This window comes from Bufo gargarizans, chromosome 11 (genome assembly GCF_014858855.1).
Source record: "Bufo gargarizans isolate SCDJY-AF-19 chromosome 11, ASM1485885v1, whole genome shotgun sequence".
NCBI lineage: Eukaryota > Metazoa > Chordata > Amphibia > Anura > Bufonidae > Bufo > Bufo gargarizans.
The window spans coordinates 4,691,291-4,979,648 of NC_058090.1; the positions used below are offsets into that span (position 1 = coordinate 4,691,291).

Sequence of the window (288,358 nt, forward strand, 5' to 3'; positions counted from 1 at the left end):
AATGGCACTAATTATAAGATACAGCAATGCATGACTTGTAATACGGAGTATGCCCTTGTGTCATTGCTTGCTGCAGTATGTAGGTTGTACTACTAAAGAGATCAAGGTCAGAATTAGGAAACCCTCGTCTGACATCCCACATTACAAAACACTGAACGTTTCAGCATTTATAGTGCAGGGGCTGGAAAGGTTTTCTTTACCTGTTAGAGGAGGCGACCGCAGGAGGGAAGCTTTCTGGATGTTCCAGGTGGTCTGAATAGAAAATAGGATCTAGTTCTTCACTATAAATGAATTTATGTTTTTATGAAACTTGGATCCCTTCCGGATCATTACAGTCCCTTTTTTATTTTCTGTATTCCACCCCTGTTTTCAGCACTGGTTTTGACTTTTTTTTTGAGGAACAGGTGTTGGGAATCATTTGATTACATGTGATCGTACCCTGGTCTAGAAGAAGTGGATTTGTTTTAGTTTTACTATGATGAAAGACCAACATGTCTAGGGTCCGAAACGCGTCGACTACACTGATGTTTGGATGTTATCTGCTATAAATAAAGAATTCTTTTTATGGGAAGCTGAATCTGCTGGTTTTTGGGGATTTGTCTGACCCCGTCCAGGTCTTTCATCCGCGCCTCCCTTAACAGACTGCTGAGCTGAGCTGTATTTGCTTTGTCTTTGAAGAATAGTATATTATATGTATATATTATGTGTGCAGGAGGTATGGTGATTGGGCTGGCTGGAAGGAGGGATATGTTCTGAATTATAATTTATATGTAATTATTATATGGTTATGTTTTAGTTTGTTATGTTTTAAAACAATTTCATAATAAAAGAGTTACAATCTATCACTGCCTGTGGGAGGTGAATGTAGTGTCCTCTCTGCCCTCCAGGACCACATACCTGCAGTGCTGAGAACCTCATATTTATCAGTGATATCCCTCCTCTTATAATGAAGCTGAACTATTATAAGCTAAGGTTACCGGTCCTTTAAATACAGAATTTATTATCACACAAATGGGGAGCTTAGTGCATCAATACCCCCCCCATAAATCGTGGCAGGCAGCACTCATAGGGACACACTCCTTCAGTGCCCACAAAAAGCAACCAGATTGGAACACAAGTTCTTGAAATTCTCCCAAGACTATAAAACCCACAATCCTGTCAGGAGCCGTAAACAAAAAGGAAATCGATTTGTGAAACTGACTGCAGAAAACACAGAGATCGAGGGAGGAATTCCCCCCGGACACCGCCCGGGCATTCAAGGCGAAGAGCGAGCGGCTCCGCGTTACACGCATTAATCTGCTGGAGGACATTGAGATGTTGGCTCCTCGCCAAGATCCTGGGTAGAAGGGTTTTATTGTGGTAGATGAATGTGGTCCCGGGTCCGGTACTGGTCAGTCAGGTGGCCGCTGCGAACAATGCAAAACGCTGGAAATAGGGGAAAAAAGTGGAGAAACAGGTGACGTTATATCAGGTGCAAAGAAGCTCAGAAACAGATTACATGTAGGAAATACAGCAGATCCAATAGAGAGAAAACAAACAAAAAAAGAGAAAGAAACAAAAGGAGAAGATAAAAAAACTAAGAAACAAAAACAATAATAAAGAATTTCCCTTCTCTAAATATATAAACCCCTTCTATTCTCCTCCCAGAGCCCTTGGGCCGGACGTCGGGGTGATGACATGTAGTAGGTTTGGTAGGCTGGGCGCCTCTACAATCCGATTCAGAGGAAGAATACCACCACGTAGGTGCCCGAAACATAACCAAGTCCCCTAACTTATCCTGAGAAAGGCTTCTTTTTATATTTATGCAAATAAGAATTACAGTGCACTGTGGGCGGGGACAATCCATTCAGTGCACCTAGCATCCCCTGGGTCATCGCTACCAGCTCTAAATTCTAAGGGGCTGTCAATCAAACAAGAGGGGGAGGCGCTGGGCGGTGATTGGATTGGACTGGCTGAGCAATGGTGCAACAAAATATTGCACACAACAGCCCCGCCCATGGTGCACCGGAAATTCTATTTACATAACAATAAGCATTTTTGAGGAACAGAGGACGGATTTTTAACTAGAAAGGTATGGTTATGTTATGCGATACATGCCTCCACGCCTGGGGGTTAGAATATACCATCGGATCTTCTGAGTATACCGGAGGCAGATAAGTCTGATGGGACAAGGGGCAAACAAGGCATTTTGCCGCCCCATTGGCAAGTGCCGCCCTAGGCCAATGCCTTGTTTGCCTCGTGATAGATACGCCACTGCATGGCAGTAATCAACAGTGACCGGCAGTACACGGCAGTGACCGGCAGTACGCGGCAGTGACCGGCTTCCTCCAGCCGGCGTTAAGGAAACAATAAAGTCCCGTATCTATAGAATTACACAGGCTTGGTGTTGCACAGTACCGTAACCCCACGGGGGGTATGTGGACCGCGCTTTGTCCTCAGTCTTTCTGGCACAGCATCTCCAGCTCAGACTCTGATCCCACACAGCCCTCCACAGTCAGAGAGGTCATCACCCCCACCTTACACTGCTGCCTGTTTTTTGTAGGCAAGTCAAGACCTGGCCTAGAACATGGGGAGTAGTCACCCACCCAGCACTATGACTACTCCCAGTAAGAGCCGTCCCGGATCAGCTACTCACAGCTATACTAAATAACATACAGGGAGTGCAGAATTATTAGGCAAGTTGTATTTTTGAGGATTAATTTTATTATTGAACAACAACCATGTTCTCAATGAACCCAAAAAACTCATTAATATCAAAGCTGAATATTTTTGGAAGTAGTTTTTAGTTTGTTTTTAGTTTTAGCTATTTTAGGGGGATATCTGTGTGTGCAGGTGACTATTACTGTACATAATTATTAGGCAACTTAACAAAAAACAAATATATACCCATTTCAATTTTTTATTTTTACCAGTGAAACCAATATAACATCTCAACATTCACAAATATACATTTCTGACATTCAAAAACAAAACAAAAACAAATCAGTGACCAATATAGCCACCTTTCTTTGCAAGGACACTCAGAAGCCTGCCATCCATGGATTCTGTCAGTGTTTTGATCTGTTCACCATCAACATTGCGTGCAGCAGCAACCACAGCCTCCCAGACACTGTTCAGAGAGGTGGACTGTTTTCCCTCCTTGTAAATCTCACATTTGATGATGGACCACAGGTTCTCAATGGGGTTCAGATCAGGTGAACAAGGAGGCCATGTCATTAGATTTTCTTCTTTTATACCCTTTCTTGCCAGCCACGCTGTGGAGTACTTGGACGCGTGTGATGGAGCATTGTCCTGCATGAAAATCATGTTTTTCTTACCTTGCAGACTTCTTCCTGTACCACTGCTTGAAGAAGGTGTCTTCCAGAAACTGGCAGTAGGACTGGGAGTTGAGCTTGACTCCATCCTCAACCCGAAAAGGCCCCACAAGCTCATCTTTGATGATACCAGCCCAAACCAGTACTCCACCTCCACCTTGCTGGCGTCTGAGTCGGACTGGAGCTCTCTGCCCCTTACCAATCCAGCCACGGGCCCATCCATCTGGCCCATCAAGACTCACTCTCATTTCATCAGTCCAAAAACCTTAGAAAAATCAGTCTTGAGATATTTCTTGGCCCAGTCTTGACGTTTCAGCTTGTGTGTCTTGTTCAGTGGTGGTCGTCTTTCAGCCTTTCTTACCTTGGCCATGTCTCTGAGTATTGCACACCTTGTGCTTTTGGGCATTCCAGTGATGTTGCAGCTCAGAAATATGGCCAAACTGGTGGCAAGTGGCATCTTGGCAGCTGCACGCTTGACTTTTCTCAGTTCATGGGCAGTTATTTTGCGCCTTGGTTTTTCCACACGCTTCTTGCGACCCTGTTGACTATTTTGAATGAAACGCTTGATTGTTCGATGATCGCGCTTCAGAAGCTTTGCAATTTTAAGAGTGCTGCATCCCTCTGCAAGATATCTCACTATTTGTGACTTTTCTGAGCCTGTCAAGTCCTTCTTTTGACCCATTTTGCCAAAGGAAAGGAAGTTGCCTAATAATTATGCACACCTGATATAGGGTGTTGATGTCATTAGACCACACCCCTTCTCATTACAGAGATGCACATCACCTAATATGCTTAATTGGTAATAGGCTTTCGAGCCTATACAGCTTGGAGTAAGAGGACATGCAGAAAGAGGATGATGTGGTCAAAATACTCATTTGCCTAATAATTCTGCACGTAGTGTAGTGTCAACTAGCTACTGCCGCTGACACCTGAACTACTGGCCCCTTCTTCACCGAGGCCAGGAACCTCGGTGACACGTATCTACCATCAACGATGGTCCCTTGTGCCTTCCTACAACGTGTATTGGGACAGCCCATTTGCCGATAGTGTTGGGCACGAATATTCGAATCGCAAATTTTAATCGCAAATATCGCCACTTCCAACATTTTGAGAAGATTTAGAATATAGTGCTATATATTCGTATTCGCGAATATTCTAGATTTTTTCTCGTCTGAACCCATGATCCCTCCCTGCATCTTGCTCGTCGGCCAATGAGAAGGCTGCAATGTCTTTGTCAGAGCTTAGCAACATCCCTAGCAACCAATAGGAAAGCTGCCTCCCCCTTACTATATAAGAACATCCCCAGCAGCTCAGAGAGAGCAGTGACATTGCTGAGACATTAGTCGGATAGTTTATATATAGTGATAGACGAACATGGGCCGGGACGATTCGCAAACGCGCATTCAAATGTTAGCGAACCGCGCGTTCGCATCGCGCCCATTGACTTTAATGGCAGACAAACCTGAAATACGTCATCTCTTGCATCAATGCCTGGAAATGCTGCATTCTGACAGCCCTCTGTGATGCTGGTAACATGTCCACCATTTGGTGTTTGTACCGGGGGTCTAGGTACGTTGCCACCCAGTACTGGTCCTTGACCTTTATGCTTTTATATGGGGGTCCCTCTTCAAACACATGAAGGCCCCCATTTGCACTAAATTAGAAGCAGTGGAGCGGCCTGGCTCCTGCTGATCGCCCAGGAGAATGTCGTCCTCGGTCTCCTCCCCCCAGCCACGGACAACACCAGGGATCCCCGAAAAGTTTAAAGCCTGCTCTTCTTGCTCCTCCTCCGCCCCGGCACCATCCTCCTCTGACTCCTCTTCAGACTCCTGCTGACTTGTCTCAGATGGAGCAGCCCCCCCCTGGGAATTCCTCCAGCATTGCGACTTCCTCATCTTCCTGCTCCTCGACGACTTGATCAATGACACGACGCAATGCACACTCCAGAAAGAAGGCGTAAGGTACGATGTCACTGATGGCGCCCTGGCTGCGACTGACCAGTTTGGTGATCTCAGCAAATGGCCGCAGAAGTCTGGATGCACCGCGCATGAGCAGCCACTGAAACCAAGCTCCCCCGAACCTGTCCTGCCGCAGAGTTCGTACAGGTAGTCGTTAACGGCACGTTGCTGCTGGAGCAGCCTATCAAGCATATACAAGGTGGAGTTCCAGCGCGTCGGGCAGTCATAAATCAGACGTCTGACGGGCAGGTGGTGTCGCCGCTGGACGTCAGCAAGGCGAGCCATGGCCGTGTAAGATCTTCTAAAATGGCCGGAGATTTTCCTGGCCTGCCGCAAGATGTCCTGGACCCGGGGTATTTGGCAACGAATTGCTGCATGACTAAGTTCAGGACGTGTGCCATGCACAGCACGTGTGCCATGTTGCGCTGTTTCAGCACGCTCAGCAGATTAGCGCCATTGGCGCACAACACTTTACCAACTGTCAAATTGAGCGGGGTTAGCCACTGATCGGCCTGTGACCGCAGAGCTGAAAACAGTGCAGGACCGGTGTGGCTCTTGGCTTCCAGGCACAACAGCCGCAGCACAGCATGGCAACGTCTCACCTGGCACGTCGAGTAGGTTCTGGGGAGCTTGGGGGGTGCAGCGGAAGAGGCGGTAGCAGTGGAAAAGGAGGAGTCAGCCGAGGAGGAGACGGAGGATGGAGTAGGAGAAGAAGAGGCAGGCCTGCATGCAATCCATGGCGGTAACACCAAATCCACACGGGAGCCACGGGTTACATGCTTGAAGGCCGTCAGAAGGTTCACCCAGTGGGCAGTAAAAGTTATGTACCTTCCCTGCCCGTGTTTGGTAGACCGGGAAGGTCAGATGTATCTTAGCACCGACACTGTGTGCCAGAGATATATTCACTTGCCACTGAACGTGGCCATATAGCTCCGGGATGCCCTTCTGGGAGAAATATTTCCTTCCGGGGACCTTCCATTGCGGTATGCCAATGGCCACAAATTTTCTAAAGGCCTCCGAGTCCACCAGCTTATATGGCAGTAGTTGGCGGGCTAGCAGTTCTGACAAGCCAGCGGTCAGCCGTTGGGCAAGAGGGTTAGGCTGGTTTCACATGGGCGTTGCGGATTGGGGCCGGATGCGTTCAGTGAAACTCGCACTATTTTGCAAGCAAGTTCAGTCAGTTTTGTCTGCGATTGCGTGCAGTTGTTCAGCATTTTCCGCGCGGGTGCAATGCGTTTTGATGCGTTTTTCACGCGCGTGATAAAAAACGGAATGTTTACAAACAACATCTCTTAGCAACCATCAGTGAAAAACGCATCGCACCCGCACTTGCTTGCGGATGCAATGCGTTTTTCACGCAGCCCCATTCACTTCTATGGGGCCAGGGCCGCGGGAAAAACGCTGAATATAGAACAGGCTGCGATTTTCACGCAACGCAGAACTGATGCGTGAAAAACAACGCTCATGTACACAGACCCATTGAAATGAATGGGTCCGGATTCAGTGCGGGTGCAATGTGTTCACGTCACGCATTGCACCCGCGCGGAAATAACGCTCGTGTGAAAGGGACCGAAGGCCGAACGCACACGGCCTTGGAACACAGACTTGAGCGTTCCGTGGTATCCCGGCCTGGCATCCTGCTGACAGCAGGAGCGCACGGCGTCATTGGTTGCTATGACGCCGTGAGCTTCATGCCGCCGCTGCACTACAGTAATACACTCGTATAGATCATATAACTGTAGTGCAGCGGGATGCCAGGCCGGGATACCACGCACCGCTCACGTCTGTGTTCCACGGCCGTGTGCATTTGGCCTAAGGTGGTCGTCCCTAGGTGAGTGTTGGCTTACCGTGACTTGAAAGGACTTTTGTGGCCCTATTAGCTAGTGTTTGGTGGCCCTAACAACTCATGGATGTCCAAAAAATAAAAAAATGAAGACCGCACGTCTAAAAGGCGGAACTTTATTCCAGATGCAACGTTTCGGCTTAGTGATAGCCTTTGTCAAGCAAGTCAATGCCGAAATGTTGCATCTGGAATAAAGTTCCGCCTTTTGGACGTGCGGTCTCCATTTTTTTTATTTTTTGGACATCCATGAGTTGTTATTTTTGGGGGGCTTTTTACCACCTCCCCTGGAGACGAGCACCTGCAGCATTATTACTTAGGAGTGCTGTTCACCCGTGTTTTTGCTGGTGGCCCTAACTGTCCTGCTCCACACAGCAACCTCTCCCTACACTGGCAACACACTGAATGTAAAATGGCGGCCAGATCGGGTTCTGTTATAGGGTGGGAGTGCGTCCATGTGCTGAAACGTCTCAATTGGCTGTCCTGTCCCACCTGATGGATGCGTCATGGGTCAAAGAAAAATATATGGCGCGTGCGAACATCGCCATTGTAACGGTATCAACCGTTGGCGACGTCCCTCTCCCCTGGTCAGCGTGGCACTGTAGAGCTGCTCCACAGACTTCCAAGCAGAGTTGCGATTCCCAGTAGCTGTGCGGCTCTTACAAGAGCGAGTAGGGATATAGATGTTCCCTACAACACGAGACGAGGCTGCGAGTTGAGGGTAAGAAGAACATTTATTGGTGCCACCCTTGGCCTTATATACCAGTCTCCATGGAAGGGGCCCTCCCCCGTGGACCTGATTGAGAACTGCGACAGTCCCTCACAATGTCTCCCCCCGACTGGGAGATAATCAGGTCAGACACTGTAGTAACCTAATCATCTCCAGACAGTAAAACCACATTGAGTATAAAGACCCCAAAATCCAACAAACAGAGGGCTTCTGTTACAGCCATAAGTTTACATGTTCGGCAAATTGTGAACAAGCAAAGTTCGCCGCAAAACGACCGCCAGGCGAACCGCAAGGCCATCTCTACTTATATATATAATACAGATAGAGGGAGATAGTCAGTGCAGGTTCTATCCTGATACAGTGTAGCTGATAGGGTCCAGTGCAGGGTGTTAGGCAGTGTGATAGGGATTACTGTGCTGTGATAGGGATTACTGTGCTGTGATAGGGATTACTGTGCTGTGATAGGGATTACTGTGCTGTGATAGGGATTACTGTGCTGTGATAGGGATTAGTGTCCATACATACAGCTACAGACATAGCGCTGTGATGTCACACCAATACTTAGTGCACCAATCAGTAATATCTACTGAGACCTGCTAAAATGTGAAGTTTCACGTATAGCGCCAAAATATGCGCATCATTTATTGCCGATTAGCGCAATCACGAATATATTGGAGCACTCTGTCTGCATATAAAGGTATTGTAACGTTCTGCCGACCATGGTCTCCAGTCTCAGGAAACTTCTAGCAGCTTGATAAATGTAGCAACAGTGACCCACGCCGGTATTGTGCGCGCAATACGCGATTACATTGCCGATTTTCGCAATCAATAATCTTGAATTCGCTAATATATGACGAATATTTGCCCAAATATCCGCAAAATATCGCAAATTCGAATATTGCCCCTGCCGCTCATCAGCATTTGCGGAGCCCTTATGTTTGTGTGTAAGAGACCCCTGGCAGTCACTTCCTTTAACCATTCAGCTACAGCAGTACACTGACTTGTCAGCCGTCGTGTGCGCTGCAGCAGCCACTCCAAATCGCTTCAGGAAGTCCAGGTTGAGCCCCAGCCATAGGGAGATGCTTTCTGTAATGCAGCACGACCTGGGCACCCCCTTCCTGTGCTGCAAGTGAATGCAGCGCCCTGGGCATGCGATCAGTTCCTACCCCTGGTTCCCCTGAATGGGCTCGATCCTCTGCCCCGGGGGAAGGATGGACTCGAGACCCTGCAGCCAAATACATATGTCCTGCAAATGTGCAGCATGCTGGAAAAACGGCGCAACCTCCTATGCCATACACGACCATTAAGTATCCACATCATGATTTACATTCAGAGGCAGAAAATCTGTACTAACCTAGTCCGACACACAGCTGAAGGTTTGTCACAGTGTGTGAGTGCATGCAGTCCTCTGTGAGCACACAGCAGCAGAAGTCTCTCTGTTCTGAAGTCTAAGGGGAAATCCTCACCTGCGTCGGGCATTCCGGCATTCTAATCCGGCAGAGGACCAGAATACCACACTTGCCATATCCGGCGTAACCGCACACCACCGGGGCCCATTCACTATAATGGGATCTGTCGGGTTTCTGGCATTAATGCCGTGTTCTGCCAGAAACAGGAATGCTGCATTCCAGAACAATCTGTCGCATTTCACCATGTTCAAGATCTCTGCTTGCTGTCTGCGAAGAGGAACATTTTTGTTTACATTCAGAGAAACCCATCCCGACCTCTCAGTTCTCCGAGTGATCGACTACCAAGGCTGAGTCCACCCCATGGCACACAAAGAAATCGCAATTAAAGGCATACGTAGCGATTTCCTCCTTGGTTCAATGAAGTCTAAGTCCAGTTTAAGTAATATATGAGGGGATTGCATAAGTATTGACACCTTAATATAATGCTGCTACTCTATGTGTCAGTGAAGATTCTCCTTCATCCAGGTGATGGTATGTCAGTAGTGATAGGAACAACTGGACTTGTATTTTGTCTTGAAGACTGGCTTTCTTAATTAGAATAACATGTACAAGGAATCACTTGCATTAAATACTGGCGACTCATGCTTCAATCTGTGTCACTTACAATGCTGCTCTAACACCTCTCCCAAGGCAGTTTAATCACACCTATTAGTCATGCAAATCCAATCAACAACCGACCTCCATGAGATCCTCGACCTCGTGTTTATTATGATAAGCAGATGCTGACTGCAGCATGAGTCACCAGTATTTAATGCCGGAGAATCCTTGTACAGGTCATTCTGATTGAGAAAACCAGTTGGTCCTGTGGCTCTGATTTATTATTATTTATATCTGAAGACGCCGAAAAAAAATCCCCAGCCCCCACTGGGCTTTGACATTCTTAAAGGGGTATTCCCATCTATTCATAGAGTTGGCAACTATGTTATTTCCGTTTTCTCCCATTTGGAAAGGAATCCCGCGGAGTCCTGGGATCTGAGAAGACGTAAGCTGCAGCGCGGTCCGGGGTGAGCGCATTCACAGCCTGTAGAGCCTCCGCTGCGGGGGGCTCAATGCTTAATCTGTCAGAACGGTTCACGTTTCCATGGAAACAACTATTTTTGAATTGATCAAGTTTCTCAGCTCCCTTTTCCCGGCCAATGACTTTAACGCTCGGCTTCTCCTTGTTTCTTCTTCTCCTTTGGAATGATTTTATTACAGATCACGGTGGGATTAAAATTGTGGTCGCTGAAAAAGTGTGGTCGGGGCGAATATTTCTTCAAGATGTGGCCCCGGGCGGTAGCGTGTAACATGGCCGAGTACTGAGGCACAGCTGCCACGGATCAGCGGTAATGCGATTCATCTGCGCGTGGACCCTCAACCTAAAAAAATAATTGCATAAGTATTCCCACCCCTGATTAAATAACATCTCACATTGACGGGTTCTCTCTTGGATTAGTGGTTGAATTAAAGCCACATAAATCGGCCCAAAAATATTACCGACCCCGACCCGTGCGGTCGGACAGGGACTGTAGTGATGGGTTAACCCCTTCAATAAGGTGTACGGAGTATTCAGAAACTGACCTAAAACCCGGAATTGTGTTTAAAAAGAACAATAAGACCTCTGCTTACTATCAGTGAATTAAATTATTCTCATTGACATCCTATGGACCCAACCTAGCCTAATGCTTCTTAACAGCTGAGGGTTTGTTACAGTGGTATCCAGTCTAGACAATCCTCTGGACAGTTTACCTGCACTGACACATTGTAACAAACCTTCAACATGGTGCAGCGGCAGATCTGTACTGGTTTCAGCCTCTGGATACAAAGATTGTTCCCATTCATGAACAGCAAGCAGAGATCTTGTAAATGACGAACTGTAACACAAAATCTATTGGAAAGTCGCAGAAATTTTAATTTCGCAGAGATGAAGATTCATGTACAGAAGATTGGATTCTATAATAGCTACAGAGACCCAAGGGCATGAAATGCGTCGGCACACAGACGAGACGGCCGCTTGTAATCAAGAATACTGGATTCTATCATGTGGAGGGGCCTGTGCTGAACTCCATGGCATTTTCCTGCAGCTGCCACTAGGAGGTGATCAGTGCAAAAAAATAATAATAATAATTTACAGCTTCCATTAAGTTTAATGGTAGCTGTATAAGTTCCTATGTAGTGAGCTCCCACTAGTGGTGGCTGCAGGTAGACAGTCTTATAATAGATTGCAGGAGACATAGGGCTGTATAGGGGGGAATTATTAGTGTATTTGGCAGGAAAAACACCCTAATTTTGAAGCACGTGCTCCACCTTCTCTGACAGAACTCCGGTAAAGTGGTGGAACACTTTTTTTTCATAAAATATTTCATCTACTCAATAATCTCACGTTGGGGTCATTTTACCATGGGCCCCTGAGCGATGGGACAACTCCGCCTCAACCAATCCTGGAGCAGAATATTGGGGGTCATTATATAAGTTATGACTTGTGGACCCCGTGACGGTCTGGCCCAGAAGATCCGTGTGTTGGGTGAAGTGAACTGGTAGCCTCGCCTGCGTGGTCGTGACTGCTCCGCGGCAATGCCAAGCGTCCGCTAATACTTTTGCCCACGTTTAAGTGGTGTCCGGACTATTGTGCTCATGTTTATCAATGGACCTGATGCCTTCAGGTCGTGCGTCACCGGCCCCGCACAATGTTCGCCACCTTTATACCGAGAACCCTTAATTGTCGCCACTAAAAGCAATTTCCGCTAAGAACTTTTTGCGTACATGGTCAGATGGATCAGAGCGTTCCTGCTTCCCGCCGCTCGTAATTTCTGTTTTTCACTTAATTATGTTTTCCAAATAAATAGGAAAAGTGCAGAAATGATAAAAGGCGGTGAGGACAGAGCGTTCCCCTCCTGCGCCGGGCAAATTGCTGCAATTTTACTTTTGTTAAATCACACTCCGCCTGCGTTACTGGAGTCGTTGGCTGCATCCGCGCGGCTGTGGGGTTTAGATTGAAATATCCGTCTCTTTAAGGTTTTGCTTCCTGATACAACCCGATCGCGGTCGCATGCTGTGGGGGGAATCACTGGGGGGCGGCGGGGGTGATAGGGCTGCTGGATATTAGTCTGTTGTTCAATGGTGAGAAACCTTTCTATGTGACAGGGGGGTGAATACTTTTGCAAAGCACTGCATACTTCTAGGATAGGGCTGAGTCTAACCCCAGGATTCAGTAGCATCTCTACATGGGGAGCCCTCACGGTCCAGCTGAACATATGACCTGGTAGTTCCCACCTCGGACCCCGCAGCACTACATAAAGTACTTGCTCTCGTCCTCCCAGGGACAGTCTCCTAGTAAAGCGCACTTACCTGTCCCTTCCTGTTACTGACAATGGGCCTGACGGACAGCAGCTAAAGTATTGCATCCAGGGAGGTGGTCCTCTTATCGCACGGCCCCCCTAGGTGTGTTACAGGTGAACCCCCATCTGCTTAGCATTGTCTAGATAGACTTATATATTGTAGCAAACTGGCCCGTAGAGTTGTGCAGCTGGACCAGATACAAATGTATCCACTTCTCAGCAGAGATGTACAGGGTTACGGCCTCTGAATGGAAACAGTGTTCTCATTCACAGACAGCAAGCAGAGATCTTGAAAATGGTGATTAACTGAAACACAAAGTCTATTAGAACCTTCTATTATACACCGATTACATTCTAGCGACATAGGACTGGACACTGGAGCGTCTTGCCGCAGGGGACAATGAAGACCTCCAGTGATGAAGGCGGGGGCAGGGCTCCTTCTCCAGGGGTGGGGGGCACCTGGATCGTTTCCTTTGGTTGGAGGGGTGTTGTTATCCATAGCAAGTAATCACAGAAGGGGGGACATGGCGAGTCCTGCAAGGGGGGCAGCCTGTATTCATCAGCGCAGCGCCCCCCATCTATAAGAAAAGACTGACTACATGAGGGGGTATCACAGAGGTTCAGCACACTCCTTTCCTGAAATGCTCTGTGCTACTGTGGACCTTACACACTTTACCAGCTCATGTAGAGTCTTCTCTCTAGGGTAATATGCGCCACCTGCTGGACGGTCCGGGGGCCGACCTAGAAGACAGAAACCTGTAAAATCACAGCTGCGTGGACCCCTGCATGTGCGGAGTCCTTCACCCATGTACCCCAGGTTAGAGCGCCCCCAAGTGCTTGAAGCTCTGTCTAGAACTTGAGTGGCTTTAGTTTTGGCACTGTAGTATCTGATTGAGACCCTCGTTGCCCATCCACGGTCACGACCGCCCCGTAGTTAATCGTTCAGCAGCTTCTCTACATTGCCCCTGGCCAAGTCTCCAATCATTCCCCATGCCCCAGTGGGAGACAGGGGAGGGGGTGGCAGCACAAATGGCGGGTGGCCTGCACAGGGTGCCCTCCGCCACTTCACAGGAGACAGGGGAGGGGTGCAGCACAAATGGCGGGTGGCCTGCACAGGGCGCCCTCCGCCACTTCACGGGAGACAGGGGAGGGGGTGGCAGCACAAATGGCGGGTGGCCTGCACAGGGCGCCCTCCGCCACTTCACAGGAGACAGGGGAGGGGTGCAGCACAAATGGCGGGTGGCCTGCAAAGGGCGCCCTCCGCCACTTCACAGGAGACAGGGGAGGGGTGCAGCACAAATGGCGGGTGGCCTGCACAGGGCGCCCTCCGCCACTTCACGGGAGACAGGGGAGGGGTGCAGCACAAATGGCGGGTGGCCTGCACAGGGCGCCCTCCGCCACTTCACGGGAGACAGGGGAGGGATGCAGCACAAATGGCTGGTGGCCTGCACAGGGCGCCCTCCGCCACTTCACAGGAGACAGGGGAGGGGTGCAGCACAAATGGCGGGTGGCCTGCACGGGGCGCCCTCCGCCACTTCACCGGAGACAGGGGAGGGGTGCAGCACAAATGGCGGGTGGCCTGCACAGGGGGCCCTCCGCCACTTCACAGGAGACAGGGGAGGGGTGCAGCACAAATGGCGGGTGGCCTGCACAGGGTGCCCTCCGCCACTTCACAGGAGACAGGGGAGGGGTGCAGCACAAATGGCGGGTGGCCTGCACAGGGCGCCCTCCGCCACTTCACAGGAGACAGGGGAGGGGTGCAGCACAAATGGCAGGTGGCCTGCACAGGGCGCCCTCCGCCACTTCACAGGAGACAGGGGAGGGGTGCAGCACAAATGGCAGGTGGCCTGCACAGGGCGCCCTCCGCCACTTCACAGGAGACAGGGGAGGGGTGCAGCACAAATGGCGGGTGGCCTGCACAGGGCGCCCTCTGCCACTTCACAGGAGACAGGGGAGGGGTGCAGCACAAATGGCAGGTGGCCTGCACGGGGCGCCCTCCGCCACTTCACAGGAGACAGGGGAGGAGTGCAGCACAAATGGCGAGTGGCCTGCACGGGGCGCCCTCCGCCACTTCACGGGAGACAGGGGAGGGGTGCAGCACAAATGGCGGGTGGCCTGCACGGGGCGCCCTCCGCCACTTCACGGGAGACAGGGGAGGGGTGCAGCACAAATGGCGGGTGGCCTGCACGGGGCGCCCTCCGCCACTTCACGGGCTCCTTTCTAAGTTTAGATGTGGGACCCGCACCTGTCATTCATGGGGGGCATAGAGATGCAAATCCCATCGCTGGAAGCAGAGGCACGGTTCATGGCAGGGACTGACGAGGGATTGGTGGTTTTAACTTGACCAAGATGACAACCTTCATAGAAAGAGCATGAGCGACCAGTCCTCCAGAAAACGGAGGCCCGAAATCCCTGACGTACAGCGGATAACACACAGTCCTTCTTCCCTCCTAGGCTCCACAAAACCAATGTTCCCAACCTGTGGCTCTCCAGCTGTAAAACTACACCCCCCATCATGCCCCGAAAGCCTAGAAATAGCAGGGGAAGATGAGAGATGTGTCTCTCTAACTGTTATAAAACTACACCTCCCATCATGCCCTGACAGCCTGCAAATAGCAGGGGAAGATGGGAGCTAGAGCTTTGCAACAGCTGGAGAGCCCCAGGTTGGATCCCTGCACCCAATGGGGAGCCACGTACGGCTGTGCAGAACGGTGGCTAACCTGGGTTTGACGATCTGTGGGGATCCGGTCAGAGGGGATCCATCGACCCTGCAGGAAACCGAGAGGAGGAGGAGGAGTGGACCAGGAGCTCGTAACCCCCCCATGACGTCAGCTCTGCCTCTAATACCACCCTGAGATTGGAGCCTTCGCCCCGCTGGTGACTGCAGCAATTAGGAGAATCTTAAAAAAGGAAACCTATTCTGAAGGTCACGGAACATTCTGTATTTACGCTCAGCTGGAGGATAAGATGGCGGCTTCATACACAAGTTTCATAGTACAAAAAAAATAATTATCTAAGAAAACATCTATAAATAAAAGCAATAAAGCATGAAAAGCACTTAAAAGGCACCTGTCAGCAGGTTTGTCCCTATGACGCCGGCTGACCTGTTACATGTGTTGGTCCCATGTTCAGATGTGCCCGCATTGCTGAGAAAAATTATGTTTTAATATATGCAAATTAGCTTCTAGGAGCAACGGGGGCGTTGCCGTTACACTTAGAGGCTCTGCTCTTTCCACAAGGGCCACGCCCTCTGCACTGACAGGGCCTGGCAGTGAATACATCACCACACCTGGCCCTGCCAAAGTGGAGAGGGAGCAGCAGTTGCACCGAGAGCAGAGCCTCTAGGTGTAATGGTAACGCCCCCGTTGCTCCTAGAGGCTCACTTGCATATATTAAGACATCATTTTTCTCAGCAATATGACCATGGGACCAACACAGATGCCTTCAGCTGCCGAGCGCACATGCAACAGGTCAGCCGGGGTCATAGGGACAAATCTGCTGACAGATCTGCTTAAAAGGGGTGTCCAGGACTTAACTACCGAGGACCCATCCTAAGGATCAGATCGGTGGGGAGCCGACTTCCAGCACCCTCACCCATCAGCTGTTTTCAGGAGCTGGTGCCAGAACCCCGCATTGGGATAGCCCAGCTCCATCCAATGTGCAGCGCCACGCCAGGTTACTGCAGGACTGCTCCCATTCACAGTGTACGAAGCGGAGTAGCCCCGGAGACTCAGGCGATCGGCGGGGGTCCCAGGACTCCGAAAGATAAGTCATCAATAGCTAAAGGAGCTGTCCAGCCTTGGAGCAGATAACCCCTATGCTACGGACCTTTGCCCCAGAACATAAAGACTCACCTGTCCGGGAAGCATCTGGGTCCCGTGACCGCTGCAGCCAATCACAAGCCTCAGCAGTCACATTGGCTTAACTGAGGTATCGTTCAAGTCAATGTGACTGGCCACTGTGGTCACGTGACCCAGGTCAATTGCATAGGGCTTGTAGGCTCCTAGGCTGGACATCCCCTTTAAAAGGGTTTTCCCATCTCAGACAATAAGGGCATATCGCTAGGATATGCCCCCATTGTCTGATAGGTGCGGGTCCCACTGCTGGGACCCGCACCTACAACGAGAATGGAACAGGGAGAGCTGTGGCTGGAGGACCCCACCACCAAGCGCCGCTCCCATAGAAGTGAATAGGAGCGCACCGCGCGGCCCGTGTTCCCATTCATTTCTGTGAGGCAGACGGAAATAGCAAGCGCTCGGCTATTTTTGGTGGCCCCATAGAAATGAATTGAGGGCCGCTGCGTATGCACACTGCACCCTCCGTTCTTTTCCACGCTCCGTTCTCATTGTAGGGTGGGACCCGCACCTATCAGACAATGTGGGCATATCCTAGCGATATGCCCCCATTGTCAGAGATGGGAAAACCCCTTTAAAGGGAGTCTTTCGCTTAATTTGAGCATTTTAGACCGCTCAGATTAGGTTAGAGACTCTCTGACCCTAATTACAATCGTACCTTTCTTTTCTGTGTCCCTTCTGTCCTATTATTACCTTCTCCTCTGCCTCCAGCCGGCGGACGTCACGAGCGGCAAGAGAAGTCAGGCTGGGAACTGGCCCGCACCTGCGCACTGCTCTGCCCGGTATGGGCAGAGGAACAGATTTTCATATTGCGCATGCGCCGGCCAACTAAACACAGCCGGCCCGCCGGCCTCTGGTGCCGCTCGGAGGAGGTAATAGGACAGAAGGGCGAGCCAGAGGGCTGAGAGAGGTGTGTTTTTCGTGGCACATCGCCCAGTAACGCTGCCCCTGGGCACCTTTAGAAGCTCATTTCCATACGTTTAAAAAGTGTTTTTTTCCATGATCTGGACGAGGGACACAGAAAAGAAAGGTACGATTGTAATGAGGGTCAAAGAGTCAATACCCTGATCGGAGCGGTCTAAAACGCTCAAATTAGGCGAAAGACTCCCTTTAAGTCCCGTAAAATAGCTGTAACAGTGGATTTACCTTTAAAAACAACTTAAAGGACATGGGTGCTGTTTGCACCTTCATAGAAAGACAACTTCACAGCAGGTGGAACGTGGAGCTTAAGCGTACGCCCTGTAGAGCTTCCATCGCGGATTTGAGGGCAGAAAATCCGCAGTGAATTAACGTGCCAGCAAAATACATGAGATTTTTTACCAAATCCCATCCAAGCAGTGCGGGAAAAAATCTGCAGCAGGAACTGACCTGATCTGCAGAGAGCTTAAAGGGGTCGTCTGACCTCAGCAAATGATAATACGAGGCACTTACTAATGTATTCCGATTCTCCATATCGCCTCCTCACATCATATACGGCTCATTTCCAGGGGTTACGACCACCCTGCAATTCCGCATCAGTGGTCGTGTTTGCACAATATAGGAAAGAGCTCCGGCTGGGACCATGAAAGCGCACATAGGCGCGCACGCGCAGCAGCTCCTGTCCCGGCCACCTTGTACCTGCGCTGCAGCGATGGCTATAACCCCCTGGATACGAGCTGTCTATAATGAGACGGAAAAATGAATCAAGCCACCAAAAGGAGGCAATATGGAGAATCACAACACATTAGGAAGTGCTCTATAATAACTTTCTCTACATGATAAAAGCCATTTGCTGAAGTGACAACTCCTTTTAAGGGGTTTTCCGAGACATATATTGATGGCCTTTCCTCAGGATAGGTCATCAATATTAGATTGGCGGGGTCCGACTCCTGTAGAGCTCTGGCCTCTTCCTACACACAGCTCAGACGCACTCAAGTGAATGGGGCTGGGCTGTGATACCAAGCACAGCCACTATACAATGGATGGCGCTGTGCCTGGTGAGCTCACAGCTGCTCTGGAAAACGTTGATGGTGGGGGGTGCCAGGGGTCCTACCCTTCCTGATCTTATATTGATGACCTATCCCAAGCATAGACATACATTTCACGTGTACGGCCAGCTTAAAGGGTTTGTACAGCGTTTGAAAAGAATGGCTGTTTTCTTTCAAAAACAGCGACACACCTGTCCACAGGCTGTGTGTGGTACTGCAATTCGGTCCCATTCACTGTAATGAAGCGGAGCTGCAATAGCCGCCACAACTCAAGGACAGGGGTGCTGCCGTTCCTGGAAGAAAGCAGCCATATTTCTCTGACCCTGGGCAGCCCCTTTAAGGAATTGTGTGACAGATAAAAGGGAACCTGTCACGCTGAACATGGTGTCTGATCTGCAGGTTATAGAGCAGCTGAGCAGGTTGATATATAGTTTTATGGGAAAAGATTTGGTGCATCTTGTATTTCATTCATTTAAAGGGGGTTGTCCCATGTCCCGTGTTCACCTCCACGGCAGCTCCGGAGCTCAGCGCGTCCTGGAACCTCCGTGGACGGATTCGTTCCATATGAATGAAAGCGCAGGCAAGCAGCGTTGTAATGACAGGCGAGATCCCAATGCTGGATAGAACAGCTCCGGGGTTTCTGTTCATGTCCTGGAGCTGTTCTATTGAAACAGGATATGTTGCAGAGTGGTGGCCGGGCTAGCAGCTGCCGTGCATGCGTGGATATGCAAGTCCCTACGATCTTGGCCACCGCAGTTAGCAAAGGACTTCATCTCCGTGCGCAAGCACGACCTCCGCTGCAAGATCGCAGTGCTGGCAGCATCACCCAACAACCAGCCGCACACATGCCAGGAGAATGGGGAGCCAGAGCTTGGAAAGGAGGCACTTCCAGGGACGCAAAGCAATTGGCAAGTGCCTTCTATTGAAGGGGTCCCAAATAGCAAGAGGGGGATACCCCTTTAATTTCCTGCTCATTCTGGTCTCTGAAGTCCAGTGACTGACAGCTCTCCATACACAGTCAGAGGGGGGCTGTCAATCATTCATAGGACCGCCTCCTGGACTCCACAGCCCAAAATGAGCAGGAATTTATATGAATGAAATACAAGCTTTGCTGAATCTTCTCCCATAAGATTATATACCAAGGATAAGCCACCGGCTGTTGTGAAACTACAACTCACAGCGTGCAAACATGCTCGGCTATTCTTCTAACTCCCATAGACGAGAATGAACCAATGAAACATTCTGGGAGTTGTAGTTTCTGAATAGTTGGAGTGGCGGAGGCTGCTGATCCCCGCTATATACCAATCGGCTCAGCTCCTCCTGATCTATAACATGCAGCTCCACATGACCAGTGCTTAAAGGGCTTTTCTGGGATCATACATGGATTGTGTATCCTTCAAAAGGTCCATCAATGTGCAATCTAAGTTCTATCACCGGGACCCCCACCAGTTAGCAGAATGATAATCACTGCTGCAGCCACCGTGTGCCGCTGCTGCAGTTAAAGGTGGTTTCCAGGAATAATCACTGTTTACGGAAGCAGGCTGTAGGCACTAAACAGAGGATTCATACTCCCCTGCCCCCCGCTGTGTCGGTGTCCCGGTCCCCGCACTGCATGGTCATAAGTGGCACATTACTGCTGATACCAGTCATTGGCTGCAGTGGAGAATGTGACTGGATGTAAACACCGCGGGGAACGTGCACGCGGCAGAGGCAGCGCAGAGGACCGGAGCCGCGAGGAGCAGGAAGGATGAATTTTCTATTTATAGGGACAGGCTGCGGGTATTAGATAAAAGGAAATTATTCCCAGAAAACCCCTTTAAGGAGTCAGGGGTTCCAGTGAGCACTGCGGTCCTGTTCATCTGATTGGTGGGGGTCCCGGGGATATTTACCCTGCTGCGCCTTTAAATCTTATGGAAAGTCATGTTATCTCCATATAGGACATACCAGATTTTGTGCCCCCTCCCCCACTGGCACTTTACAGGGTCCTTTAGTCTTTATTTGGGTAATGTCCCAACTTAAGGGGAACTTTCCACTGTTCCACGTCTTCCCTTTACATGCACCATTCACATTTTAGCTCAGTGACCCGTTGATATTACTTAGCATGGCGCACACGGCCCACAACTGATTGGCAATGCCACTTAACGCATACGGAAGGACGTTATCGAACAGATGGTACTGGCGAACTCTCTCTATGTCTTGGTTTATGCAAATTCTTAGACGAGCGAGGGAATTTATGTCCTTGTTTAGTCCAGCAGCTTCCTTCTCCAGGTGGGGCGCGCACCTCACCACCTCCTCCCGGCCATAATGTGGGCCTTTCCTTTTGGCCAGGTGTCTTACTTCCCCTCCAGGCTGACTGCGGTCTTTAGAAACCTCTTCTATGCTGTCTGTAGTGGTCACCACCTCTTCCACTAACTTCTCTTCGGTCACAACCTCCTCGACCACATCCACCTCTCCTGCTGAGCGCTCCAGTTCCACAAGCGAATCTTCTACCCCTGGCGAGGTGGTCACAACCAAGGTCTCCTGCCCCTTCTCGTTAGTGGATGCTAGGATGAACATGGCATTTTGCTCAGTTGACGGCTGGCTTAACATGACCGTGGCTTCGTGGCACTCCCTAGGGAGAGCAGCCGTGGTGATAATAGGAGGGATGACCACGAAGGCGCCAACAGATTCCACTAAATCTTGGATGAGGAAATCCTTCTCAGTTACCATCCAATCTCCAGGTTCCAACAACTCCAAGATGCCAGATGACTTAACGATCTCTCTCTTGGATGCACCCCCAGAATAGAGTGGGCTTATAAATATGACCGCTCCGTGGGGGGCTATGCCAAGCAAGCCTTTGTACACGGCATGATTATAATACACCTGAGAAGGTTTGTTCTCAGTCTCGCTCGTCTGGACCTTAATCTCTGCACAATGTAAAGTCACCCGGGCACGAGGGTAGGACGCCTTGAAACATTCTGGCACATCCTGGCACCCGGTTTCTCGGCTGCGCCAAAGAGGGATTTCACCAAGGACAAGATACAAATAGTGCGCCCATGTGACAATGATGCGGACAACCCTGGTCTGCGAGATGTTAAAGCGGACGGCTAGATCCTGGTCGTGGAATCCCTGGCGAACCTTGCATAGAAATAAGAAGAACTGGTCCATCTGTGGCATGCCCTCTGCTTCAGCAGGGGACCCCTTGTCGACGTGTCTGTCCCCTTCTTGCTGGCACTGCTTCCATTTTACGGAGCTGCCCTCGGTTTCAGTCAGGGTAGAAAAAACTACTTTCAACGTGGAATAGTCCTTAAATCCGGTATAAAAGTGAATAAGGCTCGAGTCCGTGGAAAAGCGCTCCAGAAAGAACAGACTCTTCTCCAGGGAGGCATTGCGATGCTGTAGACGGCCGATCTCCTCACGGGCCGCGTGCAGCATCTCGGTATCGGTCATCGGGGGTAAGTCGTAGCAGTGGTCCAGTATAGACGCCGTCATCTCCACTGCTGGGGAAGGCTTATTGTTCTGGACTTGGGGTTGTGAAGGCAATATGGGCTGAAGCTTGTGCTTACTGCTCCTGGAGACAGAAAACATAAGTCAGTTCCATCGCAGGCTCGAGGAATAATGTAACGCCCTACGGTGCACTGGAAGAGAACTAGAAGACATCAAGGAGTTAAAAAGGCACTAATTGTATGAGGCAGGGGTCGGCAACCTCCGGCACTCCAGCTGTTGTGAAACTACAACTCCCAGCATGCATACTTCCTCTACTCTTCTCAGAACTCACAGGAAATGAATAGAGCATGCTGGGAACTGTAGTTTCACAACAAGCTGGAGTGCCGGAGGTTGCCGACCCCTAGTATGAGGTATACGGCGCTCAGGGGGGGGGGGCGCAGGAGCAGGGTCCTCAAAAAAGGCAGAACTCTGCCCTCAAAATCAATTGGAATTTTGCTTCAGATCCCACGATAAGTGTTTACCACCTACAGTAGCCACAGGACAAGTGATAAATATCGGATCACGAGCGTTCCGACCACCGGGACCTCCTGCCATCCTGAGTGCTCTCTGGGCGCACACTGAGCCACCGTTCCATCCGGTTCTATAGGACTGACGGAGCGCTGTCTGCATCTTCCCACAGGAATGAATGGGGCAATGAACCAACGTGTACCGTCATCCATTCAGAGGGGTCTCGGGATCGCTGGAGGTCTCAGCGGTCTGACCCCCGGCAAGTCAATATTTAGCACCTAACACTTTCCATAGCATACCCCTTCCGCCTTTCAGACATTTTTAGTAAGCCAAAAAGAATCACTATGCTAAGGGGGTGTGTCTTCACAGGAAAGGGGTGTGGCTGATATTTTCATCCATTATCCTGTTGTAGAGCCAACCAATAGGTGGTATAAGGCGACACATTCACAACCCAGTCCAATTGGTCCGGTGGCAGCAAGGGCCAGAACCGGCACTCAGCACCCACTGATTTACACTGCATTGATTGGCTTCACTGAGGACGAGATGTCTTACAGTGACCACGCGTTTCGTTGTGACAGCCTTCTGCCACTCACATACATGCACGCTCGGCGTGGTGTAAATTTATTCCTAATGGGGAGTGGCGAATAGACCGCTGGTGGCGGCTTATCTATGGGGGCAGAGACAACCAGACATGTGGAAATCCAGCGTGCCCGATCCTTCCTCCCCATCTGCCCTCTGGGCGACCCTGTATGCACTAGATAATCAGTCGGCCACACCACGATAGGCAGATTTGGTGACCTTAATCTCATATGGCTACTTTTAGAGGTGCGCCCCACCATGAGCCGAAGAAGGGCAGCACTAGTCACAGTGTAGAAGATTCGGCCTCGCCGCTCATGTCTGTCCAGTCATCTGAATGGCTGTGATTGCAGGAGGGAACTATAATGGCGGGACCAAACGCCCTCCATGATATCGGCTAATGTTTGGGGCTCCAGGAGCCAGATCTTATGTCTTGGGGCCCCTGAGATGCGATGTGAACGATCTTTACCCGGAATTCCTCTTGGGGACAGACATCTGCTCCTGGGTCATCTCCTCTGCCGACCACTGGAAGATGCAGGGCACGCTGTAAGGCTTCAGGTTCCTTTTTCCTGTCAACGTCCTCACGAAATCAGACGGGAGGAAATGTTTGGAACAGACTCGGGTGCAGCTGGAGACCTGAAATAAAGAGAGTCTCTGAATGTGGACGGAAACGCCAGAAAGCTCAGCCGAGGGCACCCACTCGGAGCGTAAGTTACCCGTTGGCACCCGTTACACAAGTTCTCTGATTGGACCATGACGCAAAGCTCTGAGCAGAGGCCAACAGAGCCCCCCGCCGGTATGATGGCCTCCCATGGGTCTGTAACATCTGACACTACAGGCGCCCACACATTCGCATATACTCCATCTTTCTGTACTTTGGTATCTCAAATATGTATCATATAACAGACCTGGGGCCCCGGTCCCTGTAGATCTGGTTCGGCCGGTCCCTATATTATATATTAGACCTGGGTCCCAGTCCCTCTATATCCGGTTCAGCCGAACCTGGTCTCTATATTATATATTGGATCTGGGTCCTGGTCCTTGCAGACCCCGTTCGGCCGGTCCCTGTACCTATTATATATTGGACCTGGGTCCCGGTAGATCTGGCCTGGGTGGTTCCTATATAATATATTGGACCTGGGTCCCGGTAGATCCGGTCCCTATATAATATATTGGGCCTGGGTCCCTGTAGATCCGGTTTGCCTGGTTCCTATATAATATATTGGGCCTGGGTCCCGGTAGATCCGGTTCGCCCGGTTCGTATATAATATATTGGACCTGGGTCCCGGTTCCTATATAATATATTGGACCTGGGTCTCGGTAGATCCGGTTTGCCCGGTTCCTATATAATATATTGGACCTGGGTCCCGGTAGATCCGCTTTTCCCGGTTCCTATATAATATATTGGGCCTGGGTCCCGGTAGATCCGGTTCCTATATAATATATTGGGCCTGGGTCCCGGTAGATCCGGTTCCTATATAATATATTGGGCCTGGGTCCCGGTAGATCCGGTTCCTATATAATATATTGGACCTGGGTCCCGGTAGATCCGGTTCCTATATAATATATTGGACCTGGGTCCCGGTAGATCCGGTTCCTATATAATATATTGGACCTGGGTCCCGGTAGATCCGGTTCCTATATAATATATTGGACCTGGGTCCCGGTAGATCCGGTTTGCCCGGTTCCTATATAATAAATTGGACCTGGGTCCCGGTAGATCCGGTTTGCCCGGTTCCTATATAATATATTGGACCTGGGTCCCGGTAGATCCGGTTCGCCCGGTTCCTATATAATATATTGGACCTGGGTCCCGGTAGATCCGGTTCGCCCGGTTCCTATATAATATATTGGACCTGGGTCCCGGTAGATCCGGTTCGCCCGGTTCCTATATAATATATTGGACCTGGGTCCCGGTAGATCCGGTTCGCCCGGTTCCTATATAATATATTGGACCTGGGTCCCGGTAGATCCGGTTCGCCCGGTTCCTATATAATATATTGGACCTGGGTCCCGGTAGATCCGGTTCGCCCGGTTCCTATATAATATATTGGACCTGGGTCCCGGTAGATCCGGTTCGCCCGGTTCCTATATAATATATTGGACCTGGGTCCCGGTAGATCCGGTTCGCCCGGTTCCTATATAATATATTGGACCTGGGTCCCGGTAGATCCGGTTTGCCCGGTTCCTATATAATATATTGGACCTGGGTCCCGGTAGATCCGGTTCCTATATAATATATTGGACCTGGGTCCCAGTAGATCCGGTTTGCCCGGTTCCTATATAATATATTGGACCTTGGTCCCGGTAGATCCGGTTTGGCCGGTTCCTATATAATATATTGGACCTGGGTCCCAGTAGATCCGGTTTGGCCGGTTCCTATATAATATATTAGACCTGGGTCCCGGTAGATCCGGTTCGCCCGGTTCCTATATAATATATTGGACCTGGCTCCCGGCCCCTATATTATGTACCGGACCCTTCGAATTACCTTGAAGCTGGGCCCCGGTTCTCTGCGGATCCGGTTCAGCCAGTCCCGGTGTCTCTGCGGCTCCACATGGAAGGCTGGGATCCTGTGGAAGGAGATCTTCTTGTCTGCATTGTACCTGGAGTCACTGTTACAGAAGGGCACACAGCAGTGGTAGGCAGCCATGGGGGGACCAGCAGCCTAGAACATGCCTGGCATGAGGAGGCACTGACAGGACGCCCTCAGCTCCCCTCACGCCCCGCGGGCACCGACCACCCCCTCAGCCCGGCCCCGGGCACCTACTCAATGGAACCTCTCAAACTTGCCCGATACGCAGCACCATCCGTGATCAAACAACCCGCGCATGCGTCTACTAGCGGTCATACCCAGGACGCATGCGCAGACAGTCGTCACGCTGCTTCCTGCAGTCTCAGCGTTGGTTGCGTTCAGCGATGCGTACAATGCGCGTGCGCAGGAACGTGCTTGCTACGTCATTACGTCCGGAAGCGGATCAGTTTTATTGAGACTGCGCATGCGGAAACTTCACTACGCACTACAACGTAAGGAGCTTGACAGTAGTCACGGAAGGAACTTTCTGGACTTGAGCTTTTCTCTTATTAGCACAGCGCCTGGGAACGGTAAGTAGCGCCAATGTAATTAGCTTTTAATGTATTTGAATTATGGGGAGAATTATTAAAACTGGTGTGAAAGAAAACTGGCTTAGTTTCTTATTGCAACCTGGGAAAGTGAAAGGTGAAATCTAATTGGTTGCTAGGGGCAACTAAGGCAGTTTTCCTTCAATCTAGTTTTGATAAATCTCCCGCTACTCGTTCCTTAATATTACTTATATGGGAAGAGTAAATCTGTATAACTAGAAGCAGAACTAGAATAAAATAGTTATAAAAACCTGCTTGTTGATGGTTTCCACCCAGATATAAAGAGGCGAGAACCTGGTATTGGTGAGACCTGGGACCCCCAGCGATGGGCGCAGAGCCCCCATTAGCTCAGTTTGGATACAATGGGTCTCATTTATCAAAACTGTCTAATAGGAAAGCTGTCTGAGTTGCCCATAGCAACCAATCAGCGCTCACCTTTGCTCTGAAAAAATGATGGATGGGGGCCCGGGACATAAGGTCGTCGGAGGAGGAGAGGGGGGGGGGAATGTAGTAGTAAATTGAATAAAGGCATTGTTGATGTTTCCTATACATGGACAGCCCCTTTAAGAAGTAGGATTTAATACAAAATCCTCTAATGGTTTATTTTAGTACAACATGCAGATCTTCATTGCGGGCCAAACCCTCCACACGCTGGACGTGTCCGACCAAGACACCGTGACTGATGTTAAGGTAGGTGTCCGTGATGGCGGCTGTGTAGGGTTAGTGAGATGTGAGGACGTTGCCGCCGCCGCAGAGACATCCATGATGGAAGGTCTTCATGTCTTTTGTCTGACATGTGCGGCGCTTTTTTTAATTTATTTTTTAAGGGTTTTCTGAGATTTTACAACTGATGACCTGTCCATTGGATAGGTCATCAGTATCTGATCGGAGGGGGTCCGACGCCGGGACCTCCACCAATCAGCTGTTTGAGAATGCAGCAATTTGCAGAACGCAAAACACTTGTGTTTTTATATAGGAAAGTATGTACCCCCCCCATGTCACTTTTCTTTTTTTTTTGTAGCGCAGTATGCAAAAACCTCCATTCACAAACATATAATATTATTTTTTTTAACCCTTCTTGAAAAAAAGAAATTACCAAAGTTTCTATCCTCTAATGCAGGCATCCTCAAACTGCGACCTTCCAGCTGTTGTAAAACTACAACTCCCACCATGCCCTGCTGTAGGCTGATACCTGTAGGCTGTTCGGGCATGCTGGGAGTTGTAGTTTTGCAACAGCTGGAGGGCCGCAGTTTGAGGATGCCTGCTCTAATGCAAGACCCAGAGCATGCCGTGATTTCAGGAAAGACGCCGTAGACCTAAAAAATGCACCTCAAGGCTGAAAAAAAGCCAATGCAAAGAAAACATCTTTCCTTTTACTTTGCTGGAAAAAAAGCCAAAGCCCCAGTAAAACACAGACCAAAAAAAATAAAAAATAAATGCTTGGCCTGTGTTTTTAGTGCTTTGATGCTGTAAACTTATGGGAAATATGAAAGGTTTGGGGTCATCAAACTGGTTTTAAGTAGAACTGGCTTAGTTGCCCATAGCAACCAATCAGACTTCACCTTTCATTTTGGTTGCTATAGGTAAGTGCCAGTTCTACTTTGCACCAGTTTGATAAATGGCCCAGTTTTAGTTTATCACTTTATGCGCTGTAGGTGTGAGCTAACCCCAATGTGTGTGTGGAGGATGAGCGCTGCTGGGGGCGTATGATGTCTAGTGTGTAGACAGCTTCCATTAGCGAGCAGCAGAAATAGGACAGGGGCCGCCGGCACCTGGTAGACGGACGCCTGACATGTCTGTCTCTGTGCTTCAGAAACGTATCTCTCAGCTGGAAGGCCTCTTGGGTTGTGATCTGGTTCTGTCCTGCGCTGGGATCGCTCTGGAAGATGAAGCCGTTCTGTCGGCCTGTGGGGTGCGGGAGCAGAGTACCCTGAACGTAACGGCCAGACTTCTGGGAGGTAGGAGAACTTCATGTACGTGTCGCCCCCTGTACGCCAGGACCCTGTATAGTTACAGCCTCTTCTTCTTGCAGGTAAAGTCCACGGCTCACTGGCTCGTGCTGGGAAAGTGAGAGGTCAGACCCCCAAAGTAAGTAAGCGCCATTTATAAAGTTTGACCGATCCTGTTTTATACACCAACAGGAGGTTTGCGGGAGACTCTCGGGAACCAATTTCCAAATGTTCTTGTTTGGTTTAGTGATGAGCGGCAGGGGCAATATTCGAATTTGTGATATTTCGCAAATTCATTAGCTCCCGTCATTATTTTCTTGATTGCGGAAATCAGCAATTGAAAAATTAGCATTACGAAAGTCAAGGATATTGCAGCCTTTTCATTGGCCCACAAGCTAGAAGCAGGGAGGGATCATGGGTACTGATTTAAAAAAAAAAAATCTCGAATATTGGAAATTGCGAATATATATCGCTATATTCGCGATAAAAATGTGAATATTCGTGATCAACACTTAGTGTTTACGATGCTGTAAAATGACAGCCTTAGGCAGACGACCGACCGTGCCATGTTTTGCGTTCTAGTTTGCAGAACGTTACAGGCCGCCCATAAATAGAAATGTCAATTCTTGTCCACAAAATGAGCCACTCAAAAATACGGCTCTGGTTTGGACCCAAACAACGTTCACGAGGCTTTATTCTGCCTTACTGTGTGCCTGCCATCAGTTCACGAGTCAGCGCATGCGCAGTACAGACACCGTCTCCACTGGCTGGTACTGTCACGCAAAGCAGGAGCAGCAGGACCGGCAACGCTAAGGAGCAGACTTTTTGATGTGGCGATACCTTCTTTGCGCCAAATAGCTCGTATATTGGTAAAAGCTGCATTTCTCAGTCAGGCTACTTTTCACATCTGCATTTTTACCAAATCCGGATGCTGCCATTCACCGCTGGACCCCATTTACTATAATGTGGGATCTGTTCAGTTCTGCCATGAGTGTTTGGGTCCCAGACAGACGCACAAAAAAAAAAGCGCATGCGCTGGCCAGAGACCCGACCAGTCATCCCATTATTCAGATTCCCTTTCATTTTTGCATAGACAGAGCTACGTGCGAGCTTATTTTTTTTTGTGGGGTGAGCTGTAGTCCTTTTTGATACCATGGAGGAGTACATACGACTTTCTGATCATTTTCCTCGGATTGGCGTTATCGTGCACCTCATCTGCTGCTGGCGAATGTCAGCTGTACAACGCCGCATTCACATCTCCATGTTGGAGAGGTCTGGCTGCCTGCTGCGGCACGTATGCCAGCTGTCAACCAGAAAAAATAAATCTTTGCATGCAACGGTTCTGCCGAAACCCAGCATTTATGCCGGAAATTGGCAGATCACTGCTGGATCTCTTTGCAGTGAATAGATCTGGCGGTTCAGTACAGGATCCGGTAGGGTGCCCTGTGCCGGAAAAGACTAACGCAGCTAACCCTGCTGCATATGACGAGTGCTCCCCGCACCAGCCCACTCCATACACTCATCAGGCACAAACTGGTTTCCAGAATTAAAAAGACACGGCTGCTTTCTTCCCATAGCATCTCATGGGTTGTCTGCTGGTGCGGCTTGATAGATCTGTATGGAGTAAAGTCAATCTGCAGTCTCCAATCGCAGCTAAAGTTCCTTTTATTAATTGATGTTCAGGACAATCCAGACATAGACCACTCACAGAACCTAAAATGCACTCTAACCTTTAGGCCCCTTTCAGACGAGCGAGTGTCACGCTCTGGGCTCGCATAGCATAATACTGATTTATAATGCTATGTAAGGCTACTTTCACACTTGCGTTCAGAGCGGATCCGTCTGGGGTCTGCACAGACGGATCCGCTCATATAATGCAGACGATGGATCCGTTCAGAACTGATCCGTCTGCATTATATTTAAGAAAAAAGTCTAAGTGTGAAAGTAGCTGCAGACGGATCCGTCCAGACTTTACATTAAAAGTCAATGGGGGACGGATCCGTTTGAAATTGAGCCATATTGTATCGACGTCAAACGGATCCATTCCCATTGACTTACACTGCAAGTCTGGACGGATCCGTTTGCCTCCGCACGGCCAGGCCGTTCAGGTGTCCGCCTGCTGAGCGGAGGCTGAACGGTGCCAGACTGATGCATTCTGAGCGGATCCGCATCCACTCAGAATGCATTAGGGCTGGACGGATGCGTTAATGGCCGCTTGTGAGAGCCTTCAAACGGCACTCACAAGCGGAACCCCGAACGCTAATGTAAAAGTAGCCTAACCCTTACAGTTCTGGAATGTATTGGATAACACTGACATCCCTTTGAACACCTATGAGATCAGCTGAGTCGCCGTGTAGAGGCTCGTACCTCAGAACCTCAATGACCTGAGGGCCGCCCTTCAGTAAGAGTGGGATGCCGTGCCTCAGCAGACAATAAGTCGACTTGTGAACAGCAGGAGACGTCGTCAACAGGACAAGTTCCTGAGAGACTGACATTTTTGTGGCGGTGTACCCAGCACTGGGGTCGGCTTTTGTGTCAAATAGTTTGAGTTGAGGAAATTATTGCTGCTTCTACTTAAATGCCTGACTTTCGCAATATGATATCACTGGAGCTTTTTACGTTATCCATTAATTTTACCCAAAAGCCAAATATCCCTAACATTTGGTGAGTACTGTATATAGGGAGTCTACCAGGCACAGCGGTGTACCTTGCGCTTGGGACATCGTAGTGTCAGGTTTAGGCTACTTTCTCACCTGCAGCAGCAGGATCTGGCAGGGGAACAGCCGGCTGGATCCATGCTAACGCTAGCCCACTGTGCCGCCAGAAGTAGTCTCCGGCCTGCCCACATTATAGTGAATGGGGCCGGAGCGGACTTCCAGGGGCACAGTGGGCTAGCTTTAGCACGGATCCAGCCGGCTGTCCCCCCCGATGCAGCAAGTGTGAAAGTAACCTTACTCCCTAGCTCTGACATGGAGTAGTTAACGACAGTCCAGTGGTCTGATGAAGGTTCTAAGACCCTTTGCTTGGATTGTTCTGAACTTCAGTACATAAACGTTAGCGGTGATTGTACTACACGTGGACCTGTTTCTAACACCTCACCTACTGATCGAGTGCAGTCTGCGTCCGTCACTGGATCGCTAGTGATTACATCTGCAGATCTGAAGCCTCAACTGACTTATTTTTCAGGTAGCAAAACAAGAGAAGAAGAAAAAGAAGACCGGCCGAGCCAAGAGACGCATGCAGTACAACCGCAGATTTGTCAACGTGGTTCCTACATTTGGCAAGAAAAAAGGTCCCAATGCCAATTCTTAAATCCTGACTTCTCAGCGGGGACACTGGGGGTGGAATTTCTGATTTCATGTTTAATTTTGAAATAACTTGTCAATTTTCTTTTGTGAAATTAACTGTAATATTGCCATTTTGCTAATAAACTGTTTGTGCTTTTTCAAAGACGAATAATGGGTTTAGATTTAAATTGACTTTCCTGTTCCTTTTTCATCTGCAGAGCCACCAATTCCTGGGCTCGTCTTCTGCCATCTAAGATGGCTGCATCCGCTCTCAGGCGCCCTGATGCATCTTGTAGCCTCAGACAGGCTGTGTGCAGTATTGCAGCTCTGCTTAAAGGGGTTCTCCCAGCGGAGCCATTGACGGCATAAAATTCGGATATGCCATCAATGTCCCAGAAGGGAATACCCCTCTACCAGAAACAGAATAAAGTGGCGGTCCACCGCCCCTGGACTGGTGTGATGCCAAGCAGCCATGTTCCTATAAGCCTAGACAACCCCTTTGAGTAACTCTGACGAAGTGAGGACACACAAGACTAAAAGGGAAACTGTCAGCAGAAGTCTGAAGACGTCTCCTTTATTTACAGAACTGCTGCCAACACCTATGTAAACAAGGCTTTCACATTCAGTTTTGAGGGCAAATTTCTGCAAGCTCTTCATTCAATAGCAACCAGCTCAACCTCAAAGAAGAGCTTCGCGTTGGGTGGGATTCTGGGTAATGCCATTAAGGAAAAGTGGACGTGACTTATGTGGTACCTTACCTGGATTGTTCCTGCCAGTAGTGGTGCAAGCGCAGAGACTCTGCTGCTACCTGAACAGCAGATGCCAACTGTGCCTGCACCACTCATGTCTGAATACATGCGAAAGCATAGCCGCGGCAGCTACTCCGAGCAATGGCTCAGGAGCAAACCTCACAGGGGAGGGGGAGCAGCTGCTCAAGGAGGCTGATTATTTAATTTTTTATCAAATTGATTCATATAAATCAGGCATGCTCAAACTGCAGTCCTCCAGCTGTACAACTCCCACAATGCCCTGCTGTAGGCTGTTTGGGCATGCTGGGAGTTGTAGTTTTGCAACAGCTGGAGGGCCGCAGGTTGAGCATGCCTGATATAAATAGATTTGCTGATCGCTATTCCCAGTGCATTATATCAGGATTCGGCTGCTCCCCAAGCTCTCTGGGTGACCACCATGTTTGCACATGTACCCAACTGTGTGGGTCTCAGAATCCAAGCTGCCATTTGTCCTTGCCAAGCAAGTTCAGAATGAAAGCTTAGGAAATGGGAGGCAGCGCAAGAAAGGCTTGTGCAGAACCTGCTGGGACGTGCGATGGAAGGATACTTGGCATCAGGCTGCCCCTTCTTGCCATAGGCCCATTCTGGTTGGATTTCAAGTTTGGCTTTTTCTCCTTTGCTCATCGTGAGAAGCGCTTCATCCCACTGCAAGAAATGCAGACCAGTTAAGCTTCTCCTTCTAGATTAGGTTTAGACCGAGTCCCCCGAATACAATGATGGCCGTATAGCGTGCACGTATCATACTCACCCCTCTTATAACTTTACCCACGCCGACTTTAAAGCTCAGAGGCTTGGTAGCCTTCTTCTTCTTTGCACCTGATGAAGTAAATAGTAAAGGGAAATCTTATACGTCTATACACATTGTGTTCCCATCTTCAACATTCCTGGCTCAGCAATTTCCACAGATTTCAATGGACAGGGCCAGGTGCGGCCACCTCTCCACTAACTTCTATAGCGGTTTTTAACACACCCGTCAGGCACCTGGAGCCATAGGGTTACAAACGCGTAAGTCAGGTCTCGCTGGATCCTGACATTCAAAAAAAGACTTTCTAGGCTACGTGGAGACGGATCACATCCAGGGAGAAAGTCCAGAATAGAATGCGAATGTCACTGTTTTTCAGGTGCCGTTCAGATTAGGCCCCACAGCTCTCCACTCCCTGACAACCACCACTAAGACAAGTGATTGGCAGAATGGGCCTTTCTTGGCATTTCCAGGGTGTCAGGCCAAAATCTGGAAGCAGAAAGTAGTGGGGGCTGAAGAGTCAGCGGTGGGTGGCGGTAAGTAATGGTTCTCGCTTCTGTTCCTTCAGTGCCCACGGGCCACATCTGGTATTGCAGGTCAGCCATAGTCAGGCGAATACTGCAATACCAAGCATGGCCCTGTTTCGGGAAGAGCAGACTTGGGGTAGGCTCACACAGGTCTTTTTTGTAGGGGGTTTTGAGGAAAGATGAGTAAGCCTCTCCTTTTATATTTCTAATCTACTTCTGGCTTTGGCTGAAAAACCTGCAGGAAAATCTGCTTTAAAACCTCCATAAAATTCCAGGTGACCCTTAGGCTAAGCATTTTTGCTGGATCTGGCGTTTTGTCCCCATTGACAATGAATGGGGACAAAAGGGAAGCTTTTTTTCCGGTATTGAGCCCCTATGACGGATCTCAATGCCCTAAGGCTGGGTTCACACAGGCGAGATTTCCGCGCGGGTGCAATTCATGAGGTGAACGCATTGCACCTGCACTGAATCCGGACCCATTCATTTCTATGGGGCTGTGCACATGAGCGGTGATTTTCACGCATCACTTGTGCGTTATGTAAAAATCGCAGCATGCTCTATGTTGTGCGTTTTTCACGTAACGCAGGCCCCATAGAAGTGAATGGGGTTGCGTGAAAATCGCAAGCAAGTGCGAATGCGGTGCAATTTTCACGCATGGTTGCTAAGATGAAAGTCTATTCACTGTATTTTCCCTTATAACATGGTTATAAGGGAACATAATAGCATTCTTTAATACAGAATGCATAGTGGAAGGTCAATTGAGGGTTAAAAATAAATAAAATATAAATTAACTCTCCTCCTCCTTGATCGCGTAGCGGCCGGTCTCTTCTTACTTCTTTAATCATGAGCTGCCGGCTAAAGGACCTGTGGTGACGTCACATGGTATATCACCGTGGTGATGGACCATGTGATGAGCTCAGTGATGTCACCACAGGTCCTTTGACTGGTCCTGAAGAAAGAACTGAAAAACCGGCAGCTACGCGATCAATTGGAGGAGGCAAATTTATTTATTTATTTTTAACCCTCAATTGACCTACTAAGCATTCTGTATTAGGAACCATGTTATAAGGGAAAATAATTACAATCTACAGAACCCCGAACCCAAACCTGAACTTCAGTGAAGAAGTCCGGGTACCACATTTAGTTTTTTATCACGCACGTGCAAAACACATTGCACCCGCGCGATAAAAACCTCAACGGAACGCAATCAAAACTGACTGCAATTGGGTACCTACTCGCGCGGGTTTGCCGCAATGCACCCGGGACGCATCCGGAGCCAAAATGCATCCTGGAAACGTCCTGGTCGTAGGTGGGAAATCTGCAGAGCTTTACAGATCTCACGTCAACTGGCCTTTTATATCTGCACCTGGTTAACCCTTTGTGGATTCAGCCTTTGCAATACCAAGGGTGAAATGTGTCAAACAAGCGGATTCTGCTGTTCATAAATCAGTGCTCTTACTGGTAGCGATATTGGAATCGAACACGGTGCCGTCCTCCAGCGTCCCGGTGTACCAGCACTGGACAGTGTCCCCTTTCTTCGGGAAGTTGGTTTTATCCCCCTTTTTCAGAATGGACTTGGTGTATTTTGGGGGGCCCTAGTCATGAAAGAAAAGGTAACTATGACCGCATACACCTCTATACACCCACGCAGTAGACGTTCTCTGGAGCTTACCTCATCCACAACTTCTTCTGCCGTCGTTTCGCCGGCTTTTCCATCATCGACCTTGAGATCTTTGACGTTTTTAGTCGCGGAATCCACGCTGTCCTTTCCTTTGAAGCGCTGAAATGACAGAAGGAGGGGTGAATCCTGTCAGGCCGGGAGCTGCGATGCGGACTCGCTGCGGGAGGAACGCTCGTCTGCACGGGGCCTAAAGCCCAGTTATGAATTTATTCATAGGTTTTCAGGAAGACCGAAGGAGGAACGGCAGAGCATGGCGAAAAGGGGCTCCAGAACAGTTATTGCATGAGGAGCACAAGCCTGACCTGTCTGGAGAGCGCTAATATGAAATAAATCTTTATTGTCTCATTTTATAAAACCAGGAATCACAACCTCTGCTGTCAGAGTAGAATAGGCTCGGGTGCAACCCCAATTGCAGGGGAGGGGTATTGCAGATTTTACTCTTATGTTGCCTATCTCAGAATAGATCACTGCATGCAGTACTTTTAGGGTCACACTAGCGGTTTTCTTTTCCGGCACAGAGTTCCATCCTAGGGGCTCAATACCGGAAAAAAAACTGATCAGTTTTATCCCCATGCATTCTGAAGGAAGAGCGATCCGTTCAGGTTGCATCAGGACGTCTTCAGTTCAGTCGTTTTGACTGATCAGACAAAAGATAAAACCGCAGCACGCTACGGTTTTATCACCGGCCAAAAAAAAACTGAAGACTTGGCTGAATGCTGGATGTGGCATTTTTTTCCATAGGAACGTATTAATGCCGGATCCGTCCTTCTGGTCTGCACATGTGAAGACCGGTAAAAATGTGAAAAAAAATCTGTATGACAAGCGGACAGACGGATCCGTTCCTGCAATGCATTTTTAAGACAGATCAGGATCCCGATTCAGTTGTCATACGTTTTGCCGGATCACTCTGCCGCAAGTGTGAAAGTAGCCTTAGTGCGGCTGCCTCTCGCCCTGCCGTACCGCTGCCCTCCCCCTCATTATAGTCAATGGGGACGTAGCGGCAGTCCAGGGGCACGCGTGAACTAGCGGCAGGACGGATGCGACAGGCTGTTCACCCGCCGGACTCCCCCGCCGCTAGTGTGAAACCAGTATAATACGCTGGCTTGATACAAAACCCCAGACAGCCGCAACCGTTGCTGTGCACCCCGGCCGGCATGGGTCCATGTGTTCCAGTAACACTGTTATATGTGCTTAGAGAGGGTTACTAAGTATTACAGGGTGCGGAGAGGTCCCCGTCCTAAACTCAAGTAATCCACTCTGAGGTATAAGAGTAAAATCTGCAATACCCCTCCCCCGCAATTGGGGTTGCACCCGAGCCTATTCTACTCTGACAGCAGAGGTTGCGATTCCTGGTTTTATAAAATGAGACAATAAAGATTTATTATTTTATATTAGCGCTCTTTTCAGGCAAGGTTCGATACGTTATGTAATGTACGTTATTAGGAGCGCCTTTTACCCCCTGGCTAAAGTGGTCGTTCGCCCCAGAGGCCTTTTGGACAGACCCCCCCCCCCCCCCCCAATGTGGCTTCCACCGCAGCCAATGATGTGTCCCCCATGTGTTGCGTCCCCCGTATCAAACTGGATGTTGATGTGGGGAGAACGGAGCGCTGCGGTGGCAAAGCGAAACAGCCAGAACCCAGCGGTGGGGATCAGGGAAGTACGAATCCTTTCACAGGTCCGGCCACGTTATAGGGTCCGCCGGACAGGACCCTGGGGGTGGACACTTCTAGCATGTTGATAGGATATACCAGGAATGGCCAGCCTGTGGCTCCCCAGCTGTTGCAAAACTACAACTCCCAGCATGCCCAGTCTGTCTACATCTATCAGCAGGGCACGGTGGGAGTTGTAGTTTTACAACAGCTGGAGCTGCAGGTTGGCCAGCCCTGGGATATACCATAAGGCCCCTTGTACACGAGCGTGTGCGGATTAGGTCCGGAGGCCTTCAGTGAAAAATGTGCGATTTCACAAGCAAGTCCACTCCGTTTTGTTTGCGCTCGTGTTCAGTTTTTATCGCGCAGGTGCAATGCATTTTGATGCGTCTTGCACACACACGATGAAAAACTGAATGTATACAGCAAGGTCTCTTAGCAACCATCCATGAAAAACGCATCGCATCCGCACTTGCTTTATTTACAGCCGTGCCTCGTTCAGAGGCAAGACCCCCACCTATCCCATCGACATGCTAAGCGTCCAGATGGGCCCCGGAGGCTTTGTCGCGCTCACCTTAGACTCAAAGAGCTTCTCGTAGGCTGCGATCAGCTGATCTTTCTTTGCGGTTTTCGCCACATTTTTTATGTTTCCAAGTAATTTATGTTCTGCAAGAAACTGTGGAATAAACGGCACAAGTTAGAACATCATCCCGCAGAGCTCTGGAACTACAACTCCTAGCGTGGTCGGATGGCCCCGACTACTGGCGTCAGTTATGTCCTATACAGACTGCAGGGCGGGCGGTGACAGCTGTGCTCGGGCGGATCTGACGGCACCGAGGTAACTGAACCCCCCGGGCGGGAGGAGGAGGATGATGGGGGGAATCTATTTATACGGCCTACAAGGGACGCAGAATTTAGAGGGCAGTTCCACCTGACTTTGTCACGGCTCGTGTGACATTGCTGCAGATTACCGTAATCGCGGACAGGGCGGCGATAGGAGAGCAACGCTGGGGGTCCGCTGTAATCCAGCACTATCCATAGTGGAATTTTGTCGGAGCCAGAGACGTACGCAAAGTAGTTGTCAGCCCCTCCTCCCACTCCAAGCTACACTGAGCGCCGGACAACGACTCCCACCAGGCTTTAGGTCTGAGCTCCACGATGGGAGTTACAGTTAGTCACCCCCAATATTCTTTGGGGGTCCTCACCATTAATCTGAGGGAATATTTACTGGATCATTAGCAATAAGTCTGACCACAGCTCTCAAGACATTTATAGACTACAATGCCCGTGAAAACCTCCCGCTGGGAGTTGTAGTTCCGCAGTTTTCCCGAAATGCTCTGTACCGATTCGGAGGCATGCTGCTGCAGGAAGGCGATGAGGTCCTTCTTGGGCAGCTCCTCGCTCTGCAGCTTCTCCCGGCTCCACTCCCTCACCGGCTCCCCCGCCGCTGCCATCACACGTGCTTTTTTTTTTTCTTCTTTAATTCAATCGAACTTTATTAGCCTGGTTGGAGGCCGGAAGACCGCAAGCATCACGTGACCGGGGAGCTGCCTCCGCCATATTGGATGCGGCAAGAGGAGACTGTGGGTGACGTACTTCCGGGGCGCTGATTTCAATCCCCGGACCGTAATGTCGTGTTTATGTCACGTTCACATGGAGCCGGAGGGATGAACGGGAAGCAAAAGACCCTCTTCCAGACATGGGGCCCTGCTGTGGCCCCTGAGCCGAAGAGACTGCCGCAGCCTTCTGCTAAAAATAGTAAAGGAAAGAATTGCAGAAAAAATGCGTCCTCACAGGGGCCCCCACTTAGGGCCAATGCACCAGTTTGGCCCCTGGCTGCCAGGCAGGAGGAGGAGGATGATGATGATGTTCTGCTGGTGGCTGTATATGAGGCTGAGGAATCTCTAAATCAAGGTGGGCCCCATGGGCCGGGCCCCTGCGGAGCGCCCCCCGCCTGCCCCCCTCCTCATGCCACCGACATCCAGAATTTACCGGGCTTTGACCTGTCAGCCGGCGGTGTCTGGATCTACCCCACCAACTACCCGCTGCGGCAGTACCAGTTCTCCATGGCGCAGGCGGCCCTGCTGCACAACACCCTGGTCTGCCTCCCAACCGGCCTGGGCAAGACCTTCATCGCCGCCGTGGTCATGTACAACTTCTACCGCTGGTACCCGTCCGGGAAAATCATCTTCATGGCTCCGACCAAACCGCTGGTGGCGCAGCAGATCGAGGCCTGCTTCCGGGTCATGGGCATCCCCCAGGCGCACATGGCGGAGATGACGGGTAAAGAACCGGGCGTATCCGTACCTGGGAAAGCTGGGTGACATCCCGGCCGTGAGTTATCTTGTGGTTGGCGTATGTATGACTGGATAGTGGTGCTGTTCAGGAGACCGGGAAAGCTGGGTGACCGTGGAAGTTGTCCAGATAATCGTATGGGTTGTCACCTGGCTGTCTTGTGAACCTAAGGGCTCAGGCAAGCGACCTGTGTATTTCTGCCGTCCACAAAACGCTGATCTGCAAAATACGGATGGCGTCTGCGTTGCATCCCTTGACGTCAGTTGATCCGTGGTCTGCATTGTGCACGGTCTATCCTTTTACGGACTGGACATACGGATGCGAAAGTCACAGGGTCTGCAAATAAAAAGGATGCAGCAGGGATGTCTTACGTGTGTTGTGGACCGCAAAATACATACGTCCGTGTGAATGAGCCCTAAACTAAACGTGTAAGAGCTTGACGGGGAGTGACTGGGGAGGTTTTAACCTACTGGGCTCGCCTCGTATAATGTACAGCCCTGACAGCCGCAGCCGGCCACCCGTGTGGAGGAGCCCCTGCACCTGTATAAGAGAGAACATCGGCAGGTGCCCGGAGGTCGGACCCTCACAGTCAAACATTCATGGCCTGTCCTCTGTTACTGAGCTCGGCAAACCCAGAACAACTTATAGATTCTATACTGGTTCTCCCCTCTAGTGCTTTCCTGTGTCAGTCTTCACTGAAGTTTCACATTCTGTTCATCAACTAGGAGGAGCTGGCTGAACATTGCTGTAGGTCTAAAACCTGCCATTAGCATTAGAAGTTTATGTCTATGTTCCCCGACAATAAAGACCCTTTTAGGGGATGTGGATGTCGTAAAGGCGGTGGGACCGGCCGGGACACCTCTCATCTGCAGCATATGGTCTGTAACAAACCTGTATGTGCAGCTGAGGGGTCGGCTTGTAGTACTGCATTTCCCCTGCAGTGGCCGCTCTAATGGAATTACTGAGGGTGTTGGAGCTGGACTCTCTGGTGAGACCGACCTTCTGTAGACCCCGATATCCTGCTCTGGTGATACTAGAAAGATGAGCTGCGGCCTCTTCCTCGCATGGTCTTTGTGCAGCTCAGTCCTGTTCATGTCAATGGGTTTGAGCTGCAATACCAAGCACAACCACTAAGGGCACTTTCACACTTGCGTTTTTCTTTTCCGGCGCTGAGTTCCGTCCTAGGGGCTCAATACCGGAAAAGAACTGATCAGTTTTATCCTAGTGCATTCTGAATGGAGAGTAATCCGATCAGGATGCATCAGGACGTCTTCAGTTCAGTCTCTTTGCCTTTTCAGGACGGAGCATGCTGCGGTTTTATCTCCATCCAAAATTACGGAACACTTTCCCATTGAAATGCATTAATGCCGTATCCAGCATTGCAGTCTGCACATGCTCAGACCGCAAAAAATGTGAAAAAAATTAATGCTGGATCCGTTTTTCCGGATGACACCGGAGAGACGGATCCGACATTTCAATGCATTTGTCATACGGATCAGGATCCTGATCCGTCTGACAAATGGCATCATTTTGCGTCTGGATCCGGCAGGCAGTTCTGGCGACGTAACTGCCTGCCGGAATCCTCTGCCGCAAGTGTGAAAGTACCCTAAACGGGGTACGGCGCGGTGTTCGGTGCCGCTGCCCGGTGCTGGACCCCCACTGGTCTGATACTGGTGACTAGAGAAGAGCGAATCCTTTCCAAAATTCAACCCACATTTTTCAAAAAAAAATCTGATTCTGCTGAACTTGAATTCTGTGTAATTTGATTCGGGAGAATTAAGGCGAGACACAGAGAAAACTTATCCGGGCAATCGGAGCAGTTTCTGAATAAATTTGACCCAAATCAGCAGTTGATTCCTCTGAATCGGATCCAAATCAAATTGTAAGGATTTCAATATATATGCAAATGAGTCTCTAGGAGCAACGGGGGCGTTACCATTACACCTAGAGGCTCTGCAACTGCCGCATCCTCTGCACTTTGAGAGGGACAGATGTGATGATGTTTACACTGCCTGGTCCTGTGTATCAAAGTGCAGAGGATGCTGCAGCTGCAGAGAGAGCAGAGTCTCTAGGTGTAACGGCAACGCCCCCGTTGCTCCTAGAGGCTCATTTGCATATAATAAAACATCCTTTTTCTCAGCAATGCGGGCACATAAGAACATGGGACCAACACAGATGCCTTCAGCTGCCAAGTGCACATGTAACGGGTCAGCCGGCGTCATAGGGACAAAACTGCTGACAGATGCCCTTTAAATGAGGGTTTGTGAGCTCTCAGGAAAAATAATAACGTCCCACAGGTGTGAGTGTTATGGCTGACGAGTGTATGCCGTGGCTGATGCGTTTTGGTCGGTCGCTCCGCAGTATCGCGCCCTGAGCATCCTATATCTCGTGTGTTCTCCGTGTACTTTCAGGAACCACCCAGGCGCAGAGCCGCAGAGAGATATGGCAGAAGCACAGAGTCTTCTTCCTGACCCCGCAGATCATGGTGAATGATCTGACCCGTGGCGCCTGTCCCGCCAGTGACGTCAAGTGCCTGGTCATCGATGAGGCGCACAAGTCCCTGGGCAATCATGCCTACTGTCAGGTAAACTCAGCAAAGCAACCTGCAAGGGTACCCCCCAGTATGTACCAGTCCACCGTATCCGACACAATAAACTCATCTTTATTGCACGTTAAGGGTTAAAATTCATATATTAAATAACAGACGTGACGACCTCTGGTGATAATGGAGCATCCAGTACGTGTAAGAGTGTATGGACCCCTAATGGCAGACCGGGGAAGAGGGGGCACAGCACCCCGATACATGACGGAAGATATACAGACCGGTGAAGAGGGGGCACAGCACCCCGATACATGACAGAAGATATACAGACCGGGGAAGAGGGGGCACAGCACCCCGATACATGACGGAAGATATACAGACCGGGGAAGAGAGAGCACAGCACCCCGATACATGACAGAAGATATACAGACCGGGGAAGAGAGAGCACAGCACCCCGATACATGACGGAAGATACACAGACCGGGGAAGAGGGGGCACAGCACCCCGATACATGACAGAAGATATACAGACCGGGGAAGAGAGAGCACAGCACCCCGATACATGACGGAAGATATACAGACCGGGGAAGAGAGAGCACAGCACCCCGATACATGACAGAAGATATACAGACCGGGGAAGAGAGAGCACAGCACCCCGATACATGACAGAAGATATACAGACCGGGGAAGAGAGAGCACAGCACCCCGATACATGACGGAAGATATACAGACCGGGGAAGAGAGAGCACAGCACCCTGATACATGACGGAAGATATACAGACCGGGGAAGAGGGGGCACAGCACCCCGATACATGACGGAAGATACACAGACCGGGGAAGAGGGGGCACAGCACCCCGATACATGACGGAAGATATACAGACCGGGGAAGAGAGAGCACAGCACCCCGATACATGACGGAAGATATACAGACTGGTGAAGAGAGAGCACAGCACCCCGATACATGACGGAAGATATACAGACCGGGGAAGAGGGGGCACAGCACCCTGATACATGACGGAAGATATACAGACCGGGGAAGAGGGGGCACAGCACCCCGATACATGACGGAAGATATACAGACCGGGGAAGAGGGGGCACAGCACCCCGATACATGACGGAAGATATACAGACCGGGGAAGAGGGGGCACAGCACCCTGATACATGACGGAAGATACACAGACCGGGGAAGAGGGGGCACAGCACCCCGATATATGACGGAAGATATACAGACCGGGGAAGAGAGAGCACAGCACCCCGATACATGACGGAAGATATACAGACTGGGGAAGAGGGAGCACAGCACCCCGATACATGACGGAAAGATATACAGACCGGGGAAGAGAGAGCACAGCACCCCGATACATGACGGAAGATATACAGACCGGGGAAGAGGGAGCACAGCACCCCGATACATGACGGAAGATATACAGACCGGTGAAGAGAGAGCACAGCACCCCGATACAGAACAGTATACAGACCGGTGAAGAGGGGGCACAGCACCCCGATACATAACAGAAGATATACAGACCGGGGAAGAGGCGGCACAGCACCCCGATACATGGCGGAAGATATACAGACCGGGGAAGAGGGGGCACAGCACCCCGATACATGACGGAAGATACACAGACCGGGGAAGAGGGGGCACAGCACCCCGATACATGACGGAAGATATACAGGACCGGGGAAGAGAGAGCACAGCACCCCGATACATGACGGAAGATATACAGACCGGGGAAGCGAGAGCACAGCACCCCGATACATGACGGAAGATATACAGACTGGTGAAGAGAGAGCACAGCACCCCGATACATGACGGAAGATATACAGACCGGGGAAGAGGGGGCACAGCACCCTGATACATGACGGAAGATATACAGACCGGGGAAGAGGGGGCACAGCACCCCGATACATGACGGAAGATATACAGACCGGGGAAGAGGGGGCACAGCACCCCGATACATGACGGAAGATATACAGACCGGGGAAGAGGGGGCACAGCACCCCGATACATGACGGCAGATATACAGACCGGGGAAGAGGGGGCACAGCACCCCGATACAGAACAGAAGATATACAGACCGGGGAAGAGAGAGCACAGCACCCTGATACATGACGGAAGATATACAGACCGGGGAAGAGGGGGCACAGCACCCCGATACATGACAGAAGATATACAGACTGGGGAAGAGGGGGCACAGCACCCCGATACATGATGGAAGATATACAGACCGGGGAAGAGGGAGCACAGCACCCCGATACATGACGGAAGATATACAGACCGGGGAAGAGGGAGCACAGCACCCCGATACAGAACAGAAGATATTCAGACCGGGGAAGAGGGGGCACAGCACCCCGATACATGACAGAAGATATACAGACCTGTGAAGAGGCGGCACAGCACCCCGATACATAACAGAAGATATACAGACCGGGGAAGAGGGGGCACAGCACCCCGATACATGACGGAAGATATACAGACCGGGGAAGAGAGAGCACAGCACCCCGATACATGACGGAAGATATTCAGACCGGGGAAGAGGGGGCACAGCACCCCGATACATAACAGAAGATATACAGACCGGGGAAGAGGGGGCACAGCACCCCGATACATAACAGAAGATATTCAGACCGGGGAAGAGGGGGCACAGCACCCCGATACAGAACAGAAGATATACAGACCGGGGAAGAGGGGGCACAGCACCCCGATACAGAACAGAAGATATACAGACCGGGGAAGAGGGAGCACAGCACCCCGATACATGACGGAAGATATACAGACCGGGGAAGAGGGAGCACAGCACCCCGATACATGACAGAAGATATTCAGACCGGGGAAGAGGGAGCACAGCACCCCGATACATGACGGAAGATATACAGACCGGGGAAGAGGGAGCACAGCACCCCGATACATGACAGAAGATATTCAGACCGGGGAAGAGGGAGCACAGCACCCCGATACATGACAGAAGATATACAGACCGGGGAAGAGAGAGCACAGCACCCCGATACAGAACAGAAGATATTCAGACCGGGGAAGAGGGGGCACAGCACCCCGATACATGACAGAAGATATACAGACCTGTGAAGAGGCGGCACAGCACCCCGATACATAACAGAAGATATACAGACCGGGGAAGAGGGGGCACAGCACCCCGATACATGACGGAAGATATACAGACCGGGGAAGAGAGAGCACAGCACCCCGATACATGACGGAAGATATTCAGACCGGGGAAGAGGGGGCACAGCACCCCGATACATAACAGAAGATATACAGACCGGGGAAGAGGGGGCACAGCACCCCGATACATAACAGAAGATATTCAGACCGGGGAAGAGGGGGCACAGCACCCCGATACAGAACAGAAGATATACAGACCGGGGAAGAGGGGGCACAGCACCCCGATACATAACAGAAGATATACAGACCGGGGAAGAGGGAGCACAGCACCCCGATATAGAACAGTATACAGACCGGTGATAAGCGACACAGCACCCCGATACATAACAGAAGATATACAGACTGGGGAAGAGGGGGCACAGCACCCCGATATAGAACAGTATACAGACCGGTGATAAGCGGCACAGCACCCCGATACATGACAGAAGATATACAGACCGGTGATAAGCGGCACAGCACCCCGATACATGGCGGAAGATATACAGACCGGTGATAAGCGGCACAGCACCCCGATACATGACAGAAGATATACAGACCGGTGATAAGCGGCACAGCACCCCGATACATGACAGAAGATATACAGACCGGTGATAAGCGGCACCCACCGCGTGTCTCTAGGGAATCCTCGAGGTTCATGCACTTTCGCTTTTTACATGTAATGAACGTTCTCTTGCGTGACTGTCATTTATCCTACTGTTCTGCCGCCAACATCTGAGGTCGTCCCATCGGCTCATTATTTTATATATAATTTTTAACCCTTAATGTGACAAAGATGATTTAATTGTATATGGTTTGGTGAAGTGTCTGCGTTTTGATTGGTGCTGGGATGGCCCCGTACCCCACACATTACCAGCCACACCAGCTGATGGGAGGCATCAAACACCAACCCCAAATACAGTAGGACGCCTCGTGTGAAGGAGTTGTCTGCGATGTTTGAACAGGACTCTGTTATAATGATTATAAAGATAATTGCACTTACCTCCCAACTTACCTGACATTGCAGGAACGGAGGGCGTTCAGGACGCGGTAATTCTAGAACTTTTTTTTTTTTTTTTTTTTCTTTATTATTGAACAAAAGTATTTTCCTTTCAAACTCTAAATTGCTTCAGACCCCTGATGAATGATTTATCTTCTTTACCAGGTCGTACGAGAGCTCAGCAATTACACGGCACAGTTTCGGATCTTGGCTCTGAGCGCTACCCCTGGCAGTGATACCAAGGTGAGACGATCTGCGTTACCCAGGCCGCACATGGGTCTGTGTGCCGCTCCCCCGACTGGAGCTAAGCCCCATATCCCAATAAACCCTCTCCTCCTGGATGCAGAGGTCTGGCGGGCCCGCGGGTTCATAACGTGGCCACATGCAGGGGTCCCTGACAGTCACTGCCGGTCAGCAGCTCTTCATTGTATGGGCCCTGCATACAGCCCCCTAGACCATTAGCAGTGGGCCATACCGCTGCTCCTCTATCATATATGATAGTCTTGTAATCTGGAATCCGTATGGCGACTGCTCAGTCCTGTTTCTGTCCCTTTAGTCTGTGCAGCAAGTCGTGTCAAACCTGCTGATCAGCCGGATAGAGCTGCGGTCGGAGGATTCCCCGGACATCCAGCCATATTCCCATGAAAGGCAGCTTGAGAAGTTTGTGGTGCCTCTGGGAGATGAACTGGAGGCCGTGCAGAAGTCCTACATACAGGTGAGCCCCCCGAATAAGTCCTGCGTACAGGGCAGCGCCCCCCCCCCGTATAAGTCCTGCCTACAGGGCAGCCCCCCCCCCCTGTATACAGTCCTGCCTACAGGGGAGCGCCCCCCCCGTATAAGTCCTGCCCACAGGGCAGCCCCCCCCCCTGTATACAGTCCTGCCTACAGGGGACCCCCCCCCCCCGTATAAGTCCTGCCTACAGGGCAGCCCCCCCCCTGTATACAGTCCTGCCTACAGGGGAGCGCCCCCCCCTGTATAAAGTCCTGCCTACTGGGGTGCGCCCCCCCCTGTATAAAGTCCTGCCTACAGGGCAGCGCCCCCCCCTGTATAAAGTCCTGCCTACAGGGCAGCGCCCCCCACCTGTATAAAGTTCTGCCTACAGGGCAGCGCCCCCCCCCTGTATAAAGTCCTGCCTACAGGGGAGCGCCCCCCCCCCCCTGTATAAAGTCCTGCCTACAGGGGAGCGCCCCCCCCCCCCCCTGTATAAAGTCCTGCCTACAGGGGAGCGCCCCCCCCCTGTATAAAGTCCTGCCTACAGGGGAGCGCCCCCCCTGTATAAAGTCCTGCCTACAGGGCAGCGCCCCCCCCCTGTATAAAGTCCTGCCTACAGGGGAGCGCCCCCCCCCCCCCTGTATAAAGTCCTGCCTACAGGGCAGCGCCCCCCACCTGTATAAAGTTCTGCCTACAGGGCAGCGCCCCCCCCCTGTATAAAGTCCTGCCTACAGGGGAGCGCCCCCCCCCCCCTGTATAAAGTCCTGCCTACAGGGGAGCGCCCCCCCCCCCCCCTGTATAAAGTCCTGCCTACAGGGGAGCGCCCCCCCCCTGTATAAAGTCCTGCCTACAGGGGAGCGCCCCCCCTGTATAAAGTCCTGCCTACAGGGCAGCGCCCCCCCCCGTATAAAGTCCTGCCTACAGGGCAGCGCCCCCCCCCCCCCGTATAAAGTCCTGCCTACAGGGCAGCGCCCCCCCCTGTATAAAGTCCTGCCTACAGGGCAGCGCCCCCCCCTGTATAAAGTCCTGCCTACAGGGCAGCGCCCCCCCCCCCCACCTGTATAAAGTTCTGCCTACAGGGCAGCGCCCCCCCCTGTATAAAGTTCTGCCTACAGGGCAGCGCCCCCCCCGTATAAAGTCCTGCCTACAGGGCAGTGCCCCCCCCCCCCGTATAAAGTCCTGCCTACAGGGCAGCGCCCCCCCCCCCCCCCCCCCCCCGTATAAAGTCCTGCCTACAGGGGAGCGCCCCCCCCCCCCTGTATAAAGTCCTGCCTACAGGGGAGCGCCCCCCCCCCTAGTATAAAGTCCTGCCTACAGGGGAGCGCCCCCCCCCTGTATAAAGTCCTGCCTACAGGGGAGCGCCCCCCCCCTGTATAAAGTCCTGCCTACAGGGCAGCCCCCCCCCCCCTGTATACAGTCCTGCCTACAGGGGAGCCCCCCCCCCCCCCTCCGTATAAGTCCTGCCTACAGGGCAGCCCCCCCCCTCTGTATACAGTCCTGCCTACAGGGGAGCGCCCCCCCCCTGTATAAAGTCCTGCCTACTGGGGTGCGCCCCCCCCCCTGTATAAAGTCCTGCCTACAGGGGAGCGCCCCCCCCCTGTATAAAGTCCTGCCTACAGGGCAGCGCCCCCCCCCCCCTGTATAAAGTCCTGCCTACAGTGCAGCGCCCCCCACCTGTACAAAGTCCTGCCTACAGGGCAGCGCCCCCCACCTGTATAAAGTTCTGCCTACAGGGCAGCGCCCCCCCCCCTGTATAAAGTCCTGCCTACAGGGGAGCGCCCCCCCCCCCCCCCCTGTATAAAGTCCTGCCTACAGGGCAGCCCCCCCCCCCTGTATACAGTCCTGCCTACAGGGGAGCGCCCCCCCCCCCCGTATAAGTCCTGCCTACAGGGCAGCCCCCCCCCTGTATACAGTCCTGCCTACAGGGGAGCGCCCCCCCCCTGTATAAAGTCCTGCCTACTGGGGTGCGCCCCCCCCCCCTGTATAAAGTCCTGCCTACAGGGGAGCGCCCCCCCCCTGTATAAAGTCCTGCCTACAGGGCAGCGCCCCCCCCCCTGTATAAAGTCCTGCCTACAGTGCAGCGCCCCCCACCTGTATAAAGTCCTGCCTACAGGGCAGCGCCCCCCCCTGTATAAAGTTCTGCCTACAGGGCAGCGCCCCCCCCTGTATAAAGTCCTGCCTACAGGGGAGCGCCCCCCCTGTATAAAGTCCTGCCTACAGGGCAGCGCCCCCCCCCCCTGTATAAAGTCCTGCCTACAGTGCAGCGCCCCCCACCTGTATAAAGTCCTGCCTACAGGGCAGCGCCCCCACCTGTATAAAGTTCTGCCTACAGGGCAGCGCCCCCCCCTGTATAAAGTCCTGCCTACTGGGGAGCGCCCCCCCTGTATAAAGTCCTGCCTACAGGGGAGCGCCCCCCCCCCTCTATAAAGTCCTGCCTACAGGGGAGCGCCCCCCCCCCTGTATAAAGTCCTGCCTACAGGGGACCACCCCCCCCTGTATAAAGTCCTGCCTACAGGGGACCGCCCCCCCCCTGTATAAAGTCCTGCCTACAGGGGAGCGCCCCCCCCCCCCCCCTGTATAAAGTCCTGCCTACAGGGCAGCGCCCCCCCCTGTATAAAGTCCTGCCTACAGGGCAGCGCCCCCCCCCCACCTGTATAAAGTCCTGCCTACAGGGGAGCGCCCCCCCCCCCCTGTATAAAGTCCTGCCTACAGGGGAGCGCCCCCCCCCCTGTATAAAGTCCTGCCTACAGGGGAGCGCCCCCCCCCTGTATAAAGTCCTGCCTACAGGGGAGCGCCCCCCCCCTGTATAAAGTCCTGCCTACAGGGGAGCGCCCCCCCCCCCCCCTGTATAAAGTCCTGCCTACAGGGCAGCCCCCCCCCCCCCTGTATACAGTCCTGCCTACAGGGGAGCGCCCCCCCCCCCCCCCGTATAAGTCCTGCCTACAGGGCAGCCCCCCCCCCCTGTATACAGTCCTGCCTACAGGGGAGCGCCCCCCCCTGTATAAAGTCCTGCCTACTGGGGTGCGCCCCCCCCCCTGTATAAAGTCCTGCCTACAGGGGAGCGCACCCCCCTGTATAAAGTCCTGCCTACAGGGCAGCGCCCCCCCCCCCTGTATAAAGTCCTGCCTACAGGGGAGCGCCCCCCCCTGTATAAAGTCCTGCCTACAGGGGGGCCCCGGCTCTTGTTCATTGAGTAATATGGTATGGATGGGTCCTTGGTCGGCTCTGGGTTCTCACTGCACCTTTTTCTAGCGCTGCTGTGCAATATGGTTTTAGTACAGAAGACCCCCCCCCCCACACCCAAAATTAACTCTGAATTCCCTAATGGGTGATTCCACTGCAGTATCAGACCCCTTTGTTCTGCAGGTTGGTGGTCCCGGGGGTCGGACATACATCAGTCATACAGTGACGGGCTATGCGGATTCTCGGGTATAATCATGGTTCTTGCTCTTCCACGGACAGACCACTAGGGGGCAGCAGACGTCTGTGAATTATCTCGCTGTGTTTCATTCTCAGATGTCTTCATAGGTTTGTCAGCAGCATTACCAATATGGCCGCCCCATGTTTCACTCAGCTTTTCTAGATCCCTGGATGGCAGAGGTTGCATAACTGCAGATGTGCTGTACAGAGCTCTAGAAAAGCAGTGGCATGGAGAGAGATGAATAAAACCCCTCCTCGTCACCGTGAGCCGGTCTGTGGATGCTTCCTCCCCTGGGATCAGTGGGGCTGATGGGGAGCGTCTCCAGTGCCTCCATATCAGGAGTGTAAATGGCGGCTGGTAGACAGAGTGGAATTCCCTGCAGATCTGCTGCAAAATCGACGATAAGTGCATGGAACGGATTCATTGCCGATTTTGCAGGTGAAATTGCAGAAATCCTGCTGCCTGCGGTCATAACCTAACAGGCCAGGGCTCAATGCATGTGACCCTCATTTTTTATTTTTTGTAATATGTTTGGGTATAAGGGCAGTGGGCACCCTTATGCAGTGCATTATGGAGTTTTTATCATGTGCATACATTAGAAAGTTGCTCCGATCACGCGCACACAATAGGGAGTTGCACCGATCCTGTGCACACGTCAGGCTACTTTCACACTTGCGGCAGGACGGATACGATAGGCTGTTCACCCTGTCTGATCCGTCCTTCCGCTATTTTGCTGTGCCGCCGGACCGCCGCTCTATCCCCATTGACTTAAATGGGAACGGGGCGGAGCTCCGGCGCAGCACAGCAGTGCACGGCGAAAGGCCGCCGGACTAAAAGTCCTGCATGTCCGACTTTTTAGTCCGGCGGCCTCTCACCGCAAACTGCCGTGCTGCGCCAGAGCTCCGCCCCGTCCCCATTATAGTCAATGGGGATGGAGCGGCGAAATAGCGGAAGGACGGATCCGACAGGGTGAACAGCCTGTCGGATCCGTCCTGCCGCAGGTGTGAAAGTACCCTTAGAAAGTTGCTCCGATCCCGTGCACGCGGTGGGGAGCTGCTCCGATCCCGTGCACGCGGTGGGGAGCTGCTCCGATCGCGCGCACGCGGTGGGGAGCTGCTCCGATCGCGCGCACGCGGTGGGGAGCTGCTCCGATCGCGCGCACGCGGTGGGGAGCTGCTCCGATCGCGCGCACGCGGTGGGGAGCTGCTCCGATCGCGCGCACGCGGTGGGGAGCTGCTCCGATCGCGCGCACGCGGTGGGGAGCTGCTCCGATCGCGCGCACGCGGTGGGGAGCTGCTCCGATCGCGCGCACGCGGTGGGGAGCTGCTCCGATCGCGCGCACGCGGTGGGGAGCTGCTCCGATCGCGCGCACGCGGTGGGGAGCTGCTCCGATCGCGCGCACGCGGTGGGGAGCTGCTCCGATCGCGCGCACGCGGTGGGGAGCTGCTCCGATCGCGCGCACGCGGTGGGGAGCTGCAGTGTATGCGGGCTCCTCGTATCGGGGCAGGTACATGGCTGCAGGCGCTGCCTCACGTAGCAGCCGTGCTGAGTTACATGACGGTGATTACCCCGCTGTGCGCTCTCCCTCTGCTGAAAGAAAACGCTGCAAAAACCGCATGTATTGTTTGCGGTACCAGAGACGCAGTGACATGTGGCAGCGCCTACCCAGAGAATGGCTCGACGACCCATGTATTATGTGAGTGAACCCAAAGTATGTGACCTCTGACCTGTTGGTTTGCCCCCTTATGTAATGCATGTCCCGCCATCCATCACCGTGCTGTATGGAAATTAGTCTTAAAGGGACAGTAACCTCAGCGGGTCCAGAATAAAACATCCACGGTTTATTCAGATACACGTCTTACAGCACATTTACTACATACATTGAATTCATTTTCAATGGGACCGTGTGCTGTCCGTATCCCCAATCCGTTCTGCGGCCCCGCAAAAAAATAGAACATGTCCTATTCTTGTCCACAGCCACCGACAAGAAGAGGCATTTCTATCATAGTGCAGCCATGTGAGGTCCGCAAAATGCGTAACGCACATGGCCAGTGTCCGTGTTTTGCGGATCTGCAATTTGCGGACGTGTGAATAGACACTAATAATGCCGGCTGCGATGGGAAGTGACAAGGCGTGAGTGGCGCCATACTGCCGTTCAGCACAGTGACAATCCTTTAATTACGGACAGGCTTGTTGCTAGGCAGTTTGTCCATAGCAACCAGTGTCTTTTCAGGGGTTTGTGGTTAGATTACCATGGTCTTCGTCTGAGAGCAGAATTGCCCCTTGGTGGCACAAAACGGGTTTTTTGAAAATATCCCAGGATGACTTGAGACAATGACGAGGTTTTCCACAGTGTCCATAATGCAGGACTGGACGGATCCTCCAGAGCTTCAGAGTGAATCTTGTAAAACCTTCTCCTTCAGGTCCAATGTTCTGTACGCTCCACTCAACCCAACTGTAAACCTGTATGCATTAAACTCCTGAGCTCCCTCTAGTGGTGGCTGTATATACCTGTATGCAGTAATCTCCTGAGCTCCCCCTAGTGGTGGCTGTATATACCTGTATGCATTAAACTCCTGAGCTCCCTCTAGTGGTGGCTGTATATATCTGTATGCAGTAATCTCCTGAGCTCCCTCTAGTGGTGGCTGTATATATCTGTATGTAGTAATCTCCTGAGCTCCCTCTAGTGGTGGCTGTATATATCTGTATGTAGTAATCTCCTGAGCTCCCTCTAGTGGTGGCTGTATATATCTGTATGTAGTAATCTCCTGAGCTCCCTCTGGGGGTGGCTGTATATATCTGTATGTAGTAATCTCCTGAGCTCCCTCTGGGGGTGGTTGTATATATCTGTATGCAGTAATCTCCTGAGCTCCCTCTAGTGGTGGCTGTATATATCTGTATGTAGTAATCTCCTGAGCTCCCTCTAGTGGTGGCTGTATATATCTGTATGCTAGTAATCTCCTGAGCTCCCTCTAGTGGTGGCTGTATATATCTGTATGTAGTAATCTCCTGAGCTCCCTCTAGTGGTGGCTGTATATATCTGTATGTAGTAATCTCCTGAGCTCCCTCTAGTGGTGGCTGTATATATCTGTATGTAGTAATCTCCTGAGCTCCCTCTAGTGGTGGCTGTATATATCTGTATGTAGTAATCTCCTGAGCTCCCTCTAGTGGTGGCTGTATATATCTGTATGCTAGTAATCTCCTGAGCTCCCTCTAGTGGTGGCTGTATATATCTGTATGTAGTAATCTCCTGAGCTCCCTCTAGTGGTGGCTGTATATATCTGTATGAGTAATCTCCTGAGCTCCCTCTAGTGGTGGCTGTATATATCTGTATGCTAGTAATCTCCTGAGCTCCCTCTAGTGGTGGCTGTATATATCTGTATGTAGTAATCTCCTGAGCTCCCTCTAGTGGTGGCTGTATATATCTGTATGCAGTAATCTCCTGAGCTCCCTCTAGTGGTGGCTGTATATCTGTATGCTGTAATCTCCTGAGCTCCCTCTAGTGGTGGCTGTATATATCTGTATGTAGTAATCTCCTGAGCTCCCTCTAGTGGTGGCTGTATATATCTGTATGTAGTAATCTCCGAGCTCCCTCTAGTGGTGGCTGTATATATCTGTATGCAGTAATCTCCTGAGCTCCCTCTAGTGGTGGCTGTATATATCAGTATGTAGTAATCTCCTGAGCTCCCTCTAGTGGTGGCTGTATATATCTGTATGTAGTAATCTCCTGAGCTCCCTCTAGTGGTGGCTGTATATATCAATCTCCTGAGCTCCCTCTAGTGGTGGCTGTATATATCTGTATGCAGTAATCTCCTGAGCTCCCTCTAGTGGTGGCTGTATATATCTGTATGCAGTAATCTCCTGAGCTTCCTCTAGTGGTGGCTGTATATATCTGTATGCAGTAATCTCCTGAGCTCCCTCTAGTGGTGGCTGTATATATCTGTATGCATTAATCTCCTGAGCTCCCTCTAGTGGTGGCTGTATATATCTGTATGCTGTAATCTCCTGAGCTCCCTCTAGTGGTGGCTGTATATATCTGTATGTAGTAATCTCCTGAGCTCCCTCTAGTGGTGGCTGTATATATCTGTATGCAGTAATCTCCTGAGCTCCCTCTAGTGGTGGCTGTATATATCTGTATGCTAGTAATCTCCTGAGCTCCCCCTAGTGGTGGCTGTATATATCTGTATGCATTAAACTCCTGAGCTCCCCCTAGTGGTGGCTGTATATATCTGTATGCTAGTAATCTCCTGAGCTCCCTCTAGTGGTGGCTGTATATATCTGTATGCTAGTAATCTCCTGAGCTCCCTCTAGTGGTGGCTGTATATATCTGTATGCTAGTAATCTCCTGAGCTCCCTCTAGTGGTGGCTGTATATATCTGTATGTAGTAATCTCCTGAGCTCCCTCTAGTGGTGGCTGTATAGCTCCCTCTAGTGGTGGCTGTATATATCTGTATGTGTTAATCTCCTGAGCTCCCTCTAGTGGTAGGCTGTATATATCTGTATGCTAGTAATCTCCTGAGCTCCCTCTAGTGGTAGCTGTATATATCTGTATGCTAGTAATCTCCTGAGCTCCCTCTAGTGGTGGCTGTATATATCTGTATGTAGTAATCTCCTGAGCTCCCTCTAGTGGTGGCTGTATATATCTGTATGTAGTAATCTCCTGAGCTCCCTCTAGTGGTGGCTGTATATATCTGTATGTAGTAATCTCCTGAGCTCCCTCTAGTGGTGGCTGTATATATCTGTATGCAGTAATCTCCTGAGCTCCCTCTAGTGGTGGCTGTATATATCTGTATGCAGTAATCTCCTGAGCTCCCTGTAGTGGTGGCTGTATATATCTGTATGCAGTAATCTCCTGAGCTCCCTCTAGTGGTGGCTGTATATATCTGTATGTCAGTAATCTCCTGAGCTCCCTCTAGTGGTGGCTGTATATATCTGTATGCAGTAATCTCCTGAGCTCCCTCTAGTGGTGGCTGTATATATCTGTATGTAGTAATCTCCTGAGCTCCCTCTAGTGGTGGCTGTATATATCTGTATGCAGTAATCTCCTGAGCTCCCTCTAGTGGTAGCAGTCAGCTTATATATACTTTTGGTGAAATAAATTTTGGTGTTCATTTTAAAGGGACCCCAGACACTTAATAACTCACTAATATCCTTACAATCAAGTGATCCTTCTGTATTATTAGTGCAGGCGTTGCACCCCTGATATGCACAGTAGTTTGGGGGTTAGCATGAGCCTTCATTATGAGTGGTGTGGATTTTCCTGACATGTTGGATGCTTACTTGCTCCTGCCGCCCCTGAGTAGTGAAGGGTCTGAACCGTGGACACCCAGTGATTTCATAGCATTCCTGGTAAAGAGTTCACATCATGGCGGCTGTCTCGGCTGACTAGAGGGGCTTTGTGAGGACCCTCTGTGATCTGATTGTCATCGCTGGAAGTTCCCAACAACACGGCCCTTGCACGTTATTCATTGTGGCCAATGGTTTGTAATTGTGTAATAACGGAGAATGATGTGCGATTTCGGGCATGCGTTCTGCTGCTCCCTGGTATCCGCCATTTCTGAGGTCTCCTGTTCTCTGAACTGGTTTTATGTTTCTTGTTAAATATCTGCACAAACCCTCTCTGCGCAAAAATGTCACACTCACCTTTTTTAACGGTTGTGCCGCGTATTTTCCCTTCCTCCCACCTCTAAGATCTAGGTGTAGATTTGAGTTTCTGGTGCAATGGATTTCCAGGATCTTAGGCCGGAGCGGCGCCGGACACTGGCGCACCACGTGGCGGTCTTAGTGCATCGCCTCCACAACACTAATCTGTACTTTTGCTGTTCCCCCCCCAGCGACCCATTGAGGGGTTAATCTTGACATCTCGTTACTTAACCCTTCGGAGGCTTCACAAATCCGCTTTTGCTTTGTGTGGAAGTTTTAAAATTTAAAGCTCCTGCTCTTTTTTTTTCACAAGGTTAATCCTTTCCTTACACACAGGGGAACCGGAGGGCAGAGCTGATCCCTGGGGTAGACGCCAGCTTCCGGTTTCTCTGGGTTGGCAGAGATTCTTGGAGAATCTGCGATGTCCTTGTCGCTTTCGCTGTGTTTAGGGGAAGGATATACAGCGCAGATATCAGCGGCTGTCCAGGAGTGTTATGAACGCTGCCACACTTGTCCGCAGGCTGTGTCTGGTACTGCAGCTCAGTCCCATTCATTAGAGTGGGGGTAGGCCGATAAGTATGGAGCCATAGTCCTGACCAGTTCCACCCCAGGAGGTCGGGTCCTTGATCCACCGTCTTCTCTAATGTTATAGAAGTTCTGTTGGGACATTTCTCATTTGTATCTGTGACTGGAAAAGCTGGATGACGGTCAATATGGCTGCTGTAAATTCCCCACTGCACAGCAATTTCTGCATGAATTCCCAGCGGTTTGGTAAAATCTCATCCACTTTGCTGCTACTTTTAATAAGCTTGACATTTTCCATAAAATCTGCAGCCGGTCGTTCCCGTGTGAACACACCCTAAGGGTACAGCCACACATGACGGAGTTTCCGCAGCGGACAACCTCTAACGGGCTAGGTTTTGTAACGGCACCGCTGCTGGGCTCACGGGGTCTTCTGCATTGTAAAGGTTGAAAGCCGGAGTGAAACCTGCGGCGTAAATTGTCAGGCTGCAGCTCGAGCCCCACCGCGTGAGCCGGTCTACGCCGCAGGCTTTCTCCGTAGTGTGTGGAAAGTTCATGTGTGAACATACCCTGAGGGTTGTCGGGAGGAACCTCAGAAAAGATGGCTCCAGCTGTCAGACCTTGCTGGGTGCCTCCTCTGCGGCCTCCATAAGGAACCGGGCCTCCGATATCGCTAAAGCCAAGGTGCATGTCGGCTTAGAAATGGAGCACAAATGGCGGTCCAACCTCGCCGTGACTCCTGTACATAATGGGATGGGAGTCGGCGACAGGGGGAGTTATGACTCTATAGGTCAGTGTGCAATTACCATGACAACCCTTCAAGGGATAAGTATGAGTCCGACCTGCAGGTAAGTCTGCACGTGCGCTTAGGAGGGAAATGTCCCAAGACAGCTCAGAGAAGACGCTTCATGTCCACGGAGGCCACCACTCATCGCTCGCTCCAGTCCACACTCCGTGATTAAGGCCTCTGCAGGAACCAGATTTCGCTGCGCCTGTCGGCGGCCGCTGGGTTTGTGTATCCGGCGACGATAAAGGTGTCTTGTCGGCACAGCTCGGGGGACTCCAGCAGCTCGGCCAACAGGGAGATCTCTCGCATGATGGTCTCCTCGTTGGTTGCTCCAAGGAATGATCTGTAACGAGAGAACATAGCGTTTATAGACGGCTCCGCCCACCGCGTCGTGCGCAGGTTGGCGATAGGAACATTTTCATGGAGCCTGCGAGGACGTTGCCTACGACCGAGGTTCCTGGCAGGAAATCATCTGGACAGAAACCTCGGCCTCACTGCAGATTGCGGTGTGAAATGAGCCAGGTCGCTTATTTGCCGTCCGTGTTGCATCCTTTTTTTAATTTTTTCTGACCCATTGTCACAATGTCTGTTCTTGTCCGCAAAACAGACAAGCAAAGGACATGTTCTATCTTTTTTGCGGGGCCGTGGAACGAACATACAGATGCGGACAGCACACAATGCAACGCGTTTTTTTTAAATGAATGGGTCCACATCCAGTCTGCAAAAAATGCGGATCGGATGTGGAGCAAAAATACAGTTGTGTGAATGGGGCCTTAAAGGGGTTTTCAAGATTTTGCCGGAAACCAGACAAAACATGATCCACCTGCGATAAGTAATAGTTGCTGACAGATCCCGCGCCGCTGCTCTGGCCCCATCTGGTTCTTCTGGCTGCAGCGATGATGTCATCTCAACAACATGTGACTGAAGCAGCCAATCACTGCACCACTTTGGTGCGCCCCCTGAGGCCAGTGATTGGCTGCAGGGTACATGTGACCTCATTGCTGCAGCCAGGAGAACCAGAGCGGCGATGCGGGATCTGTCAGGCAGATGGCAATATGTCTTTCTGAGACCAGACATCCCCTTTAAGGGTGCAAGCACATGGGGTGGATTCTGCTGCGTTTCCGCTGCAGGTTTTCATGCATTGCAATGAGTGAAATCCTGCAGTGGAGATCGATAAGTTGACATTCTACCATTTTACCGCAGGTCAGTCTGCACTTTGGGTTTTTTCGCAGCGCGTTGCCGCCGCTGTACGACGCTGTGCACCGCCGCCGCCTTGTACTCTTAGGCTGGTTTCACACCCAGCGTTTTTGGTGCAGTTGTTTGAGCCGGAGCCAGTAGTGTATCCCTCCTGAAGGGGAAGCCGACGTCCATCGTCTATATGCTCCCGCTCTTTATGAAATAAACTGCCTTCAGCCTTAGGGCTCATTCAGACAGCCGTATGCTGTCTGCAAAAATACTGAATGCTATCCGTTTTTTTGCGGATCCGCAAAAAACTGATAGCATTCAGTATTTTTGCTGACCCATAGACTTCAATAGGGCCATGTCCTGATTTTCACGGACAAGTATAGGACATGTTTCATTTATTTTGCGGAACCTTGGAATAGAAAAGGGCCCCATAGAAGTGAATAGGTCAGCATCTAATCCGCAAAAAAACGGATCCGCATTTTTGCGGATAGCATACGGCCGTCTGAATGAGCCCTTAATGTGAATCCGCCCTAAGAGGACCTTGCAGGAGATGAAACGCGTCTCGGACTAGAAGACGCCAGGTGACCACATCCACCACTTTCTGATTTAGAGGGAAAGGCTCTTTGTAGGTTTGTAGATTTCAGCTTGACACGAGGAGACGGAGCGATCAGCCCACGCTGGAAATGAGAAGAGACAGCTCCTGGCCTGAGCGCGAGACAGTCAGCTGAGGGTCTGCTGCTCCTGCCGCCCGCCGAGCTTCTCCCCATTACATAACAGGCCTTGTACTCGGCCCCTTCCACATCACCGAGCAGCTGGTTAGGAACTGGTTAAGGCGTTGAGCAGATCTCCTGTATATTAGATCAAGGACCGACGGTGACCCGTCCAGAGGGAAGCGCTGAGAAAACCCTTTATATGTTTTCCCTTTATGGCCCTCGTGTTTAGCTTCCATTGGGTAGACTTTATTTGCTTTTCCCTTTTTAGAAGGATTTCTTGAAAATCAGCTGATTGAGGGGGTCCCATCTATGTGCAGTGCCTCTACAGCACCCCCAGAGGGGAGACCGAGCATTACATGGAGCCCTTTGAGGTCTATGGACGATACTGCGCACACGCCGGGTGCTCCAGAGTCTTTGTAGCTGCTCTCTACTCATCGTCATAGATGTTTATGTCTGATAGAGGTGGGCCCCACCTCAGTGACCTGCACCCATCGCCAGAGCGATTGGGGGTCCCCCTCTGGTGTTTTCATAACTCCATAGAAATGAATGGAGAGGAGCCCCGTGGCCAGTTCTCCGGTTATTCCTGTAGGGATGCAGTTATCCTGTGGATGTCCTATAAATGCCTGTGATGGCGCCACCTCTGGGACCCACCCTGTCTGCGTGGACGGGGCCCCATCTCGCTGCTGGGAACGGAGAGGAGGCCCATTATCCGTTTTTTGGAAGTCTTATAGCGCTTAATGCAGAGCTGTGCATGTGCAGCCTCCTCTCCCTTCCCTGCAGCGTGATTCTTAACACGGCAATACCCGTTCAATGGAGGCCTCATGCCTTGAGGACACTCCCTTTAAGGATCCGTTCTAGTTGAGCAGGATTAGTCTGTAAGCCACTTCGCCGTCGGAGCCCCTTGTGCCATTAAAGGGAGTGAAAGAGACGCAATAAAGGAAATAACTGATTGCGGTAGACGCGGAGACGGCGCTTTGTGTTGCTTCTTGTCTATTTGAGCAGTTAGTCGTTTAATAACCTCTGCGGGTTCGGCCGCCTCGCTCTTTGTGTTTCCTCTTGTACAGTGAGGAGCTGTAAATTGGTCTCCCTCGGAGTTCTCCCACCGCGCCGATCCCCCGCTTATTAGCGCTCATTGTCCGATGCAGCGGGGAGCAGCTCGGGCCGCGACGTTCCCTCCATGCCTTTTATGACTCGGAGCGGGGGTGTCCCTGGTTATAAAACCTCAAGTCCCTCATGTCAGGTCGCAGAGACCCCCGTCTTATCGAATCCCAATATGTCTGACATGAAAGCGTTCCTCTCGGAAGATGAAGAATGTGCTAATTACGCCGGCCTTGTTCTCGTAAGGTCAAGCCACGGGCGGCCAGAAGGGCAAAGAAGTGGCCCCCGCCTCCCGAGCGCTGCTTTTCAAAGAGGATTAAGCGCCTTTCTGCCAACCTGACAATTCTACGTAATATGTATATATATATCTATATACACGTGTGTGTTCCCCCCCCCCCCCCCCCCCCAAGGTTTAAATCCTTCTTATGATGAACCTATAGAGGTACAGAAATGGGAGTTGTTTGGAGGTCGGCGGCGCGCGGATTGTGGTTAAAAGTGAAGGGCGAATAAGAGAAGTCGCACCCCGCGTGCCGCACTAGTGTCCCGTGTGGATATTTAGAGTTTTTCATTGGTTTAGATATAAGAAGGGTTAGGAAATGTTCAGCAGATTACCGGTATTCGCAGAAACTCCTGTGAAGGTTCAGTTTCCCGCACCCTAAAGGTTTATCGCCATCTTGAAAAGTGATCACATATCGCTAGCATGTGGGAGGGTCTGACCTATGGGACCCCCACCGATCCTCAGAATACAGACCTTCACCACAGCCGGGCTCCATGCAGCTCCTTGCAGGGAAAGCATCATAGCGGATGCAGTGCCACCCCAGCGCTGTGCCACGTAATTCTCAGGACAGGTGGCTCCTCAGAACTCGGGGCCCCCACAAGTGATAGGCAATCACTTTATAAGATGGGAATATTCCTTTAATACCGCCATACTATGCCTTACTTGGTAACCCCAATACAGCATTTAATTAATACCGCCCATACACTTACTAAATGCCACCGTTCACAGTACAGTTAAAGCTGCCACATGTCTGTTAATGTCGCCAGACGCTGTACTATTAATGCAGCCAGACACTACAATTAACCTGGCCACACGCACAGAATACCATAAGTGTCATCAGACACAGTGACGTTAATCTGGCCACACACACTACCATTAATGCCGCCAGACACTACCATTAATGGCCATACGCCATTCCATTAAAGTCACCACACAGTCACACAGTACCATTAATGCCGCCACGCAGAATACCATTAGTGTCATCGGACACAGTGACGTTAATCTGGCCACACACACTACCATTAATGCCGCCAGACACTACCATTAATGCCGCCAGACACTACAATTAACCTGGCCACACGCCATTCCATTAAAGTCACCGCACAGAATACCATTAGTGTCATCAGACACAGTGACGTTAATGCCGCCACACACACTACCATTAATGCCGCCAGACACTACCATTAACCTGGCCATACGCCATTCCATTAAAGTCACCACACAGTCACACAGTACCATTAATGCCGCCACGCAGAATACCATTAGTGTCATCAGACACAGTGACGTTAATGCCGCCACGCGCCGGACAGGTAATGCCGCCTCCCACTTTCAGTGTTTGCGCTTGTAGGACCGTACTGGCTCCGTGGCTCTTATCTTGTAAGAATCAGATGATTGACCTGAATGATCTAATCGTACCTGGAGAAGACGACGGTCGTCGGCCATTCCTCGATGATGATTTCCTGGTCTGTCGGTTGAGGTGGATCGTCTTGAAGATGGGCTGGGATGTAATAAGCCACCGTCACAGAGCGTGTGATCCCCGTCCTTGCCTCGTCCATGTGCACGGTAGTCAGGATTGGGATGGTCATGCCCAGGTATTGGCCTAGGGAGAAACATTCCGACAACCTGCCTTGTTACAGCTTTCTCGGACTTGGTGCCTAATCGCGCGCCGCGGTGTGATTGGCTGTTCTATGGATTGTATCGGGCTCTTCATTCACATCTAAGGGCTCATGCACACTGTCCGCAAAACACTGATACTGGCCGAGCGCGCGCCAACGTGTTTTTTTTAAACCTGCAGAAATGCCCTATCCTTGTTTGAAAAACACAGGCATACGCTGGGAGGATCTCCTGTCTGTATACGTTAAGTAATAGTGCAGACTGTGTGGCCTCGTTGTGTGAATATATGCCTGACTATACGCCGGAAGCTTTCCCGGAGCATACACCGCGAGTGCAGTGTGAACTCTGCCTAACGCATGAGGTTCGAAAAACAAGGTTACGTTTTCCACGAACAGCGCCACTCTTCTCAGTGGTCGGCATGGGGTATTGCAGCTCATCTCCATTCAAATTAATTGCAATACCAGACACAGTCTGAAGACAAGGGGGGCGCTGTCTGCTCCTAGTTTGTTGTGTTGCTGCTGCTTTGTAGGCATCAGACATTATTGCATTGTTGAGCGTCCTGGTAATAAAGGTCTTACCTAAGGAGTTCTGTTCGCAGATGTATCTCATGAGCTTCATGAAGCCCATGCATATGCTCTGCTCGTATCGCTCCTCCTTCATCTTGATGCAGGCCCACTTGGCTTTTCCGTACTGCCTCTTCTCGTACAGCAGTTCTCCGCACTGTCGGAAAGACAGACCTCTGCAGTAATATGCTGGACATAGATGCACAGTACCGTTAATGCCGCCACACACCACACCATTTAGTTTTGGGAATGGAGGTTTGGGTTTCTTGGCCCTCCTGTCTACCACATGCACGGTTGATGGGTCTGATTGATGGGAATTTATAGGACTGATCGGTCTGAAGACGAGCATAGATGTCCCTCAGCCTGAAAGTATTATAGATTATCCATAGATGGATCATACACCCTGTCAGGGGTCGGAGAGGATAGCCGCTGTGTAAGGCCTCCCCTGAGATGGACGCAGGAGGATCTGGTTGTATTAGCGTATTACTAGAAAGTGGATTGTGTAAGCGGCGCCTGTACTGGAGGACCCTACACAGCCGCACAGTACAGTAATGTCACTGGGAGTAATGTAATGCTTCATTTGTCCTGTGGAGGTGCTGTACAGATTCTGGACACTTGCTGCCCGGTTCCCTTAGGCCTTTTTCACACGGGTGTTGCGGGAAAATGTGCGCGTGCGTTGTGGGAACACGCGCGAGTGCAAAACATTGTCATGCGTTTTGCACTCGCGTGAGAAAAATTGCGCGTGTTTGGTACACAAACCCGAACTACTTCACAGAAGTTCAGGCTTGGGTTCGGTGTTGTGTAGATTGCATTATTTGCCCTTATAACATGGTTATAAGAGAAAATAACAGCATTCTGAATACAGAATTCATAGTACAATAGCGCTGGAGGGGTTAATTTTTTTTTAACTCCCCTTTAGTCCACTTGATCACGCTGCCCGGCTTCTCGTCTGTCTCCTTTGCTGAACAGGACCTGTGGTGACGTCACCATGGTAAAAGATCATGTGATGGATCATGTGATGACCGGAGTGACGTCACCACAGGTCCTGTTCAGCAAAGGAGACAGACGAGATGCCGGCTGCGCGATCAACTGGACTAAGGTGAGTTAAATTATTATTTTATTTTTTAACCCCTCCAGCGCTATTGTACTATGTATTCTGTATTCAGAATGCTATTATTTTCCCTTATAACCATGTTATAAGGGAAAATAATAATGATCGGTCCCCATCCCGATCGTCTCCTAGTAACCGTGCATGAAAATCGCACCGCATCCGCACTTGCTTGCGGACGCTTGCGATTTTCACGCACCCCCATTTATTTCTATAGGGCCTGCGTTACTTGAAAAACGCACAATATAGAACATGCTGCGATTTTCACGCAACGCATAAGTGATGCGTGAAAATCACCGCTCATGTGCACAGCCCCATAGAAATGAATGGGTCCGGATTCAGTGCGGGTGCAATGCGTTCACCTCACGCATCGCATCCGCGCGGAATACTCGCCCGTGTGAAAGGGGCCTTACAGATTACAACTGATCACTAGGGGATCCGGCTCAACTCTGTGTTGGAGAACCCTGTGACGCCTCCCTGTGTAGGTAGGTAGATGTGTAAGTGCGCAGGACCCGTTCCCAGTGCTCTTGTTATGGGCCCCTGGACCCGAGGTGACGCGCACAGCTGGGCTGCTAATAGTTTTTTCTGGAATAGCGCGATGGCCAGCGTTGGATTTTTTTTAAACACTGTCTATTTGCATTCATTATTGCTGAAGACAAAATCTCCCCAGCGGGGGGCGCTGCGGGAGGACGCTGAGGTGTTCTGGTGCAGGTTACAGCCGACTGCTGGGTTCCCCAGTGATCCACGGTTCGGAGAAACCGGTCACTGTGACATTTCGTATGCGTCGCTGAGGTGACAAATGTATTGTCAGCGTCAGAAAAGCGAATCCACGCCAGACACGAGACTGAAGTAGTGCTGTATATATCTGATAGCTGCCCCGTGTCTGAGACCCACGACCCTGTCCCTGTGGTCACCGCCTTCAGGCTGTTTTACGGAAATACAGCATGGCGTTAACAGAACTCTCATAGATGTGAACACGAGCCTCCGCGCCCCCGGCCGCTTCCACATCGCACCTGTGGATATGACGAGGTGAGAATAGCTCCAGTATGTCTGTCTCGTATCTAGGTGCAGTGTCCCTTTAAGTGTAAAGTGCAGTGAGCGCAGGCATGCCGTCATATTTACTCAGTGGGGTTAGCGGGGCCGGCGGAGCAGCCGTGACCTACAAACTGTCACTACTTAGGAAAACAAGGCGAGGGCTCAGCACGGCATTAGAGATCGGCCTAATCTGATTTCCTGCTCAGAGGTTCTTATGCAAAGTACAGCCAAAAAACTCAAATACAAGGTTTTATAGAATTTTCATGAACGATAGTGATAAGTGTGACCATGTGAGGCCCAGGCAGGGGCGGATTATTAAGAGGAAATGCTCGGCCGTCCGCCCCGTCCTTCTCCCACTCCACTGCACCAGGTCCTGCCACCCGACCACTTCTCCTGTGCGCACAGGGTGGTGACTGAGGAGGAACCAGACGTGGACAATGTTGGAGAAGCTACGGCCACATAAGTCCCCAATGCCGGACCTCTTCCTGTCCCAGTGCATGGAGCCTGGCCGGTCAGAGCCGCTGGGGAGCGAGCAGGACCCAACAAGCCAGGCCTCCACGCTGCCTGAAGAGCAAAGTCCAGGGCCCGGTGCAAGGGCCACACAGGGCTCAGTTTGTGGGGCTGATGGCAGTAAATGTCTCCACTGGTTTACCACGGGGGGCGGCTCAGATCTACTCAAATCGTTGTATGGGATCTCACTCCCTTAAAGGGGTTATGCCATGAGTGATGTAAAAATCGGACAATGCATGGTACATAACTATCTCCCTCTAAAAAAGCTAGAACCGGCCCTGCACCTCACATGGATCCAGAGATCTTCCCATCCATTGCTCCAGTTGTTCTGCTAGAAGGCAGGCAGCTTAGGGTGTGTGTCCTTTCTGCTGCAGCTCTTTCCCTATCGCAGCTCAGGGGGATTGTGCTATCCGCTGCAGCTCTCTGCCTATCGCAGCTCAGGGGGATTGTGCTATATGCTGCAGCTCTCTCCCTATCGCAGCTCAGGGCATTGTGCTATCCACTGCAGCTCTCTGCCTATCGCAGCTCAGGGGGATTGTGCTATCTGCTGCAGCTCTTTCCCTATCACAGCTCAGGGGCATTGTGCTATCCGCTGCAGCTCTCTGCCTATCGCAGCTCAGGGGGATTGTGCTATCTGCTGCAGCTCTCTCCCTATCGCAGCTTAGGGGCATTGTGCTATTTGCTGCAGCTCTTTCCCTATCGCAGCTCAGGGCATTGTGCTATTTGCTGCAGCTCTCTCCCTATCGCAGCTCAGGGCATTGTGCTATTCGCTGCAGCTTTCTCCCTATCGCAGCTCAGGGCATTGTGCTATCTGCTGCAGCTCTCTCCCTATCGCAGCTCAGGGGCATTGTGCTATCCGCTGCAGCTCTCTCCCTATCGCAGCTCAGGGGCATTGTGCTATCCGCTGCAGCTTTCTCCCTATCGCAGCTCAGGGCATTGTGCTATCTGCTGCAGCTTTCTCCCTATCACAGCTCAGGGCATTGTGCTATCCGATGCAGCTCTCTCCCTATCGGAGCTCAGGGGGATTGTGCTATCCGCTGCAGCTCTCTCCCTATCACAGCTCAGGGGCATTGTGCTATCCGCTGCAGCTCTCTCCCTATCACAGCTCAGGGGCATTGTGCTATTCGCTGCAGATTTCTCCCTATCGCAGCTCAGGGGCATTGTGCTATTTGCTTCAGCTCTCTCCCTATCACAGCTCAAGGAGTGTGTCCTTTTCTGCTGCAGCTCTTTACCTGTAACTGCTACAGCTTCTAAGATTTAAACTGAGCGCGCCCATAAAACTGGGGGACCTAGCACTGTTGGACTGCGGGTGGGGGCTGTCCTTAGAGGAGAGCATTGGGCGCCCAGTCCCCTCCAGTGGGAGGACCTGTCACCTCCTGGTGCGTGCTAGGATACTTTTTATCATTTAGTTTCCAGTAATGTAAAGAAGTTAATTACCTTCTCTTTGCAGCTCATTAGCAGGAAGGGCACGGACTGCCGCTCCTCTGTCCGTCGGTTCCGTGTCATCTGGTGAATTGGTTCTGCCATGTCTGTAACGGAGGGGAAAGGATTGTTAGTAGGAGTTCTGTGTATCACAGGGTTCTTCAGGATTAGAAAGAAGGCCCCGCGCCGCCACTTCTGTCCATGGTCACATCTGGTACTGCAGCTCATCTTCAATTGAGCGATTGGGACTAAACTGCAGCATCAGATGGACGGCGCGGCGGTGTTTATGGAGACATTGCGGCCCTTTGCGGTAATCCTGGACACGATCACATTGTCTATTCTGAGGAGGACGTTGCGGTTGTCGCGTCGGCTGACGTGTTGAGTTGCTGGATATGCAGTAATATAATCTAGAGGTTTGGCTTCTTCAGAGAAGAACCTTTCTGCTCCCCGGTTGCACTTGTAGTTTTATGGTTTGTTCGTTACGGACTCTGCGGACATTCGATGAACCTCGCTCCCTAATTCTTTTGCCGCTGCCAGGAACGTCCTAAGACGAGAGCTGCTAATCTCACTGAGATATTCAGGTCATGTCGGCATTACATGCCGCCTAATAGCCAGCGCGTTTCATCTGATTCACAGAAATTAACTACTTCCTGACGTTTATTACAAGCCATTAAATCCAACCGGTGTTCCATCACCTGCCGCATACAGGTGCCATGGGTTTGGAGGGCAGAGAGTAGTCGGTCGCCTTAAAGAGCCAGTACTGTATGCGGTCATGAAATCTGTCGCATATCCCGGGCTAGCGCATTCACAGTACATCGGTAAGGACCCTGCAAGTACTGTCTGCAGTCATGAAATCCTGAGCATGTCTCGGCCTAGCGCATGCACAGTACATCGGTAAGGACCCTGCCAGTACTGTCTGCAGTCATGAAATCCTGAGCATGTATTGGCCTAGCGCATGCACAGTACATCGGTAAGGACCCTGCCAGTACTGTCTGCAGTCATGAAATCCTGAGCATGTATTGGCCTAGCGCATGCACAGTACATCGGTAAGGACCCTGCCAGTACTGTCTGCAGTCATGAAATCCTGAGCATATCTCGGCCTAGCGCATGCACAGTACATCGGTAAGGACCCTGCAAGTACTGTCTGCAGTCATGAAATCCTGAGCATGTCTCGGCCTAGCGCATGCACAGTACATCGGTAAGGACCCTGCCAGTACTGTCTGCAGTCATGAAATCCTGAGCATGTATTGGCCTAGCGCATGCACAGTACATCGGTAAGGACCCTGCCAGTACTGTCTGCAGTCATGAAATCCTGAGCATATCTCGGCCTAGCGCATGCACAGTACATCGGTAAGGACCCTGCCAGTACTGTCTGCAGTCATGAAATCCTGAGCATGTCTCGGCCTAGCGCATGCACAGTACATCGGTAAGGACCCTGCCAGTACTGTCTGCAGTCATGAAATCCTGAGCATGCGCTGCAGCAGGAGTCTCCCAGCAGTGGCAAAGACTTCATCAATGTACTGTGCATGCACCAGGGCTTTACGTCACATGTGCAGGATTAGTAGGAATTTCAGGTAAGGGGGTTGCCTGGTATTTACACAGGAGGGCAGGAGCACTTGCTGAGCTAGGGACAGCAGTAAGAAAGGCTGCCAGCAAGCAGAACGGTGTGGGTTTAAATATCCTAACGAGCACCACGTGGCGGCAGTAATGGGTTATTGGGCATACACTACCTGACGGACTCCCTTTAAAGGGGCAGATATTAGGATAAATAGAGGTAAAGCATCTGTTGTTTCAGATAACACGGTATCTGACCATTATATGACTGGTATTCTGCATTTGTTTTCAGTTTACCCCAGTTCACTGCAGGTTCCATCTGTAATTGTCAGATGTCCCTGAGCTACTGGAGGAGATGAGCCGCTGTGATGTCTCCCATACCCTGCACACATCCCCCCCATCTGTCTCTCCCATACACCCCAGCAGTGTAGCTGTGAACCCAGCGCTGGGATGAGACTTCAGACTCCCACTAAAAGCAGTAGTTTGTGCCTCCTCCATGGATTCTGTAATCCCGCTCTTCACTACTTCTCTGAAGGTGGATTTTAGCTGTGAAGTAGGATTGATCAGTTCGGGGAGGAGAAGTGGCTGATAAGTGGAGAACGAAAGAGGCGTTTTTTTCTGTCATATGTGATGTTACACGGTTTCTTATCACCGCTTGTACTATTGATTTATGGGGGGAAATAATGAAACTGTGAAGGTCACATTATCAGAAGACTTCTCTGTTAGGAGGAGGGGGACTGGGGTCCCTGTGGACGCCGATAATTTTACAGGGACTGTGTAACGGCGACTTGCAGGGTAAAGGTGTTGTAGAAGTTTAGAAGAACATGGCTGCTTCCTGCCAGAAAACATGGCAGACGTATCCGGTTGTGTTCAGTACAGCAGTTCAGTGAATCGGGCGTGATATAGAACATGACCCGTGAACAGGGTACACCGACGAAAACCACTGGTCCCTGCTCCTCGGTCACCGGAGGAGTCCAAGATGGATCTTCATGCTCTTGTGGAGACCTCCCATATTACAGAGGAGCTGCACATTTCCGGGGAGGATGGCTTCCTATCCCAAGGACTGATCTGATCTGCTACCTAAATCTTTACGATTAGACAGTCAAGTTCGTGAAAGCTGCTCTGCCACAGACAATATCTGATAGCCTGGGTGGGGTGACCGCTGAAGTCCGCATCACCTCGGCAGAAGCTCGTTGGAAACCTTAGCCGCCCTTCTCAGCCGCCCATAAGACCTTGCTAGACCCCCCCAATAATTCCAGGTGCTCCTTCACGCACTTCCATAACCTTGGATAACTCCATCCAGTTTGTAGAGCCACAGATATCATCATGGCTGCGTGTCTGGTTTCTTAGATCGCCAGAAGCATGCACGCATCCTTGGTCTGCTGTCTGGCACCCACCTGTTGTGAGACTACAACTCCCAGCATGCATACTTTCATAGAAATGAGTAGGGAATTCTGGGAACGGTAGTTTCACCACAGCTGGCGTGCCGAAGGTTGCGGACTTCTGACCCAGACGTTCTTAGAGATCCCGATGGTTATCTGCAGGAAAGGTGTGACGGTTCATGGAACAGTCTGCGGCCTCGAGGAGGTTTCAGATGCTACGTCCCCCACCAGATGCTGATTGTGGCGCTCGTAGTTTGGTTACCCCCTGAGCAAGAGAAGTGCAAGGGTTAACAGGATACCGCAGCGAAGGCCTAAACCTGCGATCCATCATGGCCGAAAAATTGTGCCAATTGTGTTTCTAGTTAGAGAAGGGTTCCCTATGGAGTGATGGAGTGTCCACCTCTCTATTACAGTCCTCCCCGCCTCTCCTTTACAGATGTGGAGGGTGGGGGTGGTAGTATTGTATATGCTCCACCAACCCTACTACTCAGTGTGAGGGGCAGCACCCAGCAGGCCACGCCGTTTGTACCCCTAAGCATTAGAAAGCCCTAAAGACTCTCCGATGTAGAGTAGGTGCGAGGGTCGGGGCTTGTCAGCAGAGTTTCCGTTTAACGCACCCTAATCAAGGGGTCAATAAATAGCGGGAAATCAAATTTCTGGTCATTTTGTTAGAAACCCCTTTGCTCTGGCTTATAAATGGAAGGCGGCTGCCGAGACTAGACAACCCCTTTAAGGAAAAACTGCTGGCAACAGAAAGCCGTCAAATAGAAAAGTCCTGTGATGCAGTGGCCGGCTCTTTCACGCCCCGCCGCCACCGCCGCGCGGCCTGTAATCTACTGCAATATAGTGGAATTAATTAGATTAATTAGTGGGTGATATCACTTCTTATCAGAATCTCCTTTCCTTTGTTCCTTTATTTGCCCTAATTGCGCTCAGGCGTCGTCTCCTCAATGGGAAATTGCATGATTCATGTCCGCTAACCGCATAAACCGCCGCCTCTCTCGCGGGGAGCTCCCGTGGAAATTGCATCCCCGTGGATTTGGAAATGGCTTTAGCGGTGTAAGATTCAGCAGGTTCTGAACATTATAAGGCGATGGTTTATGCAGGAGATCAGGGATTTAGCGGCTGCCGGCAGGTTCACCTATTGTCTGCATTCCAAAAAAGAGAGAAAAGCGCGGATCACACATCTACGTGTCCTGCACTGATCTCGGGGTAATTAGTAGTATACCGCCCCATAATCTGCATACCGTACACGAGGCATTAGGCCCACTCACCACGTCAAGTGGATACCTGCTCTAAATTGGCACAGCACCTTGCGGCGACCATCACTGCGTCAGAGGGCGGCACGACCCAGCAGTCCGACAACATCCCTGCCGTAAGACTAAGCCCCCTTGGCACTGGGCCGGACAGACCCACAGGCGCAGCAACCACGCAGTACTGCAGCATGTGAACAGATGTCAAACGCTCCCCTTTCCATGTGGTCTCAGGAGCTACAGACTGGGACCAGCTAGGGGTTTATTAACCCTTCTGCCGTCTCCTGCTAATTAAAAACCCTGGAAAGACCACATGGAAAGGTGAGCTTTCGACAGACGTGGTCGCCGCAAGGTGCTGCCCAAATTCAGAGTAGGTACCCACTCGTAGAGGCCACCTTGACGTGGTGAGTGGGCTGACTGCCTCAGGTGCAGTATGTAGGATATCGGGCTGTAAAGGGTTTTCCAGGTTTTATCCTCTGGATCTGATCCGAGGGGGTCTGACACCTGGGACCCGCCAATCAGCTGTTTGAAGGCACCGCCTCTCCTGTGAGCGCCGCTGCCTTTTCTCAGCTCACCACTCACAGCGCCGTACATTGTATAGTGGCCGTGCTTGGTATCGCAGCTCAGTCCCATTCACTTCTATGGGGCTGAGCTGCTCTTAGGTCATGTGATCGATGAACATGACATCACTGGTCTAGGAAAAGCAGAGAGAAGGCAGCGGTGATCACAGGAGCGCCACCGATCAGATACTGATGACCAGAGTGGAAACCCCTTTAATTACTCCGATGGTAGATCCGTGCTTGGCATGTGGATCAGCCATCCACGCTTTTTTAAAATCTTTTGTTTGGAATTTTGCGTACGTTTTACATTAAACACGTGCTGCCCGTGTCTGTCATGCACACGCCGCACGGTAATTTGCAGATATCCCATAACCAAAAAGCAGGGGATTGCTCGGTGCTTGATAATTACGGACGCGTCCGGGGTGATTGCTGTGACTGGATCCGCACCATGAAAAGCTCTTTCCTTCATTACCGTGGCGCAGAGGATTGATGGATCTCCCCTGAAAACTTCAGAAGGGGGCACCCCAACACCGGTGCCACCGCCGAGCTGTATAACTGGATAATGCTATCATTTAGCGGTGATATTTAGTGCTGTGTCTGGCGGTAGTTTAGTCCCTGCATGTTGTGTTATTGGCGCTTATAGTTTGTGACCTGTATGACCGTACGATAAGGTAGCCCCAGGCCCAACGCGTGACTGCTCCATGTGTGGACAGTGCCACCGCAAAGCAGCGTGGCGCAGCGTAAATTATTTGTCGGTTCCCTCGCTGGACTTATTTCCCGTGGATTATACAGAGCCGTGCGCAGACTGCAGTCCACTGTAGTGGAGTTCAGTGAGCGTGTCATTAGCTGGAGCCCAAGGGGTTAACAAGTGGATGCCTATAGCATGGCGGTATGTGTGAGTTACATCAGACGGTGTAAATAATTGATGGTCGTCAGGGGCCCACGATGGCGGATCTACACCAGTCAGATGCATGGCGGTATAGCTTGATATAGCAGAGCTGATCAGGGCTGCGCCGTGCGGGATCTCTTGTTTTCACCTTCACACAGGACTGCAGTGCAGTTATATGCCTCCTGACAACCTCGGCTCTGCTACACAGGGTTACCTCGTCAGAAGCTGGGTATTTGTGTTTCTAGTTCTATTCTCAAAAATTGTATGACATTGACGAATAAAGGATGGACTACACTTCCCTGGTGTTTGTCTTGCAACTTCCCGCGGGCGGGAAATGATGGATGCCAGATTATCGGATGTTCTAGAATCTAGATCAGGCATGGCCAACCTGAGGCTCTCCAGCTGTTGTAAAACTACAACTCCCACCATGCCCTGCTGCAGGCTGATAGCTGTAGGCAGTCTAAGCATGCTGGGAGTTGTAGTTTTGCAACAGCTGGAGAGCCTCAGGTTGAGCATGCCTGTTCTAGATGATCAGGTGGACATAGAAGGGGATAGAAAATGGACGTCTGAGGCTCGGGATACTCGGGTAACGCAGCCAAGGATCGGAGAGGAACAGAAATGACGTCATTATTTCTTTTCCTATATAAATGGTTCTGGATTTTGGAAATTCTGCGTTGGATTATCAGAATTTATGGATTAAAAGGAATTTCGCATTTAGGGTCCATTCACACGTCCGTAGAGTGTGTCCGCACCCGTTCCGCAATTATCCGGAACAGGTGCGGGCCCATTCATTCTCTATGGGGCAGGAATGGATGCGGACAGCACACAATTGCGGACGAGAATAGGTAGTTCTATGGGGGTGCCGGCCGGGTGTATTGCGGATACGTACGTGTGAATGGACCCTTAGAGGAATTTTCTTTGCGGCCGCAGCATGCCGGCCTTCAGTGTGATCTATGTGGCTGATGGCAGTGATTTCAGTACAGTGCTGCAGAATATGTTGGCGCTATAGATTTGTCTCTTTCATAATCCAGAACTTCTGGTAATCCGGCACTTGTGTCCAGCTCAGAGAGAACCAGGTATCAGCGTATAGCGGGCGCCGTCCTTCTCAAGGCTCCCTAACTAAGCCAGTAAATCATGACCCTCCATTAATCCAGAATCATTAGATTTTATTCGGAAGCCGTTTTGTCACAACGCCAGATTAAGGGCTTGTCGGGTTTCTGAAAAATGTTGTGCGTGAAACCAGTCTTCCCGTGGGCAGAGTCTCACTTGGGGTGTTTAAAGGGGTGTTTGCAGTTCAGGATGGGACCCTCCTGTCTGGGGACTGTGGCTGCGCCGTGTTCGTAGCTCGCATGTTACGGAAGCAGCATTGCTCGCTGCGCCACGCTGTCTCCGTAATTCCCATTCGGGTGCACAGGAGCTGCGAAAATCTTACTGCAAAACCAGCTTAACTGGTTCCATTGTTCAGCGCACTGGCAGGGGAAGGGACCCCACTCTAGACATAGGATCGGGTCCAGTATCCGCCAGATATTTACGGCATGTCCTGTGGCCGTCACATAAATGCGTGAGATGAGATTTGCGGCCACTTGTGTCCATGCGCTTCACCGGTTTTCCCCTCTTCTGTATGACGGGCACCCCCGCCTCGTAGTTCTTCTCATCAGGACGGGATTGTATTGTTCTTTCATACACTGCAAAGAGATTTTCTGTGATTTCCTGAAATCCTCTTATTGGAGCAGATGGCCCATGGAGCAGCGCCGGTAATTCAGGGCCTGCGCGGCTTACAGATCAACAGGCAAGGTTATTAAATGGTATCGGCCCTCCGCTGAATGACTCAGCACTGGGCAGGCCGGAGGCCTCGCAAAGGCTCCATCCACACGCGGGGTAGAGGAATGTGCAGCAAAAAGTGCAGCAATTTACACGTGGGGTAGAGGAACATGCAGCAAAAAGTGCAGCAATTTACACGTGGGGTAGAGGAACGTGCAGCAAAAAGTGCAGCAATTTACACGTGGGGTAGAGGAACATGCACCAAAAAGTGCAGCAATTTAACCGTGGGGTAGAGGAACATGCACTAAAAAGTTCAGCAATTTACATGTGGGGTAGAGGAACGTGCAGCAAAAAGTGCAGCAATTTACACGTGGGGTAGAGAAATGTGCAGCAATTTTCACGTGGGGTAGAGGAACATGCAGCAAAAAGTGCAGCAATTTACACATGAGGTAGAGGAACATGCAGCAAAAAGTGCAGCAATTTAACCGTGGGGTAGAGGAACATGCACCACGTGTAGCAAAAAGTGCAGCATTTTACACGTGGGGTAGATGAAGGTGCAGCAGTTCACACGTGGGGTTAAGGAGTGTGAAGCAAAAATTTTGCATTTTGTTCTCTTTTTGCTGTGATGAAACTTTTCCTGGAATGTTCTATCAATTTCTATGGTGGCGCCATCTTCAGGCCTGGAATGTGTTTGCTGTTCAGGGGAAGGTGGCAATGCTGCACAGTTTCTGAGCGCCCAGCTCGCTGTGGTGATCGATATCTGGTCCACCTCTTGAAGTCACAGCACATACTGGTTTCCAAAAAACTATTCGCCAGTCTGACCCAAAAAAATGTTGGTGCGGCCTAGATTTTTAGACCTTTTAGTGCAAAACATGCCCAAGGCGCCCTGACCTGTCAGACTACAGGCCGCTCTCGTCATTGCCTTCCACATTCAGTTGGCGGCATACAGACTGCTGTGGGGCCGCGGATGTAGACTGATGTCGCCAGATAGGAGGGGTTTACGTCTCGCAGTGCCTTTCCAATGCATACGGTATAGCTGCCCAGTTGGTGGTGGCATGTAGCCGGGGCCTTTTCTGCCAATCATTGAGGAGAGGATTGGTCATGTGACCTTGCGAGGCCGCTAAAAGGACAATTCTTGGGAGTGGCGGCTCATTGGCTGCTGGCAGTAACTTCTTACCACCTACAGGGGGCACTGCGCTGGTCAGTTAAAGGAGGTTTTCCCCACTTGTTACGTGTTTTTAGGATAGATCACTGGTGGCACTCCGGAGCGCCCGCTGATCTCCAGGACAGGACACGGGTGCCCGCAGTGTATGAGGAGGCAGTCAGGCATGTGCGGTGCTGCCCCATAGGCCTGCATGTCCTGTGGCAGAGAGGCTCCTCCTGGGTAATAAAAGGGGGTAACGGGGTGTGTAGGGGGATGTGCTCCAGCAATGGTGTTCGGAGAGCCCGTATAAACCGCCTGCTATAATACTGCTGGTACCGGGACCAGGCGGCACCAGTCTCCCCATAGCTGTGGTCACCTGTAGACTGTGGTCCAAGTGTTTGAGGCCCTGATCTGGCCCGGGCTGCATTTACACGTGGCCACCCCCTCCTTTGTACACTGATTAATGGTGGATTGCACGGCAATACCCGCACAGGATGACCGTGACCAGGCGGTGCGGTGGGGGGTCTGTGAGGGGCCGTCGGTCACAGTCATGATATAGCAGTGCAATCATGGACACCTACACCAGCCGGTGTTCCTTGAAGGGGTTGTACAGGATTAACAAGAATATGGCTGCCACACCTGTGCATGGGTCATGTCTGATGTGGGGCTGAGCTGTAGTACCCCACACACCCTGTGCACAGGTGTGGCGCTGTTTTGAAAGAAAGAAGCCAGGTTTCTTTAGTCCAGTACAGCCCCTTTAAGAGCAGTTGACTGTCAGTAGTGTCCTGGTCCTTACATCTACTACTCCCATAGACTGGTTCACGTGAGAGATAAGGAGGCCATATCTAAGGCTGGGGCCACAGCATTAATAGAAGTGAATGGAGGGGCCGCGGAGCGCTCCGTCCTCTTCACTGCAGACCAGTATTCATGTCAAGTGGTACCAAGGTGGCTGCACCACAGAGGGGACGCAAGGGGACCCCTTTATTCTGCCGGTCAGCGGAGAACCTGTTAAAGGGACGGTCTCCTGACACGATGGGCTCTTTTGACGCTGCGTTTTGCAGAGAGGTTTTCCTGACCCCATACAGTAAAAACACATGGCCTCCGTCAGGTGAGCGGAAGCCCTCCTAAACATTTCCCTGGTGCATATGGCGAGTAATGGCTGCTGAACGCAGTGTGGGACCCTGCACTAGAAGAGGTCATCAGTGGGGTCTGCCCCACAGAAGGGGAACAGTGGGTCATCTCCACCAGTTATGAGCATTGATGACCAAGGTACTCGACCTCCTACTGCCTCATGTAGAAACCAAGATTAAAGGGGTGACCATGGACAGTGGGGCATATCGCTAGGATATCGCATTCTCTTATAGGTGCAGGACCCGCACCTATATCGAGAACGGAGCCCGGCAAGTGAAGGGGGGCGCACTGCGCATGCGCAGCCGCCCTCCATTCATTTTCTATGGGGCCGGCGAAAATAGCTGAGTGCTGGCTCGGCTATTTCCGTTTGCCCCGCAGAAATGAATGGGAGCGGGCATGGCACATGCGCAGTACGCTCCCATTCATTTCTATGGGAAGCCGGCTTGGTGGTGGCCGGACCGGAGTCCTCCAGCCACCACTTTGCGGGGCTCCATTCTCGATATAGGTGCGGGTCCCATCCTAGCAATATGCCCCCATTGTCCATGATGAGACAACTCCTTTAAAGCAAAGTTGCATGTCCATGCTGAGAGTTGTAGTCCTACAGAAAGTTGCTTTCTGGAAGAGCTGTGGCCCTGCAGGCCTCACTATTCTAGTTTTCTAGTTCTGGTAATGGCCGTCATCTCGTGTAATCTCGCCACATAGTGCATATCATTGCAGAAGGACTGACAGTCTCGGCAGGATGTGGTGCCAGGTGCGGCCTGCTTCTCTAGTCTTATTATGGCCATAGGCTTTTCACAGGAACACGCGGCATTACACCGATTTTATAATGTTGTATGTGTCTGCGTGACCTTATTGCGACAGAACTACACCGACATAAAGCTGTCAGTGTAATTCAATAGATTCCCGGTCTCTCAGAGACACACAGCATTATAAATCAATATAACATAGGATCCTGTCAGAACAGGACTCCGCACTGACACACGCAGTGAGTTTCTCGCAATGAACTCGCTCCTGTGTGCCTGCCCCAAAGATCTCCTGTCCCCGCTCCCTCGGCTCCTGTGCGGAGGGCGAGCTGGAGACAGCGGAGGAGTCCGAGCACAGAGGGAAGAAGCTTTAGGCTGAGTTCACACGGGCGAGATTTCGGCGCGGGTGCAATGCGTGAGGTGACCGTATTGCACCCGCACTGAATCCGGACCCATTCATTTCTATGGGGCTGTGCACATGAGCTGTGATTTTCACGCATCACTTATGCATTGCATGAAAATCGCAGCATGCTCTATATTGTGCGTTTATAACGCAATGCAGGCCCCATAGAAGTGAATGGGGCTGAGTGAAAATCGCAAGCATCTGCAAGCAAGTGCGGATGCGGTGCGATTTTCACGCATGGTTGCTAGGTGACAGTCTATTCACTGTATTATTTTCCCTTATAACATGGTTATAAGGGAAAATAATAGCATTCTGAATACAGAATGCTTAGTAGGTGATCAATTGAGGGTTAAAAAAATTAATAAAATTAACTCACCTTCTCCTCTTGATCTCGTAGTTCCCGGTCTCTTCTGATGAGCTGTCGGCTATAAAGGACCTTTGGTGACGTCAGATCACATGCTCCAATCACATGGTCCATCACTGTGGGGATGGACCATGTGATTAGAGCATGTGACCTGACATCACCACAGGTCCTTTAGCTGGTAGCTCATCATTAAAGAAGTAAAGAAGAGACCGGGAACTACGCGATCAAGAGGAGAAGGTGAGTTAATTTTTATTTTATTTTTTAACCCTCAATTGATCACCTACTAAGCATTCTGTATTCAGAATGCTATTATTTTCCCTTTTAACCATGTTATAAGGGAAAATAATACAATCTACACCACAACTAACCCAAACCTGAACTTCTGTGAAGAAGTTCGGGTCTGAGTACCACAGTCGGTTTTTTTATCACGCGAGTGCAAAACACATTGCACCCGCGCGATAAAAACTGAACATCGGAACGCAATTGCGTACCTAATCGCACGGGTTTGCCGCAATACACCGGGACGCATCCGGACCTAATCCGGACACACCCGTGTGAACCCAGCCTTATCCCCCTCAGCACAGAGGGAAGAAGCTCCGGGATTTCAATCCTTTGTTAATAGACTTCAGTGTGTCCTGGGGATGAAGCCCCGACTCTCTGGCACTGAAGTGACTCCAAATGCTGGGAAACTACAACTCCCAGCATGCCCTGATGGCTGACGACGCTGTCAGTGTGTGGAAACTAAATGCTTGACATAGTCATTGTCTCACAGTTACAATGTAGCCAGACGGATCAGTATCACAAATCTCTCTCTTAGGGCTCATGCCCACGAACTAAAGGGCTCCGTGCCCGTGCTGCGGACCGCATACGGCGGTTCCTCAATACACGGGTCACCAGCCGTGTGCATTCCGCATCACGGATGCGGACCCATTCACTTGAATGGGTCTGCAAATCCGGAGATGTGGTGCGGAAGCACAGATCCGAACCCCACGGAAGCGCTACGGAGTTTGTGGTTGTGCCTCCACACTGCAAAAAAGTAGTGCATGCGCTACTTTTTTGTGGTACGGACCGCCGGATGCAGATCGCGGACCCCATTCAAGTGAAATGGGTCTGCGATCCGCATGTGGCTGCCCCGCGGTCGGTGCCTGTGCATTGCGGACCGCAGCACGGGCACGGAGCCCTTATCCTGAGTTTGCAACAATATATCAGAGCAGATAAAATGTATCAGTCTGGAGTTCAGCTGATTCCCTTGATAGGAGACAAGTGTAGCAAACAGTCAGCTGTGAGAAGGCTTTCAGACTCTGAAACAAGAATGAATGTAACACTCTCTTTCTAGCTCTCTCTATCGCGCTCTCTCGCTCACTCTCTTGCTCTCTATCTAGCATATATGCTTTATCTATTGGAAGTGCTGCTATCTTAGACTTGTATCTCTCTCGCTCTATCGCGCTCTCTCTCGCTCTATCTCGCTCTCTATCTAGTATCTATACAACGCATGTCATATGCTTTATCTATTGTTTGCTATCTTGGACTTGTATCTCTCTCGCGCTCTCTCTATCTCGCTCTCTCTCTCGCGCTCTCTCTATCTCGCTCTCTATCTAGTATCTATACAACGCATGTCATATGCTTTATCTATTGTTTGCTATCTTGGACTTGTATCTCTCTCTCGTGAGCTCTCGGTCTGTGACCGCCGACTGTGTGGCCCCTGACCATTGTGCCCATCATTCTGCTCCTTACCATTTGGCACCTCCACTTGATGTCCTCTCGCTACGGTTTGCCAGTAGTTCAGCAGCCGGTCCTGTTCTCCGTCCTCCATGGGTTCGGCTTCTTCCTCGACGCTTCCGTTACTGTTATACGCAGAGTCGGAGCCCAGCTCGTCCGTCATGTTGTCCAAGTCGTCTAAAGTGATCATCCCGGTGGCCGCGGGCTCCTGCACCCCCCCGCCCATCCTACAGCCTTCACGTTGCATTTTTACTTGTCTAAAGTCTAGAACTCTACTGGGAAGAGAGCGCTGGAACGCAGTCTAGAACCCGTCTAGTCCAAGAGTGTTCTGTATGAATCTTATTAGGGATCCAAAGAACACATGCTAACCCTAGGATGATGGGGGTGGTGGTACTACTTTGGTGACTGGGTAAGAACCAGCTGGACTCCACCGTCCAGAACTCCTCAGAGCTGTAGCTGTAATAAGCCAAAATGCAGCGCTGCGGAGCACAGCTGTGGTCAAGGAAAAGTTGTGTGCACTTTTTGGTGGGAGTTGGTGGCACTGCCCTCACAGGTCTAGGGGTATGGTGCACCCGTCCCTCCTGGCACCGGCCACCACCCGACTGTAGCAAGGCTGAGTGTGCCCACCACCCGACTGTAGCAAGGCTGAGTGTGCCCACCACCGACTGTAGCAGGGCTGAGTGTGCCCACCACCCGACTGTAGCAGAGCTGAGTGTGCCCACCACCCGACTGTAGCAGAGCTGAGTGTGCCCACCACCCGACTGTAGCAGGGCTGAGTGTGCCCACCACCCGACTGTAGCAGGGCTGAGTGTGCCCACCACCCGACTGTAGCAGGGCTGAGTGTGCCCACCACCCGACTGTAGCAGAGCTGAGTGTGCCCACCACCCGACTGTAGCAAGGCTGAGTGTGCCTACCACCCGACTGTAGCAGGGCTGAGTGTGCCCACCACCCGACTGTAGCAGGGCTGAGTGTGCCCACCACCCGACTGTAGCAGGGCTGAGTGTGCCCACCACCCGACTGTAGCAGGGCAGAGTGTGCCCACCACCCGACTGTAGCAGAGCTGAGTGTGCCCACCACCCGACTGTAGCAGAGCTGAGTGTGCCCACCACCCGACTGTAGCAGAGCTGAGTGTGCCCACCACCCGACTGTAGCAGAGCTGAGTGTGCCCACCACCCGACTGTAGCAGAGCTGAGTGTGCCCACCACCCGACTGTAGCAGAGCTGAGTGTGCCCACCACCCGACTGTATCAGAGCTGAGTGTGCCCACCACCCGACTGTAGCAGAGCTGAGTGTCCGCTTCTCTCCGCAGCTGCTTTTAAAAGCTGAGCTTCAGAGGAGGCGTGCAGGAAGCCCTTGAGGGAGGGGAAAGGCAAATCCACGGACACATGGTGGAGGAGGAGAGCGCTGTCAGCTGCACTTTAACTCTGCCTGTGCCAGAGCCCTGCAGTGCACTCCACCTACCAGCGTAGCAGAGCTGAATGTGTCATTGCGGCTGTATTGTGAAGCCACAGATAGTGACATTGTGCGATCACCATAAGTGGATCCAGCAGGAGGGAGAAGGATACGTCCTCCCTTTTATATGTCCCATTCCTTTTGAATGCACTTTTGAGTTCGGACTCAAATCACACGTGCAGTTTTTGATGCAGTTTTTTTTTGATGTGGTAAAAGATAAACACGGCTCTGCTACATTTTGTGTCTGTCTTTGAGGTGGACGACTGTACAGTAGACAGTAGATGACACGGCAGTTTTCTGGTTTGTCACTCGCTTCCCAGCTTCACCCTCGGGAGACGACCTGCCATAGACACAAAGTGAGTGTCGACTGAGCGATGGATGACGGGCTGTCAGGTGTGTCTGGCGCCACTTATCTTGACTGTACTAAAGCGGTTGTCACATTTCTTTTAGAAGGGGCTCAGAGCGGGATAAAAAAAATAAGGGTTGATCCCCCTTACTGGTCTCCGGGGGGTCTCGGCTTCCTCGTCCCGTCACCCAATCACTGACTGAGGGCGGACGGGTCCCACTCTGAGCCCTTTCTAAAGAAACTTGTCCCCTCTGGACGACCCCTTTAAAAGGAATAACATAGAAAAGTTCACACTGACGGGGGACCCTCTGCAGATTACTGATATGAGAGCTCCGCTATAACGTAGGCACTCCGGCAGGGAGACTCCTCATCCTCTCTAGATCACTGGTCTCCAACCTGTGCCTTGCCAAGTGTTGCAAGACTATAACTCCCAGCATGCTAGTAGTTGTCGTAGAGCAACAGCTGGAGAGCTCGGTCGTAAACCAGTGCATACTCATCATGGGTCCGTGAGCAGAACCGTCATTGTGTAAGAGGCCTGAGGTGCACCCGCCAGACCTTCCGCTTTCAGCTGGATCGGTCTACCATCTCATGTGTATGGAAGGGTCGGCCACGTTGGGTTTCATGCTTTGTTCTCATGGGTGATAAACGGCCGCCAGAAGTGTCCGCCGTCTGCTTATCTCAGCCCCCTGGCCAGGACACATGCACATGACCTCACACTCCATGTAAACGGACCCGCGCCTTATCTGACCCACATAAACGCCTCGTTATCGCGGACGCGGTGACTAGAAGGCATTTATTAGAAGATACTCATACCAGGCCCAGATAATTGTCCAGGTGACCGCAGTACCCTCACAGCAGATTTCTGTGCCAATGTGTAACGTAACGCCCACGGCTCACTGCTGCATGGGTGTGACGGGGTCACAGAGGACGTTATGAGTGGTGTCAGGCGGGGGTGCTGAGGGTCCACCAGTAAACTCCATCCTGGGACCCCCGATCACAAGATCGATGGCTGCAGCATTCTCCATAGACTTCAGTGGAAAGGGGAGAAAGTTCATGGAGAATGCGGCCGGCGGCCATTAGCAGACTTGCCCGATAGGTGCGGATCCAGAGGAGGCATCTCCGGTAAAGGGTGGGATCACATGCAGCAACCATAAAACCGCGCCGACATGCAGCTTACCGCAAAACAGCGCAGTCTTCAAATTGATTGCTAATGACTGTGCAGGTAGATACGTGGTTGTTAACAATCAGTTTGTGGTGAGGCCTCATCCTTAAAGGGAACCTGTCACCGAGATTTTGTGTATAGAGCTGAGGACATGGGTTGCTAGATGGCCCTAGCACATCTGCAATACCCAGTCCCCATAGCTCTGTGTGCTTTTATTGTGTATAAAAACCGATTTGATAGATATGCAAATGAACCTGAGAGGAGTCCTGTCTTTGACTCATCTCACACACAGGACTCATCTCAGGTTAATTTGCATATGTATCAAATCGTTTTTTTTACACAATAAAAGCACACAGAGCTATGGGGACTGGGTATTGCGGATGTGCTAGCGGCCATCTAGCAACCCATGGCCTCAGCTCTATACACAAAATCCCTGTGACAAGTTCCCTTTAAAGGGGATGTCTTATTTTAGCAAATAGCATTTATCATGTAGAGAACGTTAATACAAGACACTTACTAATGTATTGTTATTACCCATATTGCTTCCTTTTCCCATCACATTATACACTGCTCGTTTCCATGGTTATGACCACCCTCCAATCCATCAGTGGTGGTCATGCTTGCACATTATAGGAAACTCCCACCAGAGACGCCAGCCCTTTTTCTTATAGTGTGCAAGCACGACCACCACTGATGGATTGCAGGGTGGTCGATACCATGGAAACAAGCAGTCTATAATTTGATGGGAAAATGAATCCAGCTAACAAAGGAAGCAATATGGGTAATAACAATACATTAGTAAGTGTCTTGTATTAACGTTCTCTACATGATGAATGTCATTTGCTGAAGTGAGAGGACCCCTTTAAGAGGAAGCCTGCTGCCCAGCCCTTGTCTCGGAATGGGGCCCCCTGAGTAGTGTCTGCCCAGCCCTTGCCTCGGACTCGGGGTCCGGCTGCCTTGAATGGAGTGGCAGGATGGATGCTCGACCGCCACTCCATCCAAACTCCTCAAAGCTGCGCTCTCGCGTCCCCGGTCCTGCGTCTCTGATGCGGGTTCTTTTATCTCCGTCCAAATTTGTTGTGCCTCCCTGATATCGGCAGTCGCCCCCTCCTCCCGTCACATGCTCTCACTTCAGGATGTGTCCACGCTAATCGTGTCATGTGTAAAGTTATGTAATGAAATGCTACCCAGCGCTCGACCGTAGAGTCTGCCTCAGTTACCAAACAGCCTCTGCTTGCAGTCATTGAATGGCAACGTTCTGATGATATCCGGTGCTGACCAACTAGGTCTTCAAAATGCAGCAGAGATTGTACCTACATGAGGTCGACATAAAGAAGCCAATAGGTTTCTATTCAATGACAACAAGCATAGATCTTAAAATGGGGATGGTTTTTGAACATAGTATATTAGCAAGTAGGTGTCCCCCATCCAGGCCCTTGTGTCTAACCCCCTGTTTGAGGCCCCTACGTTCTACCATTCTGCACCCCCCCCCGTGTCTCTCCCTTGTAGACCCCCTCGTCTCTCTGCCTGCCCCCCCCCCACCCAGGTCCCTGTGTCTCTGTCGATAAATCCAGGCCCCTGCGTCGGTCGATAAATCCAGGCCCCTACGTCTATCCCCTCCCTTTCCAGTCCCCTGCATCTGTCCTTTTCCCCCTCCAGGCCCCTGTGTCTCCCCCCCCCCCCCCCCAGACCTGCATCTCTTCCATTCCACACCCCAGCACCTCTCCTTCTCCCCCCTATTCCAGACCCCAGCACCTCTCCTTTTTCCCCCATTCCAGACCCCAGCACCTCTCCTTTTCCCCCATTCCAGACCCCAGCACCTCTCCTTCTCCCCCCATTCCAGACCCCAGCACCTCTCCTTCTCCCCCCATTCCAGACCCCAGCACCTCTCCTTCTCCCCCCATTCCAGACCCCAGCACCTCTCCTTTTTCCCCCATTCCAGACCCCAGCACCTCTCCTTCTCCCCCCATTCCAGACCCCAGCACCTCTCCTTCTTCCCCCATTCCAGACCCCAGCACCTCTCCTTCTCCCCCATTCCAGACCCCAGCACCTCTCCTTCTCCCCCCATTCCAGACCCCAGCACCTCTCCTTCTCCCCCCATTCCAGACCCCAGCACCTCTCCTTCTCCCCCATTCCAGACCCCAGCACCTCTCCTTCTCCCCCCATTCCAGACCCCAGCACCTCTCCTTCTCCCCCCATTCCAGACCCCAGCATCTCTCCTTCTCCCCCATTCCAGACCCCAGCATCTCTCCTTCTCCCCATTCCACACCCCAGCATCTCTCCTCCACCCCCATTCCACACCCCAGCACCTCTCCTCCTCCCCCATTCCACACCCCAGCACTTCTCCTTCTTCCCCCATTCCAGACCCCAGCACCTCTCCTTCCCCCATTCCAGACCCCAGCACCTCTCCTCCTTCCCCCATTGCAGACCCCAGCACCTCTCCTTGTCCCTTTTGCAGGGTCCTTTTGATGGCTTCTTTTCCCTCATAGAAACATCAGACATGTTGAAATCCAACTGCCTCGTTCTTCTTTCTACCAGCATCTTCCATTGGGGAAGTCGGCACATCCCCATACATATTAGACGTCTGTCCAGTTCCACCAAGATCCAGTGGAGCTTTATGGGATGTGTGATTCTGCCTATTTGGAAACCAGGGCGACCCATTTGTACCGGTTTGTGAATGTCGCCCTGTCCCCGGCTGGCAGGTGTACCCTGGTAAGAAGTAGGTCATGTTTAGTGGCTCACGTAGATTGTGTTACCCGTCGGTGTAGCGGGCGGATGTCTAATCTCACATAATAAAATGAATCCCTCTTGCATCCATCTGTAGCGTCGGCTTCTGCAGCGACCGAGATGTGGATTCAAGGGCCCATTTAAGCAATTACTGTAAATTAATTACCACAAAGTGTTAGGCAGTAATAATGTCAGGGCATCCATGGAAGAGGCAATCTCATCTCAGGGCCACGGCTCCTCATCTCCGGATGTAATGTGGATGCGCACGGTGCTCGCCCCGACTAATCCTCGCAATCTTGCTCACCCGTCTTTGTGTTAAATCTTCTAAAACTGAATGGTTTCTAAAGGTGTCGTCTTCATAGGACCCGGCAGATTGTGAAAAGCTGATGACCTGCTCACAGGGGATGTCTGGCTTTGACTACACCTTTGGGTCCCAGAACCCCTGGTGATCGGGGGTGTGGGACAGTTGTCAGGAGCTCATCAGGGATGGTTGTCAGGAGCTCATCGGGAACTGAATAATCATTTCACTGCTGAAGTTGCTGTCTAATTTACAAACCCCATTCTGGGTTAATAGAGGCGAGAAGGGGGTGGGGGCGGGAGGGAGTGTTTGGAGGGAGCCTGGATGGGAACGGAAGTGTCTGGTGGGGTGGCACAGGGGACTGGAGGGGTCACAGAGGGGCCTGGGCAGCGATGGAGGTGTCTAGAAGAGTGGCAGAGGGGCCTGGACATAGACAGAGCACCACTTGAAAATTGCATGGCGATTTCTAATTAGTGTCTCCCCTGACTCCAGCAAGCATATCGGCTCTGGATGCTCCCGGGACCCGCATGGACTGCGCAGACCCATCTCCTGCGGGGAATCTGCATTTGTCTCCTTGTGTTTGATTGTCTATATTGCGCTGATTCTTGGTTGCTCTTCTTTTATCAGGGAGTTAAAGAAACAAAAATTAAACCCAAATATGTGCCACTTGTTCAAAAAAACTTCCTGAGGAATACAAAAAGAAACTATGCAAGTCTTGAATTAGTGACCTTCTGAAAGAAGAGCAACAGTCTGTCCTGATGGAAGTAAAATCCATGATTCAGGATGAAATTCAATCCTCACTGGCCTCCCCTACACCCCACACCCCCAGCTAAACAACCAAGGTTATCCGTTCCATCCTCCTCTGATGCTGAGGACATGGACGAAGTGGCGTCTGTTTCTAGACCGGATTTTGAGAAGGATCAATTGTCAGAAGAAGAGGTAGTGGAAGACTATAAATATTTTTTTTTTCATCAGAGGAGATGAAGGAACTACTGAAAGCAGTGAGGGAGACCATGGGGATTGAAGACATCCAAAAACTGAGATCGGTACAGCATGAAATGTTTAGGGGATTGTCCAAAAAGATCCAAGGATTTCCCCATCAACAAAAATATTCAAGGAAGTGGTCCTTGACGAATGGGCGGATCCAGAAAGGAGGTTGGGGATCTATAGGGAATTTAGGAAGAGGCTTCTTTTTGATTTAACAGAAGCTAATGTTTTTAATGAAACCCCCAAAATAGACATACAAGTGGCAAAAGTTGTGAAGAAAACGTCCCTGCCATTTCAAGACATATCACAATTACGTGACCCAATGGAACGAACAGCTGATGTCCTTCTAAGAAAATGTTGGGAAGCGTCCATGTTCGGGGTGAAAACAAATATAGCGGCAACGTCTGTTGCTAGGGCCATGTACTTCTGGCTTAATGAGCTAGAAAACCACGTAAGGAATAAAACCCCTAAGAAAGAAATCCTGCATTCTATTCCCCTTCTGATATCTGCCACGGCGTTCCTGGTAGACGCTTCCTAGCTCGGGGGGGGGGGGGGGGGGGGGGGGGCAATAGATATTGTAAAGGGATACAAAATAGTGTTTGCCTATTTCAAATAACTTCTCACAGTCCCACCACTCTGTCAAAGATATGGCAGGGAATCCAGGATTTAAAAAATTGGGTGTAGTAAGAGAGGTTTCCGAGTCAGAAAGAAGACAAGGCTTTTACTCGAGACTTTTCCTTGTCCAAAAACCAGATGGTTCATCATAAACTTGAGATCTAAACAAGTCAATAACATACAGAAAGGTTCAAGATGGAATCAATTTCATCCATTGTTCCTCTAATAAAAAAACAGGCCTACATGACATCTGTCGATCTCAAAGACGCCTACTACCATATACCCATCCACCAAGACTCACAAAAGTATCTTCGATTTGCACTAGAAGGCCCGGGGCACGTATTGCATCACTTTCAATTCTGCGCCCTTCCATTTGGGATTTCCTCAGCACCAAGGGTCTTCACGAAATTAGTGGTGGAAATGTTACCTGCCCTCAGACAAGAAGGTCTCCTAGTCTTCCTATACTTAGACGACTTTCTCCTAGTAGGAAACTCTGAGGCAGAAGCAGTTGCACAGACCATTTTCTGCGAAGAATTTCGTATTGGGGTTGGCTGATAAATACGAAAAAAAACTAATCCCGTCCCTCAACAGGAGATTTCTAGGGGTAATGTTAGACTCGGTCACAAACCTCATCTCTCCCACAAGAGAAAATAAGAGACATCCGAGAAAAAATTGAGAAATTCCAATCTCTAGACCGGTTCTCGATCAGGAACGCCATGAGCATTCTAGGCCTTATGACCTCCTGCATAACAGCAGTAGCATGGTGCCAGGCTCACACCAGAGCTAGGCAAACCTGGATATTGGACAGTTGGAACAAAGAACAGTCGTACTTAGACAAGGAAATAAGAATTCTACACCTGGTAAAATCAGATTTTTAAATTGGTGGAAGAAAGAAACAAATCTATCCAGGGGGGTCATCTGGCTGAAAGAACCAGAAATACTAATCGTAACGGACGCAAGCGCTGTAGGTTGGTGAGCAAAAGTAGCCTCCTCAAACTGGCAAGGAAAGTGGCCAGAAGAAATGAGGAACAAATCATCAAACTACAGAGAGCCAAGAGCGGTCTGGGAAACTCTAAAACTAAAACATCAAAGAGGTACAAGGTCCCAAAATTTGAAATTCCTAGCAAGAGAAATATTTTCCTGGGCAGAAGAAAATGTCCTATCTATTACAGCTGTTCATCTGAAAGGATCAGAAAATTCAGAAGCAGATTTTCTGAGCAGAAAGACTCTGGACCCAGGAGAATGGTCCTTGAATCCAGGGATATTTCAAAGGTTATCAACCAGATGGGGCCAACCGCAAATAGACATATTGGCCTCAAAAAGAAATGCAAAGGTCAAGCGCTTTTGTTCCCTTAATCCCAGGGAAAAGCCATGGGCGGTAGACGCCTTCTCAATAAAATGGTCATGGAATCTAGCATATGTGTTCCATCCTTGGGCGTTAATTCCCCGTGTTCTGCAGAAGATTATAACAGACCCGGTAACAGTAATATTAATAACCCCCTATTGGCCCAAGAGAAGCTGGTTCTCCGTCCTAAAGAAGTTAGCATTGGAAGATCCCTGGCTGATACCCTTTTCAGGAGGACATTCTTTCACAGGGGCCAATTCTACATCAAATCCCAGGCCTCTTCAAACTATCAGCCTGGATCCTGAAAGCGAGATCTTAAAGGGATTCTGTCACCTCCCCTAACCCAAAATCAGATTTTAAAGCAGTCATGCAGCACAGCTTACCTTGAATCGGCTGTGATCTTCTATCTTGTAATCCGTCCAGTAGTTTAGGAGAAAACGACTTTTATGGTTATGCAAATTAGCCCTGAAGGTGCCCAGAGGGGCGTTTTGTTCCCCTTAGTGTGCCCAGTAACGCCCCTCTTACAGTGCCCAAAACGCCTTCCTTCACAATGCCTCACCGCCGAGCCCAGTGACGCCGATGAAGCTCCTGCCCTCAGTCTCCTGCAGATCGCACTGGCACAGCCCTCAGTGGGTACTGCGCCTGTGCGAGAGTTCGTTCGGCCGTGAGGGAGGGGGAGGAGAGGGATGAGAGGCTGTGGGCAGTGAGGCATTCTGAAGGAAGGCGTTTTGGGCACTGTAAGAGGGGCGTTACTGGGCACACTAAGGGGAACAAAACACCCCTCTGGGCACCTTCAGGGCTAATTTGCATAACCATAAAAGTAGTTTTCTCCTAAACTACTGGACGGATTACAAGATAGAAGAGCACAGCCGATTCAAGGTAAGCTGTGCTGCATGACTGCTTCTTAAAGGGATTCTGTCACCTCCCCTAACCCAAAATCGGATTTTAAAACAAACACCTCTTGGATAAAGTTATCCATACAGTGAGGAACAGAAGTATTTGAACACCCTGTGATTTTGCAAGTTCTCCCACTTAGAAATCATGGAGGGTCTGACATTCTCATTGTAGGGGCATTCCCACTCTGAGAGACAGAATAAAAAAATAAATCAGGAAATCACATTATATGATTTTTAAAGAATGTATTTGTCTTGCACGGCTGAACAGAAGTATTTGAACACCTGAGAAAATCAGTGTTAATATTTGGTCCAGAAGCCTTTGGTCAGACGTCTCCTGTAGTTCTTGACCAGGTTTGCACACACGGCAGCAGGGGTTTCGGCCCGCTCCTCCACACAGATCTCCTCTAGATCTGTCTGGTTTCAGGGCTGTCACTGAGCAACACGGAGTTTCAGCTCCCTCCAAAGATGTTCTATTGGATTTAGGTCTGGAGACTGGCTAGGCCACTCCAGAACCTTGATATGCTTCTTACGGAGCCGCTCCTTGGCTATCCTGGCTGTGTGCTTCGGGTCGTTGTCATGTTGGAAGACCCAGCCACGACCCATCTTTAATGCTCTGACTGAGGGAAGGAGGTTGTTGCTCAAGTCAAAATCTCACAATAAATGTCCCCATTCATCCTCTTCTTAATACAGTGCAGTCGTCCTGTCCCCTTCGCAGAAAAGCACCCCCAAAGCATGATGTTACCCCCCCCCCCATGCTTCACAGTAGGGATGGTGTTCTTGGGATGCAACTCATCCTTTTTTTTCCTCCAAACACGACGAGTGAAGTTTAGACCAAAAAGTTCTTCTTTGGTCTCATCTGACCACATGTTTTTCCTCCCATGCCTCCTCTGGATCATCCAGATGGTCATTGGCAAACTTCAGACTGGCCTGGACATGTGATGACTTGAGCAGGGGAACCTTCCATGCAATGCATGATCTGAAACCATGATGGCGTAGTGTTCTACCAACAGTGACCTCTGGCCTGTGGTCCCAGCTCTCTTCATGTCATTGACCAGCTGCTCCCTTGTAGTTCTGGGCTGATTCCTCACCTTTCTTATCATCAGTGATACCCCACGAGGTGAGATCTTGCATGGAGCCCCAGTCCGAGGGAGACTGACAGTCGTCTTTAGCCTCTTCCATTTTCTAACAATTGCTCAAACAGTTGATCTATTTTCACCAGGCTGCTTGGCAATTGCCCCGTAGCCCTTTCCAGCCTTGTGGAGGGCCACAATTATGTCTCTGGTGTCTTTTGACAGCTCTTTGGTCTTGCCAATGGTAGTAGTTGGCGTCTGACTGACTGTGGGGAGGACAGGGGTCTTTACAGAGCTCAGACAGGTGGAGTAGAGGTGGGCTTTATAAAGGCGCAGTAACAGGTCTTTGAGAGCCCGAATTCTTGTTGTTTCTCAGGTGTTGAGATACTTATTTTCAGCCGTGCAAAACAAATTCTTTAAAAATCATACAATGTGATTTCCTGAATTTTTTTTATTTTTTTATTCTGTCTGAATGGGAATGCACCTGCAATGTGAATGTCAGACCCCTCCATGATTTCTAAGTCGGAGAACTTGGAAAATCGAAGGTTGTTCCAATACTTCTGTTCCTCACTGTACCTTAAAAGCCGGCAGAAAGAAGGTTACACGGTCATCAAAACAGGTTCCTCAATGGGACCTAAACTTAGTCCTAATGGGTTACTAAAATCACCATTTGCTCCAATGGCCGATATTTCTATAAAGCACCTTTCTTTGAAGACTAACTTCTTAATAGCCATAACTTATTTGTAGAGAACCTTATCTTTCCATCTTCTCTGACAGGATTGTTTTAAAATTAAATCCGGGCTTCCTTCCTAAGGTAGTTTCAAACTTCCATAGAGACCAGGAACTTATTTACCCATCCTTCTGTAGTGACCCGAAAGATTACACAGAGGAAAAATTTCATCTCCTAGACGTCAGGGAAACTATTATCCAGTACCTGAGGGCCACCGAAGTTTTCATTAAAGACTATAATCTTTTAATCCAGTTTATGGGTAATGGTAAAGGGAAGAAACTCTCCAAAGCATCCATAGTGCTGCTACTCCCTAATGGGTCAAACTTGTCCTACCGGAATAAAGGCCCATTCCATTAGAGCTATGGCCTCTTCTTGGGCAGAGAAAGCTGGGGCGTCTCTTGATCAGATATGCAAGGCCGCTACTTGGTCTAGTATCAATACTTTCATAAAGCACTATCGTCTAAATATTTCTGCTTCTACGGATTTGGCCTTTGGCCACAAAGTGATGCAAGCAGTAACCCCCCCCCCCCCCCTTACAACGTAATCTGTTCGTAACCTCATCCGTAGCCGTCATGGTGGATAAAATGGAAAACCGTAATTGGACTTACCTGTAATTCTGTTTCCTTGAATCCACCATGACTGCTCATGTATTCCCTCCCAAACAAGTACAATTAATAGTATGAATTTAATACTATTAAAAATATATATATATCAAAGGGTTTCTGTCACCAGATTTAACCCTATTAAGCTAGCTGACATGAGCGATGTGCTAATGTCAGCTAAACCTAACCAGCCGACTCCTACTTGTATCTGTGCCCCCGTTACGCCAGAAATCTAACTTGTATAATATGCTAATTAGCCGCCAGGTGCAGGGGGGGCGTTGTTCCTGCTCCTAGAGGCTCCGTTCTCCCACCTTTGTCTCCTCCCTCCACGTCCTGATTGACAGGCCCAGGCAGCGCTCGCATCTGTCTGCCAGCCCTGTGCTCTGGTGAAATCTCCCGCCGCGCGGTGAGGAAGCTGGCAGCCTTTCAGCGTCTTTCCCTCACCGCGCCGATTGCTGAACGGCGGGAGATTTCACCAGAGCACAGGGCTGGCAGACAGAGGTGAGCGCTGCCCGGCCCTGTCAATCAGGACGTGGAGGGAGGAGACAAAGGTGGGAGAACGGAGCCTCCAGGAGCAGGAACAACGCCCCCCCTGCACCTAGTGGCTAATTAGCATATTATACAAGTTAGATTTCTGCAGTAACGGGGGCACAGATACAAGTAGGAGTCGGCTGGTTAGGTTTAGCACATCAATAATGTCAGCTAGCTTAATAGGGTTAATTCTGGTGACAGGTTCCCTTTAAGTATACTTGATAAACACTGAAGGGTGCGAGTGGCTGGGGGCTTTTATACTCTATCTCTGTGTATTCCTGCCCCTACAGAGGTCAAGGGGTCAATCTCATACGTAGCCGTCATGGTGGATTCAAGGAAACGGTATTACCGGTAACTCTAACTGTGTTTTTTTTTGGTCCACTCAATATTATTATTTGGTTGTGTGTTTTTTGTTTGTATTTATTTATTTCTTTAAAATCCAGATTACACTGTATGTGTGGGAGAACATCCGAGAACCTGAAGGAGACCCGAGGAGAACACAAAACCCGGCACGTGGTGGTGCTAACCACTGAGCCACCCTGCTGTTATAGCTATATTCCCAACTAGGGCTGCAGTAAACGATTATTTCAGTAATCGAGTATTCTATTGATTTTCTTTTTTTACGATTAATCAAGTAATCTAATAAGAAAAAATAAATTAATAAACAGTTTTCCTTTATAAAAACTCATCAGACCCAATGCCAAAAGTCCCCAACACCCTTCGTTCCCCCCTGTGCGATCAGCCCAAGTGCATCAGTTCCCCCAGTGCCATCAGCTTCGTTCCCCCAGTGCCATCAGCTGCACTGCCCCAGTGCCATCAGCCCCTCCATGCCATCCATTGTCATGTCCCTCACTCCCCTAGTGCCGTCAGATCAGCCCCTCCATGTCCCCCAGTGCCATCAGATCAGCCCCTCAATGTCCCCCCAGTGCCATCAGATCAGCCCCTCAATGTCCCCCCAGTGCCGTCAGATCAGCCCCTCAATGTCCCCCCAGTGCCATCAGATCAGCCCCTCAATGTCTCCCCAGTGCCATCAGATCAGCCCCTCAATGTCTCCCCAGTGCCATCAGATCAGCCCCTCAATGTCCCCCCAGTGCCATCAGATCAGCCCCGCCATGTCCCCCCAGTGCCATCAGATCGGCCCCGCCATGTCCCCCAGTGCCATCAGATCGGCCCCTCCATGTCCCCCAGTGCCATCAGATCAGCCCCTCCATGTCCCCCAGTGCCATCAGATCAGCCCCTCCATGTCCCCCAGTGCCATCAGATCAGCCCCTCCATGTCATCCATAGCCGGCTGTCCCCTTTCAGTGCCATGTCCCCAGCGCCAGTGAAATACTTACCTTTGCTGTAGGGGCGCCGCTCCACAGCTCCTTCCTCTCCTCCGCGCGCTGCACTGGATCCTGGCGTGCGCTATGACCTGGTGATGTGTCAGGATCCAGTGCAGCGCGGTACTGGCCGGCGGGTGACCACGGAGCGGTAAGTAATAGCAAGCGCTTCACTCCCGCTCTGTGGTCACATGACACAAACTAATCCTTGATGCCAAAAATTTGCATCAATGATTTTTTGGGTGTCTAATTACTCGATTCAATAGAGTATTCGTTTCAACCCAATTCACAACTACACAATTACTGGTCAATTAACCCTTAAGCGATCAGCTGGGATCTCTGTAGCAACGTGGCAGCAAGTGTCCGTGATTCCTGCAGCTCCCCCACAGGGGAGGTGAAGCATTGCACAGGTGGCTGACGTGCCGAGTCCTCCAGCTCTTTGTGGTCGCTCTCTGCTGGGCACACATGTAGGGCTGCGTTATATCTGGACACGTGTTTTTTTCCCTGTGTTTTGTGATTAATGGTCACGCCGCTGTCTTTTACTCCAGGTCCTGGAGACATTCGCCGGGCGTCTGATACAGAGCAACGTGTTGTCCCGGAGGGAGATCCCCAACCTAACGAAATATCAGATCATCCTGTCTCGAGACCAGTTCAGAAAGAACCCGCCGTCCAATATAATGGTGAGCACCAGAGAGGGAGGGGGATCCGCGGTGCCCCCCGTGTGATGTGCAGCACCCGCCGGGTCCCCATTCTGACACCTAACATGCTGATGTTTCACGACCACAGGGCCTCTTGACTCTTTTTAGGGAAGAAGAGTCTTGTCTTGCTGGAGGTTTCTTACTGAGGCTCATTCACATTTTTGGGGTCCAGTGTTCATCTCCTACAGTGAAGACTGTGTTTTGTGGCTCTTAGGGGGCGGGGCATGACCAAGATTCACGATAGGGGCCCTGTGTCATGCTCCACCCCTGCAGGTCATGCACTGGGCATATGGGATTGCCTTTTTGGTGTTGGCGGGGGTCTCCATGTATGATCTTCTTCTTCATTCTCATGTGCAGGGGGCTCAGATAGGAGCGGTGGAGGGAGACTTCGCTCTTTGTATCAGCCTGTATCACGGCTATGAGCTGCTGCTACAGATGGGAACCCGTTCTCTCTTCTTCTACCTGCGCTCCATCATGGATGGCTCTAAAGGTGAGCGGATGTGTTCTGTTACAGCAGGCTCCCCCTAGTGGTGGCCCTGAGAATTGTGTTTATGACGACCGATTTGGAGATTTGTCCGCTATGGTTTTTACAAATTATAACCAGAATGTGAAACAAATTCTCTCGGTCTAATCTGTGTTTTATTTTCTGATTGTAGACTTTTATAAATTCCATTTCCTGTATGTGATTATGGGGGCGGCCATTTTGTCTGAGCTGCTGAAACCTATAGACTGGAGATGACACACGGGACATTAATGAAGAGTGGTGCTCCTATACGCCAGTCTAGATCCCCGTGCGTCCGAATAAGGCGCGCCTAATTTATTAAGAGGCAGATGCATTATAATAAATTAGACACATCTCTGGCCCTCCGTGCGCCAAAAACTCAAATCTACACCAGTCAGGGGCCGGCGTAGACCTGATCTACGTTACTGATACCAGTCTCTGGCATCCGTTATAGTAAATCCAGTGGGCTGCAATGGGCTTCTCCCCTCAGCTAAACACCACCCATTGTTCCATCATTTCAGAGTAGCAGCAAAAAGCAAAAAAAATCCCAATTATTTTGTGCACCTTTAATAAATCACCGTCATTAACTTCTATGGGAGGTGTTGTGAGCTTGCTCTTTTACTTGTATCGCAGTCATTATGCAGGGAGGGGGAGGAGGCGAGCTGTGACCATCGCCTATAGTAAAAGGTGGATCCTGCATTAATTGATATTGTAATCCCTCCTGTGATAATGAGATGACTGCTGAAAAGTGATCTCTACAGAACGGGAAGTGTCAGACTATTGTGAGGCTTAGTCGACAGGGTGAAAACTGCAGGATTTTGAGATTTTATTTATTTATTTTTTTACATATATGTAGATACTGACAAGGAAAAGATCACCAAATATTCTTATAAAATATATTTGCTATAAAAAGCTTGATTTAGACAATAGGTCGTTTTCTGAGGACATCTCCCCCCCTTTAAAGATCCACCACAGAATTAATTAGCAAAAAGTAGTTGATCTAAAAACATGATAAAAATGTGGCCGTTCAGGTCAATCGAAAACCTGGATGAGGAGACGGTCAGGAGCCATGAAAGTGTCAAATTCTATTATAATTATTCATTATTGTTAGAATAGGTAGAGGCCGCCAGTAACGATGGAGGGGGCGGAGCATGACACAGGTTCAGAGACCAGCATGTGGCGCCCCCTATTTGCTGGCCTGTGGATGGCCGTGCACTCGGACATTGGCCTTTCTTCGTGTCTGAGATCACTTTATTCTTTTTCTTCTGTGTCTCAGGTATGAATCGGGCAAGAAATGAGCTCGGCAGAAACGCCAACTTCATGGATCTTTACCAGCGTCTGGAGGCCATGTTTTCTTCTGGCAGTGGTAGGTATGAAACCTGTATGTGCACATCTGATGGAGCGCGCCATTCTCTGATTTGTACCTCCATGCGACCGTCCTCCCTGATACTGGACAATGAAGGACAAGTGCCGCCATACTCTGAGCTTAAATTCAGCAATTTTCATGTAGTAATCTCCTGAGCTCCCTCTAGTGGTGGCTGTATATATCTGTATGTAGTAATCTTCTGAGCTCCCTCTAGTGGAGGATGTATATATCTGTATGCAGTAATCTCCTGAGCTCCCTCTAGTGGTGACTGTATATATCTGCATGTAGTAATCTCCTGAGCTCCCTCTAGTGGTGGCTGTATATATCTGTATGTAGTAATCTCCTGAGCTCCCTCTAGTGGTGGCTGTATATATCTGTATGTAGTAATCTCCTGAGCTCCCTCTAGTGGTGGCTGTATATATCTGTATGCAGTAATCTTCTGAGCTCCCTCTAGTGGTGGCTGTATATATCTGTATGCAGTAATCTCCTGAGCTCCCTCTAGTGGTGGCTGTATATATCTGTATGTAGTAATCTCCTGAGCTCCCTCTAGTGGTGGCTGTATATATCTGTATGTAGTGATCTCCTGAGCACCCTCTAGTGGTGGCTGTATATATCTGTATACAGTAATCTCCTGAGCTCCCTCTAGTGGTGGCTGTATATATCTGTATGCACTAATCTGAGCTCCTCTAGTGGTGGCTGTATATATCTGTATGTAAGTAATCTCCTGAGCTCCCTCTAGTGGTGGCTGTATATATCTGTATGTAGTAGTCTCCTGAGCTCCCTCTAGTGGTGGCTGTATATATCTGTATGCAGTAATCTCCTGAGCTCCCTCTAGTGGTGGCTGTATATATCTGTATGTAGTAATCTCCTGAGCTCCCTCTAGTGGTGGCTGTATATATCTGTATGTAGTAATCTCCTGAGCTCCCTCTAGTGGTGGCTGTATATATCTGTATGCAGTAATCTCCTGAGCTTCCTCTAGTGGTGGCTGTATATATCTGTATGTAGTAATCTCCTGAGCTCCCTCTAGTGGTGGCTGTATATATCTGTATGCAGTAATCTCCTGAGCTCCCTCTAGTGGTGGCTGTATATATCTGTATGTAGTGATCTCCTGAGCTCCCTCTAGTGGTGGCTGTATATATCTGTATGTAGTAATCTCCTGAGCTCCCTCTAGTGGTGGCTGTATATATCTCTATGTAGTAATCTCCTGAGCTCCCTCTAGTGGTGGCTGTATATATCTGTATGCACTAATCTGAGCTCCTCTAGTGGTGGCTGTATATATCTGTATGTAGTAATCTCCTGAGCTCCCTCTAGTGGTGGCTGTATATATCTGTGTGCAGTAATCTCCTGAGCTCCCTCTAGTGGTGGCTGTATATATCTGTATGTAGTAATCTCCTGAGCTCCCTCTAGTGGTAGCTGTATATATCTGTATATAGTAATCTCCCGAGTTCCCTCTAGTGGTGGCTGTATATATCTGTATGTAGTAATCTCCTGAGCTCCCTCTAGTGGTGGCTGTATATATCTGTATGCAGTAATCTCCTGAGCTCCCTCTAGTGGTGGCTGTATATATCTGTATGCAGTAAATTCCTGATCTCCCTCTAGTGGTGGCTGTATATATCTGTATGTAGTAATCTCCTGAGCTCCCTCTAGTGGTGACTGTATATATCAGTATATAGTAATCTCCTGAGCTCCCTCTAGTGGTGACTGTATATATCAGTATATAGTAATCTCCTGAGCTCCCTCTAGTGGTGTTATATATATCTGTATGTAGTAATCCCCTGAGCTCCCTCTAGTGGTGACTGTATATATCTGTATGTAGTAATCTCCTAAGCTCCCTCTAGTGGTGGCTGTATATATCTGTATGTAGTAATCTCCTGAGCTCCCTCTAGTGGTGGCTGTATATATCTGTATGTAGTAATCTCCTGAGCTCCCTCTAGTGGTGGCTGTATATATCTGTATGCAGTAATCTCCTGAGCTCCCTCTAGTGGTGGCTGTATATATCTGTATGCAGTAAATTCCTGAGCTCCCTCTAGTGGTGGCTGTATATATCTGTATGTAGTAATCTCCTGAGCTCCCTCTAGTGGTGACTGTATATATCTGTATGTAGTAATCTCCTGAGCTCCCTCTAGTGGTGGCTGTATATATCTGTATGCAGTAATCTCCTGAGCTCCCTCTAGTGGTGGCTGTATATATCTGTATGTAGTAATCTCCTGAGCTCCCTCTAGTGGTAGCTATATATATCTGTATGCAGTAAATTACTGAGCTCCCTCTAGTGGTGGCTGTATATATCTGTATGTAGTAATCTCCTGAGCTCCCTCTAGTGGTGGCTGTATATATCTGTATGTAGTAATCTCCTGAGCTCCCTCTAGTGGTGGCTGTATATATCTGTATGCAGTAATCTCCTGAGCTCCCTCTAGTGGTGGCTGTATATATCTGTATGCAGTAAATTCCTGAGCTCCCTCTAGTGGTGGCTGTATATATCTGTATGTAGTAATCTCCTGAGCTCCCTCTAGTGGTGGCTGTATATATCTGTATGCAGTAAATTCCTGAGCTCCCTCTAGTGGTGGCTGTATATATCTGTATGTAGTAATCTCCTGAGCTCCCTCTAGTGGTGACTGTATATATCAGTATATAGTAATCTCCTGAGCTCCCTCTAGTGGTGTTATATATATCTGTATGTAGTAATCCCCTGAGCTCCCTCTAGTGGTGACTGTATATATCTGTATGTAGTAATCTCCTGAGCTCCCTCTAGTGGTGGCTGTATATATCTGTATGTAGTAATCTCCTGAGCTCCCTCTAGTGGTGGCTGTATATATCTGTATGTAGTAATCCCCTGAGCTCCCTCTAGTGGTGACTGTATATATCTGTATGTAGTAATCTCCTAAGCTCCCTCTAGTGGTGGCTGTATATATCTGTATGTAGTAATCTCCTGAGCTCCCTCTAGTGGTGGCTGTATATATCTGTATGCACTAATCTCCTGAGCTCCCTCTAGTGGTGGCTGTATATATCTGTATGCAGTAATCTCCTGAGCTCCCTCTGGTGGTGGCTGTATATATCTGTATGCAGTAATCTCCTGAGCTCCCTCTAGTGGTGGCTGTATATATCTGTATGCAGTAATCTCCTGAGCTCCCTCTAGTGGTGGCTGTATATATCTGTATGTAGTAGTCTCCTGAGCTCCCTCTAGTGGTGGCTGTATATATCTGTATGCAGTAATCTCCTGAGCTCCCTCTAGTGGTGGCTGTATATATCTGTATGTAGTAATCTCCTGAGCTCCCTCTAGTGGTGGCTGTATATATCTGTATGTAGTAATCTCCTGAGCTCCCTCTAGTGGTGGCTGTATATATCTGTATGTAGTAATCTCCTGAGCTCCCTCTAGTGGTGGCTGTATATATCTGTATGTAGTAATCTCCTGAGCTCCCTCTAGTGGTGGCTGTATATATCTGTATGCAGTAATCTCCTGAGCTCCCTCTAGTGGTGGCTGTATATATCTGTATGTAGTAATCTCCTGAGCTCCCTCTAGTGGTGGCTGTATATATCTGTATGCAGTAATCTCCTGAGCTCCCTCTAGTGGTGGCTGTATATATCTGTATGTAGTAATCTCCTGAGCTCCCTCTAGTGGTGGCTGTATATATCTGTATGTAGTAATCTCCTGAGCTCCCTCTAGTGGTGGCTGTATATATCTGTATGTAGTAATCTCCTGAGCTCCCTCTAGTGGTGGCTGTATATATCTGTATGTAGTAATCTCCTGAGCTCCCTCTAGTGGTGGCTGTATATATCTGTATGCAGTAATCTCCTGAGCTCCCTCTAGTGGTGGCTGTATATATCTGTGTGTTGCAAGCTGGAAGAAGGTAGAATTTACTCACTGATGACATGTAGTTATATACAGTGCACCCTGATATAAGTGGTGGCAGACGTCATGACGCCCAGGTCTTATGTGGGACTATTTTGCTGGAGATCCTCTAGAATCGCTCTGTAACACCGTCCTCTACTTCTTTAGGATCTGATGTGAAGAAACCTTTTATCTACAGTCATCCAAAGCTGAAGAAGTTGGAGGAAGTTGTGATCCAGCACTTTAAAAATTGGAATAAACAAGGTAAGTGCGTCCTGGATGTAGGGGCCACGTGGCCTCCTGCTCCTCATGTTCGCCCTGTTGATGAGTGTAGGTTGGATCGATAGTTTTCTGACCCTCTTGTAATTAGAATATATGGATAGCCGAAGCCTCGCCCTCGCCCTGTGACGGTTCGATGCCGCTCCCAACAGTCTCTAACAGTCTGTCTGTGGGAATACATTGGCAGGGCACAAGCTCTGGATGGCGGGGGCAGGCCTTTACCCTTGGATTTCAATTTTTGGGGTGCCATTGCTCATTTAAATTAACAGTAATGTCTCGGGTAGTATAGACGCTGCTCCTACGTTTTTCCTCGGGGGCTCAGTGCATGTTCAGACCTGACATCTATCGCCGGTGCTTTATAATCTGCATGTCGTGATCATTTCATGTTTTTTTTTTTTTTTTTTTTTCTGTGGGATTTTTCTTCCTTTTTGGGGCCCCTTTGGATCTGAATCCTGTGGGAGACCCCACATCCAGTAAATGCCCTCATCCCGGGGTGTAACCTCCTGGTTTATAATAATTATCTGGAAGTTATTTTTGAAGCCGCCCCCTTAAAATAAAGCGCAGCACGAAATAACCTCCCCGAAATACCCCCTGCTATCTAGCAGAGCTCAGTGTGCGCACATAGCTTTTGTGAGGCACTGACAAAGACCGCGGTTGATGAAGAGCGGGCGCATTTTGTGCCGCTGACACGGGCAGGACCTGCGTGTTTTGTAATCCACTTAGATGAGAGGGTGAAGTACACAGCAGCGGGGGAGGGGAGCAGGAGGATAATTGGGCATGCAAGTGACAGATGCACGCACGTGGTGTCCCCGCAGGACTCCAGCCCCTCTTCTCTCTGCGCCCTGCACGGATTCCAGCTGCAGTTTTTGTATTTTTTACATGTATTTTTTTCTGATGGGCTTTGCTCCCACAGCACACCGTCTAAAGTGACCCACGCCACGTCACTGTACCTTTAAGGGTTGATACGCAAAATGCTTTTCCTTTACTAATTACAGCGAATTGCCTTGTAAGGGTCTGGGTCGTTATTTATGGTTAGAGGGGTCTGTGGACACAGAGCTGGTCACAGGGTAACCGTGTGGTATCCATCTCTAAGGGAATCTCTACAGCGCCCCCGAAGGGGAAGTAAAGGATTACACAAGTCCCTTTAAAGTCGATGCTTTGTGTAGTATTTGGATCTATTGGGACCTCCTACAGGGAGAGGAATCCATGGCCTCCTGCAACGGCGTCTCATCCCATGTGACTGCTGCAGCCAATCACGAGAGACGAGACGTCACCGCAGGAGGTTGGCGAGGAAGCCACGGAAATCCGCAAGCAAATCTGCACCAAAAAACCAGCAGCTCCTCAATGTGTGCATGTGCCCTAAAGGGGAGGTGAGCGATTCCGTCCGGCTGTCTGGTTAGGAGTTAAAAACGATAAAAACACTTTTTTCTCTTGCGCTAATTATTAGTGTTTTTATTTTTTCAAGATCTCTGCTTGATGTCACGTAATGGAAACATTCTCTTTTCTTATGGATACAGGATGGATAATTGGGGAAATGGCCAATGAAAAGTAACGTGGTTGCCTCGGTCAGCCGGACGCCAAGTCCTTCAGAGAGTGGGGGGGGCCAGTCTGGAGCGACCCCCGCGTGTGCGATGCTTTCAGGGGAGATATTGAACGTGGCGGTTTTATCTAGGCCGCCGCACAGCTGCTAATTTCAAGGAAATCAATGTGTGTGATTTGTTCTTTGTGTCATGATCCGGTTAATTGTACAAACGGTGCGTTCACTCCGGGCTCCTATCGATCGGGTTGGGGGGGCACTAATTACAGAGCGGGTAATTGGCCTAGTGGTGGGCAGCGAAGGCGCTTGATAAACTCCGCAAAGGAACTAACGTATCTGTAATGAACTGCGTCCGCGTTCTGTCCATGATGCCGTGCTTTTCTATAGACACATGTTCACATTGCACTTGGGTTTCTTATAGACACAAACACCTCTACTCACCGCTCCCTCCCCCACAACACTGGAGACTTATTATTTTTTACATTTTACTTTCCCCTTTGCAGAAGCCGGGCCCTTTTATTTAAGAGATTTTCATGTTAACATGACCCTTTAAAGGGGTAGTCCAACTTCTTTAAGAATCTCCCCTTTAAATTAGATGTAATAGAGGGAGATCCTTACGTTCCCCTCCGCTGCTGTTTTCTGCACCCGCCGCTCCAGTCCTTCCTGCAGCGATGACATGCCTCATACCTCGCGTCACTTCTAAAGCCTCAGTGGTGTACGGCAGGCGATTGGCTGCAGCGGTTACATGGCGTCTACATCGCCTCTGCAGCCGCGCAAACTTAGACCAGAGCTGAGGATCTGAGCAGCGATGGAGTAAAAGGCATCTGTCAGCAGTTTTCTCTCTACGACACTGGCTGACCTGTTACATATTGACAGCTGGAGGCATCTGTGTTGGTCCCATGTTCATATGTGTGCGCATCGCTGAGAAATATAATGTTTTAATATATGCAAATGAGCCTTTAGGAGCAACGGGGGCGTTACCATTACACCTAGAGGCTCTGCTCTCTCTACATCTGCACTTGTAAATGTCATCACACCTGGTTCTGACTTCTGAAAGTGCAGAGAGAGAGAGAGAGCTTCTAGGTGTAACGGCAACGCCCCCGTTGCTCCTAGTTTTAGTCTTCTACACCTTAGATATCTGTTGGCCGGATACTGTTCCTCCAGACCCCTCCATACAATGAGGATCGGGGGGGGCGGCAGATTATTATGTTGGCGGCTTTTCTTCCTTGAGAACTACCCGACCCTTCTTTCCCCTGACATCTGCTGTTGGGGGAGATACAGGACGGCAGGTCACATTCATCTAACGTGTGGCCCCCGGAGGTGATGACGACGCTGTCTTGTAGACCCTTGGTACTGGAGCAGCACAGATCAATTCCTTAGATGGACGTCTCCTCCGTTGCGTAACGTCCTTGTCCTGTTCTCCTCTATTGCAGGTCCTGGTTCCTCCAGCAGTTCTTCGGAAAACACGCGGATCATGATCTTCTCTTCGTTTCGGGAGAGTGTCCAAGAAATCGCGGAAATGCTCAACCAGCATTATCCGGTCGTGCGGGTCATGACCTTCGTGGGCCATTCATCCACTAGCAAAGGAGTTAAAGGTTTCACCCAGAAGGAGCAGCTTGAGGTGGGCACGGAGCCGCTCTCACCATTGCGGTTGGCTGTAGTCACCCAACATGGTGGGATCCTGAATCTTGTCTGACTGGTCCGTGGGTGCAGTAGTGACCCAGTTGTCCCATTTCCCAGGTAGTGAAGCGTTTCCGGGAGGGTGGGTATAATACGCTGGTCTCCACCTGTGTAGGAGAAGAAGGCCTGGACATCGGAGAGGTGGATCTCATCGTATGCTTCGATGCCCAGAAAAGTCCTATCCGCCTGGTCCAGAGAATGGGTCGAACCGGAAGGAAACGCCAAGGACGTATAGCGGTCATATTGTGCAAAGGGCGAGAGGAGCGGGTGAGTCGCCGGATTTATTTTCCTTAAAATCCTCTGTTACTGATCTGTGTTTTGTGGGACGATGCCGATAATGTAAAGACGTGTTCACAAAGGACACACAAGTGTAATGTGCTGCCCTGGACCCGACCGTCCCCGGACACACGCTGGGCTGTACGTACACTGCCCACACCAGTAGATGAGCGGCCGGTTACTGGTCGATGTCTTGAGATTGTTGTGGGAGGAATTCTAAGCTTTGCCGCCATTGTGACGGCGCTGCAATGGTTAATAAAGCGGATAGATTTAGTTACCAGAACGTTAATGTGGTTTAGCTTTATGCCGCCCTACTGACTTCTGTCTCATTCCTGCAGACCTATAACCAGAGTCAGTGTAATAAGAGGAGCGTCTACAAAGCCATCCTGGGGACTGACACGGATCTGCGCCTCCACCAGCAGAGCCCGCGCATGGTTCCTGATGGGATCCATCCAGTGGTGCACAAGATGTTCATCACACAAGCAGCCTACGACGTCGGAGATGCAGCTGCCCCCAGAGACAGGCGTTCTAGTGCGGCCCACCGCAGATCGTCCGTATTCTTTGGTGCAGAAGGTTTGTGAATCATAGCCCAGGTAGAGATGATGTCCCTGGTATGGCGGTGGATTCCTGCACTGGATCCCAATGGGGTCACATCTGAAATTTGCTTCTCAAAACAATGAGATGAGGAGCAGATGCAAAAGGCTGCAGAGCAGCCTATAGAAAGGGCACCTACCTCTAATGACCACCCTACAGAGGGTCATTGTACGGGGACCTGGCTGTAGGGTGACAGACCGAGCATGCATGTCCACAGCGCTCGGCTCATCAGATACACAAGTACTTCTCTATACACCAGGGCCAAGTATTTTTTAACCATTTATGATCCCTTGGTTGTGGCTCCTAATGTCTCCTCAGGCCCTGCACCCGGAATAACCGTTCTGCCTGGATTAAGAGCCATTGTTGCCGATACTGGGCCATAATCGGGTGCCGGCCGCCTTGTGTCTTCAATGTTTTTCAGTGGTAGGCTGCGTCGCAGTTTGAGGCCGTCTGTTTGAAGCTGCAGCGGGGGTCCGATCGCAGTGTATCTAAGCCGCGAGTAGGTCCGTGGCATTGAAAGGGAACAACCACGGCAGAAACTGCATCAAATCCTGCGTGTGAACGGGCCCTAAAAGGAGTTGTCCAGGACTCTTCCAGAAATGGCTTCACATGTGTCCACAGGGTGTGCGCGGTGTTACACCTCAGCCCCAGTCACTTCAGTAGAGCTGAGCTGCAATACCAGACATGACCCACAGGCAGGAGTGGCGCTAATTCTGGAAGAGCCATGTGTTTCCAATCCTGGATAACCCCTTTAAGAATGACAAAGCTACACTAAATCGCGCCCCCAGTGGCCGCATTCTAGCCGGGCTTGGATGGAACAAAGATGAGAATCCTCTTGGGTCGTGTTTGTTACTCAGAAGCGAATATTCTCCACAGACTCCATGAAAGAAGACTGGCTGCTGACTAATGCCGAGTACGAGACCTGGGACCGAGCGTATCGTCTAAAGGAATCGGATGGAACGACGGATGTGATTTTACCCAAGACCCACTTTGATCTTTTCAGGGACTCTGATGCCATCATTGTAAGTAGCCGATTCTGCCCGTCCTGCGCGCCCTCTGCCTGTCCTGCGCGCCCCCTCTGCCTGTCCTGCGCGCCCCCCTCTGCCTGTCCTGCGCGCCCCCCTCTGCCTGTCCTGCGCGCCCCCCTCTGCCTGTCCTGCGCGCCCCCCTCTGCCTGTCTTGCGCGCCCCCCTCTGCCTGTCCTGCGCGCCCCCCTCTGCCTGTCCTGCGCGCCCCCCTCTGCCTGTCCTGCGCGCCCCCCCTCTGCCTGTCCTGCGCGCCCCCCTCTGCCTGTCCTGCGCGCCCCCCTCTGCTTGTCCTGCGCGCCCCCTCTGCCCGTCCTGCGCGCCCCCTCTGCCTGTCCTGCGCGCCCTCTGCCCGGTATATTGGGAATCTCTGGACTTGTCTGATTTTGAATCCCTTCCTATTAGAAGGATCCCCCGATGCCATTTATGTACAGAGCGCCCCCTGCCCCGCTCAGGCTCTCAGCAATCAGTTGTCATGTGTGGGAGAGGAATGTGTTTGGTTCCTCTGCAGCGCCACCTCAGGGGAAATAAAGCATTACACCGTCATTATTGGAATGGATGCGCTGTCCTCCTTCTACAGGACATGCCGGGTCCTCCAGAGACGATCTGGTTCTGGCTAATAGATGAGGGTCTGGAATGGGAAACTAAAGAGGACCTCTCCCCGCTCCTGACAGGCCTGTTTAATAGCTTCATGCATTCCCCATGTAATAACAATTCTGGAGCCTCTATTCTTATGTCTGTATGTTGTGCCGTTCCTTTATTATTCCTGCTAGAAGCTATGAATGAATTGCTAGCAGTCTGCAGTAAGGGTACAGAGGGGTGTTACCAGTTGGGGGCGTGTTCCTGCACAGACTGAAAATGGCATCACTGATTGGATAGAGTCAGACTGTGCAGGGACACGCCCCCAACTGGTGACCTCCCCTCTGTACCCTTACTGCAGACTGCTAGCCATTCATTCATAACTTCTAGCAGGAATAATAAAGGAACGGCACAACATAGAGCCATAAGAATAGAGGCTCCAGAATTGTTATTACATGGGGAATACATGGAGCTATTAAAATAGGCATCAGGAGCGGGGAGAGGTCCTCTTCAAAGAGCACGCACCAGCAGGATCAATCCGATAATATCAGCCACACTACCTGATGGGGTCGATTCTGCTGATGTAAATTATGGCTGTTTTGTGAAAATCAAGAGGATGTCTTCACTGCTTCTGCAGCAACATTCACCTTCTGGACTTTACTGTTGGTGTGAATTACCAGCCGTCCCTGTCCACCCCCCAACCCTCCCCATGTCCTACCACTGGGGATGTATAATGGGCTCCAGCATGGGGATTAACCGTCCTGTACTCTCATGTGTGCTCTAGGAACCCGTCCCAGAAAACGTCCGGACGCTCTCCCTGTCCGAATGGAGCTTGTGGCAGAATCGGCCTTTTCCCACGGACTCTGTCGATCACTCTCATCGTTGTCAGAATTTCATTGCCGTCATGGAGTTGATTGAGCAGATGAGATTGGAGGAGGTAAGCGCCACTAAAACCGGATCTATGTGCCATCATTAGCGACACGTCTGCCAGTCTACGGCCGCGCCCGGTATTTACCAGATACTGTCCCATGATGATATTTTATTAGGAAGTCATGTGCGGTCTGGGGGCAGCCATGGTCCTGGAGTGAACCCCAGTCTTCAGGTCCTAAACCACCCATGAAAATTAAAGGGATTGTCGTAAATGAATAATCCCCACCCCCCACAATCCCTTTTAGAAGTTCGGGTGCAAGTGCTGAAACCCCCTGTGATCAGTCTGTTCCAGCCGTGGAAGATTTGGTTTAATCCACAGCGGATAATAATGGCTTCCATTAGTGTCAGTTGGCGACCATGTCATACAAGGCCATAGCAAACCCTGCAGCTCTTTCTAGAGGCTTTCCGCTTTTGTTCCTGCTGGGAACCTCCATACATGATGGACATATAGCCAGTATGTCCACTTGGGAGAACCGTGACCCTGAAAAGGTAAGTGTTATAGGGGAGCATACATTGACTAGTATGGCGGCCAGCTGGCCGAGCACTTCTATAGCTGGAATGAACATGTGGCCGATAGCTATTCCTCACCCTCCTTAGGCCTCATGCGCACAACCGTAGTTTTGGTCCGCATCCGAGCCTCACATTTTTCAGCTCGGGTGCGGACGCGTTAACTTAAATGGGTTCGCAAAAGATGCGGAAAACACTCCTGTGTGCTGTCAGCATCCATTGCTCCATTCCGTGGCCCCGCAAAAAAAATGTCCTATTCTTGTCCGTTTTGCGGCCAAGAATAGGGATTTCTACAATGGGCTGCCCGTCCAGCAAATTGCGGAAGGCACAAGGGCGGCATCCGTTTTTTGCGGATCCACGGTTTGCAGACTGCAAAAAACAGAACGGTCGTGTGCATGAGGCCTAAGGGCCCTTTCACACTTGCGTTGTCCGGATCCGGCGTGTACTCCACTTGCCGGAATTACACGCCGGATCCGGAAAAACGCAAGTGTACTGAAAGCATTTGAAGACGGATCCGTCTTCAAAATGCTTTCAGTGTTACTATGGCAGCCAGGACGCTATTAAAGTCCTGGTTGCCATAGTAGGAGCGGGGGAGCGTGTTCAGGTTTTTTGGCCGGAGCAAAAAGTACAGCATGCTGCGGTATTTTCTCCGGCCAAAAAACGTTCCGTTCCTGAACTGAAGACGTCCTGATGCATCCTGAACGGATTTCTCTCCATTCAAAATGCATGGGGATAATCCTGATCAGGATTCTTCCGGCATAGAGCCCCGACGACGGAACTCTGTGCCGGAACAGAACAACGCAGGTGTGAAAGGGGCCTTACACACATGCAGGCACTAACATTTAGCTCTGCTCAGCATGTATGTGTTTTCAGTGAGGAGAAGCGGTGGCTTATGTCACTTGAGATAGTCTAAGCCTTCTTTTCCTGACCTCTGCCTTGAGGGGGTGCCCCCTTCGGCCGGTTCCACCAGTAATGCCAGGTTTGCCCGACATTAATCTGAAGGCAGTTATGGTCGGGCATAGTGAGAATAAGGTGGAGTGTCCTTTTAAGATAAATCATTTCCACAGCGGTTCTTGAGAGGCAGAAGATGGCTCCATGCGGCCTCTAATGAGTCACGCGTCCCCCCAAACGGCTGCTTGTGTGTTTCTTTCCATCTCCTGTTAATTGCAAACCTTTTTCTGGAGTAGCCGGGGCAGGATTGTTTCTTAGACCCCCAATTGATTATTATGTTTGGCGCTTTCTGCAGAACAGAGTCATCACTTGAGGGTATTTATCCGGCTCCCACATCCCCGTCCACAAAATACAGCCTTAAATGAGTTGTTTTTACCTGTATTGATATTTTATGCTGTTTTTGATATGCGGTTCTTCGTAAAGGCACCTTACACAATTACTATTATAACAGGATCCAGAACGGTGATGTCGGGTTTACAAGAATAACACCTTCTTGCTCCATTTTGCAGAACGGTTGCAAGTATGATGAGGAAATGAAGACGTTATTGCAGGAGGAGAACGTCCAGCCATTGCGTAAAGACAATAGAGCGTGTCCCGCCGCTAGTTTAAAGGCCAAGAAAAAGTTGCCCGTCGTCAACAACACAAAGACTTGTAAGAACTCCACTTTGTTCTCTCCGTTTGAGCCTGATGAAGATTTTAGGTCGACGTCGAAGGTTTCGAGAAACACAAGATCGCTCTCTGCCGAGCCTCTCCATACAAACTCAATAGTTAATATTTCGGAGGTGGAAGAAGCCGGTGCCTTGGAGGCCGATCTAGTTCATGATCCCGCTGATGAAATGGAAATTGAAGAGAACAAAGAATCTTCCAAGAATCCTACAAATCTGGAAGATGTTTCAGCAACAAATTGCCGCACGACTGAGTACGATGAGGACCCCACTGCTCTTCTGTCAGATTCCTTCTTTTCTCCTCCATGTGAATCTCATGACGTTGCTCTTGAGTTTGCCAATGACTGCATTAATGGAGTAAGGCAAATACTACTGCGGGTCAAAAAATTCTTAACTTCTTCCCCTCCACCATTAACTGAACTGGATTCCTTGGTTACTGTAGAAATCTCTCCTGAAACTTCAGCAGCCGAGATTCTCTCTGTGCCACATACAAAATCTGAACTACCGCCTCTACCTCTGCAGGGATTTCACAGCCCCTTAAGTCAACCAGAGTGTGGACCTGGTCCTACACAGGTTAATGGAGAAGGGTTACAATGGAGAACGCACCAACCGCAAAATAATGGAGACCTTGTGGAGACTGTTGACACCAGTGGGGTGGTAGATGAAAGATCACTACACGATCCTCCGTGGGACGATATTTTTGATTCTGATGCACAAGATGTCTACGTTGAAAATGTTGAGTCACCTCCAGCATCCAGCCATGTCCTAGAAGAACATGAAGAGGGCTTTACGAATAACAGGGAGCGTTTTGACACATCTACAAGGGACGTCAGAAAGCCAGAAAATCATCACGTTAACATCGAAAATAACTTGCCCCTTATCCCCGACCGAAATAATACAAAAAGTGACGATACTGACATTGATGTCCCGAGGGCTCCCAGCCCTTCCCAGAGCGAGAAGGTAGAATATCCACCAGTGTTGAGGGAAGAACTCAACTTGTTTCCTGACCACCTCGATGACAGCTTCGACTTGTTTGAGGATGAAGAATTTGCAGAAATTGACCAGTTCACGTCAAGCAGAGCTGGTGCAACAGACAAGACACATCATGGAGGGACCAGCGTCAACTTCAATCTGTTTGACCCATCTCTACTATCTGAGGACCCTACAGAACAAGAACCAGAAGACCAGGCCACTTCCAACTCCACTGAGAACACAAAACACAAGGAGGAGGTTGATTTTGATGGTTCTCAGGAATTGTTTTCTGTCAATTTCGACCTTGGATTTTCCATTGAGAGCGATTCTCCAGAAGGTGAAGATGACGGACAGCCAGCGAATGACGGTAAAGAAGGACCCAGCCCCTTCAAGGTCCCCAGCCCCCCCAACAAGATGATCTCAAGAGATGGCTTCATGTCTACTCCTGTGACTTCCACCTACCAAGCCATGTCTGACAGACGCCTTTCTCTACTCTCACCCTTACACCCTCTGAAAGAGAGGTTTTCCCAGACTCCGGAAACCTCACACTGTGCCTCGGCCTTTCTAAAGTCGCCCACTGAAAAGATGGACCGCACCAGAATGTCTTCCAGTACTTCAGCACACTGTAATTTGTATACACCAACTAAGAAGGATGGACGTAGGGCAGAAAGCACGCCCCCCACACGAGGAGGAAATCGACCGGAAACCATCGTGGACCCGTCTATAACTATCGGTATGTTCGATTTCAGCCGTCCATTATCCTCTTAAAGGGGTCGTCCCACAGTATAGGTGATGAGTACCTAACCCATGTGATCCTGAGAACAGAGGGTTCCCCTGCCCTGTGACTCGAGCGGCAGTGTGCACGTCCGTCCACTTCTCATATAGATGGCGCTCTGTCAGTCCCATAGAGGTGAATGGAGTGGTGGACCGACGAATGGCTGGATGTCCCAATATAAAGACCCCCCTACAATCCAATAATTATCACCTATCCTGTAAAAAAAAAATAGGAAAAATATAAAAACCCTTTCGCCTTGTGTGCACAGCTCCCCTGCAGATGTCTAAGCACCTGCAGAACAAGCTTGGTGTTTGTAGAATTTATTTTTTGGGGAATATTTATTTGTTCCCCTTTCACCTCTCAAATCATGGATCCAGCACAACGGGGCGATATCTTTTTTTATATAAAATTTTTATAAACTTTTTTCTCGTACATTCCATTGGGGGACACAGACCATGGGTATAGCTTAGAGGTAATAGTAGGAGGGACACTATGCGAATACAAAAGAGAGCTCCTTCTCCTCGGGCTATACCCCCCGACTCCACCAGGGGGAATTCAGTCTTTGCTTAGTGTCCGGTGAAGGAGGATGACACTTGTTTGATTTCTACTCCGGTTTGTTATTTTCTTTCTAGATGGGGACGCAGGTCAGCATAGCGCTTTCCTGGTCCCCCATGGAGTGCCCGCTGCCGTCTGCGGACGCTGCCACCATTTTCCCCCAAGAAGACAAGTGGATCCGGGCTCGACCTGTTAGCTCCGGCATCCCACCAGCTCGTGGGTCATCTGCTGCTGCCCTCCATCCAGAGCACTGTACTCCGGGAGTCAGATGTCTGAAGAGGTGAGCCCTGCTGGTACTGAACAGAGGGAGAAGACTTCAGGAGCAGATAAGTATGGCTCCCCTCTGTTCCCCCCCCCCCCCTCTTTTCTCCTGCTTGATACCTATGGGCCATCTGGGTGAGCTGGGGAGATGGTTGTTTTCTGTCTGGAGGTTCTGAGGGCATCTGGAGGCACTATACTCGCTCTTTATGGGGTGGATCTTCCCTTCTCTCTATCCAGGTTTTTTCTATGGGGCTCGGCTGTTCTCAGCGCGGCGCCGATGCGGCACCGCTCCTACTCTCTCCAGCAGCACCCGCCAGCGGAGGCCCCCCGCTTCATTCGGGGGCCTCCGACACCCTTCATTAACCCCCGCTACGGCGCGTTCGGCGCCGGGGGACATTATTTTTTTTCATACAGCGCGCGCGCTCTTTTCCTGCTCTATGACGCGTCACGGGGGCGGAGTCTCAGCGCTTCGCTCTGGCATCTCCTCCGCTTACTGAGAAGCACCTCGTTAGCGTGGCTGCTCCCCTGCTCCTCTCTGGTGGATTCTGTGCTGTTGCCTGGGTGGTAGGACTTTTTAGCAATTCTTGCTGCTGCTAGTAGAGATATTTTTTGGTGGTTGCCATCATGCCTAAGCCTGGGGCCCCCCTTAAGTCTGCCAAGACCTCTTCTCGGACCACAATAGGGTCCTGTAAGGAGTGTCTTCTGCCACTTTCTGTCGCTGGTATCTATGCCTCCTGCCCTGCCACTGGACAGGATCATCCTTCTCCTCCTTCTCTTGACCAGCCCAGTCCTCCCCCTGTCCCTGCAGAGCCTACGGTCCCTGCTTGGGCATCTGCCATGTCCAGTGCGGCCGCTGATTTGGCCTTAGTCGCCAAGGCATGTCCTTTATGGAACGTATGGCGGTTTCCAATCCTGTGGTGCCAACTACTCCATCTCCTCTCAGTGGTTCCCGCAGAGGACGCTTGACCGCTAAGAGGCAGCGTGAGTGGCAGCATCCCTCCTCGGATGACTCCGTTTCCCCCCCTCGTCTAGAGGCGCGTTCGGACGACTCTGACCAGTGTCACCGGAGGTTTCGAATGGAATCCCTCCACTCCGTTATTGTTTCTCTTCTTCCAGGGGAGTTCCTCACGTCCGTAGACATCCAGGACGCCTATCTGCATGTTCCTATCGCAGACTCTCACCAACGATTCCTGCGCTTCGCCATTGGTGGCCGGCACTATCAGTTTGTCGCCCTTACTTTCGGGTTAGCGACCGCCCCTCGGGTCTTTACCAAGATCCTAGCACCGCTCATGGCGCTTCTTCGCACCAGGGGTATTCCTTTACTGCCCTACCTGGACAATATCCTGATAAAGGCCCCATCGCTTCCGCAGGCCGAGGACAGCGTACGGATCACTGTTCAGACTCTGGAACAGTTCAGCTGGCTGATCAACTTCCCAAAATCCTCTCTCCTCCCGTCCCAGAAGCTCTCCTTCCTGGGGATGGTTTTGGATACCTCGGCCGCCAAGGTGTTTCTTCCAGTCTCCAAGTCCTCCCAGATCCAGGGGGCAGTGGCGCACCTGCTGCGCTCCCCGTGTCTCTCCATCCGGGAGTGCATGCGGGTCCTGGGTCATATGGTAGCCTCTTTCGAGGCCGTACCATATGCCCAGTTTCACACTCGTTCGCTGCAACAGGAGATCCTTTCCCTCTGGGACAAGACCTCTCGTGGTCTGGACGCTCGCATCCGCCTGTCTCCACGGGTTCGGGCAGCTCTTCCTTGGTGGCTGTCCCCTATGAACCTGACGTCGGGAAGATCTTGCCTCCCGTTCTCCTGGACGATCGTCAGCCTCCTGGGTTGGGGCGGCGTTCTCCTGTCCCACACTGTTCAGGGGGTTTGGTCGGCGACGGAATCTCGCCTTCCGATCAACATCCTGGAGCTGAGAGCGATTTTCCCCTCTTTACCTCCTTGGGATCTCAACTTGGTCCTGCGCGCCCTCCAGGCGGCCCCCTTCGAGCCTCTGAGGGAGGTCTCCCTGACCTTTCTCACCTGGAAAGTGGTCTTCCTTGTGGCCATAACTTCCATCAGGCGGGTATTGGAGCTGGCCGCACTTTCCTGCCAGGAGCCTTTTCTGTTTTTTCACCAGGATAAGGTGGTGCTCCGTCCGGTTCCCTCCTTTTTGCCCAAGGTGGTCTCTCCTTTCCACCTTAATGAGGATCTTGTCCGGCCCTCCTTTTGCCCTTCTCCGGCAAACCCCAAGGAACGCGTTCTCCATTCCCTGGATGTCGCCTGGGCCCTGAAGGTGTATCTGACGGCTACCGCCTCCGTCTGCCGTTCAGACTCCCTCTTTGTGATTCCCGAGGGACCTCGTAAGGGTCTGGCGGCCTCCAAGGTCACTTTGGCGCGATGGATCCGCTCGACTATCTCCGCAGTTTATCGCGCCTGTAGTAGGGTTCCCCTGGCTCGGATTACTGCTCACTCCACTAGGGCGGTGGGAGCTTCATGGGCAAGGCGCAATCGTGCCTCTGCGTCTCAGCTGTGTAAGGCGGCCACCTGGTCGTCCTTACATACTTTTACGAAGTTTTATCAGTTGCATTCGCTGGCTTCGGCTAATGCTGTCTTTGGCCGCAGGGTTTTGCAGGCTGTGGTTCCTGTTTGACCGTTGGACGTTCCTCCTGGTGGTGCTGATGTTTTTTCCCACCCCATGGACTGCTTTGGGACGTCCCGTGGTCTGTGTCCCCCAATGGAATGTACTAGAAAAGGAGATTTTTTGTGAAACTCACCTGTAAAATCTTTCTCGTCTTTTTCCATTGGGGGACACAGCTCCCACCCATTCTGCCTGTTGCAGGAGGGGTTCAGTTCAGTTCTGTTTGTGGTTGGACCTCATGGGCTTTGGTCCGATGGCTTCCATTCATTTTTCTTTTCTCCTTCTCCTACTGCTTTTGCAACGCCTGAGTTCCTCCTGGGGGTATAGCCCGAGGAAGAGGAGCTCTCTTTTGTATTTGCATAGTGTCCCTCCTAGTAATACCTCTAAGCTATTCCCATGGTCTGTGTCCCCCAATGGAAAAGACGAGAAAAAGATTTTACAGGTGAGTTTCACAAAAAAATCTCCTTTTTCCCTTTTAATTGCTTTAGTTATTTTTTTTAATTAAGCCTCCCCTCCAGTCATATAAGCCGGTGTTACCCCGACGTCCTGGGGTAGTTGTTCTCCGGCACCAGGACGCTGAGCTCTCCAGGTTGTTTTCTGCTTCTTAATTCAGTGTTTTTGCCTCTTATTGTTTTGTTCTGGGATTTTTACCGTCTCCCTGCAGGCAGCAGTCCTGAGAGCGAAGATGATGTCGTCTTCAGACGGAAAAGAAAATTGCCCAGCACCGATGTCATCAGGTCTCCGGAGGTGAGCGGGGGAACGCATTTCACAACCGCTGGCCGGGACCCTCTGGGATGTGGCTCGGCCGTTTAATCGCGCGCCGATTCTTTGTTTCATTTGTTTGTTTTCAATTTTCTTTTGTAGACTCCAAGCAGCGAATGTGATGTTGACTCGCCGATGCCTGTGGTTAAGAAGCGCCGACACGTCCTTAACACTGTAAGTCTGCTGCTGCCGGGTAGAGTCTGTCCATCTGCAGAAAAAATCTCCAATAATCCAGAACGATTCATCAGGGTCCATTAATGTCAGATTACAGGAATTATGTTATGTGCAGATATACACCGGCTCGGGACCGGCTGGTGTCTGGATTATTGGTGGATCATGCCAAACACCCGGACACCTCGGGACAACAGAATTACTTCTAATTACTGAGGACAGAGCAAAATACTAATCTGCAGGTGTTAACAGAAATTATGATTATCACAGATTATGACACCATTGTGTGTTTTGCCAGATTATCAACATTTTTGGATGAATCATCTTTCTATCTCATATCTCCAGCTTTCTCTCCTATATCTGTATCTAGCCATCTCCTCTCTCTCGCTCCCTGCACCTCTGGGCTTCTGTCTCTGCGCGCCTCTGGGCTTCTGTCTCGGCGCGCCTCTGGGCTTCTGTCTCGGCGCGCCTCTGGGCTTCTGTCTCGGCGCGCCTCTGGGCTTCTGTCTCGGCGCGCCTCTGGGCTTCTGTCTCGGCGCGCCTCTGGGCTTCTGTCTCGGCGCGCCTCTGGGCTTCTGTCTCGGCGCGCCTCTGGGCTTCTGTCTCGGCGCGCCTCTGGGCTTCTGTCTCGGCGCGCCTCTGGGCTTCTGTCTCGGCGCGCCTCTGGGCTTCTGTCTCGGCGCGCCTCTGGGCTTCTGTCTCGGCGCGCCTCTGGGCTTCTGTCTCGGCGCGCCTCTGGGCTTCTGTCTCGGCGCGCCTCTGGGCTTCTGTCTCGGCGCGCCTCTGGGCTTCTGTCTCGGCGCGCCTCTGGGCTTCTGTCTCGGCGCGCCTCTGGGCTTCTGTCTCGGCGCGCCTCTGGGCTTCTGTCTCGGCGCGCCTCTGGGCTTCTGTCTCGGCGCGCCTCTGGGCTTCTGTCTCTGCGCGCGCCCCTGGGCTTCTGTCTCTGCGCGCCCCTGGGCTTCTGTCTCTGCGCGCCCTTCTGCATGTGGGAGATTGCTGTAACTTCATATACATTTTCTTTATGAAGCAGATTTTCCTCGGTCTTAGTCTCTCAGGTGACGGAACAAATTTCCGGACGCGCTTTGATCATTTGGTTCCTTATTATCGGCCCATCCGCCCTCGCCCCTTTCCTCTTATTACATTATATGTGAAATTACCCCGGGAGCCATTTAGAGCCCATTATCTGCATACACATCAGAATATATAATGTATACTGCCGGACGGGGAGCGCTCACCTCCCGTGTGCAGGATAAAGGACAGTATTATCCTGTTGTTTCAGTAATTAGTTAACGATGCTGCGGTCAGAAAGCCGTATAGCCGTCTATACAAAGCCGGGGAAGAATAGAGGGGACGGGTAATTTGTGGGATAAACACATATGATTGTGAATGGCGAGTGGTTGCCTAGCAACAGCCCAACTTTCCAAGAAGAGACGCTTTCCGCTGCTTGTTCAAGGCTGATGCTGAAAGGCAGCGTCTGATCTGCTCGTCCTTGGTCATCTCTATACGGTGGGGAATCATTTAATATCACAGTAATAACTGCAGGTCTGAGTCAGAAAAACGTATGACGGTACTTTACATGAGCGCACGAGAACGGATCTCAGCCACACCGCTCGTGTTGTACTTAATGCACCCGTGTAGGCGCGCCAGTATTTATGCAAAAGAACAGTTTCTGCCATGAAGGAACTTGTCCTCATACTGTACTCCTCAAATAATATCACCATATACTGCTCAAATAATACCCCCATATATTCCATAAATATTACTACTGTAAATTGCTTAAATAATATAAAACTTAAAGTTGGTGGAAACCTAAGGGCATTGGCTCCTTTTTCCCTCCTATGACCTGGCCCAAGTCATGGCGTCTGCCCTGAGGATTGTGTAGACTAGGATAGATAATAGAGAGGGCAAAACAAGCAAAATGCCCTGGCTCTTCACTAACCTTCTTGTGTGTCTGTAGCGGTTGAGAACTGAGTACTGCGTTTTGGCGGTAGCGGCTGACCTCTGTGTCTTGTGGCGGTAGCGGCTGACCTCTGTGTCTTGTGGCGATAGCGGCTGAGCACTGTGTGTCTTGTGGCGGTAACGGCTGATCGCGGTGTGTCTTGTAGCGGCTGATCGCGGTGTGTCTTGTGGCGGTAGCGGCTGATCGCGGTGTGTCTTGTGGCGGTAGCGGCTGATCGCGGTGTGTCTTGTGGCGGTAGCGGCTGATCGCGGTGTGTCTTGTGGCGGCTGATCGCAGTGTGTCTTGTGGCGGTAGCAGCTGATCGCTGTGTGTCTTGTGGCGATAGCGGCTGATCACTGCGTCTCTTGTGGCGGTAGTGGCTGACCGCGGTGTGTCTTGTGGCGGTAGTGGCTGACCGCGGTGTGTCTTGTGGCGGTAGCAGCTGACCACTGAGTGTCTTGTGGCGGTAGCGGCTGACCGCGATGTGTCTTGTGGCGGTAGCGGCTGACCACTGTGTGTCTTGTGGCGGCAGCGGCTGACCACTGTGTGTCTTGTGGCGGTAGCGGCTGATCGCGGTGTGTCTTGTGGCGGTAGCGGCTGATCGCGGTGTGTCTTGTGGCGGTAGCGGCTGATCGCCGTGTGTTTTGCGGTGGTAGCGGATGAGCGCTGTGTCTTGCGGCGGTAGCGGCTGAGCGCTGTGTGGCTTGTGGCGGTAGCGGCTGATCGCGGCGTCTTGTGGCGGTAGCGGCTGATCGCTGTGTGTTTTTGTGGCGGTAGCGGCTGATCGCCGTGTGTCTTGTGGCGGTAGCGGCTGATCGCGGTGTGTTTTGCGGCGGTAGCGGATGAGCGCTGTGTCTTGCGGCTGAGCGCTGTGTGGCTTGTGGCGGTAGCGGCTGATTGCGGTGTGTCTTGTGGCGGTAGCGGCTGATCGCGGTGTGTCTTGTGGCGGTAGCAGCTGATCGCGGTGTGTTTTGTGGCGGTAGCGGCTGATCGCGGTGTGTCTTGTGGCGGTAGCGGCTGATCGCGGTGTGTCTTGTGGCGGTAGCGGCTGATCGCGGTGTGTCTTGTGGCGGTAGCGGCTGATCGCGGTGTGTCTTGTGGCGGTAGCGGCTGATCGCGGTGTGTCTTGTGGCGGTAGCGGCTGATCGCGGTGTGTCTTGTGGCGGTAGCGGCTGATCGCGGTGTGTCTTGTGGCGGTAGCGGCTGATCGCGGTGTGTCTTGTGGCGGTAGCGGCTGACCGCGGTGTGTCTTGTGGCGGTAGCGGCTGACCGCGGTGTGTCTTGTGGCGGTAGCAGCTGACCACTGAGTGTCTTGTGGCGGTAGCGGCTGACCACTGTGTGTCTTGTGGCGGCAGCGGCTGACCACTGTGTGTCTTGTGGCGGTAGCGGCTGACCACTGTGTGTCTTGTGGCGGTAGCGGCTGATCGCGGTGTGTCTTGTGGCGGTAGCGGCTGATCGCGGTGTGTCTTGTGGCGGTAGCGGCTGATCGCGGTGTGTCTTGTGGCGGTAGCGGCTGATCGCGGTGTGTCTTGTGGCGGTAGCGGCTGATCGCCGTGTGTCTTGTGGCGGTAGCGGCTGATCGCGGTGTGTTTTGCGGCGGTAGCGGATGAGCGCTGTGTGGCTTGTGGCGGTAGCGGCTGATTGCTGTGTGTTTTGTGGCGGTAGCGGCTGATCGCGGTGTGTCTTGTGGCGGTAGCGGCTGATCGCGGTGTGTCTTGTGGCGGTAGCGGCTGATCGCTGTGTGTTTTGTGGCGGTAGCGGCTGATCGCGGTGTGTCTTGTGGCGGTAGCGGCTGATCGCTGTGTGTTTTGTGGCGGTAGCGGCTGATCGCTGTGTGTTTTGTGGCGGTAGCGGCTGATCGCGGTGTGTCTTGTAGCGGCTGATCGCGGTGTGTCTTGTGGCGGTAGCGGCTGATCACGGTGTCTTGTGGCGGTAGCGGCTGATCGCGGTGTCTTGTGGCGGTAGCGGCTGATCGCGGTGTGTCTTGTGGCGGTAGCAGCTGATCGCGGTGTGTCTTGTGGCGGTAGCAGCTGATCGCGGTGCGTTTTGTGGCGGTAGCGGCTGATCGCGGTGTGTCTTGTGGCGGTAGCGGCTGATCGCGGTGTGTCTTCTGGCGGTAGCGGCTGATCGCGGTGTGTTTTGCGGCGGTAGCGGATGAGCACTGTGTCTTGCGGCTGAGCGCTGTGTGGCTTGTGGCGGTGTGTCTTGTGGCGGTAGCGGCTGATCGCGGTGTGTCTTGTGGCGGTAGCAGCTGATCGCGGTGTGTCTTATGGCGGTAGCAGCTGATCGCGGTGTGTCTTGTGGCGGTAGCGGCTAAGCACTGTGTGTCTTGTGGCGGTAGCGGCTGAGCACTAATTTGTGGACTGGTCCTTGTTCTTACAGCTGGACTCTGATGATGAAAACTTTGACCATCCCCCCACTTATCACAAGGGAAACGCCCAGAATGGCCGGAAGCAGGAAGAATTGCGCGCTCCTAGGCACAAGAAGAAGGTTTGTAACTGATCGCTTGTTCACAGCAGAATTACCCAGGTTGCATCGCCACAGATCCACTTTTCAGTCCGGCTCCCTGACGTGGATTCTGCACAGAAATATCTTCAAAATAAGTTGTTTTTCTTGCTAGACATTTGTGGGTTTCAGATCTGGAAATAGATGTGTGATCGCCGTGCACTTCGACGTTTTCTTCTTAGCGGCGGCCGGTCTCTGCTGAGGTCAGACTTTAGCCGCAGACCTGCATCTATTATCTGCACTTTTGCATTTATTTTGTAATTCATCTTCCATCTGTCAGGTCAAAAGTGTGGAAACTGTCCTGGCAATGAGAGAGTTAAAAACCCTGTGCCCCTTCCCATCTTGCCTTGTTACCAGCAATTGGAGGCACTGGCATATTTGGGGCAGCGATCGGTGTGTTGGATAGGAAAGGGCAAACGGTGACCCCCAAACCGTTCCACCTCCTGCGCGGTAGAGAAGCATCTTGCTGCACTTTGCTTCTTCCAGCTCAGCGAGCGGCACCTCACAGGACACTAATGGCTTCTGACGTCAAGGTGGTTGTAAGTGGATCACTTTCTAGTTGGCTCAGGAGTCCGGCGCAGGCGGTGCGGCCCCCGGTCATAGATGTGGATGCCCTGGCTTTACACTTGGGCTTCATGTACTTTGACCCTTCCATATGATTGATGGGATCACTGGTCTTGGTTTGGACCAGACCTGTATCCATACGAGGTGCACAGTAGCCGCCTCACTCGGGGTCCTGGAGCTAGAAAGGCCACTAAGACATACAAATGACGCATAGTAGAGGGGTCCATGGGGTAGATTTCACATTGGGGCCCAGGTGACTTCAAGCTACACCTCTTCCTTGGATGTCAGAATTATGGAAAGGTCTTCATCTTGGTGGTTGGCCACGTTCATGGCCTGCTATAAAGAAGACACTTAAATTGTCAGGAATCCCCCGTGGTGCATTTACCAGGGCAAGATGGTGACGTGTCAGGAGAGGCAGGAGTCCCTCTGCCCGGAGGTGAAGCTCCTCTTCTCTTTGAATGGCTTCTAATAGTTTCTGTGGTCTTGACGTCCATTCTTACCCTCTTGCAGAATGCAGCCCGGCAGTTCCTTGACGATGAGGCTGAGCTCTCAGCAGAAGAGGCTGAATTTGTGTCATCGGATGAGAACAGCGATTCGGAGAACGATCAGGACACATCGCTGGTGGGATTCCTGAATGACAACACTCAGCTGTCCCAGGCTTTAGATGGTGAGTGCAATATGGAGGGAAATGACGCGGTGCAGCAGAGTCTGGTCAGTCTCCACCCGGTCCTCGGCTGCACATCGCTTGGATAGTGGCTCAGTGGTTACTAATGTCTTGGAGCATTGGGTTTGAAACTCACTTAAGGCAACATGTGCAGTGCCTAGAAAAAGTGTTCATAACCCCTAAACTTTTCCAAATTTTTTTCATGTTGGGATTTCATGTGATTGACCAACAAAAGTCCAAGTCTGTGTGAAGTGAAGAGAAAATGAGACATAGGTTTAAAAAGTTTTAATAAATAAAGATCTGGACAGTGCGGCTTGCATTAGTATTCAGCCCCCCGAGTCAATACTTTGTAGGACCCCCTTTTGCTGCAGTTACAGCTGCAGTCTTTTGGGGTCTGTCTCTACCATCTTTGCACATCTAGAGGATAACATTTTTGCCCATTCTCCTGGTCAGAAGAGCTCGCGCTCAGTCAGATTGGATGGAGAGCGTCTGTGCTTGCCCCAGTCTCAGTGGGATTTAGGTCTGGACGGTGCCGGCCGTTCGAACACATAAAGATGCTTTGATCTAAAACATTCCGTTGTAGCTCTGGCTGGATGTTGAGGGTCGTTGTCCTGCAACATTTAACTTTGTGGGTGTAATGTTAAAAATGTGGAAAAGTTCAAGGGGTATGGATACTTTTTCAAGGCACTGTATCTTCTCCCCGCCTTTCCATGTTTTCCTCTGGGCTTCCACACCCCAAAACATCCTGATAGGTTAATTTGAAATTTACAGTAGATTGTTGCCCCAATGGAAAAGGGGCCAATGTGAGTGATGAGTATCTGTACAGCGCTGCGGAGTATGTTGGCGTCTTAAATAAATACGTTCAGAATTCTGCTGGTTTCCACTTGGAGACAGTCAGCACTTTCCTGACAGACATGCTCATAGCTGCTTTAGCGTACGACAGTCTGTGGAGTCTCCCGCTCCAATAAACTGATTTCAGGGCTTTAAAGCACATTCTCAAGAAGCCAGCATGCCCCCTCCTACTGCGGTTGTGATCGGCGCTCGCCCCCTCCTACTGCAGTTGTGATCGGCGCTCGCCCCCTCCTACTGCGGTTGTGCTTGGCGTTCACCCCCTCCTCCTGCGGTTGTGCTTGGCGTTCGCCCCCTCCTCCTGCGGTTGTGCTTGGCGTTCGCCCCCTCCTCCGGCGGTTGTGCTCGGCACTCGCCCCCTTCTCCGTCGGTTGTGCTCGGCGTTTGCCCCCCCTCCTCCTGCGGTTGTGCTCGGCGTTTGCCCCCCCTCCTCCTGCGGTTGTGCTCGGCGTTTGCCCCCCCTCCTCCTGCGGTTGTGCTCAGCGTTTGCCCCCTCATCCTGCGGTTGTGCTCGGAGCTCGCCCCCCTCCTCCTGCGGTTGCGATCGCCCGCCCCCCCCCCTGCGGTTGTGCTCGGTGCTCGCCCCCCCCTCCTCTTATGGTTGTGCTCGGCGCTCGCCCCCTCCTCCTGCGGTTGTGCTCGGCGCTCGCCCCCCTCCTCCTGCGGTTGTGATCGGCGTTCTGTAGGGTGTTTTGCGTCGTCTTCTCTTCAGTTTGTGCTTGAATAACCTTGAGGTTTTTCTTTCCAGACTCGGAGATGTACGGCGTATACCTGAAGTCTGTCCGCAGCCCTGCTGTCGGCAATCGGTTTAAACTGGTGCACAAGAGGCACAGCATGGCGGTCTTCTCCCAGGTGTGTGTCTGTACAGATTTGTGTTTCTTCGTTTTGTGGAAACTCACAGGGAATGAGGTCAAACCCTGCAGCCCTTGTGGCATCGCCTGTCGGCAGCTACGGCGCAGGTCACATGATGCTGAGATCCGCGTCGTCTCCAGCAGAACCTGCAGCAGAGACGTCTTCCAGGAATAAACCTGTGAAAAAGTCTGCATTTAAACGCTGTGCCCGGAGTCATCGGTCCGCGTCGCCGCAATGCGGAGTCTCCTTTGCCGCCCCCCCCAGCTGCAATCTGAGACCTGAGCGCCATACACACCTCGGCTCACTGTGCACGATTTAGTGGTTCGGAGGACGGCAATCAGTAAGGTGGGGGTTTGCAGCGGTGACTCCGGCATTGCTGCGAGACACCCCGATGACACCAGGTACCCCACGGACATACACAATGCTGAGAGGTCTACTGGAGACATCACTGATCTCGGGCGCCATGCCATTAGATGCCGGCAGGTTCAGTCTCCTGACATGGCTGATTTCTACAGTACCTTTTGTTAACACTGTGCCCATTCCTCAGTTATTCCTCCTAAAAACGTTGAATACCTTGACAGCAGGTATTAACAGGGGGTGGGCATCCCTGCACAGGCTGACCGTGTCCAGTCACATCCCTGTAACAAGGGGAATGGTAACGTCCAGTTATCAGTTTATACACAAATGTTCAGGAGGAATAGTAGAGGAACAGCACTAAACAAAGTTATTAGAAATGGGGCTGCTTAAGGTTTATTACAAGGATGGCACATTTACTATATGTATTTACTAAAGGACGCGCTGGTGGGAGACAGGTCCTTTTTAAATAACCATGGCAGCTCTGCTACATCTAGTGCAATGTGTATGCAGTTAGCGCCTGCATGCACTGACATTAACCCCTGCCTGCTGGAGCAATCTTTCAGTAACCTCAGTGGTCGGCCTCGTTCCAGTCGGAAATGGCTGAATTCAGATGGGACTTCCTGCCATGTTCTTCTCTGCCGCTCTTAGATTCCAGAGCAAGACGAGAGCTACATGGAGGACAGCTTCTGCGTAGAAGAAATTGATGAGGAAGAAGGGGGATCCAGCGACGAGGAAGAAGTTCAGGCGGATTTCGGCCTCCTCTGTGAGGACAGCTTTGTTGGAGGGAGAAAACAATACCGTACACGGCGCAGACTGAAACTCAAAGACGCTGAAACCAACAGGGGCCAACCGGTAAAAAAGAAAAGACGGATCATCATCCATGAGGACTCCAGTGAGGAGGAGACGCCCAAGTCAGCAGTCAGATCTCCGGAGTGTTCCTCAAAGTCCTCCTCTTCCAAGCCACCACCAGATGGCGCCGCGGTGACTAATAAAGGTTCAGGACGTGACAAGAAGAACTTGCCGGATGTCTCCCAGAGGGACAGGCGCCAGGTGCGGCTCAGTCTTCAGGCCTCTCTGTCAGATGAGCTCGATTTTCAACCGGAAGTCACATCTTCATCAAATAAGATCATCCGTCTCACGGAGAAGGTACGTGTCCAAGAGCAGACATTGTGATTGTGACGATTAATAATCAAGATGCGTTAAGTCAGGCTTGTCCAAACTGCGGCCCTCCAGCTGTTGCAAAACTACAACTCCCAGCATGCCCTAATAGCTGTAAGCTATCAATGCATGCTGGGAGTTGTAGTTTTGCAACAGCTGGAGGGCCGCAGTTTGGACATGCCTGCGTTAAGTGAACCAGACGCGCAGCGCTCGGCCTGAACTCCCAGCACCGCCGGGGTCGCATAGCATTATATTGATTTATGATGCAGTGTAACCCTTAAAGTTCTAGAATTTATGAGATAACACTGACATAGTGCTGCCAGCGTTATCCAATACATTCCAGACCTCTAAGGGTTACATAGCATCATAAATCAGTATAATGCTGGGAGGTCAGGCCGGGCGCTGCGCGTCTGCAGCGTGACACCCGCTCGTCTGAAAGGGCCTTAGTCTTGTTGGAGGGGTGTTCGAGTCATAACAGATTAGCACTTAATTCAGTGGAAAACATTGCTCCTTTCTTCCAGAAATAGCGCCATCCGCAGGTTGTATATGGTATTGCAGCTCAGCCCCATTCGCTCCCGGGAGCTTTAGGATTTTGAGGTCCTAGATTTTGCTTATTTAGTAATATCTTCAGATGTCAAAGCTTCATATTTTTGATGCAGAGCCCCCCCCCCCCCCCCCCCCCCCCGGTGAGGTGACTTAAAGAGGACCTTTCACCTAAAAAAAAAATGTAAACTAAGACCATAGCTTTACTTACATGCCCCCATGAAGTGTTGATCGTTTTTTCTTTTTTCAAACTGTGCCCCCGTTTGTCCGCTATGCCCCCCCGGAATAATTCCCGCCGTCTATGCTAATGAGCCAGCCTCAAATGGGCTGGCTTTAAAAGTTCTCCTCGGCGTGCCTTCTCTCTTCTCCCTGGCACAGAGCGCATCCAATCAGCGCGCTCCGCTCTTAGCCGGATAGACGAAATCGCTCCAGTTCTCTGAAGTCTCGCGAGAACTGGAGCGTCTTCTCCCTGGCTAAGAGCGGAGCGCGCTGATTGGATGCGCTCCGTGCCAGGGAGAAGAGAGAAGGCACGCCGAGGAGAACTTTTAAAGCCAGCCCATTTGAGGCTGGCTCATTAGCATAGACGGCGGGAATTATTCCGGGGGGGCATAGCGGACAAACGGGGGCACAGTTTGAAAAAAGAAAAAACGATCAACACTTCATGGGGGCATGTACGTAAAGCTATGGTCTTAGTTTACATTTTTTTTTTAGGTGAAAGGTCCTCTTTAAAAGGGTTGTGTGATGTTGTGTTTTTTTTTTTTTTAACCAAACATTTGTGAGTTACTTTCTTGTGCCCCCCGATCCAGCGCCCACTGCTCTGCTGTTCCGTATACCGCTGCAGCCAGTCACTGGCCTCAGGTGGTTTAGTGCCATACACCAGTAATTGGCTGCAGCCGTATATGAGACATCACCAAAGAATACATCACTGGCTGGAGGACAAAGTGATGGCACTGGATCAGAGCGGGCACAGGGAGCTATGGTATATTTTTTTTTATCGTTCTACTGGGCTCCCAGATAAGGAAAAAAAAAAAAAAAAAAAACAACAACTTGGAACAAATCCTTTAAAGGGATTCTGCCACCAGATTTAACCCTATTAAGCCGGCTGACATTAGCGATGTGCTGACCCTAACCTTGTATCTGTGCCCCCGTTACGCCAGAAATCATCTAGCTTTTATAATATGCTACTTGCTCTTTGGGGGGGACGTTGTTCCTGCTCCTGAAGGCTCCGTTCTCCCACCTTTGTCGCCTCCCTCAACGTCCAGGGGTCGCATCCATCTGCCAGCCCTGTGCTCTGGTGAAATCTCGTGCCGTTCAGTACTCGGCTCAGGCGCGGTGAGGAAGCTGGCAGCCTACGAGCGTCTTTCCCTCACCACGCCTGCGCCGAGTACTGAACACAGGGCTGGCAGACAGATGTGAGCGCTGCCTGGCCCTGTCAATCAGGACTTGGAGGGAGGGGACAAAAACCCTTTAAAATTCTGATTTCCACATCGCACTGCAATATAACAGTAAGCTGGGAGCTCCCCCTAGTGGTGGCTGCTGGCAACCATAATTTTATCATTACTAAACTGCAGACAGCACTACGTAGGGGAGAACAGATTCCATTCAGACAGCAGTCAGAGATCTTGAAAATGTAATGAAATGACGCACAGTATGTATTAGCTGCACTTTCCATTGTATGATAGATGGTCGTGCGCACTGCTTACACGCCCCCCAGTCTGTACACATACGGTTTCTTTTATCCTTTCTGTCGCTGCAGCTGGAAGACGGGAGCGATAAGCCGGGTTCATCATGGCGGGCTTCCTTGAATGGCTCGGCGCTCATGAAGACTCCTGTGTCCACAGCCTCCTGCGTCCTTGCCGACTGCAGAGAAATCTCCTCCGGACCCGAGGTCATCACGTACCTGAGGACTTCTCACGGGGTCACAGTGGACATCTGCTCCCTGGGGGGCTGCGATTACATTGTCAGCAACCGCCTAGCCGTAGAGAGGAAATCCCAGTCCGAATTCGCCAGCAGCGCTAACAGGAACAAACTGGTCGAGCGGATCCAGCACCTACAGCGCATGTTCGAGAGGCTCTGCCTGATTGTGGAGAAGGACCGGGTGAAACCAGGTGTGTTCTTCTCCCAGCCTGATACATGGCCGGTCTTAAAGGGGTTGTCGCCTACCCTCAGGCTAGGACATGAGCATCGGATCGGTGGCGTCCCGAGTTCCCTGAATGAATGGGATGGGGGTCGGGGACTTGTTAGAGAGTGAATTCAGTGAATTCACTCTTGTGATTGTGGGGGTCCCAGCCGTCAGACCTCTATGTGTGAGTGTGCGCCTGAAGGAGGCACGACCCCACGCAGGAATTCTGCGCATGGCGCTGACAGAAGAGCCGGCGCTGATTTGAATATCTGATTTTCACATACGCAGGAAAACTTGGGAATTCAGAGTTAGAAAGGGTTTTTAATATTGATGAACTACCTTTAGGATGCTGAGAGTCGACCCTCCGCCAATTAGCTCTTTACCGGAGCCGCGGGGTGCTGGCCTGCACGCGGTGTAGTGACCTGGAAATATACCGTAAACTCAGTCCCATTATGTGCCGGTGCCCATTACACAGCTAATCAGTGGGGGCCCGACTCCTGGCATCCTACGGAGGGGTCTCAATACAAGTCCTGAAATACATCTTTAAAGGGCATCTGTCAGCAGATCCGTCCCTATGACACCGGCTGACCTGTTACATGTGCGCTCGGCAGCCGAAGGCATCGGTGTGGGTCCCATGTGGCAGTATTACTGAGAGAAATAATGTTTTATTATATGCAAATGAGCCTCTAGGAGCAACGGGGGCGTTACCATTACACCTAGAGGCTCTGCTCCTGCCGCACCCTTCACACTTTAAACATCACTCCTGTCTCTGTCATAGTGCTTGGCCCTGTCAATCAAGGTACATAGAGGAGCCTCTAGGTGTAATGGTAACGCCCCCGTTGCTCCCAGAGGCTTATTTGCATATATTAAAACATTTTTCTCAGTAACGTGGGCACATATGAACATGGGGCAAACACAGATGCCTTCAGCTGCCAGGAGCACATGTAACAGGTCAGCCGGTGTCAGTGATAGCTAACCTCCGGCACTACGACTCCCAGCATGCTGCATTCATTTCTGTGGGGTTCAGAGAACAGCCAAGAAAGTGTGCATCTTGGGAGTTGTAGTTTTACCACAGCTGGAGTACCGGAGGTTAGCCATCATGGCCGCCACCAGGTGGTTTCCTCACATAGCCACTTACTGTGCCACCCAAGGTTCCTAAGCCATTCCTGGTCAAGCACTGTCCAGCGCAGCAGTCGGTCACCGCTGTAAACCACGTGCCCGCTGCCGTTTTGCTTAGCAGGGATGCGGTGGCGCGGCAATGTTCACAGAGGTTGAGGTAACATAAAGGCATGCGCTGTACGGCCGTTTCTTCTGCGGCGGCCTGACCCTTGAATATAATTAGACCTTCCTATAAAGGGCGTTAGGAGACTGGAAATAGCGCCCCTCCTGCCCATGGGTTTGTCTGGTATTGCAGGGGGACCGGGCATACATTACACAGACCGGCCTCTGTTTCCAGTTTAAGTGGATCTCTTGCCACCGGATTCTCCACAGATCACAGCCGATCACTGGGGGTCCCAGCTATAGGGAAGTATCACAACCCAGCTCTGGCACAATGGCTGCAGCCATATTGCTTTCTAAACTCTACCCTTTCATGTTGCAGGAGAAACATCGCGGCTGTTCCAGCGGACCCGGTACTACGACAACACCCTGTCCGCTTTGATCGGAGCTGGGGTCCAAGTTCTCTTCAGTTTGGACCAAGAGGAGACAGCCGGGCTGCTGAAGAAGCTGGTGTCCCTGGAGCAGAGGAAAAACGCCGGGATAACTGTGCCCACGCAAGTCTCTGGGCGCCAGCAGGAGGCGCTGCACTTCTACCTGTCCATCCCCAGCGTCAGCTACATCGCTGCCCTGAACCTGTGTCATGGCTTCCCTTCTGTCAGACGCATGGCGAACAGGTAAGAGACCCCCATCAGACAACCGGTCCGGACAATCCCAGAAATCCGTATGGTTTCTCAGTTGTTCCTCCTGGAAGTGTGTGAATGAGTCTCCACACAAACTGCCCCGTCAGCAGTAATGGTGTCAGACTGAAGTGACACGTGTTTGACAAGGGGAATGTTCACACGTTTCCAGGAGGAATAACAGGCTTCTTGCACATCAGCACTTTGCGTTCTGGCAGCCGTATGGAAACGCAATGTCTTCCGGCCCCATAGAAGTATAATGGCATCTGGCTGACGATCGTCCAGACACAAACCACAGCATCCTGCGTGTCCAGACGATCTTCCACTTAGCCTGTTCTGGCAGACATAACGCACATCTGAAGGCGGCAGACTTGTAAGGCTCTGTTCACATCATGTCTGAGTCTTTGTCCGTAGGTTCCCCCCATACTATAAACCAGTATACCATGGGATTCCTCTGCTTAGGAAAACATAGGCACAGTAAAGCTATACATGTCCTGGGGCCGCCGTCCCACCTGCTGGAGCCCAGGAGGACTTGGCCTCCGTCAGTGCATGGAGCCTGTGCAGACGCTAACACGGTGTGAACAGAACATACAGCCTGAAACCAACCTGATCCCTCGCCGGCTCATCTTCTAGTGATTGTGGGGGTCCCTGAGGTCAGACCTGTACAGCCTTAGGCCTCATGCACACAACTGTTGTGTGTTTTGCGGTCCGCAAACCATGTATGGCGTCTGTGTGCGTTCCGCAATTTGCAGAACTGCATGGACAGCCATTGCTATAACTGCCAAGAATAGGACAGGTTATATTTATTTATGGAGCAACGAATGCAGACTCTGTGCCGTCCACGTCTTTTGCGGCCCGATTGAAGTGAATGGGTCCGCGTCCAAGCTGCAAAAACGGCGGCTCGGATGCGGACCAAAACAACGGTCATGTGCATGAGGCCTTAAAGGGGTTATCCAGGAATCGATGATGATGATCTAGGACAGGTCCTTATCACACCAGCGGAGGTCTGAGTCCCGGCACCCCCGCTGATTACTTATGGTGGTCTTAGTCCAGGTATGTGGTACAGTGGGATTGTTGCAGTCCTAATGGGGGCATCAACATCAGTTCATAGCTAATAGTTTAAATGACTGTACCTAGAGTGTAATATTCGATATCCCAAGTAGATTTAAAGAAGGCCCCTTCTGCCATGTCCGTTTCTGTGACTACTCACATACCCCATGTAACAATAATGCTGGAGCATCTCTCTTTGCTCTATAACAGTAGCGTGCAATGAAGGTCCAGCTGGGTGTTACCAGTCTGACTCTGGCAGCACTGATTAGCTGCTCCAGGATTATTACATGGGGGGGGACACAAGTAGTTACTGAAACAGACCTGTCCGGAGCGGTGAGAGTCAATGGGGTCCAGTAAGGAGGTGGCTTTATCTGGCAGGCGTTCCCTGCTGCAGATGTGAGACGCCTTCGGGCTCATTCATACAGTGCAGTCAGATCTTATTTTTTGCCAAAATGTTGTGACTTGTGAAAGTCCCTGGCACTTTTGGGGGCATTTTTTTTTTCTTCTATTATTGCGTTCTATTATCTTGGGCTAGAATCCTTTTTAATCTTGATTTTCTCGCGACAGCGCTGCTTTGACCTGCGGCATTAGCTCTACGTTCCTGACACCTCAAACCCATTTCTGAGCAGTCAGGACACTAGAGCCAAGGGCCACAGATCGGCCCTGCAGCGGACACTTAATAAAGAACCAACCGGGCAAAACTCAAGATATATAGAATGCAGTAATAACCTGCCCTGCCTGTTTGAATAATGGGCCAGATTTATCATTAGCTCAGGTCAGAATAATGGAGTGAAAAAGTCTCAAACTGCGCACAAATTTGCAACTTTTTTCTGCTCTGCGCTATGCTCGCCAGTTTTCTGAAAGTGGGCGTGTTTTCTTATGTAAATGAATCTCTAGACAGATTTACTATTGGGACTATTTAAAAAGTCGCACTTTCACTCCAGTGAGGCCCATGCTTATCTTATGAGACTTGTAAAGCTGCTTACTGACGGATAAACTGCTACCGTCAAACCACATTTATTACAGTCTTAAAGGGCCGATCATAAATGTGACTTTAGCCACATGTGACAGCGCAGTGAGCGGTCAGAGTCGTGATAAATCTGGCCCATTGTGTCTTTAGGGGATTTGCTTTAGTTTCATTTCTTCTCTTGCAGCTCAGTAGAAGAGATTGTAAGTAAAGGAAGTGTGAGCAAACAGAAGGCCGAGGAAATCTACCGCTACCTCAAGTACGTGTTTGATCCACAGATGCTTCCGCACATCGACAAACGCAAGCAGAGCACGTAGCGTTGGAGACGCCGGCGGACCACGCAGGATCTTATGCACTTTATCATATCTGTATCATATGTAAATAAACACTGCGACTGTGCAAACCACGACCCCAATGTCCCCTGTCTCCTTTAGAGGGAATTACCGGGCGTCTGATGTCTCCGCTGTCCTTGTTACTGAGAGATTCCAAAAAGGTGAAATAATTACACCTCCTTCACTTTTTTTTTCCCCAGGCGGTTTCAATTAATGCCTAAGGCCACTTTCACACACGCAAGTTGTGATGCTATGTAACCCTTACAGTTCTGGAATGTATTAGATGACACTGACGGCATTATATCAGTGTTATCCAATACATTCCAGCCCTCTAAGGGTTACATAGCATCATAAATCAATATATGCAATGCCAGCCGTGCTGGGAGGTCAGGACGGGAGCTGTTATACTCGCGCTCCGAGTCCGGCGTGTACAACTCGCTCGTGTGAAAGCGGCCTGAGATAAAGACGCTATTACCAGAGCCTCTGTCAGCATCATCGCACTATGTAATCAGGCATGGTGGTGCCTGGTATTTTTTTTTTAATTAGAACAATACCTTCTTTATAGCTTTGTGGAGATGAGGATTTTTATCCTTATGGAAATCGGGCAGTTGGAGCATCCAGGGGCCGGCTGTAGCACTCCGAGCACCACCCCTATTAAGCCTCTTAGTTGTCATTGCATTCCCTCCTCCCTTTTGATTTTGGCTGAATCCAAAGGCATTGCACCCAGCCAGAACTACTCTGTACTGCCAATGGGCACCCGGCTGGGGGGGGGGGGGATCTTGCTTGGCTACTATATTTTTTGGACTATAAAAGATGCACCTATGATTTGGAGGAGGAAAAAATATTTATCAGGACGTTAAAAAAAAAATATATAAACTTACCTAGCTTGCTCCGGACCCTGCTCTGCACTGGGCGCCTCTGTGCACTACATCCTGATGCTGTACACAGTGCAGAGCGGGGGCCACAAAAAGACCAGGAAAGATGAGTGGAGCCCAGAGGGCTTAGTTGAAAAAAATAAAAAAAAAAGAAGAAAAGTTGGATTTTTAACTCATAGGAAACCACTTCCACAAGGTGGCGCTAACGAGATGGTTCTCTCTCCTTGAGTGACACCTATGGGGGCATTTTTTTTTTATTATTGCAGTGTACTCATTTTGAGCTAAAACATTTTTTTTTTCTCAATTGGTCTTTTTACATTTTGAGCCCCTTTCTCTGCACAGCAGGCTCTGTATTTTTACTCTGTTCCGCCCTTCATCTCCGACTTCCTACGCGCTCCATTGACACTTTGTTTTATCTGATAAACCTTATCTCTAAATTTATTAAAAGGTCATAAAGGCTTATTTAAGCCAAAGTAAAAAGTACATTTACATGACAGTTAACCCTTTGTGACAGAACAGCTGATTATTTTTTAATAAAGACCAATTGAAATTTTTATTTTTAGCCCTAAATGGAGTGAAATGCAATCATAAAAAAAAAAAGCCCCGGAAGGTGCACATGGCCTTTAACCAGCTACCGACCGCCTAACGCAGGGATGCGTCCTGCGGGCGGTTGGTCTGTTCCTCTTTGGCGCGTCATCTCGCGACACACGAGATTTCCTAGGAGCGCGCGTTCACAGGATTGGAAGGTAAACGAGTTGATCTACAGCCTGCCAGTGGCAATCATTCGCTGGCAGGCTGTAGATGCAATTTTTTTTTTAACCCTTAAAAGGTATATTAGACGCTGTTTTGTGTTTTTGTCCGCAAACCACGGACACCGGCAGAACTATATAGAAAATGCCTTTTCTTGTCCACAATTGCGGACAAGAATAGGACATGTTCTATAGGCTCTACAAAAAACGCAGTGTTCGTCCGATCAGGCCTGATCTTGTGCGCTCACTTGCTTTTTTTCTGATCACTGCAGCGCTATAAAGATCACTTTTGAGGGGCATGGCGAGTTCATAGAAGATTTAGCGGAAATTTATATTTTTTATTTTTTTTTCCTTACAAGGTCTCATATTCCACTAACTTGTGACAAAAAATAAAATCTCACATGAACTCACCGTACCCCTCACGGAATCCAAATGCGTAAAAAGTTTTAGCCATTTATATTCCAGACTTCTTCTCACGCTTTAGGTCCCCTAAAATGCCAGGGCAGTATAAATACCCCACAAGTGACCCCATTTTGGAAAGAAGACACCCCAAGGTATTTTGTGAGGGGCATGGTGAGTTCATGTAAAATTTTATTTTTTGTCACAAGTTAGTGGAATATGACACTTTGTAAGAGAAAAAAATAAATCAATAAATCATTTTCCGCTAACTTGTGCCTAAAAAATAAATTTCTCGCCCAGTTTCCTTGGGGGACACAGAAGACCTTGGGTATAGCTCATCTCCATAGGAGGCGTGACACTAAGTGAAGACTGTTAAGCCCCTCCTCCACAGCTATACCCTCAGCCTGGAGAGAGAGACTGTCAGTTTTTGCTTAGTGTCCAAGGAGGCAAGACACTCCCTGCTCTGCAGGGCTCTTTTCTCCTTGTTTAAATTTTAGATTTTTACTTTTCTTTTTGTTCCAGAACATCAGGGACAACAGAGACGCACTAGACCTCTGCTTCTCCCGGGGTTGAGCTGCACCAGTGCCGGTCACCCGCACTGCTGCCTCCCCCACAGAAGGCAAGGTGGATCAGGGCAGCCCAGCTCCCCTACATCCCGCCAGCACAAGGGTCGCCCGCACGCCAAGTCCCTCTTCCAGCGTCCTGCCACTACGGTGCCAGTAGCTGAAGGGGCGACCCTGCTGGAACGGACCGAGGGTGAAGACTGCTATGGTGAGAGATTGGCTTCTCCAGCCCTACGTTCCCCCCCCCCCCACCCCACCCCGGTCTCCTGCGTGCCTGACCCCCATACTGGGCCTCTGGACCCTTCTGTCCCTGCTAGACCTAGGCTGGCCCCTGGGCTGCCGCAGGGCGACATTCTGCTCCCTCTCCTCCCCTCCATAGGACATTGGCACCCTTCTCCCTGCAAGAAGAATGCCTGGGGAGCTGCAGAGGTTTGCACCTAGCTGCCCCTGACGGAGGGGTTATGCAGGCTTCCCACCCTCACAGACCCGGTCTCAGGGTCCCCCTCCCTCTTACCGGCCACTGCTTCAGGGCCAGAGGGCCCGCGCCTTGCTGCCCCTGACCCACCTCTACCATCACGGGCACCGGTCCAAGGGCAAGGTGGTTGTGGCTGCCGGCCATATGGAGCGCTGTTCTAGGCCAGGGGCCCGCTCCAGGGGTGAAATGGCTGCCGGGTCATCGCTTCCGACAGCGGGTGGGCACCGCGGCCTGCAAATGAGCGCTATGCCTCAACAGCCCCCGGCCGACCGTCGGAACATTCCGGTCGGCCGGGCGCCGCAAAATGTTCCCCTCCTGGGCGACACTTCGCGGCTGCGATCCCGCTCTATCCGGGTCCCCAGCTCTTCCGGCCCGCGGGGTGGGCACCCGCGGCCGGTATGTGCCGCTCCGTAGGCCCGGCCGGTACTTTAAATACTTGCGGCCCCGGTCAGCCGGGCGCCGCTAAAAATTTAGGCCCCGGCTTCACGGCCTGCTAGGCCGCAAAATTCAGGCCTCTGTTGGAGGGGGCTGGAACTTCTCCAGGCGCGAATTCTTCCTGCCTGGAGGTTCCCCCGCCCCCGGAGGATCGCAGTGTCGCCCCCCAGGCCGGATCCCTGTTAACCCCTTGGGTACAGGCCGGCTTCCGATGGGCCTATATGGCTGGCCCCCCCCCCCCCTTTTTTTTCCTGCTTCTCAGAGAATCTGTGCCCCTGTAGGTGGCTCCCCTTTCTGCCTCAGTGAGGCTGTGTTATAATAAATAAAATAAAAATATTTATTAATATGACTTGTGGGCTGCGCAGGACACTGCAGCCTCATCTCAGAGTGCTGCCTGTATACATGCCCCCCTTCCATAGGTGGCATGGTGTCGCGCTCCCCGGCTGCGGCGCTGCCAGGGTCATTTCCCCTTCTAGGCGGTTTCTTGCCCTCTCCGCGCTACAGCGCTGGTCAGTGCATGCGGCCCTTTCTGTAGGCAGCAGTCGTCACCCTCTCCAGTTATGGTGCCTGCCATGTGCAGGACCCCCCTCCTGGGCGGGATACTGCACTCTCCCTAACTGCGGGTTGGCCTTGTGCATGATCGCCCTTTCATTGGCGGCCTAATGCAGTTTCTCCGGATACGGTGCTGGCCATGTGCACGACCCCCTTCCATAGGTGGAACATGGTACTCTCACTGGATTTGCTGCCGGCCATGTGCTAGACCCCCTTCCATAGGCGGAACGCTACACTCTCACTGGATTCGTTGCCGATCATGTGCATGACCCCCTTCTTAGGCGGAATACTGCACTCTCACCGGATACGGTGCTGGCCATGTGCACGACCCCCTTCCTTAGGCGGAACGCTGCACTCTCTCTCTGGATTCGCTGCCTGCCATAGGCATGACTCCCTTCTGTGGACGGCATTTGGCACTCTCACTGGATTCACTGCCAGCCATGTGCATGACCACCTTCCATAGGCGGTATGATGCACTCTCATTGGATTCACTGCTGGCCTTGGGCATGCCTCCTTCCCTGGTGGCGGCATACATACACTCCCTCGGTCGATGGTTGTTCTCTCGCCGGTACGTTGTTGGCCAGGTGCATGAACCCTATACATGGCGGGGTGCTTGCACTCTCTCTGGATCCGCGGCCGGCCATATGCATGACCCCTCTTCCGTGGGCGGTGTACGCACTCTCACTGGATTCGCTGCCGGCCATGGGCATGCCTCCTTTGGGTGACATACACACATTCTCACCGACTGCTCGCACTCTCCCTGAATGCGATGCTGGCCATGTGCATGACCCCCCCCCCCCCCTCCTGTTCTGGGCGGCATACTACACTCTCACTGGATACGTTGCTGGCCTTGAGCATGGCCTTCTAACATGGGTGGAACGCTTGTGCTCCCATTGGATGCGGTGCTGGCCTTGTGCGTGACCACCCCTCATTCCATGGGCGGAATTTTGCACGCTCACGAGATTCAAGGCTGTCCTTGTATGTGCTGTGCTGGACTTGCTCATGTTCCCCCTTCATTGGTGGAGTGGTTGCACTCTCACAAAATTTCGGTGTTGGGTGAATTGTTGCACACTCACTTAATGCTAGGATAGCCCTGTGCATGTCCCCCTTTTCACTAGGTGGACCTCCTGCATGGTGCCCTTCTGGGCGAAGTATGGTATGCCCTACTTCTCTGACGTAGGTACGACCTTGGGCATCACCCCCTTTTTGGGGCGGGCCTTTGCACTCTTGCTGACTGCAGTTTGCCAGGTACATGTCCCCCCCTTTCGGGGCGGTCAGTTTGCGTTCCATCGCATACCATACTAGTCTTGTGCATAACTCCTTTTCAGTTGCACTTCCGTAGATACTGTGGGACTCTGTGGCTGGCCCTCTTCGCTGAGTGATATTTTTGCAGTGAGCGGACGTTCTTGTGCGTTGTTTGGGCCGTGTATGCCTTCTCGTCCCGTAGGTGGGTTGGCCTTCTCACTGCTTACGGGGCTACTCGTACGTATGCCTCCTTTCCTCCTGCGACATACTTTTTCTCTTGGGAGACGGTGTTTGCAGCAAGCCTTGCACTATTCTCTAAGGAGATCATTCTGTCCACCTGTGTGAGCCTAAGGTGTTGTCCAATAAGCAACAGATGAATACCTTATATTTAAGTAGACGGGCTCTGCTGCTCGCTACTGCACCGAGCTGGGTGGTACTCACTCATTTCGTTGGCCCTTCCGCCCGGGGAGTGTTCGTGGTTCCTAGATACGTACCCATTCGTCCTCCCGCGGCATTGTTTCCCTGCGCTAGTGGTCACATGGTCGAGAGTGCTGTCTGCAGCGCCCTTCGCATTTTATGTTGGCTCTGGCAGGACTACGGTCCCCTCGCCTAATACCTTTTCCTCCTCTTCGGGTGCAGTGTGGTATGATTCTTTCCGGTTGGCGCCCTCGGTGCTTCAGTCTGATCTGCTACCAGGTTCGGGCTGCTCTTCTTGGGAAGGTCACCCAACTTCTCTTGGGTGCTCGCCTACCCAGGTCCGGAGGACCTCCGCCTTGGGTTCTTCAGGGTATTCAAGGCGGTGAACCGGGCGTCTCAGTGTAGCGGTGTTCTGCTTTTGAGCTGTCCTATGGCTTCTCTGTTGCCCACTCCTATGCCGGCCTCTGTCTTGACTGCCTTTTCTCGCCGGTTCTGTTTGGCTCCCACTCGGTACAGATCACTCCGATGTGGCTTCTGTTCCGGCCACGCTTCAGAGGCTGTTACTTCACTGCCCTTCCCTCCGGGGAGAGCATGGTTGTTCATGTGGATGGTACTGGTGTTCCCTTTGAGTCCCCCTTGTCCACACTGGCTGTACTAGCTGTGTACCTAGTTACCGGGTCTACGGCGTTCTGTCCTCCCGCTGGGTGCAGATTGCGTTTTTTTCAATTCTAGGCAATGTTTCTGCTATGGACTTACCTTCTCGGTAACTTGGGAGGACTACCATTTGGTCAAGATTGTCTTTAGATCTCCCACACCGGGACTGTAGTCCGTCTTCCTGTGGTGACTACATCGGCTTGGGCTTTAGCCTGTCTTGTCCTGGCATCTGGCGGTTGCTGGGCGGACCCTTCGGTTCCTGTCCGTTTGTCCTTCTGCTCCCCCACTCCGGGTGGATACGGGACAACTTTGCTCGGGGGCCGGCGGGACCAGTTCTACCGACCGTTCTACCCGTGTTACTGGTCTGCGCCTGATCATTGGGTTTTCACCCTCTTGCCCAGGCGACTCTAGTGGGCTCGCTAGTGTTCGCTCCTGGCCGTGTTTCGTCCAGGATCTGTTGTAGGACTTAGGTTTTTACCTGGGGTTCTGTGGGAAGCTGGGCGTTCCCCCACTCTACCTTTCTCTCTCCATGGTTCTGTCTTTCTCCAGTCCGGCCTGGACCTGGGACTGGGACTCTGTCGCTTGAAGTATCAGGTGTCAGCGCTGCCCTTCCTCTTTCAGCGTTCCCCGGCCCTCTGGGCCTGTCTGGACCTTCTTCCGTGGAGCGGCTCTTGGGTTCCTTTGTACTGCCCTCCGGTACCGCCCTGGGAACTACATACTGGGCTCTTGGCGCTCCAATCTTTCACTTGGAGCCGTTACAGAAGTTCTCTCTACTCCTTCTGTCCTGTATGGTTGTGTTTCTGTAGCCATCGTGTCTCTGACGGGTGCCTGAGTGGCGGCCCTTCTTGTTCCGAGCCTTCTGTCTTTCCCCAGGACAGGGCTGTTCTCCATTCCGTCTCTTCCTTCCTTCTGAAGGTGGTGTTTGTCTTTCATTTCATCGAGGCAGTCGTCCTCCCCTTCCCACCCCCGGGAACGGGCACTTCACCGATTTGGACGTTGTTTGGGCCTTGCAGTTTTTATGTGGAGATCTCCGACTCTTGTCTACGTTCGGCCTCTTGTGTTTCCAGGAGGTCCGCGCAAAGGGTTGACGGCATCCAGGGTGGCTTTCCTCCACTTTCTCAGAGTGGCTATTGCTGTGGTTGCCGCACCAAGGGCAGGGTTCTGCTTTTGGTGTCACCGTTCATTTCACCAGAGCTGTCGGTTCCTCCTGGGTCAGAGGCATTAGGCTTCGGCCATGCATTTGTGCAAGGCGGTCACTGTCTTCCTTGCACACCTTACCAAGTTCTACAGGGTGCATACTCGGGCTTCAGCGTATGCTGCCTTGGGCCGCCTGGTCTGCAGGCGGCGGTTGCTTGATGCCTTCGGGTGCTTTGCCTTGGTGCTGTGGTCCCTCCCCTCTTGGACTGCTATTGAACGTCCCAAGGTCTTCTGTGTCCCCCAAGGAAACTGGGCGAGAAAACGAGATTTTTGTATAACTTACCAGTAAAATCTCTTTCTCGCTCTTTCCTTGGGGGGACACAGCACCCGCCCATTCTTTGTTCTTCTCTGCACGGTTTCCGGGTTTGTTTTACCCGTTGGGTAGTTTGCTTGTTGATTCCACTTTTGGACTTTGCCTTGTTCTCACTACTTGGACACGCAACTGACAGTCTCTCTCTCCAGGCTGAGGGTATAGCTGTGGAGGAGGGGCTTAACAGTTCTCACTTAGTGTCACGCCTCCTATGGAGATGAGCTATACCCAAGGTCTTCTGTGTCCCCCAAGGAAACTGGGCGAGAAAGAGATTTTACTGGTAAGTTATACAAAAATCTTGTTATTCTAGGAACTCGCCATGCCCCTCACGGAATACCTTGGGGTGTCTTCTTTCCAAAAAGGGGTCACATGTGGGGTATTTATACTGCCCTGGCATTTTAGAGGCCATAAAGCGTGAGAAGTAGTTTGGATTCCAAATGTGTAAAAAATGCCCTGTGAAATCCTAAAAGTACTCATTGGAATTTGGGCCCCTTTGCGCACCTAGGCTGCAAAAAAGTGTCACACATGTGGTATCGCCGTACTCAGAAGAAGTAGGGCAATGTGTTTTGGGGTTTATTTTTACATATAGTGTGGTTGCGCAAGTGTGTGACTTAAGATTACGTGAGGGAGTATCTGAGAGCTAAATTATTTGTGGACATTGAGTGGCTGTATTTGACTGTATTGTAAGCTGTGATAACACTTCTTTTTATTTCCTTCTCCATGGGTTGCACAGGTGAGTAATTAGGGTGTGGCTGTCTAATTTGGGTGTGGTTGGCTAATTAGGAAACTCTAAAAACTCAGCAGTGTGAGTAGCACCGCCTCTTTGATTCAAGAGGGGAACCAAACCAGGCTGGTGTAGAGAGCTGCATCTATATTTTGTTATATAAGTAGATATATAACGCGTGTATGATCGCGTCGCGTGGTTGAATAAGTGTGTGGTTGCGTAAGTGTGCGACTTAAGATTAAGTGACTTTAGATTCAGGGACTTCAGAGGAGGACTGTAATTAGCCAGTTTCTTACTACTACATTATATTGTATTTTTTGCTTGGCTGCTGTAATCCCCATTTAGTATGTGTTGCACTATTGACAACGCAGTCCAGTGCACATCTTGCAGGATGTCTGCAGTCCTGGAACAGCCGTTCAGGGTGCATATCTTTGTTCAAGATGTGAGCAAATTACCCGTTTGGAATCGCTAATAGAGTCTCTAAATGGGCAAATTGCAACACTGAGAGGCATTGACAATTTGCAAAAGAGTTTGCTTCTCACTGAGCCTGCACTCTTTGGGGTAGATGAGGGGGAGGGTAACAGAGAGGAGGCTGAGGAAAGTGAGCTAGCTAGCTGGATAACATTAAGAAAGCGGGGTAGAGGGAAGAGTGTCAGGGAGGCTAGCCCTGATCTGACACAAGGTTGGCAGATGAGAGGGATGTCAGTCCAGGGATGGCACTGCCGCAGCCAGACACTTCCTCTGCCAGTCAGGGGAATGTCAGCTCCGGTGAGCAGGGGACCAGGAGAGCAGGGCAGGCCAGACAGGTGCTGGTAGTGGGAGACTCAATTATTAGGGGAACAGATAGGGAAATCTGTCACAAAGACCGTGATCGCCAAACAGTGTGTTGTCTTCCTGGCGCTAGAGTTGGACACATCGCGGATCGGGTTGACAGATTACTGGGAGGGGCTGGAGAAGATCCAGCGGTCATGGTCCATATCGGAACCAATGACAAAGTTAGGGGTAGGTGGAGAGTCCTTAAAAATAATTTCAGGGATTTAGGTCAAAAGCTGAGGGCAAGGACCTCAAAAGGTAGTATTTTCCAAAATACCACCTGTACCACAGGCCACACAAGAAAGGCAGCGGGAGATTACGGAGATTAACAAGTGGCTCCAGAACTGGTGTAGGAAGGAGGGGTTTGGGTTCCTGGAGAACTGGGCGACTTCTCTATATCGGCTACAGGCTCTATCGTAGGGACAGGCTGCACCTCAATGGGGAAGGGGCAGCTGTGCTGGGGGAGAAGATGGCTAGAAGGTTGGAGGAGTGTTTAAACTAGGGACTGGGGGGGAGGGTAATTATGTTATAGAATGGGAAGATAGAGACCAGGGGGAGGTAGTGGGACTGGAGGAGGAATGGAAGGAGGGACTAGAACAGTTCAGAAGGAAAGGTGTAGAGTAAAAAAAAGTCTGCCTTTATGTAAAGTCCTGTCTAAAGCCCACAGTCCGAGAAGATATAAGTGAGGGACATGGACATGTGGAGTCACTGTGGGAAGAGATACATGGCGCTAAAAACAATAATAAATTACTAATAGGAGTTTACTATAAACCCCCTAATATACCAGAGTCCACAGAAAATCTACTACTAAACGAGATAGACGAGGCGGCAAATCATAATGAGGTGGTTATTATGGGGGAACTCCGCAGATATAGACTGGGAAACTGAAACTTGTATCTCTCATAAAAGGTAACGGGTTCTTGCCAATAACCAAAGACAATTACCTCTCCCAACTGGTTCAGGACCCGACTAGAGGGACGGACATTCTGGACTTAGTATTAACCAGTAGACCTGACAGAACAACAGACGTGCAGGTCGGAGGACACCGGGGAAATAGTGACCACAAAGTAATAACCTTCCAATTATCATTCAAGAGAGCTTTTCTACAGGGAGGAATAAAAATACCAAACTTCAAAAAAGCTAAATTTAGCCGACTAAGAGAGGCCATAGGTCTAACTAACTGGGATAAAGTCCTCACAAATAAAAATACAGCCACAAAATGGGATATCTTTAAAAGCATCCTAAAATCTCATTGTGAGAGGTACATACCGTAAGGGAATAAAGGGTTAAGGAACAAAAAGAAACCAATGTGGATAAACAGAACTGTAAAGAAAGCATATAAAACACTAAAACAGGAGGGTAGCACTGAAAAACTATAAGGAAAAAATAGAACATGTAAAAAACAAATAAAAGCCGCCAAACTAGAGACCGAGAGATTAATTGCCAAAGAGAGTAAAACTAACCCTAAAATGTTCGTCAATTATATAAATGTTATAAAGTATAAATCTGAAGGTGTCAGCCCTTTAAAGAGTAATGAGGGGGGAGTCGCAGAGAGCGATGAGGAGAAAGCAAAGCTGTTACATATTTTTTTTCGCCAATGTATTCACTGAGGAAAATAAACTGTCAGATGAAATGCTGAATGTTGAAATAAATTCCCCATTAAAAGTGTCCTGTCTGACCCAGGAAGAAGTACATCAGCGACTTAAAAAGATTAAAATAGACAAATCGCCAGGACCAGATGGCATACACCCCCGTATCCTAAGGGAAATAAGTAATGTCATAGCCAGACCCTTATTTCTGATATTTGCAGATTCTATATTGACAGGGAATGTCGCACAGGATTGGCGCATGGCAAATGTGGTGCCAATATTCAAAAAGGGTCCAAAAACAGAGCCTGGAAACTATAGGCCGGTAAGTTTAACATCTGTTGTGGGTAAACTGTTTAAAGGTTTTCTGAGAGATGCTATGTTAGACCATCTTAATGGAAATAAGCAAATAACATCATATCAGCATGGCTTTGTGAGGGCTCGATCATGTCAAACAAATTTAATCGGTTTCTATGAGGAGGTAAGTTCTAGACTTGACAGCGGCAAATCAATGGATGTCGTGTATCTGGACTTCTCCAAAGCATCTGACACTGAACCACATAAAAGGTTAGTATATAAAATGAGAATGCTCGGACTGGGAGAAAACGTCTGTAAGTGGGTAAGTAACTGGCTGAGTGATAGAAAACAGAGGGTGGTTATTAATGGTAAATACTCAGATTGGGTCACTGCAACTAGTGGGGTACCTCAGGGGTCAGTATTGGGCCCTATTCTCTTCAATATATTAATGATCTTCTAGAAGGCTTGCATAGTAAAGTATCAATTTTTGCAGATGACACTAAACTGTGTAAAGTAATTAACACTGAAGAGGACAGTATACTACTACAGAGGACAGTATACTGTATATATACACACTGAAGAGGACAGTATACTACTACAGAGGGATCTGGATAGATTGGAGGCTTGGGCAGATAAGTGGCAGATGAGGTTTAACACTGACAAATGTAAAGTTATGCACATGGGAAGGAATAATGCAAGTCACCCGTACATATTAAATGGTAAAACACTTGGTAACACTGACATGGAAAAGGATCTAGGAATTTTAATAAACAGCAAACTAAGCTGCAAAAAACCAGTGTCAGGCAGCTGCTGCCAAGGCAAATAAGATAATGGGTTGCATCAAAAGGAGCATAGATGGCGGTGATGAGAACATAGTCCTGCCACTTTACAAATCGCTAGTCAGACCACACATGGAGGACTGTGTACAGTTCTGGGCTCCAGTGAACAAGGCAGACATAGCAGAGCTGGAGAGGGTCCAGAGGAGGGCAACTAAAGTAATAACTGGAATGGGGCAACTACAGTACCCTGAAAGATTATCAAAATTAGGGTTATTCACTTTAGAAAAAAGACGACTGAGAGGAGATCTAATTAATATGTATAAATATATCAGGGGTCAGTACAGAGATCACTCCCATCATCTATTTATCCCCAGGACTGTGACGAGGGGACATCCTCTGCGTCTGGAGGAAAGAAGGTTTGTACACAAACATAGAAGAGGATTCTTTACGGTAAGAGCAGTGAGACTATGGACTCTTTACTGTAAGAGCAGTGAGACTATGGACTCTATACTGTAAGAGCAGTGAGACTATGGACTCTTTACTGTAACAGCAGTGAGACTATGGACTCTTTACTGTAACAGCAGTGAGACTATGGACTCTTTACTGTAAGAGCACTGAGACTATGGACTCTGTACTGTAAGAGCACTGAGACTATGGACTCTGTACTGTAAGAGTAGTGAGACTATGGACTCTATACTGTAAGAGCACTGAGACTATGGACTCTTTACTGTAAGAGCAGTGAGACTATGGACTCTATACTGTAAGAGCAGTGAGACTATGGACTCTATACTGTAAGAGCAGTGAGACTATGGAGCTCTCTGCCTGAGGAGGTGGTGATGGTGAGTACAATAAAGGAATTCAGGAGGGGCCTGGATGTATTTCTGGAGCGTAATAATATTTCAGGCTATAGCTCCTAGAGAGGGGTCGCTGATCCAGGGAGTTATTCTGATGCCTGATTGGAGTCGGGAAGGAATTTTTATTCCCCTAAAGTGAGGGAAATTGGCTTCTACCTCACAGGGTTTTTTTTGCCTTCCTCTGGATCAACTTGCAGGATGACAGGTCGAACTGGATGGACAAATGTCTTTTTTCGGCCTTATGTACTATGTTACTATATACCCATGCTGGGTGAGAGAAATATCTCTGTAAATGGACAACTTTGTTTAATTTTTTTTGGTATCTGTAAAAATACACCCCAAAACACATTGCCCTACTTCTCCTGAGTACAGCGATACCACATTTGACACTTTTTTGCAGCCAAGATGCGCAAAGGGGCCCAAGTTCCAATGAGTACCTTTTTAGGAGGGCATTTTTACGCATTTGGATTCCAGATTTCTTCTCATGAACAACATGTGACCCCATTTTGGAAAGAAGACACCCCAAGGTATTCCGTGAGGGGCATGGCGAATTCATAGAAGTTTTTTTTGTGGCACAAGTTTGTGAGAAAAAAAAAAATATTAATTTCCACTAAGTCTCCCTTTCCGCTAACTTGTGACAAAAAGTTCAATCTTTCACGGACTCCCTATGCCCCTCAGTAAATACCTTGGGGTGTCTACTTTCCAAAATGGGGTCATTTGTGGGGTGTGTTTACTGTTCTGGCATTTTGGGCGGGGCTAAATTGTGAGCAACCCTGTAAAGCCTAAAGGTACTCATTGGAATTTGGGCCCCTTTGCGCATCTAGGCTGCAAAAAAGTGTCACACATGTGGTATCGCCGTACTCAGAAGAAGTAGGGCAATGAGTTTTGGGGTGTATTTTTACAGATACCCATGCTGGGTGAGAGAAATCTCTCTGTAAAATGACAACTTTGTATTAAAAAAAAAAAAAAGGGGAAAAGTATAAATACCCCACAAGTGACCCCATTTTGGAAAGAAGACACCCCAAGGTATTCCGTGAGGGGTATGGTGAGTTCATGTAAAATTTTATTTTTTGTCACAAGTTAGTAGAATATGAGACTTTGTAAGAAAAAAAATAAAGAAAAAAAATGAGATTTTTGTATAACTTACCAGTAAAATCTCTTTCTCGCTCTTTCCTTGGGGGACACAGAAGACCTTGGGTATAGCTCATCTCCCTAGGAGGCGTGACACTAAGTAAGAACTGTTAAGCCCCTCCTCCATCAGCTATACCCTCAGCCTGGAGAGAGAGACTGCCAGTTGCGTGTCCAAGTAGTGAGAAAAGGCAAAGTCCAACAAGTGGAAACAACAAGCCAACTACCCAACGGGTAAACAAAACTCGGAAACCGTGCAGAAAAAAACCAATGAATGGGTGGGTGCTGTGTCCCCCAAGGAAAGAGCGAGAAAGAGATTTTACTGGTAAGTTATACAAAAATCTCATTTTCTCGCCCAATTTCCTTGGGGGACACAGAAGACCTTGGGACGTTCAAAAGCAGTCCAAGAGGGGAGGGACCACAGCACCAAGGCGAAGCACCCGAAGGCAGCAAGGAAATGCCACCTGCAAAAACCAGGCGGCCCAAGGCAGCAGCCGCCGCCGAAGCCAGAGTACGCACCCAGGAAAACCTGGTAAAGAGTGCAAGGAAGACCGTGGCCACCCTGCACAATGACATGGCTGAAGCCCAATGCCTCCGGCCCCGGAGGCACCAACCGCTCTGGTGAAATGAACGGTGACACCAAAAAAACAGAGCCCTGCCCTTGAGCAGTAACCACAGCAATAGCCATGTGGTCAAGCGGAGGAAAGCACCCAGGAGCCGTGAACCTTGGCGCGGACCTCCTGGAAACAAGAGACCGAGCGTCGACAAGAGTCGGAGATGTCCAAGCAAAAAAACTGCAGACACTTCAAGTAACAGAGTCCCAGTCGCAGGTCCAGGCCAGACTGGAGAAGACTGAATCACAGGAAGAGAAAGGCAGAATTGGGTGAATGCCCAGCTTCCTAAAGAACCCCAGGGAAGACCCTAAGTCAGACAACAGAACCTGGACGAAGCACGGCCGGGAGCGAACACTAGTGTGCTCGCTGGACTCGTCTGGGCAGACGGGAGGAAATCAGTGACACGGCAAAAAGGTTGGGAAAACCGGTCCCGGAAGGGGGGACATACACAAGACTAGTATGGCATGCGACGGAGCGCAAGCAGTCCGCCCAGAAGAGAGGGCAATGTACTTGGCAAACAGTGCGGGCAGCAAGCGTGCAAAGCCCGCCCCACAAGGGGGTGATGCCCAAGACCAGCACCTACTTCAGAGAAGGAAGACATACCATATTCCGCCCAGAAGAGGGCCATGCACATGGCCACACCGCATCCAGCAGGACGTCCACCTAGTGAAAAGGGGGCATGCACAGGGTAATCCTAGCATTAAGTGAGTGTGCAACAATCCACCAAACACCGAATTTTGTGAGAGTACAACTACTTCGCCAATGAATGGGGACAAGTACAAGTCCAGCACAGCACATACAAGGACAGTTGTGAGTCCTGCGAGCGTACAAAAGGTCCACCCATGGAATGAGGGGTGGTCACGCACAAGGCCAGCACCGTATCCAATGGGAGTGCAAGCATTCCACCCATCTTAGAGGCCAGCAACGTATCTGGTGAGAGTGCAGTATGCCGCCCAGAAGGGGGAGCCATGCCCATGGCCAGTATTGCAACCAGGGAGAATGCGAGCACCCCACCATGGATGGGGGTCAGGCACCTGGCCAGCAGCACGCTGGCGAGAGAACAAACACAGTCAGTGAGAGTGTGTGTATGTTGCCTGAGGAAAGGAGACATGTCCATGGCCGGCAGCAAATCCAGTAAGAGTGCCGTACACCGCCCACGGAAGGGGGAACATGTATATGGCCGGCAGTGGATTTAGTGAGTTGCAAGCGTCCCACCATGGAAGGGGGTCCTGCACGCGGCCAGCAACTTATCAGCGAGAGAACGACCCCAGTCAGTGAGGGTGTATGCATGGCGCTTGAGGATGCAGCATACCGCCTATGGAAGGGGGTTATGCACATGGCCGGCTGCCCAGCACCATAACCAATGAAGTGCAGTATTCCGCCTAGAGGAAGGGGGTCATGCACAAGACCGGCAGCGAATCCAGTGAGTGCAGCATTCCGCCCCTGGAAGGGGGTCATGCACAAGACCGGCAGCGAATCCAGTGAGTGCAGCATTCCGCCTATGGAAGGGGGTCATGCACAAGACCGGCAGCGAATCCAGTGAGTGCAGCATTCCGCCCCTGGAAGGGGGTCATGCACAAGACCGGCAGCGAATCCAGTGAGTGCAGCATTCCGCCTATGGAAGGGGGTCATGCACAAGACCGGCAGCGAATCCAGTGAGTGCAGCATTCCGCCTATGGAAGGGGGTCATGCACAAGACCGGCAGCGAATCCAGTGAGTGCAGCATACCGCCTATGGAAGGGGGTCATGCACAAGACCGGCAGCGAATCCAGTGAGTGCAGCATTCCGCCTATGGAAGGGAGTCATGCACAAGACCGGCAGCGAATCCAGTGAGTGCAGCATTCCGCCTATGGAAGGGGGTCATGCACATGGCCGGTATCAAATCCAGTGAGAGCAGCGTTTCGCCTATGGAAAGGACATGGCCGGCAGTGAATCCAGTGAAAATGCAGCGGTCCCCTATGGAAGGGGGTCGTGCACCAGACCAACACCATATCTGGTGAGAGTGCAGAGTCCACCTATGGAAGGAGGACATGCACAAGACCGGCAACGAATCCAATGAGTGCAGCATTCCGCCTATGGAAGGGGGTTGTGCACATGGCCTGCAGCGAATCCAATGAGTGCAGCGTTCTCGTGCACATGGCCAACACCGTATTGGGTGAGAGTGCAGTATTCCACCTAAGCGGGGAGTCATGCACCAGGCAAGCCTGCAGCCCAAGAGAGGGCAGTATCCCGCCTAGGAAGGGGTTGTCTGCACATGGCAGTTACCATAGCTGGAGGGTGACGAACTCTGCCAACCGAAGAAAAAGGAGAGCGCATGCACTTGGCCAGCGCTGTATCCCGGAGAGGGCAAAGAAGGGAAACATGCACCAGCCGGGGAGTGCGACACCATGCCGCTCATGGAAGGAGCACATATACAGGCGGCGCTACTGAGATAAGGCTGCAGCGTCCTGCGCAGCGCACAAGAAATCCATTAGCTTAACCATGTTATGCATTTCTAAATAAAAAATAGCCTCACTGAGGCAGAAGAAGTGCCACCATACAGGTGCCCAGCATAGAAGTAGAGGGGGGGGGGGGGGGGGGGTTGCGCCAGCCATATAGGCCCATCAGCCGAGCAAAACAAACTGAAGCACGGAGGCCGGTACCCGAAGGGTTAACAGCCAACCAACCTGGAAGGGAGGAGGAGGCGGCGCCGCGATCCCCTGGGGGCGGGGAACCTCCAGGCGGGAAAAATTCGCGCCCGGAGAAGTTCCCGCCCCCTCCAACAGAGGCCGGAAGTTTACGGCCTAGCAGGCCGTGAAGCCGGGGCCTAAATTTTCTGCGGCACCCGGCTGACCGGGGCCGCACAGGAAACCGGAGCGGACTGCCTGGACAAACCGGCCGCGGAAGCCCACCCCGCGGACCGGAAGTCAGGGGCCCGGGTGGAGCGCCGGAATGCGGCCCAGTAGGCCCGAAGCCTGGGTCAAAATTTGCGGCGCATCGTGCTCAAGCCAAATGCCGGCCGCAGGAGTCCACCCCGCAGGCCGGAACAGTCGGGGGCCGGGAAGGAAGTGCGGCCCAGCAGGCCGGGAAGAAGCGCCGGAGGTGCGGTCGCCCAAGCAGCACTGCCGTCAGGAAAAGGCCCCCGGTCCAGAGCAGCGCATCGGTGAGGGGATGGGGGGACCCTGCAAACACTCCCCAGACCAGGTGCCCGTGAGGATGTGAGCACAGCGTTCCCAGGAGGGACGCTGATAAGTGAAGGGAGGCGATGTGGCTGCCTATTCGCAGCATTCTGCTGCTAAAAAGTCCCATGAGGGCCAGAAGGGAGGAGAGGGAGCAGGGAGTGGAATGTCGCCCCGCAGCACCCCAGGGGCCAGCCTAGGTCCAGCAGTGACCGAAGGGTCCAAGTATGGGGGGTCAGGCACGCAGGAGACCAGGGTGGGGGGTGGGGGACGTAGGGCTGGAGAAGCCACTCTCTCACCATAGTCGTCTTCACCCTCGGTCCATTCCAGCAGGGTCGCCCCTTCAGCTACTGGCACCGTAGTGGCAGGACGCTGGGAGAGGGACTTGGCGTGCGGGCGACCCTTGCGCTGGCGGGATGTAGGGGAGCTGGGCTGCCCTGCTCCACCTTGTCTTCTGTGGGGGAGGCAGCAGTGCGGGTGACCGGCACTGGCGCAGCTCAACCCCGGGAGAAACAGAGAGGTCTAGTGCGTCTCTGTTGTCCCTGATGATCTGGAACAAAAAGAAAAGAAAAAAGTAAAAATCAAAATTTAAACAAGGAGAAACAGCCCTGCAGAGCAGGGAGTGTGTTGCCTCCTTGGACACTAAGCAAAAAACTGGCAGCCTCTCTCTCCAGGCTGAGGGTATAGCTGTGGAGGAGGGGCTTAACAGTTTTCACTTAGTGTCACGCCTCCTAGGGAGATGAGCTATACCCAAGGTCTTCTGTGTCCCCCAAGGAAATTGGGCGAGAAATAATCATTTTCCGCTAACTTGTGACAAAAAATAAAAACTTCCATGAACTCACTATGCCCATCAGCGAATACCTTAGGGTGTCTACTTTCCAAAATGGGGTCATTTGTGGGGTTTTTCTACTGTCTGGGCATTGTAGAACCTCAGGAAACATGACAGGTGCTCAGAAAGTCAAAGTGCGTAAATTCACATTTTTGCACCATAGTTTGTAAACGCTATAAAACTTGTACCCAAACCAATAAATATACACTTATTGCATTTTTTTTTTAATCAAAGACATGTAGAACAATACATTTAGAGAAAAATTAATGTAAAAATTTTCAATTAAAACTACATTTCTATAACAAAGTGAAAAATGACATTTTTGGGCAAAAATTTCGATTAATATAAAAAAATGTAAAAATGTCAGCAGCAATGAAATACCACCAAATGAAAGCTCTATTAGTGAGAAGAAAAGGAGGTAAAATTCATTTGGGTGGTAAGTTGCAGGACCGAGCGATAAACCGTGAAAGTAGTGTAGTGCAGAAGTGTAAAAAGTGGTCTGGTCATTAAGGGGGTTTAAGCTAGGGGGGCTGAGGGGGTTAAAGTGACAATTTTTTATTTTATTTTAAGAAAAACTGCAAAAAATGGCAAATAAGACTGAAAAACATGTCAATACCCAACAGCCTGAGACGGGGACAGAGGATAAGCTGCTGATCAACTACTACTCTAACCCGGAGCAGATGGTTGCTATGGATACTCTGCCTAACAACCAGTGCTTTTTAATGGATTTGTCAGGAAGTGCAACCCTAGGAACAGGCGCAGATTACTTAAAAAGAGCCCCTCGTGGCCATGGAGGTGTCTGGTATTGCAGCCAATCCCATTTAACTGAATAGTGCTGAGGTGCAATACCAGACACTGCCCACTGCCGAGAGTGGCGCTGTTTCTGGGGGTAGAGACAGCAGATTTTTTTTTTTAACCCTGGACATCCCCTTTAAAAGGGCAGAGAAGGCCTAACCCCTGCACTTATCTGGTAAACGTCAATGTGATGCCGAGTCTCCTGCGGCAAATAATGGCGCTTCCTTTCCCGTAACACTTAAAATTTTATTAGCATAAAATATGACAACGTGGCACTTATATAACACAAGATACACAGCGGAGACTTGGAGGAGGAAGCTTTATACAAGAAGCATCGATACAAAAATAAAAATAATCACACCAGGTGAAGAAATGCCGGCACAGGTTATTAAAAAGGGGAGGAGCTATGTACAGAGCGCCAAATAAAAACAGCTGTACACTACATTACAAATCGCTAAAAACTTTTTTTTTTTTTTTAAGCTATACAAGGACTTGCCTGTTGTAAGGCAGAGTGTCGCAGGGCACAGTTACCGCAGGTACACAAGGCACAGTTACTGGTCATCCCCCGAGAGCTGTGAGAAGTAGTAATCTTCTTCTTCCTCGTCGTCAGAGTTGGGCTTGTCATCCACCCTGAAGAGTCTCCCAATGACTGAGGTGTCTTTAGAGCCTGACAACGGCAAAGGCAAATCATTACCAAAAGCAGTCTTAAAGGGGCAGTCTACCTTCACATTACAAAAAGAAAGTGCCAGGGGTCAGCATTCTCCGGGACTCCAGCTGTTGTGAAACTACAACTCCTACTATGTACACTCGCTCTGCTGTTCTCAAAACTCCCACAGAAGTGAAAGGAGCATGCTGAGAGTTGTAGTTCCCCAATAGCTTCAGTGCCAGAGGATGATGACCCCTGATATAGCAGAGAAGGAAAAACCCCAGGCACTTTTTTTTTTTCAGCATTTTTGTGGGTCAGATAAGGATCCATTTACTGCAAGAGATGCGTCCGTTCCGTTGCCCCACAAAATATCCTATTCCTGTTCGTTTTACAGACACGGATAGGACTTTTCCCATAGAGGCCAGGACGTTCACATGTCCGGTATCCGTGTTCAGCAGATCCGAAATTTGAGGACCGCAACACAGGCTACGGTCGTGTGCAGGAGCCTTATAGAGGGAGGACCTGGTATCGTTTCAGTCCGTACTTGTATTCCCTTAAATTAACAATGCTGGATCCTCTTTTCTTAAAAGTTTTGTGCAATTCTTGTGTTATTCCTCCTGGAAATGTATGAATAAAAATTTTAACTGGGCATTTACTTAAACAGCAAGGCACCGTTCATGTCAGATTAAGTGCAGACTTCCCATTGACAAGGAGAATGACAATGACCGGCCTGTTCATATTTCCAGGGGGAATAACAGAGGAAAGACACAAGGCAGAGTTCCAAGATTTCCTAGGGACACAAGACCCACATTTCAGCTCCATCCTTTGTAAGGAGGAAGCCCTGACCAGTGACTACTACCCTCAAAGGTCACAGGGCTAGTCATGCGGCCTCCCTGGAGGGTATTGGTACTGCCGCTGTGTTACAGTGACATTGATTAGCATAAGTTAACACTTGCAGTGCCTGGGCTCATCACATGCCGCACAGCATGCAGTTACCTTTATTTAAGGAGGATGTTCTTCGAGAGGTGGGAGTCATGTGGGAACCCTGAGGAGAAACGGCAAAAACAGAGAAAATCAACAAGAGTCACTTCGGGAGCGGAGCACATGCTCTCCGGAACACGGAAGAACAGCCATGATTTACCGCCATCTCTGCCTTGTATGTTTCTGCAAAGAAACCTAAAGCAAATCCTTCAGCAGGGATGTCGGCAGCAGGACCTAGATATCGGGACTGCGGGCTGTAATGGGGGGGGGGGGGATTAGCTCCGTATGTGGAGAGCCCTGAACATGGGGCTAATGTACGCGACTAATTACATCCGGGCCATAGGAGACAATATGGCTGGAACGCACAGCGCGTCACATGTGGTGCGCTCCCCAATGGCGGCTCGACACTTACCATTTTCTTGTTCACATGGCCCCATCCTGTGAACGTGCTCTGTTTAATGTCCTTCTGCATCCTGTACACAAACTTGTCATTGTTGGACCTGTGTAAACCATATTAGAGGTCAAACGGATACAATTAGTGACACCAATGGGAAACCCGGGGAACTGTGCAGCTGAATACACTAGATGACAATCTGTAGATTTGGAAAACATGGCTGCTTTCACTCAGAAAGAGCGCCCCTCCTGTCCATAGGCAGCGTCTGGTATTGCAGATCGGCTCTATTCACTTGAATGCTGAAATACCGGACACGGCCCATGTTTCTGTAACACCACACTGACCCTTTAAAAGGGTTTTTTGGTCCTTTTATAATGCAGTCTTAGGCCTCTTTCACACAGACGTATTGGTTCCGTGCATTCGGTCCCCAATGCACAGGCAACGTTGGTGTGGCGGCCGGGACAGATCCAGACCCATTCAACTTGAATGGGTCCGTGATCCGTCCGTTCCGCAAAAAGGATAGAACAACAATTTTTTGGCGGAACGGAAGCATGGATCGGAACCGCACAGAAGCACTCCATAGTGCTTCAGTACCTCCGGATTTGTGGCCCCATTTAAGTGAATGAGTCCGCATCCATGGTGTGGAATGCACACGGCCGGTGCCCTGTGTATTGCGGAACTGCCGTATACCAGCTGCAATATGGCAACCGGAGCGCTACCGCCGCGTGAAAGAGGCCTTATCCTAAGGACAGGCCATCAATATTAGACAGGCGCCACACACAAATCTGCAGGAGCTCCAGCACCAGATCTACAGCGCCGTCCATTGTGTGACCAGGACGAACCTGAGCTCAAGGTCTCCTCTGACTGAGCCCCTCTCACCTGTTGATAGAACCCATCATCCCTGGAGTGATATGTTCACACTGGGGGGTGTTGGCCAGCGGGAAAATGGAAGATGAAGGTGTGGTGGGGTCAATGTGCTCCAGCTGGAAGACATCGTCCTCGTGATTTGCTCTGAATGATGGAAGCTAGCGATATAAAAAAAAAAAAAAAACACAGCACTGATCATACAAGCATACAATGCCGCTGGTAGTCACCTGCACCAGGTCAGAGGGGGTCTGCCTGTAGATTCATCGACTGAAGGGGGTCTCCCATGGCAGATGTAGAACTTATCAACTGGATATGCCACAAATGTCTGGTCAGACGGGGTGCCTGGGTCCCTAGTCTGCAAATCTGATCAGCCTCAGACATCGTGAATGGGAGATACAGAAGGCGAGTATTCCCATATGTCCCAGTGACTGGGGCGGCTCCACTGGGAATGGACATCCAGTCCTCAGGACTTCATTACACACAGACCATGGCTCACCGGGACCGAACATAAGAGGTTTTCTGGTTACATCAAGGTATCTCAGGACAGGGGATAACCATTAGATCGGTGGGGGTCTGACTGCCATGACCCCCTACTGCTCACAAGACGGAGTGCCCCCATACCACGAAATGAATGGAGCGTCGGGTCGATTGTGCACACTGCTGCTCCATTCCTTCTCTACGGGATACAAATAGAGAGCTGGACCCCGCCATCTCTGGAATGGAGAGGCAGTGCCCATGCGTGACCTGCCGCTTTGTTCATTTAAGGATACCCCGTTCTCGTGGCTGGGGGTATCCCAGCAGTCGGACCCCCCACTGATCTAAGTTATTAACCCTTTAATGGCTGAGATCAGATGGTAAGTTCCTTAATTCGACCCGTCTCCTGCTGATGCACAGAAGTGGGGGTCAGTCCGGTGTGGGCCGCCGTTACCTTCACCCGTCTCCTGCTGATGCACAGAAGTGGGGGTCAGTCCGGTGTGGGCCGCCGTTACCTTCACCCGTCTCCTGCTGATGCACAGAAGTGGGGGTCAGTCCGGTGTGGGGCCGCCGTTACCTTCACCCGTCTCCTGTTGATGCACAGAAGTGGGGGTCAGTCCGGTGTGGGGCCGCCGTTACCTTCACCCGTCTCCTGTTGATGCACAGAAGTGGGGGTCAGTCCGGTGTGGGCCGCCGTTACCTTCACCCGTCTCCTGCTGATGCACAGAAGTGGGGGGTCAGTCCGGTGTGGGGCCGCCGTTCCCTTCACCCGTCTCCTGCTGATGCACAGAAGTGGGGGGTCAGTCCGGTGTGGGCCGCCGTTACCTTCACCCGTCTCCTGCTGATGCACAGAAGTGGGGGTCAGTCCGGTGTGGGGCCGCCGTTACCTTCACCCGTCTCCTGTTGATGCACAGAAGTGGGGGGTCAGTCCGGTGTGGGGCCGCCGTTACCTTCACCCGTCTCCTGCTGATGCACAGAAGTGGGGGGTCAGTCCGGTGTGGGGCCGCCGTTACCTTCACCCGTCTCCTGCTGATGCACAGAAGTGGGGGTCAGTCCGGTGTGGGCCGCCGTTACCTTCACCCGTCTCCTGCTGATGCACAGAAGTGGGGGGGGGGGGGGTCAGTCCGGTGTGGGGCCGCCGTTACCTTCACTCTCTTGCTCTGGAAGGGGGTAGCGCTGAACACGTCGTCGTGATCGTCTTTCTGCATCTGATCCAGGAATTCCCGCATCTGCTGCTTCCGCTTCAGCGTCCCCACTTTGGCGGTGATTTTTACGGCCTCCTTTTCCTTACTGTTACCTGATCAGAAAGAATACAGTGAATTAGCGTCATCTCCATTGTCATAGGAATCCATTCAAAGCCTCAAGCAGTTTGTGTGGCAGCAATATGGAGGTATTCTTCCCTAGAGGCAATGCTCAGCTTTCAATACCTCTGCTTGCTGTCATTCCGTAGGGCCCTTCATAGTTTTCTTCCAGTCGCTAAATCCTGATCATGTGATGGGCGCAGGGCTCATCAGATCTGTCCTATAACTAGCTCGGCACCTCCGTGTCCACCACACGACAAGGACAAATGCTTAGCCGTGGGATGTCAACTGTGAAGGGTCCTGCTGAATGGCAGCAAGCAGAGGTATTGAAACCTGCGAGGAATGGATATAGAAGGTAGATGAGGAAATTGCACCACTTCATTATAAATTGGCCGCTTTCTTTACTACTACAGAACCTACGGGTTCTTCTCCCCGTCCTGCCCGATCTGACCCGAAACCTCTCATGGCAGCTTGGGCGACTCTGGCCTCCGCCACAGACAGACAGCAATGGTTTGGAGTCATAATGTCTTTTAGACGTCACATTTTTTTTCCTCAGGTTGAATAAACCTATAGATGTTACTAGCAGCCCACAAACCTGCCCTGTATGCAGCATGGAGGGGGAAGGGCAAGAGATGACCATAGGGCCCTACAGCGGTATCACGGGAGGTCCGGTGTGGTGTGCAGCATGGCCGCCTGAACTCCTACGTGGTGACAAAGTCCACTCCTCCAGCACCTCCTCTATTCCTCAATGTGGTAAACCTTCATCTGGGTGCACACATTAAGGGCTCATGCACACAAACTTATTTTCTTTCCGCTTCTGTTCCTTTTTTTTGTGAACCGTACGCGGAACCATTCACTTCAATGGGGAAGTGTGCATTTCCGTTCCACAAAAAAGTAGTGCATGTCCTATTACTGTCTGCAAATCACAGTCCGAGGCCCCATTCAAGTCAATGGGTCCACAAAAAATACGGAACGCACACGGAACACATCCGCATGTCATTCGTATGTCACGGACACATACTGTAGAAATGCTGTGCCGAGCCCATATTAATCACCAAACACCTGAGCAATAAGTTACTGTTCCCGATCCCCCCCCAAAAAAAACTAATCAAATACGGAAACCATACGGCTATGTTTCCTGCAGGAACGGAGGGCACTTAAATCAGAGGGGAAAAAACCTCAGATACGGAACGGAGCCATTTAAAACGGACCGCAAAACAACAACGGTCGTGTGCATGAGCCCTAACATGGTGACTTCATACTAGCATCGCGCTAAGATCACCTGGATAACGTAACACTCATTAAAGGGGTCCTCTGCCTTCAGCAAGTGGCAGTTATCATGTAGATGCAGTTAATATAAGGCTCTTACTAATGTATTGGGATTGTCCGTATCGCTTCCTTTCCTGGCTTCATTCTTCATTATACACCCGGAGGTTACGACCATCCTTAAATCCAGCAGCGGTGGACGTGCATTAACACTATAGGAAAAAGCGTCGTCCGGGATTGCAGGAGTTCGTGTAGACCTGCGTTTGATCCTATAGTGTTTAAGCACGACCACCGCTGCTGGATTTAAGGATGGTCCTAAACCCTGAGTGTATAAGGAGATGGAAAAATGAATCAAACCAGCAAAGGAGGCAATATGGAGAATCACAATACATTAATAAGTGCCTTGTATTAACTTTCTCTACAAGAGAAATGCTGAAGTCAGAGAACCCCTTTAATCCAGGCTCCTTTCACACCATGTTTCTGTTATAAGGGAGTTTTTTTTAATCCAGGATCAGAAGAAGTTCCTTTGTATCAGGCTGCCTACTCCGACACAACAGTGTCTGTCGGGAGCCCACTTTAATTTCGTGACCCGCTCCAACCTGATTTAGTAGTAAATTTGCCTCCAAAAAACACAACAAAAACAGCACATTTAATAGGATGCAAAAAAACAAGGCGTGAAGCAACCCCCTAGCACCACAGCAAGTGAAAAGGGCAGTCAACAGTTTTACATATTATAATCTGTGCATAAAAACCTAAATCCTCTTAAATCCTGCAGCCACAGAAGTTCTGGAAGCACAATGTATAAAGCTGGAGCCGACAGGAGCCGACGTGTGTACAACACTGCCACCCTGTGGGCAGCGCCCTGTAACACAGCCGGACAGGAACTGACACAGGTACATGACAAACACGTGTACATGAGACTGGCGTGCACAATACTGCCACCCTGTGGGCAGCGCCCTGTAACACAGCCGGACAGGAACTGACACAGGTACATGACAAACACGTGTACATGAGACTGGAGTGCACAATACTGCCACCCTGTGGGCAGCGCCCTGTAACACAGCCGGACAGGAACTGACACAGGTACATGACAAACACGTGTACATGAGACTGGAGTGCACAATACTGCCACCCTGTGGGCAGCGCCCTGTAACACAGCCGGACAGGAACTGACACAGGTACATGACAAACACGTGTACATGAGACTGGAGTGCACAATACTGCCACCCTGTGGGCAGCGCCCTGTAACACAGCCGGACAGGAACTGACACAGGTACATGACAAACACGTGTACATGAGACTGGAGTGCACAGTACTGCCACCCTGTGGTCACTGCCCTGTACTACAATCTGACTAAACATACACTTGTATACATGACTTTCCTATCCCATGATGATGGTGAATAGTAAAGTGGCGCCAAGTGCACAATGCTGCCACCCTGTGGGCACTTGGCACTTCCCCGTACTACAATCTGACTAAACATGCACTTGTATACATGGCGCCACTTTATTCACCATAATTATGGGATATGAAAGTCAAGTGCACAATACTGCCACCCTGTGGGCAGCGCCCTGTAACACAGCCGGACAGGAACTGACACACATACATGAGAGTACAGGACATGACAAACCCGTGTACATGAGAGTGGAGTGCACAATACTGCCACCCTGTGGGCAGCGCCCTGTAATACCGCCTGGCAGTTCCTTATAGAAGCCCCTTGTACACACTCTTAGCATTTCTAACGACTACGCTCTGGGATCAGTCATTACTTGTTTGCTTCTTTTTCTTGCTAGAGATGACTTTCTTCTTGGGGGGCGCCTTAGTAGCCTTGGTCTGCTGATTCTCCAGGTACTTCTCCTGACACTGTTCTGCGGAGCGGCTTCCCACGGCCATGGCGACATCCAACCAGAATCCTTTCTTGTGCTTTGGCAGCGAGGACAGAGCTCTGCAAGAGACACACAATTAGGAATCCAGTACCTGCCCCTCAATCCATAACACTTCAACCAGTGCCCCTATAATAATGGCTCATTCACTAACGGGCCCGAAGGTGACAGACATTGGGACGGGGACGACAAAACAGGATCTGGAATGTGCAGCTCACAGAATTGGCTGTTGTGTCCATTGTGTAACTTTCACTTTTAGGGTCCATTCACACGTCCGCAAAACACAGACAGCGGCAATATGCGTTCTGCAGACCACACATTGCCGGCACTAATAGGACATGTTCTATTTTTTTCGGGAACGGAATTGCGGACCCGAAAGTGCGGGTCCGCAATTCCGTGTCCGGGCAGCACATCATGCTGCCCCATAGAAATGAATGCAGAACAAAATTGCGGACGTGTGAATGGACCCTTAAAGTGATTATTTGCTGAAAAACATCAGGACAAGAGGTGCTACCCTCACTAATATTACGCAGATCAAACCAGGCGAACTGTGGAAAACATGTCCCCCCAGGGACCGCTCTAGACCACAGCTGCATGGGGTTGCAGTAAAACGGCAGAACTGCTGCCGGCGACCTCAAAGTTTCCCTATGTGGGGAGCTGTAAATTAGCTGCTGCCACGTTGAAATCTCGGATCTCTGCGGTTGTCTCAAGGCTTTCCTCCTCATAGGGAAACTCTGGGATGGCAGCAGTGATCATGGAGTAATTTTACCAGGAAAGCTCTGCTGCAGAGCGTCATCGGAGGTGTGAGGTATTAAAGGGACACTCCAGGAAAACTGATGCACTGAGCTACATTTAGTGCATTGACTGTGGCGGTACATGACAGAGATTCAAAAAAGCCTAAATCATGCTCCGCCCCCTCAAGTCGTGCATTAGGCGTAACAGCCGCAGAATTTACTGTAATGTCCCTGTAACCGACTCCTGACTTTCTACGAAGTAGACTGCCATTGCAGGCTCAAGACAATGGCGGCCTGTCCATTTGTCTAGCAGCATCCCCGTCACAGCGAGCGGTCACTAGGGTGGTAAGGACTCCCCAAGAGACAGCGCATACATCTTAGCCGTACTCCTATGGGGTTTTCCTCAATTTTCAGGCCAAGAGGAGAAGATATGTAAGGAAATTACACAGCAAGGTTCCTTCCCCTTTAACACGTACTTGTACAGTCTCTTCACCTCCTTCTCTGTCCACTCTTCTTCATGAATTATTGCCGAGAACGGATCAAGGGGCGTCCGACTCCCCGATGATTTTACAGCAGAGCCGTTTCTCTGTGGGTGCTTTTGTTCATCATCTCGAGACTCTGCATGTTTGCCGCTTTTGCTTGCCTTCTTCGGTTTCTTTTGGCCTGCTTGTGGCTTGTAGTCTTCATCGTCGCTGACCTTAGATCCTCCGCCCGAGCCTCTGACTGCATTTGGTTTAAGCTCTTTTGGCTTCTTCTGAGAACCAAGAGCTTTTCCTTGCACTCTCTCCGAGTTGCTCTCCTGGTAGATTGCTGAAGGAGTCTTCCTTCTAGTTGGGGCAGGAGTGTGAACTATAGCTCTTTTAGGAAACCTATGCAAACTTAGTTCCTTCCATGAACTACTGTCCTCATCAGAAGATGTATCATCCTCAGACGCCATAAAACCGAGTGTCTGCTTTCCAGTATTTGGCAGACTGGTTTCTGTTGGCTTCTTCTGAGGACTTCCCAGCTTTCCTTCCTCTTCAGTATCGCTCTGCGGTTCTTGATGGGAGCGTGATGTCTCCTTTCTTCTAGATAAGCCCATATCAGAAGGTGGTTGCTTTTTCACATCACTAGTTTGCCTGGAGCCTTTTCCTGAAGAGGCTTCCCATTCTGAATCTTGAGATTCCGCTAAATCAGTCTTCTGTTTTGCAGAACTGGCAGGTTGTTGTCTTTCTGGAGCAGGTTCACTAAGGGCTTGTCTCTTTTTTGCACCGATCCTTCGACTAGAAACCTTTCTTGATATGGTCGGCTCTTCTGAACAGTCAGATTCTACTGAAGCAATCCTTTTTTGTGCCAGTCTAGATGGTGGCTTTTGTTTCTTTTGAGTACTATATTTTTGCTTGGCATTCCTCCCCGATACTGGTTGTTCTGAATCTTGAGATTCAAGGGCGCCAGACTGTATTAGTTTCTTTTGAGTATTAGCTGCCATCCTGGAGTCTTTTCTGGATACTGGTTCCTCTTCTGAATCTTCAGAGTCCCCAGAATCAATCTGTTTTTGCTCCAGATGAGATGCTGGCTTTTGTCTCTTTTGAGTACTATCTGCTTGCTTCATGTTCTTTCTTGATCTTGATTTCTCTTCTGAACCTTGAGATTCCATGGCGCCAGCCTGTATTTGTTTCTTTTGAGTATTAGCTGGCATCCTGGAGTCTTTTCTGGATACTGGTTCCTCTTCTGAATCTTCAGAGTCCCCAGAATCAATCTGTTTTTGCTCCAGATGAGATGCTGGCTTTTGTCTCTTTTGAGTACTATCTGCTTGCTTCATGTTCTTTCTTGATCTTGATTTCTCTTCTGAATTTTGAGATTCCATGGCGCCAGCCTGTATTTGTTTCTTTTGAGTATGAGCTGCCATCCTGGAGTCTTTTCTGGATACTGGTTCCTCTTCTGAATCTTCAGAGTCCCCAGAATCAATCTGTTTTTGCTCCAGATGAGATGCTGGCTTTTGTCTCTTTTGAGTACTATCTGCTTGCTTCATGTTCTTTCTTGATCTTGATTTCTCTTCTGAATCTTGAGATTCCATGGCGCCAGCCTGTATTTGTTTCTTTTGAGTATCAGCTCCCACCCTGGAGTCTTTTCTCGATTCTGGTTCTTCTTCTTGAGATTTCTTGAGACTTTGTTTCTCCTGGAAATTATTTGACTGCCTAGGATCCTTTCTTGGGATAGTCTCAGATTCAGAATCTAAAGAGTCCACTAAAGGTTTTTGTGATTTTTTGGAACGAGGAGGCTGTTTTCTCCTAGGTACAGAGATCGCCTGTGTCTTCCACAAGTCATCCGGTGCCTTAGGGTGCCTTCGCAAAACTGCTGCGTTCTTTTCAGCAGCATCAGAATCCGCAGACGCCATGGAATAAACTACATGCTTTGCCAAACGGGAAGACCGATTTCTATTTCCTGGAGAAAGTTCAGAAGTTGTTTTTCCCACTTTTACACTCGTTAATGTTTTTGAAACTGCCTCATCTTGTGAGTCTTCAGAGTCCTCTAAATTACTTGGATTTGTCTTACTCTGACTAGGCTGAATTTGCAATTTTTTTTTCTGGACATGTGTCTTAGATTTCTTTCCAGGAAAGGTTTCCTTCTCGGAGTATTCATCTTCTGCTAGCGGTTGTTTAGATCGAGATGCTTGCTTCTTTATGCCCGCCCGCGTCATTCTAGATTTCTTGTCCAAAATATTTTCCTGCTCAGAGTCCTGGGATTCTGCAAAATCAGAAGAGGAAGGTTTTCTGTGCAATACTGCAGGGTTACTAGACAGAAGTTTTCTGTCGTTGCTGCTCGGTTTCTTAGTGTCTTTCCTCAAAACTCGTTCTTCCTTTGAACCACAGGATCCTTCCAAATCACTAGACAGTCGAGAAGGACGAGACGACCGATTTGATATTTTCTGATTTCTGGTCCTTTCTTCAGAGCTTTTTCCAGAATAATCATCTTCTTCTGCCTCCGATAAGGCTGTAGGAGCTTTCTGACATTGTGCAGGGTGAGAAAGATGCCCCCTACTGTTTTCTTCAGCGCTCTGCAGACAATCACTGTAGCTCGCAGATCTAGTGAGGCTACATTTCTCCGTCAGTAAAGCTTTTCCTTCAGGGATCGCTCTCTGCTTCCGTTTAATAGATAAAGAAATCTTTTCTGCTTTGCCGAGGGCGTCGCCATTGTCGCGCTTGTCTGACGTGGTTCCCGCAGCCGATGAACCTTTTCTTGTAGTGACCCGGCGCCCGCTTTCCTCCTCATCCGTTCCACTGTTGGAGCTCTCTGTAGACGTCTCTGTCCGACTACTATAAAGAAGGTTATTCTGGAAACACTTCAGTTGTAGGTCTTGTTTGTTATGCATGGGGGTGAGCTTCACTCGAGGGGACTTCAGAAGAACTTTCCTGTCCCTCTCATTTCCTTTCAGACGGGTAGGCGGAGGCGTCACATTTAACTGGTTTTGTTCGGCTGAGGAAGAGAGGAAACAAAAGTAAAACAATATAGTCAATGGGATGTCCGGTAACAAAACTTCTCCGTGGATGAAGAAACTGTTGGTAGTACTCTGCACCATTAAATTCCTCCTGCAAATTTCTACATTGACAACCAAGTGTTACCACTGCCCTTGTAAATAGGGTGTGAGAGTTTATGGGGACTGGTAATAATATGTTCAAGTTCAATCACGTCATGCACTTCCAGGAGGGATAACAGAGCAATAGCACAATGAAGAGTTTTAAGGATAGATGCTCCTGCATTGTCAGTTCAGACGTGTCAGGAGAGGTATGGAAACCAAGTTTCTGGTAGCTTTATGGAGTTGTCAGGAGTCTTTCCCTCCATGTTTTATGTGCAGCCGATCCTCCCCGATCACCAGTGCAGATATAACACAGATGGGCACACGGGGAGGTCGGCACGTCGTGATAATCGCCCCTCACCTTCCGGCTCTGATGTCCTCTTAATCTCAGGAGACTCCTTTGGCAGATTTCTCGTGCTGGAAGTTTTCCCTTTTTTAATGGATGATCCCCGAAAAACTCTCTCCTTGTTTAAAAAGAAGATTACAAAAAGAAGTCAAAGTTACTAAAGACTCCCAGTGAGACGCCGGCGTGTTATTGTAATGGGGTCCAGGTGGCGCGGTGATTATGCTATGGATGGCGGTATATTTACTGTGTATTATCATAATGAAGTCCCCAACTCTGTCACCCTAACGCTAAAGTGCGCCTGCTAACTGTGCCGATCTCCTTCATGGGGGTGAGGGCTGCAACTTGTACAAGGGGCCTTAATTGCCAGAACGATGATTGCCCAGTGGAAGAACAGCCAAGTTGGCGGCATCTGTCGCTTGTAATGGAAACCGTATGGGGCAGCGAATGGTCACATGGGAAACCGAATCTGCAAAACTCATGACTGATTTACAGCATCACTGCACAGACACAAGTGCCGATCAGCGCAGGTTACGGGCAGTTTATCTGAGTGACTGCTATTCATAGGCAGGGCTGGCACGTAACACTACAGTGGGGTGAACATCGCTTTATCGGGACAAAAACAGGATAAACCCGGCTTATTAGCTGTACGCAGTACTCACCAATGGAGAGGTCAAATGGTCTGTTCCCTCTCTGACAACGTACGTTCTCATCAGACAGTCGACGGACAGCCGCTCCCCGCACCAATACTTGAGGACAGGTTTTATCTGACGACCGCTGCGGCTTGTTGTAGACACACAAGAGGAGTCTGAAACAAAACATGTATATAAGAGACTACATAATAAACTAGATAAACCTCAAAGAAAACTTGGCAGGCAAAATGTTCTCCACGGCCTCTTAGGGGTTGGCTGGTGACATAAGTGTGAATGAATAAAGGCTGAAGTAAAGGGGGCTGATGAGCTGATCGCGTGAGGGTCTCCGAAGTCATCAGGACCTTTGCAGAATGAAAGGATATTACTTTTTATTAATTGACATTTGGAGTCCACTGACTGTCGTTGAAGGGGTTTTACCATTTCAGACAATGGGGGCATATCGCTTAGATATGCCCCCATTGTCTGATAGGTGCGGGTCCCATCTCTGGGACCCGCCCCTGCAACGAGAACGGAGAGGGGAGAAGCTGTGGCTGGAGGACCCTGGATTTCCCAGGGTCTGACCCTTGCTCCTATTCATTTCTATGGGGCAGACGGAAATAGCCGAGCCAGTGCTCGGCTATTTTCGGCAGCCCCATAGAAATGAATGGAGGGCGGATCCTCACCTATCAGACAATGGGGACATATTCTAGCGATATGCCCCCATTGTCTTAGATTGTAAAACCCCTTTAAGGAAACATCTGGCAAATGGGGGTCATGGGTGATCAGTACATACCGCTCAGCCGCACTCTGTCTTGGGGAGGGGTATACAGTACATACTGTTCAGCTGCATTTTATCTGCAGAGGGGGGGGGGGGAATCAGTACGTACTGCTCAGCCGCACTCTGTCTGCAGGGGAAGGGAGCGGGCGATCAGTACGTACCGCTCAGCCGTATTCTGTCACCATTAGTACGTACCGCTCAGCCGCACTCTGTCTGCAGGGGAAGGGAGCGGGCGATCAGTACGTACCGCTCAGCCGTATTCTGTCACCATTAGTACGTACCGCTCAGCCGCACTCTGTCTGCAGGGGAAGGGAGCGGGCGATCAGTACGTACCGCTCAGCCGTATTCTGTCACCATTAGTACGTACCGCTCAGCCGCACTCTGTCTTGGGGAGGGGTATACAGTACATACTGTTCAGCTGCATTCTGTCTGCAGGGGGGGGGGGGGGATCAGTACGTACTGCTCAGCCGCACTCTGTCTTGGGGAGGGGTATACAGTACATACTGTTCAGCTGCATTCTGCCTGCAAGGGGTGGGGGGGGGGGGGGAATCAGTACGTACTGCTCAGCCGCGCTCTGTCTGCAGGGGTGCTTCGCCTGCTGACTCTGGAGAGTTGAGCGTTCACATCCCTGAGTAACGCAATTTCCGTCTTCCTGCTGGCCACCTTCCTCTTCAGAGGTCCTCGCTCGTGGTCAGTATCAGAGCTTATGGCCACGAGGTTTCTGCTTTCTCTTTGATGGTTTGCGTCATCGCTGGTTTTCTGCGGTTCAGCAGTCGGCTTGGATTTCGTCTCTCGCTCCCTACGTCGATGTGTTAAAGTTAAAGATTATTACACGTTAATATGTGACATTCACAATATTCCGAGGGCTGCAGCATCTAATCCTAATCATCTTTACTTATCGGCGAAGTAATCCGCCGCGCTTTATAAATCATGGGGAACATGTACAGACAAAGTCAGACACAGAAGTGAGGGCCCCGATCACAAGAGCTTACAATCTATGAAAGAAACAGGGGGCGCAAGAGGGGAAAGCGTTTTTTGTAATGGTGCTGTTATTCATACAAAACGGCCGCGGTAGGAATACTGAAGTGAAGGGATCAGGTTCCGAGAATAATCTAGAACCAAGAGCAGTTGGATCAGGGAGTGTGATGGAGCTGCACAACAAGATGGGGCAGGTTAAATGACATTTCTTACTTTAGTCTTACAGAAAAGTTTGTTATAGTAAAACGCTAATTATTAAGAGGCACCGGCATCTAGGGATGAGCGAGCCCCAGGTTTGGGTATATGGTGAATTGCGTTAGGGATTCTGTTACAACGGACGATAATGGAATGCCTTTAGATGCATTCCGTCATAATAGAAAGTCTATGGCTAGGATAACCGATCTGTCCGGGTTCCATTATGCAGGAGAGGACCAGCAGAGGTGCTGACGACAGGCCATCGGTACTGAAGTCCCGGAAAATCCCTAAACTAATTAAAATCAATAAATGCAGTGTAAAGCACGTGCGCCAGGTTTTGGCGCATATTACACCAGAATTCTGATTCTTCCACAATACGCATGCACACTACCCTGATACTGTATGGAATACACAAATTTATCAGGACAGGTGATAACTGCATAGTTTCTGGGGGTACGACCACTGGGACCCCCCCACCCCCTCCATAATCATGAGAAGAGGGGTCCCCTGTGTGGAGGGAGCAGAGGTGCCCATGTGTGCCCACTGAACCGTTCCCTTCTATGGGTAGGGCAGAGACATTCCAGTGCCGTACTCACCAGACCCACAGAAGTGAATGGAGCGGAGGTCACACGTCCGCACCACCACTCTATTTGAATGGGAACTCGGGGACCCCCGTTCTTGTGGTCCTGGGAGTTCCAGCGGTCGAAGCCCCAGTCATCTATCCTTTGGACAGAAAATAAATGATATTTGTGGGGAACCCCTTTAACCGTTTAATGGCTGCAGTGCTTCATGACAAGACCAACTCGCATTTCCCCCCTACTGAACGTTCACGTGCTTATGCCAAAGCAATGCAGCAGACAGAAGTAAGGTAGACGACATGCACACAATGTAACGGGAGCTCCGGCATCAGGGCGATCACCACCCAGAAGACCACGCAGCCACTCACCTGACCGACGGCTTGGAGAAATATCTGACGTAACTCTCCCAATTCTCCGGAAACCCCCTTGAAAACTTCTGTATCAGCCATGGCGGATACCCTGAGAAGACACAAGTTGTAAGAAGCCGTGCTTCCTCTGGGCACACTCCTCTGTCACTTGCTGCCCATACACATACCCGCTTCCTGCATGGTGAGGGTGTCCGCTCGCCCACTTAGTTCGTATACTCGCCCCGTGATGGTCCTCACTTTGTTGCGCTGGATTCGGTGTGCAATGCTATTACTGTGCCAGTAGACGCCGGTCAGGTCCCTGCAAGACAAAAGGAAGCATGAAAGGGGGAGGGGCTAGTGGGAGGTTCTTTAATCCCTTAAAGGGATTGTCCAGCTTTTTAAAACCCATTTTAAATTTGGCCAGTGCTGTGCTCTAAATAGAAAGAAAAGGAAAAAAAACCATGAGCTCACCTGCCTGCCACACTGAGGGCCCGGCCTGTAAACTTCAGGTTGGGGTAACGTGTCGCCGCAGCCAATTGCTGGCTTCACAGTGACGTGTCCACAAGTGGCACGTGATCCAGCAGTGATGTGCTGCTTGGGGATAGGCTGCAGTGTCACATGTGACCCTGTCCGGAAGTTTACAGGCTGACCGGGCCCTTGGTGCTGGAACGGAGCAGGCGAGTACATATTTTGTTTGTTTAGGTACAGCACAATACCAGCCAGATATAAAAGGTGTTATAAAGCTGGACAACCCCTTTAAGCAAAGAGCCTGTACTAGCGTTAAGGCCACAAATACTATTGCTTTTGGGTCGTTGCACGCAGAACGCTTTGGTTTCTCTGTCAATGAAGCCGAATGAGGCTTATGTGTCCCCAGCATGAATACAGAGGGGGTCCAGCAAATCCAGCTCTGAGACATCCACGTGCTGACCTCGCCAATGGAGCAGTATCACCCATTGCATTCAAATGGAGGAGACGGGCCCCCACTGCAGTCACGAGCAGCGGGGGTCTTAGAGGGCAGACTCACCCCTCACCTATACTGTGACACGGCACCATTCTGTAGGGTCACAGCAGCCATGTGAAGTCTGGAGGTGCAGCCTAAAATGCCCCAGAAAAACAAGGCCAGGAACGTAGCGTGGAGCAACGCTGCATAAATGATATACTTACACGCGCTTTCCCTCCACGCATATTACATTGGTCTCCAGACTTTTCACAATCCACTCTGTTAGCGTGATCTTCTCCTAGGGTCAAACACATGCACTAAACATACAGCGAGGTAACACGTTGAGCGCACACGGAGGTTAGCAATGCAACATTCAGACAGTAATATACTGCAGGACCAGACTACACAGCATCTGTCTGTAGTCTGTTACCATGGAGACAGGCTTACATAGGAGCTGTGGACACAAAGTATAGGAAAGTTGTAAAGAAGGCACGAACCATACAAGAGAACTGGTTGTGAAGGCAGATGTAGCCTTCATATAAACGTCATGACAATCAAAACAGTTACCTCAACTAAGTGCCCATGCATTTCAGTTAGCGGGTCCCTGACAGGCCTGATCTGATCGTGCCCGCTGCCGTGACCTCCGCGATCAGCAGCAAATGCTCAATTCACCTGCATCGCCACCACTGGCAGAATACAGCATTGCACAGTTCTCACTGAGATCAATGGACTCCCAGATAGTGAGGGCATAGCGATTCAAGGGATTTTATCGTACATCACATCATACCTCCTCTTTCGGATGGTCCTCCACGGGTCTGCTGGCAGCTGGGACGCGTGGCGCCTTCTTACAGGGAATCTGCACCAGCTGGGAGCGACTTATAAGTTCACACAGTTCTTTAAAGTGATCCACAAACTCTCCCTCTGTGTCGGACGGCTTTGAGGCGCTCTCGGGGGTTCTCTCTGGAGCTGTGGGTCCGACGCCTTCGGGCGTTATTCCGTTACCTTGAGACATTTCATCGTCTCCTTTGTTCCTCAGATCCCGGTTGACGTTATGTGCGTTTGGCGAGGAGCCGTTAACGAAAGGCTCTTCAGGAAATGTGGCAGGTAGGTGCTCGTCAGGTGGCTCTGAGAAGAAGTATAGTAACCGGTTATACGAGGCACAGACCCCACTACGGAATGTACGAAGGCAAAAAGCAGGAGACTGAAGTCAGACTACACAGGGCCTGTTTGTAGTCTGTAACCATGGAGGAACACAGGTCGCACAGGGGCTGAGTATCACATTTATAATTTAGACTGTCTGCGAAGGGACTTGATTTTAGATGCAGTGGAACATTAAAAACTTGGCCGCAAACATTAAAAGGGTATTCCGGAGAAACAGGAGCAGGGGACTGCAGCAGAGGTCAAAGAGCAGTGGCGCGGGGTTGGTAAGAGGAGTACAGATCGTTATTTTACCCCAATCCAACCCAATTCTCAGTTAAAATTACTCCCCTCTAAAAAGGGGTTGCCTCATCAAGACATCATAGAGAGGGGTCCCTGCTAAGTACAGAACGGAGAGCCGCTCTCCCAGAGGTCCCGGACTGCAGCTGGCCACGAATGGCCCCAATGCCATTTTACCCATTTCCCTGCAGTGGTCCAGACGCGGTTACCTCAGGCAAAATAAGCTCCAGGACTAAAAGGTCTAAGATGCACAGAACCTGGCCATCAACGAGCACTAAGGAGCATGTGGGGCCACTTCTAAACCGATATGGTTCCTAGAACCCTTAAAAGGGTTTCCCCAACTTGTGTAGTGGTAGCATACGTCTACGACAAGCCACCCCCTTATGACCGGTGGGGGTCCAACCTCTGGGACATCCAACAATCCCAAGCATGAAGGGGCTGCATGGTTTGCATTTTCTTGGTTGTAGCAGTGACACGCCCATATTCTGTATGTGAACGCACCACAGCTGAAGTCAGCGATTGGCTGCATTGCTATACGGGCATGTCGCTGCTGCAGTCCTGTAAACACAGCAGTGGAGCAGGAGCCACAAACTGGTCAGTATGTATTATTTAATTGTTTTATGACCTTCCCTGTCTGATTCCCCTTTTTTTTTTTTTTTTTACTTGACTGCTTTAAATTCCTGTATTCCCTGGATTGGCGGGGGTCTCACAGGTCATACCCCCACTGATCACAGAGAATATGTGAGTCCATGTGTCGTCCCCTCCTGTCCTGGTCACAGCACAGTGTCTGAAGAGGGACAGCAACCTTCGCCACAGAAGATATTGGGAGACTACAAATCCCTGCATGCTTCATTTCTATAGAAGTTCAGAGCAAGTGTGCATGTTGGGAGTTGTAGTTTTACAACAGATGGAGTGCCGGAGGTTGCTGACCTGTGCTGCGTGGCCTGCAGCATCAATGATATGTAGACAAGTTTTACCATAGACCACAGCAGAAAGGGGAGTAAGCTCACCGGAGTCCGGCGTCACCGATCCAGCATCTCCCCCATTACCAGTCATCTTCTCTCGTGACCTCAGACTACCTGCGGGCAACAAACGCCAATGTGAGTCGTCTCCTCTTCTCTGAAATGTTGTTCAGAGAAGAGCCCAACATTTACCCAACCGAAAACTCAGACACCAGAGCCGGATCCCTTAGAGACGCAGATATTTTGGCTCCTAGGGATGACCTTTTTCATTATTATATTCCCAGAGCAAATACTTTTTCATTTTTCCTTCGACTTCATTGTACAATTATTATTTTTGCCGGAGGACTTGTACTGTTCAATGGTACCATCTTGGTATCATCACTGGACCCTCTGCCCATGAAGAACCCTGTTCGCATACCCTATTATTGTGAGGTAACAGTGGGGTCCCCTTTCAATACCCTTGTGTATAACTGCACTCTGGAGGAACTCTGACATCCACGTGAAAAATAGGGACCTAAAAATAAATATACAATACTTATATACAAAAAAAAAAAAAGAAAGAAAAATAAAAACACTGTACATCATCTAGATATCGAACAGACCATGCTGGAAAGAGGACTGAACACAAGTATTTGCCCTGGTGCCTCCACATTGGCACTGACAGAAGGGTGTCCCCGACTCCTAAGGACAGGAAACAATGTAGAGGCTCAAGATTAAACGTCCCCCTCCTCGCTACCTGCAGATGCCAGGAAAGACTACACCACAGCTCCTGGGAGGGCGGCTGCAGAGGACAGGGGTTCCGGGGGAGCTCAGCCTTCCTTCCCCGTTCTTGGGCATAAGACCTTTTATCTGAAGGCAGCCCCGGGATTCCATTTGGGGCCACAATAAGGTAATACGGGGGATCTGTCGCACATGTGTCTGTATAGGACGGAATTCCATCAGGCGCGGGAATCTCATTCCCCGGTATGTCACTTCCAGTCCAGACGATGTTGGAAGACGGCCGGTTATTAGGGGAATCGGGGTGTGGAAAGTTGGTGGCGTTCTGTGCTCAGTGGGCCTTCTGACTTCAATGATCCTCCTCACAAGTCTGGGGATCCTACCTCTGCCCTGGAGGTAAGCCCCCTCTCCTGCACGCTTCTGTGTATTCCAGTGGTTTCAGGTACATCCTCCCTCTTCCCACTGGTGTCACTGGTGCTGGGTTTCCTCCGTTGATCTCTGTAAGGCCCTGATCATCATTATGGTGTAGGGCAGAGCGACATCTGGGGGAGAATCTGCTCTAAAAAAATAATGGGCTGTATGCAGGAAGTCATTGACGCCAAAATCTAAGGAGTCACTCTGTCCTAAAAGTGCAGACAGACTGGTTACTGAGGGACTCCGTCCTTCTTATAAAGAAGTCAGGATAGACTCAAGGCTGCCTCCCTCTTACAAGTCTCTTTTGATGTGTTTTTGCAGACTTGATATAGATGAAGGAGAAATTATTTCTGATGTTGATTCTGACTCCTCAGAACATGGAAAACCTCTCCGTCTTCCAGAGAATATAGAAAGTCTATTCTGAACATTGAGGAGGTTAAAGAGTCAGATGTTTACGGGCCTCGGGGAAAGGAAAAGGAGCCTTTCCAGTCTATAAGAATATAAAAGCCTTACTTTCCAGTGGAAAGACCTAGAGAAAAGGGCTCCAATCCCAAATTCCTTTAAATGGGTTTTCTGAGATGTTAAAGGGGTTATCCAATTTCAAGAAACTCCCCCCACATGTGCCGGGCCCCTCACCGGTAATATACTTACCCCGCGCCACTCCTGGTCCCCGCACCGCCGCTTCTCCACTCTATAGTGCCTAACAAATGTGTGAGGGTTGGACCAGGTGGCCGCTTTATGTATTTGTTCGAGAGAAGCAGATGCCTTCTCCTCCCAGGATGTTGACACTGCCCTAGCTGAAGGAGCCTTAAGGTTACAAGGAGGTTCTTCCCCCGTTACACCGTAGGCTTCACAAAGACAGCAGCCAACGCGCAATGGTTGCTTTAGAAGCATTTGGATTTTGCTTCTTGTACCACCTTGATAATTTACTACCAGTTTGTTGTCCAATCTGTTTTGAAGATTAGAATTCTTAGTCGCCTTAGTGAAATGAATCACGTCTTCCCAGACTGCTCTCAATTCTTGATAATTGGCTGACTTTTTTGGGGGGGCGTCTGACCATTCCACCAAGATGACAGGTTCTGCAGATGAGCTCCCCATCTGAATTTTTGTATTTTATTGACTTGTTTGATTTTTTTAGATTTATAATCAGACGTGTTTTCCCGTTTGGTTTGGCTACCAGGAATACAGTGGATTAACAGCCAAGACCCAACAGGTCTGATTGGAGTTCCTCCAGCTCCTCCGAGTGCTCGGCTACCGCAGCCCTTACTTGCCTAAGGTAAGCCCCGGACGGCCGCAATGAAGCTGTATTAATGCCAGATGTCACCAATCTTCTTAACTATTAGGCCTCTTACAAACAAACTTTTTTTTCGTTTACGTTCCGTTTTTTGCATTCCGTATACGGAACTATTATTGCAATAAATCCGCAAAATAAAAAAATGGAAGGTACTCTGTATGCCTTCCGTTTCCATTTGTCTGTTCCGTTCAAAGATAGAACATGTCCTATTATTGTCTGCATAACGGACAAGTATAAGACTGTTCTATCAGGGGCCGGCTGTTCCGTAAAAAGACGGAATGCACACGATTGTCGTCCGTATGTTTTGCGGACCGCAAAATACTGAAAAAGCCATACGGTCGTGTGCTAGAGGCCTTAAAAGCATGTTTCTTCCAAGTAACCCCACACCGCAGTACAGGGATGTCGCTCCTCCGCCTGGTAGGGACAGGAAGACACTGAAGATTACACAGAGGACGACCGTTTTGAAGCTTCTATTCCCTGCCTGGTAGGAAAAGAAGGATAATCTCAAAATAAAGGTGTCTTCATGGAGAAAAAAAGGGGGAAAAGTGGTGGGTTTTTTTTCTATACTTTAATAGCACAGATGTCCACGATGTTAATTTTTTCCTTGCTCACTTATTTTTATTTTGGGGAAAGGAGACGATTTAAATTTTAATAATAAACTTTTTTTTCTTAGGTCCCCAAATCAGAGAGAATTTTCTAGATTAGCCTATACAGAAATAGGTATATTACAATTCAGTGCTGCCATCTGCTGGCCTAGATTGTAATGAAGAGCCTAGAAACCTAGTACAGGCTCTGGCTCATTACTTTCATGCAACGCCTTCCCTGATCTCCGCCCAGGGGAGGAGTTCCTGCTTGGGAATCGCGCGCTTCCGGGTTTTAGGCCTGTCAGATGCCATGGTCACATTTGACCACAGCATCTCAGGTGTTAAATGTCCACAATTGGCATTACCGCCGGTAGCCACAGGTGTCTGCTGTGTGAAAAAGCAGTCACCCAGTTCCTATAGCGGGTTCCATCTTTAAAGACCCGACATCCACTGAACATGTACTGCAGATGTCAGGAAAGGGTTAACCGAAGGAGGTAAAGTGAGGGGGCCTTTTAATCTCGAGTCTCTACGTCGATTCCTGTCCTTAGGAGATGGGGACACCCTCCTGTCACTGCTGTGGTGGATGCTATTGGAAAAACCAATTACCATGCGAGTAATTAACCCCTTCAGTTGCACTTTGTGCTATTAAATAACCCAATGGAAAAAAAAAACTAAAAGAAAAAGCAGAAGGGGTAAATGTCCTGGTCTTGACCTGGTTGAAATGAATCCAGGTAATGATGATTGAGACAAGACCTAGAGACTTTGCAGCCTCTTTCTGCTTTCGATTTAAAGGAGTTTTCCATCTCTAACCCCCGTGTTACAATGGGCATGGAACGTGGTCTACATAGGGTAGGATGTGCACTCACCTCCTCAGTTGTGATCCCCAACCTTTAAGCTTCCAGATGGGGTCTCGTGCGCTGCTGCAGCCACTCATTGGCCTGGTGTGGGCCCTCTGGATCACATCGGGCCAGTGAATGGCTGCAGTCGCACACATGACCACATGAACTAAGGCTAGTTTCACACTGGATCCAGCTCTACCAGAAGCTGCCTGAAGGCCCGCCAGCCCCTCAACTATAATGGGACTGGCAGAGATCCGGCTGCAGCCTGGCAAATATGCCAAGAAGCGTTTTAGTCGGGCCGATTCTCAGCATATTTGCCAGGTTGTAGCCGGATCTCCAGTGGTCCCCCGTTAAAGTTAGGGGGCCGGCAGGCCTTTAGGCAGCTTCCGGTAGAGCCGGATCCAGACATCTCCGGCAGCCTGCTCTTTGCCGTAACTTCCTGTCAGAGATGTTAAGCGCTAGTCTGAAACCAGCTTAAGTCTCCGTGAATGAACTAAGCGGCGGGAAGCAGGCGAGTGCATCTTATGTGGACCACGTTCCAGGGCCTTATTAAATGGGTGAAAAAGATGGAAAACCTCTTTAAAGACACGGATCCCAGCTGGGGGCCCCATCATGTTATCCAGCATTCTTGATAAAATCTGTAAAATGTGAACAATACCTTGGACTGCGCTGCCAGTCTTTGCCCTCAGGATATCGACACCACGTCCTATTCTCTTTAAGAGGACGGCGTTGTCAACCGGCCGATCAAAGTAATAAACTGGATTGAAGGCTTTCAGGACGCTTCTCCGGCCTCTGCTGGCACCAAAATCCTCACTGGTCAAGCTGGATGCACTGCTCCTGGGGCTCACGGGTCCATGACCATTCATTAGAGGTATTCCTGCCCTGGAGGCCTCCGTGGACTCTCCTCCAAGGTGCTCATGAATGACGCTAAGATTTGGAAAGTCAGGTGACAGCCCGGCCTCTCTGATCAGGGTGGACTGCAGGGCTCTTGTGAGGGCATTGGGTTTGGCCCGCTGCTGCAGCGCCAGTCTCTTCAAGTCTTTTAGCGGAGTCAGTCTATTGGGTGCAATCAGGTGCAGAGGAACGGACTGTAGCGCTCGGCTGGGAGAGTCAAACGCCAATGGCGGGTTTGTCTTTAAGAACATTCTTTTTGGGTCTTCATTGCTGGCTTCACTCGTCCATGTGACACTAGAGGAGGAAGAGAAGGGGTCAGAAACATCAACACACCTTGGATTGGTCATGATGAGGCATATGGATGTCATTGTGCAAAATCCACAACAGGTGTTTGATCCATAAATCGCCCATTTCCTGGTTCAATTAGAACTGGTATTTACACAGTCCTCCTCATCATGCTGTTCACATTTTGACATCATGAGACCAAGACGACACCTAACAATTGATAAACAGGACCTTGCCATTGCGAGGCTTCAAGCAGGATGTTCTCAGACGGAAGTGGCCCTTGAGATAGGGGTCATCAGCAGGTTGTATCAGAGATAGAGACTGGAAGAGTCACAGAAAGGCAGAGAAGTGGATGTCCTTTTACATCAGTGTGGTCTGCGTGCTGGACAACCTGCAAGGTACCTGACTGCACCACCAGGCACAGGCGTCATCATCTCGCGTGAGCCAGGGAGCATCTACGCTGAAAGGGGGACCATTGGGCTTCGGTGCAGAAATGATGTGTGAATGGTCCAGTGACAGCCCAGACTACTTGAAGAACATCAGTAATCCAGTCATTGCGCTTCTGCAGGAACACCGGCCTAATGTCATCTTCATAGAGGACAATGCTCCAGCTCATCGAGGTCCATCATTAGGGAACGGCTGCTGGAGACTGGGGGACCTCACATGGAGCGGCCTGCACTTTCTCCAGACCTGAATGCCATTGAAAACCTCTGGGATCAGCTGAGTCGCTGTGTAGAGGCTCGTAACTCTGTACCCCAGAACCTCAATGACCTGAGGGCCGCCCTTCAAGAAGAGTGGGCTGCCATGCCTCTGCAGACAATAAGTCACCTTGTGGACAGCAGGAGACGTCGTTGTCAGGCTGGAATTGATGCTCAAGGCCACAGGACAGTTTCCCGAGACACTGGCAGTATTGTGGCGGTGTACCCAGCACTGGGGTCGGCTTCCGAGATGAGAGAATCACCATCGCTGCTTCTACTTAATGCCCGACTTTCATGATATAATATCACTGGAGCCAGAACTTTTTATGTAAATTTCACCTGAAAGCCAAATATCCCCATTTGTGAGTAGTTTATGTGGATATATTGATACTTCTATATAAAAAGGCCACGAGGAGGGATCGGCACAGGCTCTGCTTCACATAATCTGAGTGAATTTTACCCGAAACCTGCATGCTTCAAGCAACAAGCGCCCACTGTTTTAAAGAGGCTGTCCGATGTTCAGCCAGACCCAGAGCCGGCACCCAGCTTTCCCAGTCTCCTGAGCAGCTCACCATGCTCAGCTCATCCATCTGTTGCAGAATATAACCCACAAGTCTCAAGATCCTTCCCTCCCAGGTCATGCTGGGGATTGTAGTTCTACAACAGCCAAACAGGCGACAACCACATTACTTGCCACCCAGCTTTCCCATAGACCGATAGAACACATACACCAGGGGCTCACACAGCAGCAGTCACCCAGCTTTCCCATAGACGGATAGAACACATACACAGAGGGCTCACACAGCAGTCACCCAGCTTTCCCATAGACCGATAGAACACATACACAGAGGGCTCACACAGCAGCAGTCACCCAGCTTTCCCACAGACAGATAGACCACATACACCAGGGGCTCACACAGCGGTAGTCACCCAGCTTTCTCACAGACAGATAGACCACATACACCAGGGGCTCACACAGCAGCAGTCACCCAGCTTTCCCCATAGACCGATAGAACACATACACCAGGGGCTCACAGCAGCAGTTACCCAGCTTTCTCACAGACAGATAGAACACATACACAGAGGGGCTCACACAGCAGCAGTCACTCAGCTTTCCCATAGACCGATAGAACATATACACAGAGGGCTCACAGCAGCAGTCACCCAGCTTTCCCCATAGACCGATAGACCACATACACAGAGGGCTCACACAGCAGCAGTCACCCAGCTTTCCCATAGACGGATAGACCACATACACAGAGGGCTCACACAGCAGCAGTCACCCAGCTTTCCCATAGACGGATAGAACACATACACCAGGGGCTCACACAGCAGCAGTCACCCAGCTTTCCCATAGACGGATAGAACACATACACAGAGGGCTCACACAGCAGTCACCCAGCTTTCCCATAGACCGATAGAACACATACACAGAGGGCTCACAGCAGCAGTCACCCAGCTTTCCCCATAGACCGATAGAACACATACACCAGGGGCTCACACAGCAGTCACCCAGCTTTCCCACAGACGGATAGAACACATACACACAGGGGCTCACACAGCAGCAGTCACCCAGCTTTCCCACAGACGGATAGAACACATACACCAGGGGCTCACACAGCGGTAGTCACCCAGCTTTCCCATAGACTGATAGAACACATACACAGAGGGCTCACACAGCAGCAGTCACCCAGCTTTCCCCATAGACCGATAGAACACATACACCAGGGGCTCACACAGCAGCAGTCACCCAGCTTTCCCCATAGACCGATAGAACACATACACACAGGGGCTCACACAGCAGCAGTCACCCAGCTTTCCCCATAGACAGATAGACCACATACACAGAGGGCTCACACAGCAGCAGTCACCCAGCTTTCCCCATAGACAGATAGACCACATACACAGAGGGCTCACACAGCAGCAGTCACCCAGCTTTCCCATAGACCGATAGAACATATACACAGAGGGCTCACACAGCAGCAGTCACCCAGCTTTCCCACAGACGGATAGACCACATACACAGAGGGCTCACACAGCAGCAGTCACCCAGCTTTCCCATATAGACGGATAGAACACATACACACAGGGGCTCACACAGCAGCAGTCACCCAGCATTCCCACAGACGGATAGAACACATACACAGAGGGCTCACACAGCAGCAGTCACCCAGCTTTCCCATAGACCAATAGAACACATATACACAGAGGGCTCACACAGCAGAAGTCACCCAGCTTTCCCACAGACGGATAGAACACATACACAGAGGGCTCACACAGCAGAAGTCACCCAGCATTCCCACAGACGGATAGAACACATACACAGAGGGCTCACACAGCAGCAGTCACCCAGCTTTCCCCATAGACCGATAGAACACATACACCAGGGGCTCACACAGCAGCAGTCACCCAGCTTTCCCACATATAGAACAGGGACACCGGGCCTCCTCTCACGTTTGTTCCCTACGGACATTGAACTGGAACGTTCCCTTCTATCACTGTAACGCGTTCTGAGGCGGACAAGAGGTTCTGCAGCAGCTGCGCTCACACAACCCCCTCCCCGGCCCCCGCCGCACTCACCTCTCCCGCCAGCCCCGTTTTCTGCCTGTTCAAACGCTGCGGTCCCGCCCAGGCATTGGCCAGCCACACAATTACGACACAGCCGGAAAGGACCCGCCTCCGGAAACACGTCATCGCGACCTTCAGCGCCGCAGCACCTTCCGGCAGCCATGTTACTAACGGGCAAAACACGCTCGATATCCGGTGGACCCCCCTCCAGCTAGTCGGGAGACGTTAAACCGGAACGCCGTCCCCTTCGCTTATCGTCCTCTGCTCCTCGTAAGACCTCCGTAATGTTATAAATCCTCTGACGGGGGCTCCACGGTCCCCGAAACAAAGATGGCCGCCGCCGTGCTCCTATCCCGCCTCTCTGTGTGAGGAAGCAAAAGTCTGCGCGCTTCAAACGCAGGAAAGAGCGGCCGCGCCGGGCCCAGCACCCGGAAGAGCCGGCCGCCTCCTGCCGAGTCTGGGCGACACCTGAAGACGCACTTTAACTGCATATGTGAATTACCGCCATTGTCTGCGGGTCTCGTGATGTGCGGTAGTTTCCTGCGGTAGACGGACGCCTCATCCACAAGGTGGGCACAGTGCAATATAGTCTATATAATGTGACGCCCGCCACTGGCATGACATAAGGTGGAGCCGGACCCTAAATAACGGACACCTTGCTGTGCCTCATAACTCTGCCCTAGGGCGCTGTTCACATCAGCGTCACAACCGCTGCCGACACCATTAACGGTTCCGTTGTGGCATCAGTCGCTTTGATAGGGGGCACACCGCCGCATGCAGCGCTCTTTCTCCTGTTAGTGGTCCTCCAGGCCTCACACCTTTCCATGGGTTGTGTCTGGTTGTAATACCACTCCCAGCCTCTGGACGAGGGTGGTGCTGTTTTTTGGAGAGAAAAGGGAAAAAAAAAAAAAAGCAGCCATCTTTTTGTAGTTCTGGAGAATCCCTTTAAATCTGATGTAATATGTATTGGAGCCTCTTACGCAGACATGAACAGAGCCCCAGACAAGAGCAGGGTGCCGAGCGCTGGTCGGGGCAGCAGGTAACGGCTGCCATCTTGGTGTTCACGTTACGCCTGCCATCGCTCATGTTCGACTACCCAAATGGGACAAAAAGACAAAGGTTAAGATCCCAAACCTTCAGGACAGCTTTATTACAGACTAATGTAAAGGTTTTACCTAAAAAATAGGCGCCAGAAGTTCAGGTATCTGTAGGCAGAATCTGTAGACTCGTACACTGCTTGTCAGTGTAAGTGTATGGAGTGTACAGGCAGGAGCGCTGTGGAAGGCTATAGCAGAGTGGAGCGAGCGCGGGCAGGAGCGCTGTGGGAGGCTATAGCAGAGTGGAGCGAGCGCGGGCAGGAGCGCTGTGGAAGGCTATAGCAGAGTGGAGCGAGCGCGGGCAGGAGCGCTGTGGGAGGCTATAGCAGAGTGGAGCGAGCGCGGGCAGGAGCGCTGTGGGAGGCTATAGCAGAGTGGAGCGAGCGCGGGCAGGAGCGCTGTGGAAGGCTATAGCAGAGTGCAGGCAGGAGTGCTGTGGAAGGCTATAGCAGAGTGGAGCGAGCGCGGGCAGGAGCGCAGTGGAAGGCTATAGCAGAGTGGAGCGAGCGCGGGCAGGAGCGCAGTGGAAGGCTATAGCAGAGTGGAGCGAGCGCGGGCAGGAGCGCTGTGGGAGGCTATAGCAGAGTGGAGCGAGCGCGGACAGGAGCGCTGTGGGAGGCTATAGCAGAGTGGAGCGAGCGCGGGCAGGAGCGCTGTGGGAGGCTATAGCAGAGTGGAGCGAGCGCGGGCAGGAGCGCAGTGGGAGGCTATAGCAGAGTGGAGCGAGCGCGGGCAGGAGCGCAGTGGAAGGCTATAGCAGAGTGGAGCGAGCGCGGGCAGGAGCGCAGTGGAAGGCTATAGCAGAGTGGAGCGAGCGCGGGCAGGAGCGCAGTGGAAGGCTATAGCAGAGTGGAGCGAGCGCGGGCAGGAGCGCTGTGGAAGGCTATAGCAGAGTGGAGCGAGCGCGGGCAGGAGCGCTGTGGAAGGCTATAGCAGAGTGGAGCGAGCGCGGGCAGGAGCGCTGTGGAAGGCTATAGCAGAGTGGAGCGAGCGCGGGCAGGAGCGCAGTGGAAGGCTATAGCAGAGTGGAGCGAGCGCGGGCAGGAGCGCTGTGGAAGGCTATAGCAGAGTGGAGCGAGCGCGGGCAGGAGCGCAGTGGAAGGCTATGGCAGGAGTGCTGTGGAAGGCTATAGCAGAGTGGAGCGAGTGCAGGCAGGAGTGCTGTGGAAGGCTATAGCAGAGTGGAGCGAGCGCGGGCAGGAGCGCTGTGGAAGGCTATAGCAGAGTGGAGCGAGCGCGGGCAGGAGCACTGTGGAAGGCTATAGCAGAGTGGAGCGAGCGCGGGCAGGAGCGCTGTGGAAGGCTATAGCAGAGTGATTGTGGGATAGGCATCTACAGTGCTCCTGTCGATGCCTATCCCACACATTAGGGGCAGAGGGTGCACTGAGCGTGTATAAGGGGAGTACTGCATGTTAGGGGTCTACTGCCACGTGCAGAGCTCTGTCTACTGAGACGACAGGCGAGCAGCTTTTGTAAGGAGCCACGGAGCTCGGGTGGGTACCAAACATGGCCACTGTACAGCGCTGTGCCTGATATAAGATGAAGAGGCCACATCCAAATGTCTGCGCCCCTTCAAACAGCTGATTGCCAGAGTTGTCGGAAGTCAGCCCCCACTAATCTGATATCATGAGGACAACCCCTTTAATTGCTGCAAAATTCTCCTTTTCTTCATCCACCCCAGAAAACCTAATCTCTGTATTTTCTTTTTGTTTCTCCTAAATTGCAGATCTGATGAGAGAGCGTCCATGCTGGAAGATGTCGGCGATCCAGTGGCTGCAGTTACCACAGGAGGTCCTCCTGCATATATTCATGTACCTGTCTCCAACAGAAAAGGCCAATGTCCGGGCCACGTGCTCCTACCTGCGGACACTCGTCGACCACCCTTCCCTGTGGAAACACAGCACCATCCTCTTCAAGAGCATTGGGATTTTTAATGCGCGCTTCTGGGACACCCTACAAAGCAGGAAGATCTCCTCGGTGGAGGTGACCAGGGTGACTCTGAAGCAGTTCAAGAAGATGGCCAGCTCCTTGCCGGATCTGACCAGCGTCACCATGGACTCCTGCCTGAAAGGGGAGATCCTCCAGGGGCTACGGCCGCTTGTCAGCCTTCACCGTTTGCGTTTAACTGACTGCTCCAATGTGACAGATCAGGACATCTTCTCAGAGATCGCCCTCTTCCAGCAGCTGACGCACCTGTCTCTCTGCAGAGTGTCCTTCTCGGGCGTCCTCCCGCTGACCAGCATCGTCCTCCTGCAGAACTTGTATTCTCTTTCGCTGCATTCGAATGAAGGCACCGTGCCCGAGAGGGCTCTCCAGTACATTCTCTTCAGGCTGCCAAAACTGCGGGAGCTCTCCCTCGCCATCGGAAACATGAATAAATGGAAGCTGTCCCTGTGCTTCAACGTTCCTGATAACTTTGTGGCCACGGCTGAAGGTGAATGAATAAGTCAGCAGTGTAAACAGTGGGGGCTCCGTCCAGGGGCACATGCACAGCATAATTCCATGTGTACTGGACTATTGGGCCCTTATCTTGACAATTACCTGTGTCGTGCTCATTAGATGTCGTCTCATCCCACTGATTTCGGCAGGGCCTGCAGAACATCTCATGGGTATGGTGGTGCCCCCATTCTGTGCCCTGGCAGGCAGCGGGCTGTTGGATTTTTACCTCTGTCCTCCCTTTAACCTATTCAGGACACATGCATGCTTGGCTGAACTGAGAATGCATGCATAGCGGTAACTCGGCTAGGTGCTCTCTCGTATGTGTTCACACTAGCATCATGGCTTCCGTTTATATGAGAAGCAATGACGTTGTGGTGGGGTAAACAAGCACTGAAGGACCCCGTTGATTTTAATGGGGTTCCCTGGGCTTTTTTTAATATTGCCGACCTATCCTCAGGATAGGTCATCGATATCCGATCGGCGGGGGTCCCACACTCTGCACCCCCACCGATCCGCTGTATGAGGAGACTGTGTGCGCAGTGGGTAGGTGCCGTCTCTCTGCCTGTCCGCTGCTGCATGTCTATGGGAGGATAGATCATCAATATTAAAATCCGGACAACCCCTTTAATGGGGTCCATCCTGGCTCCGGGATTTGCCACCATAAATATTGAACAGTCGGCAGCGCTACAGAAATGGCCGACCCGACAGAGGCTCACCAGATCTGGAACGCGCACCTATAGTTTTCTATGGGCTCAGACACAGGTTTTACCTACGGGGTCCATGAGATAAAACCAAAATCTTATGGTTTTTCATCTTCTCTTCCTCCAGAGCAGCCGTGTATTTCCCGATTGCAGCTCCACAAACTGGAACTAATGAATTCCGACTGCGCCAGTTTATCCAACAACGCCTTCGACCAGCTGTCCACGTTGAAGAGCGTCTGCCTGCGCCATTATGAGTACCTCCAGCACGACGAATTCATCGAGACCCTCCTGCTGAAGCTGCCCCAGCTGACGGAGCTGCGCATCGAGTGTAAGTGCTCTCGTCTTCTGAGCGAGTCTGGCCTTTCCTTGCAGAATGAAATTGTAAGCGTTAACCTCCTCATTTCCCTGTCACTTCTCTTCCTTTCACCCCACTTTGTCTTCTCGTGTCCTCCCTGTGCCTCCAGGGTTGGATCCTTCTGTTACCTCCTCCATGGGGTGAGAACTAGATTTTACCTGGAACCTCAATGACTGTTAAGCCTTGACCAGGGGAAAGTAGTCCCAATGGCAGAGCTCTCCCTCTCAGGTGCGGGACTGTATAATTATATTTTTTTCTTTGGGTGCATGTCTGCATACCACGGATAATACTGGGGGTGAAGTGATGAATGATGGAATTTAAATTTATTTTTATTATTTTTTTTTTTTTAAAGAGGACCTGTCAGCAGGATCAATCCCATTAAACCAGGCACAGCATCTGGTGGAGTTGACCCTGCTGAGTAACGGCATACAATTTTTATGTAAATCGTCTGTGCTGTTCTTGTGCAATTAAAAGTAATTGTGCAAATGAGCTGTTCGGTGCAGCTTAGCTCTAACGCTGAGTCTCAGTTCCCGATCCTTGGGTTGACAGTGCCAGGTATCTCACCTGCCTTTGTAATCCTGCCCTGCGCAGCTTACACTGTTGGCGCATGCATACATTTGCTGTGGCTTCCCCAGCAGTGCAGATAACTACTGTGCATGCGCTGATACTGTTAAAGGGGTTGTACCACTGGATAAGGGAAAACTCGCTGATAGCTGGGGGTCCCGTAGTGATTGAATGGAGTGATAGGGAGCATGCCTGGTCTGCTGCTGCATGCCTGGTCTACCGCTGCATCCCTGTTCTTGGGATCAGAAACTTGGCACAGGCATGGCATTGCAGGTCGAGGGGAGATAACTGGCCCTGTCGATCAAGGAGCAGAGGGAGTGGCAATTGAGACACGGCATTGGAGCCAAGGTGCACCCAGCCCCCCACTGCTCTGAGCACTTAAGTTGCATAATAAAACTTTGCCCATGAACAGTGCAACCTATTTACATAAGTGTGTGGTTTTACTCAGCAGGGTCAACCCTACCAGGCGCAGTGCCCACTGACGGGTGCTCTTTGAAGTCCCTCATGTTGCTCTATAGGTCTACGGTGGTCATGTAGACGTGAATCATTTTTCTGCTGTACTGACATCAGTTTTATGATCTTCACACTTATGTGTTTTCTTTTTTTTTTTCGTTTGCCAGGGGCTGCATCATTTTTGCCAATCATGAGTCCAATATGTTCTAAATTAGAAAAGTTGAGCGTAGTAGGGACTAAAATCTCCAACGCGACTCTCAGCTGGATCTCCAAGAGTGCCGTCCAGCTGAAGTGCCTGAACCTGAATTTTTCCCATGGATACGATGAGGAGATGGTGAAAAGCTTCCCACGGTTATTTCCGCATCTGCAGAAGCTCTACCTCAGGTAATCCGGGTGGCTCTGTGAGGAGAAGAACATTTTGGAGTCTTTCCATAATTCCCATAGTCTGGATGGAGCCACCCGCCCATCTCTCCAGTCAGTCTACACTTCAGCTGCTGTCGGTATTATACGGGGGGGGGGGCAAATTACAAGAGTCAGTATGTAATACTAGATAACCTGCCCGGGAGATGATTGACCAGTGAAAATAACGGGTATATGACGCTGAATCGGTGGTTAGTCCAAGTTCTCCTTGGGTCTTCATACTGGTTGGCCCCTGTATTTGCTATTATGTCAAATACAGGTGCAGCAAGGAAATCAGCAGACCACATGTGTTTCTGCAGCTCGGCCATGTTGTGTATGCAGGGGCGGATTGGCCGTAGACCCTGCTGGGTAATATGGTATTGCTGGCCCTGCCTTATTATGTTGCTCTGTATTCTGAAAGTGTGGACCTACTTTCAAAATAGGACCACTTTTCCGTTTTTTCCAGGGCCACTTTTAGTTGCTAGTCTCTCCCTATGGGTATGTAAACTTCTTGCAAGAATGTGGTCATCTGCACCATAACAGACTGTGAACTGACTTCAGCAGTGACATTTCCCCCAAGTGTCATGTGACCCAGCAGTGATCTACCGCATAAGACACGTCACCGCTGAAGCCAGTAATTGGCTGCAGTTGCCTCATGTTCCCCAGTCTGTGCAGAGACTGGAAGTTCAGAGGAGACAGCCCGGGGCCCACTGAACTGGAAGCAAGCAGCGGAGAGCAGGTAAGTGTATAGTGCATGCATACAGCTCCTCATATCTCAGCTTCCTGCACCATGCAGGCCGGGTGCAGTGTCAGATTGTCTTCAGGTTCATCACTTAGCTGAATTCTCAGTCTACAAGAGGAGCTGGACTCGAATCGGTGTCCAGCTAGTGAATGATTTCACGTCGATTTCTATAGATCATGTTTTTTGTTTTCTATCCTAGTAATACCCGGCTGACTGAAGAAGCGCTGGTTGTTTTAGCCAACCTGTACTCGCTGCGCGTTCTGGATATTTCCAACAACCTGCATCTGACCTCCGAAGCCATCCTCGCCTTCAGAAATATGACATCGAACAGAATTGGCTTAATTCTTGAGAGACCCATTGAAAGTATAAAGTACTGCTGCTGGTGAGACGGACGCTGACGGTTAAGCGGGAGACCTGTTGCTTCCCGTAACGTTCCACACCGTGAGGAATGGGGGGGGGGGGTTTATTTATAAAAGATGCAGATTTTCAATTTCTTAATTTATTTTCTAAGCTTGTTACAAATTTGTAGATGGAAAAAAAACGGAATTACTTTCATTAAATATTCCAGCTCAAAAATGAAACTTACATATTAAACCATCATCGTTTATTCTCCAAGCTACAACAACAGCAATGACTTTTAATTGGCTCCGTATATTCGGGTGACTGTTCTGTATAATGGATTTTTTTTTATGACTTTTCAATGGTTAAGTGCCTAAAACAAAAGAATGTATATTGTATCCCAGCGATAGTGTTGGTCTGAATGCGCTACAGTATAATATACGATCTTAGGTGACGTTATGTGGTGTAGTCCAGAGCTGCATTTATAATTCTTCTTTCCCTAGTTGTCTCCATGACGCCACATCCTGAGACGGACTTCCTCTGATAGGACAGAAATAACACAGAGGTTTAAAGGGAACCTGTCACCGGGATTTTGTGCATAGAGCTGAGGACATGGGCTTCTAGATGGCCGCTAGCACATCTGCAATACCCAGTCCCCATAGCTCTGTGTGCTTTTATTGTGGAAAAAAAAACGATTTGATACATATGCAAATTAACCTGAGATGAGTCCTGTCCCTGACTCATCTCACATACAGGACTCATCTCGGGTTAATTTGCATATGTATCAAATCGTTTTTTTTACACAATAAAGGCACACAGAGCTATGGGGACTGGGTATTGCGGTGATCTAGCAGCCCATGTCCTCAGCTCTATACCCAAAATCCTGGTGACAGGTTCCCTTTAAATCCCCTCCATCACCAGTGTTTTTCCTGTCCTACCAGGTTAAGAAGCGGGAGAGGTGCATAGAAGCTCTTTTGGGCCCGCCTGTAATACATATCTGCAGGCCGAGGTCTGATCCGGAGTGCGGATCTCCCTCTTCTGGGGGCCTGTGCACGGGCCCAGACGGTTTCTGTCCCTTGCGAAAATCCCGCTGCAGTGGTCCAGGCAGAATTCATGCAGAGGGGAAGGAAGATGGCGGCCGGAGCGACACTATGATGCGTTCCCTCTGGCGCGTGATGTCAGACACTGGGGGCGGGGCCAGATGTCCTCTCCGGGTGCCACAGGTCCTTGCAGGTCACAGGAAGGATAAAAGGCAGCAGGACCTGCTCAATGGGATCCGGACAGCGCAATCCTTTCTACAGGAGGAGAACAATGCAGTGTCTGCTGGCGGACGGGAGCGTCTTACAGATGAAGACCCCCATCGCGCCGGGCTCTGGAGCCCGAGCCTGCAGCAAATCCAGGAGTTGAGTAGCCTGGTATCACACATGGTGTACCATCCCTATACCCTGGTTAGCTGATCATTCTCTCCCTTAAACTTTTCAGAGAGAAAAGGATTCTGCTTGAGCTCCTAAAGAGACAAGGAAATGTGGAATATGTTATAAGTGTTTGCCCAGCACAGGAGCTAAACCCTTATGTAAAGAATGTACTTCTAATGCGGTAAAAGCTGAATCCTCTAGTTTCCTGGAAGATATCACAACATTAGTTAAAGAAGAAGTCCAATCTGCACTAGCTTCCCGGGATCCAGCTCCCCCTAAAAACCTTCCTCAAATCATCCGTGATAATCGCAATCCAGTGTATGACTCAGATTCTGACGTTTTGGGAGGCTCGGACGCTGAAACGTATGAAAAAACATACAGTGCTGCCCATAATTATTCTTACCCCTGGCAAATTTTGACCCAAAGTTACTTTTATTGAACCGGTAAGTAATTTTATGACTGGAAATGACATTGGTGTCTCCCAAAAGGTAATAAGACGATGTACAAGAGGCATTATTGTGGAAAAAAAAAAATTCTCAGCTTTTATTTACATTTGAGCAAAAAGTGTCCCGTCCAAAATGATTCCTCCCCTTCTCAACAATCAATAGAAAAGCCTTTATTGGCTGTTACAGCGATCAGACGCTTCCTATAATTGCAGAGCAGCTTTTTGCAGGTCTCCACAGGTATATTTGCCCATTCATCTTTAGCAATGAGCTCCACATCTTCCAGGTTGGAGGGTCTTCTCGCCGTCACCCTGATCTTTAGCTCCTCCACAGATTCTCCATTGGATTCCAGTCTGGACTCTGGCCGGGCCGCCCCAAAGCGTTAATGTTGTTGTCTGCTAACCTTTTCTTCACCACTTTTGCTGTGTGTTTTGGGTCATTGTCATGCTGAAATGTCCACTGGTGCCCAAGACCACGTTTCTCTGCAGACGGCCTGATGTTGTCGGTGAGAATCCTCATGTATCGCTCTTTTTTCATGGAGCCGTTTACTGGGATTAGGTTCCCTGGTCCATTGGCTGAAAAACACTCCCAAAGCATTAGGTTCCCACCACCATGTTTGACAGTGGGGATGGTGTTCTTTGGGTTGAAGGCTTCTCCTTTTTTATGCCAAATGAAGGAAACGTCATTGTGACCAAACAATAGAATTTTTGTTTCATCTGACCATAACACAGAAGACCAGAAGTCTTCTTCTTTCTCCAGAGGAGCTTTTCTGTGCCTTATCTGGAGAAATGGCGTCCTCCTTGGTCTGCAGTGTCTGATGGATTGTCTGCCTTGAGACATTGCCACCAGCAGAGCCCAGATTCACCAGGATGGCCTCGGTGGTGATCCTTGGATTCTAACTATCCTCCTGGCAGCACAGGTGTCACTTTTGGCTTCCGACCGCGTCCTCTGAGACTTTCCACAGTGCGGAACATCTTGTATTTTTTTGCTCAAATGTAAATAAAAGCTGAGAAATGTTTTTTTTCCCACAATAATTCCTCTTCTACATCGTCTTATCTTTTGGGAGACTCCTTTCCTGTCCAAAAATTACTTGCTGGTTGCATAAAAGTAACTTTGTCAAGATTTTCCAGGGGTATAAATAATTATGGGCAGCACTGTATGTATCTTCTGATGATGATGATGAATATAAACGTTTCCTTTTTAATCCGGATGACATTGATGAGCTTATAAAAGCGACTAGAGCCACAATACAGATGGAGGTGCCTAAATCAGTTCAGGAAAATATATTTGGGGGGAGAGGAAGTCCATAATCCCAGTTCCAGATAATATTCCAAAGTTAATCAGGTCAGAATGGGAGGAGCCAGATAAAGGATCTTTCATTCCTAGGGGTATCAAGAGGCGCTGTCCTTCTAACAATGAGGATTGCGCCCATTTGGAATCCATTCCCAGAGTACGCGCTCCTGTGGCTAAGGTAGCAAAACATACCGCCCTGCCACTTGAAGATTCAGCGCAATTTAAAGACCCCATGGATAGGAAGGCAGAGAGCCTACGGGAGGCTACGGCAGCTCTTAAGCCAGGGGTGGCTTCTACTTGTGTAGCTAGAACCCTTAGGCTGGGTTCACACGGGTGAGATTTCCGCACTGGTGCAATGCGGTAGGTGAACGTATTGCACCCGCACTGAATCCGGCACTATTCATTTCAATGGGTCTGTGTACATGAGCGTTTTTTTTCACGCATCACTTCTGCAATGCTTTAAAATCGCAGCATGCTCTATTCTCTGCGTTTGTAACGCAGGACAGGCCCCATAGAAGTGAATGGGGCTGCGTGAAAAACGCATTGCATCCGCAAGCAAGTGCGGGTGTGATGCGTTTATCACTGATGGTTGCTAAGAGATGTTGTTTGTAAACCTTCCGTTTTTTATCACGCGCGTTAAAAATGCAATTGCAGACAAAACTGACTGAACTTGCTTGCAAAATAGTGAGCGTTTCACTGAACGCATCCTGAGCCAATCCGTCACGCCCGTGTGAACCCAGCCTTAAAGGGGTTGTCCGGGTTCAGAGCTGAACCTGGACATGCCCTTCTTTTCACCCAGGCAGCCCCCCTGAGGCTAGCATCGGAGCATCTCATGCACCGATGTGCTCCCTTGCAGTGTGCTACATCGCGCAGGGCACAGGCTCTTTTGTTTATCATAATGCACTGCCGCGCGGAAGCTTCTGCCCGGCAGTGTGTTCGGTAACGTCACCGGCTCTGATGGGTGGGCTTTAGCTAAAGCCCGCCCATCAGTATCTGTGAAGTCACCGGACTTCCTGGCAGCCCCATGAAAAGCCCTGTACCTCACCGGAACTCCTAAAAATGCCTTTGTCCTGCACAATTTAGTGCAGGGCAAAGGAGAGCATCAGAGCATGAACTGCTCCAATGCTCAAGTCAGGGGGGCTGCCTTGGTGAAAATGGAGGGATGTCGCCGGACAACCCCTTTAATTTGTGGTTAGAGCAATTGGAGATTGATCTCTTGGCGTTTTATTGATTAGATGAGATTCTGGAGAGCATTCCATTACTAAAAATGGCAACTAGTTTCTTAGCGGATGCTGCAGCTGAATCCGTAAAACTTTCAGCACGCACGGCAGTTTTATCTAACACAGCCAGGTGGGTTCTATGGCTCAAAGCATGGACAGGGGATATTACATCCAAAAACAAGCTTATTTCCCTTCCCTATCACGGGCAATACGCATTTGGACAAGATCTTAGAAAACGCCACTGACAAGAAGAAAGGTTTTCCAGAAGAGAGATTTAAATCAAAAAGACAAAATTTTCGTGGCCGTCAGTACCATTCGGAACAAAAGAAAGATAAGGGAAAAATGGGGAGGTGGAGTTATGCAAAAGGAGGTAATGGAAGAAATTTCCTTTTCAACCCGAACAGAGGGGAGACTTCCTCCTCTAATCCTAAACAATGACGCCATACAAGTAGGTGGAAGACATTCAATTCATGGATCCTAAACATCATAAGACAGGGTTACCATGTGGAATTCCCCTCCAGAAAAATGTATTACCACTCTTCTTCCTCCCTCTCAACAAGTTGCCTTAATGATAGGCATAGAAGATTTACTAAAATTAGGAGCAATAGAACCTGTCCCGAAAAATCAGCTAGGAGAGGGCCACTTCTCTCGTCTATTAGTAAAAAAAAAAAAACAGGACGTCCAGAATTAGAATAAATCTAAAACCCTTGAATAAACATGTTGCAGATCAAAAGTTCAAGATGGAAACTTTAGGATCAGCAGTAAAATTAATAAAAAGGAAAGCGGTGATGGCCTCAGTCGATTTGAGGGATGCTTCTTACCATATCCCGATACACAAAACATAGAGAAAATTCCTAAGATTTGCAATACAGACGAGGGGTCACATCCAACATGATCAATTTGTATGTCTCCCTAACCCTGGGTTCACACCTGAGCGTTCTGAAACGAGCGCTCTGTATGCGCGATTGTACGGGTGTTTACAATCGCGCATACAGAGACAAGCGAACGCCCATTGTCGCGCGTTCCCGAAAGTCTATGTACGGGAACGCGCGACAAACGCCCAGGTGAGAACCATTCCCATAGGGAAGCATCGGTTTCTCCTTGTTGAGCGTTTTACAGCGCGTAGGAACGCGCTGTAAAACGCTCGGGTGTGAACTTAGAGTTATGGAATTTTCCTCAACGCCAAGAGTCTTCACCAAGATCATGGTGGAGGTGGTGGCAGCTCCAAGACGAGAAGCAATCTGTGTCATCCCGTATCTGGATGATCTTTTAGTGATAGCGGACAACCAAGGTCTATTACAAAACCACTTGCAGAAAGACTCCCTGAAGTGGTGGCTCATATACAGCAACCTAAAGAAGGGAATATACCGGAACCAGGAACGCCCCCTTGTAATCACAGCGGACGCCAACCTTCAGGGATTGGGGGGCTGTAGTTCAGCAGGAAACCTACCAGGGCAAATGGCCACTCCTCATAAGACAACAATCCTCAAACTTCAGAGAACTACAAGCAATTTGGGAAGCTCTGAAGAAAACATCACATTTATCAAAAGACCGTCATGCAGTGAAGAAATTCGTGGCACACCACAATAGTTTTGATGCAATTTAATTATAAGTTGATGTTTTACATCATTTCATTTCATATATTCACATATAATTGATACATCCGGGTAGAAGCAAATCAAACTTGCATAGCATGTCCCAACGTTTCGGCCATATGTCTGGCCTTTGTCAAGGGATCTATAAAAAATTATATAAATTGGAAACATTTGTAAATTCATGTGAATGAAATGAGGGTCATAAAAAAGATTCTGGAAAAATCATTTGAGGGTCCAGTATATGTCAAAGCAAGAAAGCAATTTAAAGGGGAATTAATTCCAAGAGTATCATCATTACAGCAAGACACAGTGAGGCATTGACGGACAGCATATAAGGGGTAGCAATAGTGGCATCATGTGTTAGCATAATAATTATAAGTCAGTGGAACACTTGAATATATATATACATAAGTAGAGTCTTATCATATAAATCAGGAAGTCTGGCTATAAATCCCCTGATATGGTGTCCCTAGATGCCTGTTTGTAATGTACAAGTCGTTGAATAGTCTCTAGAGGAAGAGGGAAGAGACCAGTAATTACCTGACGTGGTTAGCTGTAAGGAATTCGGCCGGATGTGGACGCTGTGTGGGGCGCGCTGGGTTTTATAAAGGAGGCTAAAGTGTACTGTCTAGGTGGTGGCTGCGTGCGTCCGCGATGACGTCATGCCGTTGGCGCATGCGCAATGATCAATATTAGTCACAAAAGGGCATATGTGTTGCCCTTACTGTAGATATCATAAGATGGAACCTGCACAAAATAGTTAGCTCTATTGTAGAGTGTGGCTATGCTAAGGGGACTATGGTTCACTGTTGTTCTATAATCTGATTGATATGTGTAGTTATGGAGGCCGCAAGTATCACACAGAATGAAATCACATAGATGAGGACATCGCATTAATGGGTTGTAGAACACATCATATTATAGATAACACCATTTTATGGATAACATTATATCATGAATAACAATTATTAGTGATAGTCACAGATAATGGTAATGTTAATATATACTATTAATATCTAATGGTTACTAGGTTATGTGGATGAGGGGAAAAGGGGATGAGGGGATGAATGGGGTAAAGGGAGGGAGGGAAAAGGAAAGGTGCAAGGAAAGGGGGGGAAGGGGGGTAGGGGGGGGGGTGGTTTCTCACCCATATGGTCTAGATCTATATTCCAATTCTATCGAATCTGTGAGGAGAAACATATAATCATTGTTAGTAAACTAGACAAATAAGATACAGCAATAATGATATATAAAAAGTCCATTATATATTAAAGAAAAAATCGCATTCCCGATTTAGTCCTTTGGGGCTCAGTGTGTCCAGGCGATGGATCCAGTATGATTCCCGTTGTTTAAGCAATAGTATCCGGTTTCCACCCCTACGTGGGGTTTTAATATGTTCTAATACCTGGAATCTCAAAGATGAGATCTGGTGGTTCCTTTCCTTGAAGTGGGCAGGGATTGGTAGAAGTAGTTGGTTGGTTCTTATGGTGGATTTATGTTTCGATATCCTATCTCTGATATGCTGGGTGGTTTCACCCACATAACATAGTCCGCAAGGGCATTTGATAAGATAAACCACATTCGTGGAATCGCATGTAAAAAAGTCATTGATTGTGTAACGTTTGCCCGAATGTGGGTGTGTCACTATATTCCCTTTAATCACACTTGAGCACTGTGCGCAATGGAGGCAGGGAAAAGTGCCCGTTTGTGGGCATTATCAAAAGACCGTCATGTTCTAATTTATTCAGACAATTCAGCAACGGGGAGGGACGAGACACCATCCACTTCAAAGTCTAGCGAACAAAATATCATCTCGATCTCGGCAGTTCACCTAAAGAAAGGGATCTTTAAATACAAAAGCATATCACCTGAGCCATCATGTTCTGGACCCGGAGGAGTGGACATTATGCCCAGAAGCATTTCAGAAAGTGGGGCAAACCATCAATAGATCTTTTCGCCTCCCGGAAAAATCGTCAAATAGATAATTTTTCTCCCTCAACCCGAAAGATCTCCCAACTGCGGTGGATGCCTTCAATCAAGACTGGACATCTCTCGCCTAGTTTATGCATTCCCACCCATTCCTCTAAGGCTACTTTTACACTAGTGTTTGAGTTTTCTGGTATTGAGATCCGTCATAGGGGCTCAATACTGGGGGAAAAAAACGCTTCAGTTTTGTCCCCATTCATTGTCAATGGGGACAAAACTGAACAGAACGGAGCGCTCCAAAATGCATTCCGTTCCGTTTAGTTACATTCCCAGACCGAAGAGCAAACGGCAACATGTTGTAGTTTGCTTTCCATTCTGGGATGCGGAGCAAAACGGGTTCGGCATTACCCACAATGCAAGTCAACGGGGACGGATCCGTTTTCTCTGCCACAATCGAAAATGTATCTGTCTCCCATTGGCTTTCGATGGATCCATCTTGGCTATGTTACAGATAATACAAACTGATCCGTTCATGAAGGATGCAGATGGTTGTAGTATTGTAACGGATCCATTTTTGCAGATTCATGACAAATCCGCCCAAAACGCAAGTGTAAAAGTAGCCTTACCTTGTACTGATCCTGAGCTCCATCCTGTATTATACCCCAGAGCTGCACTCACTATTCTGCTGGTGCAGTCACTGTGTACATACATTACTTATCCTGTACTGATCCTGAGTTACATCCTGTATTATACTCCAGAGCTGCACTCACTATTCTGCTGGTGCAGTCACTGTGTACATACATTACTTATCCTGTACTGATCCTGAGTTACATCCTTTATTATACTCCAGAGCTGCACTCACTATTCTGCTGGTGGAGTCATAGATTTCACAACAATAGACAATCACAGTCTGCTTAAACTAATAACACACACAGAATTAAATGTTACCATGTTTTCTATTGAACACACCATGTAAACATTCACAGTGCAGGTGGAGAAAGTATGTGAACCCCTAGACTAATGACATCTCCAAGAGCTAATTGGAGTGAGGTGTCGGCCAACTGGAGTCCCATCAATGAGATGAGATTGGAGGTGTTGGTTACAGCTGCCCTGCCCTATAAAAAAAAACCACCAGTTCTGGGTTTGCTTTTCACAAGAAGCATTGCCTGATGTGAATGATGCCTCGCACAAAAGAGCTCTCAGAAGACCTACGATTAAGAATTGTTGACTTGCATAAATCTGGAAAGGGTTATAAAAGTATCTCCAAAAGCCTTGCTGTTCATCGGTCCACGGTAAGACAAACTGTCTATAAATGGAGGACGTTCAGCACTGCTGCTACTCTCCCTAGGAGCGGCCGTCCTGTAAAGATGACTGCAAGAGCACAGCGCAGACTGCTCAATGAGGTGAGGAAGAATCCTAGAGTGTCAGCTAAAGACTTACAGAAGTCTCTGGCATATGCTAACATCCCTGTTAGCAAATCTACGATACGTAAAACACTAAACAAGAATGGATTTCATGGGAGGATACCACAGAGGAAGCGACTGCTGCTCAAAAAAACATTGCTGCACGTTTACAGTTTGCACAAGAGCACCTGGATGTTCCACAGCAGTACTGGCAAATATTCTGTGGACAGATGATACCAAAGTTGAGTTGTTTGGAAGAAACACACAACACTATGTGTGGAGAAAAAGAGGCACAGCACGCCAACCTCAAAACCTCCTCCCAACTGTGAAGTATGGGGGGGGGGGCATCATGGTTTGGGGCTGCTTTGCTGCGTCAGGGCCTGGACGGATTGCTATCATCGAAGGAAAAATGAATTCCCAAGTTTATCAAAACATTTTGCAGGAGAACTTAAGGCCATCTGACCACCAGCTGAAGCTCTACAGACGATGGGTGCTGCAACAGGACAACGACCCAAAGCATAGAAGTAAATCAACAACAGAACGGCTTAAACAGAAGAAAATCCGCCTTCTGGAGCGGCCCAGTCAGAGTCCTGACCTCAACCCGATGGAGATGCTGTGGCCTGACCTCAAGAAAGCGATTCCCACCAGACATCCCGAGAATATTGCTGAACTGAAACAGTTCTGTAAAGAGGAATGGTGAAGAATTACTCCTGACCGTTGTGCTCGTCTGATCTGCAACTACAGGGAACGTTTGGTGGAAGTTATTGCTGCCAAAGGAGGTTCAACCAGTTATTAAATCCAAGGGTTCACATACTTTTTCCACCTGCACTGTGACTGTTTACATGGTGTGTTCAATAACAACATGGTAACATTTAACTCTTTGTGTGTTATTAGTTTAAGCAGATTGTGATTGTCTATTGTTGTGACTTAACTGTCAGATCACATTTTATGACCAATTTGTGCAGAAATCCAAATCATTCCAAAGGGTTCACATACTTTTTCTTGCAACTGTACATTACTTATCCTGTACTGATCCTGAGTGACATCCTGTATTATACTCCAGAGCTGAACTCACTATTCTGCTGGTGCAGTCACTGTGTACATACATTACTTATCCTGTACTGATCCTGAGTGACATCCTGTATTATACTCCAGAGCTGCACTCACTATTCTGCTGGTGCAGTCACTGTGTACATACATTACTTATCCTGTACTGATCCTGAGTGACATCCTGTATTATACTCCAGAGCTGAACTCACTATTCTGCTATTACTGATCCTGAGTTACAGTCTTTGGTCAGTATATCCGGATGCCCACGTTTTGTTCGGGTCTGTTGTGCTGTAAACTACTAATGTGATACGTGCAGATCACTACAAGACCTGAGGTCCCGCCATCAGGGGAAGTCTTGTGTTCCTGTGCGATGACCGGTAGATATTTGAACTCCTGTGAATGAGGTGGTTTCTGTAGTGCGTGGAAGCCTCATTCAGATGAATGAGAGAGTTGCAGAAATGTCTGTAACAAATCTGCTGTGTGTGAACAAACCATAAGTTCTCCACTAAGGGCTGAATCTCACGACTGCGCTCGGTCTGGGAATCATGGTCCATGTATCAGCCGCATCTTTTGGACCAACCGCGGCTCTCCTGTCCAGCACTGACTGCAGGAAAGAAGTGCTTCTTCTGCGCAAGCACGGCCCTTGGAATCGCCCGAAAAGCGGTGGTCGTAACTAGGTGGAACCAAAGTGTAACACTGGGTAGGATGGAAGTAATTTTATCAAGAAAGGTGGGTATTTGCTAATGGATCACATTTGCAAAAATTATCACGGGCACATCAGTAACAAATTTAACTATGATGATTTAACACAGAGAACATATTTTTGCTTATAAAACACATATTACTGGCGTCTGTATAATCCTATATTGTGCTTTGAATAAAGCAGTGATATGTAGATTACCTTTCTGAGCAGATCTATGAGCGTGGTGAAGCTATAGTACATAGTGTATATGATAGGGAGATGCTAGGACTCGGTGTGTCTAGCTCTGTCAGGCAAGGGGATGGGGGAGCGTGCAGAGCACAGGGGGGGTTACAAAGCAGTGCTCAAAGGATTCAGCCCCTCCTCCTGGTACTTGAACATCTCATTTGCATATGAATAATATGCAGATTTCTCTGCTGCTATTTACCATACAGACAAAAGAGGTATCGTTTTAATCGGCATGATGAGCCCCACCAGGAAGAAGGTCTGGTTTTAGGGTTGGTCATGTTGACAGCCGCTATTATTTAAAGACCACCAGGACTTTATCAGAACTAAAAAGGGAACCAACATGTCAGAAGTTTTAACCAGCGGGGTCCATATCCTGAGATCCCTCAAACGTTCCACCCCATGCTGGCCTTAAAACGCTGATGGTCCCGGATGTTCCTGTTCTAGTTAATTGGACCCGAAATGACCCAAATCAAGAGACTCAACAAGGAGCAGATAATGATCGTAATGCAGAGCGCGATATCAAGGAACCGGCCGCCCTCCAAACTTCACGAACGGGCGGTGGAGGATCTCACGGCTGCAGCGCGGTGGATCCTGTAATCTCAGCCACCAGAAAACCTTCATCCTCATCGCCTCTACGCAGAGAAGAGACAAAACTACTCCTCAGACTGCCTCAACAAATCTGGTCGACATAAAGAGCAGCCGGTAATAGAATGTGCACATAGAACGCGGTGTTAGATTACTCATCTCCGAGCCGTGTCAAAGGGACCTAAAGGGAAAATCCTGTTAAAATGATTTTCCGATGGGTCATAAGGTCACGGTGGTGGATGTGATCTCAGACTGAGCTCTACAAGGAGATTAAGCCCCTTTGCTACTGCTCGGAGACTGGAAATCTGACACAATATTCTAGACACAGGTCCATTCCGTGGCAGGTCTCCGAGTGGTGTCAAAGGGGTTTGATTATCCTACAGGGCCCTTTCATTCAGTAAATGAAAACCAGTACAAACTCATGACTGTGATCTTCTTTATGATGAACTTACAGAGCACCTGCCAGCAGGATCAACCCAGTGGAGACCCAATAGACCCCATGCTATGTATGTGAGTCCCTTCAGCAGAGCCAGGTGCAGCATGGTGCCCTCCATAAGGGATGGGGGGGAAATTGTTCAGCCAGGTCTATGTCAGACATAACCCACCACATCAGAGCTACAATGTGACCTGCCGTGGAGCGGCTATGTAAAGGGTTAATGCTGCCAGACGCCAGCAGGTGGCAGGCGCGCCCCGTGCCACTGGTGACTGCACACAAAAAAAATCGACTGAATTATGAAGGAAACGTCTTGTGTTCCTGTATTCAATGCAAACCTGTTAATTGCTGCTCTACTGATTGTCTTTTAATTAGGGAGCGTTCCCACAAGGACGTGGACGCCGTTAATGGCGAGGTCGCGGTAATGCAAACCTGATTGCCATCATTTTTCTCTGCAATCTCCCGGTGAATGAAGGCAGCACATTGCTACCGAAAAACTAGATCACTGCCCCAATCTACCGCACATAGGCTGCAGGGCTCTGCATACATGGGCATCTGAAGAAGGGGGCGCCACAGGTGACCTGACACTCAGGGCCTGATCCAACCTTAAAGGGATTATTTCCAAATTTTGCATGCAATCCCAGCAAATTTTGCTTGTTCTAGTGGTAATTGTAAATATCTGTATGTAGTAATCTCCTGAGCTCCCTCTAGTGGTGGCTGTATATATCTGTATGTAGTAATCTCCTGAGCTCCCTCTAGTGGTGGCTGTATATAACTGTATGTAATAATCTCCTGAGCTACCTCCTAGTGGTGGCTGTATATATCTGTATGTAGTAATCTCCTGAGCTCCCTCTAGTGGTGGCTGTATATATCTGTATGTAGTAATCTCCTGAGCTCCCTCTAGTGGTGGCTGTATATATCTGTATGCAGTAATCTCCTGAGCTCCCTCTAGTGGTGGCTGTATATATCTGTATGTAGTAATCTCCTGAGCTCCCTCTAGTGGTGGCTGTATATATCTGTATGTAGTAATCTCCTGAGCTACCTCCTAGTGGTGGCTGTATATATCTGTATGTAGTAATCTCCTGAGCTCCCTCTAGTGGTGGCTGTATATATCTGTATGTAGTAATCTCCTGAGCTCCCTCTAGTGGTGGATGTATATATCTGTATGTAGTAATCTCCTGAGCTCCCTCTAGTGGTGGCTGTATATATCTGTATATAGTAATCTCCTGAGCTCCCTCTAGTGGTGGCTGTATATATCTGTATGTAGTAATCTCCTGAGCTCCCTCTAGTGGTGGCTGTATATATCTGTATGTAGTAATCTCCTGAGCTCCCTCTAGTGGTGGCTGTATATATCTGCCTGTAGTAATCTCCTGAGCTCCCTCTAGTGGTGGCTGTATATATCTGTATATAGTAATCTCCTGAGCTCCCTCTAGTGGTGGCTGTATATATCTGTATGTAGTAATCTCCTGAGCTCCCTCTAGTGGTGGCTGTATATATCTGTATGTAGTAATCTCCTGAGCTCCCTCTAGTGGTGGCTGTATATATCTGTATGCAGTAATCTCCTGAGCTCCCTCTAGTGGTGGCTGTATATATCTGTATGTAGTAATCTCCTGAGCTCCCTCTAGTGGTGGTTGTATATATCTGTATGCAGTAATCTCCTGAGCTCCCTCTAGTGGTGGCTGTATATATCTGTATGTAGTAATCTCCTGAGCTCCCTCTAGTGGTAGCTGTATATATCTGTATGTAGTAATCTCCTGAGCTCCCTCTAGTAGTGTCTGTATATATCTGTATGTACTAATCTCCTGAGCTCCCTCTAGTGGGGGCTGTATATATCTGTATGCAGTAATCTCCTGAGCTCCCTCTAGTGGTGGCTGTATATATCTGTATGTAGTAATCTCCTGAGCTCCCTCTAGTGGTAGCTGTATATATCTGTATGTAGTAATCTCCTGAGCTCCCTCTAGTAGTGTCTGTATATATCTGTATGTAGTAATCTCCTGAGCTCCCTCTAGTGGTGGCTGTATATATCTGTATGCAGTAATCTCCTGAGCTCCCTCTAGTGGTGGCTGTATATATCTGTATGTAGTAATCTCCTGAGCTCCCTCTAGTGGTGGCTGTATATATCTGTATGTAGTAATCTCCTGAGCTCCCTCTAGTGGTGGCTGTATATATCTGTATGTAGTAATCTCCTGAGCTCCCTCTAGTGGTGGCTGTATATACCTGTATGCAGTAATCTCCTGAGCTCCCTCTAGTGGTGGCTGTATATACCTGTATGTAGTAATCTCCTGAGCTCCCTCTAGTGGTGGCTGTATATACCTGTATGCAGTAATCTCCTGAGCTCCCTCTAGTGGTGGCTGTATATACCTGTATGCAGTAATCTCCTGAGCTCCCTCTAGTGGTGGCTGTATATATCTGTATGTAGTAATCTCCTGAGCTCCCTCTAGTGGTGGCTGTATATATCTGTATGCAGTAATCTCCTGAGCTACCTCCTAGTGGTGGCTGTATATATCTGTATGTAGTAATCTCCTGAGCTCCCTCTAGTGGTGGCTGTATATATCTGTATGTAGTAATCTCCTGAGCTCCCTCTAGTGGTGGATGTATATATCTGTATGTAGTAATCTCCTGAGCTCCCTCTAGTGGTGGCTGTATATATCTGTATATAGTAATCTCCTGAGCTCCCTCTAGTGGGGGCTGTATATATCTGTATGCAGTAATCTCCTGAGCTCCCTCTAGTGGTGGATGTATATATCTGTATGCAGTAATCTCCTGAGCTCCCTCTAGTGGTGGCTGTATATATCTGTATGTAGTAATCTCCTGAGCTCCCTCTAGTGGTGGCTGCATCTATATTTTTAGTATAGATTTGCATATTAAAAGCACAACTCCAACAACTAAATGTAAAAGGTAAAAGGTTCATTTAAACCCAGAAAACCCCTTCATGAAAAGGCTGAATGTCATGGTTAGTGATGACGACTCAAGGGCTTTAGATGTTAATGTTCCCTAATACACAAGATCAGCTCCTTCTGCAGGGTAATACATGACTTGACCATGTTACAGTTTTCTGTCTCCACAGTTGTTTCATTTGCACATTTAAACCGTCCAAGTAAATAATTTCCCTGCGCTGGAATGTTACCACGCAATCTTTCATCTCTCCCCATTAGCATGGAAATGTCTGACTATTTTACATTCATTTCCAGTTTCTAATATCTTTTATGAAGCGGCTCTGGTTGTGGACTGGTGAGATATTGACTCTCGTTTGCCTCCAGTGCTGCGATCTTTATGGCGGTGACCTGCTGACTCCAGCTGGAATTCCTGCTGATTTCTTTATCCAGACATTTACACGAAGTGGGTTTTATTCCATTTCCAGCCAGAAAGCAGGTAACTGACGGACCCCTGGTCCCCGCAAATGGCAATGAGGTGAGGCAGCACGTGGCGCCCCTTTGTGTCTGGGTCATGGACCAGAGGGAAGAAGAAAAGACTTAGGACTGATTTACAAGGGCAGACTGCTGGATTACGGATATGTACGGCCGCTGATCACCCGACAGATCCTGTTCTGACTATGAAGCATCAGGTTGAGCGTGCACACTGCCGCTCCCTGCGCGCTCCACGAGACTGCCAAGCCCTGTACTCTGCTATCTCCGGTGGTCAGGCCCCTAGTTTTTTATTACGGATCTGTACAACACAGATTATCTCTATTTTCTTGTTGCTCCCCCAGACTTCATAGGTTGTATATAAATGCACAGGCTTTCACTGCCACAATAGACGAGAACAGGACCTCTCCCTGACGCATGCGCAGACTCCTGAATCCAGAGAAGGAGACTTGTCCCCGTCCACCGCGGATGTGACGTCCCATCCATAGCCAGGCCCGATTACCCAGTAAAGGAATGACTTCAGTGGAAGCACAAGATTTCGAATAGGAGCCTCATATGACCCCGAGCTGGCATAGATTTGAGTTTCTGGTGCACGGAGGGGCAGATATGTCCAAGCTTATTAGTAGGCATATGCTTCTTGAGAAACTAGGCGCAGATCAAGGTGTATGAGAATGCCGGTCTTCATAAACCCCCCCATTGAGTCTCCAGACAAGACACCTTCCCTCTTCCGATCTGAAGTGAAAATGGAGATCTTGGCCGCTTCGGTGCCTCGACGCCCTTATAACCATTTATAATACTCCAGTACGAGTCATTATAATACGCGGCAGAACCAGGGGCTGTGACCTTCATAAATAATGGAAGTTTAAGGTAAGGAACATGATAAGGTCCATGATTTGTGGGCACCAGGGGAAATTATTAGCCTGCACTAAACTCCCACCGTCCCACCACCGCACTTGCAGCGAGCATTTAATGTGAACTGACACGAACTGGGAAAAAAGAGCAAGAGACGGATCCAATAAAAAGGGCAGGGCGATGGGCACTGAGCGGATCTGGCAGCCCTGAAAGGCTCATGGTCATTCATAGTTACTGGGGGTCTGACGTTTCTTCCCTCTGTGGGGCGTACATACATGCAGATTTGATTGGCGCCATATTTGCAGAACTGTCGCTCAGGTATATAGGAGTTTACAGCTAGTGGTGTCTATGGAAAGGTATGAATTCTATTAGCCTAGAGAGAACATTCACTCTTCAGCACCATTGTTATTTTAACCCCTTAATGACTATGTTTTTACAGCACCTATAAAGAACCTCATAGAACTGGCACTACAATAGAGTAGCTGCATGGAGGATAGCCTGTGTTCGTGTATTACATTGAAACGGCCCGTGCCCCACTGTTTACATGTCATTTTATTGTAGTGTTCACTCCTGACACTAGGTGTCACTTTTAAACATAAGAGAACTGACAGCAAGGAACAGACAGTAGTGTGTCGCTGAAGACACCTGGTGTGATAGGATACTGCTGTAACAAGCCGTGGGTCCTTACTAAAGAGTTGGGTCAGCTCATTTACATTAATGGCATACCTATTTAACCAGAAGGAGATACCTAATACTGTCCAGGTTATTAAGACCCAAAACGTGTGGTTAAAATTAAATATGTAGAAGATTCTGTGCTAGAGGGAGCTCAGGAGATCACTACATACAGATATATACAGCCTCAACTAGAGGGAGCTCAGGAGATTACTACATACAGATATATACAGCCACCACTAGAGGGAGCTCAGGAGATCACTACATACAGATATATACAGCCACCACTAGAGGGAGCTCAGGAGATTAGTACATACAGATATATACAGTCACCACTAGAGGGAGCTCAGGAGATTACTGCATACAGATATATACAGCCACCACTAGAGGAAGCGCAGGAGATTACTGCATACAGATATATACAGCCACCACTAGAGGGAGCTCAGGAGATTACTACATACAGATATATACAGCCACCACTAGAGGGAAGCTCAGGAGATTACTACATACAGATATATACAGCCACCACTAGAGGGAGCTCAGGAGATTACTGCATACAGATATATAAAGCCACCACTAGAGGGAGCTCAGGAGATTACTACATACAGATATATACATCCACCACTAGAGGGAGCTCAGGAGATTACTGCATACAGATATATACAGCCACCATTAGGGGAGCTCAGGAGATTACTGCATACAGATATATACAGACACCACTAGGGGGAGCTCAGGAGATTACTACATACAGATATATACAGCCACCACTAGAGGGAGCTCGGGAGATTACTGCATACAGATATATACAGCCACCCACTAGAGGGAGCTCGGAGATTACTGCATACAGATATGTACAGCCACCACTAGAGGGAGCTCAGGAGATTACTGGCATACAGATATATACAGCCACCACTAGAGGGAGCTCAGGAGATTACTGCATACAGATATATACAGCCACCACTAGAGGGAGCTCGGAGATTACTACATACAGATATATACAGTCACCACTAGAGGGAGCTCGGGAGATTACTGCATACAGATATATACAGCTACCACTAGAGGGAGCTCGGGAGATTACTGCATACAGATATATACAGCCACCACTAGAGGGAGCTCAGGAGATTACTACATACAGATATGTACAGCCACCACTAGAGGGAGCTCAGGAGATGACTGCATACAGATATATACAGCCACCACTAGCGGGAGCTCAGGAGATTACTAACATACAGATATATACAGCCACCACTAGAGGGAGCTCAGGAATTACTACATACAGATATATACAGCCACCACTAGAGGGAGCTCAGGTAGATTACTACATACAGATATATACAGACACCACTAGAGGGAGCTCAGGAGATTACTACATACAGATATATACAGTCACCACTAGAGGGAGCTCAGGAGATCAGATTGCTACATACAGATATATACAGCCACCACTAGAGGGAGCTCAGGAGATTGCTACATGCAGATATATACAGCCACCACTAGAGGGAGCTCAGGAGATTAGTACATACAGATATAGACAGCCACCACTAGAGGGAGCTTAGGAGATTACTACATACAGATATAGACAGCCACCACTAGAGGGAGCTCAGGAGATTACTGCATACAGATATATACAGCCATCACTAGAGGGAGCTCAGGAGATTACTATATACAGATATGTACAGCCACCACTAGAGGGAGCTCAGGAGATGACTGCATACAGATATATACAGCCACCACTAGCGGGAGCTCAGGAGATTACTACATACAGATATATACAGCCACCACTAGAGGGAGCTCAGGAGATTACTACATACAGATATATACAGCCACCACTAGAGGGAGCTCAGGAGATTACTACATACAGATATATACAGACACCACTAGAGGGAGCTCAGGAGATTACTACATACAGATATGTACAGCCACCACTAGAGGGAGCTCAGGAGATGACTGCATACAGATATATACAGCCACCACTAGCGGGAGCTCAGGAGATTACTACATACAGATATATACAGCCACCACTAGAGGGAGCTCAGGAGATTACTACATACAGATATATACAGCCACCACTAGAGGGAGCTCAGGAGATTACTACATACAGATATATACAGACACCACTAGAGGGAGCTCAGGAGATTACTACATACAGATATATACAGTCACCACTAGAGGGAGCTCAGGAGATCAGATTGCTACATACAGATATATACAGCCACCACTAGAGGGAGCTCAGGAGATTGCTACATGCAGATATATACAGCCACCACTAGAGGGAGCTCAGGAGATTAGTACATACAGATATAGACAGCCACCACTAGAGGGAGCTTAGGAGATTACTACATACAGATATAGACAGCCACCACTAGAGGGAGCTCAGGAGATTACTGCATACAGATATATACAGCCATCACTAGAGGGAGCTCAGGAGATTACTATATACAGATATATACAGCCATCACTAGAGGGAGCTCAGGAGATTACTATATACAGATATATACAGTCACCAGTAGAGTGAGCTCAGGAGAGTACTGCATACAGATATATACAGCCACCACTAGAGGGAGCTCAGGAGATTACTACATACAGATATATACAGCCACCACTAGAGGGAGCTCAGGAGATTACTGCATACAGATATATACAGATATATACAGCCACCACTAGAGGGAGCTCAGGAGATTACTGCATACAGATATATACAGCCACCACTAGAGGGAGCTCAGGAGATTACTACATACAGATATATACAGCCACCACTAGAGGGAGTTCAGGAGATTACTGCATACAGATATATACAGCCACCACTAGAGGGAGCTCAGGAGATTACTACATACAGATATATACAGCCACCACTAGAGGGAGCTCAGGAGATTACTGCATACAGATATATACAGCCACCACTAGAGGGAGCTCAGGAGTTTACTACATACAGATATATACAGCCACCACTAGAGGGAGCTCAGGAGATTACTGCATACAGATATATACAGCCACCGCTAGAGGGAGCTCAGGAGATTACTGCATACAGATATATACAGCCACCACTAGAGGGAGCTCAGGAGATTACTGCATACAGATATATACAGCCACCACTAGAGGGAGCTCAGGAGATTGCTGCATACAGATATATACATCCACCACTAGAGGGAGCTCAGGAGATTGCTGCATACAGATATCTCGTCTCTACAGAGTTTGTAACACAGACAAGTTAGATTTCTCCGTTTTTTTCAACAACCTCCCCATCCTGGTGTCCCCACAGTGTCATCCTGCTGCCACCCCTAATACTATGCCCCCCAAATACCATATTGCTGAAAAAATAGTGACCCCAGGAGACATAATTGGGGTCATTTATCAAACTGGTGTAAAGTAGAACTGGCTTAGGTGCCCAAAGCAACCAATCAGATTCCACCTTTCATTTTCGAAAGGAGCTGTGAAAAAGGAAAGGTGAAATCTGTTGCTATGGGCAACTAACCCAGTTCTAGTTTACACCAGTTTGATAAATTACCCCAAATGTCCCTATAGTGTCTACAGCAGCTATACTGTCCCCTAGAGACCCCAGTGATAATAACACCCTATATTGTGCTCCAGGCAATAATCCCTGTATAGTGTCCCAAAAAATAATAGAATTTCCCCTACAGTGCGTCCTCAATAGCAACACCCCCATTTAGTAATTTCCCCCACCCCATTTCTCTCCCATAATAATTTTCCCCCATATAGTGATTTGCCCCAATATAGTGATTTCACCCTTATGTACTCGATGTCTCTTAATATGTCCTCCTGTGTGCCCCCACCCCACATGTCCCCCAAAGTAGGCACATGAAATAAAAAAAATGTTTTTTGTTCTTTTAAAGCTAGGTCTGAAGCCTATGGCGATGATCGGCGGCGGGGCAGGGAACTATGTGCGCCCATGCCCCGCCGCAGTATGTGGGCGTTCGGGTCGGGGTTGGGCCCCTCGGTGTGCTGGGCCGGGGGATGCCGACCCGAACGTCCCTATTGTAATCCGCCACTGCTCACCTATGTCCAGGGCCAGGCGAGGAGAGGAAGGCGCGCACACGTCACAATGCTGCATCCTGGTATAGGCGCGCAATGACGTCATCACGCCCGCCTGCGCCGGGATTTCACTACCCCATAGACCTCAGGCTTACTAGGCCTGAAGCCTATGATGGTGATCGGTGGATGGCAGCGGGGCAGGGAACTATGTGCTCCCATGCCCCACCGCAGTATGTGGGCGTTCGGGTTGGCGTTGGGCCCCCAGCGGTGCTGGGCCCGGGGCTGCTGACTGGAATGTCCCTATTGGAATCTGCCACTGGCTGCACGCTAGCTCCTTGTTTGCTACATGCTCAGCCTGCTGCGGGCTGCATTCTTGGCCCTCTGGGCTCTGCACTCTCATCTCCTGTGTACTACACACACTGCTCCCTATGTGCAGCAAGCTCTGCTCCCTGCGTACTGCACGCTCCGCTCTCCATGCGCAGCAAGCTCTGCTCCCTGCATACTGCACGCTCTGCTCTCCATGCGCAGCAAACTCTGCTCCCTGTGTACTGCACGCTCTGCTCTCCATGCGCAGCAAGCTCTGCTCCCTGTGTACTGCACGCTGTGCTCTCCATGCGCAGCAAGCTCTGCTCCCTGTGTACTGCACGCTCTGCTCTCCATGCGCAGCAAGCTCTGCTCCCTGCGTACTGCACGCTCTGCTCTCCATGCGCAGCAAGCTCTGCTCCCTGTGTACTACACACACTGCTCCCTATGTGCAGCAAGCTCTGCTCCCTGCGTACTGCACGCTCTGCTCTCCATGCGCAGCAAGCTCTGCTCCCTGCATACTGCACGCTCTGCTCTCCATGCGCAGCAAACTCTGCTCCCTGTGTACTGCACGCTCTGCTCTCCATGCGCAGCAAACTCTGCTCCCTGTGTACTGCACGCTCTGCTCTCCATGCGCAGCAAGCTCTGCTCCCTGTGTACTGCACGCTGTGCTCTCCATGCGCAGCAAGCTCTGCTCCCTGCGTACTGCACGCTGTGCTCTCCATGCGCAGCAAGCTCTGCTCCCTGCGTACTGCACGCTCTGCTCTCCATGCGCAGCAAGCTCTGCTCCCTGCGTACTGCACGCTGTGCTCTCCATGCGCAGCAAGCTCTGCTCCCTGCGTACTGCACGCTGTGCTCTCCATGCGCAGCAAGCTCTGCTCCCTGCGTACTGCACGCTCTGCTCTCCATGCGCAGCAAGCTCTGCTCCCTGCGTACTGCACGCTGTGCTCTCCATGCGCAGCAAGCTCTGCTCCCTGTGTACTACACACACTGCTCCCTATGTGCAGCAAGCTCTGCTCCCTGCGTACTGCATGCTCTGCTCTCCATGCGCAGCAAGCTCTGCTCCCTGCATACTGCACGCTCTGCTCTCCATGCGCAGCAAACTCTGCTCCCTGTGTACTGCACGCTCTGCTCTCCATGCGCAGCAATCTCTGCTCCCTGTGTACTGCACGCTCTGCTCTCCATGCGCAGCAAGCTCTGCTCCCTGTGTACTGCACGCTGTGCTCTCCATGCGCAGCAAGCTCTGCTCCCTGCGTACTGCACGCTGTGCTCTCCATGCGCAGCAAGCTCTGCTCCCTGCGTACTGCACGCTCTGCTCTCCATGCGCAGCAAGCTCTGCTCCCTGCGTACTGCACGCTCTGCTCTCCATGCGCAGCAAGCTCTGCTCCCTGCGTACTGCACGCTGTGCTCTCCATGCGCAGCAAGCTCTGCTCCCTGCGTACTGCACGCTGTGCTCTCCATGCGCAGCAAGCTCTGCTCCCTGCGTACTGCACGCTGTGCTCTCCATGCGCAGCAAGCTCTGCTCCCTGCGTACTGCACGCTGTGCTCTCCATGCGCAGCAAGCTCTGCTCCCTGCGTACTGCATGCTCCGCTCTCCATGCGCAGCAAGCTCTGCTCCCTGCATACTGCACGCTCTGCTCTCCATGCGCAGCAAGCTCTGCTCCCTGTGTACTGCACGCTCTGCTCTCCATGCGCAGCAAGCTCTGCTCCCTGTGTACTGCACGCTGTGCTCTCCATGCGCAGCAAGCTCTGCTCCCTGTGTACTGCACGCTCTGCTCTCCATGCGCAGCAAGCTCTGCTCCCTGCGTACTGCACGCTCTGCTCTCCATGCGCAGCAAGCTCTGCTCCCTGTGTACTACACACACTGCTCCCTATGTGCAGCAAGCTCTGCTCCCTGCGTACTGCACGCTCTGCTCTCCATGCGCAGCAAGCTCTGCTCCCTGCATACTGCACGCTCTGCTCTCCATGCGCAGCAAACTCTGCTCCCTGTGTACTGCACGCTCTGCTCTCCATGCGCAGCAAACTCTGCTCCCTGTGTACTGCACGCTGTGCTCTCCATGCGCAGCAAGCTCTGCTCCCTGTGTACTGCACGCTGTGCTCTCCATGCGCAGCAAGCTCTGCTCCCTGCGTACTGCACGCTCTGCTCTCCATGCGCAGCAAGCTCTGCTCCCTGTGTACTACACACACTGCTCCCTATGTGCAGCAAGCTCTGCTCCCTGCGTACTGCACGCTCTGCTCTCCATGCGCAGCAAGCTCTGCTCCCTGCATACTGCACGCTCTGCTCTCCATGCGCAGCAAACTCTGCTCCCTGTGTACTGCACGCTCTGCTCTCCATGCGCAGCAAACTCTGCTCCCTGTGTACTGCACGCTCTGCTCTCCATGCGCAGCAAGCTCTGCTCCCTGTGTACTGCACGCTGTGCTCTCCATGCGCAGCAAGCTCTGCTCCCTGCGTACTGCACGCTGTGCTCTCCATGCGCAGCAAGCTCTGCTCCCTGCGTACTGCACGCTCTGCTCTCCATGCGCAGCAAGCTCTGCTCCCTGCGTACTGCACGCTGTGCTCTCCATGCGCAGCAACTTCTGCTCCCTGCGTACTGCACGCTGTGCTCTCCATGCGCAGCAAGCTCTGCTCCCTGCGTACTGCACGCTGTGCTCTCCATGCGCAGCAAGCTCTGCTCCCTGCGTACTGCACGCTGTGCTCTCCATGCGCAGCAAGCTCTGCTCCCTGCGTACTGCACGCTGTGCTCTCCATGCGCAGCAAGCTCTGCTCCCTGCGTACTGCACGCTGTGCTCTCCATGCGCAGCAAGCTCTGCTCCCTGCGTACTGCACGCTGTGCTCTCCATGCGCAGCAAGCTCTGCTCCCTGCGTACTGCACGCTGTGCTCTCCATGCGCAGCAAGCTCTGCTCCCTGCGTACTGCACGCTCTGCTCTCCATGCGCAGCAAGCTCTGCTCCCTGCGTACTGCACGCTGTGCTCTCCATGCGCAGCAAGCTCTGCTCCCTGCGTACTGCACGCTGTGCTCTCCATGCGCAGCAAGCTCTGCTCCCTGCATACTGCACGCTCTGCTCTCCATGCGCAGCAAGCTCTGCTCCCTATGACCTGCACACTTGGCTCGGCCTGCTGCGGGCTGCATGCTTGGCCCTCTGCTGTCTGCAGGAAGCCAAGGAGATGTGAATGGGCACATCATTCAGCTCTTCTGTCCCTCATTTTAGCAATTGTTGTGGGGGTCTCAGCAACAGGACCCCCAGCTATCAGAACTCTGGACATGTTACTATGACACGTACGAACTTTGCAAAAATGATAGGGACTTATTAAAGTGATGGATTTAGATAATCCCATATTTTTATGCATATTTGTGCCAAACTTTTGCTGCCGCCCCTCCTGTCAAGGGGACGGACTCAATAACCACGATCACAGCAGGGGCCAAACTTGTAAGGTCTGTGTGTCTGGTCCTGGCAGAGAGCACTGAACTGAGGATTTATGTCATATAAAACCGCCACATCTGCTTCCAAATCCTGAGTAAACTTTGATAGAAGTGCATGTAAAAGATTACTGTGCCACAAATTAGCGCTGCTGCGCCCGATAGTGGCTGATTTACAGTCAAACAAATTCCTTATCTGGTGAAAGTCGAAGGTTGTAAAGTTCTGGAATTTATATCTCCCGCGCTATGTTATAGGGTCACTGCGTTAAAATATACAGAGCGCGATAAGAAGCCACCATAAAGCCGTTACACAGGAATGGTACGTAAAATACCTCCATACAACGGGGCACATTAATGGCCTCATTATTTCCGGTTCTGACTTATAGACATATTGCGCAGCGCTGTACAGACATTGTCATTGCTTGCTGTTCCCAGTCTAAGCTCCCTATCAGCTCGTGTTTGGAGTATTGGAGGAAACGCAGGCAGACACAGCGAGAACATACAGACTCCATGCAGACATTGTCCCCCAACCACTGAGCCACCAGTGGCAAGGTGTTATCTGTAGTTTTACATAGGACTGCAGGTATACAATCTCATTTTAGAGTAATGCAATGTGAAAAAGACTGCGGCGCTAAAGGATATAAATACCACATACCTTGCATGTAACCAGTATGCAACAATCATCATTGCGCTATTTACAGCCTTAACCCCTTAAAAACCGGACCAGTTTTCATTTTTGTGTTGCTGACAAAGGCTGTTTGCCCCAATAAATACCTATGGGTGTGACCCTATAATAACACGTATTTGGAGGGAGATTATATCAACCTTTAATCCAATCCCATGTGTTGTTCTTCGTAGATCGTGAGTCACTTTTCTGACAGAGAAATGTAGAAAGATAATTATTGTAGAAAATTATTGTAGCATTGAGCAGGGGCCAAATGCATCTGACAAATTAGTGTGCTGCACGTCGGCGATGCCATCCTCACGTAGGTGAGTGCGGACTGTGATCGCCCACTGGACTCCGGCCAGGCCCAAACGGTGATGGATGGAGACTCGCTCGTCCTTGCAGCCAAAAAGGGGAAGCAGCAGAACTGCGGCAACGTGGAAACACAAATCGTTTACTTCTGCCGATCCCGATTATTCATTGCGTGTTTCTGGAGCTGTACACAAGCAATTCATCCTTCATCTGCTGCGCTGCGCCCTGAGAGCGGCTGACGGCATGCTGCTGCCCAGGGTATCTCACTTCTGCTTGCTTTTCCAGCATTTACTTCTCCCGTTGTACCAAACTTACCTCTTGACCTGGGTGATACAGAGCAGTGCTCGATGAGGGCATGAACACTTCTGCAAATATTTGTTTATTGCCCGTAAGGTGAAAACTTTGCAATTTGCTTTGATTAAAAAGCTTAGTGTAAACAGCTCCTGTGCCCGGCTATGTGTCTCCACGGTTACAGACTACAGATGACCCCTGTGTGTGGTCTGATCCTGCAGTCAGCAGTTACTTCTTTCCATTCTTACCGTATGTAGGTTCAGAGGATACAGGATCATACCACCGGGCACTTCGTATCTGGACTGTACTACTTATTGCCTGGGATCAGACATTATACGACTACTGACCACCAAAGACCAACGTGAGGCTGGAGGTGGACATAGATCTTCAATGGCACCTGCATTCCAAGTGTATCAGGCACTTGAGATCCGAATTCTAGTGACGAGGGGGCGGACAGCGGTGCGGCGATCATATATTGTATCAGTGATTCATCTCATTTGTAGCAAATTCCCTGAAGGAGGGTGACAACCAAACCCCACAGCTGTGTGCGCCATTGGCGAGAACCTCACACGTACAATGTAACACTTTGTTCTGCTTATTTGTCTAAAATGTAATTGAAAAATTGATTTGATGAGTCAGAGGAGGATAAAACTCATCATCCGCAAGCGTTCCACAGCATACTGGTTATACAGCGAAATAAATCGTCAGCGCCGCAGCAATGCGCCACAGGTATTTATGGCTTATACCCGAGAACGAGAAGTATTAGCAGAAATCAGGACACGACATTACTGAGCGCAGTGGAGAGTCCTTCATGTTCTGTCCCTGTCAGCCAGCGATTCTCCTCCTGACCTCTCCCTGGTCCTCCGGGTAGTAGCTATGTCAGAGCAGCCATTTTGGAAGCTGTGGAGTGATCCTTATGTCACCGAGTCACTAAGGCTTCATAGAATGTAATAGGCCCTGCTCTATCTGTCTCCTCCACTGTTGTGACTCATCCCAATCTCTGCCCGCCAGGGAACTTAATGGGAATCAGTCACCCTATCTGACGATGGTATCCAGCAGTGACAGACACCCTGATTTTATTGCTGTGGCATCATTTTGGAGAACTCGTGGTTGAAATGTCTGATGTATCCAAAGTTTGACAGGCTCTCCCTGTCCTCGAGCTGCTGATTGACAGATTTCTCCCCATGCGGAGCGGAGAGCCAGCACCCAATGAACTGGAAGACTCTGCATTCGGCTCATACTGAAGCCGGTCGACAGTTATTTTATGGACACTACTGCACACTGCCAGGTAAGTGTCACTGAGAGAAGACATACACAGACCAGAACCTGCATCAGATTTATCACAGCGCCTCAGACAGGCGCTTTTGTTTAAAATTTACACTGTTCTATGTCTATAAACTTAGATACGCCATATTATACATCTAGGTTTCAGAAGGTATTGGCGCCTCACCCACCGAGTAGTGTTTCTTTGTTCGCACATACACTGAACAAAAATATAAAAAGCAACACTTTCGGTTTTGCTCCCATTTTGCATGAGCTGAACTCAAAGATCTGAAACATTTTCTACAGACACAAAAGACCCGTTACTCTCAAATACTGTTCACAAATCTCTCTACATCTGTATATATCTCTATGTAGTAATCTCCTGAGCTCCATCTAGTGGTGGCTGTATATATCTGTATGTAGTAATCTCCTGAGCTCCATCTAGTGGTGGCTGTATATATCTGTATGTAGTAATCTCCTGAGCTCCATCTAGTGGTGGCTGTATATATCTCTATGTAGTAATCTCCTGAGCTCCCTCTAGTGGTGGCTGTATATATCTGTATGTAGTAATCTCCTGAGCTCCATCTAGTGGTGGCTGTATATATCTGTATGTAGTAATCTCCTGAGCTCCCTCTAGTGGTGGCTGTATATATCTGTATGTAGTAATCTCCTGAGCTCCCTCTAGTGGTGGCTGTATATATCTGTATGTAGTAATCTCCTGAGCTCCATCTAGTGGTGGCTGTATATATCTCTATGTAGTAATCTCCTGAGCTCCCTCTAGTGGTGGCTGTATATATCTGTATGTAGTAATCTCCTGAGCTCCATCTAGTGGTGGCTGTATATATCTGTATGTAGTAATCTCCTGAGCTCCCTCTAGTGGTGGCTGTATATATCTGTATGTAGTAATCTCCTGAGCTCCCTCTAGTGGTGGCTGTATATATCTGTATGTAGTAATCTCCTGAGCTCCCTCTAGTGGTGGCTGTATATATCTGTATGTAGTAATCTCCTGAGCTCCCTCTAGTGGTGGCTGTATATATCTGTATGTAGTAATCTCCTGAGCTCCCTCTAGTGGTGGCTGTATATATCTGTATGTAGTAATCTCCTGAGCTCCATCTAGTGGTGGCTGTATATATCTGTATGTAGTAATCTCCTGAGCTCCCTCTAGTGGTGCCTGTATATACAGGTCCTTCTCAAATAATTAGCATATTGTGTTAAAGTTCATTATTTTCTGTAATGTACTGATAAACATTAGACGTTCATATATTTTAGATTCATTACACACCAACTGAAGTAGTTCAAGCCTTTTATTGTTTTAATATTGATGATTTTGGCATACAGCTCATGAAAACCCCAAATTCCTATCTCAAAAAATTAGCATATCATGAAAAGGTTCTCTAAACGAGCTATTAACCTAATCATCTGAATCAACTAATTAACTGTAAACACCTGCAAAAGATTCCTGAGGCTTTTAAAAACTCCCAGCCTGGTTCATTACTCAAAACCGCAATCATGGGTAAGACTGCCGACCTGACTGCTGTCCAGAAGGCCATCATTGACACCCTCAAGCAAGAGGGTAAGACACAGAAAGAAATTTCTGAACGAATAGGCTGTTCCCAGAGTGCTGTATCAAGGCACCTCAGTGGGAAGTCTGTGGGAAGGAAAAAGTGTGGCAGAAAACGCTGCACAACGAGAAGAGGTGACCGGACCCTGAGGAAGATTGTGGAGAAGGACCGATTCCATACCTTGGGGGACCTGCGGAAGCAGTGGACTGAGTCTGGAGTAGAAACATCCAGAGCCCCCGTGTACAGGCGTGTGCAGGAAATGGGCTACAGGTGCCGCATTCCCCAGAAACAGCGGCAGAAGCGCCTGACCTGGGCTACAGAGAAGCAGCACTGGACTGTTGCTCAGTGGTCCAAAGTACTTTTTTCGGATGAAAGCAAATTTTGCATGTCATTCGGAAATCAAGGTGCCAGAGTCTGGAGGAAGACTGGGGAGAGGGAAATGCCAAAATGCCTGAAGTCCAGTGTCAAGTACCCACATTCAGTGATGGTCTGGGGGGCCATGTCAGCTGCTGGTGTTGGTCCACTGTGTTTTATCAAGGGCAGGGTCAATGCAGCCGCTATCAGGAGATTTTGGAGCACTTCATGCTTCCATCTGATGAAAAGCTTTATGGAGATGAAGATTTCATTTTTCAGCACGACCTGGCACCTGCTCACAGTGCCAACACCACTGGTAACTGGTTTACTGACCATGGTATTACTGTGCTCAATTGGCCTGCCAACTCTCCTGACCTGAACCCCATAGAGAATCTGTGGGATATTGGGAAGAGAAAGTTGAGAGCCGCAAGACCCAACACTCTGGATGAGCTTAAGGCCGCTATCGAAGCATCCTGGGCCTCCATAACACCTCAGCAGTGCCACAGGCTGATTGCCTCCATGCCACGCCGCATTGAAGCAGTCATTTCTGCAAAAGGATTCCCGACCAAGTATTGAGTGCATAACTGAACATAATTATTTGAAGGTTGACTTTTTTTGTATTAAAAACACTTTTCTTTTATTGGTCGGATGAAATACAGTCATGTGAAAAAATTAGGACACCCTTTGAAAGCATGTGGTTTTTTGTAACATTTTTAATAAAAGGTTATTTCATCTCCGTTTCAACAATACAGAGAGATTAAAGTAATCCGACTAAACAAAGAAAACTGAAGAAAAGTCTTTTCAAGATCTTCTGTAAATGTCATTCTACAAAAATGCCTATTCTAACTGAGGAAAAAGATAGGACACCCTTGCCCCTAATAGCGAGTGTTACCTCCTTTGGCTGAAATAACTGCAGTGAGACGGTTCTTGTAGCCATCTACCAGTCTTCGACATCGGTCTGAGGAAATTTTACCCCACTCCTCAATGCAGAACTTTTTCAGCTGTGAGATGTTTGAGGGGTTTCTTGCACGTACAGCCCTTTTCAAGTCACCCCACAGCATCTCAATGGGATTCAAATCTGGACTTTGACTTGGCCATTCCAGGACTCTCCATTTCTTCTTTTTCAGCCAATCTTTGGTTGATTTACTAGTATGTTTTGGGTCATTGTCATGTTGCATGGTCCAGTTCCGCTTCAGCTTTAATTTTCTAACTGATGGTCTCACATGTTCTTCAAGCACCTTCTGATACACAGTAGAATTCATCGTGGATTCTATGATGGTGAGCTGACCAGGTCCTGCTGCAGCAAAGCAGCCCCAAACCATGACACTTCCACCTCCATGCTTCACAGTTGGTATGAGGTTCTTTTCTTGGAATGCTGTGTTTGGTTTACGCCAAACATGTCCTCTGCTGTTGTGTCCAAATAATTCAATTTTGGACTCATCTGTCCAAAGAACATTATTCCAGAAGTCCTGGTCTTTGTCAACTTTATCTCTGGCAAATGTCAGTCTGGCCTCGATGTTTCTCTTGGAAAGCAAAGGTTTCCTCCTTGCACACCTCCCATGCAAGTTAAACTTGTACAGTCTCTTTCTGATTGTAGAGGCATGTACTTCTACATCAACAGTAGCCAGAGCCTGCTGTAGTTCTCGAGATGACACTTTAGGGTTTTTGGAGACCTCTTTTAGCATCTTGCGGTCTGCTCTTGGGGTGAACTTGCTGGGGCGACCAGTCCTGGGCATGTTGGCAGTTGTTTTGAAAGCCCTCCACTTGTAGACTATCTTCCGGACAGTGGAATGGCTGATTTCAAAATCTTTTGAGATCTTTTTAAATCCCTTCCCAGACTCATAGGCTGCTACAATCTTTTTTCTGAAGTCCTCTGACAGCTCTTTTGCTCTCACCATGGTGCTCACTCTCACTTCAACAGTCAGGAGCACACCAAACTAAATGTCTGAGGTTTAAATAGGGCAAGCCTCATTCAACATGCAGAGTAACGATCTACTAATTATGTGCACCTGGTGTGATATACCTGTGTGAGATCTGAGCCAATTTAAGAGGGAATACATGTGAGGGTGTCCTATCTTTTTCCTCAGTTAGAATAGGCATTTTTGTAGAATGACATTTACAGAAGATCTTGAAAAGACTTTTCTTCAGTTTTCTTTGTTTAGTTGGATTACTTTAATCTCTCTGTATTGTTGAAACGGAGATGAAATAACCTTTTATTAAAAATGTTACAAAAAACCACATGCTTTCAAAGGGTGTCCTAATTTTTTCACATGACTGTATGCTAATTTTTAGAGATAGGAATTTTGGGTTTTCATGAGCTGTATGCCAAAATCATCAATATTAAAACAATAAAAGGCTTGAACTACTTCAGTTGTGTGTAATGAATCTAAAATATATGAAAGTCTAATGTTTATCAGTACATTACAGAAAATAATGAACTTTATCACAATATGCTAATTCTTTGAGAAGGACCTGTATCTCTATGTAGTAATCTCCTGAGCTCCATCTAGTGGTGGCTGTATATATCTCTATGTAGTAATCTCCTGAGCTCCCTCTAGTGGTGGCTGTATATATCTGTATGTAGTAATCTCCTGAGCTCCATCTAGTGGTGGCTGTATATATCTGTATGTAGTAATCTCCTGAGCTCCCTCTAGTGGTGGCTGTATATATCTGTATGTAGTAATCTCCTGAGCTCCCTCTAGTGGTGGCTGTATATATCTGTATGTAGTAATCTCCTGAGCTCCCTCTAGTGGTGGCTGTATATATCTGTATGTAGTAATCTCCTGAGCTCCCTCTAGTGGTGGCTGTATATATCTGTATGTAGTAATCTCTTGAGCTCCCTCTAGTGGTGGCTGTATATATCTGCATGCAGTAATCTCCTGAGCTCCCTCTAGTGGTGGCTGTATATATCTGCCTGTAGTAATCTCCTGAGCTCCCTCTAGTGGTGGCTGTATATATCTGTATGTAGTAATCTCCTGAGCTCCCTCTAGTGGTGGCTGTATATATCTGTATGTAGTAATCTCCTGAGCTCCATCTAGTGGTGGCTGTATATATCTGTATGCAGTAATCTCCTGAGCTCCCTCTAGTGGTGTCTGTATATATCTGTATGCAGTAATCTCCTGAGCTCCCTCTAGTGGTGGCTGTATATATCTGTATGTAGTAATCTCCTGAGCTCCATCTAGTGGTGGCTGTATATATCTGTATGTAGTAATCTCCTGAGCTCCATCTAGTGGTGGCTGTATATATCTGTATGTAGTAATCTCCTGAGCTCCATCTAGTGGTGGCTGTATATATCTGTATGTAGTAATCTCCTGAGCTCCCTCTAGTGGTGGCTGTATATATCTGTATGCAGTAATCTCCTGAGCTCCCTCTAGTGGTGACTGTATATATCTGTATGTAGTAATCTCCTGAGCTCCCTCTAGTGGTGTCTGTATATATCTGTATGTAGTAATCTCCTGAGCTCCCTCTAGTGGTGGCTGTATATATCTGTATGTAGTAATCTCCTGAGCTCCCTCTAGTGGTGGCTGTATATATTTGTATGTAGTAATCTCCTGAGCTCCCTCTAGTGGTGGCTGTATATATCTGTATGCAGTAATTTCCTGAGCTCCCTCTAGTGGTGGCTGTATATATCTGTATGTAGTAATCTCCTGAGCTCCCTCTAGTGGTGGCTGTATATATCTGTATGTAGTAATCTCCTGAGCTCCCTCTAGTGGTGGCTGTATATATCTGTATGTAGTAATCTCCTGAGCTCCCTCTAGTGGTGGCTGTATATATCTGTATGTAGTAATCTCCTGAGCTCCCTCTAGTGGAGGCTGTATTTATCTGTATGTAGTAATCTCCTGAGCTCCCTCTAGTGGTGGCTGTATATATCTGTATGTAGTAATCTCCTGAGCTCCCCCTAGTGGTGACTGTATATATCTGTATGTAGTAATCTTCTGAGCTCCCTCTAGTGGTGGCTGTATATATCTGTATACAGTAATCTCTTGAGCTCCCTCTACTAGTGGCTGCTTTCTTGATATGGAATGTGTTTACAGGCCCCTTAACAAATTGGACCTCCGACTGTTATTAAAATATATTAAGACAGTTTTGGTGCAAAATATCGTACCTGATAACTAGTAGCATTAAAAACATTTTCACTTTAACCACACTGACGACATAAAAAATTGTGCAGACACTCCTTTTACATAGCACATTAGTTGGACCTCACCGATGTATTCCAAGCTTTGGGTGAGAAAGTTATATTTTGTACTTTCCGGAAGAGTTTGCTCTTTAAACATTCTATCCATATGAAGGTCATTTTTATCCTTCAGACTTTTGCTTTTATGTTTTTTTATCTATGAAGTGCATATCGGCCTGGCTATAAAACTCTGCAGCGGCACGCTCCTTCTGGTTTATTAACAAGAGCAGAAAGAAAACGAGGTTTTCATCCATCACTAACGCAGTACAGCTGAAAAATACTTCTCCTTTTTTTGGGACGACGTGGCTATTGGGCCTGCATTGATTAATGACCTTATTTAAACTGCGGGCAATCAGTAAATAGGCCAGGTGTGCCCGCAACTTGCTGATCAGTGATGGCCAGTTCGCATTGTTCGCCCGCGGGCTGCCATCTTTTCTCACAAGTCCGGCGAGGCACAGGTAAGCCCTTACCTTTGCCTTTCGCCTCAAGCCGGTCTGAAATGCGGTCAGCGGGAGCAGGCAGTTCCGAGAACAGCCCGATGAAGGCTCCCGGCAGCGGTTCTCGGAACTGCCTGCTCCCGCTGACCGCATTTGATTTCAGACCGGCTCGCGCACAGGCACAGGTAAGGGCTCACCTGAGCTTTGCCGGACTTGTGAGAAAAGATGGCAGCCCGCATGTGTTCGCGGGCGAACAATGCGAACTGGCCCTCACTGTTACTGATACCAGGTTTCCTGTTTTATCGGCCTGTATATTCACTTTTGCTGTTCACAATTGTCTAAACTTCCGTCCATCTGCAAAAGGGAAGTCCCGTTAGGTGCAGGTTCTCCGGACATTAAGTTTCCACAACATCTGCAGTAGCCCAGCTCTGACCTGGCGCCTCACGTGGCTTGACTGGAGCCATGGCTGATGAAATGCAGCCTCGAGCTCCGAACTCTGCAGAGGATTTCAGGATTATTTTCTATGGATTATCTTTGTGCTTAGATAAAAAAAATATATAAATTCGCTGTCGCTACCGCGTGGAGAGCGATTGTGCACACCACTTGTCATTGTCAGGTAAGGGAACTCGCCAATAATTAATATTTCTTTTTAGTGATGGGATGACGAGCTTCCAAAAAGCACCCCAATAACCACGTTACAGAAATGGGGCTGGGGTATTTTTTTTATATTTTCAGAAAAAATTATCTGGAAATATAATAACCCGGTTTTACATTCCCCATTAAGACCGCATTGTAGGCTGACACTTGTTCAGTAGACATGACTTTACAGCAGAGTACATGGGGGGCTGTCATCTCATTACTATTACTCTATGGTGAGGTCTCAGAGGTTGGACCACCATCTACTCTACTCCCTGACTGTGACGTCCCAACACATGTGGCCGCTGCTGCCAATCACTGGCTTTAGTGCATAACTCAAAAGGGGCAAATTCACTGATTTTCTGTACAGAATCTGCAGCAGTAGTAAACACAATGTGGATTTTCTAATCCATAATCAGGATTTAGGTGAGGAATCTGCTTCCAACTGCAGCCTGAATCCTAATGACAAATGAAGTGTCTTGATCGGTGTGGGTCAAGGGTTGCGAGATCCTCCCCAATGCTGCTTTAGAAGGGGTAGACGCGTCTAGTTGAGCGCTGTGTCCCTTTGGCTCAGATCGGCTGTGCTCACTTGGAGAACCAACCAGAGTCAACACAAGCTCATAGATAGTCTATAAGCCCACTTATCCCACCTGTACGAGGAGAGCTGAGCGACATCAATCAGATGTGAAGGGGCACAGTGCTAAGCTGAAGGATTCTTCCAAAGATCAGATTCATCGGGTTTTCAGCATCTAGACCCCCACAATCCAAAGCAAATCCATGGGTAGATACATAGATTACTGACAACACAAGGCTGCCCTGATCCTAAAGAAGCTAATACATTTAGGCCACGTCCACATACTGGACAATCGGTAGCAGAAACTGCTTGAAGCAAAGTAGACAAGACCTGCAGCTTGTCCGTTACTTCTGCAAATTTTCACCAAGAATTTCATAAGGTGAAATCCACGGCAAATCTGAGACAAAATTGCGTTATGGATTTTTCCATCATCACAGTACTCGGACAACGGATTTGGTCACTAAGAAGGAAACGCTCAACCATGATTGTGTTTTTTCCGTCCACCGCCTGTAGCATCTCCTCCGGGCGATGATCATTCAGAGGATTAGACACTTCTTCTCTTCCCCCGAGAAATCACCGGCTGAGGAGGGGGCTTTGTACAGTCACCACACAACAAAGCGTTCCTGCTTGTGTGCCGCGTGTGGTTGTTGATGCTTCCGGAGGTTTCCGCTTCTGCGGTGAAATGTTTCATTAGAGGGATTTTATCAAACAGCGTGGAAAGATATGTCGAGCCCCCTGAGAACTGCCAAACCTTTAATCTTGTGGAATTAAGAGCGTTAATCAGACTCGGGCTCTGTCAGAAAGGCGTCCGCACGGCCTGTTAATGAATGGCGCACACTTAGGGAGAGAACATCGGGTTCGGACTGGCACTTGAGCTCATTCATTCTGCTCAGAAGCGGCTCAAGGTCAGTCATTATCGCTGTGTCAGCCATAAAAGATACCTTTCCTCCATTGGGAAGACTTTAGGCCTGGTGGCGTGACTGATGTCAGACATCGAGTTGTCAAGGAGATGCCATCGTGTCGTCCTGCAGGAGGGAAAGGGATTCACGTTTTGGGCCTCCATTAATCTTCCTATTAAAGGAGGATTCATTCAGCTGATGAAATATTAAGAGCAATCATTTCTTATGCTTCAGGATCCATCTTGGTTCAGAGCTGCAGCACTTCGCGGTACGTTGGAGCGGAGTTCTTTTATGGAGTCTTTTCATTGACCTTTTACATGTCTGGAGAGCAGTGCGTTGTAGCGTCACTTGGCTGCGATGGGGATGAGCCGGGTACGTCCAGTCCGGGCCTAATAAAGAACGATTCTTCCCTATAATAATGAAGAAAAGATCATCCCTGCCCTTGAGTCGTCGTCTTCTGCCGTACGATTCTGGTGAGCCATTGCCCAGGAATATCGGGTGACCGTGGATACAGCTGGCGGCGATTCTCCAATGGGCTCGTGAATGATCTTTCCTCTACAAAATTGCGAAACTATATAGCGGACAATCCGGAACCTTGGAAAGCTGGACGAGGCTTCAATGGCTGCTGCAATACAAACAGCTGACACCTTGAAGACGCCTAGGCCCGGTGTACATATGGCAGCGGCCCCAGGCAGCCATGACATCTGCCCCTGCAGCTCTGGAGTATAGTACAGGATGTAACTCAGGATCAGTACAGGATAAGTAATGTATGTACACAGCGACTGCACCAGCAGAATAGTGAGTGCAGCTCTGGAGTATAGTACAGGATGTAACTCAGGATCAGTACAGGATAAGTAATGTATGTACACAGCGACTGCACCAGCAGAATAGTGAGTGCAGCTCTGGAGTATAATACAGGATGTAACTCAGGATCAGTACAGGATAAGTAATGTATGTGCACAGTGACTGCACCAGCAGAATAGTGAGTGCAGTTCTGGAGTATAATGCAGGATGTAACTCAGGATCAGTACAGGATAAGTAATGTATGTACACAGTGACTGCACCAGCAGAATAGTGAGTGCAGCTCTGGACCAGCTGTTCCTGAGCTGCGATTACCTGTGGGTGTGGTCGCCTGTGGCTGTGTGTAGCTGCTGCTGCTGCTGCTGCTGCTGCTCCTGAGCGTTTGGAGGAAAATCTATCCACCTGAGGCCGGCTCTCTCCTCCCCAGGGGGAGAGTGGGTTCTCAGGCATGAGCGAGGGAAGCAAGCCCCAGGCTCCTGTTCCCAGCGGCAGGCCTTCAGGGGACAGGAGAAGCCAGCGTTTGGCCTGCATGGAGGACTCAGGGGTAAGAAGATCTGGCAGGAGTCGCAGTAATGTGGCTTCTGTCTCCCCTGAGTCTGAGGGTAGTAGGAAGAGCCGCAAGGCTGGATCCGCTAAGGAGGACCCGAATGCCAGCATGGGTGAGAGTGGCCCTTCCGGGGCCCAGCAAAAGCCGAGTGTTCACGGAGGTGAAGCAGATCTTGAGGAGGAAGGCTGGGGCGTACTGAGGGCCCGGGAGTCCATTTCCACCTACGGATCCCGGGTCATGAGCCACCTCCGTGAGTACGAAGACGCGACTAAGACCCTGAGGAGGCTCCGGGAGGAGCTGCGCGGCTTGAGGTCTTGTGTTGGAGTGGCCCCAAAGAGGAAGAAGCAGGGGCTGGAGAACCAAATAAAGCAGCTACAAGCTGACATTGGCGAGATTGAGCAAAGGCGGACTGTACTCCGAGATAAAAGCGGCCCGTTTAAGGAAAAACTCCTAAACGAGGAACGTTTTCGGAAGATGGCGGAGGAGAAGGGGCAGATGGGGCAGCAGCCTGACAGCCAGGTGGAGAAGGAACCAGTCGTGCAGGAGGAGGATGATGATGATGACCAGCAAGATCCACCTGGCAGCCTGCAGGAGCAGATTCCGTACAGTGGGCCCCCTGCACGCCAAATAGCAAGGTCACCCAGCTGCGGCTCGGGGGATGAGTATGAGACCTGCGGCCCGGGAGGGGCCCTAGTGGAGGAGATCCAGCTCCTGGAGTCCCCAGTGCGTTTCCAGGACTTATGCTTTGGTGATGAGTTGCCACCGGAGACGCCTGGGGAAGGAAAGAAAAAGGCTAAGAAGACCAAGCTCCAGGAGCAGGTAAGATATGTATACACCCCCCTCCCTGGGACCCCCGGGTCGACCGCAGGGCCGGCTCACTGTATTAGCCCCTCTTCTCAGCCCAGCCCGTGTCCTGCAGTGGACTCGGTGCAGGAGAGAGGGGAGAGCGAGGTATCCGATATGGTGGTGAGCTCCGTCTCTGTTTGCAGTAACGGGGATGGAGCTGGTGCGACACCGGCTGAAAAGCCGGACAGGAAGGTTACTGCGGAGGATGAGAGAAAAATCTCTGGCGCTGGAGTTTGCTCCCTGATGGGAGGAGGGGGTGGCTCCACGCCACAGATGGCTGCAGGAGCTCCGATGGCTCCAACCGCTGATGACGCTGTTCCCTCGGGCCAGCAGAGGCATGAAGGAGCTGTCGGAGCTATGACGGTTACGCCTCCCAATGAAGGTCAAGAACTGATGCCAAAGCCTTTGTTTTGTATTGGCGCTGCTGGTCCAGATGAGCGGCGCCATGAAAGAACAGATCAGCAGCGTTTGGATCAGCGGCGCCCGGTAATGGATCAGCGGCGCCCAAAAGTTGTAAATGGTAGTACTGAGGAAGCGGAGGGCAATGATAAAAGTGGGGTTGGGGCTGTGGCCTGTCTTTTGGGGGCAGCTCCGACCCCAGGGCCCAGTGATGCTGAGGTACCAATAATTACACCAAAACACACCGGTTCAGCCAGTATGAGTGAGGGAGCAGGTGGGGGGCAGAAAATTATTTTTAATAAAAATATGTCTGGGGGTTTGGATGGTGGAGTGAATGGTGTTAGGAGGGAAGGAAGGGAGGTCGCAGAATCTGTTGTAAGTAAGGCTGGTTTGGGGATGGAAGATATGGAAGTGGGTGGTGGAGGGTCTTTGGTAAGTGGGGAGGGTGTGGAACCTGGTCCGGTTGCCCCCCCGGCTGTGGCAGCCCCTGTGCGCAGTTTTGCTACTGTCACAGCCGGGGTGAGTAGGGGACCCTCCTTGTCCTCTGGCTCTGGGGACGGCGTTTTGCAGCGGCGTCTTCTGGAGGCTCTAAAGAGAGGGGAGAGCACAATCAATGTAGAGGGGAGGGAGGTTGATCTATCCTTTTGGATAGATAGGCATGGCCTCTCAGCCTTCCGAGAGCAAAGGAGCGGGGAGACCACGTGGTCCCTCCCGACAGCTGGGCAGGGTGCTCTCCGTAGGAATGTGGTCCGTCTGAGGTGGAGGGGCAGTGATACATTTCCTTCAAGATCAGAAGTTGTTGAGCTCCTTCTAAAGATGGGCTTCAAGGCGACAGACATCTACGCCTTGATACATCCCTATGGGACCCCTGAGTTCGATGTCAGCTTTGTTCGGCCGGAGGGACTTGAGCTCTTCTGGTCGAACTATGAGATGGCAAAGGACGAGCCCAGCTGGCGAGATTTTGCCGTCCAGGCAGTGTCTCGTCAAAACAATGTGAAGAGGGTGACCGTTCTAACCCGTAACGAGTCACTCTCGTGTATTGACATCATGACGTGGCTCGGCCGATATGGGGAGGTGGTGGAGGTTCCCAAGAAGAACAGGGATGAACATGGCATCTGGTCTGGGGCCTGGACGTTCATGGTAAAACTTAGGCTTTTAGGAAACACAGTTACTCACATACCATCTGCCACCTTCCTTGGAAGGGATCGCATCCAGATTTTCTACCAGGGTCAGCCGAAGCTCTGTCACAGATGCGGCAGCCCCACACACTTCAGTGCTAACTGCACTGTACAGAAGTGCGCGCTGTGTGGGGAGATTGGCCACCTCGCTGCATCATGTGCAGAGATTAGGTGTCACCTGTGTGGTGACTTAGGTCACCCATTCAGTCGCTGCCCTCATTCCTTTGCCAATGCGGTCAATGCCCCGGCGGGAGGAAGCCGTGAGGCCAATTCTACTGGGGCAGGGGCTGGCAGAAGTGAAGGAACAGAGGGGCCAGGGAAGAAAAGTAAGCAAAAGACGCCTGCCCAACTGAGGCGTCAGGAAAATCGCCGAAGGGAGAGGGAGATGGGTGAATCCCGGGAACCTCAGGCAACTGGGGAAGCTGGGATGACCCCTGATCTCACCCCTGAGACTGCTGCTACTGCTGAGGCCCAAAGGGACAGTGAGCTGGATGAGGAAATTAGGAGGATCCAGGAAGAGGAAGGTGCCATCTCCTCATTATCCCCCCATGACGGGGGAGGTGGGGGATGGCAAAAGCAGGGTAATAAACGTACAGGGAAAAAGGGAGATTTAAGATCTTCTCCCACCCGCCAGATGCCAAAGGAAGGTACAACCAACCCCCCTCTGATTAGTCTCTCAAACCGGTTCCAAGCCATTGGTGACACCTCCCCCTCCTCAGGGGAGGGAGCCGGTGGGGAGGTTTCGGGAGTCGCGGTGACACCTGGGCCTGCGGGGGACGCCGAGCCTCCTTCTACTGGGGAAAACATGTCCTCAGGGGTGGGGGCTGGCTTGGAGTCAGAGCACAAGGGCAGAGGTGAAATGGACACATCTGTTTGTTTGAAGAGGGGTAAGCCATCATCTGATGAAAAAGTTGGTGGGGGCAGTGGGAAAAGAAAGCCATCTAATTCAATCACCCATGATGGCGGCACTCACTCCGTTGACGCTGGCGTCCATTAATGTCGCCAGCATTAAGTCAGATACGGCTAGATTTGCGGCCTTTGATTTTTTCAGCCGGGTTGAAGCTGACATTTTGTTTTTGCAGGAGACCAGGCTGCCAGATTTGGCATCTGTATTTAAAGCTAAAAGGGAGTGGCGACGCGGATCCTCCTACTGGTCTCTTGCGGCCGAGCCGTATAGCGGGGTGGCAGTCCTTTTTACTGCACCGGTAGAATGCAGACAGGTTCTTGAATTAGAAATGGGGAGTTGCCTGATCTTGGATGTCCTCATGAAGGACAATAACTTCATCTAATTAACATCTATGGTCCCCAGTCCAAGTGGGATTGGAAGTGTCTCTTTATGAGGATCAAGCCCTATCTTTTTACAAGTCGGCAGGTGGTCTTTGGAGGGGACTTCAATACTGTCACGAGGCCCCAGGATAGGGGAGGTTCCAGGGACAAGCTGACTTACGACAGCATTGCGCTTAATAAAATAGCTAGTGAGGCTCGTCTGGTGGATGTCCACATCCGGCACACCCCAGGCCACCCGGGGTTCACCTATCATAGGGCTAGTTGTAGGTCTAGAATAGACAGGTTTTATTTAAAGGAGGAAGCCGTCTCTTCAGCCGTGTCCGCTGTGGAGGTGGAGTTCTCCGACCACTGTATGATTTTGTTTTCTCTGAATGTTGCAGAGACCCCCCGAATGGGAAGGGGCTACTGGAGGCTCAATTCGTCTCTCTTGGAAGAAGCGGAGATAAGACAGTCCTTTGAGGATTTCGTTCAGAGCCAGGTACCATTGCTGGATCTCTGCGGCAGTAAGTCTGAGTGGTGGGAGATCTTCAAGGAAAGGGTGGGGAGATTCTTCCGCCAGCTCTCGAGCCTTAGGAGTCTGAGTAAGTATCGCCTGTATCAGGGCCTGAGGAGGAAACTCGAACGTCTTGTCTCGACTGGGGGTAGCCGTGAGGAGATCTCCAGAGTGAAGTCTTTGCTTATGAGGTGTCAGTACGATAGGCACGCATCTTTGGTTTTTGAGAGGGATTACGGGAAATACCGCTCGCCCGACCCTTACAAAAACTGCAGGATGTCAGTGAGTAGTAAGATTGTGTCAGGACTGATTGATAGTACGGGTTCTCTGAGAAGGTCCAGATCAGGGATCCTGGAGGTTGTCAGATCCTTTTACTCACATCTCATGGCAAGGAGGGATCTTGATCGTGATAAGATATCGGCTTTCCTGACTGAAACTGTCCCTGAACCAGGGGTAGACCCCTCTCTTGACGGTTTGACGGAAATGATCAGTGAAGAGGAAGTCAGTCTGGTGATTGAGGGGCTTGCTCCCAAAAAATCACCTGGTCCGGATGGCTTAACATCTGAGTTTTACAAGACCTTTAAGGACACCTTAGTTCCCCTCTTGACTGAGGTATTAAATGAGTGTCTCTCCTCGGGTACTCTACCAAAGTCAATGAGGAGGTCGGCCCTGATCATCCTGTCAAAGGGTAAAGATCCTTTCCACATTGAGAATTGGCGTCCCATAGCGCTCCTCGGTGTGGACAGAAAGATTTTGGCAAAGGTGCTATTTAATCGGCTGGTGAAGTTTGCACCCCAGCTCCTTTCTGGGGCCCAGCATTGCTCTGTTCCCGGCCACAGTACTTTTAGTGCTGTGCTCAGTGTCCGGGAGGCCGTGGAGCAGGGCAGGGCAGGTCACTGGAAGGGGTACATGCTGTCCTTGGATCAGGCAAAAGCATTTGATCGTGTTAACCACGAGTACCTCTGGTCTGTCCTTCTGAGATATGGCCTGCCCGGGGGGTTTGTTGATTGGCTTAAGACCTTGTATGCAGGGGCAGAGAGTTTCCCGCTTGTGAATGGTTGGATTGGGCGTCCTTTTGGGGTGGGATCTGGGGTTCGCCAGGGTTGTCCTCTGAGCCCGCTTTTGTACGTGTTCGCGATCGATCCCTTCCTTAGAGGGGTTGATCGTGGGCCGTTGGCGGGCATCGGGATGGACCGGGCGGCTCCGGAGACTACACTGAGGGTGGTGGCGTATGCTGATGACGTAACTATCTTTGTGTCTTCGAGAGGGGAGGCAGAGTGGGTACTGTCTGAGGTAGAGCGCTACTCAGAGTCATCTGGGTCCAAGATCAACCGAGATAAGTGTGAGAGTCTCTGGCTGGGAGGTGGAGATCCTGGTTTTGATCTCCCGGACACCCTTCCAGAGCCCCAGGAATCTACAAAAGTCCTCGGCATTGAATTTGGCCAGGGGGATTACCCCCATCAAAACTGGGATAGCAGGCTTAAGATTGCCGCTCAGAAGGTGGACCAGTGGAAGGGTTGGTCTTTAACCCTCAGGGAAAGGGTGAACATTATCAAAACCTACCTGATCCCTTTGCTGTTATATCTGGGCAGTGTGTGCGTCTTGCCGGAACCTTTCTGGACTCGGGTCTACAGTCTGTTCTTCCAGATGTTATGGGGAAACAGACTGAACCTTGTCAAGAGGGAGGTTACTTACCGTACGAGGAGACTAGGAGGGTTGGGTATGGTCAACCCTGTGGTGTTCCTGGTGAACACCTTTATTAAGATTAATCTCTCGAACCTCTGGCAAGAGAGGGCTCCTCTGTGGGTAGCCTCCTGTCGGGGATGGTTTCGGCCTTTCTTCCAGGAATGGGAGACAGGGGGGCAAGTGAAGGATCTCCGCACACCACATGGGCATCTCCCGGCTTATGCTGCCCTGGTTCTGAAGGTATTACGTCGGTGGGGTCTGGGGATGTGGGAAATCAGGACTCAGTCAAGGAGACTCCTTGACCAGAGGGTTCTGTTGACCCATTTCCAGAAACCTCTGGCCCTCAGGGACTGCCCAGGTCGGGATCTGAGGGTTGGGTTACGGCTTTTAAATTCCAATAGGATCCCCTTGAAGTTCTTTGACTTGACTTGGCGCTGCTTCCATGGGAAACTGTGTGTGAGGGACAATCTGAAGTGTAGGAGCTCTGAGGACAGGGGGTGTCCCCGTGAGGAGTGCGGTGGTGTGCTGGAAAGCATGGACCACTTCCTGCTTCATTGTCCCTTTAACACAGAGGTTTACACCAGGGTGGGGACCTCCATTGGCTGGCCTAGGCTGGTCACTCTCTCCTATGCGGAATGGGCCTATGGAGCATTCAGACACCTGGGTGGTAGGGACCTTTGCACTTTATTCCTAGTCAGCTCAGTGGTCAGGTACTACACGTGGCATGCACGGTGTTTAGTTTCGACGCAACGCAAAATCCTCCCCGAGGATGAGGTGGTTAGGAACATTCTCGGAGACCTGGTGAAGGTGCGCTCTCTGGAGTACGAGAGGTTGGGGGCGGGTAGAGCCTCTCTCCTCTGGAGGGGTTTTGCCTTTAGGGTACCCTAGCCTGTTGTCTCCCCTCCCGGTGGTGGGCTGAAGCTGACACTGTAGATTTTTGTTTTGTTTTGGTGGCTGTATGAGGACATAGGGCTTGCAGGCGCCAAACTTGGGCTTTAATGGGTTGTGTGTGGCTGAAAAGCCTCACGGTGGGTGGTGAGGTTAAGGTCTACTATGTAATGTACTATGTAATGTAGTTTATATGTCTTTATGTCTATATATATTTGTATATTTGTATAGGTTGAGTTGTCGGGTGTAGTGTTAGGTTGGGTGGTGGGTAAATGGGGGGAGGGTTCCATGGAACATTGGGGACTTTGGGACATATAAGAAAATCCTGGGCTGGTTCATGGACGTCTGTTATCATGTACTGGGGGCATGGGATGCGGGACCAGCTCAGGGACCAAAAAAAAAATTAAAAAAAAATATATATATATATAATATATATAAAAAAAAAAAAAAATTGTGTGTTGCATTGGGGTGGTGGTGGGTGGGCTTTTTGTAAGTTTAACTTCTGTATTTGTTAAGTGTAGGTAGGTGCAACCGGATCAGGAAGGTTAGTACATGTACATAGATATTGTAAATATTGTACATAGCTGGTGTTCTGTGGCGAGTGGGCTGGACCGGTGCTGTCTGCGCCGCGCTGAGGAGCATCATGTCCTGTATGGTTGGTTTGGTCTCTGTTTTATATATTTATTTATCTGTTTGTTTTAAAATTTTAATAAAAGAAATACAGGATGTAACTCAGGATCAGTACAGGATAAGTAATGTATGTACACAGTGACTGCACCAGCAGAATAGTGAGTGCAGCTCTGGAGTATAATACAGGATGTAACTCAGGATCAGTACAGGATAAGTAATGTATGTACACAGTGACTGCACCAGCAGAATAGTGAGTGCAGCTCTGGAGTATAATACAGGATGTAACTCAGGATCAGTACAGGATAAGTAATGTATGTACACAGTGACTGCACCAGCAGAATAGTGAGTGCAGCTCTGGAGTATAATACAGGATGTAACTCAGGATCAGTACAGGATAAGTAATGTATGTACACAGTGACTGCACCAGCAGAATAGTGAGTGCAGCTCTGGAGTATAATACAGGATGTAACTCAGGATCAGTACAGGATAAGTAATGTATGTACACAGTGACTGCACCAGCAGAATAGTGAGTGCAGCTCTGGAGTATAATACAGGATGTAACTCAGGATCAGTACAGGATAAGTAATGTATGTACACAGTGACTGCACCAGCAGAATAGTGAGTGCAGCTCTGGAGTATAATACAGGATGTAACTCAGGATCAGTACAGGATAAGTAATGTATGTACACAGTGACTGCACCAGCAGAATAGTGAGTGCAGCTCTGGAGTATAATACAGGATGTAACTCAGGATCAGTACAGGATAAGTAATGTATGTACACAGTGACTGCACCAGCAGAATAGTGAGTGCAGCTCTGGAGTATAATACAGGATGTAACTCAGGATCAGTACAGGATAAGTAATGTATGTACACAGTGACTGCACCAGCAGAATAGTGAGTGCAGCTCTGGAGTATAATACAGGATGTAACTCAGGATCAGTACAGGATAAGTAATGTATGTACACAGTGACTGCACCAGCAGAATAGTGAGTGCAGCTCTGGAGTATAATACAGGATGTAACTCAGGATCAGTACAGGATAAGTAATGTATGTACACAGTGACTGCACCAGCAGAATAGTGAGTGCAGCTCTGGAGTATAATACAGGATGTAACTCAGGATCAGTACAGGATAAGTAATGTATGTACACAGTGACTGCACCAGCAGAATAGTGAGTGCAGCTCTGGAGTATAATACAGGATGTAACTCAGGATCAGTACAGGATAAGTAATGTATGTACACAGTGACTGCACCAGCAGAATAGTGAGTGCAGCTCTGGAGTATAATACAGGATGTAACTCAGGATCAGTACAGGATAAGTAATGTATGTACACAGTGACTGCACCAGCAGAATAGTGAGTGCAGCTCTGGAGTATAATACAGGATGTAACTCAGGATCAGTACAGGATAAGTAATGTATGTACACAGTGACTGCACCAGCAGAATAGTGAGTGCAGCTCTGGAGTATAATACAGGATGTAACTCAGGATCAGTACAGGATAAGTAATGTATGTACACAGTGACTGCACCAGCAGAATAGTGAGTGCAGCTCTGGAGTATAATACAGGATGTAACTCAGGATCAGTACAGGATAAGTAATGTATGTACACAGTGACTGCACCAGCAGAATAGTGAGTGCAGCTCTGGAGTATAATACAGGATGTAACTCAGGATCAGTACAGGATAAGTAATGTATGTACACAGTGACTGCACCAGCAGAATAGTGAGTGCAGCTCTGGAGTATAATACAGGATGTAACTCAGGATCAGTACAGGATAAGTAATGTATGTACACAGTGACTGCACCAGCAGAATAGTGAGTGCAGCTCTGGAGTATAATACAGGATGTAACTCAGGATCAGTACAGGATAAGTAATGTATGTACACAGTGACTGCACCAGCAGAATAGTGAGTGCAGCTCTGGAGTATAATACAGGATGTAACTCAGGATCAGTACAGGATAAGTAATGTATGTACACAGTGACTGCACCAGCAGAATAGTGAGTGCAGCTCTGGAGTATAATACAGGATGTAACTCAGGATCAGTACAGGATAAGTAATGTATGTACACAGTGACTGCACCAGCAGAATAGTGAGTGCAGCTCTGGAGTATAATACAGGATGTAACTCAGGATCAGTACAGGATAAGTAATGTATGTACACAGTGACTGCACCAGCAGAATAGTGAGTGCAGCTCTGGAGTATAATACAGGATGTAACTCAGGATCAGTACAGGATAAGTAATGTATGTACACAGTGACTGCACCAGCAGAATAGTGAGTGCAGCTCTGGAGTATAATACAGGATGTAACTCAGGATCAGTACAGGATAAGTAATGTATGTACACAGTGACTGCACCAGCAGAATAGTGAGTGCAGCTCTGGAGTATAATACAGGATGTAACTCAGGATCAGTACAGGATAAGTAATGTATGTACACAGTGACTGCACCAGCAGAATAGTGAGTGCAGCTCTGGAGTATAATACAGGATGTAACTCAGGATCAGTACAGGATAAGTAATGTATGTACACAGTGACTGCACCAGCAGAATAGTGAGTGCAGCTCTGGAGTATAATACAGGATGTAACTCAGGATCAGTACAGGATAAGTAATGTATGTACACAGTGACTGCACCAGCAGAATAGTGAGTGCAGCTCTGGAGTATAATACAGGATGTAACTCAGGATCAGTACAGGATAAGTAATGTATGTACACAGTGACTGCACCAGCAGAATAGTGAGTGCAGCTCTGGAGTATAATACAGGATGTAACTCAGGATCAGTACAGGATAAGTAATGTATGTACACAGTGACTGCACCAGCAGAATAGTGAGTGCAGCTCTGGAGTATAATACAGGATGTAACTCAGGATCAGTACAGGATAAGTAATGTATGTACACAGTGACTGCACCAGCAGAATAGTGAGTGCAGCTCTGGAGTATAATACAGGATGTAACTCAGGATCAGTACAGGATAAGTAATGTATGTACACAGTGACTGCACCAGCAGAATAGTGAGTGCAGCTCTGGAGTATAATACAGGATGTAACTCAGGATCAGTACAGGATAAGTAATGTATGTACACAGTGACTGCACCAGCAGAATAGTGAGTGCAGCTCTGGAGTATAATACAGGATGTAACTCAGGATCAGTACAGGATAAGTAATGTATGTACACAGTGACTGCACAGCAGAATAGTGAGTGCAGCTCTGGAGTATAATACAGGATGTAACTCAGGATCAGTACAGGATAAGTGATGTATGTACACAGTGACTGCACCAGCAGAATAGTGAGTGCAGCTCTGGAGTATAATACAGGATGTAACTCAGGATCAGTACAGGATAAGTGATGTATGTACACAGTGACTGCACCAGCAGAATAGTGAGTGCAGCTCTGGAGTATAATACAGGATGTAACTCAGGATCAGTACAGGATAAGTGATGTATGTACACAGTGACTGCACCAGCAGAATAGTGAGTGCAGCTCTGGAGTATAATACAGGATGTAACTCAGGATCAGTACAGGATAAGTAATGTATGTGCACAGTGACTGCACCAGCAGAATAGTGAGTGCAGCTCTGGAGTATAATGCAGGATGTAACTCAGGATCAGTACAGGATAAGTAATGTATGTACACAGTGACTGCACCAGCAGAATAGTGAGTGCAGCTCTGGAGTATAATACAGGATGTAACTCAGGATCAGTACAGGATAAGTAATGTATGTACACAGTGACTGCACCAGCAGAATAGTGAGTGCAGCTCTGGAGTATAATACAGGATGTAAGTCAGGATCAGTACAGGATAAGTAATGTATGTACACAGTGACTGCACCAGCAGAATAGTGAGGGCAGCTCTGGAGTATAATACAGGATGTAACTCAGGATCAGTACAGGATAAGTAATGTATGTGCACAGTGACTACACCAGCAGAATAGTGAGTGCAGCTCTGGAGTATAGTACAGGATGTAACTCAGGATCAGTACAGGATAAGTAATGTATGTTACCCAGTGACTGCACCAGCAGAATAGTGAGTGCAGCTCTGGAGTATAATACAGGATGTAACTCAGGATCAGTACAGGATAAGTAATGTGTGTACACAGTGACTGCACCAGCAGAATAGTGAGTGCAGCTCTGGGGTATAATACAGGATGTAACTCAGGATCAGTACAGGATAAGTGATGTATGTACACAGTGACTGCACCAGCAGAATAGTGAGTGCAGCTCTGGAGTATAATACAGGATGTAACTCAGGATCAGTACAGGATAAGTAATGTCGGTACACAGTGACTGCACCAACAGAATAGTGAGTGCAGCTCTGGAGTGTAATACAGGATGTAACTCAGGATCAGTACGGGATAAGTAATGTATGTACACTGTGACTGCACCAGCAGAATAGTGAGTGCAGCTCTGGAGTATAATACAGGATGTAACTCAGGATCAGTACAGGATAAGTAATGTATGTACACAGTGACTGCACCAGCAGAATAGTGAGTGCAGCTCTGGAGTATAATACAGGATGTAACTCAGGATCAGTACAGGATAAGTAATGTATGTACACAGTGACTGCACCAGCAGAATAGTGAGTGCAGCTCTGGAGTATAATACAGGCTGTAACTGAGGATCAGTACAGGATAAGTAATGTATGTACACAGTGACTGCACCAGCAGAATAGTGAGTGCAGCTCTGGAGTATGATACAGTATGTAACTGAGGATCAGTACAGGATAAGTAATGTATGTACACAGTGACTGCACCAGCAGAATAGTGAGTGCAGCTCTGGAGTATAACTCAGGATCAGTACAGGATAAGTAATGTATGTACACAGTGACTGCACCAGCAGAATAGTGAGTGCAGCTCTGCAGTATAATACAGGATGTAACTCAGGATCAGTACAGGATAAGTAATGTATGTACACAGTGACTGCACCAGCAGAATAGTGAGTGCAGCTCTGGCGTATAATACAGGATGTAACTCAGGATCAGTACAGGATAAGTAATGTATGTACACAGTGACTGCACCAGCAGAATAGTGAGTGCAGCTCTGCAGTATAATACAGGATGTAACTCAGGATCAGTACAGGATAAGTAATGTATGTGCACAGTGACTGCAGCAGCAGAATAGGGAATGCAGCTCTGGAGTATAATACAGGATGTAACTCAGGATCAGTACAGGATAAGTGATGTATGTACACAGTGACTGCACCAGCAGAATAGTGAGTGCAGCTCTGGAGTATAATACAGGATGTAACTCAGGATCAGTACAGGATAAGTGATGTATGTACACAGTGACTGCACCAGCAGAATAGTGAGTGCAGCTCTGGAGTATAATACAGGATGTAACTCAGGATCAGTACAGGATAAGTGATGTATGTACACAGTGACTGCACCAGCAGAATAGTGAGTGCAGCTCTGGAGTATAATACAGGATGTAACTCAGGATCAGTACAGGATAAGTAATGTATGTACACAGTGACTGCACCAGCAGAATAGTGAGTGCAGCTCTGGAGTATAATACAGGATGTAACTCAGGATCAGTACAGGATAAGTAATGTATGTACACAGTGACTGCACCAGCAGAATAGTGAGTACCGCTCTGAAGTATTAGGATACGACCAGAATGGCAGTGATGATCAGCACAGAGCATGTTGTAGTTTTGTAACATGGTCATCCCACAAATCGCTCTAGCAGTGTTGCTGCAGTACAAGATGGTTACCTCCACCGCGGCTGGCGGATTTTAAGCAATGGAAGCAAATTTTTGTTTTTGCGTTTTTTAGAACGTGAATGAGACACGTGGGAGATTTGCTTAAATTGGTTACATCTGTCCTCCTCAGCACATAACTGTGTACAATGCCTCTCCTTTGTTTCATCAACATATTTTTTGCAGCGCTTTCATGTTTTCAGCAATTTAGGTGTAAAATGTTTGGCGTTTCTCTTGCCAAAAAGATAATAAATCCCCACGAGACTGCTAAAACAACAGGATAATAGCGGATTGTTGTCACGTTTCCTTATATAAAGAGATAAGAGATCTGGGTAATAACCCAGCGGATCAAAACACAGCGGTGCTGTTAGTCATTACCGCAAATTTCTGGAAAAAAGCTGTAATATCAGGTAAACGCGCCTGTACAGGATGCAGACAGCGCGTCTGGATACGAGGAAGTCATAGATACCGCTCATCATGTGTGACGGCTTCAGCATTAGAGGCCACCAGGCAGCTACTACGAAGCCAAGGAAAATGGGGGCCCTCTTCACTCCACCGCTGACCTCCTGTGTATGAACCTGCAAAGACCCCCACAGTCTCAACAACAAAAAGCATAGGCGAGGACAAAGTGGCCAGAGGGTGCAAGCTTCAGGCTACAGACTTGACCGTGTCACCAGGTCTTATGGCATGGAGGTCCTCGCATGATTCCCTCATAGATAAACACAGACAATTCAGTGAGACATCGAAATTTCTATTATCTGGCCCAAAAACCTGATAATCCAGAATTTACAGTCATAGCAAATCCTCAACTGCAAGAAGTATATAAAGGACCAGTGTCTTCAGGAAATGATCTATTGTTTACTAAGTGATAGGCTGTCCTCAGGATAGACCTGGTGATTGGTGGGGGTCCGACACCCTGCACCCCCACTGATCAGCACCATTAACCATGTAGTGGGGGGAGCTCATTGCTACAGCACTTCTCCCATTGAAGACAAGGGTATCGTACGTCCTGCCCGACACATGCCAGACGTGCGGCTATGTCCCCGACCTGAAGACCAGGCTCGCAGTTTATACACATTTTCTATTGTTATCTATTACAAGTCGTTCAAGAAATATTGATGACCTGGAACACATTTGCGGGGCGGAATGGTCCAGAATTCCTCCTGCATATTGTGGATTTGTAAGGCTACTTTCACACTAGCAGCAGGATGGATCCGACAGGCTGTTCACCCGACGGAACAGCCTGTCGGATCCGTCCTGCCGCTAGTGAACGTGTGCCCCCGGACTACCGCTCCGGCCCCATTGACGGAACAGCCTGCCGGAGGTCCATGCCGCTAGTGTGAAAGTAGCCTGAAACACGCATACTGGCCCTGTATGTTCTGATCGAAATGCCTGTTCTTGTCTGCGATTGCGGACAAGAATAGAAAACGCTCTATATTTCTTGTGGGGCTGCAAAATGTGGATGCGGACAGCTGCAAAATGTGGATGCGGACAGCTGCAAAATGTGGAAGTATGGATGCGGACAGCACATGCGGCGCCATTGAAATGAATTGAACAAGAATAAAACATGCTCTATCGTTTTGCCGGGCCACAGAACGGAACTACGGATGCGGACATCACATGGTGGGCTGTCCTCATTGAAATGAATGAGTGGTTTTCTGAAAGTAGAATACAGGGACTACTTTTATCCAGATCAGCGCCACTCCTCTCCAGTACTCCAGTTGCAATACCAGACACAGCCATGGACAAGTTTGGCGCTGTTTCTGACAAAAGATCTCTTTTTCCAATCTCACTCATCCCCTTTGATAAAAATACATCATTTACCCATTTTCAGTTTTATGGGAATGTCTATCCAAATCCAGGGCATCATCGAAAAAAATAAAATCCAAACAGAACATGAAATATGAGGCGCATTATGCAATTCTTCCTGAAGCAATCCACAGCCAATATTTAAAGATCATCCCTGATGATTGTCTGCTTTTAAATGAAATGGGTATGGGCTTAATGTATAGCTCGTATTCAGATGAAGCTCCCTCCGAGCGCAATCCATTCAGTCTAATCCTGCCGAGAAGACAGAAGGGGTGATATAAAGGCGCCCGCCTCTTCAATGGAAACAATTACTGACCTTCATATTGTAATTCATCAAACTGCAGACACTTCCAAAACATTCTGCCATCGCTACGAGATATGGAAGTGAGATTATTAGGATGAGACGTACTGCGCGGGATTTGCATTAACTAGATGCTTACGGTGCCTGGAGGATAGTTCAGCTCCGAAACGAGGCAATGCAAGCGTTCAATAAAAGTCGGAATATTCTGCATATTTCGCCCCAGAACAGAAAAGCAGGTTATGTTTGTGACTATAAAAATATTTTACATACCACAACGCCATAAGTCGGCAGAGGCGGCTCGCGAGAACTTTATTGACACCGCGCAAATCGCTCCGAGATATTTGACATTTATAGATCAATATAAAAAAAATCTAGATTTGTCCAACAAGATTATCACATGCAGAAGGGTCTTCTTATTCCTCTCATGTGTCGGCACTCTTCCAGTTTCAGCAATAAACCGCTGCTGCGCTTTAAAAGGCCATTTTTTTGATATTATAATGTTTTACGGTATTAATATAGCGTTCAGACTGCCCCCTCCTGCCATCAATATGAATGGAAACTCATAAGAATCAAAGGGGTAGAATGGAAGGGAATGTATCGCTAGAAATTGATACATTTATGTAAATCAGATTTTTATTTTAAACTTTTTTTTTTTACACATTTAAAGTGTTTTATATGTAACTGTCAATATAAAAACTAGAAATATTCCACTTTTCACATTGACTACTGGACCACGCTTCCTGTTAGCTGTGTTCAGTTTTGCTGTGTAGACTGAGACAGAGTCAGCAGAGTCATCTCATAATCATAAGGAGTTGCAACAAGGTCCTTCTAGTGGGACCCTCGCTAGAGGTTTACTAAAGGAAATACAACAGAATTTCTGTGCATATTGTACTAGAAGAGAGAACAAAGTTTGAACACAGCTAAAGTGTATGTTTACACGTGTCTTTGGCAAGTCCGGTGCGTGCTTACAGAATCATCTGCGGTGGAAATCTGAGGCCTACACTTGTATTTCTGCTGTAGATGTATCAGTGGGTCTGCAATTCTTCTCACAGATTGGACAAAAATCTGGTCAGAGATTACCCACTGCGTGTGGATAGGACATAACTTTGCCCTATTCAGTTGCAGTAGATGTGGAATGTTAGTGGATCCGATGAGGAGTAAGGCTCAGTTTGTACCAAAATCCTCAATAAATCCTGATTTAGCTCCCATGCTGGTCTCTGGGGGAGGGGTAGCGCTCCATTACTATCTGGGAAGTGGTGATCTATGACTTATCTAATACAGGTCCTTCTAAAAAAATTAGCATATTGTGATAAAGTTCATTATTTTCTGTAATGTACTGATAAACATTAGACTTTCATATATTTTAGATACATTACACACAACTGAAGTAGTTCAAGCCTTTTATTGTTTTAATATTGATGATTTTGGCCACAGCTCATGAAAAGCCAAAATTCCTATCTAAAAAAATTAGCATATCATGAAAAGGTTCTCTAAACGAGCTATTAACCTAATAATCTGAATCAGCTAATTAACTCTAAACACCTGCAAAAGATTCCTGAGGCTTTTAAAAACTCCCAGCCTGGTTCATTACTCCAAACCGCAATCATGGGTAAGACTGCCGACCTGACTGCTGTCCAGAAGGCCATCATTGACCCCTCAAGCAGGAGGGTAAGACACAGAAAGACATGTCTGAAGGAATAGGCTGTTCCCAGAGTGCTGTATCAAGGCCCCTCAGTGGGAAGTCTGTGGGAAGGAAAAAGTGTGGCAGAAAACGCTGCACAACGAGAAGAGGTGACCGGACCCTGAGGAAGATTGTGGAGAAGGACCGATTCCAGACCTTGGGGGACCTGCGGAAGCAGTGGACTGAGTCTGGAGTAGAAGCATCCAGAGCCCCCGTGTACAGGCGTGTGCAGGAAATGGGCTACAGGTGCAGCATTCCCCAGAAACAGCGGCAGAAGCGCCTGACCTGGGCTACAGAGAAGCAGCACTGGACTGTTGCATGTCATTCGGAAATCAAGGTGCCAGAGTCTGGAGGAAGACTGAGGAGAGGGAAATGCCAAAATGCCTGAAGTCCAGTGTCAAGTCCCCACAGTCAGTGATGGTCTGGGGTGCCATGTCAGCTGCTGGTGTTGGTCCACTGTGTTTTATCAAGGGCAGGGTCCAGGGGCGTACATAGAAATCATTGGGCCCCATAGCAAGAATCTTAATGGGGCCCCACTAACTCCGTCCACTGGCCCATCCCACCACCTGCCCTGGCTTCTCCCCTGCCATACCCCCAGCAGTTGCAGCCGTGTAGACATTAGGAGCTACTTTCACACTTGCGTCTCTATTTTCCGGTATTGAGATCCGTCATAGGGTCTCAATACCGGAAAAAAAAAACACTTTTGATTGTCCCCATTCATTGTCTGAGGGCACTGTCCACTATAAGCAGCACACAGGCACAGCTCGTGGCATAATAGTATACCAGTGCCACCATATCCCCCCTTGCCTTATGAACTGTCAGAACCTCCTAATGCATACCTCAGCTGCTGCAGAACATATAAAGCTTCGTTCACATCTGTGTTGGGGCCTCATTCGTGGATCAGGTCATAAATGCTGGACACAATTTTATAGCCTGGAAGATGGAAACCTGACAGATCTCATCATAGTCAGCGGGATCCATCAGGTGTTGTCGTCCATGAAGTGCCAGATCCGGAACTGCAGTGATTTTCGCTGATTTGCTCCTATGGCAGCAGAACAGCGACCGTCACCAGCACAGAAGTGAACAAGTAATACTCACCTCAGCTGCTGCAGAACATTATAATAGTGACAAGGGAACTACAAGTCTCATCATCACCAGATTATTATTGGAAATTAGGGAGCAACACAGGGAGAGGTGAAAGTGGAGAGAACTACAATTTCCAGCATGTCCAGGCTGTTATGATCAGATACAAGCAGACATTACACAGAGTATTAGGCCGGGTTCATATCACCATTTAGTTTTCAGTTCGTCTGATCCGTCAGATGAACAGAAAAATTAAGAAAAAAAATGATCCTGTATTTCAAGCATCAGTTCTGCACATTTGGCATCCGTTTATGCCATTTCTGTCGGAGATCCGTTATTTTAGACAGAAAAAAGTCCTGCATGCAAAACGGAAAACTAAACTGTGATGCGAATCCAGCCTAAGAAAAGAGAACTACAACTCTCAGCATGTCCAGATTATAGGACATCATCTAGTTGTACCAGGTAAGAGCTTTAAAAATAAATAACTATAACCCCCAGTATGGCCAGACTTATTATGGGGCATCAGTATACATTCCAGGGGGTATAAGAGAGAACTACAACTCCCAGCATTACCAGCCTGTACTAGGGCATACGTTTAAATTACATTGAGAAACATATAATACGACAAAACTACAACTCCCAGCTTTTCTAGGATGTTATGGGTTATCCCAGAACACCACTAACCTCTCCTCCAGGCACCACACAGAAGCTCCGCCCCCTCACAGTGATATGCCACAGGTCTTTCACCAGTCCTCTGCACTGGTCACATGATGATGACATCACCAAAGGTCCTTTAGACTTCTGCTGCTCTGCTATTTATTGGCTTTCTGCACTGGTCACATGGTTGATGACATCACCAAAGGTCCTTTAGACTTCTGCTGCTCTGCTATTCATTGGCTTCCTGCACTGGTCACATGGTTGATGACATCACCAAAGGTCCTTCTCCACCTCTTACTTTCTCAGGTAGCCATACAAGTGTAATTAGTGGGCGGGGCCTATCCTCCACTGCGGGCCCCCTTCCCCCAGGGGCCCCATAGCAGCTGCGTGGTCTGCCTCTATTGGAGGTACGCCACTGGCAGGGTCAATGCAGCCGCTATCAGGAGATTGTGGAGCACTTCATGCTTCCATCTGCTGAAAAGCTTTATGGAGATGAAGATTTCATTTTTCAGCACGACCTGGCACCTGCTCACAGCGCCAAAACCACTGGTAACTGGTTTACTGACCATGGTATTACTGGGCTCAATTGGCCTGCCAACTCTCCTGACCTGAACCCCATAGAGAATCTGTGGGATATTGGGAAGAGAAAGTTGAGAGACGCAAGACCCAACACTCTGGATGAGCTTAAGGCCGCTATCGAAGCCTCCTGGGCCTCCATAACACCTCAGCAGTGCAACAGGCTGATTGCCTCCATGCCACGCCGCATTGAAGCCTCCTGGGCCTCCATAACACCTCAGCAGTGCCACAGGCTGATTGCCTCCATGCCACGCCGCATTGAAGCCTCCTGGGCCTCCATAACACCTCAGCAGTGCCACAGGCTGATTGCCTCCATGCCACGCCGCATTGAAGCATCCTGGGCCTCCATAACACCTCAGCAGTGCCACAGGCTGATTTCCTCCATGCCACGCCGCATTGAAGCATCCTGGGCCTCCATAACACCTCAGCAGTGCCACAGGCTGATTGCCTCCATGCCACGCCGCATTGAAGCATCCTGGGCCTCCATAACACCTCAGCAGTGCCACAGGCTGATTGCCTCCATGCCACGCCGCATTGAAGCAGTCATTTCTGCAAAAGGATTCCCGACCAAGTATTGAGTGCAGAACTGAACATAATTATTTGAAGGTTGACTTTTTTTGTATTAAAAACACTTTTCTTTTATTGGTCGGATGAAATATGCTAATTTTTTTAGATAGGAAATTTGGGTTTTCATGAGCTGTGGCCAAAATCATCAATATTAAAACAATAAAAGGCTTGAACTACTTCAGTTGGTGTGTAATGAATCTAAAATATATGAAAGTCTAATGTTTATCAGCACATTACAGAAAATAATGAACTTTATCACAATATGCTAATTTTTTTAGAAGGACCTGTATATAAAGCTGAGTGTATGTGTGTGTATGTATGTCCGCTAAAAGAATCCGCACCGTCGCATTTACAATCACGAAATTTGGCACACATGTACATCAGGTGTCCGGGAAGGTTGTAGAACAGGTCTCTAGGACTTACCGTTCTTGAGATATCCCCAAAACATGCATTAGCCAATAGAAGCTTGATCACATGACCCTTATCAGCCAATAGAAGCTCGCAGGCCGTTAGCCTCCACAGACACAGTTTTACACCAGGTTTCCATAACAACCCAGCCATTGTTCTTCACTGCTGTAGGAGAGCTTTAACCGCCTCCGGACCGCCTAACGCAGATGTGCGGTCCGGAGGTGGCAGCCCTGCGCAGAGTGACGCATATACGTGTCATCTCGCGAGGGCCAAGATTTCCTGTGAACGCGCGCACACAGGCGCGCGCGCTCACAGGAACGGAAGGTAAGCGAGTGGATCTCCAGCCTGCCAGCGGCGATCGCTCGCTGGCAGGCTGGAGATGTGATTTTTTTAACCCCTAACAGGTATATTAGACGCTGTATTGATAACAGCGTCTAATATACCTGCTACCTGGTCCTCTGGTGGTCCCTTTTGTTTGGATCGACCACCAGAGGACACAGGTAGCTGTGTAAAGTACCACAAAACACTACACTACACTACACCCCCCCTGTCACTTATGAACCCCTGATCACCCATGATCACCCCATATAGACTCCCTGATCACCCCCCCCCCTGTCATTGATCACCCCCCTGTCATTGATCACCCCCCTGTCAGGCTCCGTTCAGACGTCCGTATGATTTTTACGGATCCACGGATACATGGATCGGATCCGCAAAACACATACGGACGTCTGAATGGAGCCTGACAGGGGGGTGATCAATGACAAGGGGGTGATCACGCATATAGACTTCCTGATCACTTCCCTGTCATTGATCACCCCCCTGTCATTGATCACCCCCCTATAAGGCTCCATCCAGACGTCCGTATGATTTTTACGGATCCACGGATACATGGATCGGATCTGCAAAACGCATACGGACGCCTGAATGCAGCCTTACCGCTTTTTGCAGCCATACGGACGTCTGAATGCAGCCTTGTGCCAAAAAAAAAAAAAATTCTATGAACTCGCCATGCCCCTCATTGAATACCTTGGGGTGTCTTCTTTCCAAATAGGGTCACATGTGGGGTATTTATACTGCCCTGGCTTTTTAGGGGCCCGGAAGCGTGAGAAGAAGTCTGGGATCCAAATGTCTAAAAATGCCCTCCTAAAAGGAATTTGGGCCGCTTTGCGCATCTAGGCTGCCGTATCTGGTATCGCCGTACTCAGGAGAAGTTGGGCAATGTGTTTTGGGGTGTCATTTTACATATACCCATGCTGGGTGAGATAAATATCTTGGTCAAATGCCAACTTTGTATAAAAAAATGGGAAAAGTTGTCTTTTGCCAAGATATTTCTCTCACCCAGCATGGGTATATGTAAAATGACACCCCAAAACACATTCCCCAACTTCTCCTGAGTACGGCGATACCAGATGTGTGAAACTTTTTTGCAGCCAAGGTGGGCAAAGGGGCAGACATTCCAGAGAGCACCTTTCGGATTTCACAGGGCATTTTTTACACATTTTGATTTCAAACTACTTACCACACATTAGGGCCCCTAGAATGCCAGGGCAGTATAACTACGCCACAATTGACCCCATTTTGGAAAGAAGACACCCCAAGGTATTCCGTGAGGGGCATGGCGAGTTCCTAGAATTTTTTATTTTTTGTCACAAGTTAGTGGAATATGAGACTTTGTAAGAAAAAAAAATAATAAAAAAATCATCATTTTCCGCTAACTTGTGACAGAAAATAAAAAATTCTAGGAACTCGCCATGCCCATCAGCGAATACCTTAGGGTGTCTACTTTCCGAAATGGGGTCATTTGTGGGGGTTTTCTACTGTCTGGGCATTGTAGAACCTCAGGAAACATGACAGGTGCTCAGAAAGTCAGAGCTGCTTCAAAAAGCGGAAATTCACGCTATAACTTTTACCCAAACCATTTTTTTTTTTTGCCCAAACATTTTTTTTTTTATCAAAGACATGTAGAACAATAAATTTAGCGAAAAATTTATATATGGATGTCGTTTTTTTTGCAAAATTTTACAGCTGAAAGTGAAAAATTTCATTTTTTGGCAATTTTTTTTTTAAATTTCGATTAATAACAAAAAAAGTAAAAATGTCAGCAGCAATGAAATACCACCAAATGAAAGCTCTATTAGTGAGACGAAAAGGAGGTAAAATTCATTTGGGTGGTAAGTTGCATGACCGAGCGATAAACGGTGAAAGTAGTGTAGTGCCGAAGTGTAAAAAGTGCTCTGGTCATGAAGGGGGTTTCAGCTAGCGGGGTTGACGTGGTTAAAGGAAATCTGTCACCAGGATAATCGCTATTGAAGTAAAGCCATGGCCTAATAGCACTTAGTACCTTATTTCCAGATGTGCCTTTGTTCCAGCAATAGATGTTTTTATCCTCTGAAAATCCAGTTTATATGGTATGCAAATGAGCCAGTAAGGTGGGGTGTCACTCTTGCAGGAAGTAGCCCAGACACGCCCCCTGCCACAATGTGTTCACCCTCAAAAGACTTAAAACCCCCTCCCCCAGGTCCCGCTAAGTCACACCCCTTATCCGGTTAGGCCACGCCCACTCCCATTCCTCAGCCGACGAGGATTGAAAAAATGACATTAAAAATCAACTTCTAGGTCCCGCCAAGCCACGCACCCGATTCGGTTAAGCCACACCCCCTCCCACTCCTCAGCCGACAGGGATTGAAAAAATGAAGTTAAAAATCAACTTCTGTCAGCTACAGAGGTGGGAGGGATGGTGACTTTCTCCCTGCTCTCACATTTAGACAGCACAGTGCTGCTGTCTTAGAGTGAGCTATTCAAAAGGACACGCCCTAGATCCGGTTAGGCCATGCCCCCTCTGACTCCTCAGCTGACAGGGATTGAAAAATGAAGTTAAAAATCAAACTTCTTTCCGCTGCAGAGGTAGTCGGGAGGGTGACTTTCTCCCTGCAGTTCATGCTCAGACAGCACAGTGCTGCTGTCTGAGAGTGAGCTGTTCAAAAGGACATCCCTGTGTCCGTCCAGGCACTGCGCCAGACGGAGGACAGGTAGTCTAAAAGCCGGACTGTCCGGCCTAAAACTGGACCTCTGGCCACCCTAGGGGCAGGCTGCTGTGGAGTTCACAGTTAAGGGGATGGTCCTCTATGGATGTCAGTGTTAAGGGGCAGATTGCTGTAAAGGCCACTGTTAAGGGGGTGGGCCCCTGTGGAGCTCATTGTCAAGGGGGTGGTGTGCTGTGAAACTCACTGTTAAAGGGGCAGGCTGCTGTGAAGGTGCAGTGTAGGGGTCCCATTTTAAGGAGACAGGGCATGTGGGGGGGGCTGTGGAGGTCACTGTTAAGGCGGCGGGGTGCTGTAGAGGTCACTGTTAGTGGATACTGTCGATATCTTTAATACACACACAAACATTAAATGAAATAGATGAAATATACCAGAGAGAAGCGGCTTCTTCAGCTAGTTGTGTATAAAGAGGTTTTCCAGTTTTATATAAAACTAAGATTGTCAGGACCCTTGATCCCCCCCCCCCCCCCAAAAGCTTAGTATGCTGTAAAATGACAATCTGTGTAATACTTACTGATCTTCCACGGCTCCCTGCGTCTCTGTATCCCGTCCTCCAGTACGGACATTTTAGCATGTGTAAGTAACCGCTTCACACCATAACTAGTTCCCGTCCAGCCATTGGCAAGTCACCGCTAGAGGCTACGATACAAGCGGGGAAGACGGGATGCGATGGAATGGAAGCTGCGGGGAATTACTAAAGTGAATATTACTAAGTTTTGGCAACTTTTTAAGGTTTAGTGAAAAAATTTCAAAGGACTGGACAATCCCTTTAAAAGGGTTGTGCCAAGTTTGCAAGTTATCCCTATCCAGAGCATAGAGAATAACTAACTGATCACTGGGGGCCTGACCACTAGGACTTCCACAGATCCCAAGAATGAGAGTCCCGTTCCACCAATCTGACACCGGCAATAACGCAGATCACGGTCATTAACGTCTTTAGATGCTGTGATCAAGTGATCACAGTGCGCTTCCTGGCTTCTTACCGGCATCCTCTGCAGCCAATAAGGATGCTGGTAGCTGATTTCAATGCACTGAGTCTCGCTGAAGAGACCCAGGGCGTCGAAGCTGCAATTCTTATTTTGTCCAACAGGTGGCAGACCAACATAAGAAATGAGCAATTCTAAACAATTAATGGATCTAAAAAATCCATGATTGTTCAGAATAAAAAAAAAATTATTTTTATTTTGTAAGGTCAAATAATAGCTTCAAAATCATAATTTTTTTTAACAAAAATTAAAAAATAAATAATCAAAAAATCTAAAAGTTTAAATCACTCCTCTTTTCGTAGAATAAAAAAATAAATACATAAATAACAAAAAATATAAACATCATGGGTAACATGGTGAATGAAAACGCCCGTACTATTTCCAATACGGCGAATGGCGTAATGGAAAAAAGGGTCAAAATGGCCAATTTGCCATTTTTTCATCGCTTCTCTATTACACCCAAAAAGTTATAAAATGTGATCAAAAAGTCACACACACTGCAAAATGGTATCAATAAAAACTACAGGTTGTCACGCAAAACTGAGCCCTCACACAGCTCAATAGATGTAACTATAAAAAAGTTATGGGGGTCAGAATATGGTGATGCAAAAAAAATGGAGTCATCTACTCACTAACGATCTCGTACACGCCATCTGTCCTCCATCTTTACAAGGATTGATTTAAAAGCGAACGAGTAATGACCGCAAGTACAAACGATTATCTAGGTGTATAATAAAGTGAAACGTTAGAGGGTCGCCACATCTCCGATCGTTTATCGTGATCTGTATGACATCTGCTGGGGTAATAGTTCCTCTTTAGAATACGATTTGCGGGAGCGCAATGTTTACCAATTGTCACCTTCCTTCAGGACAGAAATCCACACGAGCTGAAGCCGGAGCCTGCGGTAAAGGTGCCGAGAGGAATTCATCCCATTGTCTGCAGATCCGGCTGATTATTAAATGACAAACAGAATAAGCGCCGGGAGGATTCTCCGCAGTCAACATGGCGCAAAAAAAAAAGTTATCTCCCAGTAATGAGAAAATAAACTGCTTGCTCGGTGTTTTCTAGATCTTTCAGCTTTTTTTATTACTTATTTTATTACAGATAGAAGAAAGGAAGAACATGTTCATTTAATGGCACCGAGCTGCCAGACGACGTCCACACATAAAAGATACCGAGATAGCTGCTGAAATGGATGGAGCACAGTTTACCGTCTACCAAATTCTATAAAAATCACTTTCCTGTTGGGGCTGGAATTTTATATACGACCTGAGCACCGCCAAGTGTTTATAGGAACAGCAGGGAGGGTGCAGTGATACTACAGTCCAATCACATCACTCGTGATACGTCACAAGTCAAACACTTTTACCCCGTCTTCTGAACTGCAGTACACAGAGAAATCAAAGGGGCCCCGTAGTGAAGCTCACGGTGGGCCCCACTCCCTGCTGTACAGACAGAAGTTTTTTGCCCCCAGACAACCACAACCACCACCTCTACCACCTGACCACTCTGCTTGTGGTCTCTAAAAGGGTTCCCAGACACCCAAGACTCTACCAGACGCTCATTTTGATTAAAATAAATAAATAAACAAAACTAAAATAAAATCCCACGTACGGCATATGAAAATTACCCATTTGCAATCAAGGAGGAGGAGTAGCTGAGAAGTCAGTTGTCTATGCCCTAATCCCACCCAATGTCTTCAAGGGGTTGACCCACAAAAAAATATACTCCAGTTTTCAAACCAGCACCTGGATCTGAATACTTTTGTAATTTCATGTACATATTTAGTATAGCCACTGAGTTATTCAATAAAATGTATCTGTACAGCGCCAACTGCCTCCTGAGCTGTGATAGGGAGAGAGCTGCAGCTAAAACGACGTCCCCTGAGCTTAGATACAAGATGAGATATGACCTCTAGCCTGGATACAAGATGAGATACAGCTTCTATCCTGGATACAAGATAAGATACAGCTTCTATCCTGGATACAAGATGAGATACGGCCTCTAGCCTGGATACAAGGTGAGATACAGCCTCTAGCCTGGATACAAGATGAGATACGACCTCTAGCCTGGATACAAGATGAGATACGGCCTCTAGCCTGGATACAAGATGAGATACAGCTTCTAGCCCGGATACAAGATGAGATGCTGCCTCTAGCCTGGATACAAGATGAGATATGACCTCTAGCCTGGATACAAGATGAGATACGGCCTCTAGCCTGGATACAAGATGAGATACAGCTTCTATCCTGGATACAAGATGAGATACGGCCTCTAGCCTGGATACAAGATGAGATGCTGCCTCTAGCCTGGATACAAGATGAGATACAGCTTCTATCCTGGATACAAGATGAGATGCTGCCTCTAGCCTGGATACAAGATGAGATACAGCTTCTATCCTGGATACAAGATGAGATGCTGCCTCTAGCCTGGATACAAGATGAGATACGGCCTCTAGCCTGGATACAAGATGAGATACGGCCTCTAGCCTGGATACAAGATGAGATACGGCCTCTAGCCTGGATACAAGAAGAGATATTGCCTCTAGCCTGGATACAAGATGAGATACAGCTTCTATCCTGGATACAAGATGAGATACAGCTTCTATCCTGGATACAAGATGAGATACAGCCTCTAGCCTGGATACAAGATGCGATACGGCCTCTAGTCTGGATACAAGATGAGATACAGCCTCTAGCCTGGATACAAGATGAGATATGGCCTCTAGCCTAAATACAAGATGAAATACAGCCTCTAGCCTGGATAGAAGATGAGAGACGACCTCTAGTCTGGATACAAGATGAGATACAGCCTCTAGGCTGGATACAAGATGAGATACAGCCTCTAGTCTGGATACAAGATGAGAGACAACCTCTAGTCTGGATACAAGATGAGATACAGCCTCTAGGCTGGATACAAGATGAGATACAGCCTCTAGCCTGGATACAAGATGAGATACAGCCTCTAGCCTGGATACAAGATGAGATATTACCTCGAGCCTGGATATAAGATGAGATATGACTTCTAGTTTGGATAGAACATACGGTTGGGCATGGAGACAAACAGGTTCTGGTTCACAGCTGGGCCTGTAGATCCTGCACACTCGTAGGTTAGTGAAGCCGGCATGCCAGCTAGAGAGGCTCGTCCCCGTCCCATGTCTATGTGGGTGTGTTGTCTTTCTGGTCAGTGCCTGTATGGTCGGTTTGGTCTCCATGTGGTGAACACTGAATGACAACTGATGTAAAGCTTCTGTCAGAGAAAATCCTGGAGCTCACAATCTGCTCTTCAAAATTTCCTCTTCATAGGAGGATTCAGAGGACATGTTCAGGTTACAGCAGTTGACAACGTCTTGGAACGGGACAAAACGCGTCCTGTGGATCATTAGAAGAAGAGCAGATGGTGAGTCCCGGCAGGACCTGGGGTCCTTTATTAGGTTATGACTAAGAACCTCTGAGTTCCATATGCACCAGCCATATTGCTGTCTGTGCTTTCATATTTAGACCTGTATAAACCAGTTGAATTCTGCTTTACCATTAATGGGTTTGTCAGCCATCAGAAAACATATGGGGGAGGGGGACCCGCAGGTCTGCGCACGACGCAGGCTTCAATGAGAACTGTGTAATGCTTACTTTCCCCTGTGGGGGCGCTGCAGGGAAACTAAACACTTGTTGCCAAGTTCCTCCACAGACTCCAGCGGATCGCTGCAGCGGGGGGGATCAGCTTATAGTCAGGGGACCCTTTTAACAAAAATAAACTGTCCAAATTATTTTCTAATAAATGGCTCAGAGCAACCCAGCCCCCACTGCTGGCATCTGATGACAATTGTGGTGCATAAACGGTTAAATGGTGACACCTTTGCTGGTATCGGTTCTCCTCAGATCCCTGCAGACGTGGGCAGAATGTGCCTTCACGTTCCTCCAACAGCCTGACATAAAGCGCTGTCACTGGGCATTAAGACAGCCGCATTATTACCTGTCATTAGCAGTCGCCATGCCTCCGCTGACCTCGGCTTGCTTCACTCCATGGATCTCACTGTGCGAGCAATGGGCTGAATTCTGCACGAAAATGAATATTAATGGCACATTTCTGAGTCCTGTACAGTCCTCGATTCTCCGTGGGGAATATACATTGTATTGCAAGCAGCGAGAAAGACTGAAAATTAAACTGGCGCACAGACAGAGACGGCATTGATTAGAGAAATAGCATTTATAGAGATCTCGTCAGCTGGAACCCGATGATATATATAGGGTTCAGAGGAACCAATCAGAGTGCAACAAGGGGATCCCTGAGGTCAAAGGTCATTCCAAAAAGTGCACCCCATTATGTACTGGCTCCAAATATAATACTCTCAGTCATGTACTTATGTGGGCTCCTAGGTATAGTGTACCCCGCTTTCTGGTGATGTGGGCTCCTAGGTATAGTGTACCCCGCTTTATGGTGATGTGGGCTCCTAGGCATAGTGTACCCCTCTTTGTGGTGATGTGAGCTCCTAGGTATAGTGTATCCTGCTTTATGTTGATGTGGGCTCCTAGGTATAGTGTACCCCGCTTTCTGGTGATGTGGGCTCCTTGGTATAGTGTACCCCGCTTTACGGTTATGTGAGCTGCTAGGTATAGTGTACCCCGCTTTATGTTGATGTGGGCTCCTAGGTATAGTGTACCCCGCTTTATGTTGATGTGGGCTCCTAGGTATAGTGTACCCCGCTTTATGTTGATGTGGGCTCCTTGGTATAGTGTACCCCGCTTTATGTTGATGTGGGCTCCTAGGTATAGTGTACCCCGCTTTATGTTGATGTGGGCTCCTAGGTATAGTGTACCCCGCTTTATGTTGATGTGGGCTCCTTGGTATAGTGTACCCCGCTTTATGTTGATGTGGGCTCCTAGGTATAGTGTACCCCGCTTTATGTTGATGTGGGCTCCTTGGTATAGTGTACCCCTCTTTGTGGTGATGTGGGCTCCTAGGTATAGTGAACCTCAATTTGTGGTGATGTGGACTCCTAGGTATAGTGTACCCCGCTTTATGTTGATGTGGGCTCCTAGGTAAAGTGTACCCCGCTTTATGGTGATATGAGCTCCTAGGTATAGTGTACCCCGCTTTATGTTGATGTGGGCTCCTTGGTATAGTGTACCCCGCTTTATGGTGATGTGGGCTCCTAGGTATAGTGTACCCCGCTTTATGTTGATGTGGGCTCCTTGGTATAGTGTACCCCGCTTTATGGTGATGTGGGCTCCTAGGTATAGTGTACCCCGCTTTATGTTGATGTGGGCTCCTTGGTATAGTGTACCCCGCTTTATGGTGATGTGGGCTCCTAGGTATAGTGTACCCCGCTTTATGGTGATGTGGGCTCCTAGGTATAGTGTACCCCGCTTTCTGGTGATGTGGGCTCCTTGGTATAGTGTACCCCGCTTTATGGTGATGTGGGCTCCTTGGTATAGTGTACCCCGCTTTATGTTGATGTGGGCTCCTTGGTATAGTGTACCCCGCTTTATGTTGATGTGGGCTTCTTTGGTATAGTGTACCCCGCTTTATGTTGATGTGGGCTCCTAGGTATAGTGTACCCCGCTTTCTGGTGATGTGGGCTCCTTGGTATAGTGTACCCCGCTTTATGTTGATGTGGGCTCCTAGGTATAGTGTACCCTGCTTTATGGTGATGTGGGCTCCTAGGTATAGTGTACCCCGCTTTATGTTGATGTGGGCTCCTAGGTATAGTGTACCCCGCTTTATGTTGATGTGGGCTCCTAGGTATAGTGTACCCCGCTTTATGGTTATGTGAGCTGCTAGGTATAGTGTACCCCGCTTTATGTTGATGTGGGCTCCTAGGTATAGTGTACCCCGCTTTATGTTGATGTGGGCTCCTAGGTATAGTGTACCCCGCTTTATGGTTATGTGAGCTGCTAGGTATAGTGTACCCTGCTTTATGTTGATGTGGGCTCCTAGGTATAGTGTACCCCGCTTTATGTTGATGTGGGCTCCTAGGTATAGTGTACCCCTCTTTATGTTGATGTGGGCTCCTAGGTATAGTGTACCTCGCTTTATGTTGATGTGGGCTCCTTGGTATAGTGTACCCCGCTTTATGGTGATGTGGGCTCCTTGGTATAGTGTACCCCGCTTTATGTTGATGTGGGCTCCTAGGTATAGTGTACCCCGCTTTATGTTGATGTGGGCTCCTAGGTATAGTGTACCCCTCTTTGTGGTGATGTGGGCTCCTAGGTATAGTGTACCCCTCTTTGTGGTGATGTGGGCTCCTAGGCATAGTGTACCCCTCTTTGTGGTGATGTGGGCTCCTAGGTATAGTGAACCTCAATTTGTGGTGATGTGGACTCCTAGGTATAGTGTACCCCGCTTTATGGTGATATGAGCTCCCAGGTATAGTGTACCCCGCTTTATGGTGATGTGGGCTCCTTGGTATAGTGTACCCCGCTTTATGTTGATGTGGGCTCCTTGGTATAGTGTACCCCGCTTTATGTTGATGTGGGCTCCTAGGTATAGTTGTCACAGTAGGTAAGATAAGGGAAGGAAACAGAACATGACAAGGCAAATAAAACAACTGACTGGGCCCCAAATGCTAGGGAACAAAGGGGTCACCTCCTAGCAATCCCCAAAACACATTCCCTAAGCTGCTATGCCCAAGTGCATATCTCAATGGTAGATATGCACATGCACACGTATATAAGACTATATAACACTGAACCAAACCCTCAGCTGTAGGGAAGAGGGAAAGAGACACCCAGCTCCTTCAACAACCGAAGGAGCAAGTGTCACCCTAGAGACCTAGTAAAAACAGACACAGAAGGTAAAAGGGAAAAGGGAAAAGGACTTATCTAGAGATGTATTGGAGAAGATGATCCACCAAACTTCCAGAGCTCATACAAGGCAGAACTATAACCCTTAAAGGCTATAAGGAGAGGGAGGAATAAATAGCCCCAGTTACCTAAAGAACAACACCTGGGAGGAGGTGGGATTCAGTTCCAACCCAAAACAAAACAAACTGTCAGATCGAGTCACGTGCAGCAACTCTGACAGATCTCCTCAGAACACCCACAGAGCAGGGCGTGACAATAGTGTACCCACTTTATGGTGATGTGGGCTCCTAAGTAAAGTGCACCCCATTATTTGCTGAGGTGGACATCCATGTACAGCGCACCCCTTCATGCGTTCATTTGGGAATTTACCCCCCCCCCGCCCCCCACACTATAACAGAACCCGATCTGGCAGCCATTCTACATTCAGTGTTTTGCCAGTGTAGGGAGAGGTTGCTGTGTAGAGCAGGGACAGGCTGTTAGAGACACCAAACGCTGGCTAATAGGGCCACAAAAGTCTTTTTAAGGACTGAAATAGGTGTGCTATCGATAGGTGTGAGATACTGAGGGGTGTGATATACTTATAATAATATATTTTTTTAACATCAAAAGTATATTATAGTGCATTTGTTTTGTGCAGCAGTTGTGTGCGGTTCTGCTGCGATACCGCAGCTATATAGAGGGAAAAGTGCTATTGAAACAAATATTTGCAACGGGTGTGATATACCTGTTGCCCCCCAAAAAAGGAGGTGTGATAAACCTGCTTCCACAAAATACTGATTCTGGCTGCGAATATACCTGTTGCCCCAAATAAACAGGGTGGTGTGATATAACTGTTGTGGCAAAAAATTATAATTCAGGGGTGTAATATACCTGCTTCCACAAAATACTGATTGAGGGGTGCGATATACCCACTTCCACAAAATACTGATTCAGGGGTGCGATATACCTACTTCCACAAAATAATGATTGAGACCTGCGCTATACCTGCTTCCACAAAATACTGATTGAGGAGATTGATATACCTGCTTCCACCAAATATTGATTGAGACCTACAAAATACTTGCTTCCACAAAATACTGATAGAGGGCTTTAAGACACATAAAAATGGCCCTTGGTTAAAATACCGTATTTTACGCCCCATAAGACGCACTTTTCCCCCCAAAAAAATCGGGGGGAAACGCCCCTGCGTCTTATGGGGCGAATGCTGACAATTTAACATCGCTGGATGCGATGTAGCGTGAGCTGGGGCCGGGGGAGGGACTGGGAGGAGGAGCTGGGGGCCGGGAATAGCGGCGGGGCGGTGCAATCAATGTACTATAGCCCCGCCCCGGTATACTAATATTAAATGTCTTATTCGATTAAAATGTATTATATATGCCCCCTCACTCCTATATTGCTAATCGTACCTTAAATCCTATTCCTAGGTGCTGTAATGCAGGCTGGGCGGGCGGCAGCGTAACTCCTTGATGTCACGTGCCTGCGCCGCCTACTTTATGAATGAAGCAGGCGGCGCAGGCAAGTGACGTCAGCGAGTGACGCGCCGGCCGCCCGGCCTGCATTACAGCACCTAGGAAAAGGATTTAAGGTTCGATTAGCAATATAGGAGTGAGGGGGCATATCTAATACAATTTAATTGAATAAGACATTTAATATTAGTATACAGGCGGCGGCGGCGGCGGGGGGGGGGGAGAGAGCTATTGGATGATCGGTGGATGGCACAGTTAAGGGGGGGGGGGGTCTGTGGATGCCACTGTTATGGGCTGGGGGGCTGTGGATGGCACTGTTATGGGCTGGGGGGTCTGTGGATGGCAAATATGTAACAGTGCCACCCACAGATCCCCCCTGTAACAGTGCCATCCACAGATTCCCCCCCCCTGTAACAGTGCCATCCACAGATCCCCCCTGTAACAGTGCCATCCACAGATCCCCCCTGTAACAGTGCCATCCACAGATCCCCCCTGTAACAGTGCTATCCACAGATTCCCCCCCCCCTGTAACAGTGCCATCCACAGATCCCCCCCTGTAACAGTGTGTCAGTCATCCACAGATCCCCCCCGTAACAGTGTGTCAGTCATCCACAGATCCCCCCATAACAGTGTCCGTCATCCACAGATCCCCCCATAACAGTGTCCGTCATCCACAGATCCCCCATAACAGTGTCCGTCATCCACAGATCCCCCCATAACAGTGTCCGTCATCCACAGATCCCCCCCATAACAGTGTCCGTCATCCACAGATCCCCCCCATAACAGTGTCCGTCATCCACAGATCCCCCCCTAACAGTGTCTGTCATCCACAGATCCCCCCCATAACAGTGTCTGTCATCCACAGATCCCCCCCTAACAGTGTCTGTCATCCACAGATCCCCCCCATAACAGTGTCTGTCATCCACAGATCCCCCCCTAACAGTGTCTGTCATCCACAGATCCCCCCATAACAGTGTCCTTCACAGATCCCCAGTAATAGTGCCACCCACAGACCACCATTAGTTCCAAACCCACCAAAAGCACACCTTTTGGTTAAAAATATTTTTTTTCTTATTTTCCTCCCCAAAAACCTAGGTGCGTCTTATGGGCCGGTGCGTCCTATAGGGCGAAAAATACGGTACATATTTTTGGTGGAAATGTTTGCCAATGATCCCCCTCTGGTCACTGTCCATGTTGTGGGACTATTTGTGCACTTCTAATAAGTATTTGAAGGCTGCAAATATGGCCTGAAGGTTTTTCAGGTTCGCCTGCCATTAACCCCTTAAGAATTTAGGGCGTACCGGTACGCCCTATTTCCCGAATCCTTAAGGACTCAGGCCGTACCGGTACGTCCTAAGTTTAAATTGCGATTGCGCCGCCGCGGGGGTTAATCGGAACAGGATGCCGTCTGAAATCATTCAGCCGGCATCCTGTCACAACGCCAGGGGGGGTCATGTGACCCCCTGTATCGGCGATCGCAGAAAACCGCAGGTCAATTCAGACCTGCGGTTTGTTGTGTTTCCGGTCCATTTGGGTCTCCGGTGACCTGATGAACCGGATAAAAACTGCGATCGGTGGCGTGATTACATACCACCAATCGCAGTACGAAGATTTTGAGAGGCGGTGCTGGCCTTGGTGCTGAATGCTGCTGTCCAGGGTGCTGATTGGTGCAGGGGAGAGAGGTGCGAGATTCAAACTTCCTGCTCTCTTCTCTCCCCTCCTCTTCCTGTTCTGCACGAGCACCCTGCAGCACCGTCCAGCACCAGCTCCTGAGTTCCCCCTAATCGGCATCCATCACCCTCCTGCACCCATCGCCCTCCAGGTAGGTTAGGGTCAGTGAGGGAGAGGCACCGTTAGGCAGGGATAGGATTTGTTTCAGCTTTCAGACCCCCCCCCCCCCCCCCCCCCCGCCACTTTCCACTTTCCATGTAACCCAACCCCCCCGGATGAACAGCGTTAAAAAAAAAAAAAAAAAGTGTAAAAAAAGCTATTTTTTGGCACCTAACATCACAAAAAGTGTAATAGCGAGCGATCAAAATGTCATATGCATCCCCAATCAGTGCCAATAAAACCGCCATCTCATCCCGCAAAAAATTAGCCCCTACATTAGATAGTCGCCCAAAAAAAAAACCTGTAGCTCCCAGGCTATAGAGATACTAAAATAATTTTTGGGGTTCCTAAAATGATAATAGTGTCAAATCTAAATACATTTTAAAATGTAGACATATTAGGTATCGCCACGTCCGTAAGAATCTTCCCTAAAAAAATAACATTTGACCAAACCCCTCGGATGAACAGCGTTAAAAATATAAAATTAAAACGGTGCCAAAACACAGATTTTTTGGCAAAATTTCCATTTGAATCCTTTTTTTTCCGGTAATAAAGCAAGGGTTAACAGCCAAACAAAACTAAATATTTATGGCCCTGATTCTGTAGTTTGCAGAAACACCCCATATGTGGTCGTAAATGGCTATATAGCCACACGGCATAGAACGAAGGGAACTCCATATGGTTTCTGGAAGGCAGATTTTGATGGACTGTTTCTTTTGACACCATGTCCCATTAGAACCCCCCCTGATGTAGCCTAGAAACTCCAAAAAAGTTACCTCATCTAAGAAACCACACCCCTCAATGTATTCAAAAGTTACTTTACAAACTTTGTTAACCCTTTAGGCGTTCCACAAATCTAAATAGCGAATGTAGAAACAATTTTAGAATTAAAATTTTTTGTTACCTTGCCTCAAAAAAGTGTAATATAGAGCAACCAAAAATCATATTTACCTCTAAAATAGTCCCAAAACAACAACCACCTTATCCCGTAGTTTCCTAGATGGGGTCACTTTTATGGAGTTTCTACTCTAGGGGTGCATCAGGGGGCTTGAAAGGGTACATGGTGTAAATAAACCAGTCCAGCAAAATCTGCCTTCCAAAAACCATATGGCGTTCCCCTTCTTCTATGTCCTGCTGTTTAGCCAAATAGTAGTTTACACATATGGGGTGTTTCTGCAAACTACAGAATCAGGGCAACCCATATTGAGTTTTGTTTGGCTGTTAACCCATTTTTTCCAGTAATAAAGTAAGGGTTAAAATTGAAAATTTTCCAAAAAATAGAAATTTAAAAATTGTTTCTCCATCTGCCATTAACTCTTGTGGAACACCTAAAGGGTTAACAAAGTTTGGAAACCCAGTTTTGAATACCTTGAGGGGTGTACTTTCTTAGATGGAGTCACTTTTTTGGAATTTCTATTCTAGGGGTGCAACAGGGGGCTTGAAATGGGACATGGTATAAACAAAACCAGTCCTGCAAAATCTGCCTTGCAAAACCCATATGGCGTTCCCCTCCTTCTATGTCCTCCCGTTTGGCCAAACAGTAGTTTACGACCACATATGGGGTGTTTCTGCAAACTACAGAATCAGGGCAACCTATATTGAGTTTTGTTTGGCAGTTAACCCTTGTTTTTTTCCAGTAAAAAATTGATTATATTGGAAATTTTTCCCCAAAAAATCGAAATTCTTACATATTATGTCCATTTGCCATGAAGTCTTGTGGAAGACCTAAAGGGTTAACAAAGTTTGTAAAAACAGTTTTGAATACCTTGAGGGGTGTAGTTTCTAGATTGGGGTCATTTTTGGATGGTTTCTATTATGTAAGCTTCACAAAGTGACTTCAAACCTGAACTGGTCCATAAAAAGTGGGATTTGGAAAATTTCTGAAAAATTTTAAAATTTGCTTCTAAACTTCAAAGCTATGTAACATCCCCAAACAATAAAATATCATTCCCAAAATGATACAAACATGAAGTAGACATATAGGGGATGTAAAGTCATCACAATTTTTGGGGGTATTACTATGTATTACAGAAGGAGAGAAACTGAAACTTAGAAATTTTCTAATTTTTCCAAATTTTTGGTAAAGTGGTAAATTTGGTATTTTTTAATGCAAAAAAAATTTCTTTTTTGACCCAATTTTAGCAGTGTCATGAAGTACAATATGTGACGAAAAAACAATCTCAGAACAGCCTGGGTAAGTCAAAGCGTTTTAAAGTTATCAGCACTTAAAGTGACACTGGTCAGATTTGCAAAAAATGGCCAAGTCCTTAAGATGAAATAGGGCTGAGTCCTTAAGGGGTTAAAGTCAATGGGGCCCACCGCAAACATTTGATCGTGAATGCGCATTCGCGAACCGTCCCGGCTGATGTCCATCACTACATCTAACCTCATGCTAACACAGTGTGTGTGCCGCTCTAAGCCTTCGGCAAGCTGGATGGAAGACCACATAGGGGCTTAGTAGTTACAGTCCTCAGAGATTGTCATCCAGCATAAAAATGGTTAATTATTATACGATTCCCTCAATATTATCTGACAGTTTTCAATCTCTACTGAAACGTGAGGAGATTGCATGAAGAGCAATTCCCGAGTACACTTTACTTACCCTGGGGGAGAGCAGCTGCAGTTAAATTCCCTTCAGCAGCTCTCCATGGGGCCCCAGAATATAATCGAGGTCTGAATGCTCTTCCCCATTATGCCAATTGCTCCTCTTAAGGGGGGGCAGTTTGACCATTCGAACAGTAGGTTAGAGTCCGAGGACCCCTACAGCAGTAATACACAGGCAAAAAGCGGTCATGCAGGGGCCCAGACCACAGCTTATTATGCTCCACTTCCCTTGACTCGCTGCTCCGGCTGAGAATTGTCGCTCCTCCACGAGGCACAGTGCTGGCCTCCTCTGTACTGTCGTCTAATTAACTATTTTTCCTGCGCGCAGAGTTTCTGTATTTGCTACCTGATGTGAGCCTTGGTAAATTGCTAAAAGTAAAAATAATGACTTCCTATAAGACGAAGCGCGACTTCTTTGACACTTTCTAATCTATTAGCAGATATCGCAGAGGAAACAGGGATTTCATGGAGCGAGCTGAAGAGTTTTGCATAGACATCTGAAAAGAGACGGGAAAACTTCTATTTTATAATTGCACAACTGCAACTTTAAACTGCTGAAACTTTTTTATTTTTTTTTTCCAACGTCATCCCACAATATTTGTGAAGAAATCACGCTGGACCCGAGGTGACGATAACACTTTGAGATCAGGCATCATCAGCATCAACTGCCAAGTCTGAACAGTGGGGAGAAGCACAAGACGCGCGTAATGAACGTCTCTCCAGTGATTGCTGAAGAACATTTCCCCCTAAATGCACACAAAATTAGTTCTTCTCTGTCAAGGTATATTAATCAGTATTTCAGCTATCATTGCAAGAAAAAGTAAGTGAACCCTTTGGAATGACCTAGATTTCTGCACTGATTACTAATAAGATGTGGTCACATTGTATCCAAGTCACAATTACAGACAAACACAATGTAACTTTTCTAATAACAAACACTTGTACCCTTCATGTCTTTCACTGAGCTCATTCATCCTCAGTCGATGGAGAAAAAGTAAGTGAACCCTTGAATAACCTGTAGCTCTCTCTTTAGCAGTAAGCACCTTCACAAAACCTTTAGCTGCAAATAGGATTTGTGCGACATTAATGGAGTTGTGCCAAGTCTAGAAGCTATACAGGACAGCTAGTTGATCATTGGGAGTTCAACCGCTGGGACCACCCCGATCCTGAAAACAGGGAGATAATCTGATAGAATGGCAGGTTAAGCATGTGCTCTGCTCTCTATTCATTTTCTATGAGATTGATGGATAAAGTCGAGCGCTGCACTCTGGCAGTACATTGAGAATGAATGGAAGAGCAAGGCGCATGCCCAACCTGCCGCTACATCAGATCAAGGGTCCCCAATTCTCAGGACCGTGGGGGTCCCTGCAGTCAGACCGCCAGCAATCAGTTAGTTACCTCTTATCCTGTGGATAGGGGATAACTTTTAAACTTGGCATAACCCTTTTTAAGCATGAATTCTGGACCATTCCTCCCTGCAAATGTGTTCCAGTTCATCAATATTTCTGGGATGCACTTAGCTGCACGTTTGGCATGTGTTGGACATGTTATACTCCATGGACGAATTCTGGCAGATAGGCGGGGAGTATGATAACAATCCTGCACGGATGGACACAGGTACCAGAGGTATTTTTATGTTTTCCATCTTTTCATCCTAAACTTCATCTTCAGGGTGTTCCTCTTTGACCAGTGCTTAAGGTTGACTCCAGGCTTAAGGAGTTCTTACTGTGCCCCTTCGGTGTTAGTTTTGCTGCAGGATGATTTGGTTGTGTCCTCCTCCTAAACATAGTTTCCATGCCCCTTCAGGGTGTGAAATCTTGACCATCGATGAAGGTCATTTCCAGGACTGTGGAATTCCCACTGTGCCTCGGCAGCATTACTTTTGCTGAAGGTTGGGGCAATTGGATGATGATCTTCCTCTCCTCTGAAGTTATTTTTCATTTGTGGGTAAGGGATAGGGTCAGGTAAGAATCCTGGAATGTTACAGGTTTGGGGTACAGCGTTGAGGAGTCTGATGTTGTTGACACAAGTTTGCTGCTTTATAATCCATGTGGCCATATAATGTCCTGATGGGAATAGGTTTTTTGGTGGTGTGGTATTTTTCACCAGTCCATACTGTGGGTAAAACACCAGAGGGACCCAACCAATAATGTGATCAGCATAAAAGCCTGGACCAAGAAGTGTAGACCAGCAATTTAACACCCCAGAGTTGTGTTACTACACTCCTCTACCCTGCTACTATCTTCTAAGAGCTGTATACGTAACCTGTATACGTAAGCTGTATATGTAACCAGGCAAATGTAATTTGCCTGGTTACCAGTAGGTGGCAGCAACACATTGGCAGGGAGAGTTTAGTGAATCTAAGCTGGAATGGATTATTCCAGCTTAGCTCCCCCTATGTGGAGAGAGTGGGCTGTTCCCATATCCTGCAGCATGGGTGGAGAAGGAAGTTAGAGTGAATGTAGCCCACCCCTGCTAGGGGTAGGGTGTGTGTGTGAGGAGTTCCCTAGTATAAGGAAGACAGCAAGGACCTAGTCTCGGCTGAGACTTGCCCATATTCCCAGTCTGAGCACCTTCAGCTCAGCTGGATGAACAAAGCAGAAACCACAAACAATCTCCAGAATTCCAGGAAGAAAGCATGCCCTGAGAATCCATCTGTGAGTTAAGTCCAGTGCCTAGGAGAAGCCTATTCCTCCTCAGCTAGTCTGTCCCCTCACAGAAGTAGTTACATTCAAAGCAGAAGTATTTATTCCTGCCAATTATTGCCAAAAACTGCTGGGACCAAGAGACCAAAGCTGTACACTGCTTGGATGCAAGTTATGTCAAGTAAAGCAACGTCTGAACTTCATCTAAAGGTCTGGACCTCATTTACTCTGCAAAATTCCTCTATTACTCCTACTATCACTACGCTCAAATTTATTGCAAGTGAGCCAGGAGCCAGGAGTCCAGCCGTGCCCAGGTAGAAGACACCGTGACACAACTACCAACTATAGGGACATTATAGGCCATTACACCACTCTGGCATTCCTAATCTTGGACGTGCATTATAACACCTTGGAGGGGCCCTGGGATAGTATCCTGTGCACGATTCAATTGGCGTCACGAACAAATACAGAATATTATTCCCCCGTACCTGGCCACTGCACAAGGGCCAGGTAATCATTAGCATAGCATCGGCGGTGGGAAGGGGACGGTCGGTGACTATCAATTTTATTTCTTTACACCATTCAGATCACTTCACTAAAAATGTTGCCCTGTTTGACAACCCAACAAGAGTTTTAGTCTAGCAGGAAAATATCTAAATGATTCTAAGATCAGACCATGTTTTAGGTGTAAGATGATGGACTAGATAGAAGAAGCTGCAGTAGTAAAGCACCCGAGGCAAGATGTTGCTGCCTCCGCTCCACATACAAGAACTACAATCTGCAGCCGCAGATAACAGGAATTAAAGAGGCGCAAGATGAGCAGTCACAAAATCCCTTCACTTTCAGAACCTGAGAAAATAGAGAAATGTGAGGAAAAGATTATTACAGCAGGGAGATAGAAAGGGTGAGGACAATGGGTCCTATCTATTGCACAATATTATATGATATGCAGAGTGTGGCCCCTTCGATGACAGGACCACCATGCAAAATATCTGGTCTCCTATAGTAGCGTGGTCAGCACTTATACTCCATCTTCATACCCTATTATATGCATTTGGTGAGGAACTGCAAGAAAGCGGTTTGGAAGGCATAATATGGGCAAAGGATTGTGTAATCTGCTGGCACAGTTCGGGAATGGAATATGACTTTCCCATTTCATGCCCGTACCATGTATGAAGGAAGCTCCTAGGGAAGACCATCCCTTTATACAGAACAGATTTCCTGTGACAGTTTTTTATTTCCACCATATATTTTCAGAAAACACAATTTTCTAATGCAGTAAAGCCACGTTCATAGCGTCCTGTTATTACAGCAGCCTCTGCACTAATGGGCTAGGATTGTACTAATAGGGCAGAGGGTAAGCGGGTGCAGTCACATGACCGTGACTGGGCTGCACTTCCAGTGTACCTATAACATGGCAGACAATAAAGGAAGGGAAGATCCGCAGCACAAATGGATGAACATCCAAAAGGTACATTTTTGATGTCTACTGATATCTGTATGTCTGTGCCTTGAAATGAGGTAGGCAGTGCCCGTAATGCACTTGCAATACCTACAACACATAATGTCTTCCAACTGTTGTAACCTCCAGGTTTTTCACATACAGGGGATTAAGATATTTCAAGAAAACCAGTCTCTCCTTTCAAAGAAAATGATGAGATTCTCTAGCGTGACGAAGAGTGATTGATTTATAGACCTGCCCGAAGGGTAGAAATCATACGGCACTAGACAATTGATAACTTAGTGCATCAATTAATCATTACTAGTCTCTGGAGAAAATTAATAAAAAACACCAGTCCATTTTTATCCCAAACGTTCCAATCCCGCTGCCTAATGGGCAAAATCCGAATGATGTAGACAATAGATTGAGATAAATCGAATGCGCTTTCACAAAGAAAACTCATCGGGAATGGTGCGGTTTCACGGAAGGATAATGCGTGTCAATCCCACTTGTCACTTTAACAAGGCCGGCCAAGCTCACTAGGTTTTACTTACAAACCCCAATCACAGTAGACGAGGCATCCGTGACAAACCCATTACATTAAATATGTCTGCAATCACCGGGCAGGAATTTGATGAAACAATGGAATGAAACACAACAGCTCGGACTAAGTTGTGTCTTTCCCACTTAAGGACAAAATAGGTTGTGTTCAAGTCGAAATAGGACAGAAAGACCTAAATCCTCTAAAATTACATTGTAAAGATTGGAAATATCTGCCGCATAACCTCTGTTATCTGCTCCTGTCACATGGGGCAAAAGTACTTTGTCTACAGAATTGAAGAGCCTAAAGAATTCAAAAAAACAAGTCACAAAACCAACACTTTTCATAGAAAAATAACCAAGAGAACATCTAGCCCGATTTAAAAATTGACTATTTGGGCAATCGAGCACTGTCCAGGGGCGCCACATGGGGCCACAGCACTGATTTTCTTATACAAAGGCCCATATCCTTTACTTTTTGTCCAAGAGTCAAATTTTGGTTGTCAGCCATCACCACAAAGGGGAGCTCCTTGAATACAGATGCCATTGAGTTCAATAGGAGTTGTATAAATCCATGTGAGCTCCCCCTAGTGTAGACAACGGGCAGCCAGAATTGTATTAATTCAAGATAGGGCTATTTTCTGACATTTGGTTCCTTGCAAGTTACGGTAAAATAGCAGGGCATGTCCTAGAAGGATTCCCACTCCATAATCACAGTGAAGTTTTCATGGACATGAGGGGGAAACAACCAAGGGATGGCAATTATCTTCTGTGCATGGAATATGGGTTAACTGGTTGTTACTGGAAAATACCTCTGTAAAATGGTTCTCCAAGTTTGACAATCCCTACTTGTTAGATCAGGTATGTAGGTAACCTAGCAGCAAGTGTTCAGCTTTCCTGCAGCACCACCTCAGGAGACATTAGGTATTGCACAGTGCCCATTTAATAAGTCCTCCAGAGTGAGAGATGGTCATTTGTCAAGAAATAAGGATCTTCATGGTATATGAAAACAGGCGCATTAGCCCCTTTCAATAATGGCCTTGGGCTGCCCGTCTTAATTTTTGGATGACTCCCCGGCCAGTGGGAGTCATTCCATTATTAACAATACAGGAAACTGCTGTTTTTGCAATTCCCCAATCTTCTATACAGTACAAAATATCTCCAACCTAAAGGCACACGTTCTACAAAACCATGGTGGTTATTGGTTCAGTCTATGGAGGAGGTTGGCGGCCTGCCAGCTTCTGACTCTGCCCGCCACATCACCTACAGCTAAAACTTTTATTCTCCAGTGTTCATTTGACTGCACAGACGAGAACAGCCGATTGACTGTCATCTGCTTGATTTCGGTTTTTCGTCAGGTTTTCGTGTGGGCAAACTGCAAACTTGATGAAACAAAATGCCGGAGCTTCAATGTCATCCTCCCCCCTGCTTCAGCACATGGCGGCACGCTTGTCGAGGCCGTTTACAAAGGAATGTTCTCAATTAGGAGAGCGATTACCATTAGCACCAAGCGCTATTCGTATATTAAATAACCTGGAAGAGAATTAATGAAATAATCGTTCCATTAATGAATGACATAATTGTTCTGTGCTTGAATGCCGGCCTGCAGAGATAGCTCGCACATTGACCTGTCCTTGTACCCGGGAACATTTTCCAATATGCGGACAATATACCTCGTAACTATAACGAGAGGACTCGTGCGTGACACCAGGGCTCTAGAGACGGCGAGGACTCGTTTCTTTTTTTGGCTCAGGTGGAGCTGGCAAAGTGCTGGACTTGACTCAATAGACGCTCAGCAGATGTTCACTCTGGCACCAGATATCTGAAATGATTGTGGGTCGGGACGAAAAGTACAAATCCAGCAAGAAGTGCCCAGAAATAATAGAGCTGAGCGGGCATAAATGGACGGTTTTATTGGTGCGCACAGGACAGCCTGGCAGCTGTTTGACTTGGGACACATGAATGGCGATGGCCGCTGTCCAGAACACAACTATTTGTTACCTCCTTTATGCGGCACTTGCTAAATGAAAAGCAAACTGCTGCAGAACCTCTTGACAAACATCACGTATTATAATTAAACATCTAAGTTTTCGTAAAGACCTTAGTACAAGACGCAATGGGTGAAATATTATAGGGCCCTTCTTACTAAAATACCTCCAAAAGGAGGATAAGAACATTTGGCTGGATGGAGCTCGGTCAGGGGGGTCTGTGTGACATCATCAGGTACTAAGAGGCAAGAAGATTATTACTCACCATTAGAAGTAATTCAAAGCCTTACTGTGACAAACACGCGGGTGCAGGAGCGGAACGCAGACACAGGGTACCTTAATGTACCCCGCATACATACACATGGGCAACTCATATTTCTCTAATATCCATCCCATACTCATCTATTGAATATCCATCTGTATGACTTTCTCTCATATCCATTTATCTATTAACTCTCTCATATCTATCCAATTAAATCTATCTCATATCCATCCAGGGCCAGACTGCCCACCTGGCAATTCTGGCAAATGCCGGAGTGGGATGCTGCTAGGCCAGAAGACCTGGGGCATGGGCCCCGTAAGTATTGTTCAGGGCTACAAAAGTAGTGTCCGCCATAGATACAACTTTATCACCATCCACATAGGCCACAAGTAACTAAGCCTGAAACCTATGAGTCATCACAGGAGGTCGCAAAGTAATGACATCATTGCTACCGCCTGCGCCGAGTCTCAAGTGATCGCAATGACGTCATTGTGCCATGAGGGTATTCTGGGAGAGAATTATTACTATAAGTGGGGCTTTTGGGAGGACTTTGATACAGTATTTGTAGAGCACATGGGCACGTTGCGGAGTACAGTGGGTACACTATTGGGGTGGGCAGCAGAATGACAATGTTGGGGCTCCAGGAAGGGGGGTGATGGAAAAGTGAGGAATCTAAGATTTCTTTGTGGCAGAGATGAGATATGGCTAAAAGATGTCGTCATCGTGGTCTGCTCCCAATGGAGAAGATGAGGAAAGAATATGTCTACATCAGAGGAGACATCAATGGGTGTAATAGGTATGTAGTGCTGTATTCTCCTGTATGTTTGGTAGAGCTGAATGTAATGTCTATCCAAATATGCCAGTATCAATGGGGCGAAAGGGGAGCACAAACACATTTCACATTCACTACACAGCAAGTGGACCTGTCTGTTTTGAAAGGGCTGAATTTCAGTCCCAGTCTGGCCCTGCACCCATCACCGTACAAAACACAAGAAATGACAAAACACATGAAAGACCATAATTCACACCGACTTCTGTTTACCACAAGCACAAAAAAATAAAAATAATAATAAAATTAACAAACGTGCATTTAAAACTTTATAACTGAAATTATTATACATCTGCACCTCCCGACTTCTCTCACCTTTATGTGTCTACTGACGGGGCTGTACATTTTAAATGGGTGCATGACAATATGAAATGGTAGAGCCATCCCCTGTGCACCCCCTGGCATCTCTCGTCACTGAACCTCAAGCATCCCAATGGCCAAACTGGTCACTTCTCCCCTGTGCAAAATATCAGCTCTTCACTCCTTCTCATTAGATCCTGGGAGGGGTAGAAGATGGGGCCAATGCTGACTTATTTTTTACAAAGCTCCTAGGGGGAGTGGTCGTTACGCCTGCCAAACCCCACCCACTTCTTGGGCCCCCGTCCACTTCCTGGGCCCACTAGCTTGACCCTATGGTAAGTAATGAAAGCTAAACTATCCTGGGAAACTTTTTTCCAACTGCGCGAGCGTCTTCTGTCTCCCTTTGCAATCTATTTCATTACACCGTCATACATCATTTACATGGAGGACATTATACCGGAGCTAGAAGAACGCCGACAGAAGGTAAAATATAGCAATATTCAATTTAGCAGATGTGGAACTTCTGTCACTCGACAGTAAATCATGGAGAAACATAGAAAGACAACATAAATGCATGTCTACGCCTTGGCTCTGAGCGCTGATAGACAGATGGACCTGAGCCGTTTGGACCACGTTGGTAGTCACCAGAGAGTCTCAGCTTCTTTACATCAAGCCAATAATTCACTTTCTTCAGGCACTTTAAGAATTGTGTTTAGATGATGTTCTAGTCGTTTGCATTTGTATTGCTGCCAAAACCGTAGCTTTGTGCACAGAAATGCTTCGCTAAAGGCGCAAGATGACAATGCAGACTGATCCCCATCACTGGGACGGACTTTTCTTCTCGGGGCTTGCTGGGATAGCGCCCCCCAGATGCAAACAGCTGCAACTTCTGAGGGAATCAGCAGTAATGCCACTGGGTCCAGGAGGACGCTCGGCAATAACAAGGAGGCAGTCGTCATCCCGGGGCGACCGAGATAAACTGTTATTGGAGGAAGATGGAACGGATTAAGTGTTCAAATACACTCCAACCAACCGGCCGGAGCAAGAAATGCTGGGACATATAAAGCGGCTTTATGATGTTGTACTTGTAGTTCTTCTTCATCTTCCTGCAGGGCTTTATCTGTCTGGTACCAGTTAGAGGGCACATGTGCGGTCCAGTCCTCATCTTGCTGCCCCTGCCATATTTCCTATGTTTTTTCATGCTCGTTTAGACAATTGCAATGTACCTGAGATCTGAATACTCTGGTAAGTACTTACCTGTACGCTACAATAGCAAATCAATTATCGCCCCACACAGGGCTCGGCTTCATACACACTATGTGTTTTTTTGCCTCATTTACCCTTCTGCAATAAGGAACATTATCAGTATAAGGCCTCGTTCACACGATCATTTTTTTTTGCGAGTGTACGGGCCGTTTTTTTGTATTCCGTATACAGAACCATTCATTTCAATGGTTCCACATTAAAAAGCAGAATGTACTCCGTATGCATTCCGTTTCCATATTTCAGTTTTTTTCCGTTCCCTTTAAAAATAGAACATGTCCTATTATTGCCTGCAAATCACGTTCAGTAGCTCTATTCAAGTCAATGGGTCCGCCAAAAAAAAAACGGAACACATACGGAAATGCATCCGTATGTCTTCCGTATCCGTTCAGTTTTTGCGGAACCATTGAAAATTTTATGCCCAGCTCAATTTTTTCTATGTAATTACTGTATACTGTATATGCCATACGGAAAAACGGAACAGAAACGGAAACACAACGGAAACAAAAAAAAGGGACAACGGATCCGTGAAAAACGGACCACAAAAAACTATAAAAGCCATAAGTTCGTGTTAACTAGGCCTAAGGGGCAATTGATCCATCAGAAGAACAGAAAAATAAAGAAAAAAATGGATCCTGTAACAAAAATGGATTCTGGGTATTCATTATGTACATTTTGCATCTGTTTTTAGCCATTTCCGTTTGAGATCCATTTTTTTTTAGAAAAATAATAATTCTGCATGCAGAACTTTTTTTTCCCCATCTAAAAAACAGATCAAACGGATGCCAAATGTGCATAAGGGCAGGTTCGCATAAGCGTTATTAAATTCTGTCAGAAGAACAGTCTATTTTTTCTGTCATGTATAACGGAAACAAACAACCGTTATTTGTCCCCATAGACATGTATTAGGACGGAGCAAAACGGAACGCCTCTTAAAGGCTTCTGTTTTTGCATCCCGTCCTAGAATTCCGGTATACTGTAACTCTGTTATAACGGAATTCAATAACGCTGATGGGAATCCACCCTAACTGAGGCACAGGAGCCATTTTTTTTTCCTGTTCGTCTGACAGATGAGAACGGAAAATGAAACAGAGCCGTGAACTCTCCCAAACTCTCCTTCTATCATGGCAGCGCATCTAGCAGCTCCCTGTAAGGTCCTCTCATTGCCCTGTGGTGGGGCCTTCCCAGACTGGGAATGATAGTGCCTGATCTAACATGATGTAGATATACCTCACCCACCACTGTGCATGCGCTGCCCGTAAACAAGTGCATGCATGCTCCTATTACTTGGGGGAATGGCAACCACTGCTACCTCACCACTACTGGCGCCCCAGTGAGAATGCCTAGCGATACGCTTGGGCTATGACGTGCTGCGACTAGAAAGGGGCTGATTGGCTTATTAGTTACAGGAGACCTGGTAAGCGCCAGCCCCTTTTTATTCCCATAATGCAACCAGACCGACACGTCACACCGAGAGGCGGCTGCGCACATGGACATGGCAAGTACAATAATCTGTCCACCCCTCGATGATGCCTTGGATGGCCTTACACTACATTATCTACTACTTTATCTTCATATTACTACTAAATGTAAAGTAAATAGGCGAATAATGCTGCCATTTATATTGCAAAAACAGTATTAACCCCGGAGAGTGGCAATTACCGAACACCGGCAGACAATTAGCCATGTTTCCCTCTTCAGCTCTTCATTGTGTCCCGGTCATTCTATCTGTATTATTCTTCCGTCGCTGTAACGACCTTTCCTGCACCCTCGTAGATAATGACATTGTTTTCTTCTTTGCTGCATCTTTACCTTATGTGTTTGTATTAAAGAGGACCTCTCCCCGCTCCTGACAGGCCTGTTCTAATAGCTCCATGCATTCCCCATGTAATAACCATTCTGCAGCCTCTAATCTTATGGCTCTATGTTGTGCCGTTCCTGTATTATCTCTACTAGAAGCTATGAATGAATTGCTAGCAGTCTGCAGTAAGGGTACAGGTGGGCGGTAACCAGTCGGGGGCGTGTCCCTGCACAGTCTGACTCTATCCAATCAGTGCTGCCATTTTCAGACTGTGCAGGGACCCCCCCCAACTGGTAACACCCCTCTGTACCCTTACTGAAGGCTAATAGCAATTCATTCACAACTTCTAGTAGCAATAATAAAGGAATGGCACAATATAGAGCCATAAGAATAGACGTTTCAGAATGGTTATCACAAAGGGAATGCAAGAAGCTATTAAAATAGGCCTGTCAGGAGCGGTGAAAGGTCCTCTTTATTGTTGTACTTTTCGTTTGACCAAGAGATTAAGAAACTATAGCCCCAACCGCTACGTTTACTGTGCATGCTGCAGGCTTGGCCGGATGAATAAATGAATAAATGAAGCAAGAAAAACGTTGAGTGCTAGTTGCAATCCCCTGTTTCTTTACTTTAGGATATTTGAGAGACCTTGACGTGGTGCGCGGGCTCCGGTATGTTCTTGATATAAGAATATATTGGCGAAAGTCTCATTTTAAATATCAGTGTGTGGGTTTAGCCATATATTGTCAATTGCATTTTCCATTGTAGTGCACCACTTTTTATTTGTAAATGCTTGTTTTATATAGACAATTACATCCACACATTTGGCTCCCATGTGTAGGATGTTTCTGTGGTACATGTGGTCCGCTGCCGGCATCCTCCATTGTATTGCCGTTCGCAACGGATCACATGTGCAGGATTTGCTCCCCCGATTATATATTATACATGGGGTTTTGAGCATCTTTCTGCCTTTTATGACAACGTTTTTTTGTTATTTTGTTTTTACTGTAGGAAATGCAGTGAACAGGAAACAACAAGCGATAAATCCTGGCATGGAACCGAATGCACAGCTCTGTGAGGGTCTCTATGTTATACTGGCATTATTCCACGGTTCTAGACTCCTATCAGTCAGGTAATGGAGCAGCTAGGAGATGGGGATGGCACAAGGTCTAACAATTGCCGCTGAGACCTCCATTATAAGGCTGGCATTGCTCCTCAGCTGCTGCTCCAAAATCTGTCGGGTTCCACCTCTTTACTACTCCGACGTGCAGCCGTCTACCCTACCGAGACACTGATTCTATAATGACGCAGATTGTTCCCAAAACAGCTAAACTGGACTTGACCTAAAGTAATCGCCTTCCTGGGTAATAATTGTATCTCTAGGTACTCGGCTATCCCCAGGACTGACAATAGGGTAGAACTAGATAACAACCGGTCAGTCAGAACAATAATAATATGAAGCGAGAATTAACACTGGTAGGAAATAAATCTACAGACATAAACTGACAGAGGACAGGGACTGAATGATGATGGCAGTCAGGTAATGGAGCAGATGGGAGATGGGGATGGCATATACAGTAGGCGGAAAAACTGTGAAGAGAAATGAAGACACCAAGACAAACTGATCCTGACCAGCAATATAAACCCAATAACACGTCTGTAGACAAAGCAGACAGATGATAAGCAACTAATACCAAACCTCAAGACAGAAGGACTACAGATCATATAGATATACTGGAATAGGACGCTCAAAATACAAGGAAGACGGATACAAACACAAAGAACTCCTGCTATACCTAGCAACCAAATGGCAGAAAACATGAACGTTTAAAGGAAGGTTAACTAATTAATACTCCTGCTTAAATGAACCCTGCTGAGCTAGGCGATCACCAGAACAGAGAACGGGTGCAAAGCATTTGCATAGCAACTGCCCCAACAATGCTGGTAAACGGGCGAGCGTGAGACAACAGAGAAATCTCTGCAGCTCGTGACAGCTCCCTGAATGCCACAGAGTATAGTGCGTGGCCGGGTCCTTCCACCATATGTGGCAGACTCCAGTTCTCTGTGCCCCGACAGTGCACCCAACACAAACCTACAGATTTTGGCGACTGCCCATCTAATGTGTATGGGGTCCTCCCGACTCTCTTCTAAGATAAGAGTCAGGCAGTGGAATCCTTCAGTTCTCTGGCAGAAGCATTCGGCAGTAGCTTTCTCCTCTCCCCCATTCAAAACACATGGTGGATCGGAGGGTAAGCATCTTCTGACAACAGCCATCTAATGTGTACGGCTAATATTTGCCAATGCTGCTGCATTTCTGAAGAGGAAGGGCTCTGTGCTGGTTCCAGTTGCCCATAGAAACTGGGACAGGCTCGTCATGGGAAGCCATGCGCCTCTATACACCCTTCATGGGGCATTACTTGGTTAGGCGAGGGGGGCTTTTGTATACCATAGTAGTTGCCACAATTTCACTCCGAGAATCGCATAGATCATCGATTGTTAATAGTAACGCTCGTTAGCGACAATCTGGCGGTGTAAATGTACTGCCGATTATCTGTTTGTGTGAACACAAAAATCCTTGTTTCCCAACAGCAGATCGTTCTGTGTAAATACAATCTGATGCCGGGAAACAGCGAGTCGAAGAGCGATGGCATTAGAGATCGTTCCTCCCCATTGTCTGGAGGAGATCACGCAGCGGCCTCCTCCACCACCGGAATGAACGCTGCCTTCCCAATAATCTGCTGTAATATCGCCCCTTGTAAAAGGGACCTTTAGTAGTAGTCGGCAGTAGAAAAACAGACCCCTTTTTCTCATTTTATACAATCCCTTTTAGGAACAAAGGGATAAAATATCAGCTCCCCTGCTAGGAAAGTAAAAAGCAACCCGATCAATGCTCCAATGTATCTCTCATCACACGCAGCCCAGGCGGACTGATACCTTTCATAACATGGCCTGTATTCTGGAGGTTTAGCTTTCCAAAACACATTACTACTGTGCGAACACCGGCAGGGGTTCCTGAAAAGCTTCGAAGCCGGCAATTAAAATATGTGTTACTGTAAATGTGCGATTGTTTCAAAACTCAGGAATCTGCCAGACATTCAGGAACTATCTGTGTAAAAGCAGCTGGAAGTCAGCAGAGCAGAGGAGGCAGAGGATTGAACACCAGCCCTTGTAATTCCACTCTTTTCCTATAGATGGCACTTTTGTTATTTGAAAACTGAATAGTTTATTTCAGGTTTTTTTCCCCTGGTTGCTGTCATGTTTAACAGACACATGAGCAGCTGAATGCTCACTGTTCGAAAACCACTTGGCCATGCATGACTGATCCTTGGAGAAGCTCTAGTAATATATGGGAGTGCATGCTTTTCAATTAATTTGTATTGTAAGTCATATAAATCAGTAATTGTATGTAGAGAAAAGCAAAAGAATAAACTCTTCCACATAATAGGTAAGATTAGATAAAAACAGAAAGACATATATGAGATAGATGAATATTAGAGTCACTGTGTACATACATTACTGATCCTGAGTTACATCCTGTATTATACCCCAGAGCTGCACTCACTATTCTGCTGGTGCAGTCACTGTGTACATACATTACTTATCCTGTACTGATCCTGAGTTACATCCTGTATTATACTCCAGAGCTGCACTCACTATTCTGCTGGTGCAGTCACTGTGTACATACATTACTTATCCTGTACTGATCCTGAGTTACATCCTGTATTATACTCCAGAGCTGCACTCACTATTCTGCTGGTGCAGTCACTGTGTACATACATTACTTATCCTGTACTGATCCTGAGTTACATCCTGTATTATACTCCAGAGCTGCACTCACTATTCTGCTGGTGCAGTCACTGTGTACACACATTACTTATCCTGTACTGATCCTGAGTTACATCCTGTATTATACTCCAGAGCTGCACTCACTATTCTGCTGGTGCAGTCACTGTGTACATACATTACTTATCCTGTACTGACCCCGAGTTACATCCTGCATTATACCCCAGAGCTGCACTCACTGTTCTGCTGGTGCAGTCACTGTGTACATACATTACTTATCCTGTACTGATCCTGAGTTACATCCTGTATTATACTCCAGAGCGGCACTCACTATTCTGCTGGTGCAGTCACTGTGTACATACATTACTTATCCTGTACTGATCCTCAGTTACATCCTGTATTATACTCCAGAGCTGCACTCACTATTCTGCTGGTGCAGTCACTGTGTACATACATTACTTATCCTGTACTGACCCAGAGTTACATCCTGCATTATACCCCAGAGCTGCACTCACTGTTCTGCTGGTGCAGTCACTGTGTACATACATTACTTATCCTGTACTGATCCTGAGTTACATCCTGTATTATACTCCAGAGCGGCACTCACTGCATTATTTACAGGAGGTAACTGGATGCACATATCTTAAGTATCTGTCATACGCTTTTATTCATTAATAGGCTTTATTGTCCTAATATTCACCCGCAGTTGCGGGCGTCTACCAGTAACCATGCGCCATCGGGAGGTAGCATTTATCAGTCCTCCGAACAGCACAGAAAAGAGACGAGGCCGTATCGATCACCGGAGAAGATCAAACTGGAAATTCTCTTTTAAGTTTTTCTTGATCATTCTCAGGGGTGGATCAAAATAGACATGATGTAAAAGTTTCCTTTTTAACCATTTAAGGACCACCTGCCATGGTGGGCGGAAAGTAGTCTTGGTCCTTAAACCTGTGCCAAGATATATTTATGCTGCAGGTTTAAAAGGGTTGTGCAATGGTATGATATTGATGATGGGGTCCATCTTCTATTATTTACCGTAATAATGGTGCCCTACCCAGTGAGGCCATCTTCTATTATTTACCGTAATGATGGCGTCCTGGCCAGTGAGGCCATCTTCTATTATTTACCGTAATGATGGCGTCCTGGCCAGTGGGGCCATCTTCTATTATTTACCGTAATGATGGCGTCCTACCCAGTGTGGCCATCTTCTATTATTTACCGTAATAATGGCATCCTGGCCAGTGGGGCCATCTTGCTCTTCAAAGATCTGGCCCATCACAGCACCTCTGCGATCGGTCCCTGCAGCTTAGTGGGGGTTGTCTGGATACTTCCCGTCTCATCGGAGGCCCAGGCCGCTGCTCTATGCCTCTTCTTGTTTTACACTGAAGCTCTGTTTGCTCAGATTGGCTGCTGTGTATTAGCACTAGCCCACCCCCAGAACATTAACGCATTTCCATTACAACGAGGACAGAACTATGACAAAATTCCAGATTATTAGGTAACTTTCCAGAATCAGACCTGAGTACTCAGCGAGTCTGCGTTAATATGTTCGCCTAATGATTTCTTTGCGGCTTTCCAATTCGCTGCCTCCGTTCATTCTTACCGCCCTACGGCACATCGCCCGCTCCACAAACAGAATCAGTCAGTGATCTCGTATTTATATTGTAATTGGCAGGATGTAAATGGCAATAAGACACTAATATGTCTGACCTTTTCAGATTTCCTAGCTAGCTTGGCTGACGCCTCGTGGATGTAATTATCTCCTTTAAGTGTTATTACCATCTCTAGGTCTTGTTTGCCGTCTCTTCAAATCTATGTCGCCCTGGATGAAGATGTCCATCCGATTCCCAAATCAAATATGACATGGAAATGGGAGAAATAATCAGATGCGGAAAGAAAAAGAAAAAGAAAATAAGTTGTCAGGCGCGCTATTACAACGGAGGCAACCTTGCCGGCGACCACGGATTTTACAATTAAAATGCTTAAAATAGTTTCATTATTATGCACGCGGTTGATGAGAGAAACGGCCTACACGGGGTTAGCGGGCAGAGGCTGTCACAGCGAGGGCGGACACCCCTTGAAAGTCGACATCAGTTCTATGTGCAGTGTTACTTCCTGCCTTGTCCTGATTTCAGCAGTTTACTGTCGCTCCCGAGTGTCCTTAAAGGGAACCTGTCCGTAAGGCTACATGCACACGAACGTTGTTTGTTTCCGTGTCCGTTTTTTTTTAGGTTAGGATGCGGACCCATTCATTTCAATGGGTCCGCAAAAAATGTGGTCAGCACACTGTGTGATGTCCGCATCAGTATGTCCGTTCAGTAGCCCCACAAAAAAAATAGAACATGTCCTATTCTTGTCCGTTTTAGGCAGCGTTACATTGGATCCGCAAAAAAAGTTTGTGGACCGCAAAACACATACGGTCGTGTGCATGTAGCCTATGGTGAATTTTTCTTGCTTTCTGTGCCTCATGCATCAACCTGGTGACATGCCGCTTTCATTTCAGTCAATGCATATGGCCCAATTCTCTAAGTCGACCAAAGTGAAAAGTGAGTGCCATACAGATAATCTTCCCCATAGTAATACTGCTCCTCATAGTCCCACCAATAGCCCCCAACAGTGATAGTGCTCCCCAAGAGTGCCCCCATTAGTAGAAGAGACCCCAGTATTAATAATGCCCTCACAGAGCCCCCAGTAGAAATTGTTCCCCCAGTGGTAATAAAGCTCTGTACAGACCCCTCCGTAGTAATAAGGCCCCCATAGTGCTCCTAGTAGAAATAAGACGGATCTATAAGTCCCTCCTAAAGAGCCCCCCGTAGTAATAAGAACGCCTATAATGTCCACTGGATTTAAAATGTCCCCACAGTGCCCCCAGTATTTATATTGCCCCTACTGTTATAATGCTCGCCCTGAAGTGTCCACAGTATTTATAATGCTGCCTGCAGTGCCCCCTGTAGTTATATTCCTCCGTTTACTGTCCGCCGCTCCACCATACAGTCCCATGTAAATACCATCACACCATCTCTCCAGCACCCTCCAATATACAGTGCCATGTAATAACATCCCTCTCTATCTACCGCACCGTCCAAAATACAGTCCCATGTAAAAAACACTCTCCTGGCCCCTCCAATATGCAGTCCCATGTAAAAAACATCTCCCCAGCCACTTTAAACATACAGTACCATATAAATAACATTACCCAACATTCAGTCCCATGTAAATAATATCACTCCCTCCCACAGCCGCCTTCAACATATAGTCCCATGTAAATAACATTACCCTGCCCCAGCCACCTCCAACTTTCAGTCCCATGTAAATAACATCACTCCACCCCACTGTCCCATGTTAATAACTTCCCTCCATTCAGCCCTAACACACAGTCCCAGTTAAATAACTACAAATCCCAGCATTGCTCTGCCTCTCCTCATGTACAGACTTCACCACAGCTTCTTCCCAGGACTTCTCTTCACTTTGGAGCCGTCCTCTCCTGCACTGGTCACATGATGGTGACATCATTGCAGGTCCTTTTCAGCTACTGCATTAAGAACTGATCACATGGACTGTGATGTCATCACGGGTCCTTCAGCTCTTGCAGGGCATTGGATTCAATTGTATTGCAGTCCTGAGGATGGTAATACAGTTGTATCTAGCTTGCAGGCAGGACATTCGGGCCTGGGACAAAACATCAGGGGCCCAGGCCCCGAATGTTTTAACCTAGCAACGCCCCCGACTGCCCTAACGGGTGGAAATGTGCAAGTCGGCATCAAATTCTGGTTCCAGAGCTACAAGTTAAAGACTGATCTGCGGGGTTGTGGAGCGTCAGACCCCCACTGATCTGATATTAATGGTCTACGCTGAAGAGAGGCCATCAATATAAGTATATGCCTCGTGTCAGATTGGAGGGACGCTTTAAGCTGCAATGCTGGACCTCAGAGTCAATGGGATCTGTTAGGGTACTTTCACACTATCGTTTTTACTGGATCCGGCAGGGTTCAGCAAAAACGCTTCAGTTACTGATAATACAACCGTCTGCATCCGTTATGAATAAGAAGGATCCGTCATGAACTCCATTGAAAGTCAATGGGGGACGGATCTGCCTTCTATTGTGTCAGAGAAAAGGGATCCGTCCCCATTGACTTGCATGTTGCGGTTTGCTCTCCGGTATGAGAATGGAACGGAATGTATTTTGGAGCATTTCGTTCTGTTCAGTTACGTTTTGTCCCCATTGACAATGAATGGGGACAAAACGAAAGTTTTTTTTTTTTCCGGTATTGAGACCCTATAACGGATCTCAATACCGGAAAATATTAAAGCTAGTGTGAAAGTAGCCTAAGTGTCAGTCATGTACCGAATCCAGCACTTGTGTTATTTCCCTTCTTCTGCTCAGGAATAATAGTATTGATGTGAATGTCCTATATGTAACATCAAATCAAGAACAATTTACAAGTACTCCCAGCTCTGGAGGTACTGCACAGCTATAAACGTATTGCCAGCAATAAAGTTTAGTTTGGGTGTTACCTGTTGGGGGTTTGTCCCTGGGGGTGTCGGGGGTGGGGGGGATGTGTCTGCACAATCTGACACTGTCAGAACTGATTGGATAGTGTCAGACAGTGGAGGGACACACCCTTAAATAGTATCACACGGATAGACCTTTAGTGCAGACTGCTAGTGATTCGTTCATTTAGTAGGAATAATAGAGGAATGACACAACATTGAGTCATAAGATTAAATGCTCCAGAATTATTACATGGAGAATGCCAATAGTTACTAAGGAATTAGTTATATTTTGTTATGGGTTCCGCTATCACAGACTGTATAACTTATGGTCCGTGGTAGTGGAATCCATAACGGAATTCTTAGATAACCCGAACCTTGTACGCCGAACTTGAAACACAAAGTTCGCTCAACACTAGAGGCGACTGGTTTTCTTAGGAACACTCCAGAGAAACACAGACTTAGGGTCCGGCTACACGGTGACACGTATCGCGTGACAAGAAAGCTGCGTGACTTTTCATTTAATGAATTTCAATAGTGTTGCAAAAATACTTCCAAGTCTGATTTTTCTGTGGCATGTTGCGTTGCGACACCATTGAAATACATTATATCAAATGTCTTGCGACTTTCTTGTCACGTCACCATGTGGCTACACCCCTTTGTGTCATACGACGCCTGTACACGTGTGGCATGCCTTGTGCAGGTCCTGAGGTGCTGGTGCATGACACATGGGTCCAGCTCCCCCCTCCAGCCATGCTCCACAGTGAATCCGTTTTCGGGGTGTTCCTTTAATTGTGACGATTCCCACATATAATATATACCTCCCTATAATAATAATATTCAGTAGCTATTGTAGAATTGCCTCGATTACAGCAGGACGTGTCCAGATAATCACTTGCAGGATGGCGGGGGATGTGACATTTCCCATGTTTTATTGCTCAAGCATAAAGAATATTATAAAAAAAATAGATATCTTGGGGCACAAATCCAAATCTGGGACAAATGGGGCAACTGTCTTGCCTTATGGACAACTCATAAGTAGGGATAAGCAGACCTGTGGAAGTTCGGGTTCGGTCGAACTTCAGGTCAAAGTTCAGGTTCCAGACCCGAACTTGAACCCAAACCCTATTGAAGTCAATGGGGACCCGAACTTCACTATATTATTTTCTGTTATAACAGGGTTATAGAAAAAAATAATAGCATTATTAAGACAGAATGCAAAAGAGTATGGCAATTTATGGGTAAAAAAATTAAAATAAAATAAATAAATAAAAAAACACGACTCACCTCATCCACTTTGTCTCGCTGCCGCAGTGTCTTCTATCTTTATTCAGCAGGCCCTGTCAAAGTACCTGCGATGACGTCACCACGCCCACAATGTGGTGAGCTCAGTGACCACATGGCAGGTCCTTTTGCAGGTCTTGCTGAAAGAAGATAGAAGACACTGCGGCAGCACGATCAAGTTTTATTTTGGGACAACCTCTTTAAAAGTCATCAAAAATCGGCCGACTTTGCCAAACCGAAAAATTGTTGAAGTTCTGGAAGTCAAGCACAGAATGATCATTCGCCTATGAGTACCCGTGCACCGACCTGTGCATTGGGATGTGCTGACTGACCCCCTTTTTTTTTTTTTTTCAGATTTACAGCGCTGGAGGTGTGGCACTCCTGATCAGCCTGTCTGCCCCATAGGCGGATTTTGATTAGTTTCAGTATAAAGCTGTGACCTGCTCTCATTCATTGGAAGCCGTCTGGCACCAGGAGAGGTGTGGAATGGGCTCGGCATGCATGTTGGTACCTGCATCCCCTGAAAGTAATAGAGGCCACTATGGCACCAAAAATGGTATGAGGCAGAGTGGATCCAGCATGCATGTGGTACCAACACTTCCTGAACTTTATGGCGGCCATTATGGCGCTTAACAGGTAGTATTTAGTGTTAGGTTCCCGTCTTACAGAGATCGCCTTGACGTTTGGCAGACGGGCCCAAATGGTTTTGTACAAAAGGCATTTGCCAAGCATCTCACTTTATAAAATAAGCGTCGCATTAGCACTTGAATATTTTTTCTAACTATGGCATTATTGTACTTTATTTGGTTTGCAGAGTGCTGTTGCCTTGTTGTTTTTCTCTATGTTTCTAGCCATGGCAGCGCTGACAGACCCCCTTATTTTGCAGGTACCCTGTAGGCCTGAGAACGCCGGAACGGGGCGACTGAAGCAAGATAATTAGTGGAAGCACTAGAGGCTTAATTGACCTGAAAATTGCAAGGCTCTCCTCTAAGTGACTGCTCATAAAATACTTTGCTGTACAGTCGGCGGGAGAACATAAGCGATGCCGGCTCGGTGGGATTGGCGTTTTTTTCTTAATGGATTTCGATGTTCACATGGTACGGCTCCTTCCGGGTCCCTCTGGATTCAATAAGAAAGATGTGCGATGGACGGACACTAACTCTGCTTTCAGGTATTTAACCAAGGTCAGGAAAGGATGTGGGAAGCGGCCCTGGGATTTCGATTCTTTCCTTTCTGTTACTTGTGAAGGTGAGCCCTGTTATTAAATACTGTCGACAGTTTATTTAACCTGCCCTGGGCGCCCGGAGGGGGGAGCTAAGAATTTGCTTGGCAAACAGAGTAAGACTTTGTCTTTGCGTTACCTAAAAAGATTCACCATCGCTGAGTAAAAAACAATAAAGAAGAGCAAACACAGAGGTAAAGGCTATGTCCACATATTTAATACTCCAAAAGCATCTAAAGTAAAATAAATTAGGCAAATTTACAAAGAGCCTCGATTAAAAATGGCCTGCCGTTTTGTGTATACAGCTCTTATGCAGACCTGATCACCATCTATGTGTCGCCATGGTTACAGAGGACATCTCTCTAGTCTGATCTTGCAGTCACGCCCTCTTTTCCGTTGGTCCACAATGTCTTGCTAATTTACCAAATATAAGAAAGCAGGTAGTAAAGAGATGGAAGAGAGCTTGACTGCAGGAGCAGACTACACAGAGGTTGTTGTCTGTTACCATGGAGATGCATTAGCTTGAATAGGATCAGTACAAGGAAATCAGTAGGAAATTCTTAACGCAAGTAGTATATTGTGTTTTTTTTTTTATATTTAAGATGGATTGGGGCAGTATAAATGGTTGTGAACATGGATGTAGACTCTAAGTTCACTATTTAAGGTGAAATCCACCTAAAAGGTATCTGATATGGAATAGACATGATTGAAGGTGAAGTTCCTTCCCTAGTTCAGTGGTCTCAATGGCTTTCCGTCAGAACATGCTGGTTGGCCTCTACTGCTAAGACGAAGGGACTTCATGGAGCACTTGCAAGACTTTTACTGTCGTATTACTTGTAAGAAAGAACCATTGGCTTAAAAAGCTTATTCTATGTGTCCCATTTGTGGAAGCTTCTCTATCTGACCACTGCAATACGTGGCTCCTGTTCTGGAGGAATCCTCTGATGCTGCCACGTGGTCTAGTTTCTGCTGAAAACAGCCGATCGCTAAGGGTGCAAAACCCATCTGATATTGATGATCTATCTCGGGGATAGGTTGTCAAAATCTATAGACTGAAAGTCCCTTTAAAGTTTATTTTTATTTTTTATTATCGTGTGGATGGCCTATCCTCAGGATACATCATCAATATGAGATCGGTAGGGGTCTGACCGTAACTACCATAGCGGCAGACCATGCGACTGCTATGGGGCCCAGGGCAAGAGGGGGCCAAGATGGGATCATCTCCTCTTCTACTGGAGGTGAAGACTTGGTCAAGACTCTACCCTGTAAAGGAACAACTTTTAGCTATTGAGGCAGTGGAAAAAATGGCCCAAGGGTCATTGAAAAGGGTTTAGGCAGAAACCCATCTGTCCTGTGTGTGTGTGTGTGTGGGGGGGGGGCTGGTTTGGTCCTTGCTATGGGGCCCTTACTTCTCTATGTACACCACTGCTGGTACCCCCCACAGATCAGCAATATGAAGGGGCTCTGGGAGTACTTTGACCTCTTCCTAGGCCATGTGCTGTCCCATTCATCGGTCATATGGCCTAGGCGCAACTCAGTGCGATTCAAGGGCGATCCCAAGGACAGCCACTATCCAATGGACGGTAAGCAGCGAGGGGCTCAGGAGAGGGTTGCGGCTTCCTCAAACTGCTGATCAATAGGGGGTGCTGGAAGTCGGACCCAAGTCAATTATACTGATGGCCTATCTTGAGAATAGGCCATCAATATGAAAAGCCCAGAAAACAAGCAATCGTTAGTTTGCTTCTCTCATAAGCCACATATTTCACCCTTTGCATTACTCTGTGCTAACTTATGTCTCCATGGTAACAGACAACAAACTAGCTTTGTGTTGTCAGACGCTGCACCCATTCCCCCTCCATCTAATACTTATTAGCTACAGGAGGTAGGTGACAGATGGAAGAGAGCATGACTGCTAGATCAGACTTCATAGGATTTGGTTGTATGCTTGTTACCATGGAGATACATAGAGCTGCATAGGAGCTGTGTGCACAAAATGGTAGGACATTTTTACTTAGGACTATAGATGAATTTGCTTCATTTAAATTTTTTTCATTTTAAATGCATTGGAGCAAATAAAAAATGGTGCAACGGTGGACGTTGCTTTCATCTTATTCTTCACATATTTTTCTACTATTTGTCCATTTTGAATTCTGGATTTTTAGTGCAGAACACTTCGGCCATGACTAAACTCACCCTGTTCACATGCATTTGTGCACTGAAAATTTTGCTGCCGAACATGTTTGAAAAAATCCACAGTTCTCCACACTTTTTTATGCAGTTTTACACTTGAAACATTTTTTGGTCCTTTTTTTGTATGGATTTTGGTGTGTTTTTGTTAGGCCTCCAATTGGTTTCAATGAGAATTACCAAGCGGAATCTGTGTCAAGAATGAACATGTTGCTTTTTCCGTAGCGCTACAATCCAATGAAAACTCCACTGTGTGAACATGGCACTAAGGTAAATGCACAGATGCAACAGATGGATTTACTCTATATTTTTTCGTGCAGATTTGCGCATGGTCAGTCTGCAGTGGATTAGAGTAGCAGGCGACTGAATGCGATTTAGGGCTCGTGTGTGGACCGAGCCCATGCTGTGGACTGAAAATTGCAGTCTGCAATGCTCGAGCACCAACCGTGGGGCCGCCGCATGCGGATCGCTGATCCCATTCACTTGAATAGCGTCCGTGAACCGCATCCGATGGTCCACACCCCAAAATAGTTGTGCATGTGCAACAACAGTGATCCACAAGGGGTCCCTTTAAGATGAGATAAGTGTTTCGTGACGCCAGTTGCAATAAAGCAACAAGAGCTTTGGATGGTACCCAGGTGTAGGAATGCCAGAGTGGTGTAGGGTGGCCTTAATGTCCCTTAATGTTGGTGCACGTGTCATGGTGCTCCTACGCTGGAACCCCAGGCGTTGGCTCTGAAGCAGACAAATGGGGTGAACAATTGAGGGATTTTAAAAAATATGACTCCAGACCTTGTGATGAAGTTCAGTGGCAGCTTTACTTTGCATAAACGTTTCTTCAAACGGTTTGCAGACTTTATCTTGGTTCCAGCAGGCTTTAACATGAACTCTGGCAGGCAAACAATCTCAACTCTGCTACATCAGTTTCTCTTTGGCTCTGCTGTACTAACAGACGTAAATGGAATCTCTGCTTCTGCAGGATGCTGCAACTTCTCTCTGTAGTCGGACTCTGGATTGTGCCAGGGAATAGGTTAGATTCCTGGCAGCTCCAACATGGAGTCTCAACCAGAACTCCCTACCTCCTTCTGGCAGGAAACAGGACTGGCCCAGAAATGAGGGGAGAATGGAATGGAGAGTTCCATTCTCTCCAAGTGTAGATCTGGCATAGTTGCTGCCACCTACTCGAGAATCAGGCATATCACATTAACATAACAGTTGCAAACAGATTAGGAATGCACAATGTGGAGGACCTGGAAAGACATACATAAGATGACATTATATTAGCCCATTAGAGATAGTAGAAGGGTGCAGTAGTGGTAACACCACTCTGGGGTGTTACACATGCACTAATTTTTTGCGGTGCGGAGGCAGAGACAGAAAACCCACGGAAGCACTTTGTGAATGGGTCCGCATCCGTGATGTGGGGTGCACACAAGGCGCACACGGCCTGTGCCCGTGTATTGCAGACCAGCTGTATGTGGGCCACGATACGACCACGGTCAGGCAACAGCTGTGTGCATGAGCCCTAAACCTGTGGTGCAGTTTTTCTTTTTAAGTCAGTACATGGCTCAGATTTATTGTAGATTTTCCCCCTTGATTTCAGAGTCAAAATTGGCAATAGATCTGCAACAAAATGTATTGTATATTTTACTGCGAATTACCGGAAAATCTTCAGCAAAATCCACAATTATGGATTTCAAATCCATTGACTTTTTTTCTATTCTTCTTGTCAGAATTAAGCGTATAATCTGAAGCTGCAAATCCACAGCAAACCTACTCCAATATCTGCAGATTTTGGATGCCCCTAGGTGAAGCTCAGTGCAAAGAGCTTTTATCGGCTTCCATTGCGATCACTATGTTAATTCCTGTGCACTGAGCTCCCCCTAGTGGTGGCTGCAGGTAGCCAGTTTTATAAGATACTAGCAGAAGGACCCGGCTTCACACGGGTATATTTCATCTATTTCATTTAATGTTTCTGTGTGTCGTTAAAGGATATAGACAGTGTTTCCATAACAGTGACCTCTACAGAACCCCGCCCCTTTAACAGTAAACTCCACAGTTCCCCACCCCTTAACACTGACCCCCCCACAGTGTCCCGCCACTTTAAGATGGGACCCCCACAGCAGTCCATCCCCTTAACTTTGACCTTCACAGGGGCCTGCCCCCTTAACAGTGACCTCACAGTTCCCTGCCCCCTTAACAGTGACCTCCACAGCAGCCTGCCCCTTTAACAGTAACATCTACAGTACCCTTCTCTTTAACAGTGACCTCCACAGCACCCGCCCCTTTAACGGTTATCTCCACAGTGCTTGCCCCTTTGACAGTGACCTCCACAGTGCCCGCCCATTTAACAGTGACCTCCACAGCGACCTGCCCCTTTAATGCCAGGGCTTCATAACGACATGTGACGCATGACATTTTGTCTCAACAATTTTTATAATGATAGGCTATGGTGTCGCACTGCGACATGTGACATGCTGCGACAGTGGCACGACAGTCGCAAAAAATTCATCCAAGATGGATGCATGTAGCAGCGTAGTTGTCCATATGTGTCGTACGACTTCATGTCATCGTGTAGCCCTAGCCTAAAGCTGACCTACAGCAGTGAAGAAAAATGGCTGGGTTGTTATGGAAACCTGGAGTAAAACTGTGTGTATGTGGAGACTAAGAGCCTGCGAGCTTCTATTGGCTGAAAGGGACATGTGACCGTCTGTATGGCAGTTGGGATTTGAAGAGAAAGACTTGCAGGCTTCTATTAGCAAGGGTACTTTCACACTTGCGGCAGAGGATTCCGGCAGGCAGTTCCGTCGCCTGAACTGCCTGCCAGATCCGTCAAAACGCATCCAAACTGATGCCATTTGTCAGACGGATCAGGATCCTGATCTGCATGACAAATGCATTGAAATGTCGGATCCGTCTCTCTGGCGTCATCAGGAAAAATGGATCCGGCATTTATTTTTTTCAAATTTTTTGCGGTCTGAGCATGTGCAAACCACAATGATGGATCTGTTTTGCCAGAACACTCAGGGCCGGATCCGGCATTAATGCATGACAATGGGAAAAAATGCCGGATCCGGCATTCCGGCAAGTGTTCCAGAGTTGTGGATGGAGATAAAACCGCAGCATGCTGCGGTATTATCTCCGTCCTGAAAAGTCAAAAAGACTGAACTGAAGACATCCTGATGCCTCCTGAACGGATTGCTCTCCATTCAGAATGCATGGGGATAAAACTGATCAGTTCTTTTCCTGTGACGGAACTCAGTGCTGGAAAAGAATAACGCTAGTGTGAAAGTATCCTAATGCAGGTCATTTTTTGGGAAGCAGCAGATTTTTTAAGATATTTATGCCATTTGTGTTGTGTAAATGCATTAACAAATCTGGAAATAAAATGGAAGAGGCTGAGGGTGATTTTTTAAATGAATTTTTTTGAATTTGAAACTTTGCTTAATAAAATAAATCATAAGGTCATCAGAAATCTGGGACGTTGAGCTTTTATTCCATGTTGCTTGAGGGTGTTTGATGGAATTTCAGGCCTCTCCCTATGGCTCTCAGAAGCCGGCCATTATCATCCTTGAAGGCCTCTCCCTATGGCTCTCAGAAGCCGGCCATTATCATCCTTGAAGGCTTCTCCCTATGGCTCTCAAAAGCCAGCCATTATCATCCTTGGAGGCCTCTCCCTATGGCTCTCATAAGCCGGCCATTATTATCCTTGAAGGCCTCTCTCTATGGCTCTCAGAAGCCGGCCATTATCATCCTTGGAGGCCTCTCTCTATGGCTCTCAGAAGCCGGCCATTATCATCCTTGGAGGCCTCTCCCTATGCGCGCTCATAAGCTGGCCATTATCATGCTTGGAGGCCTCTCCCTATGGCTCTCATAAGCCGGCCATTATCATCCTTGAAGGCTTCTCCCTATGGCTCTCAGAAGCTGGCCATTATCATCCTTGAAGGCCTCTCCCTATGGCTCTCAGAAGCCTAGCATTATCATCCTTGGAGGCCTCTCCCTATGGCTCTCAGAAGCCAGCCATTATCATGCTTAGAGGCCTCTCCCTATGGCTCTCAGAAGCCGGCCATTATCATCCTTGGAGGCCTCTCCCTATGGCTCTCAGAATCCGGCCATTATTATCCTTGAAGGCCTCTCTCTATGGCTCTCATAAGCCAGCCATTATCATCCTTGGAGGCCTCTCCCTATGGCTCTCAGAAGCCGGCCATTATCATGCTTAGAGGCCTCTTCCTATGGCTCTCAGAAGCCGGCCATTATCATCCTTGGAGGCCTCTCCCTATGGCTCTCAGAATCCGGCCATTATTATCCTTGAAGGCCTCACTCTATGGCTCTCAGAAGCCAGCCATTATCATCCTTGGAGGCCTCTCCCTATGGCTCTCAGAAGCCGGCCATTATCATGCTTAGAGGCCTCTCCCTATGGCTCTCAGAAGCCGGCCATTATCATCCTTGGAGGCCTCTCCCTATGGCTCTCAGAATCCGGCCATTATTATCCTTGAAGGCCTCTCTCTATGGCTCATAGAAGCCAGCCATTATCATCCTTGGAGGCCTCTCCCTATGGCTCTCAGAAGCCGGCCATTATCATGCTTAGAGGCCTCTTCCTATGGCTCTCAGAAGCCGGCCATTATCATCCTTGAAGGCCTCTCCCTATGGCTCTCAGAAGCCTAGCATTATCATTCTTGGAGGCCTCTCCCTATGGCTCTCAGAAGCCGGCCATTATCATCCTTGGAGGCCTCTCCCTATGGCTCTCAGAAGCCGGCCATTATCATCCTTGGAGGCCTCTCCCTATGGCTCTCAGAAGCCGGCCATTATCATCCTTGGAGGCCTCTCCCTATGGCTCTCAGAAGCCAGCCATTATCATCCTTGGAGGCCTCTCCCTATGGCTCTCAGAAGCCGGCCATTATCATGCTTGGCGGCCTCTCCCTATGGCTCTCATAAGCCGGCCATTATCATCCTTGAAGGCTTCTCCCTATGGCTCTCAGAAGCTGGCCATTATCATCCTTGAAGGCCTCTCCCTATGGCTCTCAGAAGCCGGCCATTATCATCCTTGGAGGCCTCTCCCTATGGCTCTCAGAAGCCGGCCATTATCATCCTTGGAGGCCTCTCCCTATGGCTCTCAGAAGCCGGCCATTATCATGCTTAGAGGCCTCTCCCTATGGCTCTCAGAAGCCGGCCATTTTCATCCTTGGAGGGAGGTTCCAATGGAGCGACAGCAAGCAGAGATGTTCAAAGCCATGAGAATTGGATCCACGACATATACCTT

The 288,358-nt window shown here is 49.0% G+C and overlaps 7 protein-coding genes across 16 annotated transcripts; 3 read left to right on the top strand and 4 right to left on the bottom strand.

Moving 5' to 3' along the window:
* Nucleotides 1-17,136: 17,136 nt before the first annotated feature.
* On the bottom strand, nucleotides 17,137-25,798 carry LOC122922045. Its single transcript, XM_044272473.1, has 3 exons — nucleotides 25,450-25,798; nucleotides 23,428-23,594; nucleotides 17,137-21,999 (listed from the first exon to the last, which is right to left on the bottom strand). Exons 1-3 carry the CDS (start codon nucleotides 25,609-25,611, stop codon nucleotides 20,520-20,522), a joined length of 1,809 nt encoding a protein of 602 aa, XP_044128408.1. The 5' UTR covers nucleotides 25,612-25,798; the 3' UTR covers nucleotides 17,137-20,519.
* Nucleotides 25,799-25,932: 134 nt separating this feature from the next.
* Nucleotides 25,933-31,486, top strand: LOC122921887 (ubiquitin-like protein FUBI). Its single transcript, XM_044272184.1, has 5 exons — nucleotides 25,933-26,063; nucleotides 26,691-26,771; nucleotides 27,895-28,039; nucleotides 28,114-28,169; nucleotides 31,217-31,486. The coding sequence occupies exons 2-5, from the start codon at nucleotides 26,697-26,699 to the stop codon at nucleotides 31,340-31,342; spliced, it is 402 nt and encodes a 133-aa protein (XP_044128119.1). The 5' UTR covers nucleotides 25,933-26,063; nucleotides 26,691-26,696; the 3' UTR covers nucleotides 31,343-31,486.
* A 374-nt stretch (nucleotides 31,487-31,860) lies between these two features.
* FKBP3 (FKBP prolyl isomerase 3) lies at nucleotides 31,861-38,202 on the bottom strand. The gene is made up of 7 exons (XM_044271643.1): nucleotides 38,048-38,202; nucleotides 37,279-37,380; nucleotides 35,047-35,154; nucleotides 34,834-34,969; nucleotides 32,854-32,921; nucleotides 32,653-32,750; nucleotides 31,861-32,025 (listed from the first exon to the last, which is right to left on the bottom strand). The coding sequence occupies exons 1-7, from the start codon at nucleotides 38,156-38,158 to the stop codon at nucleotides 31,971-31,973; spliced, it is 678 nt and encodes a 225-aa protein (XP_044127578.1). The 5' UTR covers nucleotides 38,159-38,202; the 3' UTR covers nucleotides 31,861-31,970.
* A 9-nt stretch (nucleotides 38,203-38,211) lies between these two features.
* FANCM (FA complementation group M) lies at nucleotides 38,212-130,699 on the top strand. 3 transcript variants are annotated; one of them, XM_044271639.1, is made up of 23 exons: nucleotides 38,214-38,987; nucleotides 41,411-41,583; nucleotides 45,864-45,941; nucleotides 46,255-46,413; nucleotides 93,841-93,972; nucleotides 94,348-94,480; nucleotides 95,769-95,858; nucleotides 99,853-99,948; nucleotides 102,934-103,121; nucleotides 103,241-103,447; nucleotides 103,795-104,029; nucleotides 104,927-105,072; nucleotides 106,439-106,591; nucleotides 108,552-110,412; nucleotides 114,556-114,638; nucleotides 114,756-114,827; nucleotides 119,146-119,253; nucleotides 120,343-120,499; nucleotides 122,094-122,197; nucleotides 123,203-123,700; nucleotides 126,012-126,363; nucleotides 127,978-128,269; nucleotides 130,477-130,699. In XM_044271639.1, the coding sequence occupies exons 1-23, from the start codon at nucleotides 38,345-38,347 to the stop codon at nucleotides 130,604-130,606; spliced, it is 6,090 nt and encodes a 2,029-aa protein (XP_044127574.1). In that variant the 5' UTR covers nucleotides 38,214-38,344; the 3' UTR covers nucleotides 130,607-130,699. The 3 variants fall into 3 exon arrangements, with proteins under 3 accessions (XP_044127575.1, XP_044127574.1, XP_044127576.1); XM_044271641.1 differs by having other exon boundaries at nucleotides 38,953-39,038; XM_044271640.1 differs by lacking the exons at nucleotides 127,978-128,269; nucleotides 130,477-130,699 and having other exon boundaries at nucleotides 38,212-38,987; nucleotides 126,097-126,296.
* LOC122921567 (heme-binding protein 2-like) lies at nucleotides 54,832-79,925 on the bottom strand. Its single transcript, XM_044271642.1, has 5 exons — nucleotides 79,227-79,925; nucleotides 66,324-66,415; nucleotides 62,249-62,390; nucleotides 61,473-61,656; nucleotides 54,832-57,126 (listed from the first exon to the last, which is right to left on the bottom strand). The coding sequence occupies exons 1-5, from the start codon at nucleotides 79,456-79,458 to the stop codon at nucleotides 56,955-56,957; spliced, it is 822 nt and encodes a 273-aa protein (XP_044127577.1). The 5' UTR covers nucleotides 79,459-79,925; the 3' UTR covers nucleotides 54,832-56,954.
* A 19,595-nt stretch (nucleotides 130,700-150,294) lies between the features above and the next one.
* Nucleotides 150,295-177,758, bottom strand: MIS18BP1 (MIS18 binding protein 1). 8 transcript variants are annotated; one of them, XM_044271514.1, is made up of 17 exons: nucleotides 177,667-177,757; nucleotides 173,868-174,397; nucleotides 169,377-169,478; nucleotides 167,750-168,087; nucleotides 167,187-167,257; nucleotides 166,211-166,341; nucleotides 166,044-166,134; nucleotides 164,485-164,723; nucleotides 163,177-163,322; nucleotides 162,533-162,635; nucleotides 159,092-162,071; nucleotides 157,768-157,943; nucleotides 154,577-154,728; nucleotides 152,970-153,115; nucleotides 152,109-152,196; nucleotides 151,712-151,760; nucleotides 150,295-150,736 (listed from the first exon to the last, which is right to left on the bottom strand). In XM_044271514.1, the coding sequence occupies exons 2-17, from the start codon at nucleotides 174,352-174,354 to the stop codon at nucleotides 150,621-150,623; spliced, it is 5,415 nt and encodes a 1,804-aa protein (XP_044127449.1). In that variant the 5' UTR covers nucleotides 174,355-174,397; nucleotides 177,667-177,757; the 3' UTR covers nucleotides 150,295-150,620. The 8 variants fall into 8 exon arrangements, with proteins under 8 accessions (XP_044127449.1, XP_044127450.1, XP_044127451.1 ...); XM_044271515.1 differs by having other exon boundaries at nucleotides 162,533-162,632; nucleotides 167,187-167,260; XM_044271516.1 differs by having other exon boundaries at nucleotides 167,187-167,260; nucleotides 169,410-169,478; nucleotides 177,667-177,756.
* A 77-nt stretch (nucleotides 177,759-177,835) lies between these two features.
* LOC122921510 lies at nucleotides 177,836-185,202 on the top strand. The gene is made up of 5 exons (XM_044271522.1): nucleotides 177,836-178,223; nucleotides 180,478-181,185; nucleotides 182,019-182,219; nucleotides 183,431-183,647; nucleotides 184,604-185,202. The coding sequence occupies exons 2-5, from the start codon at nucleotides 180,483-180,485 to the stop codon at nucleotides 184,788-184,790; spliced, it is 1,308 nt and encodes a 435-aa protein (XP_044127457.1). The 5' UTR covers nucleotides 177,836-178,223; nucleotides 180,478-180,482; the 3' UTR covers nucleotides 184,791-185,202.
* Nucleotides 185,203-288,358: the final 103,156 nt, after the last annotated feature.

Bases quoted from the DNA above. Each gene is read 5' to 3' on its own strand.
- LOC122921510 (XM_044271522.1), top strand. From the start codon at position 180,483: ATGAGAGAGCGTCCATGCTGGAAGATGTCGGCGATCCAGTGGCTGCAG. The intron at 181,186-182,018 runs GTGAATGAATAA...CTCTTCCTCCAG, and splicing joins CTTTGTGGCCACGGCTGAAG to AGCAGCCGTGTATTTCCCGA. The intron at 183,648-184,603 runs GTAATCCGGGTG...TTTCTATCCTAG, and splicing joins CTGCAGAAGCTCTACCTCAG to TAATACCCGGCTGACTGAAG.
- LOC122921567 (XM_044271642.1), bottom strand. From the start codon at position 79,458: ATGCAACGTGAAGGCTGTAGGATGGGCGGGGGGGTGCAGGAGCCCGCG. The intron at 62,391-66,323 runs GTAATTAACTTC...TCTTTCCGACAG, and splicing joins TAATGAGCTGCAAAGAGAAG to TGCGGAGAACTGCTGTACGA. The intron at 61,657-62,248 runs GTAAGACCTTTA...GTTTCTCCCTAG, and splicing joins CTGCGAACAGAACTCCTTAG to GCCAATACCTGGGCATGACC.
- FKBP3 (XM_044271643.1), bottom strand. From the start codon at position 38,158: ATGGCAGCGGCGGGGGAGCCGGTGAGGGAGTGGAGCCGGGAGAAGCTG. The intron at 34,970-35,046 runs GTAAGCTCCAGA...TTTCATGACTAG, and splicing joins CAGAAGAAGTTGTGGATGAG to GGCCCCCCAAAATACACCAA. The intron at 32,922-34,833 runs GTAAGAGCACTG...TTACTTCATCAG, and splicing joins CGATTCCAATATCGCTACCA to GTGCAAAGAAGAAGAAGGCT.
- LOC122922045 (XM_044272473.1), bottom strand. From the start codon at position 25,611: ATGGCTGCCTACCACTGCTGTGTGCCCTTCTGTAACAGTGACTCCAGG. The intron at 23,595-25,449 runs GTAATTCGAAGG...TCTTTATTTCAG, and splicing joins AACCGGGGCCCAGCTTCAAG to GTCTCCAGCTGCACCCGAGT. The intron at 22,000-23,427 runs GTAAAGATCGTT...TTCTGTCTCCAG, and splicing joins GTCCCCAAGAGGAATTCCGG to GAGCAGTAAGCACAAGCTTC.
- LOC122921887 (XM_044272184.1), top strand. From the start codon at position 26,697: ATGCAGATCTTCATTGCGGGCCAAACCCTCCACACGCTGGACGTGTCC. The intron at 28,040-28,113 runs GTAGGAGAACTT...TTCTTCTTGCAG, and splicing joins AACGGCCAGACTTCTGGGAG to GTAAAGTCCACGGCTCACTG. The intron at 28,170-31,216 runs GTAAGTAAGCGC...CTTATTTTTCAG, and splicing joins TGAGAGGTCAGACCCCCAAA to GTAGCAAAACAAGAGAAGAA.
- MIS18BP1 (XM_044271513.1), bottom strand. From the start codon at position 174,354: ATGTTCTTAAAGACAAACCCGCCATTGGCGTTTGACTCTCCCAGCCGA. The intron at 169,479-173,867 runs GTATTGTTCACA...TGTTGCCCGCAG, and splicing joins GACTGGCAGCGCAGTCCAAG to GTAGTCTGAGGTCACGAGAG. The intron at 162,072-162,532 runs GTGAGGGGCGAT...TCTCTTCCTCAG, and splicing joins GAGGACATCAGAGCCGGAAG to CCGAACAAAACCAGTTAAAT.
- FANCM (XM_044271639.1), top strand. From the start codon at position 38,345: ATGTCACGTTCACATGGAGCCGGAGGGATGAACGGGAAGCAAAAGACC. The intron at 119,254-120,342 runs GTTTGTAACTGA...ACCCTCTTGCAG, and splicing joins CTCCTAGGCACAAGAAGAAG to AATGCAGCCCGGCAGTTCCT. The intron at 128,270-130,476 runs GTAAGAGACCCC...CTTCTCTTGCAG, and splicing joins GTCAGACGCATGGCGAACAG to CTCAGTAGAAGAGATTGTAA.